Below are 288358 nucleotides of genomic sequence, written 5' to 3'. Positions count from 1 at the left end.
GATTGGTCTCATTTACAATTGTAACTTAACATGGTTTTAAGGATAATTAATGTGAAGACGGTAAGTGCACATAAATCTACTTACTTTTCAAGGACATTTGTTTGCTAAATCTGTAAGAGCTAAAATAGTTTAAATGACGGTTAGAACTCTATGATTTATCAATCTTAGCCTTCTTAACGATATCTTAATTATTTGATATCGCAAGTGATTTACTTCTATGCGTGATTTCTTGTTGTCCTTTGTTTTAAGTTTTTATATGTAATCTATTTTATTCTGTTCGTTACAGTGTGTATATAGACAGTATTTGTTTTCTGTTTTCACGTTCACGCCATGTTTTTGGGATTTTGATGTATTTGAATTATTCAACTGCTGACGCTTTGGTATTTTTTCCAATAATAAGATTAGAAGCGATAATGAAGATATAATGAAGAGATAATGAACAAATACCAATCATGTGCATATTGCAAATTTTGGTATAATGTTCAAGTGTTTGTAGGAGTAACCTCGCATCAGTAGTATTAAACCCAAAGAAATACAATTCTATATATTATGTTCATATCTGTGCAAAGTTGATTTCTTGAGCTGCCAAAAAAAAAAAAAAAAGAAAAATGATGAAGTATTCATTAAAAAATAAAGGTAAACAGCACATCAAATTAAACATGCATCAACACAGAATAAGAGTAGGGCACCAAGATTCTATCGCGGAAATCAAAAGAATGTAATCCGGGGACAAAGACCAGACATGGAAAACAGATTCACACAACAAATAACATATAATAACCAAAATAATATATACAAAGTAACAAAAGTAAATGAGGACCTCGGAATTTATTATCAAGTATATTATTTTACAAAATCTGTCGTAGTTTCATTCATTATATTTGAGTATGAAGGATGATGAACTTTGCTTTTCTTCATTTCAGTTTGGAGCAAATACACCCATAATCTTTACCACGTGTATGAATAATGATTTATGAGTTTAATAACCTGATAGTTGGCGTTATACATTTGTTTCACTCCTTAATTCCGAGAGAAGGTTTGCGTCGTAAATAATGACAAATTTAGCACTTGTATGGAATAAGTATACATCTAAGGGCGAATACACATTCATTGTCAAGTATATAGAGTGTTTTTTTATATCATTTGCAGATTTCAATGATTTTATTTGAAGATTCTCAATATATTGTTTAGAAGGAACCATTGACGGATCATTAAGTCGAATCATTTTAAATGTCAAATAGTAGTACCAACATCGGAAAAAAAACCCGGAACGACAAATGTAAAACTAAGAACAAGATCTAGGCCATTTAAGAACCAAACATTTCACAAGGATAACTTACAATAAGAACCCGAATTTAATGTCAGTCTCTGTAACAATCAGATAGTGACTATTTGCATCTTTAGAATGAAGAAAATGAAGACAATGTTCCCATATCATTTTTCTTAATTAAGGTATGATTTCTTTGAAATGCACTGAAAATGGTCATTTCAAGGGCAGATAACACTCAAAAATAACACTTTCCTAACATTCTATTGAAAACATTTCTTAACAAATACAGTGATACAGAGATCAATCAGTAGTCATCTCAGATAGAGAAGGCATCCTTCATTAAAATTATATTTTCAGATCGGTGGGTTTTTACATGCCTTGTTTTGAATTTTCCAAATTTGCCTTATTCTTACATATACTTGCACTGAAAAAACACGGGGTTAAACAGTTCCTGGATTTCGCAAAAAGCCTAACATATTGTCCGTTAGGTCAAGTCTAACAAAATTATGATGAAAACATTATGAGTAATGTCTTTGATCATATTCGGAAAGGTTGTTTTATTTTGGTCATGGTGAAATTTGTAGAATAATGACTCGATATTATATGCAGCATGTCTAAAAGTCCTAGGGTCAGTCAGTATTTCTAGGGTAGCGTAGAATGATTGACAACAAGCTATATTGATGATCTTGAACTTGCTAATAATTGCCAAATACAATATCACACATGCTTTTCAGACTTTTATTTTACTGAATCCTTCTAACATACGACTAATGCTATGAGAGTAAGAGGTCGCAGAATTTTGGCCTTAATCTATGGGCAAAATATCCGTGAGTCTTGTAAATCGATACAATGTTCCCTTTAAAAAAAAGTTGAGAGACGAGAACACGAGAACACCATTTGTTTCAGATAATGGTATTCGATTGAAGACTGAACTAATAGAATGTTCCAAATTATATTTCATCTGCAAGAATATGTTTTGATATAGACAGGAAGGACAGGATTAAAACAGTATAAATGAAGGTGTACATCCAGTGCTTATCAGAATGCCTAATTTTCTATTCAAAATGTTAAAATGATTTCATTATAAATTTTTTTTTGAATGAATTTAAAAAGAGGAATAATTCGTGGTCTTTGCCAAGGACTCTCGCCTTTTGAAAATAAAAATGAATGAACATTAAGCCTTCTGTTAGCTGTGGTGAATAAGAATAGAAAAATCGAAATTATCGAGATTAACACATACACACAATACAAAAATTAAAATAAAAAAGAGAATTTTCTGATATATGTTTGGTATGATCGCGTCCCACGAAAACGTTGTTTTTCTATATGTTTGATTGCCGTGTAATGTTAACTTTTGAAGTTTTAAATTTTCAATTTACTCTCAGCGCCAGTACATAAAAAGCAGCGATTGCCTACCAGACCTACCGACGCACTGTTCATTAGCATTAAAGACTTTGAAATTTACTTTCTTATTGTGTTCTGAACCGAATTTTATTGACGTTTACTACTTATTAAAACGATACCTTTATATCATTCAAGGTAAAATTAAAGTCTATATTTGTCATCATAAATAAAGAATATGTTTTATTTCATATCACTTGCCATAGAGAATCCCATTACGACACGAAATATTGCAGTATCTCCTTATAATTTGTTCACTTATTTTTATTTAAATTAGATATGAAATGCTGTTAATCCCTTGATGTGTGGTTTCGGATGTTACCGGAGCAGGTGTCGATAATGTCTGCCAGAGGTTCAGCAGTATATATTTGTATTAGTCAAATGATCAATATAAATAACCACTAATATTATAGAAATTAAAAGGACAGTTGATATCATTGGCAGTTTTATCTAATTCAGTAACCTTTAAATTCTTGTCAACACTGTTGGTTCTAAGAATGACCTTAAAATGTGAGAACAAACGTAATGAGCCATCCCTGATCCACGATTACCACTCATGGTTCGATAGAAAGATTTATAGCAAATCTATTCCGATACTTTCTTGATTACAAAGATGAAAATGTCAAAAGTGTTTGATCACTTGTTAATCATTTTGAACTAAACGTTGGAAAATATTCATGCGTCACAAACAACTTGATAGTTACATGACGTCATAAATCAATCAATCAATCAATCAACTAGCGTCTATCAAACTTATATCGTTTTTAAGCAAATGAATGTACGCTCATAACAATATTGACTTACAGTTTATGTATTATCAAAGAAAACAAACAGAAGCTGTAGTAATAACAGATACAAATGATGCGGATTTCGAATGTTTTCTCATAATCGCCTGGAATTCCAAAAGATGAACAGATAAATAACAAATCTCAAAATACAAAAGAATCAATAAATGAAAAGAAAAAAGAGCAATACTAGAACGACTAAATGAAAATGGTGATAAAATCACGTGCTTCTGGCAATATATCTACCGTGTAACTGGTTGCAGCTGAAGGCAAATGAACAAGTAAGGACACTTACAGGCATATGAAGGTAATTTTAGGATGATTCTTAAAAGTGTAATCAGGCCATGATGTAAAGGTAGAATTTTTGATTGACTGATATTTGTTTTACGCTCTAAAGCAGGTATTTCTTGTATGCCAGGACGAGAACGATTGACCAATCGAAGTAGACATTTTCAAAACTAAACATTTTTTTTCATCCCATAAGCAATATCATAAGAGGAAATGACAACTTTACTCGTTTGGACATAAAATATTACTATTTTAAAATCATGTTTACATCAACGTATTTGATTAATATACACCTACAGAAATTCAACTGTTTGGAGAAAGAACAGGAGTAATCCTAAAATTTGTAAAATAAACAAGAACCTCTGCGCTTAAGTCGACTAAGCAAAATTCAAACACTGATTCACAGCGGCGGACCAGTCGTATACCTAAAAAATGAACTGAAAATTAAAAATAACTTTTTTTCCAAAATGACTAAATTGATTATCCGTAAAGTGACTTAAGGTGATGATAACACACACATGCCAAACAAATTTCTTGAATCATAAAATAATATGTGCATGACTCTTTATTTTCATATGTTTCTAAGTCTTATTATTACACGATACTTCAAAGGGGCAATTCTAGAAAAATAAATCACAAAAACGTTTGCATGAAAAGCAAAACAATGATGAACTGTAAATATTTAACAATTTCGAAAACTTAATGATATAGGAAACGATGAAAGTAAAGCGTGTGAAGGAAATAGATTTAGCATATAAGTTATTAGTATTTGTAAAAGAAAAATAAAGAAAAATAGGAAAAATTATAAACCACACCGCTTCACTAGAAATTGTCATTTAAACATTTTATCCAGTTGATATAGAGCATTTGGTCTTATTGACTAAATTCTTATGGTTTCAATAATGAATAAACCTGTCAATGTGTTAGGTTTTTCCCTGCCTGACCCTTAAAAAACTGGTAACTAATATGACATGTTTATTGATAAAATATGATGTATTGAGTTTCATAGAACGAACAAAAAACTAGAATGAGTAATAATAGAGCGTTAAAATCATGGGCTGAAAAGACAGTTTTCAAATAAAACCAGACTATTATAGACTAATTAATCCTAATAATAGTTGAATGGAACTAGATTTTGCCCCTGCTTCCACGTCCAATAATGACAAGTTATCGGATGTAAAATTAAGAACAAACGTGCATAAAATACGGTAAATTCAGATGGTGTTTACGTCCACATAAGCATTCATGCCTGAGAAATTATTTTTAGTGAAATATGAGCTCAATTAATGTATTTATTGGTCATTCCTACTGGTCTGATGTAGGGGGAACGGACCTCAGATTATCTGTAGATCTGAAATATTATACAGAGGAGTGGTAAATAAGGTAATTTCTTAATTTCCGAACATATGATCTTAATTCGGGAAGGAATTTCGGCAACAAAATACCGGACAATTGGACAATTAAATCTAAATACATGACCTTAACTTGACAAAAGGAAACAAAAACCGATCTACATACATAATGTAGCTAACCGAATGAAATTGATGAAAAATGTTTTCAGAACTGAACTGCCGAAATCAAGGATACATCGGAAAAAAAATATAAATGTGGCACTGGGATCCTGTTGATTTAACAGAAAGTCGATGTAAATATAAATAATTGATCGTAAGTTATGACGTCATAGTTATAAAAAAAAATTACGTTATAAATTATGATCATTTTTTCACTTTTGACTTTTTTGAGAAAAAAAAATGTCGGTCAATTTATAACCCGAATGAATAGCAACATTTTTCTACACAATTGCTGTAGATAAATATCGCAAACAATTTTTTTATACTTAATTTTGCAGTTAGTGCCATTTGTGCTTTACAATTATAATTTGCTTAAATAAGCACGATTTTGTCATGAGTGTTTTGAGTGTGTAAATAATATGCCGAAACTGAACTTTGAGGTTTCGAGACCGATTTTCCCGTCATAACTTTTAAACATACTTCAGTTTGAATGATTACAGGGTTTTAGGGTGAAAATAATGTGCGAAATCTGAATTTAGATGTTTTGAAGCAATGTGTGCGAGAGAAATGCCTTGCTAAACGTTTTGCAAAACGTAAACTTTAATTACCATGGGATTTTAACTGCATAAGATGGTGCAAAAACATCAGTAAAGTTTTCGTTCAATTCATTTCAATTCCAATAGTTGCTTACAATCAAGTGAATTATTTACAAAAAATAAATCTTACTAACCACTATCGCCACACTCCCTTCAACAATTCCACTTCTGCAATTGAAGTCAACGTTTCTATACACAGAACTTCATCCACAATTTTCCCCTTTTCTATCCGTCATTTACCATAGAATAAGACATAGTCCTTAGTCAACGTCACATGTTTATTAAATCATGATGAGTTCATATATACCCTATATAAAGAATGGTAAATATTGGTAAAAATACCAAAGTGTCAGAAGAGGGATGATTCTAAGTCGAAATCTAATAAAAAAAAAACAACATGACTCAACTGAAAACACATGAAACAAAGACAATCTACATACACGATGCAGCAAAACGAATAAAAACGATGACACATAAAAACTAAAAATAAGGAGAAAAAAGCACTAGCAATATGATTTCCCACATCCCCTCCCCCCCCAAAAAAAATGGGGGTGACATCAGGTGCTCCGGAAAGGTAAGCATGTTCTATTCCATCAACGGCACCCGCTTTATTTTCAAGTGAGTATAATCTGGTAAATGATGTAGAACGACATTACAATAAAGCTGTTTTTGTGAAAAAAAAATGTTAATTTGTACAAATTAATTAATGCATTAATGAAATAATTTTTTATTCGAACGTGAACAAAGGGTAGTATTTTTTTCCAGTTATTCATCAAAGAATGCCATTTTTGTCATGTGATGTAACATATATAGCTATTGGCAACCACCTAATGACCTTAATTTACTGGTCGACATGTGGTGTAAATTAATAGTATAGAACTCAATATCTTTTTGAGTTCATGTTAAGAATCAAACAAGGGTATTCATTAAAGAGAGAACGTTTTCAATTATAATTAAATATATTTTATAACCATTAACCATGAACATTAAGGCAACATAAAAGTTAGTGTCAATATGTAAGCCTATTATTCAAACTATTTCTCTGAAATGAAGTTTTCCTCAGTACACACTATCATAATTAAACTATATTCGTTTGAGCAAATATTGTTATAAGAAGAAACTAAATATGGTAAGTTTAGCAATAAAATATTACAACTGTTCTTTGTGTTCATAACTATGGATTACATTACTGTCTGACTGAAATGATTTAAATGGCTTACAATTGATCAAATTATATCATACTATGCTCTGTATGTGTTTCTATACAACATTGTTATTTCAAAGTCATTGTTGCATTTTTCAACGTTTTATGAACTGTTCTATGAAACTAGATTGAAAAAAGAATGTTGCTTATTTTTTTTACTAACCTTTACATGTATGTTTTCTTCATTGGCTTTATCTTAAATACACGTGTTGACAGTGTCTGCATGTAAATTACGTATTTGTCATTTTAAGGGATTATGAGTACAGCTCTAACTTAAAACTAGGCAAAACCTTATGATTAGTGATTCATGCATAATTTTATATAACAGATCCAAGGAAATAAACATAGGAAGAGTTGTTTATAGGACCTAACAAATGTATTTGAACAGTTTGGTTGACTTTGTTGATGTATAATGAATCATACCCTGCCTGTTCTTTTTAGCAGAACCATACCTGATTTTCATAATAGCACATTAATAACAGCAGTGTAGTTATTGTATTTACTTGATTACTTTTGCAAGTTCCTTACTCACTGAACATATTGATATAAAAAAGGAGGTGTGGTTTAATTGTCAATGAGATAGTCATCCACCAATAGCTAAGCAACAAACATTTAACTTCTACCGTCATCACATGGTCTTCAATGATGGGCAAAAACCAAAACATAAAGCAAGCTGTGAAAGGCCAAATAATAAATTATGTGAAATTATTCAGAAAAGACGAAAACTGGTCGTATTTTATTCTATGCTTGCAAGAGTTTGAACAATTACTCTTTTAGGTAGTTATATCGTTCTTATAGAGCATGACGGTTTATACCCGGTTTGTGTGGATATCCTTTACGTTAGCAATACATTTATATCCGTTATTTTTACTTTATGTTTGTAATTCGTCCTTTTGGTTTTCCTGGCTTTGTTTTTCCCTATGAATTTCATATCTGTTAATCTTTAATATTTTCCTTTTTTTCTGTTTTTGTTTTGTTTTGTTTGTTTGTTTGTTTGTTTTTGTTTTTGTTTTTTCATTTTACTTTTACTTTTTCTTTAAGCCTATCACACTTCCTGGAGCATAGGAAACCGACAGGTTGTCTCCTTCCGAACTTGTATATGCAAAATATTGTATTTGTTTTTTTTTTTTTATTTCCCAAAAAGCTGTGCTGCAAATGGTATTTATAATGTAGTATCTAGGATTTACTTGGAAATTTCATAACAAGAACTGTCCTTAGGTGGCAAATCAATCTTAATTCATTCCCCTAACCTCATCGAGACAAAGATTGCTGACAATATTTACACCGCCGTGGTTAACGTAATATAATATTTCAAAAGCTTTCATTAGAATCAATCGAGTAAACTTAGACGTTATGTTGATGAGACAGGCATCCAAAACCTATATAAAGTACAAGAAGAATGGGTTCAACTACCAATGTTATTGCTTTGGACAATTAATATTGGCTAATAGAGTATGGGGAATGAGCCACGATAAATGAGATATCGAAATTGATATTTATCCAAGTTTTAATTTATTGAAAATATAAATTTCGTAACATTATTTTTCACGTATGTGTTATATACGATTGGGAATGGAACATGGGAATGAGGCATTCGAAACGGGGCAATGGAGTATGATAAATGGGAACTACTGGAAAGTTTGCCTCATAGAAGATTTGTTAATGTACATACACTTCAATTCAAGATAAAAACAAAACAAAATGGCAGTCACCAGGTAACCTTAGACCGGAATATATTTTTCAAAATTTATTGGTGTTTTAATTTTTTTACTAAACAGATTTGAAGATTAAATCAATCATGCATTTCATACAAAAAAAAAACAACACTGAATTACGAACAATTTTGAGATTTACGTAGCAATCTTTTAGCATGTAAAAAAAACAATCAAATTCGCTATTGTTTCTAATTCAGAAGCCTTTGAAGATTACATAACTAGTAAGCTAACCTGGTCGTAGGCCATGCGAGCTATCGCCATCACTTGGCGTCCGTCGTCGTCTTCGTTGTCGTTAACAATTTCTTTAAACATCTTCTCCTCTGAAACGACAGAATAAATTTGCATGAAACTTGTAACGACTATTTCTTAGAGTATCTTGCACAAAATGACCTTTTGGATTTTTGATCGGTTAAAAAACATGGCCGTAGTTACTAAAAATAGAACATAAGGGTCAGACAGCAGATTTTTGCATATATCTCCTAAAACGTTAGGTTAAGCGAAATTCTGACTAGAATAAAAGTATTCAACATGATGAGATCCATCTGTGGTCAAATTTTGGTGAAAATCTGTTGCACCATGTTGCAGTTATTGTCCTTTTTGGACTTGTTTTGCTGTTTTATATGTTATTACTTCTTCTCAAAAACTACAGCATAGAATTCAATGAAAGTTGGTATTTTTGTTATTTAGGGTACCCTTAAGCATTTGAATTTTTGATCGGTTAAAAAAACATTGCCGCCGTTACTAAAAATAGAACATTGGGGTCAGACAGCATTTTTTTGCATATATCTGCAAAACAAACCGTAAGCTTTAGCCAAATTCTGACATAAGTTAAAGTATTCAGCATGATGAGATCTGTCTGTGGTCAAATTGTGGGGAAAATCTGTTTACCAATGTTGGAGTTATTGCCTTTGTTTTGGACGTTCTTTGCTGTTTTTGATGTTATTACTTTCACAAATCTTCTCAGAAACTGCTATACAGAATTCAATGAACGTTGGTATTTTTGTTATTTTGGGTATTCTTAACAAAATGACTGTTTGGATTTCTGATCGCTTCAAAAACATGGCCGCCGTTACTAAAAATAGAACATAGGGTCGTTAAGTAGTGTTTTGCATATGTCTCCAAAACCATGAGGTTTGGCCAAAATCTTGCAATTGCTAAAATATCCTTATTATAGGCCTACAAAAGTCTCCAAGGGATCAAAGTTGTCGGACGACTCCATGTAAGGGTTATTGCCCTTGAGAGGTGAAAAATGACTTTTCATTTTTAGTTTTCAGCCTATATCTTGAAAACTATGATAGATGGAATGAAATTTCAATTGCTGAAATGATTCTTATTATAAGGCCTACAGAAGTCTCCAGGGATCAAAGTTGTCAGACGACTCCATATAAGAGTTATTGCCCTTGAAAGGCAAAACAATTACTTTTTTTGCAGTTTTCTGTCAATATCTTGAAAAATATAATAGATAGAATGAAATTTTCGATTGATGAAATGATTCTCATGATATGTCCTATTAAGGTCTTCATGGAGTCAAAATTGCCGGACAACATCTTATTAGAGTTATTGCACTTGAAAGGCAATAATTTTAACCAGGTGTGCGATTCAGGCTCCTGGAAGCCTCTTGTTTTAGTTTATTATTCAGTTGTTGCACTCACGGGATAAAAAGCATATACATTGTGCATGTACGAATTATGTTTTTTCATTTAGTTTGGTTAATTAAGTGGGAGATGACTAAGTGGGTTTCTCAAAATACAGATTTGAATGCAGAAAGGATATCGATCGGTATGTATATATGTAGCTTACGAAGACCAAAAAGCGTTACTTGTTCGAAGGAGTTTTCTACATGAATTACCTCTACCATAGCAGTGTCTGAATTCTGAATTGACTTGTACTTCTTAAGTTGCGTTGATTTTGTTTTTGATTTATTGGTACATTAGATGGAAGTAGGTAACTCACTGGTAGAAGTTATCAAGGGAACCAAGGTTCTAGTGGTAATAAAAAATGTAACCCAGGGACAAAACCAGACATGCAAAACAGACATACACAACAAAAAACATGAAGTACAAAAATAATACATCCAAAGTAACAAAAATAATACATCCAAAGTAACAAAAGCAACTCGGACTCCATTTAAAACTGGGAGCATGGACCAGGTGCACTGGTAGGGTAAGTGTCCTCTGCTTTTCTAGAAACACCCGCCGAATTGCTCATACAAAGTCAGGTCCGGGATAGACGGAAGAGGAATTAAAAAAACTATGACACGTTGAACAAATCAGTTTTCATGGCGCAGATGGATACACCGTAACGATCCGCGAGTTCATAATGACGACCATAAAACTTTTGTAGTGAAAAACGCTTAGACAAATCTCTACGTTAAATCAAACGTGAAGGTGAGATTGTCTGGACAAAATAAATTGTATAAGACATGTTAGAAAAAGGTTTCGGAAAAATATTCAAATTCCTTTCATTTAGATAAAACACTGGAACGAGACTTTTCTTGCTTTGACCTAAAACACGATAATACTTGGGCTGAGTGAAAAGGTTCGTTTTGTAAACATAGTAATTTTTATTGTCACTTTGTTTGTGTAAATCTTCCGTTATTTCGTGTTTAAAATGTTTTTATGCTTGTTTTAAAATGATATATATCATCAAAAACAAGTTTCATTATTTAAATGACCTAACGACCCTATCTGAATTAAAATAAAAACAAATTTTGATGATAAAATTGATCTTTTGTAAACTTAAATTTTAAAATGTATATTAATTCTTTAAAGCTCTAATAAAATGTTGTAAAGTTTTATTTCTGTGAGATTATATGTCAAAAGGAATAATTGGAATTGATTAAAAGTGTCCATCTTAAAATGAAAACTTTCAAAGCAAAAGAGCAATATTAAAAAAAAGTACACACAACAAAAGTTGTTAATGTAAATGTTATTAATGTGTAATTTTACCTTACCGGTGCACCTGGTCCATGCTCCCAGTGTTTTAGTGGAGTCCGAGTTGCTCATTTGCTTTTGTTACTTTGTATGTATCATTTTAGTTACTTTATGTTCTTTGTTTTGTATGTCTGTTTTCCATGTCTAGTTTTTGTCCCTGGATTACATTCTTTTGATTACTAATATAACCTTGGTTCCTTTGATTACTCTTAAATAAAGTTATGCAGTTTTAGAAATATTAGTATGAAGCAGAATATACTAAATTTCCAGTAAAATTACCAAATTACTAACTTAATTTCCTGCAAAATGCATTATAAATTCTTATAAAATCCAAACTATGTGATCATGAGAATCAAATTTTCGACAAAAAATATGATATTTATTCACTCATGAAAGTACAAATACAAAATAAAAAAGACGACATATACTCAACGTTTCAAAATTTATAGACTTCAATGAGCTGGAGGAAAACAAGGGAAAAAAACTGTGAGCTATGCTCACTAACTTCATATCCCCACCCCCATTCTATAACATGCACCTTTTATCAGCCATATTGATTTGGATCTAAATAAGAGGTGCTTAAAAAGGAATATGTAAACAAAGATTCAGTGAAAGTTTCATTCAATTCCATTCAGTGGCGTAGGAGGAATAGCGGACGAGAGATGGGTTTCCGCCATGTTCCCATATTCACAAATGACAATGTCCATATGGTTTTCCTTTCCTCGTTTGTCTACCCCAGACTTGACTTTTTATGAGGAACTCGACGGGTGTTTCTAGGAAAACAGAGGACGCTTACCCTACCGGTGCACCTGGTCCATGCTCCCAGTTTTTAGTGGAGTCCGAGTTGCTCATTTGCTTTTGTTACTTTGTATGTATTATTTTAGTTACTTTATGCTCTTTGTTGTGTATGTCTGTTTTCCATGTCTGGTCTTTGTTCCTGGGTTACATTCTTTTAATTACCGCTATAACCTTGGTTCCCTTGATTACTCTTTGATATGTGAAACCCACAAATTTATAATTATCAAAATCTGAAATAGAAGGCGAACAATGGGAACATGTAAAAATTAAATTCCATTTAGTGTTGTAAGAGAAGTAACGGATAAAAGATGGATCCCCTATTTCATCATATTCACAAATGACAAAGTCTATATGTTGATATGTGAAACCCTAAATTTATTCGGATCAAAAGTGACAGCTTATTTCTTTCACGCATTTAAACAATACAACTGAAATATTTCTCTTCTGCCAATAATTCCTCATGAACTTTGTGTTACATCAATATTTTGAACTAAGGACAAGAGGGTATTTACAATGGTTTGACTAATGGCCAAAAACGTCAAGAAAGGTCTAGACTTGGCTGAATAAGGTGGTATTTATGACATCTGAGTATGAAGCCTAAGGGGACAAGTCATGCATTACTGATATAATTATAATTCATAAAGGCAGTAGCGGCATTCAATCAGATGTCAATAGGAACTATTCAAACCGTTTAGTTCATTCATCATTGTTTAGCTCCACCATTGAAGGTATTGCATCAGATTTTACTCAGACACGTGGTTTCTGTTTGTTTACATTTGTAACATACATAGCTGTGTATTGTTTAAAATATTTAAAATGAATAGTTAGACATTCCAAACTTAACTATTTAGACTAAATACCATAATAATGACTTGGCATGTTTGTAAGCATTGCAATTTAAATTCATGTTTCAATTTCTGTCTGTCCTGTGGTCTACTTAAATACATTTTTTAAATAGTTGAACATAAACATTTAAACACAATTTCCGCATGTTAAAGGCTTGCTTATCATAATTTGTTTGTTCACAATTTAAATACTATTCAAGATTTTGAATATTGGATGCAAGTAATATAACTGAAACTTAAAAATATATCATATTTTTTTGTTACGTTCTGTATTATTATTGTTCGTTGGGTACCAATTTCTGTGTTTTATGTGTAGGTTTGGTAACCACCGAAATCTGGCTCCCAACGAAAAGGAAATTACCCATTCATTTAATGATTAAATTGCCGTAACTATGAGTTCAAGAATCTGCGAACTGACGTTTTTTCCTTAAACCAAGAACATTGGTACCCATAAACAAAATTGCTTTCACATTATATGAAAAAAATATAAATAAGTTAGACATTTTTAAAATGGTGGGGAATTGCAGTAAGTTTTATCCTCTAGATTTTAGTTCTTTTTTATGTATAAATTTTTGTCATATTCTAAAACAAAACAATACAAAATACATTGATGGGAATTTTCAAGATTGTCTATTTTATCCATTCGTCCGTTAATGCCGTAATGCGGTAATGCCGCTCAATCAAACGCGTGAGCAACATACCAAAACTGGCAATACTTGTATGATTGGTAATTTTGAAACACGAAAATACAAGTGTGAAAAAAGTAGTCGACATGTCTAAATTAAATGCATTCATAAAAACCTTACAGTTTAGAATCGACCGAAAACATACAAAGGACGTATAATGAATTTTAAGATTAGGAAAGATCACTGTATAATGCCTTAGTCTACATTATTATACATTAAACTAGTAGTTGACCTTGACATAGTGACCAAGTGATCTCATGACTATATAAAGCAATAAATAATAATTGTTTGACATGTCAAGTTCTTTGATATAATCCGACTTGGTTATTTTAATCAACTTGTGAAATCGGATGCAATTCAATACAATGAAACAGCTTATTAAAAGAGTCAGGAAAAATAAATCGTACTGCGCATACGTGTCAGAATACTCATCGAGCTGACAATAAAAGTGGTTCCCTTTAACCAAATTTGCTGTATTAGCTCGCAAAGTTACACACATTTTTTTAAAGCCTAGAAAATCTTGTTTTTTCCCATTTTTGCATGAGGATAACACTAATTAAAGGAATACACTTTCACTATCAGATGGCGAGATTTCCTAGTCTTACATGACCAACTGCCTGATGCTTTTGTTGGATAGTACTGTAATGAGCACATGTCATTCTTGATGATTGATTGTAGTATAGATGTGGTTTGATATGTGCATGGTATATGGGAAAATGCCATATCATGCCGAATATCTGTCAGAAGCCACTCCTTTCCGGACCAAAGATCATAATTGCACAATATCGTTGAAGTAATCTATGATAATAGGCGGGAGGCATTTCCACTTACATGCATTTTAAAGATTTAGTTGTTACTATTTTGTGCTGGCTAAGTTCGAGTAGAGAAAAATATAACGAGAATAGGTATGGTGTATATTTCAAAGAGACAACAACCCCACCGGGATGAACATGTCATCCAAAGACCACCTATTTATCTTCAATGGACAACTACAATTCCATACCACAGGGCAAGTTGTAGGTGGCCCCAAAACATCCTTATACACTGGTCACAAATATATAATATGATTTTTCTTTACTTTATCATTTGCACTTGCATACATTTTTAGCATATGTATGCAGAAACTTTCATCTACGAACTAAGTAGAAGAGTGGCTTCTTGACTGAAGGATTTTATTTACATTCTCATTTCTTGAGACCTTAAACATACTCTGCAAATTAAAAACAAGTGCTGTAACCGGGTGTAAATGTTGGAGCAGGTTTGTGTGTCAAATAGTTAATTAAACGACTAAATGAGTGAGTAATAACAATTGTTAAACATTTCGCTGTGTTGTAGTCAATAATCTTATTGTAAATTTCGTCGATTTTCATTTAAATCGTTTGTATTAAATTCTCGTCGTTAAGTTGTCAATACTGCAAAGCCAAAAAGATTATTTTCAGAAGTCGTTCCGCAAAATATTCTTCGTAAAAATATGCTAATCATATCAATGATATAACAGAATCAATTATAGTTTGTCTCGCTCTGTCTATCATCAGAATTAAAGTGTTCAATTCATACAATATCCATGACGTATAAGTTATATTCATCAAGTCGGTAAATATAGACAAAATATAATAAAACAATTTCTCTAAACAGTGTTTGTAGTAACAAAGTAGCTGTTAAAAGCTGGCATGTTTTGACACACATATACAGGTATAAACACAAAATGAAAGCAATCAATTTTCATCTGATGATGCAATAATGATGCATCGAATGTATTCAATGCATTTCTGTCTGAGCCAATGATAATTACTTCTGAAACGTACGATTGACAGGAGGCTCTATTAAACCAATCAAAACACAGGTACGAAATGAATTTTCAACGGTTAAAAGTTTAAGATCATGTCATCGTACTACAAAAATCGATGAACTAAAGAATAAAATAATTATTAATTTAATAACACTGTTTGACATGCGAAGCGGGTATTGGAAATAAATGAAGTGACGCTTTTTCTTTTGAAACACTTTAGTTTACGGGTCATAAATAATAGTACACCTACTTGGTAATTCGTTTCTTATAATGTCAATTTACAAGACAAGGAATGAACTAAAATAAATTTCTAATATGTATAAAGTACTCAACGCATGAAAAGATACATTGGTTCTACATAAATTGTAACTTGAATTTAAAAAAAAACTCACTGTAAATCAAAGCGATGTATCCATGAATAAATATACACATCTTATTGTCACGCATCTGAGGATGATATATTCTTATCATGATAAATGTAATAAGTTTCAAATTTGTTGTATAACATTAAACTTTGATGCTTCTACAAAATAACGATAACACAAACAAATTCATTGGTGTCTGAATGGGGTTACTTCCCATTTAATGGGGCATGGGACAATGTGATATGAATGGATGGGGAATTAGGCTTTGGGCAATGCAACAGTAGGGAACTGAGCATGGGCAATTGGAAAATGGGGAGTAGTGCATGGGGAATCGGATTATTTATGTTTCGTATTGGTTTTTTTGTTGTTTTTTGTATGTACGTGTGAAATCAGCAAAAAGTGGTCCTGAGTTAAATATAATAAGCGCAGGATACAATGCATAATTTAAGCTTTCTTAATATATTTACCGATCTAAAATGATTTTTTGTAGAAAATAAATAAATAAAAGTTTTTAAAAAGAAGAATTTAAATATTCATTTGTAAAATTACCAGAATTAGAAAAATATTGCAGATATCGATACACTGGATGTATGTTTCAAAGAGCAGAATCAGAACCAAATACATGTAGATGGAGAGATCAAGATTTGTTTTCTGCTTAAGCTTGAAAGAATGATATTTTCCATAGTTAGTTTAGACTTGTCGACCTATTCTGCGTAAATTGAGATATGGAATGTCAACTGGTATTTCGCTTCGTATCCCGAGTTAACAATTATAAACAAATTATGAATGGTGAAAACCTTAAAGTAAGATCATTATGTATTGATTAATTAGTCATGAATCTAGAAAACTTAAAGAAGCGACAACTGAGAAGAAATAACTAAACAGCTGGTTATAAGTTACAAAGCGTGTTATCAAATTGTTTTATCGTCACTATTCTTTTGACTTTTTATCCATATACCATAGGCCTAAAGATGGGAGCGGAAATTAAAGAAATTATCAGTCATCTGGAAACGTGTGAAATAAAGAACTGAATATTTTCAAGGAAGATTGATTGATTGATCTATCGTGGTTCATCGTCATGACATAAATTTTATGCATTTCGGAACAGGAACGTTTCAAATAATCGAACAGACCCTAGTTTTTTGTACCAGCCCGATACAACGAACCGGATCTTTTTGTGCAAGTTCGAAGTAACAAAAACCCGTGGTTAGCATGTCATCCAACTCAGACACATTTTCCTTATAAGGGTCCAACAAGTCGTCATTAACATTTCACCTGCTTGGATAGCAGTTACTACCGAGTGTAAAGTTTACGATGCCATTCTGCCGGGGTTCGAAATCACGACTTCCCGCGTTCAAGGCACTCTACCCCGAGATCACCAAAGCGGGTTTAAAGCAGAATTTGGCGATTCGCTTTTTTTTCGTTAGGGTATATAAAAATAATTTTCAACAATGGAATAGAAAAAAATTGGAAGTACATGATTTATGTGGGAAAAAGCTACCGTTTATATGGGATATTGGGGATATTGTGATTTTGTACGGCTGATAAGGATATTCAAAAAGTAAAAACACTGTAAAAAAAGTATTTGTTTCCATAAAATTACGTTCAATTTAATTTAAATTGGTTTAAATATTGTAGACAAATTGTTTTAGTTTCTATATTTTGTCTAATCGCTGTAGACTGGTCTTTCGAGATTATCGGACTGTATTCAAATTGAGGTTCATTTGACATTCGGATAATGTCGCGTACGATAAATCATTTCTTTGTCCGCATTTAGAAATTCTTGCATTTTCTGAGTGAGTTGTCTAAAGTTAATATCGTATACTAGGTGGCATTCGGAGTTGGTGAAATGCAAACCCAGTTAAAGCATAAAACCTACTTCTCCAGCAATACTTATATGATCACATATATTCACAAAAACAAATAAAACATACTATATAGAACGTACGAAAGGACTCGCTATTCTTAACAGTTTGTACGAAAATTATCTATGAAAGTGATTAGACACAAAATATAAGTTGAAAATCCATTTTGTATATTTTACAATCATAGGCGAATCTTGGATCTGGATTAAAAAATAAAAAAAAACAAAAACAAAAAAAAACCAAAAAAAAACCAAAAAAAAAAACATTAGTTAACAGACATCTTTTCTATCACGTCTACTTTACTGAAGTTTGAATAAGCAACACGTTTAGACTTATTACGCCTTTAATTCCGGGAACAACGACTTCATAAATATGTTTCCTGATTAAGAAGAAAGCCCCTTAGAATTCAACATGTCTGTTAAGGAACACTGTCACCAGATAAACATGGTGCATGTTTCACAACGTGACACGGGGAAAAGATGTGTTTTCAAATATTAAGACAGGATCGGTTGAAACGTAGAGTAAATTTGGATTTGAAATTTTAAAGAATTGCCAAAATCAATTGAAAAAATGATTCATAAATATTATGTTCAAATAAATGATTATTCGCCATTATTTTAGCCGGAAAAGCTCTAAGCATCAAAAATCCTTAAGAAGTTTTTTAATTTTCTAATAATTTATAATTTATTGTTTGTGTAATATACAGTAAAACCTGTCTAAATTGAATCCGTTTGGATTTTAAAATTGGTTCGTTTTAAGACAGGTGGTGTTCGGTTTACCAAAGGTTCAAAATAAATACAAACTGATATGAAGAGTGTCTGTTTTTGATAAGTTTCGGGATTATTCAAGGTTCGGTTACGTTAGGTTTCACTGTATACTGAAAACGCGATCGGCACATCCTCGGGCAATCCCGGCAATGCTTGGGATCCCGAGGTTGACCGAGAAGTTGCGATTGACTGAAAACGATCTAGTCTCAAACTGTAATGTATAGTTTAAAAACTGATTTGTTAAATGTGTCATAGTTTTCCTTTCCCCTTTTGTCTACCCCGGACTTGACTTTTTATGAGCAGATCGGCGGGCGATTATAGAATAACAGAGGATGCTCACCCTACTGGTAAAACTGGTCTGTACCAGTTTTTAGTGGAGCCCGAGTTGCTCATTTTCTTTAGTTGCTTTGTACGTATTATTTTATGTTCTTTGTTTTGAGTGTCTATTTTTCCTGTCTGGTCTTCTCTCTTGGTTAACGTTTTTGTTTTCACTAAAGTCTTGGTTCCCTTGATTACTCTGTGACAAGAAGTTTTTCGGAATTACAAAAAACAGCTTTCTATCTATGTTTCTTCAGTAACATCTTTTTATATTTTAAGGACTGTTAAACAAAGAACAAATTAACGAATAATTGAGAGCCCCGTTGACCATTTTTACATACCATTTACTATGGAAAATGGCAAATGGGAAACTTGCAATATCTCTTATTACGTAAAATATGCACAGTGCTGTACTAGGTTTACCCCGGATATAAATACGGATTTCCTGGGCTGATACTCACTAACATGCTAATGAAAACTTGATATGAAGCGTCTCTATGTTATTTTGTTAGTTTTTGTTCACGTGGGATGAGGAAATGTCTTTTCAAAAATTCTTTAGATTTGATAGCTATAACAATATCACATTGATACTTAGGATTTTTATTTTTTTATTTTTTTTTTTTTTTTGGCATTATTTTTTAAAATATTTTTTGTACTTAACGTACTTTCTATATTGAAATATATACCAAAAAAAAAAGATTTATGCATGTATAAATTTTCCGCTGGCATTCCGATAAAAGCTATAGATATATAGATGACATTATTAGCAGCAATTTCGGTAAGAAGTAGAAACATATTAAATGAGAATGTAACATATTTGAAAAAATGACAATTTAATTGGACATTTTCTATCTTAAAAATAAAGCCTTATTTGATAATAAATTATTTTCAGGGGCATAATTCTTTTACATTTCTTGAGAATATATCTAGCATATGAACAAGTTTTTGAGATCAAGAAATAGTATTTCTGAAAGTACAAAATAGGGAAACTTTATGGATAAACACTCCGGGATTACAAAAAGTAACAAGTATAAATATACTGTCGTAATTCGTTTCAGTTTTATCTTTTTATGTTCGCATAATTCTTACGTTTCAGATCTGCACTTGAAGAAACTAATCTGAATTTAAATACATGTTCTAGCCAGAAAAAAGCCAGAAAAGAAGCAATGTATTAATTTATGAAACACATATAAAAAACAACGTGAAACTAAAAACAGACATGCAATAACTGAATGACAAACTGCCAAAAAAAAATAAGACTTGTTTGCTAAAATATCGATCACAGTATAAAGTTTTGAGCATTAAGCTACATATTTCGTAAACGAAATACACATAAGCCACATCCATTTTTTTCTTTCACATGACCCCAAGTTATTAATGGAGTCCAAGATTTTTTTTCTTTGTGAAAAGCTTGTAAGTGTCGTTATACTTTCATTTTCCTTTTCGAAGTTTCCGATGTAGAGTGTATTGAAATCCGAAGACCGATCCGCATTTAATTGTTTACTCATATTTTGGTTACTCACGATAACCATGTGATTATCCTATATATTATATAGACTTCAATATTCGTTGCTATTTTTTTCAACATAAATTTCAAATTTTATGAATGGTGGATTGATATTCGTGTTGCAACGTTTTACAAAAGTATGTTGGCCTTTCCTTTTCAAACTTATACAACTTTTGGAAGTATAATTGGTCATATAGTAGTAAGACCTGTCAAAATGCTATTGTCTTTGCTGAACAGTGTTCTTTTCGGGTTTTACTTTCAAGAAAATTTTTTTATCAATCTACTTAGTACCACATAAACGTTCCAGCCTGATAGCATACACATGCATTTGAACGATAAGTGTTAATTTTTAATTTCAAGTTTGATCCAGGCATTGAAGAACAGGAAAAAAACAATAATTCTTTGTCAATACAATCATGACATTAAAAGTACTTTTTGACATTTCAAATGAGTGAATTATCTTTATATTTATGCTGATTTTGTTATATTATCTAGTAAGTTTCATGTTAAGAAAAAATGGATTTCTTTTGCAAATCTCCAGAGTCCCAAACGACACTGTTTCTTATCTATTTAAAGCATTTAAAAGGCACTTATTCGCATTTTTCTTTTGTTGATTTTGCATCCAACAAGACAATTATCCTTTGGGATTTAAATGTTAGATATGTTAAAGATATGAGGTAATCAAATATCACAAACATAGCATTTTTTGGAACATTACAAAATAAACAATTTAGCCATCTAAATGAAAAAAAACGGGAATTGGGTTGGGAATAAATCAGAGACGTCAATCGTGGGATCGCAAAGAAAAATTACAAATGACGCACGAGTCTGAAACAGCCATTTGCAACACTAAAATCTAGATTGAGGATGAGAAACCTTCAAATATTATGCAGTTCTTTTGCGATGAATATATCTGTGAAATTGGCACATTTAAGTAGCACTCCAGCTCAGATTCATACAAAATGTGATACATTGTTGAAAAGCCTACGTTTTTTATTTTTTTATATTTTGTTCAAAATTGTATAGTTTACTGACATTGGCATGTGGTTTTTCATATAACCAAGGGAGATAACTCTGTAAATGACAATAGAATACAATAGAAACTGTTGGATTTTCAATGTGGATTGTCTACTAAGGGCAGGCAGATTCGAATGAATAATTATACATTTCATCATATAGACCTATAAAGCAACTTAATAACAAAAATGAAAATGTGTAGCCTATTTGGGGGTGCATCACATTTTACATAATTTGCATGATTCTTACAAAGACTACTTCTTAAACCAGAATTGATAACTTAAAAATTTTGACTTTATAAGGAATATTGTATAAAAACAAATATTGATTTTAAAGAAAACGAATCGCGGTAAAATTGAATGGTTTCAAATAGAATTATGAAGAGGAAGGTTAACTTTATTAACAAAATTACTTGAACTTATAGAAATGGAAGCACACACACACACACACAAAATGAACTTACTCAATGAATGGTATGTGTCCTACGTTAATTAAAGACCTTTCATATTGTTACCGTCATTCAACTTCTTTTTAAAAAAAAGAGAAACTTTAAATATATAAAGTGGAGCAAAAAAATTGACAAGCTATGTTTGTTCGAGTCGTTTGCCCTCTTGTTTTCTATTGCGTGTGGGCTTAAAAGATACATTATGATCTCAGATGTAATTACAGTGGCCTTGAACTCACATTTTTTTTATACCAGTTGGGTTGTTGTTTAGTTGACATATTCATCATTTCCATTCTCATAATCTCGCGGGATGATGGTAGGCAAACAACGTCTATCGAAGAGTTAAGTTTGGATACAAGATTTTGTTCGATTTGCATATTAACATGTCTACTCAACTTGTAACGAAAGAAAAAAACACAGATTTATAGTTTCAAAATGAATTCGACATAAATGTAAGTATCAAACAAAGCCATTTCGTAGGAACAAAGGAGAGGAAATTCACGAAAAAAAACACCTCGACCACCAAAATACTACATATAATGGACAAATCAGATAACACAAACATAACTCAGAAAATAAATTGAACATAGAAATGAAAGCAAGGATTAAACTTTAAGTAGATTTAAAAAGGGGAAACCCATGGACAAGACGCCGTCAGCGACAGTTAAATGATAACAAATGAAGAGAAAATTATACAACATAAAAAGAACTAAAACGTGAACGAACACGGACATCACGAACCCTACTTAGATCCGGAGGCAAACACTTGTGCTTTGGACGGTGAGTTATTCTTATCAGTAAAACAATATTAAAATGTATTTTATATTCCTTAAAAAGTTTAAGCTCTAAAGAACTAATTTGGTACTTTGACAAATACGTTTGTTAATAGGTTATGTCTTCTTATATAAAGAAGAAATTCAGTTGATCTAATTAAGTATACTTGCTCAAGCATTATGTTAGCATACACAAATTTTTGATTATTTCTATCAAGGTCTATAGGTGTTTCATTTATAAGCTCTAGCCGATGGACATAAAATTGTTTTCTAAAATAAGATTGTGGTATACCAGGGGTTATATTACCTTATTACTACATAACAATTTAAATTTTATTTCCAAATGTTTTGAAGTAGATAAAATCATAATTGGACAGAGAAACCGGTTCATGCTAACCTCTAAAATAACCGGTTAATGCCAATAAGTAAAACATACATTTAGAGAAATATCAAACGGTGTCTATATTTAGTTGTAAATTATACTTATATTCACACATTGGTTAGATTTTAAGGAAGAGTACATAAACCCCGCGGCATTTTTGTTATCCCGGTGGGGTTGTTGTCTTTTTGACATATCATATCCATTCTTTTTATGTACATAAGAGTCAGATGTTGGCTTTGTAGGCACTGTCCCCACCCGGCTTATGGAATGTTTATTATGCATAATTAGTACTTATGCTCTAATCAATAAAAACCCCAGATACATTATTCAGAAATTACAGGATGTACTTCTATAAGAAAAGAAATGAATATGTTAGCAATTATTCACAACCGCTGACAATCTAATTTGCACTTTTCTTTTAGAAAAGAGCTTATTCATCGTTGGAGTTTCTTTCTATGAAGCTACATGTACATTGAAACTTTAGCGATAGTACAATTGAAAATATATCATTAAAGAATACGGATGAATACAATCAGATCGTTTTAGTGGTCCGTTATTTCCATATCAAAAACTGACACTTAAGCAGCATTCGATATATTGACAACATGATGCATCCGTCATCTGATTAGATTCACATTTCCATATCTCACTTCCCAATTTACTGTACACTATATATGATAATGTATCAAACATCGGATCCACATTGTTGTATGACCAGAAAGCGTTAAAGTTATGATATTCATTGTAATGATACGGTCTACATCAATTAAAGCCACTCAATACAATGTTAAAAGAGCAAAATGTTTGTTATTGAAAATTCAGTAACAACAATATTATCAACATGAATAATAATAATAATAATAATAATAACGATAGCTCAAACTGTGAACAAGGCTTGACAAAAATGTACCCGAGTTTAAAATTAAAAGACATCTTGTCGAAAAGAGAGTTAAATAAAATACTCAAAATCATTACTCGAAAAACATTATTGGCTACTGATATTTGAAATTCCAACTAGAAACTTGTGAAAATAAACAACAGCAACAAAAATATTGTGATAAAAGTTATAACTACTGTTATTTCTAATAATAATAATTATTTATTGTTGCTGTCGTGTTAAAAAAAATTCTCCTAATTTCTAATTTAACGCTAATTAAGAGAACTGTTGTTAATTTGGACCAATCCAGAATCGTACCCTAGAAAAGCAATAAACAAACTAACGAACAGATATATAAAACAATAGTGAAAATACAAAACGAACGTGTGATAAGTCATACAAATCAATCAATATTTTTTTATAAAACAAAATCTTGTTTTTATATTGTATCCTATGAAAACTTTGGTCTTATATTAGACGCCATGACCATCTATAAAAGAGCAAGCATAATCACTGATGTAAGATATAATTTAGAAAAAAAAATAGTACATATAGGTTCTTCCTATATATAAAAAAAATAGCGATGGAAAGAGTAGTCAAGGGAACCAAGGTTATAGCGGTAATCAAAAGAATGCAATCTAGGGACAAAGACCAGACATGGAAAACAGACATACACAACAAAGAACATAAAGTAACTTAAATCATTCATACAAAGTAACAAAAGCAAATGAGCAACTCGGACTCCACTAAAACCTGGGAGCATGGACCAGGTGCACCGATAGGGTAAGCGTCCTCTGCTTTTCTAGAAACATCCGTCGAGTTGCTCATAAAAAGTGAAACTTTTGAAACTTATTTTGATTGTAAAGCTTATTAATGCCAGTGTAGCATTTTACAACCATAATGCCAAATACGTGGGTTAATAAGCAATCAAAATGTCAATCATACGAAGAAAAATATCTTAAAATATAATACTATTATTTACACGACTATAGAATTTATTTGGATATGATATAGAACTACTTGAATTATGTTTTCACTGCCAACGATTTCCTTCTTAATCAAACAAAAGCTGGCGACTGTTGACTAGCCATTTGCAACAAGAGAACTTTAAGCTAATGGAGATTAATATTATCTGAGTAATTTAGACGTTATTAGTAACACGGTACAGTACTCTGCGAGTACAATTCCTATTTACTATATAGGGAGGAAATCATCGTTATAAGAAGTAGGATAGTAATTGTCAAAACAAGCTTTTTAGATTTATTGATGAAGATTTTTTTAAATAGAGAGTCTCATTGTATTAAGAAAATGATGAATTGTAAAACAACTACTACGTTTCCCATTAACGCACACAGGAATGTGACATTAACGCCTTTCTAAGATATGTATTGATTAACATGTTGTGTTTACGCCTATACAAGGCATTCAAGCTGTATTGATACACAATACGATGAACATATTTGGTTAATCGGAATAAACCTGATATGGGTGCAGAGGATGTGTTAGCTTGAGAAAAAAAACGTACAGGTAAACGAAGTTAATGCACCAGCGTATAACCTAAATAAAAAAAAAAATTTTTCAAATAACCAAAAAGTCTGCAACAAGTGTAATTCCTCCTATATCATGAAACTAAAAGGTAAATGGTTATTTTGTTATAAAGTGTTGTCCGTTTATACACAATATTGCAACAGAACTTTCATAAATTACCCATTGACCCTATATTTTTTTTCCAAACGTACTTTGGTAGAATAGTTGGACTGGAATTGAAATGTAGACTACAGAAAAATGTGCAGTAAGCGTTAAGGAAAATAAGGTGATGTTGTTTGTTTTTCTTTAAAAAGAAGAATACACTTCGGAAAAGGGAATGTACTATAAGCCTATCTTTACAAGGAACGGCGAATAACAATCATTTGAACAGAAACAAATACCATTTACAATTGTGAGATAAATACATAAAGTAATAAAGACGAATGAATGTCATTGAAAATGGCGTCAAGAAGCATGAGCCTCGTTGATAAACATATATGACTTCATGTAATTGTCCATGGAACAGAAGTCACTTGGCACCGAAACATGTAATTTGATAAAATACTCAGTGCCCTGATAAGTTATACAGTAAAATTAAAAGTCAGTAAGAAGTTTATGTTTAGAATCGAAGAAAAATATGTTTCTTGTCATAAAAAGTAATTATGAACTTTATTCATTTTTAACGAACAAGGAAGTAACGGCAAATGAATATTTTCTTGAAATTCTAATTTTGCAAGATGAAAGTTTACTTGAGAAGTAAACTGAGGTATAAAGGTTTAATTCTATTCTATTATTGGTACTACAAACTAATGTCCACAAAAATTGAATATCTGTAAATTAATGGAAACCCATAAAGTAGTTAATGGATAATTTGGTTTTATAATCAATTACATGTTACATTATGTCAATGTTCATCCCAAGTCGTAGACCGATCTGATTAAAATTAAGGTTAAAAAAGAAATTATTAAGTACAAATACATAAAAAAACAGACTAACGCGACTAAATTATTGGAAGTGAAATGTAATCTGCACTTAGACGTCGTTGGTGAGTCATTTTGGGTAATTATTGAACTATTATTCACTGATACGCAGACTAGGTACTGCAATACCTTACGGATGCAATGACAACATCAAAAGTATAGGAAACGTTTCAAGCCAATATAACAATAGCATAAATGTGATGAATTTATTTGACAAAAATCCAAGACGGGAAAGGAGTCATGGCCATCGCCACTATACGTCACCTAAGTTGCATGATGTCTCCATAGATGGTCTCCTTCCTTTCATACACAAACCTCTTGGACTTCATCGCATTAGAACCAAACTTTATTCTATACCTTTCACTGTACTACACTCTCTTTACAAGACAAGTCTTGACACTCCTGTTTCTGACCCTACCTCATCATTATACAGACTTGTTGCCATCATTTTGGATATTGGTTTCCACAGACTCTTTAAACCAGTTTGTGTGAAAAGTCAAGATGAAGAAAAACGATCATTTCTTCGACTACCGTTTACAAAGGTATAAATGCAATTAATTTGACTAAAATCCTCCATCACAAAAAACGTCACCAACAAAATTCCAAAATTTTCAATTATAAAAGGCTATTGCAGAACCTCGATATTGAGGATTTCAAGGTGCAACCACCTGACTGCTCTTGCCAAGACTCTCCATTCAAATAAGGTCCTTCCGGTCACCTCGTTACGGGAGATTTAACCATAATCGAAAACGAATCTCTGCGTAATATCCTTTCTAAATGTCCCAAGTACCGTTGAACCAAGCTCCATAAATTGGAATAATAACTTTAAAGTTCTTATGGATGCCGTCGAGGACTATGCAAGAAAATGGATAAAACGAGAACAAGAAGACATTGGTTCTCTGTCAGAGTGGTCAAAGGCCGTGAGGTCTTTAATTTTCAAACGAATGAAAGTTTTAAGTAGGTCAATCAGTGGAAGCTACATCAGTTTTCAAAGACGCCAATGTAGCAAAAACATTGTCTACTATACGTGACAAATATGTTGTCATACCAACAGACAAAGCCCCAAAACAACATTGTTTTTGTCTGCAAAACGTTTTACATCCAATGTTTATTATCAGAGGTAGACGTAGAAAATAATGGCAGTGATAAGACCTATACTGCTACCACACTCTCCAACGAAGAGATTGTGGAAAACCATAAATCTGTGCTATCCTCGTTTGGTCTCTCTACCAAGGACGATGATTGTGATTTACCGTCTATGTACTGGATTCCTAAACTCCACAAGAATCCATACAAACAACTTTTATGGCTAGATCTGCAAAATGTACCACTAAACCTCTTTCAAAACTTTTAACTTCTGTACTCACAACTGTCAAAGAGGGTCTGCAGTCCTACCACAACACTTGTTTCTCCCGTAGTGGTATAAATTCAATGTGGATCCTGAAAATTTCGAAAGATTTTCAGGAAACCTCTATTCAAGATTATTATCAGAATACCATAGCATCTATTCCCCATAATCAGTTTAAATCCCTCAAGAACATTATACATCGTTGTTACCCAAAAAAGAAAGACAAATACGTAGTTTTTGGTAGAAATTCCTCATACGTTGTAAAAATAATTAAAAATCATCTTCCAAATATATCGAAGAAGATGTTTTCAAATCTAACCTTTCACGAATTTTTTTCATATATATAGGTCGTTTCCATTTCTTTCAGTTAAAGATCAATCAAGGGAACCAAGAATCAAGCGGAAATCAAAAGATTGTCATCCAAATATAAAAACCAGACATGGAAAACAAACACAACAAAGAACATAAAAATAACCCACTAAAACATACAAAGTAACAAAAGTAAATGAGCCACTCGGAGTCCGCCAAAATCTGGGAGCATGGACCAAGTGCACCGGTAGGGTTAGCGTCCTCTGCTTTTCCAAAAACACCCACAGAGTTGCAAATAAAAAGTCAAGCCCGGTGTGTACGAAAGAGGAAAAGAAAACTATGACACGATGAACAAATCAGTTTTCATGGTGCAGATAGATACACCGTAACGATCCATGAGTTCATTCAGAAGCCTAATTGTAAGAACTCTAGCGCGATACAAAACGTCGCGTAGTTACGGCAAGCTCTGGCATAACGTATGAGTTGTGATATGAACACTCCATACGCAAATGCTGAAGGGATGTTGCCACAGATGAAAGGAAAGTTTACAATTCTGAATAAGAATTCGTCACGTTTGTCGTAAAGTTTGGTCAATAGTTTTCCCTTACCATCGATTGCTAAGATCGATCAGGATATGAGGCAAGGACTGCAAACCCTCCAACAGCTGTTATTCTATAAGTTTTGAAAGAAGTTTGAAAAATATAGAAAAGTATCTGAAAAAGTGAAGCTATTTTTACCTAATTATGTTTATGTTAGTTAAAGGAAATGCGTAATTTTTCGGCACTGACGGTCACTTTATTGCCACTTTTGAGACATGACTTATTTTCGTTTGTTACATTTCGGAACCTTAGAGTAAATTAAGATATATGTTATATAGCTCAAACTACGAACCGGTAAGAGTTTGAAAGATTTTGTTTTTATTAAAAGAAAGAACAGTAATCGATATAATTGGTTGTCGATCGAGATTTTTACAACTTATGGTATCAGTCTTGTATTAGATATTCCTGAGCGGGTGTACGTCAGAACAAACATGAAGGCTCAACTATTGTGCCCTTACTTTTTGTCTTTCCTGTTTTTTGTTCTTCTCAAATGATTATCATTTGAAAGTAGAAGAAGTCTATTTGCAGTTCGACCTGAACTGCTGCACCAAAGTTCGTGCCATTTGTTTTTCTAAAATGGACCTAAAAATTATTTCAGACATTTCCTGAACGGAAAAACATGGTCAAAAGTTAGATTGAAACTCCTTGTCTATTTTTTTAAATTATGAAAATTTAAGGCATACTATAGAAGCCTATAGGACAAAAAATACAAGACTGAGACCTAATATGACCAATCTAGTTCACCGGGTTAAATGTTCGTGGTTCATTCAGAATTTCTCTTTCATTCGAGGTTCCCTTCAATCAGAAAGTCTGAATGCTCCACAAAATGTTTCTGGTTATGAATTGACCTATTTACATGATAATTTGTAATAGTTATTTCAATAAATTGGTGTAATAAATATGTAAAGCTGATAACAAAAATACAAAACAGTTGTTTCATTGTCCTAGAAAAACCCTTATCATCTGGAGTTCTAATTTTGATTTGTAAAATAGGACAAAACATCGTCAACGACATATGGTACCAGAGTATTTCTGATAAAACAAATACGTATAATTACTCGTAATGAAATGGTAAAAAAACTATAAATCATTTTGGTTTATATGATTACAGTCTTCAGTTTCTCGAAATAAGCTTAAATTACCTTATCTATAGTTTTACAGCTATGTGTTTGCATTCATTTCATTTTTTAGAATATGCTTTGTTATCATTGCTTTACCCAAACCCTTTCAAAGGTTGTAATTTTTATGCATCTAACATTATTGGGTATATCATATTTCTTTATGGGCGTGATAATAAATGGCAGAAACTAAAGAAAAAAAAGTCATTTATTAAAGATCTAAAGTAACAGGGAAAACATTGCCCTACATCCTATACATTTTAAACAAAGAGAATACCCCGATTTAAAGGGGGCTAAACGTTAAATGTTTAATCGTTTATTTAGATAATTTATCATTAGAAGATAGAATAATTAATTCTTCATGTACATCTAGATGTGATTTCAAACCTTTCTATTAACTTTAATCCCATCTCTTTTTTTTTATCCTTGGTAAAAGTTCTTGATGTGCCTTTATGCGTACACCATACCTGAAACCCATATGTACATACACACAAGTCAGGTGACTTACATACAGAAACACATCGGAAAGCCGCATTCAGTATGGTACTTCATACATAGACAATTCAGAACCGACCTATTTTTGTCGGCCATCGAACCAACGAAACGTCAAAGAAAGAACTCTCGAAAAACGCAAAGTATTATGTCTACTGCTCTAAAACACAGAAAAACTCATAAACTTATAGAATTTGCTCCTGTGCGTATGCCAACGAAGAATATAGAAGTGCACAATCAAATATTGATATCCAGGTAGCAACTTATCAACCAATTATTCGATAGAACATGTCGACAAAAGCCATGAAGGCACTCAGTGATCATTCAGTCACAACTCAGCCAATAACATGGGCATCATCTTTCTTGAGTTTCAGGCACCCCAGCGTATGCTGGACCAAAACAATACCCAGGGATCAACACAAAGTGCAGGCTACCACATTCACTATTTTGGACATATTGCTATGAAATAGCAGTAATTCAACGAAGTAGTACTTGGACAACATACATGTTAAAACTTGAACTAAAACGTTCAAGGGCTAGGTTAGTTTTGTCAGACATACTCATAACGAGATGTTTGGCATGAAGCCGATAATGGAAAGGCAGTTGAATCAATCAAAATTGTTGGTTAGAAATCTGGTATTAAGTACAGGTTGTTACGTCATAATAAACATATATATAAGGGCTAGAGAAATATTTTTGTTTAGATACACATCTTTCATCTTAAGGGAATGATATATATTTTAACAATATCCGAAAGAAGGGCCACTGGTCTTTCCATCATTGGAATGAGGAGTCGTATGAGGATTATTAAATAGGGGCAAAGGGGTCTGCGTGACGGTGATCTTATTGACTGATTTGGCGAGGTATATTAAGATGATCAAAGGACATGTATAACAAAATTGTTGGATAATATTATGTGTTTTAGCTTCTGTAATACCACAAAATTTAGTAGCGATTTTCTCTGCTCTAACAGAGCCCACTGATGGAAAAGATAACTCGTCCTTAGCATTTGCCTCCATATTGTTAGCATAGATGAAAATGATTTTGATTTGCCTAACATCCTCCATCATAAAAACGTCAAAGACAAAATTACGCCGAATTCCAAAAGTAATCCATGCCAATTATTTTATATTTCTATACACCACCATTTGCATCGTAAATTTTCAACTATTGCTGGAACTGCAAATGTCCTGTCAGGCATCTTTCGAAGTTACCTTCCATAATAACAACTGTCAAAGAGTGTCTACAGTTCTACCTTGACACTTATTTCTATAGTGATATCAACTCAATGTGGACCTTGGAAAAATTGAAAGAGCTTTTAGAGACTTAGAATATTATCGAAATAAAATAGCATTAAGACCTACGCGTTTGACTCTTTAAATTACTTTTCCCATAATCAGTTGACATTTCGACACCAAACCACTATGCTTTGTTGTATCTCTAAAAGAGATGGAACATCTAGATACAAATACAAAGAACTTGATAGCGATTCTCCATAATTAGTATGAAATTATTACAGATCATCTTCTTAACATACCAAAGAAGACGTAACATTTTTGTTCAAAAGTCAGTCGACATTCCAATGGAAACAAATTGCACTTTGCTCGTCGGTCACATAGTCGTTCACTCTTATAAGGCTGACTGTATTGCTGATCTCATCCAAAAGATTTCAGTTTCTTATATATAGATAACGTGTGGTTTTTCAACAATCGTAGGTTCAGGGATTGTATACAACGCATCTTTCCCAAAAAAGGGACACTACAGACACTATGAAGTCAGTCTCATATATTGACCTATCTTAGAGATCAAAAGGGATTGCTCAGGACACAATTATTCGACAAACGTTATGACTTTATATCAGTCTTGTATTGCATATTCCTTAGCGGGTGTACGTCAAAACATGAAGGCTAAAAATAAAATGCACTTTCTTTTTTTTTTTGTTTTGTTTTTTGTTTTGTTTTTTGTTTGTTTGTCAAATGTATAATGCTTTTTCAGTCGAAGTACAAAGCCAACCTGAATTATATGGTCCACCGTATTATTTTAAATTAAACTCATCAAGACAAAAACCAATATCGTATCCAATTTTTGTTTAGAGATGTAGTCATCGAAAAATTTACCAGCATCTATATATAAAGTTAGCCGTGAGAAAACAAACTCGAAATTGTCCGAGATTTTTGTTACAATGTGTATAGCCATAATTCCCCTTTTAACCTCCATTTCCCTAGAAAATTTCATGAAAGTAGATACAATCAGCATATAACGATTACAGTTCCAACTTGCAAAAACTCCAAGGTATTTTAACCCTTAGAAATTAAACTGATGCTGTGGCTTAATAAATATTTTTTTTACTGTTTTGACGACCACCTCCTTATATTGTTATTGTTCGGAAGCTTTTATTATTAATTGCTTGGATAATCTCTTAACGACAGGTTTTCCGCGTCTCTGGATATTTATTTCCTAACTATGATACTAAGTGTGGTTTCAAAAGATTCCGTTACTCCTTGTTTTACAAAAAAACATGCGTCATAAAAAACAATCCAAAAATACCAGCTGCTACACCCTTTATTTATTTTCTTCTTCTAATTTTCCACCTTCAATACCAGTCATTGATCCATTATTAATAATATTTAAAAAAAAAAAACTATCACAATTATTTTTTTTGTAAAATGATAAATATTCCATTCAAATTAATTTTTTCATGTCATTTGTTCAAACCACGTTAATATCTATTTCCTAAAAGGTCCATTTATGATAATCAACTAATCTTATAGTATTTGCATTTCATGATTATATTGATCACTATAGCAAATCCCCCGTGTTTCCATACTTCCGCTGAAATGTCTATTTTATTAAACAATTCAAAAAATGTTAGTTTCATACATTTCCTATGGGGGAAATAAAGCAAATTTAGTATGAATGATTTATCCTTGATGTTTTAGATCAACCATTTAGCAGAAGAAAAAATATAAAAATATCAATTATAAATGATTTTCCATGCATTCCATACTTTCTAGAAAAAAAGTTTGCAACAGACTTCATATTTGCATATATTCTAGACAAGTTAAAGAATCATGAAATAATGCTTGAATATTTCATGAATGATAAAAGCTTGACTTTTTATTTAGTTGGTTCTGTTATACACTGACTAATAATAAACATGTTCAATTGGTAAAGAATGAGATAATAAGCTAGATAGGTTTTACCGATACACGTAGTAAAGTCAATTATCATAACTTGAGTGATGTCCTAGATCATGATAGATTTGGGACGGCTTGTCTGAGGGGCGAGAGGTCTCGTATTTTAAACTTCCGTAATTGCTGCAGATCAGTTCCTGTCAAACTGAAATGAGACCATCTGATGTCATTAGTCAAGTTCATACATATAAACGTAATGAGGACTTTGCAATTAATAGAAATGCATTGAATTTACTATTAAGGTCATCCAAAATATTAGAACATTTACATACATTTGATTAATCAGATCATAATGACATCAATTGAAGTATAGAACGTCGGTAATGTAAAAACAAAGAGATCATCGATATTATTTGACAAGTCTTATTTTTGCACTGGTACAGAATTTTTTTTAATAGAACACAAAAGTCCAGATCTTTCACGCTGAAGAATTGAAGTCATTGAATTAGTGCCCAAATCGTATCAAGATACAATCGAATTAAAATTTTTTTTTTTCAATAAATGTCGACATTTCACATAATTCATTCATCTAATTTTCCTTCTTTTTAACAATTGCTTTAGATTCAACATTCAAATGGTAATAGAATTGTTATGTTTAAATAATTTACACTATGTTTATTTTTATTCTTAAATGTCTTCCTCCGATATTAATTTTGCCCATTTTACATTTAAATCGAGATTATATTTACTTTTGTATACACACATTTACTGAAATCTAAGACTGTTCTATCATATTTGTTAAGGTTATTGTACTTCTCATAGATAAATATAGGCCACGTATAACTTGAAAAACAAACAGAAATAACTCTAAGTAAATAAGCTATCGGCATTTTAACCAAATTGTTACCCTTTATACTGCTAGTTACGCATTGTCGGTAAATTTCAATATTCCTCTACTTGTTCATTTTTTAAAATTATTTTTAAGTTCGACCTCAAACAACATGAATATAACCTTATTTATCCTGAAATATGGAAAAATCAACAAGTTGTTACATGTAGCACATCTCATATGACTGTACACTTAATCTAAATTTCAATGTTCTTTCAATGTCCCAAAAGTATAGTAAATATAACCGACTGAGAAAGTATAGACAAATTTGGCAAATCGACCCATCTGATAGTTTACAGAACTGAGTGAAATTCATAGTTTATTGATCATGTTATTTGTTAAAAGTATAAATGAAATGCATGAACAATTTTTATACACATTCATTGAAAATTAAACACTTTCAAAGAAAAACAACAGTCATATATAGTGTTGATATCACTTTATTGGACATAATAAAACACAGTGTTAAAAAACTGACCTCAGCTAAAAATAATAGTTCAGGATCACTTGATGAAATTTTACTATATTATGAAAGGGGTAAGTCTTAACACCTAATTTTAAAAATAAAAATGAACATTAGTCGTTAATAAGCTTTAAATTTACTACATTACTCATTTGTGACAGCTGGAAGGTAATTATCTACATGTAAGCCTTTATATAAAAACAGTTGTATATGCTTACAAATTTAACTCAGCTTATGTACTTTCACATTAAGATTTTATTACTTTTACAATAATGATATCCCAGTTTGCTTATTCATAAGTTGAATATTCATCTTGCTATTACACCGTAACACAAAGTTTTAGTTTGTTTTACAAATTTGCAATTTTATATTTTTGATGTTAACCTACAAATATTATTTTTTTAAGCTTATTTTAAAATATATGTGAAAATATTACGTCATTTACTGCTAGACTTATATTCTTTATATGAAATTTTAATTATTACGTACAACTTTTTAGCTATTTAATGGAGAAAAGTGTATGATATACTCACTGTTCAGAAGAAATTCTGTACTTATGCAAATCATGTGTTTTATATCATCTGTGCATTATTATGAGTTGCAGTTGTGTTGCAAAATAGTTTATGCCTAATAAATGTTATTTGCGCTCTTTGTCTTATTTTTTTTACAGAAACTGAAGTAAAGAGGGGAGCAAAACGGTTGCGAAACTCATTTTTTTTATGAATGAGTTCGTGGGCTCCATTCTTGATCAAGTCACATTTCAGATTTTAAAATTGGTAGTAACTTTTCCGCCAAACACACGATATATCAGAATATTGTGTCCTGGTAAGGTGACACGCTTACCTGACGACGTTTGCGTTTATGACCTAGCGCATTGGAGATCCTGCTCACGTGTCAGACTCGTTCAAAACACATATTTCGTCGAGCAAAAATCACAAGAATGAATGAACTCCAAGAAAAAAGACCAGATAGAAAAAAAGACACAAACAATAAAGAAAATGAAATAATTGAAATAGCAGCTCAAAGAAAGAAAAGCAAATGAGCAACCCCGACTCCGTTAAATACTTGGAGTATGGAGTAGATGCACCGGTAGGGTAAGCGTCCTTTGCTTTTCTAGAAGTGCATTGATTCAACGTGCATAAAATATTATCCTAAATACATTGAGCTACAATTATTCAATCAATCTTATAAATATAGGATTAGAATGCACACATTCGCTCTACTTTTGTCACAGCATATGTGTGTGATTTATTCACGAATAATTCATTACTGCCTCTTTTTTATTGATAAAATCAAAACGTATTGACATGTTCATTTTTTTTTATTTCGTTGGATAAAGTGAATGGGCAGAAATAACATAGATAATTTTCTATTTTTTATCTTTATCAAAATGTCTGTTGGAAAACATAAACGTGTAACTGCCTAACTTTTGTAATGAATTGTATGACCCTAGGTGATAATAGCTTAAAACCCAAATTAAATCAAACATTTTATAATAAGAATATGTCATTACTACTGTCATCTGCTTGTAGTGTTCCTTACAATAAGAACATCACAACTTGAAAGATTTAATGTCTGTATTGTGACTATGCAGTACTTTGTTACGCCTTTCTACAAGAACATATTGAAAACTGAGCAATTTGTTAAAATGTGTTTTTTTCATACCGCGTTTTTGTTATTGTGTTTTTTTTTCAGTTACTATTTTTGTTCTGTTTGTTTTAATTTTTCACGTGCTTTCTAAAAACGGTTTATATTTAACTGTTTTTTTATTTATTGTTTTTGTTTCATTTTTGTTTTATTTTTGTTTTGTTTTGGTTTGTTTAATATATTGATAAGCCTCAAGGTGGAACTGTGTAAACCTTACTGTCGCCATTGATATAAACGTTTTCTCATAAAACTAATGACTGCTGTGTTTTTGAGATATGCTTACTCGATTGATTTATTACGTAATGTATGCTTCTAACTGATATGAAATTACTCGAACAAAAATGTTGATTGATACGGCTCTATTCCCGTAATCGAATGACAAGAATGTCATAACCAGAGAAAGAAACTGAGGAAAATTCCTGGGGAAATGTCAATAAATATTTCAAAATCACATAGACATGACAAGTAATTGTTTCTATCTGTTGATGTTCAGTTTAAGGGTAGAATGTAGGTGGCATTGTTCTTCCTTATTTTTCCTGGTTCCCACATGATAAACTCTTTAATATACTTCAATTTTGAAAGCGCACATACGATCTCTTTTTAATTCAAACTATTTCCAAAATGAATGATAATCTAATAATATATTATTAGCGTTATTACTTCCGTTGTGTAAGGTAAAATGATGTAAAGTAAATGTTATTTGAAGTCGGCATACCGTGTATTCAATTAAACAATACAAACATCAGCTCTTTTGAGCTCTTTAACCGACTGATATTTTATGAAAGAAATACAAAACATACGGAACAAAACAAAGCATGCATAACACAAACATTCATTATAAGGCCACACAATTAAGAATGTACTTTTATACAGTGAAACAGGACAGAGGCACGAAAGACAGCATGGATATACTTACAAATACATTATTTTAACAAGTCTATATACCCAAACAAGTAAATAACTTCGTAATTAAAACGACTGTATGTGATCTATATGTGACAGATATTTCTGACGTTTTATTATCGTTACCATGATTACAATATTAGCCGTCTTCATTTCTTACAGAACTTGATCACAACGAGCAGAAAACTAGGTGTCTGGCAAAAAAAGGAACTTTTAGTCTCCTAGTATCGCCGGAAGCTAAAATTGTTCGTACTATCATGAATAAAAACCGGCATCCGCTCGAGTCATTCTTTATTCAATTAACCGGCATATGCAACTTTAGTTATCAACTGTGCATAAAAATTCTTATAACATACTTTCTCCAACTCATATCTTATGCTTTCTATATGACAAACACGACAGCTTCTCATTTTATATTGTCAACTTCCGCTTCAGCTGTATTAACATCTTATAGTACCTACTAGAAAGTAAGCTTTCATATCACAGCTAATACGTTTTGCATAGCTTGCCGTAACTGCATGATATTTTTGTACCTTGCTAGACTTCTTACAATTAGACTTATGGAAAATTGTCTTGTTGCTGCCAGATTGAAGACATTACTAGAGAAGTTTTATGGTCCTATGGACCTCGTCAAGAACTCGTGAATCGCTATGGCGTATCCATTTGCATCATGAGAACCAATTTGTTCACAGTGTTATAGTTTACCTTCATAGTATACCCCAGATGTGACATTTTATTAGCAGTTCAGCGGGTTTATCTACAAGAACAGATCTAATAGGAGCGTGCCCATCGATGCACCTGGTTCATGCTCTCAGCTTTTAGTGGATACTGGATTGCTCATTTTTCCCCAGCTTTTAGTGGATACTGGATTGCTCATTTCTTTCCTAGCCTTTAGTGGATTCTGGGTTGTTCATTTTGTTTCCAGCCTTCAGTGGATTCTGGGTTGCTCATTTTTGCCCCAGCTTTCAGTGGATTCTGGGTTGCTCATTTTTTTTTTATTTCTTTATTTTTTATATATATTTTTTTTGTTTCTTTGCTTGTGTTATTTTGGCAATTTCATGTTCTTTGTTGTGTGTGTCTATTGTATTTCCTTGATCGAATTTTCACAACATTGAAAAATGCTCGTTTCACAATGGTTGATTTTACAAAAAGCCATAAATATTAAAATACCTCAAAGTACTTTGAACTATTATAGCATCATAACTTACGATTTATAATTATTTTACACTTACTATTTAATATGAAAAAAGGTTGTAGATAATTAATGAATGTAGTTAAAATCGTCAACGACAGGTGTAATTCATGTTTTGACGTTAGTATTTTATGATAAAGAACATCAGTGTTTTTCATTTTTCATAGAGGATTTTTTTGCAATTACCTTTTCAAACCAGTTTTGATTTTTTTTTCTTCATGTGCCACATCTTAGACACATTTTGTCCAATTCTTAGAATGACTAAATTCGACAAGCACAAATATTTACTCATGTATTTATATATACGATGGTGTAACATGTACCATAGATGTCACAGCGGCACGAGTTCGAGTCCTGTTGGGAATTTTTCAGACCCTTCTATGTTTACGTTATCTTCCCTATATCAATTTGATCCGATGGAAAAGTGTAGCGAATAAAGTAGTCACATTCTGAGACGTTTGTATAATATTGATTTGTTGTATCGTTAATTTGATCCTCTATCCAACATAACAACACCTAGATGAGTTGTCCCGTACTACCATACATCGGTACTAAGTTACAGGGAAGATTATGTAAGCATAGGAGTCTGAAAAATTCCATATGATGTCGGAGCTGTCAAATTTGCACTCAACTCTGTGTATGCGGTGTTGCCTTAGATGTTAGAGCGGTACGAGTTCGAGTCTTTCTAGTCATGATATAAAGCAGCTTCAGCATGTGCATATAAAATGTTCTAAATAAATTTTGGAGTTGAGGAAAAATATTTTGTTGAATTTTTATGAATGATTTTTATCTACTAAATATATGCTGAAAAACAAAAATAGTTTTAATGAAAAAAAATCCATTTACACTTAGTGAAAATATCCGAAAAATTTCGCTATTTTTAGCGTAGAAACAAGACCAAATAAAGAAATTCAAAGATATTTATACTTGCGAGATGTATTTTTTTCATTTTTTTCTATGTTTCTATTTTGTTGTTCTTTATTAAGTTATTTGTACTTGTTTGTATTTTTTAACTGTCTTGTCTTAATTCTGATGTACACAATATTTTAACTGAGGTTATGTTTGTTTTTGTTTTATAAACAAAAGAACTTCAAGCATTAAGATGTTTCATACCTTACTCTTAAATATATAAAGCACATAAACTTATGAACATTTAATTGATTTATTCCACTTCGTCCATGGGTGGACATAGGGCGACTACAGTTTCTCTCCATTCGCTTCGGTTTTGGGCGATGGTGTTACAATTCTTCCACGTTAGTCCTACTCTCTTCACTTCAGAGTTCAAACCCCTCCTCCAGGTGTTCTTTGGTCTTCCTCTTTTTTTTTTGAACATTTAATACTTGAGGATAAATATTGCAAAATGATAATACATTTGTGAAATGCATAATTGACAGTACAATCTTAATCGGGTTGATAATAGGATCGTTTAAGTTTACAACGTCATCAACTGGAAGTCACACAAAAGTAAGAGAAAACGCAAACAAGTTTTGACATCCAGGGCGAGGACATGACGTACACGTATATTTGTAATTTATCGCATAAATATCTTTGTCATTTAAAGTTTTGAACCAAATAAGTAGTGAACAACGGAAGAGTTTTTCGTAACTATTATAGAATTAACACTTTTTTCAGAATTTATCGATGTTTAAAATCGGACCATTTACCCACAGGACAAATAAAAGTCCGAAGACTTTTAAACTGTTGTACAAACTGTCATCGCCGAGGTCGTATAAGGTGAACAACTATTCATCATGCACGAAAAATGAATACGCTAATTAGATTGGAGTTATCACTGATCATTCTCATGCTTAGATAAAATTTTAAGGGTGTAGCCTTGTTAGATCACTTGAAATCTTACTCTCGCAATTTTCCATCTGCATTCTCAGTGGCGTTAGAGTCTTAATTTCTCTTTGAGAAAAGCAAATATTTCAGGAAAAATGTTTCATGCGTCTTTTTTAAACGTGGCTTTATGAGCATGTACATTTCTGAAATTATCGCGCTAGAACGCTAACAAATAGGCTTTTGGAACAGGGTTATGTTGCTACAAGATTGAAGTCATCACTACAGAAGATCTCGTGGATCGTTAAGGTGTATCTATCTGCACCATGAAAACTGACTTATTCAACCGGTCATAGTTTTTCTTTCCTCATTTGTCTACCCCGGACTTGACTTTTTATGAGCAACTCGGCGGGTGTTTCTTGAAAAGTAGAGGACGCTTATCCTTCCGGTGCACCTGGTCCATGCCCCCAGTTTTAATTTGAGTCCGAGTTGCTCATTTGTATTTGCTTTGTGTTCTTTGTTGTGTATGTCTGTTTTCCATGCCTGGTCTTTGTCCTGGATAACATTCTTTTGATTACCGCTATAACCATGGTTCACTTGATTACTCTGAACTAGTAAACTAAACTAATACATCAGTAAAGCAGTTAAACGTTATGGAAAACAAATCTTGTTGAAACAACAACAAAAGCCATCATGACTTCTGTTTTAAAACCAGCGCACAGAAAATGTATTGCATTCATCAAAGAATAAGTACAACCTCAAACTTTAAAACACCGAAACATCTTCTACGCTTAGGTGTAAAGTAAATTTTGAAATATTGATATTGACATATAATGAAATATTCTATTTCACAATGACTTTTTTTGTGAGGGTGTGAAATAATATGAGCTTAGACCTTTGTTTCCACCAAGTTCAAAAGCTGAAAAAACCAACATTATTTTTTATATAACACTAACAAACAGACAATGGCATAAACTTGAAATTAAATTTGGACCTTTCTTAATTCCAAATATGTTTGGGAATTGGAAATCCTTCAGGACGCCACACAGAAACTGTAATGTATTCGGCAATAAAAGAATGTAATTCGATGACAAAGACCAGACATTAACAGAGAACATAAAGTAACTAAAATAATACACAGAAAGCAACATAAGTAAATGACCAACTCGGACTCAACTAAAAACTGGGAGCATGGACCAGGTGCACCGGAAGGATAAGGGTCTTCTGCTTTTCTAGAAACATGAACCGAGTTGCTCATAAAATATAAAGTACGGGGTAGACAAACAAGGAACGGAAAACTATGACGTTGAATAAATCAGTTTTCATGGTGCAGATGGATATACCGTAACAATCCACGTGTTCATGATGACGACCATAAAACGTCTCTAGTGAGGACTTCAATCTTGCAGCAACATAACCCTGTTTCAGAAACCTAATAGTAGGAAGTCTAGCTCGATTCAAAAAGTCTGCGTAGTTACGACAAGCTCTGGCAAAACGTATGAGTTGTGATATGAACACTCCAATGGCAGGTGCTGAAGGGATGTTGCCACAGATGAAAGGAAAGTAGACAATTCTGAATGAAAAATCATCACATTTGTCGTAAAGATTGGTCAGTAGTTTTCTTTACCGTCGATCTCTAAGTGTCGGTCAAGATATGAGGCTGATTTCATTTCACAGTGTCTGTAGTATCCTTTATCTCAAGTTCTTTTGGGTAGATTCGATGTACTAAAGCCCCGAAACTAAGATTGTATAATACGTCAACTATATAGCGGAAACTGAAATGTAAAGTCTATGTTGAATCATAAACAAAGGTGCACATATCAAATGTATCTTAAGTGTCAGTCTCTGTAAGAATTAGGCAGTAGATGAAACATGGTTTCAAAACTCCCGATATTTTGAAAGTTTAATTTGACTATTTACACCATCATATCATGTTGGTGTATTGAGTTTGAATTTCATTGAAATCAAATAATGGTCTTTTCAAATAGAGAAAGCATTCTTGAGTGAAATTATATTGCCAGAATGGTTGGGTTTTGACCTTCATGTTTCTGATTTTCCAACTTTACTTGATACTTACGAAACTTTACACTAAATGAATAAATCACGACTCTCATATTCTTTTTACAGAAAAAAAAGTAAATAAGACGATACTCACAAGTGTGAGGAAAATTATTTTTTTTTTTGTAACATATACAATCTTCAACCTTTATTTTTAAATTTCTATGAATCATTTCCTTATGTTAACGGCATCGTGAGTATAGGTAGGGGTAGAAAAAACGGTAATGGGAAATCTGGAAATGGAGTTTAACGGACCGAATTTCAACTGTTTTTGAGAAAGCTGGAATTAAAGCGATATAATCGTCCGGAATAACTTCTTCTCCTATGCACCGTTTTGATGAAACTTATAATGAGACATTGTGCAGTGACACAGTGCGTAAATGATATTATCCGATTTCTGTGTACTTTGAATTGTAAATCTACCATGAGAACAAATAAAAAAAACAATAAGAAAACATATCAGATAGCATAGCAACGTTCCCTTCCAATTTGTTTTCAGACTATTCAGATAATTGGTAATAGTATTTTTTGTTCAGGCATTAACTTGATTCAACCGAGATGAAAAGCCTTCGAGAAACGACTGGCCTTCAAATAGTTGACTTATTTGTTGATATACATGTTTGGTAAAGGGAATTATTAATTAAATATTAAAATTTCAATCTGCAATGTCAAACTCGGTTTCAAGGGACCTGATTGTGTCAATATGTTGTTTGTCTGTTGATGAAAGTCTATGAAATGTCAAAAATGGAATTTTTTTTCGATCCGTTTTTCAGTAGATGCATTTTTTTCAGCGGAGTTTGCGTTAGTAATACTCGTGGAGAAGCTGTTGTTGTTCAGTTTGTCGCATACAAAATTGCACCAACAAGAAGAAATAACACATTACTTGCCTCAGTATAAACAGCTAATATTGGATACGCATACATTTGCTAAAAGAAGAGACAAAATTATACTGGAATCATTGCTGAGACCTGCGTGAAACAGAATTCCAAACTTTTTAAAGTTGTTTGTAATATCCGAACATTTTTATAAAATACTGAAATTGGTATGATTTATTGGTAGAAATCCGTAAATTATGTTTGTGTGAGTGTATGTGTATATATATGTGTGTGTGTGTGTGTGTGTGTGTGTGTGTGTGTGTGTGTGTGTGTGTGTGTGTGTGTGTGTGTGTGTGTGTGTGTGTGTGTTTTTGTTTCGTTTTGTTTTGTTTTTTTTTGGTTTTTTTTTTTGTTCTCCTTACTTTTTTTTCGGGGGGGTGGGTGGGGTGGGGATCCAGAGTTTCTTTATTCAATTACACCACAAAAAAGATAAAATATAAACATATTCACAATTTAGTTAATATTTTATCACATTGTCACAGGTTGATTATTTAATCTCCCATATATTTGCATTCATGAATGTTCTATGAAAATTGTAAATCTTGTTCATCTAGTATCGTTTACCATAATTGCATGCAACTTTATCTATTGTCTCTCCTTATATGACTCTTAACCCATTTGGTTTTATAGAAATTGCAACCATTGTACCGCTCTTAAAGATACGGTTGACTGATTAACGCAAGAACTACTAAGACAATGCGATGTTGCCTGGAGATTAAAGCCGCCATTATACGGTCGTTCCTTCTCTTCTTGAGAACCTGGGTTTTAATTTAGATCGTGTTGTTCGTTTTTCTTTTGTATGAGTTGTGATTTGTTTGCTTTGTTTTTGGTTTTTGGTTTTTGGTTTGTTTGTTTGTTTGTTTGTTGTTTTGTTTTGTTTTTCACTCTCGGATTTTCTCCCGCCAAAACGTGACAACTTTTATATCAATTCGTCAATCAAAGAATTTGAAATTCATGTTGAAAATATCGATGAAATAGGAATAAAATCTATATAATAAATAGGATAATCAATTGGTCGTCGTAAATAACAATATATGAGTACTCGTGCCAAGAGTGCTTGAAAATTTTACGCGTACACGGAACATGTTCCATTCATTTGTTAAATCAAGGTGTTTTCAGCACTCGTGATAATATTTTGTTTATTTGCTCTTTCCAATTAATTATCCTATGGTATTATTATTCTTGGTGTATAGCTGACATTTTAAACTAGACCAGACTAATGTAGATTATTGTTGTACAAACTAATTATTAGAGTGTTTGTTCATTAAAAAAAGATTTATAATGTGTTATTTACAGTATGGTTTATTGTTCTAATACTTAAGTTTCAGTCTCTGTAAGAATCAGGCAGTGGGTGAAACATAGTATGGAAAACCCATCAATTTGATAGTGTAATTTGACTATTTGCACCATCAGAATCAATGAAAACAGACAATATTTTCCATATCATGTTGGTGCATTGAGTAATTATTTCATTGAAATGCACTGACAATGAACATTTCAAGGGTAGATAACTCTGTCAAAAACCTTATTTTTTTCAAAATTCTATTGCAAAATTTCTGAGGAAATTCAGTGACGCAGAGATCAAATAATGTTTTTTGTTTGTTTGGTTTTTTTTTCAAATAGGGAGAGTATCCTTAAGTGATATTACAATGTCAGATCAGTGGGGTTTTGACAGTCATGTTTATGACTTTTTCCAATTTTGCCGGATTCTTACAAACACTTATACTTAACTCTACCATTAAAAAGGTATACGGATTCAGTGATATTATTTTTCTTAAATAACCTCTGAAATAAGGCTGTTTCCTCTTATTAAGAAATAAATCACGAAAGTTTTTTTTCATTGTTTTACCAGGACCTGCCATTTATGTCGCATTTTTTTTTTACCTCGAGCGAGAGTTAAGAGTGCTCACATGTGGTCATACATTCAACAACATGTGTACTAAATCATTGTGTTGGAAACATGCACGTGACAAGGCAATGTTTGTTTTGTATATTTTATTTATTTATATTTTTTACTTGAATAAAATAAGTTTTCACAAAAAGATGGTGGTAGTCCGTGTGTTATGTTATGATGTAGAGTGAAATAGAAATATGAATTTGTTGTTACCGGATGAATGAAAATGTCTCAATAGCTTAAACAAATCCAAATGATTCCCACGTTTACTTACGCGTTTAAAGAATTTATGGGAGATCATTTACACAGACACAAATTACGGCCATTTTAATGCTACCCATACGACAAGTATGAAATATTCAATTGTGAACATGGAGACTTTAATCAATAAAAAACGATGAAACAAAAAAACTTATTTTATTTTGATGCATAAAAAGGACAATAAAAATGCTTGAAATTCACGAAAATCGAGATATTCTGTCAGTTTTGTATTTACTGGTCACTTTTCAGTCATCATTTACAACAATCGAGATGTCCTGTCAGTTTTGTACTTTTTTGTCACTTTTCAGTCATTATTTTGGCAAGGATATGGTGCCCCCACCAAACTAATGTATTCATTTTAAATCTGCATTCTCAATATAAGATAAAATTACGTAAACATAACCTTTATTGAAATGTTGACATAGCTTTTTGTTCCAATATGTCTATTTGCATAGGATATTTAACACTAAAATTGTTATACGTTTGCTTGGTAACCTAAATCTTCCTTTAAGAACTGCTGTTTCATTACGGTTGGTTTTATAATAATTAGAACTGAATACTTCTGAGTTCATTTAGTCTTAATGATTCAGTAAATACCTTTCAAAGCTAGTTTATTTATTTCCAGAAATAATTGTGCGTGATAAAATTAACTAAAAGCTGTTTTTAGCTTTTGAATAAAGAAATATTAATAGAGCAGCTTAATAAAGCCTTTTTGTCATTTAATGTCGTACTCGTTTCTTTGAAAGAGTAATCAAGGGAACCAAAGTTTTAGCGGTAATCAAAAGAATGCAATTCAGGGACAAAGACCAGAAATGGAAATGCACAACAAAGAACATAAAGTAAATAAAATCATACACACAAAGTAACAAAAGCAAATTAGCAACTCGGACTCCAATTAAACCTGGGAGCATGGACCAGGTGCACCGGAAGGGTAAGCGTCCTCTACTTTTCTAGAAACACCCGCCGAGTTGCTCATAAAAAGTCAAATCCGGGGTAGACAAACGAGGAAAGGAAAACTATGACCCGTTGAATAAATCAGTTTTCATGGTGCAGATGGATACACCATAACGATCCACGAGTTTACGATGACGACCATAAAACGTCTGTAATGATGTCTTCAATCTTGTAGCAACATAAACCTGTTCCAGAAGCATATGTGTTAGAGTTCTAGCGCGATTCAAAAAGTCTGCGTAGTTTAGCCAAGCTCTGGCATAACGTATGAGTTGTGATATGAACACTCCATACGGAGGTGCTGAAGGGATGTTGCCACAGATTGACAAAGTTGAAATTCTGAATGAAAATTCATCCCATTTGTCGTAAAGTTTGGTCAATAGTTTTCCTTTACCATTGATTTCTAAGTGTAGGTTAAGATATGAGGCTGACTTTTCAATGTCTGTAGTATCCTTTATCTCAAGTTCTTTGGGGTAGATGTGGAAACTGAGATTAAAGGATCTAGCCAAAACGATATTCTTTCTTTCGGATCAAATCAGCTATTAAATCAGCCTCATAAGAGTGAAGGAATAGGTCAGCAAGTAAAGGAGCACAATTTGTTCCCATTGGAATGCCGACCGTTTGTTGAAAAACATGTCCACCACACTGGACAAATATGTTGTCGATTAAAATTTCCAGCATTTTGTAAACATCTTCCTCTGTATATTGGAAGATGATTTGGAATTATTTCTTACAAAGTATGAAGAATCTCTACCAAGAACTATTAATTTTGAAAAAATTAAATTTTTGTGCCAAATGTTTCAAGATGGCGTCAAATATAAGTAAAATAAGGTAACAAATACCATGTATTAGATACGAAGTAGAAAAGATATTCTCTGTTAATGTAATGACCAATAGAAATTAATGATAAGGATTTAGAATTTCAAACTGTATATAATTACTACTATGACAGTCGGCATGCAACTTAGATTTAATTGTTTGTTGCTTGGCATTTGGTGGCTGACTATCTCATTGGTAATCACACCACATCTCCTAATTTAAATTACTGACTCAAAATAAAATAGTAATAACGCACACTAATGATTAACAAATTATTTAAATGACTGTAACCTAAAACTTTCACATGTACATAGAAAAATAGCCATAGAGGCTTTGAATTTCGAGATATTGTTTTTAGATATAAAAAGATATCATAAAAGTTGCTAAAACCGAAGACTTTTATATGTACGTAGTAAAAACACAACAGTAGCTTTGAATTTCGAGAATAATGCTAAATATATAAGAGGTCGATGTTCTAATATAAAAAATGTTTACAGGAAAAATGAAGGCAAAAGCATAATTGTCTCAGACATAAAAATGAAATTCCAATGAAAGTCATGTGCTGTGTTGAAGAAAATTCAATGGAAAACTATGGCACGAATCTCCCAGTAGAAATGGATAAAACATAACGATACATCAGTTTATAGTGACGACATTAAAACCTTTATAGTGATGATTTTAATCTTGTAGTAACATAATCTTTTCCAAAACCCTTATTGTAAGAAGTCTTGCACGGTACAAAAAGTCCGCATAGTTTGGCAAGATCAGGCATGCCAAATAGTTGTGATATAAAATCTCAATACACAAGTGCGGAAGAAACTTTGCATCATATGAAAGGAAAATTGCTGATACGGACAGGAAGTCATTTAGTTAGTCCTATATGTTGGTCACAATGTTCTCTTTCTACCGATCGCTAAATGAAGGTCAAGATATCAAACTAATTTCATAGTGGCCGTAGAGTCCTAATCTCAAGTTCTTTGGGGTAGATGCGATGTAACCTATCCCCCTTGAATTTAAGGTCGTGTAAAGACTATACGCCTTCTTTTAAACGGAAATTCAAGATCAAAGCATCTGGATTAACGATGCTTCTTCTTTTGAATCAGATCAGCTAGCTACATGAGAATGAATGAATAGGTCAGCCAGTAGCAGAGCACAATTTGTCCCAACATATTCCATCATATTGGACACATATGTGAATAAAAGAAAAAGAACAATTTAAACATGTTAACATATTTTTCGGTATTTAAAGAATGATTTTGGAATTGTTATTACAAAGCATGAAGAATCCTTGCTACACATTTGAATCTAGGTATATCCTCTTCCTCAGAGTAACAACGATGCATAATGCTTTTTAATCGCGGATTTCAACTTATTATAGACATATCAAGATCCTGAGAAGCGATTGACGTTAGAAATTCACTCTAGACGCGGCGGTCAGACCTCTCGGGAAATGCAAGAATTGTTGCAAAGTCTGGAAAAATGATGATTTTATGCGACGTAATCCGATTGTCAAACAACGTATGAATTGAATAACGCCCGAGAATATTTATTCATTTTGACATATTTTGACTTAATTTAATGTTACATCCATTTCTGCAAACTGGTTATGGGCAAAAATTTTAATATGGAATTGCAATTATTTTTGCGCGCCAACTATTTTTTTTATTACATTCTATTTTCTTTTCTTTTATTTTGTTTTATCTTTTGCTTCCCTTATTTACTCTTTCAGATAAGCAACGGATCTAAGCAGAAAAAGCAATAGCATTATAGAAACACGTTTCTTTTACACCACAACTTTATCAAATTTCACTTGCGTTTGGCAAATACATTCAACCGACGAAGCAATAATTTGACTTGAATCATGACATGTCGCAAATTTAATGGAAAACTATGATTGATAATGGTACTAAAAATTAATCAATGATAAAAGCATCAAATGAGAGAATCTATTCATCATCTTGTGTTGATTTCAATTTAAATAGTTGTTTCCCTGTTAATTTTCTAGGTTAAAGTAATATTTAGTCTAATTAGACATGTCTTCGGAACTGATGTGAAATGGACGTTTATGGAATAGACATTACTGCTCATTGCTAGTTTTCTTGACATGCAAAACTGCAATTTTTAATATAAAACATATATAGCCGATGAAAAACATGTATAACTACCATCTATGATTGAAAAAATCTCTAGTTCTACAAAAAAAATCTTACGTGTCTTCCAGGTGCAAGTATTTTTAAAATGCATCCGATTGACAAATTTTTTATAGATTAAATCATTTTTAATGAAGAATGTAATTAAAAGCACAACTTGCTTACACTATTTTTAATGTTAAATGATTACTTTAATATGATTTAAAGTTAATCGCCAATACTTTCATACAGAGGCTTTTCATATCCCTTTTTTAAACAAGTCATTTTGGATAAGATTAACTGATGAATCCTTCATTCTAACATTTTAAACAATTTATATTTGTTGTTGACTTGTTGACTGTGGTTTTTTTTCCAAAATTTTGTGATTTTTTTTAGGTTTGGTTATCTACGAAATTTTGATCAATAAGGAAAAACATTTTCTATTCATTTTTATCTTTGAACTGATTGTTTCTTCCCTTAACACGAAAATTGGTACGAGCGAATTTTACTATTCCACAGTATTATAGGTTTTGCCTATATCAAATTAGATTTAAATTTATTGATAGTGCACTGTATGTTGATATATCGGTGATCTCTCGACCAAAGAAAATATTCAAGATTTCCTATCACTCATGACAGGAGTCTACGTCATAAGTTCGAACAAGCACATACGTCACTTCCGACGGAAAAATTTTGTGCCATCCATGTTTTGACAGAGGATAATATATGTTAAAATGCGGTGACACTCCGTCACTATAGTCACTATAAATTTTCGAGAAGGATACCCTAATGTACCTGAATCGCTCTCCTGGAAGTCATTTCTTTGCCTTTTGAATACAATATTTGACGGCAAGAAATAAAAAAAACTCCATCGAATGAAACCTTTTCCATAACGTGTATCTGTTCCTAATCTTTTTACCAAAGCTGAAGCTCTTCGTTGGAGTCTTTTCTAAACACAGCCCAGATATCTTTTAATAATTATAAGGATCTTTTGTAGATATAGAAGAAAATCGCAGAACAGGAAAATCATTTTCACGTTTTTAAGCCCATAAATCAGAAAAAGAGCCGTTCTACGGTTTTAAGACTTTTTTTAGACCTTTTCACAAGTTGAGACCAATAGAATTCGGATGTACAAAAAGATGTCACGCCTCTGTGACCACGTGTCAAAATAAGTAGCAATTATATACCGAGACGTCAGCACTGGGTTAATTAAAATATGTCAAAATCTTGAAAAAAAAAAAAAGCGTGAACGTGAACACATGCAACAAAAACGATTTACATACACATTCTAGGGAACCAAATGAAATAGTGATTACACATGAAATTAAAGATCAGGAAAACAAGTCACATTTCAAGACCTCCAGAGACTCTCTCTCTCTCTCTCTCTCTCTCTCTCTCTCTGTGTGTGTGTGTGTGTGTGTGTGTATGTGTGTTGTTTTCAGTAACTAGCAGCCAAAGAATTAGGTATGAACATTTATACCCCTTTGTAAGTATAAATTTGACTGCGTTCAGCTATTGTTACGCTTTATCTGAACTAATAAAACAAGTTTCATCGATCAAGCTTGGTATTCCAAATACAAAAAAATCGTGATTAATTCGTCAAAATGTCGCGAAATTAAAATAAATGCGGTGCCGGATCCACTGTTATCACGTCATTTGTCAAAATTAGCTGCAAATATCTGATTGATATTATTGCTTGTATTCCTTGACAGGTGAGTGATAGAATTAATCATTTTTATTGACATGTTGAAAAATAAACGTTGACGGAAAACGACAACTAGCGACCAAGCTGACAACACAACATTCTAGTAACCTAACATTTAAGTTGAATATCTAAGATTTTAATAGAATTTTGAAAATATTTGTATATATTTGCTGTAAAATTTGAATTTCTGTTAAATACATTGATGTTCAAATATCATCCTTAATAGTTACCATGTATTTTTTTTTTCGGAGGTATGTTAAGTAGATTCAGGCATGTACTGTGAGCGATATTGCAAATAAATTATTGAAGCATACAGTAAAATAATAATATGATAATTATTGGAAAAGACTAAAAAACCATGATATGATTACGACTGCCTTAGAACGATTAGATTTAAAGAGTGGACGGAACTTGTTCCGCGCACAAGTAATTTCTTTTATGCATTCTTGGCATGAGATTATATGTTGGTTATTCATAATAATAAATTAATTAGCCTATTTATTATATCGATATTTTACATAATTGATTGATATTTTCAACATTAATTTCAAATTTTAGGAACGGTGGGTTGATATTCGTATTATGACGTTTTGTGACGTTTTGGCGGGCGAAATTCCAAGAATAAAATTACCTAAGTTATTTGACAATGTAAATTATCGAAAAAAATTACACAGATAAAATTCGGTAAATCGCTGCTGTCTATAAAGAAAACTATAACTATTTTCACAACTATGTTTGCTAACTCGAGTTGGTCTTTTTTAAAATTAAAATAATACAAATTTTTTTTTAACGACTTATCCATTTATTTCTATTTTAAGTATAAATAAATAATTTGATATTTGAGCAATTACCCGAATAGTGACTTTTAAACGATTTAGTTTAAATGATAAGCTGTTATTGATTGAGTCACGAGCTCTTAGATGTAAAATTTGAACATGAGTATTTTTTTTAATAAGTGCTGAATACAAAAGTACTGTTCATTTAAAATTGCAAATCTCGGTATGGTGTTCACGTGTTTCTAAGATTAATATCTTAACGACAGCATTAGAACCAAATATATAGGAAGAACAAAATCCAAAAATAACTTGTGAGCGGCAAGTACTTGAAATAAACTGTGTCTCTCTAGGAAGCAAAAATGTCTAGCACCGAGACCGAGAGTTTCTATCACGTGCGATACAAGGATTGAAGCGTCGGTGTTTTGGCGTTTTTGAATTTTGCATAGTGCCAATTTCGAAAAAAAGTTTTGAAAATATGAGGCAGATGTAACAAGTTAGATGACGAAGTTGAATATATACATTATACAAACGTCTCAGAATGTGACGACTCTATTCGTTACCCTGCTCCATCGGATCGAATTGATACAGGGAAGATAATATAAACTTATAGAATGGTCTGAAAAATTCTCTACGATGTTAGAACTGTCAAATTTGTGAAGCAAATTTTTTTTGTCGTTTCCTCCGCGGGACTCGAATTCGTGCCGCTGTGGCATCTATGGCAACACCGCCCGCACCAAGTCCAGCGCCCTAGACCACTCGACCAGCTAGGCTATATAAAATATAGCTTTCGCTGGCCGGGTCATTCCTCATCGTTAGATTAATCTAAGGCTGTAACTTAGTACACGATGGAGAAATTATGATGTGCCACCCATTCCCTGATTCTTACACACAATGGTACTTAATTTTTGGATTAAGTTCTTCCTGTGTATTTGATTCTAATGCTACTGATAAGAGGTAATTCATTGAAACACGTGTTCAGCGTATCGAAAATTACCGTATTTATGATTGGTATTTTGCATTTCATATGCAAATTTGTTAGTCCCTGAAAATGTACAACAAATAAACTAAATAAATTCAACCGTTGCTCACGTTTTTGACCTCTACACAAACCTTGAAATAATAAAAATCTCAATTATTGTTATACATTTTTCTAGGTAATTATGATCTTCTTGTGACTTTGAACTAAAACAACTAAGTAATATGTAACTGACACGAAATTGTATCAGGCAGTAATCAAAGTCTTTTCTGCTTGATGATATAGTAGTATGATACATATGACATTTAATATAGGCTCCAACCAACTACGGTTACATATATTAGAGTATCCATGAACATTTTTTTTTCAATTCTGAAACGGTAATTATTTTTTTGTTTTACCATAAAATGTAACTATTTGGTTTTTCTAACAACATAAAAACAGTCAGAAAAGGCATATTTCTAGAATCGACACATGCCATATGTATCATACTACCATATCGTTAAGCAGAAATGACTTTAATTACTGCCTTATATACCTTCGGATCAGAAAAATGTATAACAATAATCGAGATTATTATTATTTCAAGGTTTGTGGAGAGGTCGCAAACGTGAGAAACGGTTGAATTTATTTAGTTTTTTTTTATATATTTGTTGTACATTTTCATGGACTAACAAAAAAACATATAAAATACAAAATACCAACCATAAATACTGTAAATTTCGATAATAATCATAATTCTTAATTTTGTCTTTTTTTGCCTCAACTATATTTAATACATCTAGAAAACAACTGAAAAGCTATCTTAATTTATCCTGAAGCATCTGTGACGTAATATCATTTGACTGCTTATATCAGGAAGAAGTGCAGAAAAATTTTTCCAGCACTTTTTCAGGGTGCATTTCGTCTATATTTGGACTATTAATACCTTGAAAATGCAAATTTTACAAACACTTTGATGGTATTTTTCTGGTGGTTATCAGTATAATAAGTTGGTTAATGCAATAGAATCTCATTTTTCCTTCATGTGCCACAATTTATATACATTTTTCCCGATTTTTACTCGGAGAGGTAAAAAAATAAAAATATACACAAGAAGTACTCAATACCAAAACCATCGAAATGGAAAGGCAAATCATTACCGTATGTAATACAAGAAATAAAACCTCAGTGTTTTATGTGTCTTTTAATTCTTAATTCTGCAAAATTTGATAAATAATTCATAAAATTAGATAAATAAAAACTGATATATTTCGGGGTCAGACAAGTGTGAATACTGGGTTGGAAAATATCCTCGGGGACCTATGATATCATGTCTCTTAAAAACGAAGCGAGATATATTGAACAAAAAAGAAATATGAAATATATAGCTTTTTTTATTACTATTTTTACGTCTGTTTGTTTGTTTTTTTATAAGGAAATTATCAAGGTTCTTGTTAGATGAGCCCACATTCAGAAAAATGACAGTAACCTCGATGAATTCAATATAAAAAAGCAAAATGACTTTAATTTGTTTTACTGGGAATTGTCCGTTGTTAATTGCACATCACATGTTTTGCAAAAAAAAATGATAAGTCTCTCTCTTGAATTTTGTCGCTTTGGTCATTAGAAATTTCAGATCAAATCAATAAGCAATATTAAACCAATACAGATGTGGATAAGCACTCATAATCGAATAGGTCGCAATAAAGCTGTACACGTACTAAATGGAATTTATGCTTACTTAAAAAAATGAACAAATTAATAAAGTTTTGGGGGGATTTTGTTTTGTTTTGTTTTTTTATTTATTATCTTTTTTTGTATTTTTACTTCTTTGTTGTTTTTCTGTATTAATTTTTTTAAGCTCTATTTGTTTGAAAGGTAATTCAAGAAGAAATTTTAAGAGATGGTCGTTGATTTGAAAAAAAAAACAGATTAGGATCTTAAAACGAACTGATGTTGGATGACATCAAATGTTTTGGTGTATTTGTATAAAAATACAACATTTCATTAAATGTCACATTTTCAGCATAAACATCGAGTTCATGGTATTAATTTTATCTGTACAACATTAGTCCATGCACTAAGAGACATGATTTTCATGTTAAATTAATTTCAATTTTATATAGTTCCTAATTAGATCATGCTATACTTGCCTATTAATAATCCTTTTATGTATACATACAAATAATGTTTTTGTCTGTGCGTAATTGAAATAAAATAGCGTCACGGATAGCATGGAACAAAAAATGGAATAATAAGTGATTTAAACAGTATGAAAAGTATTTATACTCTGAAAATGTGTCTTTCGCGGTAGGTTTATTCACTTTTATCAGAAGAACCAAATTTACCAGACAGTTTCCATCTTCCTTGTTCTTATTTTTCTTCAAATAGTGATTTTAATCAGGTTCAAACAAATTTGTATCTCATTAAGACCTATCTTTTTACTTAACCATGATTTTTTTTCAATATTCTACTTTTTAATCACAATGGAACCTGATAATACAAAAGGCGTTTTCCGTACAGATCTTGCAACTCGATATATCCCCACCCACATTTACCATGCACCGTCATACATATCTTGTCATAATTTTGGTACACTTTTTTTTCAAAAGAAATATTATTAATTTGCCAGACCAAATGGGTATTTTGAAACAGGCTCAAATGATCCAAATGTCTAGACAATACTTACAAATTGGAAATGAATTTCAAATTATTATATAGTCTTTAAATTTTGCAGCACTATTAAAACAATTATTTTCTTCCATGATAAAACATGTGCATTATGTTTATTTTTTTCGTACCGAAAAGTAGAAAGAGTAATCAAGGGAACCAAGGTTATAGCGGTAATCAACAGAATGTAGTCCAGGGACAAAGACCAGTCATTGAAAACAGACATACACAACAAAGATTAAAAAATAACTAACATCATACATACAAACTAACAAAATCAAATGAGCAACTCGGACTCCACTAAAAACTTGGGGCATGGACCAGGTGCACCGTAGGGTAAGCGCCCTTTGCTTTTCTAGAAACACCCGCCTAGTTGCTCATTTTACAAATAAACTTAACCGAACGGTTTGATGTAAGCCATATCAAAAACCTGAATTTGCATCAGTTTGTGAATTAATGGTTCAAGTATCAGTATAGATAAAAATTTCAGACAGAAGATTATCGCAATTCAAAAACCCAAAAATTGACTTTCATATCTTATTGGGAAAATAATAAATCATTTTGTTTTTGCACTCTTGAAATGAAATTTTTCATTTTTTGTCGATTTTCGTCGGGATGATTGTTTTTTTCCTCAAAACTGATCTATGCATAGAAAGGACTAAAATAACGTAAAGATATACTGTATATAGATAGGAAAAAAACAGTGGTTCTGCACCATGAATCTTTTTTACTAATAGTAGTGTCTGAATTTTAAATGCAGTTGTACTTAAGGGCAAAGGAGTTGGCTCTGCTCCATTGCAAAATTAAAACAATACTAGCTGACATCACAGATCAGGAATCAATAGCTGAAGATGACATATATAAGTACTGTCAGTCGCGATTGCGATATAAGGTGATGTTCATGTGATCTTATAGTTGTTACCGCACACATGAAAATTTGCTTCTTTCTTCATCGTATGCTGTGCAAAACATTTAGCGTGTGTGTCAATTTTGCTGCCTGCTCTCTACATCTTAAACATATTAAGTAGCAATCTTTGTAACAAACATGATAATTCTGTAATATGTGATACACCTAAAAAAAAGGCTACATATTTTTTATTTTTTTGGTTATTAAATTGTCTTTTGGGTCTGTATGATGAAATGTATTATCATTCATTCCAATCTGTCTGCTCACAGGAGATCATCCACATTGAAATTCCAATAGTTTCTATCGTATTTTAGTGTAATTCACAGAGTTATCTCCCTTAATTTTGATTTCTACAGTGCATCTTATATACTTTTTATTTGCTAAGATCACGAGTAAAATGAAAAGCCACGTGTTTATTTCTATTTACTATAACATTTTAAACAAAATATCAAAATCTTTGCATGAATCTTATCTGGAGTCTTACTTAAATCGAAAATTCTGTGTCAAGGTCATTACAACGAATATTTGGGACTGCAAATTTAGTGAATTGACATTCTAGCAAAAATGTTCATGTTTACATCATATAGTGTTTTGTTATTTATGACAGTCATACACAAGCAAATTTATTTCACATGATTTTAACACGAATTTCACATGATTTTTACCCGAACTGAGCAAATAAACTTTGTGACAGAGTTCACGTGAAATTTGCGTGAGTCGAGCCTTCACTTGAAATTCACACGAGTTGTTCGCGTACAAATTATGATAAGTGAACTTCAAGTGAAAATCACGTTAATTTCATGTGAAGCTCGATTAACATGAATTTCACGTGAAAAATATCTGCCTGTGTATCAACGCTTTCAGAATTTGAAAAAAAAATTGCCTGTGACCCCTAATACATATTGCTTCACAAAGAACTTTTTAAAGTGTCTTTAAAAGGACAGATTGTGAATTGTAAAGGTGATTTGTGGGCTAGTCATCAGGACATGAAGTACAGGACATCAGCTCCAAATTAATAGGTTAATCATAGTTTCATCACCTTGATCAAATAAAAGAGACTAGCAACACGTTTCTTTTTCCCAGTAGCACATTTATCAATTTCACATCAATCGAAAATATGCCTGAAGTGTAAATATTGAACTTTGATAGAATCAATCATGTTTTGAAATGATTACTCTAATTTGTGTCTGTAAAACGGATCGAGGATCAAAGATTCCAGACACTTTTGTCAAATATTGATTCTAAGGCACCATACATGCATTTTATCATTGGTCTCCAAGGATTTAAAAGGACTTTTTAGCAAAATTATCAATATTCCATGACACAAAATCGAGTAAATAAAACTTATGTGAGTATATTTACATAAACCCTTTCAGACATCTCTGCCTGGTATATCCTAAAGATTTTCATGATTAAAAGGATAATACTGTGAAACTAAATACTGAACTCCGGGAAATATCAATATAAAAGTTCTTGTTACAGATATGGATACCTACACAATATAAAGTCAGTTTGAGCATCACCTTACAAAAAAGTGCATTTTATCATGTACACGTTACAGGTTGGAACTCTTAATGACGTTAGTTTCCTCCCATACTCACAGCCTTTTAAATTTTTAGGAGAGTATTCAAATAAAAAAACATTTGACAATCGTTTAACGTCGAAAAAAAAACCTGCATTTTCTCTCGACTTTGCAAGATCCCTGAATCTCTTGAGAAGGATGTTTTCACTCTAAACCTCTTCCCTTATCGGTGCCATTCGTGTACATTCCTCTAGCTTCTTGTCGCCTGAATATAGCTGAAATATTGCTGCCCGCGCGTTAAACCCCAACAATCATTCAATCAATCAATCAATCAATCCAGCTTCTTGTATCATTTCCTTTGTTCTTTTTTTTTCTATTTATTATTTTGTTTTGTCTTTAATCGCAGAATCGTAATGGCAAAGGAAACGACGAAGATGGCAAACGTTCACGACGTCTACGCCACCAGCACGTTGCTATCTTAAATAAGTTTGATTTTTCTTTATAATTTACTTTATTGACTATGATCATATTATAGGCACAAACATTAACTCAAACCAAATCTATTTTAATATACAAATAACAGTATTATGTCCGTAAAATTTAACCGCGTCCATAGTCACAATTTGTTTTCAATCTGAACAGAATTTGTTATACACGTGGGAAGAATGAAGTTAAAAACTTACAAAAAACATATTAATTTAAAAGAGTTCCTAATTTACGACCTGGCGAAGAAATTTGATTCATTGTTTATCGTTTTTATCGGGAAATGATTAAGATATAATATTCATTCAGCGACAAAAATTTTGACAATGAGTACCAGTATATGTTCGAATAGAAATGAATATTCTTTTAGAAATTTCATATACCCACATGAATATTTTTTTCAAATAATGTGGGCAGAAGCAAATTAAGCACAGACATTAATCGTAGATTTAAGTACGGAATCGGTGATACTCCTAATGGTAGATGAGATACAAATGCAGAAAAAAAACAATGAAACAAAAAAAGCATTCTGTCTTCAGGCTTGGGTTTCATTAAAAACTATCAAATTGAGATTTTCCTAAACTCTTTGAGTTTTTCCTCAAATCTTGAGTTGCGATTGATTTGATCATTCAAAATTTGTGTGCGGAAGGATTTGAGGACAATCTTAATTTGAGATTCATTGATCTGTATTTTTGATAAAACCTCACATTCATTTCCCTTTTGAATCTACCACATCAAGAACAATAACTCTTGCAAAGTAGCAATTACATTGTCTGTAACTGTTTTCTGAATTAGAAATAAAGTGAATTTTGTGTGTTATTGACATGTGTTTATCATCCCTGTCTGATATTAATAAAGATTGTAACTTTAATGACTTGAGACAATTATTGTTTGTTGAAGGGCATCACAAATATTGACATTGGGATTGACGACCAAAAAAAAAGTTTTAATTCACATATACTCATGTATTGCGTCAATTTTCAACAAAGAGAAATAACTCTATATTCAATTAGGAAAGGTAATAGCGAATGAAATCAATTGTGTGTTGAATTAACGATGTGAATTTGACAGAACCGTTTTCATAATAAAAGATTGAAGGCAAAATTAGTAGGTATCAAATTTACGCAGGAAAAAGTATTAAATCGGTAGGGAAAAAAAATTACCTTATGTTGGTATACTGAGCAAGATACTTCCATCATGTCGGGAAAATAACACAGGCTACTATATAAATGAGTATGTCACAGAAAGCACAATCTTTTGTATACGTGAACTTTATAGTATATGAAAACTTATTGTCCTTTTTACTCATTCGAAAAACTCAACAAAGAACATACGTCTTGTTATTGCAATGTATTGCAGTACATGGAGTGGACATTTCAAATAAAGTGGGTAAATTTTCAGGCAAATCGTTTGTGAGATCGGTGGACTTTGGTCGTAGTCTTCGCATTATATGCACATTTAAAGTACTTTAGAGCCAAAGATTTACAACTAATTCTAAAGGCTTATTTACCACTTCCCGTTAATGAAAAGAACAATTTCGATAAGTCACGAATCTAAAAGAGTAATCAAGGAAACCAATGTTATAGCGGTAATCAAAAGAATGTAATCCAGGATAGACCAGACATGGAAAACAGATATACACAACAAAGAACATAAAGTAACTAAAATCATACATACTAAGTAAAAAAAGGAAATGAGCAACTCGGACTCCGTTAAAAACTGGGAGCATGGACCAGGTGCACCGGTAGGGTAAGCGTCCTCTGTTTTTCTAAAAACACTCGCCGAGTTGCTCATAAAAAGTCAAGTACGGGGTAGACAAACGAGGACAGGAAAACTATGATCCGCTGAATAAATCAGTTTTCATGGTGCAGATGGATACATCATAACGATACACGAGTTCATGATGACGACCATAAAACTTCTGAAGTGATGACTTCAATCTTGTAGCAACATAACCCTGTTCCAGAAGCCTATTTGTTTGAGTTCTAGCGCGATACAAAAAGTCTGCTTAGTTTCGGCAAGCTCTGGCATAGCGTATGAGTTTTGATATGAACACTCTATACGTAGGTGCTGAAGGGATGTTGCCACAGATGAAAGGAAAGTTGACAATTTTGAATGAAAAGTCATCACATTTGTCGTAAAGTTTGGTCAATAGTTTTCCTTTACCATCGATTTCTAAGTGTAGGTCAAGATATGAGGCTGACTTGTCTGTAGTATCCTTTATCTCAAGTTCTTTGGGGTAGATGCGATGTATCAAATCCCCGGAATTAGGATTGTTTAAGGATAATTCGTCATCTGTATAGCGGAAACTGAGATTAAAGGATCTAGCCAAACGCTTTTCTTTCTTTCGGATCAAATCAGCTATAAAGTTAGCCTCATAAGTGTGAAGTAATAGGTCAACAAGTAAAGGAGTACAATTTGTTCCCATTGGAATGCCGAACTTTTGTTGAAAAACGGGTCCACCACACTGGACAAATATGTTGTCGATTAAAAATTCCAGCATTTTGTAAACAGCTTTCTCTGTATATTTGGAAGATGATCTGGAATTATTTCTTACAAAGTATGAGGAATCTTTACCAAGAACTATATATTTGTATCTAGGTGTACCATCTTTTTTTTAGAAAAACAACGATGTATAATGTTTTGAAATATTTCATCTGCACCCATTAAAAAATTGATTAGAATTAAGATTTTCTAAACATGATGAAATTAGGGATAAAAGATAGGTGAAAAAATGTCCAAATCTCTGCGAAAAAGACAGCATATAAAAAGTAGCAACTGTTGCAGTAAAAATGTATATAATTAAACGTATGTGACCCATGTTGTAAATGGATATATTTGAAAATGTCTCTTTTTTTAATAAAACAAAATATGCGGTGCTCAGTTATTAATGCACAAACTGTATATTTATGCGTATATAACATCATATAAAACAATAAATATTTTCTAATCAAAAATACACTTTGTTTTTTAATTAAAATTTTGTTAGGATTTAAATATTTCTAAATCAATGACGTAACATTGAAAATTTCAACTACTTTTGGATTTCAGAGCGAGGTTGTGTCCTGCAGATTTATGAAATATCCTTGTTCCTATTTTTAAGTATGCAATAGTATACAAACACAATGCTGTAGAACTATATAAGTGGTACATGTTACAGATTGTTTGACCTATCTCAGAGACCTTCAAATGCACTACTGGTAGTAATCGAGTTACCTGATAAGTTGATAAATAGCCTTGTCAATCGAGAGTATGTGTGTCAGAATACGTTTAACGAGCTACATGACATAACTGCAGGTGCGCGTAAAATCCAATCAACATTTAGGTTTTGTGCACTTCGTTAACAGCAATCATGTCAAAAAAATTACCAACAACTTGGGTGTTACGACGGACTAACTTGTTTTATCTAACGAAGGTGGTTGCTCTACACATCAATTCTGTCTTAAATGACAGATATTGTAGGCAAAAATCTTTCATCTGCACCCATTAACTAGATCGTTTTATTCCAGTAGCCAATTACTCTTTTAGCAGATGACAACAATAACTTATGGCGCCTGAACGGTGTTGGGTGTTTCCCGCCAATAATGCGACGTCTATTTACAATGTCACTGCTTTGATCCCGGTTCTAGCCGTCTATCGTGATATTTTCGAAGGTTATTAGTAGATAATTGAACAGGTACAACAGTCCGTTGCATGTCTCTTTCTATTTGTATCATGGACATTGAGTTTATATATATTCTTGTTATAAAAATGACGGCACTCAGTACAACAAGCGTAGTTTTAGTATCGCATCATCTAAAAACGACAGATTCATGCTGAAAAAATGTAACTTGCGATTTTTCATGTTAAATCACACAGTACTGTATAAGTTCGCTCATGCTTGCATTTCATAGAGAGACAGTCAAGTTAAAATCTTCCTGGATGACACAAATCTTAAATCAAAAGTATATGACATCAATTAATATATGTTTAAAAATTATTTTTGTTTAGTTTTCCTTTGGAAAAAATGTAAGGTAATAACGTGCATATTAAAAAACTTTTTCATTGGGAGTATAAAAGGTATACTTGTACACACTCGAAATCAAACAAAGTTACGATTACTTTGAAAATTCCTCACCATTTTTTTATATAAAAACTGCCATACAAAAACTCTATAATTAGATTTGTTTATTTTATTCGTATTATGAATAGTTTTTATTGCATCAATGATACATAAATTTGACTTTTTATGGCCTTGTGAAGAACAAAATTGTTTTAAAAAAATAATAAAATGAGAGATAGAATTTCCCTATTTCCAATTACAAAACTGCTCTCAATTTGATTTGCATTGAACTGAATTATTTTTTTCCCTATTGTTCTAGTCAACAAGTTCGTCAACGATGAAGAATGAAGTTTTTATCTACTACATGTATTTACTAAACAAAATAAATTTTAAAAAAGTTTTGGTAAGCACTTTTGGCTATTTAGATGAAAAAGTGGTTTAATGATCGTGACATTTTTTTTATATATTAGTTTGCTACACTGGCAGAACTTGATTCTTTACACTACATAAAATACCTTTAGGTTATACATTGCGTATGATTTTGCCACAGTGGCAGAACTTGATTTTTTAAACTACATGAAATACCTTTGGGATACACATTGCATTTGCTTATTTGTAGTTCAAAACACTTTGTATCTATTTCGTCCTTGCTACCACTCGATCGCAAAATTGTGCGATGAAAATGATAAAATGAAGACGTGTTTTAATCTCATATAATACTCAGTTTCTTCTAAAACAATGAATAATTATTGTTTTTTGTAAAATGTTCTTTGTGCTGATGTGACCGATTATGACAATAGCATGCAAATGTTTTTTAATCACCACTGGTATAGTCACCCCGCAATGGAAGAGGGATATTTAGCTGTAAAACCTAGATTTAACCCAATATTTCGTTTGAAGTACCTGTACCAAATTAGAACCATTGCGGTACCAGTTGCTCCGGTGGTGTAATATCTATTTTGCCAGATTTATTTTGGACTTGACTTGATTATGGATTGGGTTAGTATTCGGTTAAAAAGTGTATGTATTTTAATATATCTGTTACAAAAGTCCGAGTTGCTCATTTGCTTTTGTTATTTTGTATATATGATTTTAGTTACTTTATAATCTTTGTTGTGTATGTCTGTTTTCCATGTCTGGCCTTTGTCCCTGGATTACATTCTTTTGATTACCGCTATTATCGATTTTCTAAGTACTATGGTTCAAAAGATATGTTTTCGGTATATATATAGTATGTTACGTGAAATATAAATAATGGCAAAATCAACTGGGCTTCTATATTAGTGTTAGCCTTCCTCTGTAAGCTCAGGAAATGGTTGAAACAAATTATGAAAAGACCCACCTTTTTGTAGTTAAATTGACTGATTGCAGCATCAGAATCAAGGAAAAAACAATTTTCTATATCACTTCGGTAAATTTAGTTATAATTGTATAGTAATGCACTGCGAATGAACATTTTAAGACAGATAACTCTGTCAAAAACGTCATTTTTCTAACAGACTATTGAAAAATGCCTGAGTATGGTCGTTTCAAGTAGAGAGACATCAATGAATGATATTATATTGTCAGATCGGTGAAGTTATAACGAGTGTGCTTCTGACTTTTCCCTTTGCCTGATTCTTACAAAGACTTATACTTCAATATAAGTCTGACTTGTATATGGTATCAATATATTGTGCAATCTGAAAATCAAAACCATCAAAGTCCATCTTTAGATTGTGTTGAAAGAACAAGCGCCAAATATATTTAGCAGAATTTCTTATATGAAAAGCAGATGACCAAAATATAATTACTGGTGCCAATAACGCTTGAAAAGTCTTGTACAAATCCCTTTCCGTGCAATCTTTAAATATGGGCGTTCTTTGGCACTCGTGATCGTATTTTGGTCATTCACTCTTTCCAATTGATTACATTACTATCATTGTTGAATATCATTAACTTCGACACATATATCTCTCGCTCAAATATAAGGGAACGATTATTTTATTTTACGGTGGCTTGGAAGAATTTTAAAGGTAGAATTTTAAATAAGACCTTTTTGAAAATAAATATTTCGTTTTTAAAGATGGAAGAAAAAAAATTCTTTCAAATCAGTGATCCGACATGTTGTTTTATACACAAAAATAAATCAATTGGTTTGATGTTTGTGAAAACCAAACATTGAAATTGTAAATAAGTTGAAAGTAAATATTTTTATCCGTAGACATTTTCATTGTCGACGCAACTACAACGAAAGAGTGATTTATCTACATGCAAATCGCTATGGAAAAGTTGGTGTCATTAGGAAGAAAAATCATATTGGTTGTAGGTAGAACCTTCCATCTTTTCCAAAGAGAAGTGGCATCATTGTAATATCGGTAGTTCTATTGTGTATTGACGCGTTTCCATCTACATACGTAGTTTCAATCGTATTTAGATTATGTAATCTTTGATAAAACAATTTTTCATCTGCAAAATGACTATATTGCTTGAAATACGGGCGAAACAACATGTGTGGACGAAATATCTGGAGTATTAAAAGTAGCAAAACAAGTCATTAAAGTCTATTTCCCTTGATGAGTTTTACATTAATAAAATAACTTCTTTTACATTGTCACATTTATTGTCTTTGATATATTTGATTACTGGTTCTTATGATGTTTGTATCTTGATTAATAACCAACCCGGGAAAAAGAAAGCGGTGAATGAAAAATAACTAAATGATTACATTTCTATTTATATTTTTCTAAACTTCCCTGATCAGCTGTAATTTTGAATAATATTTGTGCCACAGGCTAGTAAAACTATTTGTATGAAGTAACTTATGATTTACTAAAAGATTTCAGCCGAAATATATATTATGAATTCTTCTTCTCTTTGAATGAAGTAACAAAATTCAGATAATCTGTATAATGAACGTATACGAAATCCATTTTATGTCAATGAGAATGCATCAAAGTTATTTTAACTCGATGAGGTGATGTTTGACACAAATATAGCTAGGTTGGCATAAACTCTATTTTGGATGTAATAAAATAGTATTTTATCAACAACAACAAAAAACACGACGGAGCAATCAATTAAACTACCCCTGTTACTTTTTGGCATTCTTATTAGATTAAGGCACTGCATGTAAGACCAGGGAACACTTGATTCTACTTTCAGTTAAGATGACTGTTCTGATCAGCCAGTCAGATTTCGTTTTTTCGCTTAAGAAAGAAAGTCAAAGGAGCTAAATCCTTTAGTTTTGTAAAATCAATCAAATCCACACATTAAATTTCTGACACTAAAATTACATTTTTGGATATTACTACGTCTGTAAGAGATGGTGAAATGTCAATGGATATTCAAAGAAAACCAACTGAAAGTCACCAATTGTCTCCCATTTATTGTCATCCAAAACATTGCATACGATACAGCGAGGCACTTCGAATTCGGCACATTTGCTCATCTGACGATACCAGTAAAAACGTCTAGATGAACTCCGTGGTCGCGTGGCTCCAAAACAACATACGTAGATCGGGGTTTTCAACGTCAGCCGAAATAATCTCCTCGAGTACAAACCCAAGAAAAAGAACAAACGGTTTCTTTTTTTTCTGACTTACCATCCAGCCTATGAGAAACTCTCGCTTCATTCGAATTGGAAAGTAATTTAAAAACATCCTAGCTATCCAAAGTCTTTCCTGAGGCACCTATTCTGGCATTCTGTAGACCTTGAAGTCTAAGAGATGCCCTGGTAATAGCAGATATTTCATCTCAGCCCAAACAAAATACAACGGGTCAGTGTAAACCATCTGGAGATTAAAGATGTAAGATCTGTACCCAGATACTGCACACCCAAACGTTTAAAAGCTACTGCACTGGAAAGGAATACGCCTTTTGTTGCAACGTGACTTGCAAACCGAAAACATCATATACCTTCTCCAGTGCCGATATGGTATGCAAAACGTTGGCGAAACAAAACAACCTTTCAACAAGCGCATGAATGGTCATCGCAGTGACTACAAAAATAAACCAAACCTCCCTCTAAGTCGCCATCTTAGATCGGCCAGACACACACTGAAGGATCTCCACAACATTGTTGTTACGATAATAGCTCATAATAACAACTAGTCAAAAAGTAAAAGAGAGTCTTGGGAAAGCGTCTGGATGAAAAAATTACAAACAATGTCTCTAGATGGAATTAACGAGAAAAAAAAATCATTGTTAAGTCCTGATATAAAGCTTGTACAGCACTATATGCTATACATCAATACGCCGTACTAATATAATTTGACTTTTCTAAATTGTTTTCCGCATTTAATTCATTTCTAGTTTTTGATAAAAACACCCCTGTTCTCGTTTTCATTCAGATTTTTTATCATGTGCTTACGTGTGCCTATGATAAGATTTATTTGGAGGTATTTTATTTTAAATTTTTGCTGCGTCGACACTTGATGTCTTTTTTGTTTTACATGTTCTTATATTTTTTCTTGTCTTTTTTTCCTTTTATGTTCAATCATTTACTTTTCATATCTTCTGTAATGTTTTGAAAACTGATCTACCAATTTTAATCGGTGACTGATGTTTTAACTAATATTGTAATATACCAAATACAATAAACAGTAATGGCAGCGGGAGGTTCAAAACCTGTTTAATCCACCATCCACCACGCAAATGCCGGTCAGGCGTCGGTTTCACAAAAAGTCGTAAGTGTGAAATTGATCGTAAATCATAACGTCACAATGCTATTTTAGTTTATGACGTCATTACTTACGATCAACTTTACACTTACGACTTTTGGTGAAATCGAGACCAGTACCATCCATTGCGGTGGTTTCCAACATTGTGGTCTTTACCCTAATATTGTTATAATGAAATCTATAACATGTAACTTGCCTTTTATCTAGAAGGTAGCAATATATAAAATTCATATGCATTTGGTGTGATGACAAATCTTTAAACATGAGAGACATTGATGTAGACGCAAGATCGTGTCGAAAGGGTTTAAACACGTACGGGTAGTAATAGGTTCAGTATAATCACACCATTGTGCAGACAATTTACACACCGTAATCATAAGAGTTTAGCAATAAAGAAAAGCGATGGATGTGTTGTCGATATCATGTCGTGTTGACAATAAAACAGAGTGATTACAATTGAACTGAGAATAAAGCCATGAGTTCAATGTGAACAAATTATCGATATTTTTGCATCGTTCACTGGATATGAATGAAATTATTTATTTTTGAATTTGATTGAATAGAAATTCTCATATTTTACGATGTGATAGTCAATTAACATGTGGAGCAACACTTCTGAGATGTAAATTATATAACAAATATCATTCTGATACTGGTAACAAACAAAGATACAACGAACGCATCAAATATAAAATTCGTGTAGGGACGGACCGTCAGCGACGTCCAACATATGTAATTACATAAATAGCTCAACAACTTTATGTCGGAAGTAACGCATGCAGTAATTATCACAAAGATATGATTTTTTTCGATGCAGATGCACACATGCATGTGTAATAAAAGGTATCGTACATACACGTTGGTCGAGACATCAGCGATGTAACAGCGTTATGGTGCATTATCAAGAAAGTTAATTGTTATTTGAGTACAAATATCTCAAATAGTCAAAGCCTAAAATCATATTATGCCAAAGTAAACTTTATAATTTATGTATTCCATAAAATGCATATCACGCAACAACAAAAAGTGAAACATCCAATAGTTTCCTGTGTGCAATACTTTCAACCGGAAATATTGATATCAAATATAAACCGATGATATTTAAAATAGTTAGATATTTTCCATGACTGTTAAATTGTTTCCATAAACACTATCTTTTTATTATTTATATTATGATTGAACGTTCAAGTGTCTGGAATGGCTTCCTTTGGGGGCTCTATGAAAAAAGTGAGGCTTGCTTATTGTGGGGTATAAAGAGTTCACAATGTAAAATGTTCATGATTCAGATAGCTTTTGATGTGACATGTTATCCAGGATGTTTTAATGTACTAATAAATTTCCTGGACGTTTTAATATATCAATTAGTATTCAGGATATTAATTGGCATCCGGAATATTATTTCATTTGCATATTTTTTTTACATCCAAGATATTATTTAATAGTTAAATATCCTAGAAAATTATTTACTTACATGTTCATGTATATTTTTAAAAAAAAAATGTTAATGATTCTCAGGATTTTATTTAAAAATAAAATTTTATCAAGGATAACTTTCAGTAACAAAACATTACACGAATTATATTGTTAAAGCATTTATCCATGTTTGTTTGGATACTGCTTGAATTCCAACTAAACTGATTATTATACTTTATTCATTGTATTAACAATAAAACACAAACAAATCCCACTAAATCTATTGAAAAAAAACTCATAACTACTGCTATTGTTTTAATCATTAAAAATTATTTGTTTATCGTGTATGAATTCTGTTCACAATATGAGAACAATTCTGAATTATTTTATAATAAATTAATTTGAGATAGATACTGTAATCTGATTGGTTGAAATAATTTTGTTATATCTGAACGGAAAAAAATATTGACACGCCACTATTCAGTTAAATTCAGAGCTACCTTTTTTCATGTTTAAAGATAAAAATATGTTTTAAAATTAATTTATAAGAATTGGCTATGATAAAAATTTTGTCTATTGAAAAATAACAAATTTTCCATGTGCGTATTTTGTTTATTGCACTTCGCGCAATAAACAATATGCACATGGACAATTTATGTTATTTTTCAATAGACAAAATTTTTATCATAGCCAATTCTTAAATATGAAATAATATCCTGATTACAATAATACTTTTAGCTGTTTCATAATAACTTATTGTCAAACCATCAATTAAGCAGTGGAAACAAATTAAAAGGTGAGGAAAATTTTTCATAATAAAAAAAATATTCCGGAAAAAAATGTGAAATAATATCCATAGGATAAGATTTCATTCGGATAATGCTAGTATTGTGTCTTACATAAGCAAGTAAACAAAGTAGTAGATATCAAAATATCAAAATAATATAATACAAGGATAAATAAATAACAAAAACAGACACACTTAACAAAAGAACATGAAATAACCAAGATAATACGTACAAAGAAACAAAAGCAAATGAGCAACTCGAAATTCACCAAAAACTGGGAGCGTGGACCAGGTGCACCGGTAGGGTAAACATTCTCAGCTTTTGTAGAATTATCTACCGAGTTGCTCATAAAATGTCAAGTCCGGGGTAGACGAAAGAGGAAAAGAAAACTATGACATTGTGAACAAATCTGTTCTCGTGATACAGCTAGAAACACCGTATCGATCCACGAGTTCATGAGGACGACCATATTACGCCAATCAAAATAAATATAAACCTATAAAATAACTGTAATTTCAGAATTAAAACTACCTCATATTTTTCTTGAAATAATATCCATAACCTCATAGCAAGATCTATAACTCTATTATTTTTTATGCACTGGAATACCTTTAAAGAAAAAATAGATATGTTCCTACCATAGCATATACATAATCAAAACGTGTTTTGAATGAATTTTGATATGCTTCGTTATAAGAAAATTACTAGTCCCATCAGTATGACAGTTCAGAAAAAAATAACATTTATAATATTTTCCTTAGATTCCATACCTCAATTCTAGACATTTTAATTAATTTACGATGACATCAATTCAGAAAATTGCAATTATGTGAGATACTTTTGTACATTTTAAAAATAAAAAAGTACACTTTTATTTTTGTACTACCAGTTTCACCTACATGTTTAGTGTAAACATATTTTATTTAGAAATTCAATTCAAACAATAACATAAATACAATGTAAGCAAAGGATTCGGAAACAAGTTTTAAGCTTTTCATCCGTTCCCTAGGTAAGTTAATGACAAATTTGTACAAATAGGGCATGTTCGTACTCTAATAATATTTACGAACAATGAAATAAAATATGATGAAAACTTAATTTCTGGTTTACAATATGAAATTGAAAATGAAGTTGAAAAAAAGAGAGAAAATGACTTGCTGTGTAAAAGTACAGTGAATGTTAGTTTTCAAATACACAAAACAGTCAAGTAAATCTCTTACTTTTGATACTATACAACTGAGTGGAATTAAAAACGGCAATGTTTTGATCATCATTCAGTTGGTTAAATCCAAAGATTAGGAGATTTGCATTGATTTCAACAGGGATTTCAGCTAGCGAGGGTAGAAGTTCAGTTCTTACAGTTCGATATTTTGGACAGTGGAATAAAAAGTGATTAGTGGTTTCAATTTCGCAACAAGTACAAGTAGGTAAATTGACAAGATATTTAAAAAAATAAATTTGAATTAATGGCGCTAGAATTCAATCGCAGTCGTGAATGTAGTATTTGTCCTAATCTTGTACCGGTATAATAGTAAGCTGGTACTTTATCATTTTGACTACGGATTAGGCGCTTAAAGATTGCAGTAGAATCTTCTGACTTGACATTTACATCTAATTCGTTCCACAGTTTTACTGTTGAGGTAAAAATAGTCTGCTTAAAGATTAGTGCGAGTAAAATGTTAGCGATATTATTTGCTTGTCTAGTACTATGATTGTGGCGATTTGCAATTGTATCAGGGACAATATATGATTGGTGTTTTGTTATTTAACATTTTATGGAAAGGAACAAGTTTACGTCTGGAGGCCAAAGTTTCCCACTTAGTTTCTTCATAAAGTTTTTGTAAAGAAGTAAGCCTTATCCCACCAGTTACAATTCTTGCTGCATCAATTTGAACATTTTCTAACTTATCTATCAAAGTTTGATTTTGAGTATCCAAAATGACATCTGCCAACAGCCGTTGTTCGAAACCATTAGACCAAGATGATTATGATTGTCTACAGACTGAATAGGCTGATTATTCAAATATAACGTGGGGTGAACAGGTTTATTATTTTCCCGAGAAATAGTAATAGTCTCTGTTTTTCTGGCGTTGAAGTTAACTAACCATTGTTTAGACCATTTATGAATTTTAACAAAGTCGTCATTAAGTATGGAGGCTGTGTCGTTAGGGGAATCGACTACCAGGAAGTATGGAGGCTGTGTCCCTAGGGGAATCGACTACCAGGAAGTATGGAGGCTGTGTCGTTAGGGGAATCGACTACCAGGAAGAGACTTGTATCATCCGCAAATAATCTGATGTTTGCTTTTGTCAGTTATATATCATTGATAAATAAGATGAATAAGAGGGGACCAAGAATAGAACCCCGAGGAACTCCAGTGCCAATGGGTAACCATTCCGAAGAAGAACCATTTACGACTACCCTTTGAGACTTTCCCTCGAGATAAGTTTTGAACCAATTTAGAAGATTACCCTGAATTCCAGCCTGTTTTAATTTTAATAATAAACCCTAATGCCAGACCCTGTCGAAAGCTTTGCTTATAATGCAAAAGATCACTCTAATTTCTTTGCCGCTGTCCAATGCTTTTGATTTTGATTAACCGCGGAGTCGCCTTTAGTAAAACCCGATTGTTTATTAGTTATGATATTATTCTCAAGTAAATGATTATGTACATGTTTATAAACACAGCGCTCCATGACCTTAGAGATTACACTTAAGAGTGAAATAGGACGATAATTTTTAACATCATTAACACCTACATGTTTTGAGAAAGATAAGTAAATGCCTATAAAAGTATGATTGAAATATACTTGAACATAAAGTAGATTGTACTATCTGTATCACAGAAATTTAATTACTTCTGCGGCAGGAGTGGCTAGAAAGAAGTAAACTCATTCTGCCGGAAATATCACAATTGTACATTAATATACACTTTATTAGCAATACAAAAATACATAGAGGATTTAAAACGTAATGGAAACATTTGTTCGGTGTTCCATTGAGTTTTATTCTTTTTCCAATTTCACTTCTTTGTATATTTAATTTCTCAAAGCTAAGTGCAGATAGTCAATTGTTGTCTTAAACATACAAACATGAAGCTTAGTATTTCATATTTATAACTCGACATTTAAGTTCCCTCTCCCTTAACTGTAGACTAATTTGCATCCTATATTAAGATTTCTTCCCTGATTTCATAAAACTGTGTTAAAATTATATATGATTTAATCAAAGAATCAATTGTTTGGCTTATAAAAATTCAAGAAACAATATAAATGGCTAATAACGGCCACAGCTCACTGCAAGAGAGGAATTGACAAGATAGGGAAACAGAATGCCAAACGCAGGGGTATACGGACAACTCTGTGCACCATTGGTAAACAATGGATGCTCACATTCCTCAAGGTACCTTGAGAGAACGAGGGACACGATTTTCCAGTACGCCAGCCCATACCATTTGTCACCCCATGGTAGCAACCACTTTTTTCATTTAATATTTATAAAAACATGGGAGTGAGTTTATTATTTATTTTGATTATTTATTTGTATTTAGAATACCCTGGCCAAATTCAATCTGGTGATCAGAAAAGAACCGACCACTCATGGAGGCATGAGATGGTCTAGACCAACTTCCAACGGTAAAGCGTAGGAAAGTTTTATTGATATGACCCGACGTACAATTAAGGAAAGGATAGTGTCCCCTTATCTTGCCAGATTCCGCCCAGACAGACTGTGACAAGAACTGTTTATTATTAATTATATTTATGACACAAGTTATTCTGAAAATATATATATATAATAATAAAATAAAAATGAAATCAATTTAGCTAAAATTTAACGTTTTAAGTCAGTCTTTGGTGCATCATAAAATAAATCAAAATCATTAAACAAATCCAATTAAAGAAACAGTCTCCAAACCAATGTTGTTGTCCATGAGTTCATATTCTCCGAGCTGATCTGTCGGATTCACAACCAGTTTGAATGTCCAGAGTCTGTATTCACAAAAGTTCATGTGGATTTCCTCATTTAACAGTCTACTCTGCTCGAAACTCTCAGATCCCCGGAAGTTTAAGTCGATCGAATGTTTTGACCCTGAAAAAATTATAAAACAGCAGCAGCAACAGGTGGTAAATGTGGAAGAGGAGGATGGAGGGGTTTTGATGTGGTGTTTCAAAAAATATGGCAGCGTTAGACGTAAATATAAAATCGGGATACATCCGGAACGGATTCCGGTTTAACGTTGTGAAAGAACAGATTAATTTCTCTTTTATTAAATTGGTTTACCTTTTACTTAGATAAACCCGATTAATCAAAGAATCAATTGTTTGGCTTATAAAAATTCAAGAAACAATATAAATGGCTAATAACGGCCACAGCTCACTGCAAGAGAGGAATTGACAAGATAGGGAAACAGAATGCCAAACGCAGGGGTATACGGACAACTCTGTGCACCATTGGTAAACAATGGATGCTCACATTCCTCAAGGTACCTTGAGAGAACGAGGGACACGATTTTCCAGTACGCCAGCCCATACCATTTGTCACCCCATGGTAACAACCACTTTTTTCATTTAATATTTATAAAAACATGGGAGTGAGTTTATTATTTATTTTGATTATTTATTTTGATTATTTATTTGTATTTAGAATACCCTGGCCAAATTCAATCTGGTGATCAGAAAAGAACCGACCACTCATGGAGGCATGAGATGGTCTAGACCAACTTCCAACGGTAAAGCGTAGGAAAGTTTTATTGATATGATCCGACGTACAATTAAGGAAAGGATAGTGTCCCCTTATCTTGCCAGATTCCGCCAAATGGGCGTGTCTATACATGTTCAAATATCTACCCCCCCCCCCCCGCGGCCCTACCGCTTCAAATAATAAATCATTTATATTCCTTTCAACATTTGATAACATATATTAACGAATGTGACAATCCTAAGGGAATGAACGAACATCGGGTGAGGATAAAAAGGTTTCCAAAGCACCTTCAAAGTTGTTTAGAAGTACGTCATTTCCGAGATCGGTCAAGTGAACCCCATCAAACCGGTAGAGGTCGATCTCAGATGCTCTAATATTCCTAATATTCGGGTGTCTTATCTCGGCAAGGCCCTCAGTTAAATAGAATTTTTTTATTGCAGTGTTTATGCGTTTTCGGACCTTCTCTAAGCGAGTGCCACTTTTTGTTGCGCTATGCCAGTACCGTCTCATCAGAAGTTCACTCCAAATGACTCTGGTATTAGGAAATAATAATTTAAATCTAAGGGTGTCTGTTTTGATATCATCTATTATATCAGAACAAGGCCGTAAACCAATATCATTAGACCCAAGGTGTATTACGATCATAGCGGGAAGTGGATATTTCTCTCTAGCACGCGAGACTGTGGCCGACAACTCACTCCATTTCATTCCTCTTTCCCCGAACCATCTAACAACATATCCTAGCCTTTGCAGTCCAAGGTGGATCCCCCCAGTGCGAGAGTCAGCTCGTCTACGGGCCCAATAAACAATCGATGAGCCAAAAATCCAAACAGATTTTGAACCAATTCCACTCGAGCTTTGCTGGGGTGGGACCTCTTGTGCGGTAACAGGAACAGGCATACGAGACTCATCAGGAATGGGAGGCAATGCTTCATCGGCTATGATATTGACGACCGGACCATGGCTCACAGATAAAGTTGACTTTCTGGTCGAGGGACCTTGAGTAGGGGCATCAGTGGCATCAATTTCGCTGGACGACGTGGAAGCTGTCGAGGGTATTTTTCTGGATTGGCGTGGCGACGATGACGTCTGAGCAGTCTGCAAAGTCTTCTTCTTTTTCTGGTTTTTTGTAGCATCTCCGTCTTGTTGATTCCTTCTAGGGGCTGCTCGTTTTCTTTTGGCAGGTTTCATGCTGCGTTTTAAGGAGGATGGCTTGAATTGATTATCTGTTTTGATGTGGTGTTTCAAAAAATATGGCAGCGTTAGACGTAAATATAAAATCGGGATACATCCGGAACGGATTCCGGTTTAACGTTGTGAAAGAACAGATTAATTTCTCTTTTATTAAATTGGTTTACCTTTTACTTAGATAAACCCGATTAGTTAAAGAGTAAATGTTGAAAAATTAATTTTCTTTACAGTTCATTATACATTGGTCAAACTAATACGTTCTGCTTTTTTGCAATTTTTATCTAAAACGGTAAGGATCAAAGTTCCTAATCAAAAAAGTATTTGAGTGAACATTTGTGTAAACTAACCATATCATATGACCTTTGATAATACCGGTTTCATGAATGACAATTCTTTAGTGAACTTTATGTCAGCAGTCTACCTGGTACAAGTATTCGTTATCGGACGTTGCTGATAACGCGCAATACATATTACAAACTTTCCGAAAGAAGCTTAGACTTTAGAAAAAAAACTTAAGGTAAACTGATAAAAAACGAAGACCATGTCGAGGGTTAATTTCATTGCATTACAGGCAGATTTCTATAAACAAAATTTGATTAACAACTTATGACAAAATCGGTCATAATATCATTTTACGCTAGCTGCAATAAAAGTCATCGCTCAATCTGTACAGTTTGTATAGGTATGAACGCGTATTTCAGCTTATGTCGCCATGTTTATTGAATGTTTGCCTGATAAATAAGGTTGAATAAAATGTGAGTAATGTTTTAAGATTTTTCCCCCTAATATAACATTGTCTTAAATGTCTAAATAAACAATACAAAATTCATAATATTTTATTCGATATAAGTGGATAGTGGCAAAGATATGTTAGTATTTGCCCTGCACCTTTTGTGATCGAAAGATATCTAAATCGAAATATTTATTTGTGCATTGAAAACCATTTTATTTTAAAAGTTGACAGCATTAGCAATGAAAGCAATGAATTATGTTAATCTCATGTACATAGATTAAGTAGCAGTCTTTATAAGAATCATGCAAATTATGTTATATGTGATACACATCAAGAAATGCTACACATTTTTATTTTTGTAATTTAGCTTTTCATGGGTCTGTTTGATAAAGTGTATAAACATTTATTCCAATCTGTTTGTTTTTATTGTATTTTAGTGTCATTTACAGAGAAATTTCCCTTAATTTCGAATTTTGCAGTACATTCTATATATATATATTTTATATCTCCTAAGAGCACGGGTTATATGAAAAACCACATGTTAATTTCCGTTAACTATAACATTTTAAACAAAATACGAAACAAAAAAATTGTAGGTTTCCAAGCATGAATCACATTTTGCATGATTCTAATCAGGAGTGCTACGCACTTAAATACAAGATTTAACAACACATCGCTTTACATGACCAGAAACTATCAAGGAATTTAAAAAAAAAAAACCAAAAAAACGAGCTAAGGTTATCAGACATTTCTTTTCAATTATATGGCGCAAAAGGGACGGTTCATAAACAATGAATATTAAGAAGATCTTGAAGGTAAGATGAGTTTGACTGCTAATTCATAATTTCTTTTAATATGAGCATCTCAGTGATTTACAGTTTTATAATTTTTCTAACCCTATCCGAACGGATTCAGTAAATGGCATGATCTCAAAGGATATTCTATTCTCGAAAACAGATTAAGTTGAGATCTTGGGGTACAAACAATTTTGAATTGCAATGCATTGCAACAGCCGACAAATTGTTTTGACCAAGATAAAACTTTGAAAATTCTTGGACTCCGATGAAATTCTTGGTAGCATTTTTTTCTCCTTGAAGACTATCAGAATTACTGCTAGTTTAAGAAACTGACATAATTGTTATCCACAATATAATGCAGACTCTTGTCAGTCCATGACCCGAATACATTTTACCCCACTCTGTAGTAGATAGTGAATACTGATATAAATGTGCCCATCATTGGTCATCCGTAGCACATTATTCGTAACAAAATTCTCAGCTTCTGTAAATATTGTTGATATCTAATTCATAACTTCACATGGGTAAAAATGATTTGTGGAATGCGTTTTCGTACTCTTACTCGTATGACATCTTCCTAGTTGCCGAAAAAAACTTGAATTTGTTTTATACAGGGATAATGTACAAAACGTTCGTCGTATTTTCGGCTATTGTTCATCACAATTTGCTGATAGACGTATTTACACTTGTGGACGCCATTGGCAAAAATTATATATTTTCCCGTTGTTTTCGTACTGAATTCTCTTTCAACTTAAAGATTAATAACGTCACAATTTAAAATTACATTGTTTTATGGACGTCAAAAGGATATTCGGAGACAAATCTGGGGTCATTCGGAGCAAACTGACATGTGTGAATTAATGTATTGATTGTACAAGCTTCGAATCAGGATATAAGGATGTTGAATCATAGGATATATTTTCGTAATCATATGACATCTATTTCTTGCTTGCCGAGAAAAAAACACTGATCTTCCTTATGTAGTGACGGAAAGCCGGGGTATCACTAGTGAGCCTTCACTCACCAGGGACTTTATATTACACCCACTCATTGCGATAACAAATTTCTTGTTTAAACAGTTTTTAACATTTGTTAATTTAAGCCAGTGGAATGTGTTGCAAAGTGCAAGAAATGACAGAAAACAAGTGCCACCTTATTTCATTGAAGTGGAAGGTTCTTCAGCAAATATATTAGGTTTAAGGAGGTAGATATACGTTAAAAGAGCATGCAACATGTAACTCTGACATATCATTGGTACGTTAGTGTAATCCATTTTTTTTTTCAGAAATCACATGTAGGCATCTTATTAACTTAGACTGATTTCACTATGTTTCAAATAAATGCTTGACAGACTTTGATGAAAATAAGTAAAATACAAACATATTGATTTAAAAAGTTGACTCCCTCAGCATAGTCTACCTCCTTCAGTTTGAAAAGATATAAGGTTGTGTATGAGATAGGGTGACTCGTTTTATGATCAACAAAACATTAACTATAAACTGAATTATTCCTACTAATATTTTCAAGGGGAAAACAATATTGGAATAACAATGTAATTGTGACAAAATGTACTTTGATAATGGAATATGATTTGTAGATAAAGAACATTAAAACGAGTAAAATATAGATTATGGTTCTTTTTTTTTAAATCTGATAAAATTTACTCATGTCAAAATCGTATTAGCCGGTTCAAATACAAACTGTCGTTAATTCTGAACCTAATAAATCAATCGATACCCTTTTGCATAATCTTGTTCATTCCATCTAAGTGAAAACCGGCTCAGCCTAGTTTTATATTCAATTTATTTCTTTAATTTTTTTCTAGCCTAAACAATCGCTCGAGTTTCAAAATAGGAATATGTTAATATTTAGTTCTTCAAAATACATAGTCTATGTTATACTGTCACACTACTTCAGTGCTTGTAGACTTCATTCTACGATTTAATTTAGGGTCGTGGAATAACCGTACGGCCACGTGTAAAAAGTTTTTGTTGTACAAACTAAAATCAGAATAATTACTCTACCAAACTCCAATGCAACACACATATTAATTCATTCCAATTTTATATTAAGTTTGGAACAAGTGTCTTCTGATGTATTATCGTATGTTTTCAATTCTCTTAGAAAACTAGATATTAGTCAGGGGTTTTGGTTTGGTTTTTTAGGTGTTGCTCCTGGCAATTTTGTTGGACAAACAGAAATATAACAACATTTGTCATACTTCACAAAAATGGCGCTTAAAACTAAGCGTGACCGCAAGTGAGATTTATCAAGAACAGCTATTCTAGTTTTTGACATAGATTTTTTCAGCCATTATAAAAATCAAATTTATTATTACAATGAACATGCCCGAAGTATAAAATTGCGAATACCATTTTTATGATACCCTATATATGTCATATAATGCTGATTTTTGTCACGTCATCTTCTTTAAATATCATTTGAAGGAATTACTCACTTATTTTATTGGTTATCCGATAGGTTTAAACCATCCAATACCTACAATAATCGACTCGTTATCCAGAATGTCGTAACAGTAGATGTGTTTAATGGACAATGGCTGTTGAATCATGGCCATATTTCATGACATATATCTAAATTTTAAGAAACTAAGTACAAACTCTTACTTTACATTCAAATCATATTAATATATATTAACCATTGAATTCAAATGGATATTTGATGTATTAGATTATCCTGTTGATGGCGAGTTCAAAGTACAATTAACATAAGCCTATAACCATTTAAAAATGGTCATTTAATTACGGGATTTACAACTTTTTTAGAAAAAGGGTTCCTCGTATGATCGTTAGTGTCGTAGGTCACTTAAGGGCTCGATAGACCTTGAATCGCTTATATACTGTGTAAGTACTTTTGTTCGTGGGGTCCAATTTTCATGATTTAGGGGAAATGACCAGTTAGTAGATTCTTGATTTCGTGGATTTGAGAGAACTATATCATACAAACTAACGGGAATTTTCCTTAACGTTGGGAACCAAATTTCGTGGTTTACCTAACTCACGAAAACCACGAAAATTGGTACCTCACGAGCAATAACACTTTCACCGTAAAAATACGGGATCAAGTGGCCAGTTAAATTGATCAAGTGGAACAAAAGGTAAATCTGTTTAAGAGGCGCCTTCTTTCATCATTATTGCAACAAAATTCGAAACCTGGATAAGCATAAGCAAAACTATGTGCAAAAAGATGTTTCCAAAAATAATTTTATTTCAAATATTGAGCAGTTGTTGCAATCTACAGAGCCAACTGAGCAGATCACTTGTAAAGGGATCCAGCTAAATAACCATATGAAGTTTAAAACACAGTTTATATTTGAAAATTGGTAAATAGGAAGATGAGATACGTGAAGCTTTCATATCAAACGACTCCCCCCCCCAAAAAAAAAAAAAAAAAACAAAACAAAACAAAACAAAAAACAAAAAACAAAATAAAAACAAAAGAACCTTGTCATCTATCATTTCAGGACTAGCAGAGATATATGCCAAAATGTGCGACACCTGAGCTTAAAAATAAAAAAAATATGATTTGTATAGGACATTGAGGTTTATATCTCGATCGAGTGTTTGTTTTTCAAAAATGGTACATGTTATTTCAAAGCAGTAACCGTTGATTTTATTACATCATCAAATTGAAACTTTAGATAACAACTAGTACAAATTGTACAAAACTTAATTTGCTAGATAAATATTCTGACACTGGAGAATTTGTTAATATTTTACTTAACTAATCCAGTGGATTACTTTTTGTCAAGCGAGTCTTTCGAACAACCAAGCCCTGACGACTATTTTGTTTGATCAAACGAGACAAAATGTTTACATTTTTATTTTAGGCTTTATCATGCATAATATCTGACAAGTTAATCCGTGTGTTTTCACGATAATGAATAAAATATTAAAAGTTTGCTAACGATGGACACATTGTGAGGGCATTAGCTCACTCGGAACTTTGGTCTTAAGGTGAGCCATAAAGCCTAATGTTTTAGTAGGATATGCACAGACCTCATGACCTGTCATCTTTTCATTTAACTATACAGTGGCTTTAACACTTAGTCTCTAAGTTGTTATCATTAAGTAATGAAGTAACTCCAGGTGATTACGAAGGTTAGACTTTAAACATGATTTTACCTTGTTTTCTCCTATCAAGAAAAATATTTAAGATACTAGTATCTCTAATGGATTTTTCATTACCATGATTTATGGAATCTCTTCTTGATAAATTTCGTGTCTATAGGAGCAAATAAATTTATGACCGGTCATGATGGACCAAAGTACGATTGTATAAATAACGCAAAACGGAATGGGAGATTATAGTAGTAATAAAATCACGAAGTACTGTAAGTATTCATATTCGATTCCAATAAGCACTAATTCAAAATACCTCATTTAAAATCGCCAATGATGAATTTCACAAAGGGTAAAAAAGTGTTGTTTCTTTGACAACGATGTCACCAACGAAGTACTTTGTGTTTGTGATTAGCCGAAAAAGTTGTTGCATAGGCATAAGTGTAAGAAGATTCATATTCTTAATTCATGACCAATGGACTCTCAACTTTATACTCTTTTTCTTTTGTTACTTTGTATTATTTTGGTTATTTTATATGTCAGTTTCCCATGTCTGGTCTTTGTCCATGGATTACTTTTTTTATTTGCACTAGCATTTATGTTATCTTGACTACTCTTTCATTCAAGTTACTAGGAGTTTTCTATTGAGACATTACGTTACATCTTATTCTAAGTCCATCTGTAACAAGTATAGGTTTTTATATTTATTAAGATTTTGTTTTAATTTACAGTGTCCTGAACAATTAACATCTGCCAGTGTAGACAAAACTCATTAAGAATAATAATAATGATAATAATAAAAAAAATAATAATATTATCCTTTATTGATGTTATTTCTCTTATAGTGTGGTATGTCGGCAAAGGTAAAATGGCAATCGCAAAAAGGTAATGTAGAACAAACGAGGACAATAGTCGTTCTTGGCGAGCAAAGATAAATAAATCTAATTTTGAATTACTTTATTTGAAATAGAAAGAGTAACCAAGATTCTAGCGGACAAATAGATCGCTATCCAGGGGCAAAGACCAGACATGGAAACAGACACACTTCATCACAGAACATAAAATAACCAAAATAATTCTAACAAAGAAACAAAGCAACTCGGACTCCGATAAAAACTGAGTGCATAGGTCACGTGCACCGGTAGGGTAAGCGTCCCCTGCTTTTCTAGAAATGCAAGCCGAGTCGCTAATAAAATGTCAACTCCAGGGTAGACGAAAGAGGAAAGGAAAACTATGACACGTTGAACAAATCTGTTCTCAAGTTGTAGAAAAGAGATAACGATACAAATCTCTGCAAAAATCTCCCGTTTTTCCTCAGCTTTTCTTTTGCAGACAAAATGTACATACATACATACATAACAAGTGCCAATATTTCCATGTATACTAGAAAACAGTTGTGAGAAATTAACAAAAAAAGAATCATATTAACACTGTATACATTTTGAAATTTTGTATTCTTCTTAAGTGTAAGTGTTTGTAAGAATCAGGCAAAATGAAAAAAATCAGAAACATGTATGTCAGAATCCCACCGATCTTGCAATGTAATATCACTCAAGGATACTTCCTCTATTTGACAATACCATATTTAAATCTCTACACCACTGGCTTTGCTCAGAAATTTTTCAATAGAATGTTAAAAAATGTGGCTTTCTCCCCTTGAAATGTTCATTTTCAGTGCATTTCAATGAAATTGTAACTCAATGGGCCAGCAAGATATGGAAAATCTTTTCTGTTTTCATTGATAATGATGGTGCAAATAGTCAAATTAAACTATCGAAATGATGTTTTTTTTTATTCACCTACTGCCTAATTCTTACAGAGACTGACACGTACTAATGACTTGAGTATTCATTAATGGCCTGTTTTCCTGAGGGAATAAAATATGCATTTGATAAGGGGTAAAAGGCAGTTTGTCGTTGCCATGGTACAGGGAATTCACATAAATATGTTTTTGTTTGTTCTTTTTGCAGGTATATTTCAACTACTTCTCGTATTTGTACTGTTAGTAACGATATTGTGTATAGGTGTTATTCACCAGTCAATTCGTCAGACTATTCTACTGCTAAATCAAGAGGAATCAAATTATTTGTGTCCATTCTTTAGGGGAGGCTTAGGAAATCTCATGTTCATGTACGCTTCACTTTATGGAATAGCCAAGGCGAACAAAATGACACTTTTGTTGGATGAAAATGATCACATCACATCAGTATTTCCTAACTTAGAAGTTACAAAAATGAAGGGGTCTGCTAAAATATGCGACAAGGCGAAAGTTGTGTATGAAAAAAGACCTTGTGCTTATGACTTTGAAACAGAAAATATTAACAGAACAATAAACGTTAGACACAGATCATATCTCCAATCGTGGAAATACTTTGATAAATACGAAACAGTGATTCGTACGCAGTTTCAGTTTCGCTCTTCTGTCCAAATCCTAGCACAAACCGTAATCAATAATATTACAAAAAACTACCTCAAGTCATTGAACAATTCTGCAGATCCTTCAAAGTTACAAATAATAGGTGTTCATATAAGAAGAGGTGATTATTTGACAGCAAATAATATAAAATATGGCTATGTTACAGTGACAAAGGACTATATAGATAAAGCGATTGCATATTTCAGGAAAATGTATGATAAGTGCTTGTTCATAGTTTTTACAGGACCGTCAAAAAAGGACCAAGAATGGCGAAAAGAGAATGTAAAAGGTCCAGATATTGTTTTCGCTCCGTTGAACAACCGAGATGTTGATATGTGTGCTTTATCAAAGTGTAATCATACGGTAATGACAGTCGGTTCGTTCGGATGGTGGAGTGCATGGCTAGGGAATGGACGGACTGTATATTTCAAAGATGTTGCAAGACAGAATAGTTCTTTACGTACTGCTTTCAGCAAGGATATGAAAGATTTTTTTCCTTCAAACTGGATAGGCCTTTCATGAAATTAATTTAGAATGAAAGAAAAAAATATGAGAAAGAGCTTTATATGCCTAAAGTGATGGTTCAAGCATTTTTCGAACAGAGAAAAAAACATTTTCAAATGGGTTTGTTGAAAGGCAATAGAAACCAGAAATAACAAAACCAACAGAAAAATCATGCAATAAAGGGCTTTTCCCAGTCCTGAAGACAAATAGTTCATATCAAATCACAATGAGATGCATGGTAAAACAAAACTTGGCATTTGTGCTCCAATTAATAGCACAGTTTGAAAAGCAGAATGCTAAAAATTCACATGTCTACAAGGTAAAATCTATTTAGATTTAGACAGCCACAATAGCACTTTAAAATATATACCTGTCCAGATATAAGTATAAGACTGTAAGACAATAATCATTAATGCATATCAAATCCATCGGTTTCCATTATATTTTAACTCTTGAGTCTTTTAGATTTTATTTCTACACTTTTAGATATCCGCTTGACTGCCAAAAAATGGGAAAAAATGTTATTCCATAGTTTATTATTGACAGCCGTTTGTCCATTACTAGTATTTGTTTCCTCATATATTGTATTACCGGAATTAGCAAAAGCAGAAAATCCGAAACCCAGAAAACACCGAGGCTTAATTGCTTGAATCAAATATGGGGCTACAATAATGAAAATTATCGATGCCTGAGTTTTGGCTTCCTCTTTGAATTTGTTTTGTTTATACTGTTTCTTGCTGATATGCTTTTGTTACTTTGTATTATGATTTTAGTTACTTTATGTTCTTTGTTGTGTATTTCTGTTTCCCATGTCTGGTCTTTGCCATGGATAACATTCTTTGGATTACCACTATAACCTTGGTTCCCTTGATTACTCTTTCTGTATAAAATTCACTTTTGAATCTTGAACTCCCCAAGTTTTTGGTTCGAATGCTGCAGATGAGAGATTACTCTCTGAAACACGTGTACAGCATACCGAAATTCGCAATAATTATACGATTGTTATTTTTTATTCCACCTGTCTGTCTCTCAAATTTCAGATGGCACACATTTAGATAACCTATCAAAGAGTTGGGTATATATCACTCACTACGATTTAACAAAACGATTACTTCTAAAATAGAGTTAGAATTTGATCATTTTACTGTTTAAGATGACATTGTTTAAAAAAAAATCTAAGAAAAAGTGGTCATATTTTTATCAAATGTGTGTTGGTACAATGAGCTGTAGATTTTTTATCATGGGGCAATAAGGTATGTGGAATAGTGTAGAGAGGTGTTGATAATGGGTCAATAAAGTATGGGAATAGTGTAGAGAGGTGTTGATAATGGATCAATAAAGTATGGGAATAATGTAGAGAGGTTATGGGAATAGTGTAGAGAGGTATTGATACTGGGGCAATAAAGTATGGGAATAAGACAATGGGGTATGTGGAATAGTGTAGAAAGGTGTCGATAATGGGGCAATAAAGTATGGGAATAGTGTAGAGGTGTTGGTAATGGGACAAAAAAGTATGGGAATAGTATAGAGAGGTATCGATAATGGGGCAATAAAGTATGGGAATAGTATAGAGAGGTGTCGATAATGGGGCAATAAAGTATGGGAATAGTGTAAAGAGGTGTCGATAATGGGGCAATAAAGTATGGGAATAGTGTAGAGAGGTGTTGATAATGGGGCAATAAAGTATGGGAATAGTGTACACAGGTGTAGAGAGGTGTCGATAATGGGGCAATAAAGTATGGGAATAGTGTAGAGGTGTCGATAATGGGACAATAAAGTATGGGATTAGTGTAGAGAGGTATCGATAATGGGGTAATAAAGTATGGGATTAGTGTAGAGAGGTGTCGATAATGGGGCAATAAAGTATGGGAATAGTGTAGAGGTGTTGATAATGGGGCAATAAAGTATGGGAATAGTGTAGAGGTGTCGATAATGGGACAATAAAGTATGGGATTAGTGTAGAGAGGTGTCGATAATGGGGCAATAAAGTATGGGAATAGTGTAGAGAGGTGTCGATAATGGGGCAATAAAGTATGGGAATAGTGTAGAGGTGTCGATAATGGGACAATAAAGTATGGGATTAGTGTAGAGAGGTGTCGATAATGGGGCAATAAAGTATGGGATTAGTGTAGAGAGGTGTCGATAATGGGGCAATAAGGTATGGGAATAGTGTAGAGAGGTGTCGATAATGGGACAATAAGTTCAGTATGGGATTAGTGTAGAGAGGTGTCGATAATGGGACAATAAAGTATGGGAATAATGTGGAGAGGTGTTGATAATGGGACAATAAAGTATGGGAATAGTGTAGAGGTGTTGATAATGGGGCAATAAAGTATAGGAATAGTGTAGAGGTGTTGATAATGGGGCAATAAGGTATTGGAATAGTGCAATGGGAATGGGGAAAGTTGGAAGTTTACTGCGCTAAAGAGCTGTATACTCCGACTTTATAGAAAGGGAACAGACAAAAGTAGAAAAGTAAAACACTCTGCCTCCATCCTCATGTACTAGGTAATGGCCTAAGATTATATAAGAAAATATTCTATGTGCATAAAAAAACTGCAACATTTAAATTCATACCTTTCAAAACAAATGTTATTCATATGTTAAGAAACTCCATGGAAATTCTATTTTTTGTAAACATACTGTTACCAAAACCACAAGAAAACCATTCTACAAATGTATTTATTAATATGAAGTGCTATGGAAAAAATATAATAGCCATATTACTGAAGTACGGATCTCTTTAAAAAACAGGCATGATTCATCCTTTCTCAAGATAATCGGAGAAACTGTCCAATACATTCATTACGTCCAAATTAAAAGCTTAGCCGAGCACAGCATGATTCGACCACAGCCAGTTGAAGTATGTTCACTTGGGGCAACTGTAGACATAATATTAATTTTGAAGCACTTAAATATAAGAACTTAACAGTTCATTATGGACACAACTGGTTTGGATACAGAATTGCGCAATATTTTGAAATTCAATTTAAGTAAAATACTTCTGCCTTTATGATGTTTTCAGGGATCATTTTGTACTCCATTATCTTATATGCAGTTAGTGAATCAGTAAAATTGCCAGCATACTACTAATGCCCCTTGAATAAAGGAACTAACTAATTACCATTAAAAAAACAAAATCAATGAAAAATTTAGAAAATAAAGTCTTCCAAAAGAAGATGTGTTTGGCCCCTTTGATATCTTGTTACTCAAAAACGGTGTGACATATCCCAATACTAATTGAAAAATCCTGGTATGGACATCCAGAAGGAATCCAATGACAAAAATTTCAAAATATGACCAAAAATATAAAATAGTAGATTTTTTTGGGGGTGTGGTCCTGTTGCCCACTTGTAAATAGAGATATCAGATTTCATAAGAAATCCAATTAATCAAAATCAGACAATTTACAATCAAGAGGCTCCCAGGAGCCTGAATCGCTCACCTAGATAAAATTTTGCCTTTAAATAGCAATAACTCTAACAAGGAGTTGTCAGACAATGTCAACTCAAGAAGACTTTGGTAGGACTCATCATAGGATCATTTCATCAATTGAAAGTTTCTTTTTATCTATTATATTTAATAAGATATTTGCCTAAAACTGCTAAAGACATCATGTTTCACCTTTCAAGGGCATTAACTCTAACAAGGAGTCGTCTGACAACTTTGATTCCCTGCAGACCTTAGTAGGCTCTATAATAAGGATCATTTTGGCACTTCAAAGAATTTGAACCTAAACCTAACTGTTTAACATGTAAGAGAAAACATTCTGACTGACCCCTTTGTTCTATTTTGTGCAACAGGAGCAATGTTTTTAGATGGATCAAAAATCCCATACTGAGTACCCTAAGGAATATTCATACCAACTTTGTTTCAAATCGGTCTGGTAGTTTCAGAGGAGAAGATTTTTGAAAGAAAGAAAATACTTGAAAAAGATTAAGAAAAAAAAGACGTCAAAAAAGGGCAACAACTCCAACATGATCTAACAAATCAAAACGGAAATTTGACCACAGATAGATCTTATCATGCTGACCACTTTTGTCTGCTTCAGAATTTAGCTAAACCTAAGGATTATATAAGGGTATATATGCAAAAAACACCTGTCTGACCATTATGTTCTATTTTAAGTAACAGTGGCCACGTTTTTCAACACTTTTTTTAATATTTGTATGGACTGTTTTACTATTGCAGCAAGTAAAATAGTTAACTTCAGGAAAAAATAATTGGTCTTCCTTTGATTAAATGACCATAACCTAATGAAGTGTCCTACATTGTTAACTGGACAATTCAGAAGGAGATTTAAACTTTCTATCAATACAGATGCGTTTGAGAAGGAGATTTAAACTTTCTGTCAATTAATAGGTATTTGAATATATGTCTATAATAGAAAGTTTAAATCTCCCAATCCATTCTACAGTCATTTAATTAAAGAAAGGTTATTTTACTCCTGAACATTATCATAGTATGCGTTGTAAAATATAGTAATTATAGTTATGTATTAATTTTCACAATTTGAGGTTTCGACAAAGAGTGCTAAAACTGTACCCACAAATCCATTTAATACTATTTTACAATACTGTGAAAATTATTACCCTGAATATGTTTTATCTGGCAGAAGGTAATATGCTTACAGCAATCATATTTTTAGAGAGGTCCTGTCAAATTTTGTTAAAATAATAGCATATTAACATTTGCTATTCACATGCAGGGTGCAGCTTGACACATCATTCAAACTTGAAACAGCTTTGATTTTTTACTATAATTATACATTTGACACATGAAAAAAATCTGACCCTCTTGGGCCCTTTATTCGAAATTGGCAGAACTCTTGAATAACCCCAAAATCAATCCCTTCTTGATCTTTGTGGTATAGAATATTGAAGAGCAATATCATAAATATCCATATATATTAACTAGAGTTATTTAGTTAATTTCTGTATGAAATGCTTGATTTTGGCCCCTAATTTCAAAATTGTAGGAGCCACCTACCATTTTCCTTTTATTATTTGGAACCTTGTTAAAATTGGCTTATAAAGATCAATATGTATGTAATCACAAAAAAACAATGTGTCTACAGATAACATAGAAGACAACACTGATGACAATGACATAGAAGACAACACTGATGACAATGACATAGATGACAACACTGATGACAATGACATAGAAGACAACACTGATGACAATGACATAGAAGACAACACTGATGACAATGACATAGAAGACAACACTGATGACAATGAAATAGATGACAACACCATACCATTATACAACCATAATTTTTTTGCAGTTGTATAAAAACCTTAAAATTACTGTTTTTACAGTTTATTTGTGTCACGATCACCTTACAAATGACAGTACTTGTAAAACTTGTAAATACAACAACTTTTATGTATCAGATCCACATATTTTAACGGTAGATCCCATAGCTGTATTGTCCTCAACATTGACCTCTTCTGTTGTTTTCAAATAGAGGGCATTCACAAAACTGCTTGCTTTGTAGTTCCCTTTCTGTTTATTGAAACGTATGATAAACAAAATGGCTGACAATATTACTATGCATCCCATAATTCCAATCAGAATTCCTATGATTTGACCCACTGTCAAACTTGATGAATTAGAAACTGAAAAGAAATTAGTAATCTGTAAGAATGAAATAAAATCCAAGAAAATTACACATTAAGCTAGGAGTATTACCAGTTATCAATCCTTTTGAATAATTTTATCCTGTTTATTTTTTCTTGCTCAGCTAAACTTTTTATTCTCCTTTTTTGTGTGAATTTACATTTTACTTTGGTTGGTTAATGGAGAGAATCTAAATATAAGCAAAAGCCATTCAGTGGTGTAATCTCTCTTTCGTCAGATTTATTTTGGTCTTGACTTGATTATGAATTGGATTAGTGTTCATTAAATTTGTTGTTACCCTTATTTCCTAATTCATTTTTAATTCAATTGTCTCTCCCATATACAAAAATTTTCTCTCTCTTTCAGTTTTGGTATTGCCACTTCAGCAATTGCATTAAGAACATTGCATTGTTGTGCTAGATAAATACCCAGCTGTACAAGAAGTTGACATTGAAGAGCAACCAAAACTGCTTAAAACCCATATCTATATAAAGCCTCATACCAAAATTGAAATAAATTTGTCCAGTGGCAGTCGAGATGGTTGTTACATAAAGGGATTGGTGGAATTATAAATGGAAATTAAAACAACACAGTAAACATATTAATTTTTGCGGTGTACTAATTTTCGCTTTTCTTGCGGTGGACAGAACAGCATGAAAATTACTACCCGCAAAATTGATTTTTAACACTTTATAACACATATAGATTTTTAAAGCCGAGAAAATTGATACCCGCCTCTATGTTCATTTGACAGAATCTGCGAAAATTAGCAACACCAAAAATTAATATGTTTACAGTATTCCACTCATTGTGTGGGGTATATCAAATTATATTTGCCTGCCAGCTTTCATTTTATGTTTCATATCCTACCTTTTTCTTTTGATTTTAACTCCTCCTTTTTTTGATTCACCTCCCAGTCTTTTATTGTTGTTGTCATGGATGCAGAACTCTGTGTTTGATTTGTTGTTTCAACAGCAATAGTTGTGGTTGGCATTGTTGTCGATGGTGTTGTTGCTATAACTAAACAAGAAAATTGATGTGAAATGTGTGTCAACAATTTGAAGTAGAAAACAGCCAAAACTTCTGAACAGTAGTTCTAATATACTGTCAAGCCTGTCCTAAGTGTCAGTCTGTGTAAGAATCAAGCAGTGTTTGAAACATGTATGAAAAAAAACATACCATTATGAAAGAGTAATTTGGACTACTTATACCATCAGAATCAAGGGAAAACACAAGATTTTCCCATATCACTTTCGAAAATTTAGTTAAAAATTTTATTAAATAGCACTGAAAATTAACATTTTAAGGGCAGATAACTCTGTCAAAAACATCATTTTCTAACATTATGTTGTGCTTTATGAACAAATCCAGTGCTGCAAAAATCAAATAATGGTCTTTTCTTATAGAGAAATCAAGAAATCATTGAGTGAAATTATATTGTCGGAACAGTAGGGTTTTGACATGCATGTTTTTTACTTTTTCCCCTTTTGCCAGATTCTTACAGAGACTGGGACTAAAGCAAACTTAAAAGGAAAAGGAAATAGATGTGGTCTTTAGATACAGCTAGTCATTAGAATAGTATTGACTGTATAACATTAGGAACACTGAATCATAAGACTAACACATTGTTTTAGTTTGATCATATTTTGTTGAGTATCTTTTTTTGTTTGTTTGTTTTTTTTATTATTATTATTCGTCTGCAAGCCAGTAACGTGAAAGACAAACAGATTAAATGATCATCATTTCCTAAGCTTTGACATTAATAGATATTCACTAAGAAATTGTTGTAAAGTTCAAAGATCACCATATTGATTGATTGATTGATTGATTGATTATGGTTTTATGCACAGATGCATGTTTCATCCACTCCAGGCGTCGATTTCACAAAGTCGCAAGTGTGAAGTTAATCGTAAATTACGATGTCACAATGCAATTTTAGTTGGTGACGCCATTACTTTCAATCAACTTTACACTACGACTTTTTGTGAAATCGACGCCAGTACAAGGATGTAGACCAAAATTAATAACCCCTACTTTACACAACATTAACAACATACACATGTAAAGCCAATTAGATCAATAATTCTGACTTTGATACATCCAGTTACTTAACCTTTGTTCTAACTCAAATTTGCCATGTCATCATAATACATTGTCTATAGTTATCATCCACAAAAAGAGATCAACGAATCATCTTTTTCCTGTGCATTAAAAGTTATTCATAAGAAAGTGATTGGCTGTTCATAAAAAAGTGGTGGATCCAATCCAATAACCTAATCAGCTGATTGCTCCTCAGGGATTATTTACCAGTCATTAAACATTTCTTTACCTTTTCAGACAGCAATTAACACCTTTCGTCAGATTTATAACGCTTCTAATCAAAGAAATGCGACTGAAACACGAAATTAGGGGTTTGAATTAGGATTTTTCTAGATAATTTTGACAAAATCGGGTTTTGGGACAAATTTGACCTGAAAAATCATGTTAGTGGGACAAATGGTCAAACTTGTGAAAAACACACTTAAATCATGTAAGTTTGCAGGTAGTGACTCATAATGATATTGTCTGAATTTTCAAGTAGCTAATTCAAAATTGAGACAATAATTTGAAGCTTTTAATAATCAAAGTGCTGTTAGCACTGGAGGCTTTTGATCCTTGTGAAAATATAGTGCTTGAACCGATCCACGCAACGATTTGACGGATTGATGACCGTTGACTGATTGATCGCTGACAGATCGATGACCAATCTGATTGCAGTTTTGTTATGTAAAATGACGTAAGACCTGTTTTGAATAAAAGAAATGTGAAATTAAAGTATAAATTGATGTTTAAATCCATTACATTATATAAATATGTGTAAAATTGACAAAGAAAACAACAAAACTATAAAAATCATTGACCGCACTGTGGTCATGTGATGCGATCACCAGTTAAATGGATTGGTTTGACGGATCAATGACTGACCGAAAACTGATCGGTGATCAATGACCGATCGCAATTTTTGTTGCACGGATCAGTTCAGGTACTGTAGTAGCAGGCATACACAGTTAATTTAAAAGATCATTTGATGTAAAATAAATCTGTTATAACAAATTTGCATTTCCAATATAGAACTGTTTTTCTTTTCTTAAATGTTGAGACTGAACCTTTAAGTAGAACTTGAGCTAAGAATCATGCAAAATGTGAGTCATGGATGAAAAGCCTACATATTTTTACTTTTGATATTTTGTTAGAATTGCCATAGTAAACAGAAATAATTTTTCATATAACCCATGTTCTTGGGAGAAAAAAATTATATACAATGCACTGTAAGTTTAAAAATTAAGGAAGATAACTCTGTAAATGAACAATACAATAGAATCGATTGGATTTTCAATGTTGATTATCTCCTAAAAGCATGCAAATTTAAATCAATAATTACACATTTCATAGTATAGACCCTAAAACAACTTAATTACAAAAATAAAAATATGTAGCCTTTTTTGGGGTGTATCATATTTTTCAGATTTTGCATGATTCTTACAAAGACAGCTACTCAACTTTGATACAAAAAATGATATGATTGGTATATCAACAGTTAAACAATATCCAACTTCACACACATAATTACATGTACAAATTTTGCTTCATTACACATTTTTCACAAAATTTTAAACCGACACAAAAAATTACTTTCCAGTTGTATTAAAACTACAACTGTAATTGGACACAAATAAAATCAAATTAACCCAGTTAAATTTTCTAAAACAGACACTTTCTTCAATTAGAATTTACCTGTCAATTTTACTTGATAAAAATCACTGCTCCTTACTTCCTGTTCATCAATGAAATGAAGAAGAATTTGATTTCTAAGCACGTTAAATGGAACATGATGAACACATTTAATGTTTCTTGACACATTCTGCAAAACCTTAATTTCCTAAATGCTTTGTTTCGACTTAATATCTTTCATGGCCAAAAAAACGTCCATCTAATCTTAAAGTGATTTGAAGACTAGACCTTAGTTTCAGCAATGATAGAATATTACAAAGCAGAATAAATACCCCAAACATATTTATTGATTTTGGAAAAGATATTAATTGTCATTTGATATAAAAGGAATTACATATGGACTACATTGTAGTGTCCAAGTTCCCCTGATGAACTGGTGACACAAGATACTTCAAAAACCATCAAATCTAAAATTACAAAAACCAAGTGCAACATACCAATTGTAAATTATTGAACAAGTTACATGTGCAAATACTGTTCACATGAAATTTATGTGAATTGAGCTATACTTGAAATTTATATGAATTTTAATATGGAGCTATTGTGACATGAATTTCATGCGTAATTTGCTTAAAGTAGATGGTTTTTATGTGAACGGTGTCAAATTTCAGATGAAAACTGTGAAATTCAAATGAAAATGATGTGAAATAGGTTAGCCGGTGTATATATATTTCACCAACCTTGATCACCTCCACAAATAAAAGGTCGACTGTACGAAAAGCAGTTTATGTCATTCCAGGTACCATCTGGTCTCATTTCAACACATTCCTCTGACTGATCACGCCATGATGTTGATGGCTCTCCTGAGTTCCAATTATTAAAACTGTACGGTGTCTCGTCCACCCAGCTCCATGCTTAAGTACAACATTTTATAGAATAACAAAACATGTTTACAGTGTTAAATTTAGCAGTTAGGTGTTATGGCTAAGAATAAGACATATCTAAAGAAGAACCGACAAGAACTATACTATAGTTCTATGAGTGAGTTAATAGAAAACAGTCACATAAATTTCTGGCATCCCCAATTACATTAAAAAAATAATTTTGCTAGAAACGAAATGAAATCATTTAGTTATTCGAGACTCAGCTAACATATAACCACTTGCTTCAAGGTAAAACCTTGTAGCACAATTATCTCCCCTAAGGTTATTGCAATCATGATAGTCACAAGCATCCTTTTGAATATCTTTACATGATATCCAACTAACCTCATATAACATGTATAATAAAAAGTTTTTAAGACTTTAGAGACTTTTTAGGCAATGTTGTACTCATAAGCTCCGAATCTAAAATAGACATGATTTCTTTGGCACTCCAATTATTCTTTGATAAGGGTGCCACTGGGATTCTGTAAGTCCACCCTATTCATATATTTTGCTTTTACTTTGTAAGGAGTGTTGCCTTGATTATAATAAACAAGGACATAAAATAACAATATTCATCTATGCATTTATTCTACAAATAAGAAAAAAATTACAACAGGTGATAGGACAAGGGTGTTTTTGACTACCTAATCTATATAATTCATAATGTAAGCTTAATTGACTTGTCATATAATTATTTTTGTTTTTCCCCACCTTTTCACATCCATTGTATTTCCAAGCTGGGAAATGTAACCTATTCCAGAAGCATGTTCAATCACCTTATCTATAGGAAGTGAGCCCCAGAGCATGATTTATGGGTCTGAAGCTGGATTATCTCCCCTGACAAAATTGGAATAGTTGTATTAACAAAACTAGCATAGTTATTTTGGTCATTGACCTTAACCATAGTTTTAGAGGAAATTTTCCCATTAGTCATTTTTACCCAAAACCAGTCAGGCCAACAACTAAACTAGAGGCTCTAAAGAGCTTGAATCACTCACCAACTTGATAAGCACCATTCTATTTTTTGTAAAAGTGGCCATGTTTTTCAGGGATAAAAATTTTTAATGCTCATGCTTAGGAACAAAAATATCAACTTTCACTTTCAATGGTTTAAATGATATGCATGGGAAATTAACCACAGATAGATCTCATCATGCTGAACATTTTTTTCTTGTCAGAATGCACTAAACCTAATGGTGTTTGAGATATTTGCAAAAAAACTTCTGCCTGATCTCTACGTTCTTTTTTTTAATAATGACAGCCATGTTTTTTCCAACAGATAAAAAAATTCCTACATCAGTTCTAGGCAGAATACCTAAGAAACATTCATACAAACTTTGGTTCTTATTGGTCAAGTAGTGCCAAAAGAGAAGATTTTTTAAAATGATATTAAAAATAGAAAAAAAATGTTGGAAAAGGGCAATAAGGCCAACACAGCTTAACAGATTTAGGCAAAAATTTACCAACAGTTAGATTTCATCCTGCTGAACTCTTTTTACATCCATGTCAGAATGTTGCTACACCTAATGGTTTGGGAATTATATGAAAGAAAACAGCAGCCATGCTTTCAGACAGATAAAAAATCCTCATATCAGTTCTAGGCAGAATTCCCTAAGGAACATTCATACCAACTTTGGTTCTAGTTGGTCAAGTAGTGTCAGAGGAGAAAAAATTTGAAAAATTGTTAACGATGATGGAGATCAAGTGATGACAATAGCTCACATGGCACTTTGGGCAAGGTTAGCTAATAACAAGAGGCTCCCAGGAGCCTGAATCACTCACCTGATGGAATTTTGTTGTTCAAGGGCAATAAATTTAACAAGAAGTTGTCCAACAATTTTGACTCAAGACGACTTTGGTAGTACTTATCATAAAGGACATTTCAGCAATTGAAAGTTTTTGTTTTTTTGTTTGTTTTTTTTTACAGTTTTCAGCCAATGTCTTGAAAAGTATAATAGGTATATACTTTTCAAGATATTGGCTGAAAACTGTAAAAAAAAAAAAACAAACAAAAAAACAAAAAAACAAAAAATGCCATTTTTTCCCTTTCAAGGGCAATAACTCTTACTAGGAGTTGTCTGACAAATTTTATCCCTGAAGACTTCTGTAGTCCTAATAATAAGGATTATTTAAGCCATTGAAAGAATTTGGTTAAATGATCTTAATCATAAAAACACGATTAAATCCTGTAAGTTGGCAGGTATGGAATATTTGTACTACGTTTGGGTTCAGTTGATCAAGTAGTGTCAGAGGAGAAGATTTTAGATTTTTGAAAGAATAACATTAAATATAGCAAAAAATGTTGAAAAATGGCAATAACTCCAACATGGGTTAATGGATTAAAATGAAAATTTGACTGCAGATAGATCTCATCATGATGAACACTTTAACCTGATGTCAGAATTTAACTAAACCTAACAGTTTCGGAGATATATGCGAAAAACTACTGTCTGACCACTACAATCTATTTTTAATAACAGCGACCATGTTTTTTGACGGATCAAAAATCCCCACGTCAGTTCTATGCAGGATATGCCAAAAAACATTCATACCAAGTTAAGTTCCAATTGGTAGTGTCAGAGGAGAAGTGTTTTGAAAAACTGTTAAAGACAATGGATGCCAAGTGATGGAAATAGCTCACATGGCCTTTGCCAAGGTGAGCTAAAACAGGACACCATTTGTACCTTCTTCATACTTACAATAAACATTTTTATTTAGTTTGTTGAGACCAATCCAGATCTTAGGGTTCAGTCCTGCCAATTTATTAATCAACTTCAAAAGGAAGCTTATCTCTTCAACATTCTTCAGACTGGTCAAGGTGAGGCCTGATCATATATATATTATATATAAATAGTATCTGAATATCATTATGTACATGTAACAATTTTAAGAGCTTTACGAGTGGCAACAAGTATGTGATACAACCACCCACACTTCTTTGGTAATTAAAATCCAATAACTATGAATAAAAAAACATGAATCAAATAACAGAAAAAGAAGTATTTTTTCATCCTGGTGGGGTTATCTCTTTGACATTTTTACCATATCCATTCTTGATATAATTACATAGAAACATAGCAGTTATAGTCCTATTCTGAATATCAGAATTCTTTTTACTCTTTTTATGCAATTTAAACTTCATTAACAATCTAAGATGTTGCCAGTAAGACATAGACTAAAGCCTCTGTTTTTGTATAAGCTCATACTTATCTAAATACTTTAAAAAAAATTGAAATGTGACATTTCATGCCAGTGATGCTTACCTAACTTGAGACATTCATCCCTTGCAGCACTCCATGTCAGGGGGTTATGTAGGAAAGGATAAAAACAGCGATCATTATTGAGATAGCCATTCTCTTTGCAGGTCTTAGAATCACTTCTACTTGGTGGTTTCACTGAAAATATACTAAGATTGTACTTGTTTTTTTTTTTTTAGACAGGTACATTCCCTGAACCAATCTGCTCAACTATAAGACGGAGTGATGACATGCAATGATTGAATGATCGCTGACGGATCAATAATCAATCACAAATCTGACCGCAGGTTTGTTATGTAATTTGACAGATGACTAATTCAAGTAAATGTCAGAATTCAGAATGTAGTGCCGTATTAAACTTACTTAGAAATTATATTGATAATTCAACAATTTGTATTACATAAAATATAAAGCAAATTTAAAAGGAAAGTAAATGAATATAAATTTATATCATTTAGTAAATTTGGGTAAAAATAGAAAACCAAAACATTTAACCAATCTGTAAAATGTATCAAACATCAGTCATGTGATGTAAAATGTATCAAACATCAGTCGTGTGATGTAAAATGTATCCAACATCAGTCATGTGATGTAAAATGTATCAAACATCAGTCATGTGATGTAAAATGTAGTTTAACTATTCAATTTAACACATTGATTAATAATCACAATTGTAGATAAGTCAATCAGTTCAGGTACTGTATGATTTAAACAGTTTATGAGGTAGTTCATAGTGCTTTTGTTTTTAACAGATTATACTTACTTGCAATATAGCAAGTGACGCTCAGAGACCAGGGCCCTTCCTTAGCACCTGATGCCACTCGCAGTTTTTTGTGGGTGATCATAATGCTAGTGCTTTCATTTTTTGTGTGATGTCTTGTTTCCTTTATCTTCAGTTTTTATACATAATTGTTTTTTTTGTGTTTATTTTTTCGTAATTCTGTTGGCTACATTGTGTATGTAAATTGTCTTTTTTTCTTGTGCTCATGTTAAGACAATGTAATTCTGATGTATCTGAATTGTCCTATAAATGATGCTTCAGTATTTGTTCACTTATATTTACCAAGGAACAATAAATATGGTGAAATTAGCAAAATCAGATTTTTTTTTTTTTTCGAACAGCAGAAATCTGTTAAATAACAAAAGAAATGATCTTTTTAGAAATATTGGGTTTTTAGCAGCCCCTCTTCTTCACTGACTGAGAATTGTATGTTGAAGAAGTGCTCTTATTTATTGACTTAAAGTTAGTGAGATTTAATTTTTGCTTTTCCCAGGGGGTAATCAAGACACTTTGAAAAGGAGGGATGCCAGCTGGGGTTCCTCAGTAAAACGGTGTGTGTGCATGTATGTGTGTGATATCATTATTGAGATAGCCATTCCCTTTGCAGAATGAGACAGGTACATTCCCTGAACCAATCTGCTCAACTATATGACGGAGTGATGACATGCAATGATTGAATGATCGCTGACGGATCAATAATCAATCACAAATCTGACCGCAGGTTTGTTATGTAATTTGACAGATGACTAATTCAAGTAAATGTCAGAATTCAGAATGTAGTGCCATATTAAACTTACTTAGAAATTATATTGATAATTCAACAATTTGTATTACATAAAATATAAAGCAAATTTAAAAGGAAAGTAAATGAATATAAATTTATATCATTTAGTAAATTTGGGTAAAAATAGAAAACCAAAACATTTAACCAATCTGTAAAATGTATCAAACATCAGTCATGTGATGTAAAATGTATAAAACATCAGTCGTGTGATGTAAAATGTAGTTTAACTATTCAATTTAACACATTGATTAATAATCACAATTGTAGATAAGTCAATCAGTTCAGGTACTGTATGATTTAAACAGTTTATGAGGTAGTTCATAGTGCTTTTGTTTTTAACAGATTATACTTACTTGCAATATAGCAAGTGACCCTCAGAGACCAGGGCCCTTCCTTAGCACCTGATGCCACTTGCAGTCTTTTGTGGGTGATCATAATGCTAGTGCTTTCATTTTTTGTGTGATGTCTTGTTTCCTTTATCTTCAGTTTTTATACATAATTGTTTTTTTTTGTTTTTGTTTTTTCGTAATTCTGTTGGCTACATTGTGTATGTAAATTGTTTTTTTTTTCTTGTGCTCATGTTAAGACAATGTAATTCTGATGTATCTGAATTGTCCTATAAATGATGCTTCAGTATTTGTTCACTAATATTTACCAAGGAACAATAAATATGGTGAAATTAGCAAAATCAGATTATTTTTTTTTTTGAACAGCAGAAATCTGTTAAATAACAAAAGAAATGATCTTTTTAGAAATATTGGGTAGGTTTTTAGCAGCTCCTCTTCACTGACTGAGAATTGTATGTTGAAGAAGTGCTCTTATTTATTGACTTAAAGTAGTGAGATTTAATTTTTGCTTTTCCCAGGGGGTAATCAAGACACTTTGAAAAGGAGGGATGCCAGCTGGGGTTCCTCAGTAAAAAGGTGTGTGTGCATGTATGTGTGTGATAGGTCATTAATTACCAGTTTTGGTAAATTTTATACATGAAAATGATGTTTCCAATAACAAGAGGCTCCTGGAAAAGCCTGAATCCCTCACCTGACAAACCATGCCCTATTAAGTATGTAAGTAAAGGTATCATGCTTTGTTACCATGTTTAACAAAAAAATTGCTAAAAAAGAGCATCTACTTATGAATGCTGTAAGTTCAAGTAAGGCATTGTAAAATGTTGGAAATGCCTTTAAAGTGTTTTTAGAACCTCTGGAAAAAATTTGGGCAGGAGTCCCCCATGCCCAGTTATCCCACCAGATGTGAGAGGGCATTAGCCCACTATATATTTGCTGAAAAAAGAACATAAAAACAAGGCTATACAACATTTTCATCATCACTTCAACTCAGAAGACCATGTTTACTATGTAAACCAAATTGAAATTAAAGCAAGTGTACAAATTTAAGCAGGAAAATGTCAGCCATTTTTAAAATAGTTGTCCAAAACAAATTTTTGTTTTAACCATTCAACTTAAAATACCCTGTTACTGGTAAAAATGAAGGCAAATTCAGGCAGTCATCTTGAAAATGGTCACCTAACAAAAAATTTCAAGACTGTCAGTCAACTCAGAATATTAAGTAGCTGTCTTTGTAAGAATCATGCAAAATCTGAAAAATGTGATACACCCCAAAAAAGACTACATATTTTTATTTTCGTATTTAAGTTGTTTTATGGGTCTATATCATGAATATGTAATTATTTATTCCAATATGTCTGCTCTTTGGAGATAATCAACATTGAAAATCCATTAGATTCTGTTGTATTTGAGGGTCATTTACAGAGTTATCTCCCTTAATTTTGAACTCTACAGTGCATTCTATATATTTTTTATCTCCTAAGAACACAGGTTCAATAAAAAACAGAATGTTAATTTCTGTATACTGTGGCAATTCAAACAAAATATCAAAAATAAAAATATGTAGGCTTTTCACCCATGAATCACATTTTGCATGATTCTTAGCTGGAGTGCTACTTAAGTTGATCCTATGAGTAGCTTTCACCTTTCATTCTTCTATAGTTCTAAAAAAAGCAAAACAAGGATTATGACCTCAATGCTCTATTTTTAGTAATGACACGCATGTTTTTCAATGGATAAAAATTTCAAATGATCAGTTTGTGCTGAATACCCAAAGGAACAATTATGCCAACTTTAATAAAATTTTGTTGCATGGTTGCGGAGAAGAAGATTTCCAAAGTTGTACATGTGAAAAACCACCAAAAAAAAATCTGTCTAAGGGGCCACAACTCCTACATCAGGTGACAAATCATTTTGAACATTTTAACATGGGTCTGTCTTCTGATGGTGAACATTAATAACAATGTCAGATAGTATTTTGACCCCAATGTTCTATTTTTAGTGACAGCAGCCATGTTTTATAACATTTCAAAAATTTTAAACAATCAGTTTGTGCAGGATACTCTTTGGAACAACCATGCTAAGTTTCGTTCCAATTTTTTTGAAACAAGAGTTTCCCAAGAGCCTAAATTGCTCACCTTATTAAATTTTATCTTTCAAGGGCAATAAATTTATCAAGGTGTTGTCCAACAATTTTGACTCAAAAAAGACTTTGGAAGTACTTATCATAAGGATCATTTCAGCAACTGAAAGTTTCTTTCTGTCATAGTTTTTAAATTATTGGCTGAAAACAAAAAAAAATCTTTTATCAACTTTCAAGGGCAGTAACTCTTACAAGGAGTTGTCTGAAAACTTTGATCACTTGGAGACTTTTCTTGCCCTCTTAACGAGGATCATTTCAGCAATTGAGAGACTTTGGATAAACCTAAGGGTTTGGAGATATATGTGAAAAATTAGTCTGACCTCTATGTTCTATTTTTAGTAATGGCACCATGTATTTTGATGAATCAAAAATCCCAACATCAGTTCTAAGCAGGATACCCCAAGGAACAATCATACCGTTTGGTTCCAGCTGGTCAAGTAGTTTCTGAGAAGAAGATTTTTTTGAGAAATAACAGTGAAAATAACAAAAAACATGAAAAGGGCAGTAACTCCAACATGGCTTATCAGATTAACACAAAAATTTGACCACAGATAGATCTCATCACACTGAACACTTTCACCCAACATATTTTTGGCTAAAGCTAATGGTTTTGAAGATATTTGTGAAAAAATACTTTCTGAACCTACTTTTGGTAATGACAGCCATGTTTTTTGATGGATCAGAAATCACTAAATTAGTTCTATGCAGGATACCCAAAGGAACATTCATACTAAGTTTGGTTACAATTGATCCATTAGTCAGAGGAGAAGAATTTTGAAATGTTGTTAACAACAACGACAGACGACAAGTGATGGCAATAGCTGACATGGCCTTTAGCAAGGTGAGCTAAAAAGTGGTCCCCTTGACTTTTATCTGTTAAAATCAATTCCTTACAAGATTTGATTGCTACTAGTTTGAAAATAAGTGGTCCAAAAATGGAGACTACATCCTGGCAACAAGCCTAAATCACTGACCTTTTTACAAAGTCCCCCTAAAAATGGTGGTAATCCTTAAAAGATTTCTGTGGAAATCCATCCCTTCCACCTTTATTGCTGCAAACTGTTCACCAAAGTTGAAAGAAAATCTGTCAAAAAGTAAGGGCTATCCAGATGACTAGAAGTTATGATGACTGTATGACAAGTCAAACACATAACCCCACATCAAACCCCTCAACTTTGTTGTCATAATCTTCCTTGTATATTTGTATATTATGCTTAAACTTTCTGCAAAATTTACTCAAAATCCACTGAGCAGATTAGGAAGAGGTTTAAACAGAAGAATGACTGGATAAGGATATTCCTAGGTGACCTCAAACTCTCTTTGCCATGGAATTAAAAAATATAATCCACTCTTACTGTTTTGCCATAATCATAACACTAACCTGCTTCAATTTTACAAACAAATGGCAGTTCAGTTTGACAGTCCTGATCATTCCAAAAGCTTCTTCCCATGCTAATACAAGGTTTGTTAGGTAAATTGTCTGGATCAAACTTGGCATACATAAGTGGCCATCCATTACTCCATTGATATGTTATGCCATCCTAGAATGAGGAATCAATTAGATCATTATGTATGTACTGTCATCCACTAATTTCTTAGAATACTCCTTTTGTCTTTAAGCTGGAAACAAATGGCGATTTGTTCTAAAACATATCCCTAATTACTTATACAAAAGCTAGTTGATAGATATCATAAGGTGAAAGTGTAATCAAGGGAACCAAGGTTATAGTGGTAATCAAAAGAATGTAATCCAGGGACAAAGACCAGACATGGAAAACAGACATACACAACAAAGAACATAAAGTAACTAAAATCATACATACAAAGTAACAAAAGCAAATGAGCAACTTGGACTCCACTAAAAACTGGGAGCATGGACCAGGTGCACCGGTAGGGTAAGCGTCCTCTGCTTTTGGATAGGTACTAGGAAAACTTGTCAGCAAAGCTTACTTGGTGATCCCCCCTCCCCTCCCCTCCATAGAAGCCATGTAGAAAACCCCACAAGTCAGTCAGATGGAAGAACAAAATAAACAATGGCACCATGCGATAAAGGATGTGTGATTGTTTAATTGTATTCCATTCAGTGGTTTGAGAGGAGTTAGAATTGGGGATAGACGGACAAGCAGACAGCAAAACATTGTACAAGGATATGTAAATCCTGCATTTTAAGGGAAGAACAAAATCATTGAACAAATGCCTTAATCTTAAATTTGGAATATGGAATAAAGCATAGGTCAAAATGTCAATTGGATGTGACATGCAGTTGCAAGAAAAAGTACAACAAAAAATTGTCATTAGTTATAAAGGCTTTGAAATTTGCACAGAGTTGGTGAACAAAATTAACTATGCAAAGTGAATGATACTGGTTATATATTTTTTGAGTAACAGATTACAGAAAATGGATACACCCTGAGTGTGATGGACAGGCAGGTGGACTGAGCCAAGAGCCATGTCCAGCTTTTTCAATGTTGGTGAAGCAAGCAAAAATATCAAATTTGGAGCTGATGCAAGTATCAAGAACAAATTTTCAAAACTATAAAAATATAAACAAGATCATATAAAATTTTGTCATGATTTACTAATATGGCAGAACTATACCTTAGAATCTAGAGAGCTCAGTCCTATCCAAATTGATGATGTTGTTTTGTTGTAAGTCAAATACTTAATAAAACTGTGTTCTGGAATGCTTCGTATTGATGCTAAATCACCACCTTCCTGTAAGCAAGTCAGACGAGATGCATTCCAAGTTTTTGAAGTTTCCACAAATTTAAAGCATGTGAAATCAGTTGATGAGTATTGATACTTAGTATAACCAGGAACACAGCCATCATTGTCAGCCTCTATAGGAAGGTGTGGATCTGAAGACATAAATAAAAAAACTATCATACTGTTTAATCCAACAATAGACACTAGAAAATCATCTACTTGTATTTCATTAGCAGTCTTTGTAAGAATCATGCAAATTCTGTAATATGTGAACCACCCCAAAAAAAGACAACATATTATAATTCTTTCTTAATAAGTTGCTCGTGGGTTTATATGATGAAATGTATACCAGTAATTACTCATCTCAATCTGACTGGTTTGAGATAATTCACACTGAAAATTCAATAGTTCCTATTGTATTTCAGGGTCATTTGCAGAATCAATTTCTTAATTTTGAATTCTACAATATATTCTATACAATTCTATCTCTAAGACCAAAGGTTATATGAAAAGCCACATGTTCATTTCTGTCAACCATAAAATTTCAGTCAAATTCTTTAACATCTTTGCAAACGCAAACACATGAAGTTAATTAATCTATTACAATAACTACATTTAAACTAAGTAAAGCATCAGCACAAAATATTTACATGAACACAATATTCAATAATACAAAACAAAAAACATAATTTGGCAATCTGGGGCTACTCCAAGAAAACAAACTTATTTCAGAAATTAGTATTTGGGGGAGCCCAGCAGATACATGAAAGATGTAAAAAATGAAAATACATGTGAACTCAAAAATGAAAGAAAACAAAAGTACCTGGGGGAGCCCAGCAGATACTGTATACATTTTGTCTAATCTTAGTACCTGGGGGAGCCCAGCAGGCATGCCTACATCCTAAATCTTAGTGTCGGGGGAGCCCGGCAGATACGTCTACAACCTTACCTTAGTACCTGGGGGGAGCCCAGCAGGCACAACTACATCCTAAATCTTAGTGTCTGGGGGGAAGCCCGGCATGCCTACAACCTACCTTACAGTCCTTGAACTGATCCGCACAACGATTTGACGGATTGATGACCGTTGAGTGATTGATTGCTGATAGATCGATGACCGATGACCGGTGACCAATCTAATCACAGTTTTGTTATGTAAAATGACATAAGATCTGTTTTAAGATTGAAGAAATGTAAAATAAAAGTATAAATTGATGTTTAAATCTATTACATTATGTAAATATGTGTAAAATTAATAAAAGAAAACAACAAAAACCGTAAAGACATTGACCGCTCTGGGGTCATGTGATGCAACCACCATTTCAATGGATAGGTTTGACAGATCGATGACTGACTGGGAACTGATCGGTGATCAATGACCGATCGCAATTTTTGTTGCAGTGATTGGTTCAGGTACTGTAGTACTTGGGGGAGCCCAGCAGGCACGCCTACATCCTAAATCGTAGTGTCTGGGGGGGAGCCTGGCAGACACACGTACAACTTTATCTTAGTACCTGGGGGAGCCCGGCAGGCACACCTATTGATGTTTGGAAGCTGTGGACTAGATATCTGGGGGGAGCCCAGCCGATGCCACAATTGAAAAACTGTAAGGAAGTAAAGATAACCTGGGGGAGCCCTGCAGCTTAATAACATAACAGCATTTGTGCAATCTGAATTGGGGATTATAATTCCAGAAAAATGGAATTGAAAACGCTGAAAACATTAAAATAAATAAATTATGAACAAGTAGCCCCAAAATAAGTGACATGACATTCCAATATTTTTACCATTGCAAACATGCTTATATCATAAATCAGATACTGATAAACAGCAAACAATACATGAATATAGTAACACATAACCAGGTGATGTAGGGGATGAGGGTGGGTCACAGAATTTTGTTTGGGGTCCAGCTGCCTAAGCCTAAAATTTGATGACATCATGCATAGGTCATGTGACTTGTGCATTTCATCTAAAAATAACTGTGAAGTTAGGGGAACCAGAAAGGGGAGAACAAACGTATATAAACCTACATTAAAAATGTTCATTTTACATCAATCTCATATAAGCATCAAAGTAACTCAGACTGATTTCATTCTGTTTCAAAGGAAAGCTTGAAATGCTTTGGTAAAATTGAATTTTATACAAACATAACACGATTTCAAGATTTATGTCCCATACCCTAGGTATGCCTCCTTAAGTCATAATGGCAAACAGAAAGTATTCAAACAAAGAACCTAGAAGGGAAAGATGCGGTACAGTCATCATTTAATGAAGACCATACCTAATATTTCTAGTATATAAATTTTCCTAATTTTTCTCAAAAATGACATTGAATGAACATTCTTCAATAGTTTAATGTAAACAAAAGGCTCCCAGGAGCCTGAATTGCTCACCTGGTAAAAGTTCATCTTTCAAGAGCAATAAATTTAACAAGGAGTTGTCTAACAATTTTGACTTCAAAAGACTTTTGTTGGACTATCATAAGGATCACTTCAGCGATAGAAAGTTTCTTTCTGTCTATTATAGTTTTCAAGATATTGGCTGAAAATCATAAAAAAAAACCAACATTTTTCATCTTTCAAGGGCAATAACTCTTACAAAGAGTCACCTGACAACTGTGATCCCTGAAGACTTTTGAAAGCCTTATAATAAGGGACATTTCAGCTATAGAAATAATTTTGCTAAACCTAATGGTTTTGGAGATATATATATGAAAAACTACTCTCTGACCCCTTTGTTCTATTTTTAGTAAGGCAGCCAAGTTTTTTAACAGATTACAAATCCCCATAACAATTTTATGCACGATACCCAAAGGAACATTTATAGTAAGTTTGGTTCCAATCGGTCAATTGATGTCAGAGGAGAACATTTTTGAAAGAAATAACATTGAAAATAGCAAAAAATGTCAAAAAAGGGCAATAACCTAACAGTTTTGGAGATGTACGTGAAAAACTACTCTCTGATCCCTATATTCTATTTTTAGTAACAGTGGCCATGTTTTTCAATGGATCAATAATCCCCACAACAGTTCTATGCATGATACCCCAAGGAACATTCATACCTAGTTTGGTTTCAATTGGTCAAGTAATGTCAGAGAAGAAGATTTTTGAAAGAAACATTGAAAATTGCAAAAAAAAACATAAAAAACTCCAACACAGCTTCACAAATTTTCATGATAATTTTACCACAGATAGATCTTATCATGCTAAACATTTATATCTGAAACAGAATTGGCTGAACCTAATGGTTTTTGAGATATATGTGAAAAACTACTCTCTGACCCATATGTTCTATTTTTAGTAACTGCGGTCATGTTTTTCGACGAATCAATTTAACTCCCCATGTCAGTTCTATACAGGATACCCCAAGGAACATTCATACCAAGTTTGGTTCTAATTGGTCAAGCAGTTTCAGAGGAGAAGAGTTTTGTATAATTGATGGCAATAGCTCACATGGCCACAGGCCATAAGAGCTAAAAACATAGGTCACCAAACTTGAACTCGAGAGCTTTAATTATGGCAATTTTTTACATTTTATGTGGATTTTACAATACAAGTTTTTATGTAAAAAATTCATTTAAAATATTTTGAACATTTCATTATTACATCATTTAAACACTACTAATTAATTGAAAATATATATGTTCGTATGATTATGCAAGATGTTTGAAAAAAATGCTCAGAGTAATAGGTATTATCTACCTTAAAAGCAATATGCCAAATATCTTAGCATTCCCTCCAATAAAACCTGAGAAATTTGTTACAGAAAATTGTAAAAGACAGACCAACACACAGACTGACAAGGTGACTGCAATATGTCTCCCACTCTAATGAATGGAGACATACCATTATATGTGTTGGTCTAGAAGAGCTGAAATTAGGTCATTTATGGAACATTAAGTGATACCCAGCTATGTAATGGTGAAAAAAGGGGGATGGCAAAATGTTCAAACTGGCATTAATTAAAAGCTACATTTTGGATGTTCCTGAATATTTGCCTTAATCTGTAACCTATATTATATGAAACTAAAATCTGTGAAAATTGAAAAAAAAATCATTTATCCGCTCTCAAGTTATCATCTGGAAACTGTCAGGGACTGATAGATTGGCTAAAAACTGCAAAAAATGTCATTTTCTGCCTTCAAAGGACATTAATCTAACAAAGAGTACATACTCAAATTTGACTTAATGGAGAAAATCTTAGATCTAGTGATTCTGGATCTTAGTATGCTTACAAATACAAGTTTTTACATGTAAGTTATATGTACAATTTCATAAAGATCCATCCACTTATACTCAAGTTATTGTCTGGACAATGACAAAGAAAAAGAGACAGCATGATACAATATTCAACTGCAATTTCTGCAGTTGAATAAAAACTTTTTCCCTTGTTTTAAATTATCAATGCCTGCTGAAACATTTACTAAGGTTAGTTTGTGCCTTCTCAAATTAATTTGTCAATCTGATATATTTATCTAACTTACCATGCAGTCCCATTAATAGTTTGACCTAACCTCTACCCTGCAGTCCTTAACAATAGTTTGATCTGACTTACCCTGCAGTCCCTGACAACAGTTTGATCTGACTTATCCTGCAGTCCCTGACAACAGTTTGATCTGATTTACCCTGCAGTCCAAGACAATAGATTGATTAGCCTTACCTGGAGTCCCTGACAACAGTTTGATCTGATTTACCTTCAGTCCCAGACAACTGTGTGTTCTGACTTACCTTACAGTCACAGACTACAGTTTGATCTAGCTTACCCTTCAGTCCTCAACAATTATCTGATATAACTTACTCTGCAGTCCTTGACACATGAAGTAAAGGGAATGAGAACACCTTTCATCATTCCACTCTCCAAACTTTTCTCTTTCCACAAATATGTCTCCACAATGCTCCTGTAATAGTACGAGAATATATGTTAATGCTTAAAATAAGCAGTATAATTTTACTTTAAAGCTAACTGATTAATTAAATGTGCTTTTTTACACTTTAAGGAGGTAGACCTAGGGTAAGGGACACAACTCTTACAAATCATTGGTACGTTTGTATTTAGCATTTTACATTTATCTCATATAAGCATCAAAGTAACTTAGATTGATTTCATTCTGATTTAAATGAAAGCTGGATAGGCTTTGATGAAATTGAATATGATACAAACATATCACTGATATCAAGAGTTACATCCCTTACCCTAGGTCTACCTCCTTAACTCAACAAAGACACTTATTGAGAGTTATTTAAGTTTATCAACCCTGTTATACATTGCTGAATTAACAAAAGACAAGATACATAGCTTATGCCTGTCTCAGCTGATGAGATTATAAGTTGCCTTAATCCCAATATGGCCTAGTGCGCACATCCACACTTCATAACAAAATGTTTCTAGAAAATACATGAAGTAATCTTACAAGCAGTTTCAAAGATGCATCCCCAAGATTTTCTGCTGTTATGAAATGTTGACTAATGAGAAGTCATTCATCCCTTTCAAATTTTCTAAATAAAAATGGGAGTAAAGTATGCAAATGTACACTCAATACCAAAAATCTGCCCAAACATGAAAGAAAGAGTTCTGTCCAGAAGATCTATGGTTGAGAATGTGAATAGTATTTTGAATCCCATAACTCCTACAAAAATGTTCAAATCATAATGACAATACAGAAGGCACATCAACACTTCATAACAATGAATGGAAGTAATCCAACAAGCAGATTTAAGAGTTCAGAGGAGTTGTGTTCGCAAGGTCTAAAAGTTTGGAAATATGCCAAAAAAATGTCCCATAACAATCCAACAATTTAAAACCAAAATGACATTAAAAGTCTGCATATACTAATTATGGAAGAAATCAGTCCAGCTGTTTCTTTCACAAGAGCTTAAGGACAAAAAGACAGCTGCTATCACCATGTCGTTCCAGGGGACAGTAAACATTTAAGTGTCAGTCTCTGTCAGAATGAGGCAGTGGGTGAAACTTGGAATAAAAACACCATTTTTGAAAGTTTAATTTGACTATTTCCACAATAAGAATCGATAAAAAAGACAATATTAACCATATCATTTTGGTAAATTGAATTATAATTTAATTGAAATGCACTGAAAATGAACATTTCAAGGGCAGATAACTCTGTCAAAACTTCGTTTTCTAACATTCTATTGATATTTTCTGAGCATATACAGTGATGCAGAGATCAAATGATGGTCTTTTGAAGTAAAGGAATTATCTTTCAGTGAAATTATATTGTCAGATCAAGGGTTTTTGATATGTGTGTTTCTGATTTTTCTCATTTTGCCTGATTCTTACAAAAACTTCCACTTAAACCTTTAGGAACTATATTTTCATTCTAAGGTGTACACAGCCTATATCTTAAAGTTGTTGCATTGGAAATTGATAGATACAAAAAAAAAACGTACACCATAAACATATTAATTTTTGTGGTTTCTAATTTTCGCAAATTCTGTCAAGTGAGTATATTTGTGGGTATCAATTTTCGCAGATTCTGTCAAGTGAGTATATTTGTGGGTATCAATTTTCGCGGATTCAAGAAAATGATAAATGTTGTATAGTGTTAAAAATCAATTTCATGTGTACTATTTTTCACGGTTTTCTGTCCACCACGAAAATAGTGAAAATCAGTATGTTTACAGTACTTCAAAATGTGTTGCTCATAACTGCTATTTCATTTTCTGCTATTATTCAATGGACAACACTTCTTGTATCTTACACTGAACATACAAAATATATGGTACTGCCCTTCCTAGGAACCAAGTTGGAAATCTCAAATCATTGAGATGGAAAAACAAAATAAAAGGTCACACAGGTATCCTTTGATAAAGAATGTGAAACAAAGTTTGATCAAATTCCATTCAGCAGTTTTGGAAGAGCTGCGGATTAGAACTGGAGATGGACAAACATCATGATTACTATATACCTACTGCTTTTCAAGAAGGGGTATAAAAATTTATATGGATATTGTGCAATACCATCCTGTGAAAAACAAGTAAATATTTTAAGAAATTTATGATAAATAGTGGTAAAACTTACACGGTAGCCATTGGGTTCTTTCACATTCCAGTTGGTGTAAGTCAACGGAGTTCCATCATCCCAATAATATCGTGAATAACTATGTATGTCAGTGAGACCAATCCAGACTTTTTCCTTCACACTAGAAATCATGCTGGTTATAAACACTGAAAAAAAAAATGCTGAAAAATCATTGTATTCAAATGGTTTCAATGGTGACCAAATCTCAGAGTAAAACCACGGAGATTAAGTTCACGGCCCAAAAGTATAGCATACACAATGAAAAATGCCCAAATCAAACCCCCCTTTTGGACTATAAAATTAGTTCAGTTTAGACAGGAGTTCAGTTTATCAGGATTGAAGCAACATTTGAACTGGCACAGTAAGACTTTGACAAAAATCTGATTAAAATGGGTTTAAGGATTATTCAGGGGCTTCATTTTATACAGAAAAGATACAAATTTTCTATTATTGTTTAAGCAAGCATTTAATAAACAGCGGCGCCACAAGCACATGATATGCCTGTTGTCTTGTAAAAAAATGTACTAAATGTTTTTGGAATAACACAGGGTTGTATAAGATGTCATGCCAGGTATATCCTGACTCATTCCTTATTCTTGCTCATTAGGAAGTTTATATAAGAGACCAACAAATATTGCTAAGAACATGTTTTAATCAATACCAAAATTGAAGCAATAATTCTGATTAAGGGAGAAGACATTTTTGCAATGAAATTTTGCATGTCAATACATAAATTGAAAAAATTCAAAGTTCCATAAAACAGAAAGTTGATAAAAGGCAGAAACAAAAATTGTTACATCATGTTTCAGTGTTCATGGTATAATGTTTCTCTAAAATAAATTCTCCAAACTGGTTCTTTCTATGGGCTATTCCATCAATAGTTCTTAGTGACCCAACCACCCATACGTATTTTTTAAACGATTAATGCACCTCCTCAATCCCCTTATACAGAGCAAAATTTGAAAAAAAAATTTTGACAGAAAACTCTTAGTTACAAAGTCCCGTAACTCAAAAAGTTTTAATCTAATTTTCACCAAAAAGTATACAGACAGTCTGAGAATCATTATAAACAACATTATTAAACTTAAATCGTTTTTTTTTTCTTTTTTTTTTTTAATAGATATGGCATGAAAAAAATAACCACCCCCACCCTACTTAAGTTACAAAGTCCTCCTGCAACTTGCAAAGTTTAAATCAGATTTTCAAAAAGTGAACAAATCGTTTTACTATCGTAAGAAACAACGACACATATATTAAGTTTCAAGAAATATGCAAATCTATTGGCAGAGCACATTAGAAGTACCAAAAAAGTAAGTAGTATGTTAATTTCTTGCTTTTCTCTAAAAGTTGGTTTATATACTTAAGTAGCACTCAAGCTAAGGATCATGCAAAATGTGATTCAGGCTAAAAACCACTAATTCCACTTCCCATAGGCTTCTATGCTAATTTCACAATATTCAATGGCTTCTCTGGACTTTACCTTAACTTTAACCTGCAGAGGACTATATATCAGCATGATTCTACATATGTCAGCTCACAATCCTCAGAATGGCATGTGGGGTTAGCAGACTTGCAGTGCAGTACTGGTCACCGGAAGTGAAGGGTCTATAAATAGCATGGGAAATCCCTGTGTTTTCACAAGATATGGGTATATTTAAAAATCATTATGGAGATTCGGCTTCACATCACAAGAAGCAAAATGCACCTATAAAATGTACAGAAATATTTTTCCTTTCAGAAACTGTTTAAATTTTTTAAATAAGATGAGAACTTTTTTCACAGCACTATGAGGAACAGGGGTAATTTCTGCGTACGTTCCAAATGCTGATTGGTTGAATTGGTGGTCTGTAACCTTCATGGGTAAAAAGCCTACATATTTTTATTTTTTATATTTTGTTTGAAATGTCATACTAAACAGAAATTAACATGTGGTTTTTCATATTACCCGTGCTCTTAGAATATAAAAATTATATAGAATGCACTGTAGATTTCAAAATTAAGGGAGATAACTCTGTAAATGGCACTCAAATACAATAGAATCTACTGGATTTTCAGTGCGGATTATCTCCTAAGAGCAAGCAGATTTGAATGAATTATTACATATTTCATAGTATAGACCCATAAAACAACTTAATTACAAAAATAAAAATATGTAGCCTTTTTTTGGGGTGTATCACATTTTTCAGATTTTGCATGATTCTTACAAAGACTGCTACTTAAAAAAGCAACAAGCATGAGAAATTACAAATCTAAACTTACTTAGAAGTAACATCTGTTCTCATAGTACTACTTCCATAATGGCCCAAAATATAAATATTGTTTCTAAATTTAAATTTTTACCATTTGGTGTAAAGAATGATGTGATTTCTATTTTGTCATCATATTACATTCTCCTCATGCAGGTCCGGGTGTTTAAAAGAATAGGCCTGCAGCAGCGCTAAGCTTGTCATAAAAGGCGACTAAATAGTGCTCAGAAACCTAGCCAGGGGTTAAGCGCTCTGCCCACAGAGCAACTGGGATGTGTGCCCCAGGTGGTGGAATGGGGTACCCCTGGCATGTTACATGCTGGGGTTGTCAGGCTATAATACGGAAAACCTGACCGCAAACCATAGTGGTACACCATGTTGGGAAAGATGCCACATTCCTCATACGTTAAAGAACCCTGCTGTGGTATTCGATAGGAGTAGGAACCTTTGCGCTCCGCCACAGGAGGCTAAATTGCCTGACCTTACCCATCCCCCCTTTTTCTAGTGGCAATCAAAATTTGTCGACCCTGTTGTCCTTGTGACCCATTCTTTTTTTATCATTTCATGTTCATTTTATCATCCTTTTCATGTTCATTGTCTGAATATAGCTGAAATATTGCTGCTCGGACGTTAAACCTCAACAAAAAAACAAACAAACAAATCATATTACATTCAAATATCTTTTCAAATTTCTATTTGACAGCTTAAAAATAAAGCATTAATAGAACATTAAATTAAAACTGTCATATAATGGTTAAAAAAGGGGAATGGCGGAATGTTCAAATTGACTGAACATGAAATCTTAACTATTTCCTACACTATATGTTATACACATATTACCATTACTATTCTCCAAATGTGATTTAAGTAAACCATTTTGAGTAGTTTCTGCAATAATGTAGACCTTGGTTATTTTTGTTATTTTCATTTCACTACTGGGCCAAATAAAGGCCTTACTGACACTCATCCTTTTTCCTGTGACCCCACAATTATTTAGTTTATCAACCCTGTTTGCTGTACCAACAAAAAAAACAATAACTACACATAGCTACATACCTCCTCCCTGAGTACACAGCCAAATGTGCAACATATGATAATCATATGGTGCTCAATTTATATGATAATCATATGGTAATCATATAATAATCATAAGATATTAAACATGATAGTCATATGACAATCATATGACAAACATATGATAATTAATATATGACAGTCAGTTGATATTCATATGATTCTAATATGTTAATTTTGTCTTGAAAACTTATGATAATCATTTGTTTGTTAACAGCACATGATTATCATATGGTGCTTTATTTATATGATAATCATATGAAGCAAACCACAATTCTCTTGTGTGGCACATTTACTTGTGTACATACTTAAATGGCAAATATTCACCTAAATTACAGTAAAGTTCTTGATTTTTACATAGAACAGTAATGTAATAAATAAACCTAGGAAATCACTTCAATATTTTTTCAAACTACAAAAATCAGTCCCTGCAAATAAGGTCATTACATAAAATTGACAAAAATTAAAAAGTTCATAGTACATTTTGTACAAGTATCATCTATTATTACTTAGATAAAGGAGGACAAACTCTTACATTGTTCTTGTTCAGATTCTATGGCAACTAAAGAAAAGGATTTGCCGAATGCTGAACATGATTTTTTGGCACCATTCCATGTTTTCTTTACTTCAAAAACTTTGTAACACTTTGAATCTGAAACAGAAAAAAATCAATAGTAGGATTTTTTTAATGAGACTGTTTAAAGAGTCTTTAAAATAAAACTTTACCACATACATTTAAGGGCTCCAAGGAGCCTGAATTGCTCACTGGGAACAAAAGTTCCATTTTTTGGCCAATTGGAAAACAAAAGTTTATTTTCTACAATATTTCATCTAATAGTTCAATTCCAGTCTGACCTTTGTGGTATACAATATTGTAAAGCAATTTTATAGACATCAATTTGCAGGGAAACACATGGACAAGTCAATACCTGGAAACCAATAGACAAAACTATCTGGCAATTCATGGACAAAACAACAACAGGAAACCCATGAACAAAACAACACTAGGAAACCCATGGACAAACCCAAGGACAAAACAATACCAGGAAACCCATGGACAAAACTACACCAGGAAATCCATGGACAAACCCAGGGACAAAACAACACTAGGAAACCCATGGACAAACCCTGGGATGAAACAATACCAGGAAACCCATGGATGAAATAACACCAGGAAACCCATGGACAAAACAACACCAGGAAATCCATGGACAAACCCAGGGACAAACAACACCAGGAAACCCATGTACAAAACAACACCAGGAAACTCTTGGACAAACTCAGGGACAAAACTTCCTTTAGTGGTTTCCTATCTTGTGAAAATTTTATAAAGATCTACAAACTTACACTTAAAAAAAGAACTAAGTATCTGAGCACAACAATGAAAGATGTACAGCATCAAACAACAACAACAATTTTGTGGCCATATAAAAATTTCTCTTTGATATGGATGGTATATTTTAAGAAACCACAGCGTGTTTGCCTTTATATAACTTAGACCCAATTGAGATTTGTGAGGTTCATTTCATTGATTGAAAATTTCTTTGTATCTATTTATCACGGTTTTCAACATACTGGCTATCAACTACAACAAGACCCTCTCAAAGAGCCTGAGTCGCTCACCTGGCAAAAACCATGCCCTTTTAACTAAGTAAGTAAAGGTATAATGCTTTGTTACCATGTTAGACAAAATATTGCTGAAAAAGAACAAAAATTGATGAATGCTTTAAGTTCAACTAAGTACCTAAGGCACTGTCAAATGTTGGAAATGCATTCAAAGTGTTTTTAGAACCTCTATAAAAAAAAACTGGGCAGGAGTCCCCCCTGCCCTGTTATCCAACTGGGTATGAGGGGGCATTAGGCCACTATACATTAGCTGAAAAAGAACATAAAATGAAGTTAAATCATGGCTATACAACATTTTCATCATCACTTCAACCCAGAAGATCATGTTTACTATATAAACCAAATATCATTGAAATTAAAGCAAATGTATAAATTAGGGGAAAAATGACAGCCAGTTTGAAAATGATTGCCCAGAAATAATTTCAACTAAGAATACCATGTTTCCTCATGAAACCAAAAATCATTGAAATCCAAGCAACTGCTAAAAATGGCCTCAAATTGGCAGCCATTTTGAAAGTTCCACTAAAAAAAAATTTAATACTGCCAGTATTATGCCAAAATATCATGTTTCTCATATGAATAGCTTTCATCTTTCATTCTACTACAGTTAAGGGAAAAATAACAAAAAAGCATTTTGATCCCTATGTTCTATCTTTAGTAATGAAAAATTTTGTGAAGGTTACCCTAAGGAACAACTGTGCCAACTTTTATCAAATTTTGTTACATGATTTCAGAGAAGAAGATTTTCAAGGTTGTAAATGTTTCAGGGGCGATAACTTCTACACTGGGTGACAAATCATTTTGAAAATTGCAGCATAGGTCCGTCTTCTGATGCTAAACAATATTACCTTGTGACCATGTTTTTTAACATTTCAAAAATCAGTTTGTGCATGATACCTTAAGGAACAATTATGCCAACTTAAGTTAAATTTTGAAGAATGGTTTCAGAGAAGATGATTTTCAAAGTTGTACATAGGAAAAACAACAAAAACAATCTGTTCCAGTTTTGATATGTTAAACCCCTAAATTGACTGGAATCAAATTCTAAAATAAAGAGATATACAATGGAAACATGTAATAAAGAGTCTGTGAAAGTTTAGTTTAATTCCTTTCAATGGTGTAGGAGGAGTAATGGATAAGAGATGGGACCATGCTGTGTAATGGAAGGACCAATGACGGATGGAAGGATTGACGGGCACTCCTATCACTATATACCCCACTTCCCAAGTGTGAGGTATAAACAAAAGGCTCCCAGGAGCCTGAATCACTCACCTGGTTAAATTTTGCCATTCAAAGGCAATAAATTTAACAAGATGTTGTCCAACAATTCAAGAGTGACTCAAGAGGACTTTGGTAGGAATATCATTAGGATCATTTCAGCAATTAAAAGTTTTTTCTATCTATCATAGTTTTCATGATATTGACCGAAAACTGTAAAAGAAAAAACGTCATTTTTCACCATTCAAAGGCAACAACTCTTAAAAGGAGTCGTCTGACAACTATTATCCTTAGAGATTTATGTAGGCCTTATAATAAGAATTATTTCAGCAGTTGAAAGAATTTTGCTAAACCTAACGGGTTTGGAGATATAAAATGTGAAAAACTACTGTCTGACCCCTATGTTCTATCTTTGGTAACGGCAGCCATGTTTTTCCGCAGATACTAAATCCCCACATGAGTTCTATGCAGGACACCCCAATGAACAATGATACCAAGTTTGGTTCTAATTGGTCCGGTAGTGTCAGAGAAGATTTTTGATGGAAATAACATTCAAAATAGCACAAAAAAATGTGGAAAAGGGGCAATAATTCCAACATGACTTAAGAGATTAAAACAAAAATTCAACCACTGATTGATCTCATCATGCTGAACACTTTTTATCCATGTAAGAACTTAGCGTAACTAACAGTTTTGGAGATGTACGTGAAAAACTACTGTCTGACCCTTATGTTTTATTTTTAGTAATGACAGCCCTGTTTTTCAATGGATCCAAAATCCCCACATCAGTTCTATGCAAGATACCCCAAAGAACATTCATACCAAATTTGCTTCCAATTGATTAAGTAGTGTCAGAGGAGAAGAGTTTTGAAAAGTTGTTAATGACGGACAACGACGACAGATGCCAAGTAATGGCAATAGCTCACATGGCCTTCCACTAAGTGAGCTAAAAAGACAGTCAACTTACTAAAGGTACTCCTTATAAAGCCTGGCATACACCCTCCTTGGATATTTGGTTCAGGTGTTGTTCCTACATACGCTGTGCTGTTAGACTTCTTGCATATGTAATTTGATACTTTGTAGAAACAACTAATAGTGAACCATCGGGCTTAAATAAAAAAGGATTTAATAAATAAATATGGTTAATAGTTATTTAGTAATCTAAACCTGGTATTTACTGGATCATAAAAACGCCTTGATCTCCACCTAATGTTAATTCAGGGATAGAAAAAGTACAAAGTCTACATGACGCAAAAATAATTCTGCATATCATATTTTGTTACAAAATTCATTTGTATCAGGAAAAGATTGAAGTTCATTTATGCCACAAACAATGTATTAGAATTCAATTTTCTAATAACATAATCAAAGCAAACAACATAATAAACTCCATGGATTAGCTTTGGTCTTCCTTTGATTTAGCTTATTGATGACTGGAGTCATCATGGTATATGTTTTTAAGCACTGTGCAAAGTTTGAATGATATTAGTTGAACAGTTTAGGAGTTACAAATTACACTAGTAAGTATCCCTTAACCATGAACGACAGACTGACTGACAGAGGGAGACAAGAAGCTAATAGACTTACTTAAACCATTGGTGACACCAAAAAAAAATTTTATTTTTTAAGTAGCAGTCTTTACAAAAAATCAGACAGTAGGTGATTCATGCATGTCAAAAACCCACCAAATTCAGTTTTATTTCTTCTTCAGAAACAGTTACTGATCACATAACCAGACTTAGTTTTTCATTTGGTTGATACGCTTTTGAGATAAAAATTATCTAGATTGAACATGAAATTGGCACTTTGCAAGAGTTATTGTTCTTGATTGGTTTCATTTGGTTGATTTTAGAGGTAGACAATTTTATTATTTTCCAAAAAGTGCAGATCTGAATGCAGAAATAATTATTGTTATGTGAAAGTATAGCGTATATAGACTGAAATAGCATTGTTTGTTTGGTGAGTTTTTCTTCACCATGAATCAGTTTTACCATTAGCAGTGTCTGAATTTTATATGGACTTGTACTTAACTCCAAATAAAAAAACATTCATGACATACACAGGAAAAATTACCTAGGGTAAGAGACACAACCAAGGGTCCTGAAATTTTGACAGCCTATACTGGACATTTCATCAAACTCCAGCAGACGTTTGTGTCAGTTTTTTACATGCTCAGATCGAAAATAAACTTTAAAAAATGTTTTTATGTAGTTATTTTAAGATAAATATTGAAAATTGTGTTATTTTATCACATACTCTGTCTTTTACAAAATATCAGAGCAAGTGAACGAGTTCGGTTTCGACCACACGTGGATGTTCTAACATGTAAATAAAACATTGTATCTCATGGACTTTTTCATCACATAGGCAAACAGCAAAAACTTCTGAGTGATGAAAAAAATGTTGATTATTTATAAAAAAAAATTGCGAACACATTTTGTATATTGATTTAAATGGTCTGTTGACTTCTGTGTTAAAACAATCCAATCGATGAATTAATAATAACAAACTACGACTGATTCATAGTTTCAGTTCCATGTGCTTTTGCTACAGTCACAGGTGGCTGCACATCGACTAAAATTGACACACACCTGTCAATTAATTTCCAATAAACAATAAGGAGACTGGTAGACAGGACGTTTATACACTAATAAAACCATGCACACTAAGTAATTTATATGGGTTGACAATTTTTTATGTCTAATATTGGAAAATGGTCATCAGTCATTAGTAAAATTTATCGGTCAATGACTGGCATTTTTTACTGTTTCCACACCCTTGGACACAACTCTTAAAAATCATTGGAATGTTTGTATTCAGCATTTTACATCAATCTCATGGTAAGCATCAAAGTAACTTGGATTGATTTCATTCTGTTTCAAATGAAAGCTTGATAGGCTTTGGTGAAATTCAATATGATACAAGCATATCACTGATTTTAAGTTGTTTCCCTTACCCTAGGTCTACCTCCAGAAAATTACATCTGTTTTCAAATATTTAAAACATATGGAACCAAAAATGTTTAGGACAAAAATTCATGTTTTTTTTTTTGTTTTTTTTTTTTGTGTGGAATGTATGAAAACATGGTTTTTCAAATATCTAAGCAACCATACTCTTTGCATACATAGTACAATTTCATTTGTTGGGAACCAAGTCTTTTGGTTGTGTGGACAAAGTGGAACATGAAATAAAAAATTAAGCAAACAGTAATCTTTGTGGATTAACAAAATATATTTTTCCTCTTACTATGAACGTTAATATCCACAAAAAATAAAAGAAACCAGAGTAATTAGCCAATGTATGTCAGGCCAAAGTGGACAAAAATGAGTGTTTTCTAATATTAAAAAATGATTTTTCAATATTACAAATTTGATTTCTAATATTAAAAAACCCTTTATAATATAAAAAAAATCATTTTTTGACATTAAAAATTCAATTGAATTTCTAATATTTAAAAATCATTTTTTTAATATTAAAAATTGATTTTCTACCAAATCAGTGTCTTCCTTGAATGCCAACATTTTATATGTTACCTCTTTCTTGAATGCAAACAAAAATATTTCAATAGATGTTTATATTATAACAATAGGTGTATTTATAACAATTAAAATATTTTCATGATTTTGTAATATCAAAAAAGTATATATTCTAATATTACAAAATAAGTATTTTATAATATTGAAAAATGATTTTTTAATATCACAAATTTATTTTCTAATATTGCAAATTTGATTTTTAATATCACAAAACCCTTTTTTTAATATTAAAATTCAGTTTGAATTTCTAATATTAAAAAATGATCTTTAATATTAGAACTTGATTTTCTAATGGATTTGTTGTATTCAATTATAATTTTTTAATATTAGGAAACTATTTTGTAATATTAAAAAATGTGACTGATTTTGCAATATGGCAAAGTGGTTCTTTTAATTTCAGAAATTCATTTTTTAATATTACATATTCAATTTGTTATATTACCAAATATGTGATATTTTGTAATATTACTACATCAGGAATTTGCAATATTTGAAAACAAATTTTTAATATAACAAAATGAATTTATAATATTAAAAAAATATTTTCTGATATTAAAAATTATTTTGTAATAAAAAAAAAAGGGTGTTTTCTAATATTAAGAAATGATTTTTAATATTACAAATTCATTTTCTAATATTACAAATTCAATTTGTAATATTACAAAATGTATGATACTTTGTAATATTACTAAATCAGGAATTTATAATAACAAAAAATGAATTTTTAATATTATAAAATGAATTTATAATATTAAAAAAAATTTCCTAATATTAAAAAAAATGATTTTGTAATATTAAAAGTTCGTTTTCTAATATTACAAAATATTGATTTTTGTCCACTTTGGCTTGTCATACAAATGAATTTTATTCATTTATTTTTCACGAAATAATTTGTAAGTCCCAAACACATGTTCTTTACATGCTTTTCATGGTTCTATACATATAAAAATAATATGATGCATTTTATCCTCTGTAGGTAGAATACCTGATTCTCCTGAAATCTGGACACATCTATCTGTGGTACTTCGCCTAGCATCAGTCCAATGTAAAAAGTCTACAGGTGATGAATCTGTCCAACTGAAAATGAAAACCAGAACATCTAAGTGATGCCACCACTCTAAGTACTCCACATTAAACACCTGTAGATTAAACAATTTTAGTGATGCCACCACTCTAAGCACTCCACTTTAAACACCTGTAAATTAAACAATTTTAGTGATGCCACCATACCACCACTCTAAGTACTCCACATTAAACACCTGTAAATTAAACAATTTTAGTGATGCCACCACTCTAAGTACTCCACTTTAAACACCTGTAGATTAAACAATTTTAGTGATGCCACCATACCACCACTCTAAGTACTCCACATTAAACACCTGTAAATTAAACAATTTTAGTGATGCCACCACTCTAAGTACTCCACTTTAAACACCTGTAAATTAAACAATTTAGTGATGCCACCACTCTAAGTACTCCACATTAAACACCTGTAGATTAAACAATTCTACTGATGCCACCACTATAAACACCTGTAGATTAAACAATTCTACTGATGCCGTAGATAAACAATTTAAGTGATGCCACCACTCTAAGCACTCCACTTTAAACACCTGTAAATTAAACAATTTTAGTGATGCCACCACTCCAAGCACTCCACTTTAAACACCTGTAGATTAAATAATTTTAGTGATGCCACCACTCTAAGTACTCCACTTTAAACACCTGTAGATAAAAACAATTTTAGTGATGCCACCATACCACCACTCTAAGTACTCCACATTAAACACCTGTAAATTAAACAATTTTAGTGATGCCACCACTCTAAGTACTCCACATTAAACACCTGTAGATTAAACAATTTTAGTGATGCCACCACTCTAAGTACTCCACTTTAAACACCTGTAAATTAAACAATTTTAGTAATGCCACCATACCACCACTCTAAGTACTCCACATTAAACACCTGTGAATTAAACAGTTTTAGTGATGCCACCACTCTAAGTACTCCACTTTAAACACCTGTAGATTAAACAATTTTAGTGATGCCACCACTCTAAGTACTCCACATTAAACACCTGTAAATTAAACAATTTTAGTGATGCCACCACTCTAAGTACTCCACTTTAAACACCTGTAAATTAAACAATTTTAGTGATGCCACCATACCACCACTCTAAGTACTCCACATTAAACACCTGTAGATTAAACAATTCTACTGATGCCACCAATCTAAGTACTCCACTTTAAACACCTGTAGATTAAACAATTTTAGTGATGCCACCACTCTAAGTACTCCACTTTAAACACCTGTAAATTAAACAATTTTAGTGATGCCACCATACCACCACTCTAAGTACTCCACATTAAACACCTGTAGATTAAACAATTCTACTGATGCCACCACTCTAAGTACTCCACTTTAAACACCTGTAGATTAAACAATTTTAGTGATGCCACCACTCTAAGTACTCCACATTAAACACCTGTAAATTAAACAATTTTAGTGATGCCACCACTTTAAGTACTCCACATTAAACACCTGTAAATTAAACAATTTTAGTGATGCCACCACTCCAAGCACTCCACTTTAAACACCTGTAGATTAAATAATTTTAGTGATGCCACCACTCTAAGTACTCCACTTTAAACACCTGTAGATAAAATAATCTTAGTGATACCACCACTCAAGTTCTCCACTTTAAACACCTGTAGATTAAACAATTTTAGTGATGCTACCACTCAAGCACTCCACTTTAAACACCTGTAGATTAAAGAATCTTAGTGATACCACCACTCCAAGTACTCTACTTTAAAACACTTGTAGATAAAATAAAGGCCAAAAAATGAAGAGCTAAAAAAAAATCATTCTATCACAGGGAATAAAATCTGAAAAACTATTAATTTTTGCAATGTACTAATTTTCACTATTTATACAGTGAACATAATAGCATGAAAAATAGTACCTGCCGAATTGGATTTTTAACACATAATGCTTATCAATTTCTGAAACCATGAAAAATAATTCATGTACCCGCAAATACACCTTTACAGAATATGCAAAACAAAGCTACTGCAAAAATTAATACACTAACAATAGCTATCTTCCAAGGAATGCGTTGGTGTTCTCATGAAGCTATGACCATTTTCTAAAGAGCCTGAATCGCTCATCTGGTTAAATTTTTGCACATCAAGGGTAATAACTCTAACAAGGAGATGTCCAACTATTTTGATACACAAAGACTTAGGTAGGAATTATCATAAGGATCATTTTGTCAATTAAAAGTTCCTATCTATTATATTTTCCAAATATTGGCTGAAAACTGCTAAAACAGTTATTTCTTTTCAAAGGCAATAACTCTAACAATGAGTCATCCAATAACTTTGATCCCTGCAGACTTTTGTAGGCCTTACAATAAGGATCATTTTGGCAACTGGCTAAAGTTAACAGTTTTGGAAAGGTAAAAGAAAACCTTCTGACAGACCCCTTTGTTCTATTTTTAGTAAAATCCCCTTATCAGATCTATGCATAACACCTTAACGAACATTCATACTAATATTGGTTCTTATTTGTCTGGTAGTTTCAGAGGAAAAGATTTTGAAAGAAATAACACATAAAATAGGGATAAAACATCATAAAAGGGCAACAACTCTTCTAACATGGCTTAACAGGTTAAATAGAAAATTTCACAACAAATAGATCTCGTCATACTGTACACTTTTACCCATTGACAGAATCAGAATTTGGCTAAACCTATAGGTTTTAGATATATATGTGAAAAACTTCTGTCTGACCCCTATGTTCCATTTTCAGTAATGGCAATCATTTACACATCAAAAATCCCCAAATCACATCTATGTAGAAAACCCCAAAGGAACATTTATACCAGGTTCGGTTCTATTTGGTCAACAATGTCAGAGGAGAATATTTTTAAAACAAAAAAAAAATTAAAAAGAGCAAAAAAAGTTGAAAAAGGGCAGTAACTCCAAAATGGCTTCGGTCTCACTAGCCACTTCCGGGTCAAATGGCCACCCCCCTATGTAGTACCAAAAACACACTGAACCTTGACATATGCATTGTAAGTGCATTATTTGTGTGTATTATGATTAAAAGTAGTCAAAATAAAGCTGAGAATGTGTACTCTAAAATCATATATGTAGTTAACTACAAAAGTGTATGAATATTGTTTACATGTGTGAGTAATTTGCCTCCATGCTGTCAGTTAGCAGAACAGGTAAAAATGTGGATTTTCAGTATTATTTATTCAAGTAAATTTTGTGAAGAATTTCTACAATGATCATACCATTATCATAATGATTTTGGAAGCCTTATTTTCCAAGCTTTGCAACGGTATGCAACTTTACAATGTCATTTGTCCTGGGAATTCACAGTGAAACTTTGAAAATTACTTTTTTAACATGTAAAGTCATGGAAACGTTAGAAGTGGTGAGTGAGACCTTCACAGATAAAAACAAAAATTTGACTACAGATAAATCATATTATACTGAACACTTTCCCCTATCAGAATTTGGCTAAACCTAACGTTTTTGGAGATATATGCAAACAAAATTCTGTCTGACCCGTATGTTCTATTTTCAGTAATGGTGGCCATGTTTTTAATAAAAAATCCCCACTTCAGTTCTATGAAGGATACCCCAAGACACATTCATACCAAGTTTGGTTCTAATTGGTTAAGTAGTAACAGAGGAATAGAGTTTTGATAAATTGTTAATGATGACGGATGACGACAACGATGATGAACACCAAGTGATTGCAATATCTCACCTGGCTGAAAAAGTGTTAGAATTTAAGCTTGTGAATTACCTTTTAACTTTAAATGATTTCAATCAAAATTGTTTGTTTTGAACTTCAATACTATCTCCCTTTGGAATATTCCAACAGCTGTAAGACCTCTTTACGGTAATGTACATATAATGCTTAACCTTTCTATAAAATTTAATTAAAATACCTCGAGTGGTTGTAATCTAAATAAGGAAATTTGGAATACAAATATTTTTTTACAGATATGGGATCTTGGGATTTGCAACAAAGCCCTCTCTATAAATTTAAAAATATTAAAATTCAATGTTGAAAAAAAATTAGTCTAAATACCTCCAGGGACAAATACATATGTATCTTACTCTTAAAACTAATACGTAATTGTTTCTATTCTTAAGTAAAATTGATCTTATTTTCATGAGCAAGAAAACAACAGCAAAATCATGAATTTGCACATGCTGCCTTGCTCGTTATACCTGTAACCGTCTTTAGCTTTAGATAATCTATTCAGACCAATCCATGAATTAAATTTCTGTAGTATCTGAAAATGCAAAAAAAAAATTCAAAGCTATACCAATAAATTTTCAATACTTCTCTTAATAACTCTGTTCTATAATGTTTAACAATAATTATAATGCAAATAAAGGAGATAGACCTAGGGTAAGGGATATAACTTTTGAAATCAGTGAGGTGAAATATTACTGCTCGGGCATTAAACCCCAACACTGAATCAATCAATTTCACCAAAGCCTATCAAGCTTTCAATTCAAACAGAATGAAATCAGTCCAAGTTACTATGATGCTTATATGACATTGTGGTAAAATGCTGAAAACAAATGTTCCAATTATTTGTAAGAGTTGTGTCCCTTACCCTAGGTCTACCTCCTTAAGAAGAGTTATGATCCTATGCAGTAGAATCTGTAGAGGACCCAGAGGGTATTGCTTATTTAGGCTGTGTGCCAGTTCATGGTCAGTTCATTGATATAAATTTATCTATATGAACAGACACAATTTAATTAAAATTAGACATGCAGTGATTGAATGGAACAACTGATAGGTCTAATTTTAATTAAATTGATTAACAGATAAATAGACAATAGTAGTGTCTTCACGTCAAATAAAAAGGAATAAAAGGATGAGGCGAAGAAATGGGGTTACTCTGAGGCCTCGCAGTTACCCCCGTTTCTTCGCCTCATGCTTTTATTCCTTTTATGTGAAGTCAAGATATTATTACTATGTTTATGCTGCAATAAAAAAAATATTTTCATGAAGGCAGAATGTTATTCCCAATACAAATTTTATAATGCGTTCCCTGTGTGGCGCCTCCCGTATGAGCAGAATAATATAGATGACGTAAACAGATGTAATTTGTTAATCTATTCACGATCGGTTGAAGTACAACAGATTGTGCTACTTATTTACAAATAAACTGACTCAATTTGCAACAAAGATATATACTGTGGTTAACAAATAATAACAAGTAACAACATTATTTTGCTTTAGACTCAAAACATTGTCCCATTGTGTCCTAAGCTTTAACACTTGGCTGGTTTTATTGTGTCAAAGTGTGTCACTTTCAGTCAGACATGTGAACATTCAAGCAGTGGGTGTGGCTTAAAGTGATAATATGACATTGGCATATTAAAGCCTTATGAATAAACAGTCAATATGTTTTACTTGATCAAATAGGGAGATTGCAGCATAAAAAAATATATATACAATGAAACCTTTAGTGAGAAGTCCTTATTTGACTATGGCCAATTAAGTACTTTATCAACCTTCCAAATACAGTCAAACATTGGAAGCTTGAACTCCAAGGAACCATTAACCAAAACCATTTTTTGACATCAGATTTTTGTTTGGACATTAAGCTGGTGTTAACTGTTACACAGCTTCAAAATGTACTGATATAAATGGACTTCATTTTATGTCTAGTTTACCATGTTCTAAGTTTTTTGAGGGTCTAGTTTTTTTCCAAGGTTTGGTTTAGACAGGTTTAAGGTTCTTCTAGGTTTTGGTTAAGGTAGGTTCCAGGTTTTTCCTGGGTTTAGTTTACACAGCTTTAAGGTTTTTTTCTCGGGTTCAGTTTGCACAGGTTTTAGGTTTTTCCAGGGTTCGGTTTAGGAAGGTTTAAGGTTTTTTTCCTAGGATTAAGTTTACACACGTTTCAGGTTTTTCCAGGGTTCAGTTTAGGCAGGTTTAAGGTTTTTCAAGAATATGTTACTTACATTTTCATTAACCCAGTCATGTTCATCCTGTGAATGATAACTAATCAAATGGGACTGCATCTCATTGCAGTCTGCTTCAGCCTGTTTGAAAGTCCGTGAGTACATTTTATTCATTAGGTAACAAAAATCTTTGTAATATCGCCATTTTTTCTCGGTGTCACAGTACTCTGAAAAAAAAAATAACACTGTTCCATGTTTTAAAGTAGATATTAACTACATCAAAATGTACACTTAAGGAGGTAGACCTAGGGTAAGAAACATAACTCTTAAAAATTGTTGGAACATTTGTATTCAGAATTTTACATCATTCAATTAACTTGGATTCATTTTATTCTGCTTCAAACAAAAGCTTGAGAGGCTTTGGTGAAATTTAATATAATACAAACATATCACTGATTTCATAAGTTATGTCCCTTACCCTAGGTCTCACTCCTTAAGGAGTCTTTAAGGAGTGAGATTATCCTGGAAATAAGAAATGTAACATATACAAGAAAAAAACCAGAAAAACTGTAAGCAATGCTAAGTAAATTGATACTCCTAAATCCCCCATTTGATAAAATGCATCTTTTGACTTCTTAATTAATCTAAATCAAAATCTAAAGTAAGAGGTGCACAATGAAATACATATAAAGACCAAAGAGTAATGGATGAGAGATGGGTACTCCCATGCCCCTAAATTCATAAATGATTAAGTCAATAATTTGGAACAAAATCTAAAATAGATTATGCACAATGTGAATATATAATAAAAATTAAGCATGTTTCATTTGATTCCATTCAGAACTCTTGTGGCAATCTAAATATCTGCGAAAAAAAATACCAAATTGTCAACAATGGAATCATTCAAATATGTCAAAATCCTAAAACACATGGAACAGAGACTCTCTCCATACACAATGTAGCCAACTAAACAAAAGAGATTAGCAGTACACATAAAAACTGAAGATAAATAAGACATCACAAAAGCACTAGCAATATGAAATCCCACAAAAAAACAGGATGGACATCAGGTGCTCCGGAAGGCATAAGCATGACTTACTCCACCAGAGGCATCATCAATATTGCAGCGAGTACTGTGAAAGTACTATTGTTCGTGGGGTACCAATTTTCCTGGTTTTCGTGGGTAGGCCAAACCACGAAGTTTGGTTCTAAACAAACAGGAGATTTCCATTGGTGTGTATACTGAATACTTCCAAACCACGAATTCAAGAATCCATAAACTTGTGTTTCTTCCCTAGTCCATGAAAATTGGTATCCACGAATTAAAGTACCTTTATAGTATAACCTAGTTATAATCTAACAACAATAATCATGTCCGCGATACGTGTCAAACACAAAGACGAAATCATTCATTTCAACTAAGTATCGTGATGTAAACTTATTCTTACATCTAAATTGACATTTTATTTGCCGGGACTAATTTGATACAAACCGATTGATTTATTGATCTATGGCAGATGATAATTCATGTATGTTTGAACAATCAAACAGACCCAGAATACAAACCAAACATACCCCATTATAAAAATAGTAAATAGACCCATGCACTCACAATGAGCTCAATGAGAACTGCATGGGATCGGTTTCATAAAAAAGTTGAACATTTCCTAAAATCCCGAACTTTTCCTCAATTCTTAACTTCCAAGTGATCTGGCTTGGGTTTCATGAAAAACAATTTTGATTTGAAATTTTCCCCAAATACCCAATTTCAAGTGACTAGTCAAAATTTGAGTAAAAGAAGAATCTGAGGAAAAAGTATTCAAGGGAACCAATATTCTGGCAGAAATCTAAAGTACGTAATCCAGGTAATCCAAGACAAGATATGGAAAACACAACAAAGAATATAAAAATAACCACAATAATACATACAAAGTAACAAAAGTAAATGAGCACTTTGGACTCCAATAAAACTGGGAGCATGGACCAGGTGCACCTGTAGGGTAAGTGTTCTATGCTTTTCTAAAAACACCCACTGAATTGCTCATAAAAAGTTAAGTCCAGGATGGACAAAAGTGGAAAGGAAAACACATTGAACAAATTAGTTTTCATGTTGCAGATGGATACACTGTAACGATCAAGAAGTTCATGATGACAACCATAAAACTTCTGTTGTGATAACTTCAATCTTGTAAGCATATTACCCTGTTCCAGGAGCCTAATTGTAAGTAGACTAGTGCGGCACAAAAAGTGTGGTTAGTTACGGCAAGCTATGGCATAACGTATGAGTTGTAATATGAAAACTCCATATGCAGGTGCTGAAGGGATATTGCCACAGATGAAAGGAAAGTTGACGATACGGAATGAAAAGTCATTGCATTTGTTTTATAGTTTGGTCAATAGTTTTCCTTTACAATCACTCTCAAAGTATAGAGGTTAAGATATGAGCCTTACTCCACAGTGTCTGTAGTATCCTTTACCTCAAGTTCTTTGAGGTAGATGAGAAGTATATAAACCCCAAAACTAGGATTGTTGAACAATAATACCTCATCTATATAGCGGAAACTGAGATAAATGGATCCAGCTATAAACAATTTTCCTTCTTTTAGATCACAACAGCTATAAAGTCATGCTCATAAAAGTCAAGGAATAAGTCAGCAAGTAGAGGAGCACAATTTGTTCCCATTGGAATGCCAACTGTTTGTTGAAAAATGCATCCACCACACTGGACAAATATGTTGTCGATAAAAAAATACAAACATTTTGAAAACTTAGTGTTCTGTATATTTGGAAGATGATTTGGATTTTTTTTTTTTTTTTTTCAAAGACATAATGAGGAATCTCTATCAGGAACTATATATTTGTATCTAGGTGTACCATATTTTTTGGTGTAACAATGATGTTTAAAGGTTTTTGAGTCAGGATTTTATCTGAGTATGGAGAATAAAAGTATGAAGAGTTGAAAAATCATAGGTTTTAATGCTATGAATTGAGGGTTTCCAGAAGATCTTTCAAATTTTTCAGGATCCACATTGAATAAAACCAGTACGAGAATAACAAGTGTTATGGTAGGACAGGGGACCCTCTTTGACAGCTGTGAGTATAGAAATTAAAAGTTTTGAAAGAGGTTTGGTGGTACATTTTGCAAATCCAGCTATGCAGCGCTGTTTGTATGGATTCTTGTGGAGTTTAGGAAATCAGTACATTGACAGTAAATCACATTCATCGTCTATGGTAGAAAGACCAAAATAGGATAGCACAGATTTATAGATTTCTACTATCTCTTCTTTGGAGAGTGTTGTAGCGGTATAGGTCTTATTACTGCACAATTTGAAATTCTTTATGAACCAGGCTTTTGTTGGTTGAAATTAGAGTAGAGGAAAATTTGATGAAAATCTCAGTTTTTGAGTTTTAATGAAACCTTGCAAAAATTACTTAAATAAGAATATTAAATAGTTAGTAAAATAAGTATATGTATGACCTACATGTACCTATAAATCAATATTATACAAACCTTCAGTGGTGGTAACATTTGGCTCTATCAACGGCATCCCTAAAATAAAAACAGAAAAAATTCAGTAAAAGCCATATATTTCCAGGATTAGAAATGATCAAGTTAAAAGTCAATTTTGCTGGTATTATATTTCCCGGCAGACCATCAATCATACCATATGACTATAACCTTGGTCAACTCTCAAAGCACCTATCTATAAAAATGCATGAGGAGGGAAATTGTATGCAAAACTGTGTATAAATTCTCCATCCTATTATTGATATTTTACCTTTAATAGACAATAAGCAAAGAGCAGTGATTTTATAAATCTAGTCAACTGTCATTCCACCTCACTGCAGTCCTAGTCAAATGTTGTAGCACCTAAATACAACCCTGGTCAACTGTCATATCACCTAAATACAACCCTGGTCAACTGTCATAGCACCTAAATACAACCCTGGTCAACTGTCATATCACCTAAATACAACCATGGTCAACTGTCATATCACCTAAATACAACGCTGGTCAACTGTCAAAACACATGATTACAATCCTGGTCTTCTGTTATACCACATGACTACAGCCCTGGACAACTGTCATACCACATGACTACACCCTTGGTCAACTGTCATATCACATGACTACAGCCCTGGACAACTGTCAAAAGCATATGACTACAGCCTTGGTCAACTGTCGTGGCAAATGAATACAGCCCTGGTTAACTGTCACAGCACCTGACTATAGCCCTTGTCAACTCATAGAACCTGAGTACAGCCCTTGTCAACTGTCATAGCACCTGACTACAGCCCTGGTCAACTCTCATACCACATGACCACAGTCCTAGTCAATTGTCATAGCACATAACTACACCCCTGGTCAACAGTCATTCTACAATGAAACAGCACTGATCAACTGTCATAGCATCTGACTAAATGGTTGATTAATCAACTGTCAGACTACAGTCTTTTCAACGTTTCCCAGACAACAGCCTTGGTCAAATGTCATACCACATGACTACAGCCTTGGTCAAATGTCATACCACCTGACTGCAGCCCTGTTCAGCTGTCAAAGCATCTGACTTCAGTCCTGGTCAACTGTCACAGCACCTGACTACAGCCCTTGTCAACTGTCATAGCACCTGACTACAGCCCTGGTCAACTGTCATATCACATGACTACAGATCTGGTCAATGGTCAAAGCTCATGACTACAGTCCAGGTCAACTGTCATAAGACAGTAATTAGTCTTGTAAACTGTCATACCACATAACTAAAGCCCCAGTTAACAGTCATAGCAACTTGCTACAGCCTGGATCAATTGTCATTGCAACTTACTACAGTCCTGGTCAACTGTCATTGCACATGACTACAGTTCTAGTCAACTGACATAGCACATGTCAACAGTCCTAGTCAACTGTCATACCACATTAGTAAAGCCCAGGTCAACTGTCATACCACATGACTACAGCTTAGGTCAATTGTCATTGTACATGACTACATCCCTGGTCAACTGCCAAACATCATAACTAAAGCCCTAGTCAATTGACATACCACATGATTACAGCCCTGGTCAACTGTCATATCACATAACTATAGCTTTGGTCAACTGTTATACTACACAACTACAGCCCTGGTTAATTGTCACAGCATCTGTCCAGTCCTGATCAACTGTCATAGCACCTGACTACAGCTTTGTTCAATTGGCATTGTACATGACTACTGCTCTGGTCAATTGTAGTAGCACATAACTAAAGCCCTGGTCAACTGTCATAGCAGATGACAACAGCCCTTGTCAACTATCATTGCACGTAACTAAAACCCTGGTCAACAGTCATACCATATGACTACAGACCTGGTGAACTGTCATAGCACCTGACTACAGTCCTGGTGAACTGTCATACCACATAACTAAACCCATAGTCAACTGTCATATCTCATAACTGCAGCCCAGATCAACTTTTATGGCACATAACTAAATTACTGGTCAACTGTCATAGCACCTGACTAGATGCCATGGTCAACTGTCGTAGCACATGACTACAGCCCTGGCCAATGGTTATACCACATAATTAAAGCCCTGGTTACAGTCCTGGTCATCTGTTATCACTAAAGAAATCAGCTCTAGTCACCTGTTACCATTAACTTTGGCTACAGTCCTGGTTACCTGTTATAGCCATAAGCCTTATTTTTAATCCCCCACATCCTCTTCCTTTGTCTACAGTCGTGGTCAATTGTCACAGCATCTTTCCAGTTCTTGTCAATTGTCATAGCACCTGACTACAGCTTTGTTCAATTGGCATTGTACATGACTACAGCTCTGGTCAATTGTCGTAGCACATAACTAAAGCCCTAGTCAACTGTCATAGCAGATGACCACAGCCCTGGTCAACTATCATTGCACATAACTAAAACCCTGGTCAACTGTCATACCACATGACTACAGACCTGGTGAACTGTCATAGCACCTGACTACAGTCCTGGTGAACTGTCATACCACATAACTAAAGCCATAGTCAACTGTCATATCTCATGACTGCAGCCCAGATCAACTTCTATGGCACATAACTAAATTACTGGTCAACTGTCCTAGCACCTGAATTTAGTTCTGGTCAACTGCCGAAGCATCTGACTAGACGCCATGGTCAACTGTCATAGCACATGACTACAGCCCTGGCCAACGGTTATACCACATAACTAAATCCCTGGTTACAGTCCTGGTCATCTGTTATCACTAGAGAAATCAGCTCTAGTCACCTGTTATAGCCATAAGCCTTATTTTTAATCCCTTACTTCCTGTTCCTTTGACTACAGTCTTGGTCACCTGTTATAGCCATAGACGACATCAGCTCTAGTCACCTGCTTCCCCTCCCTTTGGCTACAGTCTTAGTCACCTGATATGACCACTGACTTTACCCCTTTAGTCACCTGTCACCCTTCTCATTGGTTAGTCTTGGTCACCTGATACACCATGGACTTTAGCTCTAGTCACCTGCTTCCCTTTTGTTTAGCTACAGCATAAATTACCATTCATATCCTTTGTCGTCTTTGTCACACATGTCTATTTTTGTCTAACATTTTAAGGAGGAAGACCTAAGGAAAGGGAAACAGCTCTTACAATTCACTGAAACATTTGTATTCAGCATTTTACATCAATCTCATTTAAGCATCAAAGTTACTTGGATTGATTTCATTCTGTTTCAAATAAAAGCTTAATAGGCTTTCGCAAAATTAAATATGATACAAAAATATCACTGATTTCAAGAGTTTTGTCCCTTACTCTAGGTCTACCTAAAACAATACATGAGACTAATTCCACCTTACCTTTCATGATTTTACAGACAAATCCATAGCTATTACTGCAATGAGCATCATTCCATTGACCACTTCCATATTTAGATGCATAAACACAATCTTCATTAGAATATCTATCATTTGGTTCATTCGGTGACCAATTTCCAAAATCAAATGGTGATCCATCTGACCACTTAAAACCTAGAAGAAGATAAAACCACTGACTGCTCAAGGACTGCTTGATCAATTAATGGGCTCTATGTTTGTTATTACAAAAAGGTAAGGTTAAGGGCTTTCACAATATAGAATGAAAGGGCCACTTGAGAAAAATAGTCCATGGGCTGGGAGGGTTCACCATGCATCCCCCACTCTTCAACTTTGTAGTGATTTTCAGGCACTTTTATACCTCCCATTACTGACTGAATCAATTTGTCGCCAAAGAATATTCTAGGATACTTTTTCAGTAAAAGCTTATATTTGTACCCAACTGGGTCAAAAAGCCGAGATTTTTTTCCCCATCTATTCAAGTGTCTGTCTCCCTCGGACAGCAGGTGTAAAGAAAACTAAATGCATATAGGTTCCTCATGTAGACCATGTGGTAATATTTTTAACATTTTTTGGAAATTCTTTCTTGAAAACAAAAATTTCATGTTATATCTATGTAGGAAATTAAATTTTCCATCAAATGATATCAAATTAGAGATGTTTTCGTTGAGCAATAATTTGTAAAATGGGAAATCGGAAATAAAATCCCATTTTTAACAATTTTTTATAACCTTCTGACTGAAAATTGCCACAAGTCATCAAAAAGAAGTTATAATTGTAATAACACTAAACAGAAAATACCAAATATGTTATTTTTTTACTGAAGTATAAATAGTCTAGGGGTTTTCATATTGAAAACATATGTCAATTCAAGCAATTTTTTGGGGGGGTTAAGTTACAGTTTTTTACTCCAAACCCCTAAGTATAACCGCAACTTTTTGAGTAACATTGCATGACTGAGACATCGGGCTACATGTTGATACTTATGTATGTCAATTTACTTGTAGAAAGTGTAAGTTCGAAGAATAAAATACATAAAATATGGTTACCTAAAAGAGGTACGAAAAGTAGCTAAAAAATACAATGCTTCAGTTTATTTTTTGGCAAAAAAATGTATCATAAATGGGGGTATTAGAGTAAGTGAAAATCATATTTTGGTGGATGAAAGGTGGGGGAGGGGAGGGGGTGCTGAGGGGGGATTATTTCAGCGCACATACTAAATGTAAAACATTTAAAATCGAAGACCTAGTTAAATGAAATTAAATGAGTCCTATGTCAGAAATCAGAAATTAAGGGTTGGAGACGTCGGACCCTCACTAATTTGCAACTTTGCAATTTATATTTCCTTTAACTAGGTTAACCAATATTTGCTTAGCCCAAAAAAGCTAATCATTTGAGTGACCTCACAAAGTGATTAACCCTCTCATCAGCAAATTAAATGTAATTAATGTAAATTCGAATACGACATCTTCATATCATCAAACAGTATATGTCAGTACAACCCCACCTTTAGCACCTGTGCACTGTCTCCTTTCTTTTGCTGTCGCTTCGAGACAAAACACTCATTTAAAAACGTTTACGCAATGACTTAACGGCTGAGAGGTTATCTAATACTATACTGATACTGATACTGATATTTATTCAATAGATGGTTTACTTGGATATGTGGTTTATTTCTTAATTAATCCAACTTCCATACAGGGGAGGTTCAACAGAACAGCCGTTATTTTGGCTATGCCCAGGGAAATTTTTGTCACAAAAATTACCGTATTTGTCATATTAGAAAAGAAATAATTTCTTCCATGGGTAGATTTGTCACTCGGTGTTAAATAATCGAATATAAATGCTATACCCATGTTAAAATGAGTACAAATCAACCCCTCCATGATTTATTTCTTAAATATTTAACTCTTATGTTAGATCATTTTCATCTCCCAGCAAAAAAGTGTAAGTCATGGACAGACAAGGAGATTGCAATATAGCCACAATTCTAAAGATTACAATGGCACAATTTCAAATGAGTGCCTTAATTCTCATGATTTAATTAGGTAAGTAATGATTGGAAATCCCATTGTTTTGTATCAAGAAAACTATACATATTCCTTAGGCGTGAAACAAAACTCAGAGGTAATGAAAAAGGACAGTATTGCAATCATCTGGCTTCAGTCATCATCCTTGTGTAAAACTACTGTCCGACTCCTACATTCTATTTTTAGTAATGGCAGCAATGAAATCCCCATGATAGTTCTATGCAGGATACCCCAAGGAACATTCATACCAAATTTGGTTCTAATCAGTCAAGTTGTTTCAGAGGAGAAGAGTTTTGTATAATTGTTAACGACGACGACAGATGACGACGATGAGATGGACGACGTCAGTCAATTCTGATCAAATAACGATAAAAGACCGCCCCCGTTACTTTCCGATCACACGTTTGGAAGTACTTTGGATTCAAATTGATTGCAATTACCAGAAATAGTACAATGAAAATCCATAAGTATAAATAAAATCACAAAATGTAAAACTATGACAAGCCAAAGTGGACAAAAATGAGTGTTTTCTAATATAAAAATTTGATTTTTGAATATTACAAATTCATTTTTAATATTACAAATATGATTTCTAATATTACAAAACCCTATTTTAATATTAAACAAGAAGCTCCCAGCAGCCTGAATTGCTCACCTGGTTAAATTTTGTCTTTCAATGGCAATAAATTTAACAAGAAGTTGTCTAACAATTTTGACTCAATAAGACTTTGGAAGGACTTATCATAAGGATCATTTAAGCAATTGAAAGTTTCCTTCTATCTATCACAGTTTTAAAGATATTGGCTGAAAACTGTAAAAACAAAAAACAAAACAAAAAAATGGCATTTTTCCCCTTTCAAGGGCAATAGCTCTTACAAGGAGTTGTCTGACAACTTTTATGACTGAAGACTTTTGTAGTCCTAATAATAAGGATCATTTCAGCTATTGAAAGAATTTGGTTAAACCTTACAGTTTTGGAGATATATGCGAAAAACTAATCTCTGACCTCTTTGTTCTATTTTTAGTAACGACAGCCATGTTTTTTGACAGATAAAAAATCCCCATGTCAGTTCTATGCAGGACAGCCCTATGAACATTCATACCAAATTTGGTTTCAATTGGTAAAGTAGTGTCAGAGGAGAAGACTTTTGAAAGAAATAACATTAAAAATACCAAAAAAACATTGAAAAAGGGCAAAAACTCCAACATGACTTAACAAATTAAAATGAAAATTTGACCACAAATAGATCTCATTATGCTGAACACTTTTATAATGTCAGAATTTAGCTAAACCTAATGGTAATGGAGATATATGCGAAAAACAATTGTATGACCCTATGTTTCTTTTTAGTAACAGTGGCCATGTTTTTCAACGGACCACATCAGTTCTATGAAACATATCCCTAGGAACATTTGTACCAAGTTTGGTTTCAATTGGTAAAGTAATGTCAAAGGAAAAGATTTTTGAAAGAAATAACATTAAAAATAGCAAAAAAACATTGAAAAAGGGCAATAACTCCAACATGGCAAATGGATTAAAATAAAAATTTGACCAGATCAAAAATCCCCACAACACTTCTAGGCATGATACCCCAAGGAACATTCATATCAAGTTTGGTTTCAATAGGTAGTGTCAGAGGAGAAGGTTTTTGAAAGAAATAACATTAAAAACGTCAAAAAAGGGAAATAACTCAAACATGGCATAACAGAACTTGACCTCAGATAGATCTCATCATGCTGAACACTTTTACGCTGTCAGAATTTGGCTTAACCTAAAAGTTTAGGTGATATATGCAAAAAACTACTTTTTGACCCCTCTGGTCTATTTCTATTAAAGGCAGCCATGTTTTTCAACGGATCAAAATTCCTCAAATCAGTTCTCTGCAAAATACCCCAAGGAACATTCATACCAAGTTCAGTTCAAATTGGTTAAGTAACATCAGAGTAGAGGAGTTTTGAAAAAAATATTTACAATGAAAACAACAGACAAAGACTTTGGACAACAAGTTATGGCAATAGCTCACATGTCCTTCGGCCAGGTGCACTTAAAATCAATTCAATATCTGAAGGCATTTACAAAAGTCTGAAATAGGTCATTTCAGGATGATGGACAAAGGTAAAACTATGCCTGAACACCTTGTAGCAGGGTATACAAAATTTTGCAGGGGGGGGGGAATGAAAATAAAGTTTAAACTTTATATAGACTACAAACTGCATAAAAGGAACTAGCTTTCACAATTTTTTTTGTATGTAAATAATCCCATTTGGCTAATAACTATTATTGGGGGGGCACCTCAAGAATGTTCTTTATAAGCACCTACATTGCTGTTGAGCTCACTTGCTTGTGAGCAATAAAATGTTTGTTTAATATTATTGTTCATAAAATGCCACTATATGTGGTTAGTCATTTAATTTTGCCATAATTTTTACTGAATTCTCTGCAGTAAATAAGTGACAATTACACACCATGCCACTTCTTATACATGTAAAATATCGTACTCACCATTTTCAGAGTCTCTGTCATTCAAGCCAATCCAAACAACATCATAAAAATACCTGAAACATTTTATTTACTGGTACACCATTTTCATATAAATTATTTTCTTTAATGAAAAAAAAATCATAATATAATTGACCTAGGTTGTCTAATGTGATGTGTGAACAGTAGAAATAAAAAAGTTTAATATTCAATTATATTAACTTTTTACAATTTAAATATTTCAAACCACAGTGTCCGATGGTACATACCGAAATGTGTAACCCATACCCATACCTGTACCTGTACCCGTACCAACTTTTCTCTGTACCAAAATATTCTTTTGTCTGTGTCTTCATTATTAATACACATTTCCAGCTGATATTTTGTAAACATTTACAAAATGATATGATGGCTAGGCTAGAATCAATGATTTTAAAAATGTTTTTCGTAAATTTATTTTCATTTGATTTTCAGTTTTCAAAAGTACCGAAATGTGTAACCCAAAATTCCCATACCAAAAATCAAAGTGACAAAGTGCAGTATTTTGGTTATTTGTATAATTTTATTTAATACTGCACATTAGAGCGCCATAATATTATTAAAATATTCAAGGGAAATATACTTAAATCGCATCAGATTGAATGAGGAAATGTGTCTTAAAAGATCTTTCACCAAATCTTTTTTAGATATCAGTTCTTGGTTGAAAAATACTCAGTTTCTTTTAAAACAATGAGTATTTATTGTTTTTTATAAAATGTTCTCTGTGCTGATAAGACCGCTGATTTACCTATTATGACAATAGCATGCAAATGATTTTTAATCACCACTGGTATAGTCACACCGCAATGGGAGAGGGAGCTTCAGCCAGCTGAAAAACCAAAATCTAATCCATCGTTGCATTTGAAGTGCCTATACCAAGTCAACACCATTGTGGTACCAGCTGCTCTGGAGGTGTAATATCTATTTTGCCAATTTATTTTGGACTTGACTTGATTATGAATTGGGTTAGTGTTCGGTAATTTTGTTATAACTTTTATTCTATTTATGAGACTTTCTTTTTCATTCTTAATAAGATCGTATCCTTTCTTTGCTGGTATGGGGATTCCTGCTACAGTACGGAATGGAAATCAAACTCAAATATTTCATAAAATGTAAAATTCAGACTAGAAAGTGAGAAACAGTCAATCATTAGTTTGGTACAGTAACTTCCGGTTACACATTTCAGGACATAAAATTGACTGAGTTCAAAAATGTCATGAATGTTTTCAACTAGTTTTAACTTGAACTGATTTAAAACATCATTCTGAACAATAGGAACAAGTTTTAGTATAAAATTCCTAATAATAATAGAAAAAATGGCGATATAGTGAGTTGGGTACAGGGAATTTGGTGTAGGTACGGGTATGGGTTACACATTTCGAGGTGTACCGTTACAGATCTCCCTCAAGGAGGGAAGAAGACAGCCTCTGAAAAAGTAAGATTTGATGCTCATGTTGGAGGTTAACATGTATGTGTATGTAATTCATGAAACAGTTTTAATGAACTCAAATTACTTCCCAAAGCATTTGTTGCTGGGGATCAATAGTATCCGTCTGGAGCCTCTGGCAATATTGCCCCATCTCCCACAAGGACCAGGCCTCCTGCTCAGGTCCCGCAAATCCCCCTTATCACCTGAAATCTCCAGAAACTGTACAGAAATTGTGCCAGATTTTAGAACAAGAGGCTCCCAGAATAGCTCACCTGGTTATAGTTTTTCCTTTCAAAGGCAAAAACGTTATCAAGGAGTTGTCCAACAATCTTGACTCAAAGAAGACTTTGGTAAGACAAAGAATCATTTCATCAATTGAAAGTTTCATTCTATCTATTATAGTTTTCAAGATATTGGCTGAAAACGTCATTTATCACCTTTCAAGGACAGTAACTCTTACATGGAGTTATCTGATAACTTTAATCCCTTGGAAAACTTTGTAGGTCATATATTAAGGATCATTAAAAATAGCAAAAACATTGAAAAAGGGCAATAACTCCAACATGGTTTAACAGATTAATACGAAAATTTGACCACAGATAAATCTCATCATGCTGACACTTTTCCCGCCAGTCAGAATTTGGCTAAACTATTGGTTTTGGAGATATATGCAAAAAACTACAGTCTGACCCCTATATTCTATTTTTAGTTAGGATGGCCATGTTTTTTTACATATCAAAAATCCCTAGAGGAACATTCATACCAAATTTGGTTCCAATTGGTCAAGCAGTGTCAGAGGAGAAGAGTTTAGAAAAATTGTTAATGACGACAGAAGACGACAATGACAGACGCCAAGTGATGCCAATAGTTCACAAGGCCTATGCCAGGTGAGCAAAAAATGTGACCAAAAGTTTGTATATTACCTCTGCATAAGGAAAATTATTTTTTTTTTGGCAAACAGGAAGTCAATTGCATATGAGTAGAGCAATGCATCCCACGGTACAGTATTCCAATATGAAGCTATGTGCAAAATTCTTGAAAGCTTGTGATTTACAGAAGCTGATTTTGTTATGAAAAAAAAAATGTGTTGCAGAATGACAGAATGACAGACACAGGTAAAACAGTATACCCTCTTCTAATATGGAGTAGGAATAAAAGCAAATACCTTGGGGGAAGACTTCATAACTTGGTAAAACTTGTGTCCTATACCATTAGTGATGTTTAACAAATAAATTGTTGTACACTAAATAAGCAAATAAATTCAATATTCATACAGCAGAGGCTGCTCTGGCCTCTAAATTATGTCACCAAAAAAATTTTTAGCTGCCAATTTTGGTCATCTAAGAATTTTAACCATTAGTCCCTTCTCATAAGCAACATTTTATAGTACCACTCCAGAAATAGATTGGTATTTGTGGTCTTATCAAATTTTAACAATATTCTAGATTTTTCTTAAAGAATATCATTTGATTTTTTATCCAACAATCAAAATTCTCTTTATTCAAGGGATATAACATTTATAGCAAACCACTATGGCAATAGTTTGCCCCTTTTGTTTATTTTCTAATGCTCCTGCTTGATATCTGAATAGTATGACTTAATTTTGGTGACGTATATGCCTTGACTGCATTTCCTTATCTAAATTTGGGGAATCCCCTTTCTATTTGTTTACTGATTTTCCCACCAAAATAGTAGAATGTCCGATGCATTAGAAAAGTGCAAATAAACCACATCCATGTTCTTTTATCAATTCTTACATTCCCAATAGTTACAGACACTTCATAATGCAATAGTCATTGTTAATTGGATTTAATAAATTATTTTATAAGGTAAATCTTTTTCTGAATGTAACATATGGTTTAATAGGGCTATGAAGCCTATTTATAGCCATGTGCACATGGCCATGATTATGTTTACCTTTGAACAATATACTTACTTCTGATTAGAACCTCCCATGAGGATATTGAGAGTCATGGTCACCTGGTTTAATTACCTTTGATTGGCTGGAGTCGTAAATTGGTTATGGTTAATCAAAGTTACTGTTACTCTGAACAGATATCAACAAAATTGCTTAATTTGATGGGATACCAATTGCTGACGAACTTCCTATTAATTTCAAACATTTAAAATATTTTTCAAAAAAACCTTGGTGCCAAGAAAATTGCCAAACTGGTTATTTGTCACCAGAACAAATAAAAAATAAAAAAAAAGCAACATTGGCGAGGCCTAGCACAATTCCTGATACAGATATGTACTGACTTGCATATACACACGTGATGTATACAAAATATTTGTCGAGATTGTCGTCACGTGAAACCTTCTGCAATTAGGAAATAAATTGCAAGAGATCTCCCTCAAAGAAAATGCAGAAGGTTACCAGTTAATAAATCATCCATTTGACCTTATATAATAATGAAACCACATACATTTTTTGTGGTTTGTAATTTTCAAGGATTTTGTTAAATGAAGTCTCAATTGAAATTTCCCTAATTGATATCAGTTATTATAGTTACTTACTTCATAACATCTGCTCTAAGGAAATTTGCCTCTGGATAACTATGTAAGCTGATAAGGTCAGCACCTCTGTCACGACAATAGTCCCTACTCTTTGTCCATGATAGTTTCTGAGTAAATAACTGCAAAAGCAAGAAAATTCTTAGACTCAAAATATACATGAAGAAGCTTCATACTTGATGAGTGTCACATTGTGTTCTCATTTACTAGGCCCAACATTTCATACTTTACAATTAACTGCAAAATAATTATGTAACATTTTTTTTAATTGTTGGTATATACCATTAATATCATAATAAAATTTACCTAAATATAACCATATAAATACTTTGAAACAAAAGTCAATTGAAACTTTAACCGGCAATTTCCGCTACACTAAAAAATAACCTCGGATGCAAAAAGAAAAAAAAATTGCCTGAATTGTCATCATACACAAATCAAAGTAGTTCTATCCATCAGGTGGTGCTAAAAACCAGTTAAATATTACTAGAACTAAAAAAAAACAACTAAAAATACTGTGAGCAAGCGCACAAAGAGACTTAAATGTACAACTCTTGTTTAATTATCTCCTTTTGCTGTCACCCAATATATTCCTTCATGCACATTTGATACCCAACCTTCTTATAAAATTTCAGCAAAATCCCTTGAGCAGTTTAGGAGGAGTTTTAACATGTAAAACTGTTAATTCAGAATATCTCCCCAGGGTCTTCAGGCAGTAATTACATTTACATATGATACTCAAAATTCCCATCAAATGTTGATTCATCAAAATCACTTGAGCAATTTAGGAGGATTTTTAACATGTAAAACCTTTAATTTGGATTATGTACCTGTGGTGTCCTCCGACACTAACTATATTCCTTTGTGCACATCACTATATGACAATCAACTTCCCTATAAAATAGCATCGAAATCCCTAGAGTAGTTTTGGAGGAGTTGAGCTTATTAGAAATCTTGACAGACTGATGGACAGACAGGGTGATTCCTATATATCCCCAAACTTAGCATGTGGGGGTGAGGGTGGGGGGTAATAATAACTTTAAAAAATTTTGGGGTGAAGAAAGGATCTCATAATAAGAAAAACAGCAATGTAAAAAATTTCAACCAGATTAACTATAATATTAGAATAGGATTGGTCAAATGCTGAAAAGATTCTCCTGCCTAGTGCCTCTGAGGCTTTTCTTTTGTGTAACGAGGAAGGTTAAAGAGTTCAGAATGAACAAGATTTTGAAAGGGAAGCAACTCTTGCCAAATTAATGTTCATTTACAAATTTCTATCAGACCAAAAATCAAATACCAAGGCATCTACCATTGTATAAGTGAGAGGGGCAGGTTTTATTTAGTTTAAATTTTTTTTTTTAAATTGGTTTGAAATTATAGCCAAACATTTTTGACTCTCTGTATGTACATGAAAAAACACTTTGATTGAAAATATCCTCCCATTAGTTATAGATAATTTCACAGATTTTCAAATAAACAATTTAATCTTGGCAGCTGCTGAACAAAATCCACAATTAATTTTGAGAAAAAAAGGTGCTCAAACAACAAAAAATCAAAGGCCTTTCTCAGGAAAAAAATAAGCTTGTGCCCTTTGGAATTAAGTGCTATTTTATAAAATGAGGCAGAGGGTGACTCTTAGCGGAAAAAAATGAACATGGAAGTATTTCAATGAAATCTTATTCAAATTTTTTGTCTGAAATACAGAAATGGAGAAATGGCATTCATTTCCTTCTTAAGTGTCAGTAAGTTGAGGTATTAATAATATGAAATGCATTACAATTTCATTATCAAAGGCAGATAACTCACTTCCCCATCATTCTGTGTTTCTCCATCTTCTGACACTTCTTAGAGGAATGAACTGATTCTAACAGATTCCAACACCTTATCAACAGGGAAATCTTATAAAAATTTTACATTTCCTTCTCTGTTATCCAGTTAAGTACTGAAGGAATTTCATCAGGTAAATTGTCATCAAATCATTGAATGCTACATAAAGAATTTAATCAATTTACAACCTCTACTGACAAAGGACTTAAAATAAGTAAGCATATATATCAGAATTGTATTTATTGCAAATTTTCCAATTTTTTCATTATTTTTCCTGAAGCAGTCAGTATTGAGTTTACTTTGAAATTGACATTCATGATGCTTAACCATGGTAACCTAACCACTGTTACAATCTCGCATTTCACTGGGCAAATGTAATAGCAACAGTGAAATTTATGGCTCCATTGGGACATTGGTGTCCGGAATATTTTCAATCACTTTTATATATAGATAATTGGAAATAGTTAACTTGTTGAACCAATAAAAGAATTGAAATACAAAACATAATGAGCAGCACAGTGATCATACAGTTCACCAAATAAAATCTCAACTAGATTTGGGTATTAACAAAGTGAGAATATGTGATAGCTATCTTTTTTCTACGATACTTTTTTTCAAGATAGTACTTGTTTATTTCATGATTTCATTAGACATTTATCAGGTTTAAATATTCTATGTCCATTTTAATTTCTTTATCAATTTCTCCTGACCTTGTAGCAATAATTTTCAAGTTCCTTCCAATATTTTGGACATGTAGGGGGCAGCACTGTAGTTGTTGTAGTTGTAGATGTAGTAAAACCTTCACGGGGGTATTCACAAATGTAAGACATTTCTAAAGAGCAGTTCTTTGTATCCCAAGCTCCAACTGGATGAGATGTTCCCATGGAAACACACATACCATCTTCGTCTATGTTTCCTTTAAAGAGAAAATGATATTACAGACATCAGCGACTTGTCAAATTGATAGAGTTTAAATATCCAGATTACTTGTCATGTTTTCAATTAAGATTTTAAGTATATTTCTATTACAATCTGGTGTACAGATCTGTATTCTGGGGTAAAAAAAAACAATAAATACATCAATGTCTCACTTGAACTAAATCAAGACCCATAACTCTTGCAAAATAAGACTGGTCACTGGCTCAATACTGTTCCATAATGAGAAATAAAAGTGAATCAAATTGGAATTTTGACATCCATGCATCAACTCCTTTCAGATATGTATAAGGACTGCTACTTGAACTAGCTAACCAATAAGGCATTTAAGTACTTCTCTGTCTAAGAATCAGGCAAACTGTATATAAGGTGTGGCACATGAAGAAAAAAGCGCAGAGATTTCATTGTATTATCCAAGTATTTATATATCATAACCTCCAGAAGGAACCATCAAAGTGTTTGTAAAGTTTGCCTTTTTAATATATTGATAGGTCAAATTTAGTTGAAATGCACTATGAAAAATGGCTGGAAAATTTTCCTGCACTTTTTTCCATTACAACCAGTAAAAAAGTATCTTTGTCACTGATGCTTCAGGATTGATTTAAATAGCTTTCCCGTTTTTAAATATATGTATTGAATATATTTGAAGCAAAAAAGATAAACTTGAGAAAAATGATGTGCCAGTCATTGCTCGATTCTTATGCAGAATCCTACTTAACTCTTCAGTAGTTACATCATTCAAGTGTCTAAATAGGCAAAAACAGCGATATATGTTTAAACCATTTAGGACATGAGAAATTTGATTGATTAATGCAGATGTTTGGTTTACACAGATTAAATAATTTGAAATTAACATGAAGGGACCTCAGGAGATGTAATTTGGTTTACACATGTTACATGTTTATCAAGGCATAATCAGATCCAATAAGGTCCCAAAGGTCCTCTTATCAATTAGCAAAATTTATGAAATTAGTGTATTTGTTTTTGTAAATGCATACATTAAAATGTTTTTATCAAGGATTTTTTGTGAGCCCCCTGGTGGGCCCCCTTTGGTGACACTCAACCACTGCCAGGGTTAAAGTTTAGGCTGGCTTCACTTTATATGTGACATGGTATTCTTATGAAATCAGTTCTGTGTTTTTATATGAATTCAACAAGATATTGATGTGATTTCAATGTAAATTCAACATCTTATTTTCATGTGAATTTTTACTTACAGTTTAAGGGAAAATAATTTTTTGGTAAATTTCATTGAAAAACTCCTTAGTTCAATTAAAATGAAAAATCATGTGAGTTTCATGTGAAATTCACATGAATACACTTTTGTTGTGTAAGATACTTTTATAAATATGCAAAAGTAAATTCAAGATAAATGGTTATTCTTGCCAAAATAATTCAACAAAATAATAAAATTTTTGTATAAGCATACCTGTTTTCCTTTGGAACAGTTCAATGGGAAGATCATCCCCAATTATCACTGTTTCATGTGGGGGATTTTTTAAACTAAAATCAATTTTTTTATGTAAACATTCAATTATTTAGTATCTAGCACAGAAAATATAGTAATTTTAACCAAATCCTCCCACAAATGTCACATTTTTATGCAAGAGATTCTTAATTTTTCATTGATTTTTTGGGAGTCTCCCCTTAATATGGGAGGGTTAACAGGCATGAAATAAGGAGGGAGGTTCCAACTACTAGAACCCCTTTCCACTGCACCACAATATTAATAAAATTTTAATTATTTCTTTCAAATCATTAATTTAAACACAGCAGTGTAGTTATCTGAATGAAAAACTTCTAAAACTAATGAAAGTTAGTGTGGTTAACCATGGATAAAATTCCACAAACTCCTTGAATCATAAAGATCATGTCATCCATGAACACATTGATTTATATGGTGTGGCCTTCTACACCATTAGAACAGACTTTTTTTTACCAAACATGATTTTACTAAGTCAACAAAATACTAGGAAATTGACAAAATCAGAAGTCAGCATACAGTAAAAAGAGAGAGATAACAGTAAAATCTGGATTTGAAAAAGGAAATATACTGTTTTAATGATGTTCGCTGCTCTGTTTAAGAATAATAAGGATTTCAATGGGTTGTGAAATCATTTAAGATCTTTCATGCTAGAACAAAATAAGTGGAAAAAATTGATGGGTCAGGGTTCTTGTTTTTGAAAACTTTGGCATAAAAAGGATTTATCTTGATTTCACAAAGGTTTTGTCTTTATTACTAGGTTTTATCTATCAAAAACCTGAGAGAAATAATGAGGCTTTCATAAAAAATTCTCATACAACAGCTTAAGGAGGTAGACCTAGGGTAAGGGACATAACTCATGAACTCAGTGATATGTTTGTATTATGTACAATTTCACTAAAGCCTCTCAAGCTTTCGTTTGAAAGTTAATTAGATTCTTATGTAAAACTGATGTAAAATGTTGAATACAAACATTCCAATGATTTTTAAGAGTTATGTCCATTACCATGAAAAGTGGGGTCTCTAGGAAAAACATATATATGTCATGAAATGGCTAAAACTAAAGGAGTCCAAAAATCTGAGAAAAATGGCTGAACAAGAACAGCAAACATCTATAAAGTAGAAAAAATCATGTTCAGTTTACAATGTCATAATTTCTTTCATTTTAACCTTGATTTGACAAATGAGCATCTCCATGAACTTGGTGGTTTGTTTCTAAAAGTGCTTCTAGAAGTACTCTACACATGCACCTTGTCCCTATTTTCAATTTTTAGTGGAGTCTAGAATTAAAAGCTGTTTATTGACCCCATTCACCCATTTTTGCTTGTCTTTATTTTTAAAAGGTTAGGGCCATAACTACTTCTAAAAATCAATCAAAACCTTCCTTGTATAATATGAAATCTTGTCATAAGATTTCATAGAGATCCAAACAATGTGGTATAATAATATGATTTTACGAGGTCTACAAACAAAGCGGAAATTGGCAAAATTGGAAGTAAAAAAAGAATTGTAATTAGAATACTATATAGTATGATACCTGTATGATCCCTAGACCAGGCTGTGTACTGGACTGGAAGGCCACTCGACCAGGACTCAATTAAACCAGTGTCATAATCTTGTTGTAGTCCTATCCAGTAACTGCCAGATTTACCAACAAGTTGACTTGCTAGAAAGAGATGAATAAACCTGTGGGAAAAGAAGAAAAATAGGATATTAATGGAACATGAAATGATACCCAACCACATAATGGTGACAAAAGGGGGATGAAAAAATTTTCTAAATGGCCTAGCTCAAAAATTGTTTTTTTTTTTTTTAATTTTGCTGAATAGTGAACTTAACCTATATATTATAGTACTTAATAATAGTGCAAAGTTTAAAAAAATATATATGGATCCATTCTTAAGTTAATATTTGAAACTGTTGGGGGACAGACAGACACATAACATTTGGGAGGATATTACATAATACCTCACCACTTGCGCAGCAGTGTATATAAACCACAAATATCACAATTATAAAAAAAACATATAAAAAGTTGTGAGCTAAATTTCTAGAAAAAAAGAAAAAAAAATTGAACAAGCAGACATATTGATGAATAGTTTCACATCATTTATTTTGGGCTCTTTTACAGCTTGCTTTATCATATGGGATTTGTCCATCATTGAAGATCATATGGTGAACTGTAGAAATTTTATCATTCATTGCTTGGCATCTGGTGGATGACTTTCTAATACCACATCTCCTACCTGCACTGTATATTCACTCATTGTAATACAAATGAAAACCAAAATATCTACGGTTTAGCTGAAAAAAAGTCGCAAGTTAAAAAAAAAACATTATTATTTGTTCAAAGATGATCAAACACTGAACTTGTTGAATATATATTTTACCTGTCATTGACAGTAGCAAGGTGGCCATACTGAACCTGGGAACACATTATTTCTGCCGTCTGCCAATCTGCTGTTTCATCATATATCCCATAACAATAGGCATCATATCCAATTGAGTCCTGTTCACAATTGCGTAAAAAAATAAACACTCATATATCACATGACTTTGCAACAGTTAAAGAATTATAACTTTTACTATAATGATCAATCAAACTTTATGTTAAAATAAACAATAAAATGCTTTGCTTGGTGCAGTTGTCAAACCCTGAACAGTAGGGACAATTATGGACACACCATACAAACTTGACACAGCTATGAAATTTGACTGTGATTAGACATTTGACACAGGATAAGAATTTGACCAGAATCAAATATGGTAGGTCAATTTTTCCTAAATGAATCTAGTCACAAACCAACCTTAAAAATCTATCCCACCCTACCTTTTTTGGTTAAGCACTTTGTGGTACAATATCGATGAGATTCATTCCCTTTCTTCATTATCATCCAGATGTAAAAAATGCTAGTTTCTGGCTCCCTTTGTGGCCCCGTATTCTTAATAGGCTCAAGTCTTAACCCAAAAATCAATCCCAGACTTCCATTTTTGGTTAGGCACTTTGTGGTACAATATCGATGAGATTCATTCCCTTTATTCATTATCATCCAGATATAAAAAATGCTAGTTTCTGGCTCCCTTTGTGGCCCCTTATTCTTAATAGGCTCAAGTCTTAACCCAAAAATCAATCTCAGACTTCCTTTTGTGATATTGCACCATGCAGTATAATCAAAAGGACATCGACTGACTGACAGTTATTTTATTGTTCGTAAAAAGAAAAGAACTTGTTTTTGGTCCCTTTTAGGTCCATCATTCCTAAATGAATCAATTCTAACTCATTAATTAATCCCAGTATGACCAAACCAGTATAGAATATTGTGGAACAATACTGTAGACAACCATATGCTTTCACTGGATTTAATACTGTAAACGTACTAATTTTCACTATGTTCGCTGTTGACTTTTAACACTATATAGTGCAAATCATTCATTGAAACCGCGAAAATTAATACCCACAAACATGTTCACTTGAAAGAATCCATGAAAATCAGCAATCGCGAAAATTAATATGTTTACAGTAGATAAATTCTTCCAAAATTTGTTTTGGTCCCTTTTGGGCCCCTTATTTCAATACAGTTCATATCATATAATCTTTTAAAATCAGTAACATATTTCTTTTGTTCTTTGGAATCTTGTGGTAAAATGTTACAAATCATCTTAAATTCAAGTAATTGCACGAAAATCAAGTGTCTATGGATGAAAAACAGATGAAGACTAAGACAAGAATGACAACTATACAGATACCCACAGCACCATACCATTATATGAATTCATTTTTTTTTCTTTTTTTTTTCATTTTTTTTTTTTGTGGTTGTATGAAAATTTGCAAATATTTGCACATAATGAAAACACCTTTTATATCATTAACCACCTTAAAAGTCAGTCTCTGCAAGAATCAGGCAGTTGATGAAACATGGTATGAAAAAACTGACCATTTTGAAAGTTTCATTTGACTAGCACCATCAGAATAAAGGAAAAAAGACAAGATTTTCCATATCAATTTGGAAAATTGACTTATAATTTCATTGAAATGCATGGCACATAGCTTTGTCAAAACCTCATTTTTCTAACATTCTGTTGAAAAATTTCTGAGCAAATCCAGGGATGCAGAGATCAAATGGCGGTCTTTTCAAACAGAGAAATGATCTTGGAGTGAAATTATAATGTCGGATCAGTGGGCTTTTGTCATGCATGTTTCTGACTCTTCCCATTTTGCCTGATTCTTACAAATACTTATATTTAATAGATACAACCAGATTTGGCATCCACATCTCAAGTCACCAGGTACATTAATTATTATTGTTATTAAAATGCAGGCAAACCAACCAAATATTCTAGGATCAAGGTTAAAGACAAAACGGTGCAGAAGGATGGAAGGACACACACTATGATTACTAAATACCCCCCAGTTTTAAAGCAGGAGATATAATGAAATAACTGCTAAGACAGGAAATGACTCAAAAGGTTGAATCACTACTTAAAGGTACTTGCCATGTACATGTAATAGTGAAGCCCACATTAGTTCGATAACACAACTGACACAGTGTAAGTTTAGTAATTTGCAACATATTGCAGTGCTTGCTTTCAGCCACAAGCCTGAAGTCTGGGTTTTGTAAAACTAGAAAAAATCTCATTTGTTGATATGCCAGCTGCCCTACCTAGAAACCGTATAAGAAACCCTAAAAACTGACTGAAAACAAAATAAGAGGTGCACAATGGCATAATATGATAACAAATGTCTAAAAGTTTCATTGAATTCCATTCAGCGGTCGGAAAGAGTTGTGTATTAGCACTACAGATTGACAAACAGACAGCATGATCACAATATATACTGATATACTGTGAAAGTACTTTAATTCATTAATACCAATTCTGTGAATCAGGGACTTTATGTTTGATCTACCCACGAAAACCACAAAAATTGGTACCCCACAAACAATAGTACTTTTACAGTACTGCTTACTTTTCAAGTAAGGGTATCAAAAAAGATTTGGGCTAGTAAAGTGATGTGTAATTTCATTGTTTTATACTAGTACTATACATGTAAAAGGGTACATTCTCCATGTATAGTGTAGATTCAGGCTAATTCTTGAAATTTTTTTTACTGAAGGTAAGGTCCTCATTATTGAGTCTTACACAGACACAACCAGTTGATTCGCTATAGAGTTTAAGTGAGGGATTTTCTGTATGTTCTTAAGGAACAAAATAATGTGACTTACATTAACACAACCAACAGACAATGGCGATTCTGTGACTTTATCAATGATTTGTTTCCTCTTCTCACAAATATATCCTGGTTGTACCATATTACAGTTTGCATCATTCCAGTAACCATTCTGAAACATTATTATTTTTATACATATTGTTTTATCAGCATCTATTCCTGGAAAGAAAAAGCCTTTATTGGTAAAACAAAATATTACAGAGAAAGTAGTGGAAGAACTGAAAGATGGTGAGCTTTCATGGGGAAAGGTTCAGAATTGATAAAAGAGAGACCTATGTGTAGAGAAAAATAGTGCAGCCTTATGTCATACTGAAGACAAAGAGGAATTATTAAGTAACTATAGTATTCTTGCTTATTGTTGTTTTTTGTGGCCTTCAATACAATTTTTTCACTTAACACTATTACATTTACCCTTGCAAGTTCAAAACAAAAAGAAATTTACACAATTATAATTCACAGAAATTTCCAATAAGTCAAAATTTTAAAAATTTTTTTTGTTTCTGAACAACATTGAAGTTTTACAACTTTTTTAACGTTGTAGATATGCTCATAATATGAAGTTGCACATGCTGTTATGCTAGATACCCCAATATAACTCTACTCGTACATGTAGTTGATATCAGACTGCATCAAAAATTGCTTACAAATTTCTGGAAACCCAAATAAAGAGCTGCACTTTCAGTGCATGATACACCTGTTGCCCTTTTAACTTGTCCTTTTAATGAATTTATATGATCAACTACAAATACTGTTTCTATTTTTAAATATAATGACCTTGCTTCTATTTATATGTATTTTGATGCTATACTTCTAAATTTAGATCTGGATATAAACCATTCCTTTCCGTAATTACTCTCAGCCAATCATGGCAAAAATTACAACGTCTATATCCAAAATACATTATCTACATATACATGTATAATATTTAAATTAAGGACTTTCACTCAGTCAATAAGTTATATATGTAAGTCCATAATTGATAAATATCTAACCTTAATAATAACACAGTCTTCTCTGGTTTAACAGGAAGTTGATTTCAAGCAGCACCCAAAATTATCTAAAACTTATGCCTCATTAATAAAAAGCCTATGACCAAATTTAAAATCTATCCATCTTATGGGAAGCCAAGATACTTGCTATGAAATTAAGCCAATTGGATGAACAGAAAGACAAGTTGATTCCAATATACCACACACTTGTTGACTGGGAGTACAACATAATGTGATTTAATGAGGTAGACCTAGGGTAAGGGACATAACTCATGAAGTCAGTGATATGTTTGCATCATATTCAATTTCACCAAAGCCTAAGCTTTCATTTGACACAGAATAAAATCAGTCTAAGTTACTTTGATGCTAACATGACATTGATGTAAAACGCTGAATACAAACGTTCCAATGGTTTTTAAGAGTTGTGTCCCTTACCCTAGGTCTACCTCCTTAAGGTTATAAAAAATGCCTAAGAGGGAAGGAGCTACTTGTACAGAAAAAAAAAACATTTCACTTTGTTGATAATGCACCCCTATGTTGCTATACTGCTAATGTCTCAAACAACTGGAGTGTATGAGACTTCCTACAATATACATTTTAAGCTGTGCATCTGTTCAGAACATATACATATATAGGAATGCTCCATCCATATGAATTCTATATATCTAACCTTAAGCAGCATAATAACACAGTCTTCCCTGGTTTGACCATTCCAATTATTAGGTTCATTTTTTGCCCACTTTGTGTAAGTGACTTTTGAATCATCTGACCATTCAAATGACATCTGATAGTTGTGGTCGTTCAAACCTGTCCAAAATCCTCCATATACCCCTGGAAATGCAAGATTGTACCATTATTGGGGAAAATCTAACACAAGTAGAATAAGAAAGTGGGTAATTTCTTCTGAACTAATATATATGAAATTGTATTATGACCATGTTAAAGGTTCAAATCAATAGTAGTTTGAGGTCTGAGACCCTAAATTTCAAAACTAAAAACTTTGAAATTCCATTTAACTGGGTCCTAGACCTTCAATCTTTCAAATTAACACTTCATTGAGGGCTCTTGATTTTCCTCATGTAGACTACTGATTCAAAACTCCAAAAAGTCTAGAACTATCCTATCTTGAAAGTAAATTGTGAACCCCTAATTGTAAAATATAGGGGGACGTCAAATATTATAAAGGTATTATTATCACGGTTGCTAATTTTCGTAGGCCATGTCAACTGAATATATTGGCAAGTATCAATTTTTTGCAGTTTAAAAAAATGATTAGTATTACAAAGTGTTAAAAATCAACTTCGCAGATACTATTTTTCATGCATTTTATTACACCCAAAAATAGCAAAAAAATTATACTTTTACAGTACTGATAACACAATTTCATCCAAATTAACAAAATTTTACATGGCACCCATGACAGAAGTCAACTTTCCTTAATTCTATTCTGTCAGAATGAAGTTGCTACATCACAATTCTCATTCTCAAATACTGATTTAATAGACAGAATCAAAGAATCCTTCTACAAAATGAAAGATACCATGTAATTTGTACAAGTAAATGGAATATTTCATCGAGGATTATCATTCACTGTTTGATTAAACCTTACAAAATTTAACAACCAGTACCCCAGTTTCAATACAGTTACAGATATAATGAGAATGGACATGGTGAATATGTCCAAAAGACAACATCTCCAGCAGGATGAAAAATGTCAGCTCAAGGCCATTTGAGTGGATATTTCTGAAAATAAGATAACAGAACATACCGCCATCACAAATACCACAAGAAAAGGCACAATTCTTCAGCATATACGTAGGATTCTTGCTGCATTCTCCAACTTTAGCCCAGAAGTCACATTCATTCGAGATATGCAAGTTTTTACAGTCTCTCATACACATATTACAACTCAGATGGCAGTTCTTGGACATCCACACAGGATTTTTTGAACATTCTCCTTTCTGAGCCCATTCATCACATTTTGTGTCACTTGAGTGGACATTAAAACACATCTCTGAAAATAAGATTAAGTACTGAACATCAAAACAGTTGAAACAAGTGTTTTATCAGCTTAGGCCCCATACACCTACGTTATTTATGTAAAATACTCGCTCTGTGATTACCTTGTAATTGTAGTAAAGAATTAAAGCCCACTTCCCATAACTGTTAATCCGCTTGGGTTAGAAAATTTCTGGAAACCAAAAAAAAAAAACAACTTAATTTCAAATTAGGCTTTTAGCCATTTAAATCAAGGAAATTCTTTTATGAACATAAGCAAAATTAACTATATATATTATAGGCACAGCACCTGGAAAATGATCCCATCTAAACAGGAAAGTTTAGTCTGAATCATACCAATTCTACTAGAAAATGTGTTTGATAAGGTTCTGACCAATGAAAGTGGTCAAAGATATTCATTCATCCATATCTTTTTTCTCTATTGATTAGAAATTAAATGCAATTAAAAATCCAATGCTGAAGAATAATAACAGTAAAACATAAATATAAAAGAAGGACAATATAAAGATTTACATTTATTTATATATTTATTTATAAAATAAGTCATTAACACTTTAAAATCCATCCATTGGGAGACATGATAATTGCAACAAAAATGTGGACAGACAAACGGACAAGGGGATTCCAATACACTACCCGTCCCACTGGGATCAATTTAATGATCACCCTAAATTAATTCCAGTGTTTACAGTAGACAATAATGACACTGATGTAAGCAGTGTAATTACATGTATGTGTCTCAAAATTTTGCAGACATATAAAGAAATTTTGCCCATTCCGAATTACGTCATAATGCAAAAAACATTTTTTAAAACAGAATCGCAATTGAATTCCAAATGATCATCTGCCATGAACGAAAGAAAATAGAAAGAAAAACACTTTCTAGGTGGGGTAAAAATTGAACAAATTAAAATAAAATTATCTTACTTGAAGGAATCTGACTTGTGAGGAAATCTTGTTCCCCTTCCCCATTTATGGACACTAAATCGGCGTCTTCCTTTCTACATGCAGACCTGGCACCTTTCCAATTTGTTTTATTCCTTGCAATCAAATAACAGTTTGACTGATATGTAAACCAGCCCTCTGGACAGCCATACATTTGATCTGTAATGAAAAAAAATTCTTCATAGAAAAGAATTCTGTGAACTAACAATTATTTCAGTATTATTCTATAGATAGCAGTGAATTTTATCAAATGTTCCAAGTGTAATAAATATTGATAATTCACAATGTGGAATAAATTCAGTTATTTCTCTCTCAGACTTTCTACTGCCAAAATGTCACAACTTTGATATCAATCTGCCAATCACAGAATTTAAAATTCATGTTGAAAACACTGATAAATTATGAAGAAAATCTATATAATAAATAGGATAATCAACTTGCAATTGCTTGCCAAAGCCAATCAGTTTTTGCTTTTATCATTTTTTTTTCAAATCAATGACAGATTTTCTTTGTGTTGATAGTATATTATTACAATATAGCAAGCTTACACTGGTTGCCAAATATCACTCACAAGATAATTATGAACGAACAAAATGTAACTAGAAGTATTGTGAGCAAGATCACAAAAAGAATACACTCAGCTTCAAATGGATTTTAATGGAAAACATTTGATAGATTATCTCCTTTTGGCATCATCCAACAGTAATTATATTCCTTCATGCACATCTACATATGATACCCAACCTTCCTATAAAATTTCATCAAAATCCCTTGAGCACTTTAGAAGGAGTTGCACTCGCAAGGTTTAAACATGTAAAGCCTTAATTTGGATTATCTGCCTTTGGAGTCCTCAAAAAGTAATTACATTCCTTCATGCATATTAATACGTGATACCCAACCTTCCTATTAGATTTCATCAAAATTTACAACAAATGTTCAGGAGTTGTTGTGCTTACAAGAAATGTAGACAGACGGATGGACGGACCGACCAACAGACAGACAAGGTGATTCCTAAATACCTCCAAACTTTGTTTGTTAGGGGTATAATTACAAAACAAGGTATTGCACTAACAATTCCAACACTCATTTTAAATCATATAGAGTTTGTTAAAAGGAATTCACCCAAAACTGAAAATAAGAGAAAAACTACAATTTATCATGCCAAAAGCTGTGCATCAAAATATAAATATTCTGCCTAGTAAAAGCTGAGAAAATCAATGGACCATAACTTATTTCTGCTCTAGCATATGGACAAAACGATAGATAAGGTGAACAAACCTTCCCCAACTCTTGGTGATTCTGGTGGTATTGGTGGAGGTTCTGGGCTAGCAACTGAAATGTAGGGTAAAGAGAGACAATTGAATACACAGATTTTATCATTTTAAAATTTTAAATAATAGTTTACAAGAAAGAAGTTCTGGTTTATTAAATCCTAGAAATGAAAAAAAGATTTTCAAGGAATATCTCAATGAAATTATGAACTTAGCACTGACGTTCTTACAATAGTTTTATCATTATATACTGTGAAAGTACTTCAATTCATGGATACCAATTCTTGTGAATTAGGGAAGATACACAAGTATGTGAGTTCTTATATTTGTGGTTTAGAGGATTCCAGTATAGACATCAATGGGAATCTGCTTTCATTGGGAACCAAATTTTGTGGTAAAGCCCACCCACGAAAATTGGTACCCCATGAACAATAGCACTTTCACAGTAATCAATACTACATTGTCATGTACATCTACAGTGAAACCTGTCGAAACAAAGAAACCCTTTTGGACTTTCAAACAGGTTCATTTTAGCAGGTGTTAGATTTAGACAGGTGTTTGGTTTAGACAGGTGCTAGATTTAGACAGGTGTTTGGTTTAGACAGATGTTCAGTTTAGACTGGTGTTCAGTTTAGACAGTTGTTTGGTTTACCAAGGTTCAAAATCCATTTAAACAGATATGAAGGCAATTAAAATAATGTCTAGATTAGTCCAATTTTCTGGTTTTCAATGTTTGGTTTAGACAGGTTCCACTGTATACAATGTATTTATCATGGAGTAATCCTATAAATCTCTGTCAGGCAGACAGACATGGACTCCTTGTTGATTAGGGGTATACAATAAATAGACACTACAGATTCTCACACAAAAAATATTAACATATACACTTATTAGAATCAAAGACATAAATGTGCCGTTTATGTGCCATTTATAACATTCCAGCTGAAAAGAATACCTGACATCTCAGCCCACAGACATCTTAGATCATGACAAATCGGCCCATGAATAAAATTTTCTGAAACTTGTTTTTAGTCAATAATTGGTGAATTAGTATCTGAAAACATTTTCAAAAAGAATCTTTGCTATTAGTTTTAATAATGAAATGGGAATCTTGGGATGGGACAGACGGCCACTGTGAATTTTGTCTGGAATTTTAAACCAGCTAATGCCATGAATGTATCAACAGAATAAAATGCAAAGAAGTACAAACTCAATATAAAAATTCACAAATATACTCTGAGGTTGCACTATACAAATGAGATTCAGGTGCACTGTTTTGAACACAAAACTGACCTGGTCTAATTTTGTAAAACTTAAAAATAAAAGGTGAAACTTGGTGGAAATATTGATTGTGGGTAGTAGAGCATTTGTACATAAATAGATCCAATACTTGTGAAGGTAAAGACGTGTAAAATGCATGCTTTAAGATATCCAGAAACATTCAGGTCCTCACCAGATTGGGTTCTCTTCCCTGCGCCAATTGGCTGTTTTTCAAAAATGCAAAATTTCACACGAACTTTAAGAATTAAAATCATGAACAAATTGCTTAATTACAATAATACCATGCCAACTTACTTTTTCTGGCAGTTTGTAAATGCCTGATATTTTAGAAAACCTATTTTTTGACAATTGTTTTTGGGAAGGCACCCAAAATTTGTTATGAAAACTGATGTATAATTTTATTATGTTACTATGGCTACTGATTTTCATAACAAAACAGAAAATAATATCTATCTTTTTTTTCAAGGATCTCCATAATGTAAGGTTTTGAAAAATATATACTTTTTACAGGAAAAAAAATGTTGGATTTGCTTGTTTAAGTGTCTCAATATAGCTTTATTTCCAAAAAATGTCATAAAGTTATCTGCAGTGACCTATATATATACTGGAACCTAATGACACCAATTTCTTTAAAAAAATTTAAAAATTGTATTAATTTGAATATTGAATATTCTCATTACAGGCCAAGTGGTCATGATCTGAGATGTATATGGGCCAAGATTTCAAAACCATGCTAAAAATACCCCATTCAATCAGAAAATGTTAAAAAGAATGATCAAAAGAAATTTTGGTTGAATTAGAAAATGGCTCATTCTTAAAATTTTAATCTCCATCGCATTACCTATGCCAACTTTTTATCTTCTAACTGTTTAAAAAGAGAATACATTCCTCAAAAGTAGGTGTAAAAAAATGTTGCAAAACATTAATCCAACAAATTATGTCATACCAGATTTTCTACAAATAAAACCAAGTTTTTCACTACACTGCTTATCTTCCCATTGTCCAACAGTAGTAACAATGGCTGCACACTCTTCATTCTCATCAGCACCGTTTGGTTGATCTGAAAAGAAACTGATGTATTGAAAAGGAGGCTCCAGGCTACTAATGATCATTTCATGTCAAAATAATACAAGAAACTGACAAATGTTCCATCAAAAGGGGGAGCAACTCCTGAAACAAAGATTTGGGTCTCCAACTGATATACACTGAAAGAAATTATCATCCCACCCAGAAAATAGTACATCTTGCCCAAGACTGAAATTGTACATTCTTTCATATCGCATATCAATTTGAAGTTTAAGTGACAACCTGCTTGACTCTTAAATGGACAAGTATTAAATCGTTTAGTGATTTTTATTAACAGTTGGTTCACTTTACTACTTTGATTTTGTTCACTGTAGTTTTTACTAAGTAATAAGTGTGCTACTTACTGCAGAATAAAAGGGAATTATTTTAAAATCTTCCAGATAAGTTCGCTAATGTAATACATTCAAGGCATACAACACAAAGACATTTGAGGCAGATATAACATGCTATTTAATATCTGCACCATGAGAACTGATTTGTTCAAAAGTCATAATTTTCCTTTCCTCTTTTCTTCTACCCCGGATTTGACTTTTTATGAGCAACTCAGCAGGTGTTTCTAGAAAAGCAGAGGACATATTATTTTGGTTATTTCATGTTTACATTGATTTCCACTAGAATCTTGGTTCCCTTGATTACTCTTAATAACAGTAATTTTGAAGTCAAGACAGAAAATATCACAGTGAGCCCAAAAGGGCAAGATGTGATGTTTCACCGTGATGTATTCAATCAGGCAAGGTCATAGTCAATTTGACCTAATATTGTCATTGGAAATGCAGATATGACTTCTAGAATCACTGCAGTAGCCTGAGACATAAAACATCAGGCACCAAGAACAATGGAAAATGATCAAGTTACTATTATAGAATAAAATAATGATCTGCGAATGAATCTATCAAAGTTAAGGTAACCTTGCGGGACCTTTTCCAAACATCACCATTTTTCACTATCGTATGTAATAAACTCAATAAAATAAAGGGCACACAATAATAACATACCAGGCATCCAATGTAGTAGTGAGAATGGGCTTCCATCAGACCATCTCCACCCCTCATTGCCTCCCCGACTGTTGGCACCAATCCAGTAAGGACTTATTTTACTCTTTTTAATTGCACCTGGAAAAAAGTTCAACAAAAGTGTGATGTAATTTTTCTGAATTTTACTTATTCTTAAAAACATGACCGTACATGTCTGGACCTGTGTCAGCACATAATTATCTTCAATATGTATATAAACAATAAGCAAGTCAAAATCTAGAGTATGGCTTAAAATTTTCAAATTCAGTAATGTACTAAAGATAAGCATATACTGCAGAAGAAAAGTGTTTAAAATGATAAAAATGTGGGACAAATTAATCAAATTTCTTCATAATAGGATCCCCGTACAGGTCCGGGTGATAAAAGAATAGGCCTGCAGCAGCGCTAAGCTTGTTGTAAAAGGCGACTAAATAGTGCTCAGAACCCTAGCCGGGGGCTAGGGCGCTCTGCCCACAGAGCAACTGGGATGTGTGCCCCAGGTGGTGGAATGGGGTACCCCTGGCGTGTTACATGCTGGGGTTGTCAGGCTATAATACGGAAAACCTTACCGCAAACCATAGTGGTGCACCGTGTTGGGAAAGATGCCACGTTCCTCACACGTTAAAGAACCCTACTGTGGTATTTTCCCGGAGTAGGAACCATAGGGCTCCGCCACAGGAAGCTAAATTGCCCGACCCTACCCACCTATCCCTATTTCCAGTGGCAATCAAAATTTGTCGACCCTATTGTCCTTGTGTCCCATCCCTTTTTCATTTCGTCATCATTTCATGTTCATTTTATCATCAATTTCATGTTCATCGTCTGAATATAGCTGAAATATTGCTGCTCGGACATTAAACCCCAACAAACAAACATCATAATAGGAGGTCCACATTTTCAATATGTATATAAACACAGTACAAAGTTTGAATAATTTTGGTAAGATACTTTTTGAGTTCCAGACTACACAGTAGGTACACCCTAAACATGACGGAGGATGGACATTTACTTGATCTGCTTTTACCGTAGGTAACACTGGTAATGATTAAGGAGTTAGACCTAGAGTAAGGGGCATGACTCTTGAAAACAGTGATATGTTTGTATCATATTCAATTTCACCTAAACCTTTCGCACTTTCACTTGAAAAAGAATGAAATCAATCCAAGTTACATTGATGTTTACATGAGATTTACATAAAAAGCCTGAATACAAACATTCCAATGATTTTTAAGAGTTGTGTCCCTTACTTAAGGTTTACCTCCTTAATACAAATGTTTGAATCATTGTTCATCTTTTTGGAGTTTTATAACATTACCTTTCTCCACATCGATGCTGATTCTGATGACCATAACACAATGTATCAGAGAAAAGGTGTTTAAGAGACAACAAGAGTCCTTCTATTTCAAATTCAAAAGTAAATCTGCCAAACAACGTAAGGCTTAACTGGAGAAAGTTAGTCTTGTAATAAAAGAAACACCCTTTCCTTTTTTTTAGGAGGTAGACCTAGGGTAAGGGACGCAACCCCTAAAAATCACTGGAACATTTGTATTCACCTTTTTACATCAATCTCATGTTATAGTTAAAGTATAAGTCAACATGCAAACACAATATACCAAATATCTTGGCTTTCCCACGAAGATGAAAAATATGTTACAGAAAAATGTATTATCCTATTATGATGTTTGTTTGTAAGGTGATTGCAATATAGCCCCATTCTAATGAATGGAGTAAAATTTACAGTGACATGATATACTGACCTGCCAAGTAATACTGTTCATTTAGTGAAGTTATACTTATAAGACTTCCTCCTAAATCATCACATTTAGTCCTAGCTGTCATCCAATCAACTAGTTCATAGCCAAAATGGTAACACACATCCTTAATTTTGGTATCTTCCCAAAACATACCACATTTCTCACTCCAAGTTTTTGATTCAGTTGTTGTTGTGGCTGAAATCAGATTCAAAACTGTTAGGCAGTAGAAAAAAAAGTACCCTGAACCCTACCCCCAACTTTTGTTGCCTTTCACTAGGTCTTGTAACATATTTAAAACTTAACTTTTGGATTACTGTAAAAGTATTATTGTTTGTGGGGTACCAAATTTTGGTGTTTTCTTCAATTTGGTAAATCACGAAATTTGGGTCCCAACAAAAAGAAAATTTCCCTTTTGTTTGTATGATAGACTTTTCAAATCCACAAATTCAAGAATTTGTGAACTGATAATTTTTCCCTAAACCGCAAAATTGGGACCCAGGAACAAAAGGCTAGAAACCACTAATTCCACTTCCCATAGGCTTCTATGCTAATTTCACAATATTCAATGGCTTCTCTGGACTTTACCTTAACTTTAACCTGCAGAGCACTATATATCAGCATGATTCTACATATGTCAGCTCACAATCCTCAGAATGGCATGTGGGATTAGCAGACTTGCAGTGCAGTACTGGTCACCGGAAGTGAAGGGTCTATAAATAGCATGGGAAATCCCAGTGTTTTCACAAGATAGGGGTATATATAGAAATCAATATGGAGATTAGGCTTCACATCACAAGAAGCAAAATGCACCTATAAATTGTACAGAAATGTTTTTCCTTTCAGAAACTGTTTAATTTTTTAAAATAAGATGAGAACTTTTTTCACAGCACTATGAGGAACAGGGGTAATTTCTGTGCAGGACTATTTTTATGTACGTTCCAAATGCTCATTGGTTGAATTGGTGGTCTGTAACCTAAACAGTCACTTTTTGTCTTAGAAAAAATAAATAACTATACAGGTATCTTCCTACACACATACTGAATGCATTTGCAAAGTTTCAGTGAAATGTGACAAGCACTTTTTTAAATATTTGATTTTTAAATATAGGGTAACCAAGTTGCGCGAGCAAAAAAGTGACAATATTCTACCATACTTAAATGCATTAAATATTTGCAAAGAACCTTTTTTGACTTTTCAAATAAAAAAATCAATCACAACTTGTTTTTTAACAATATTAATAAAGAGATAGTTTTAAAAGTAATCATTTTCTGAAAAATTGGTCTATTTTTAAAAATTTATTTCTGACATGCCTCCCCCTTTTTCTTGATCACATGTCAAAAATCCTAAATCTTTAAATTTTCACAAAAGGTGATATCTTTGGCTTTAAATTTGTAAATACAGTGTTTTCACATTAAAACATGACCAGAAAAGGGCACCTAAAGTAAAAAAAATTCTCAAAAATGGATTTTCCATGTTGCCATAGGGGAATGCTTATATGGCCTTAACTGCAGTAATGAAAGTGAGTTTTTCCTCATTTCTAACCTAATTTTTGCTCAAATCTACACAAAACTTGATTTCAAGTGCTGATTACCACCATATTTAGGCAAATATAGCCTCAAAGTTTAATATTTAATATTTTTACTAAATTTTCTACACTTTTTACAAGATAGGACATAAAAATCAGCCAAAAAGACCAATTTTCCATAATTTGGACCTATAACTTAAAAAAATGCATATTTTGAAGGATTTTTGTAGTGTTTTCCTCTCGTGGCAAAGTTTACAAGATCTTCAAGTAGTTTAAAGCTATTTCAAGAAACTTTTCATTTTGCCATGGCTTCATCTTAAGGCTAGAAACCACTAATTCCACTTCCCATAGGCTTCTATGCTAATTTCACAATATTCAATGGCTTCTCTGGACTTTACCTTAACTTTAACCTGCAGAGCACTATATATCAGCATGATTCTACATATGTCAGCTCACAATCCTCAGAATGGCATGTGGGATTAGCAGACTTGCAGTGCAGTACTGGTCACCGGAAGTGAAGGGTCTATAAATAGCATGGGAAATCCCAGTGTTTTCACAAGATAGGGGTATATATAGAAATCATTATGGAGATTAGGCTTCACATCACAAGAAGCAAAATGCACCTATAAATTGTACAGAAATGTTTTTCCTTTCAGAAACTGTTTAATTTTTTTAAATAAGATGAGAACTTTTTTCACAGCACTATGAGGAACAGGAGTAATTTCTGCATAGGACTATTTTTTGCGTACATTCCAAATGCTCATTGGTTGAATTGGTGGTCTGTAACCAAAAGTACTTTATCAATATTTCCCTTTGTAACACCAAATAATAAATATCTTTCTAAAATCACATCTAAATATGACCTACTACTCAACATTCATAGTTTAATTAAAATGTGCTTATGGAGTTGTACTTAGTCCTTGTGTTTCAGCTTCCCCTACCAACCCTAACTTTCAGTGCCTACCATATGGTTTTGCCATTTTTTGACAGGTACTATTAAAGTCTGAATGTGTCTCAAAACAAACCAGTCAAAAACTTTTGGAAAAATAAAAAAAAATTGCATACCTATACTGGCCCAGTTTCATAAAAAAATCTAAAATTGAGATTTTCTCAAATCCTCAATTTCAAGGGTTCTGACTGGACCAAATATGAGCTGAGGATAACTTTGAGGAAGATCTCAATTTGAGATTTTTTAAGAAACAGGGTCCTGACCCTCATTTTAAAACACAGTTATTTTTTCTTCTTTACTAAACATATGGATGGACAGATCAACAAGTTCCTACTATTCATACTACCCAAGAAAACTATGTAGGGCTATTTTGGTGGGTGTTTGGGATTTGGAGTTTATTAAAAAAAAAAACTTGACCAATTCTAATTTTGGCATTTTCTACGTGGTGCACTAAGTAACTTAAGTTCAAATATTTTGTGGATGTTATTTTGGCATTTTTAGAAAGACTGCTGAAAAATGCTAAAATTAGCACCCTATGAAAATTACCTATTATATAATATTTAGAATTAGATCATTGTATTTGATTACTTTTCACCAAGTACTTTCTATTTAAGTATTACATGTATTGCAGGTACAACAAATCTGATAGTGAACAGAAGTAAACTCAACATCTCACATATCAATAATTTGTTTTTGCATGGAAAATCTAGAAATAATTGAAATGGAATCCACCCTCGTAGGCCCCCATTTAAGCAATTAAGTCATCTATATAAAAATAATTAGTCATGAAACGAATTCGTCACAAAAAATAAAACAGGAATTTGACCTTGAAATCAAATTTATTAGATATCTTATATAAAAAAACTTTAAGTTATATAAGATATAAGATATCTAATATCTTAAATGAAATATCTTAGAAATATCTTTTAAAATTCATAAGACATCTCATATTTTTATACGAAATCTTAAAAAGAATATAATTTATCTCATGAACTTTATGATATCTTATAACTATACTGGCATGCCATATTTATATTTAATCCTTGTTCAAGATACCTCATGTACTTCATAAGATATCTTATAAAAGTAACAGGATATCTTATTAAGTTCATGAGATATCTTACATTAAAAATGTTAATAAAATATCTTATAAAGTTAATGAAATATCTTGTAAAGTTTATGATATATCTTATATACTATGTACAATATCTTATATATTTAATGAGATATCTTATTTAGAAAAACTTTTAAGATATCTCGTATCTTTTATAAGATATCTTATAAAGAATATAAGATATCTCATAAATTTTATTTGATATGTCAAAAACTTTATAAGATATCTTACAAAGTACAAGAGACATAGAATAAATATAAATATGGCACGCCATAAAAGACTATATTGAAAGACAAAAAAGTTAGAGATTGATTGACTGTGGTTTGAGTTCCTATGGCAAACACTTTACATATTCCAAGACGAGGATGTTTGATTTAACTGAACAGACCCTGCTTTGTGCTAGTCTGACTATGTGTGCTGGATTTTTAATGTGTTACCTCACACGTGTCATAGTTTTCCTTTCCTCTTTTGTCTAGCCTGGACTTTTTATGAGCAGCACGGCAGGTACCCTACCGGTGCACCTGGTCCATGCTCCCTGTTTTTAGTGGAGTCTGAGCTGCTCATTTGCTTTTGTTACTTTGTATGTATGATTAAAGTTATTTTATGTTCTTTGTTGTGTATGTCTGCTTTCCATGTCTGGTCTTTGTTTCTGGATTACATTCTTTTGATTACAGCTATAACCTTGGTTCCATTGATTACTCTTTAACAGTTTCAACACATTATTTTGACTGAGCCAATCAGTTGCCATTCTATCTCCTATTAGCTCTTTGCTTGGCAAAGAAGCAGTGACTACTAATTTCACAGTCTTAATAGATTCAACCTTGAATTAAACCCATCAACCAACAGAAAATTATAATATTTATTCTCTCTATGTGTAACATCAAAGGCAGATCCTGATAGTAAATTTAAAGGAGTCTAGACCCATTTATGAAATTGCAAATTTTCAAAAGTGAAAGTATTAAGATAAGAGTGAAAAATACTCAAAAAGGTAAAAAGTTCAATAAATAATCATGCAAATGCAGGAGTATAGTATTAATTATCACAAGTGAATACAATTTCCATTTTCTCACACTATTCCCAGAGGAAAAGATTTTGACTTAGAATTTGGGTTTTATTTTGTAAATTCTGTGAATGATTTCTGTTTTTACTACTGCGAAAAATGCTACTTATTAATCATAATAATAAAAACTAGCATTATTAGATTTTTAAAACAAAACTGTAGCAAGTTTTTTTTTTTTTTATCAAAATCACAAAATGTTAAGTCCAGACAAAATAGTAATAATCAATGCATGTAAAAATTTATAAATTTACAGGATACATACAAATAATGTCAACAATGTAATTTCCGGTCAAAATCAGATCAGCTGATCTGGTCTGAAAAAAAAAATACACATATAAAGCGCACCTGTGTATAAAACGCAGGTAGAAGTCACCTGAAAAAAAATAGCGGCTTATACACCGGAATATACGGTAACTTAAAATAATATCTTCTTACCCATGGTAGTAGTTGTTGTAGTTGTTAGTGGAATTGCTGCACCAACTGAAATATAAAAGGATATAAGACTTCCAAATGTTAACTTACCTAACATTGTGCTGAGTCTTCATTAAAAAAGACCTGATATTATAAAAACGCTTATAAATGTCACCTTTGCATTTAAAGTCTTGGTATTTTCTTTGTGGAAATTTTACTTGAAAAGGAAAAAATTATATTTGAATCAACACAATGTGAAGCAAACTGGGAGACAATGGTGATGCCAACTTCGTCCAATAATATTTTAGTGAATCTTACAATGGAAGTGAATTTGAGGGATTTGATGCAGACAATGTAAATGATAATTTTGTTGTTCTTCGAGAAATTGAATTTGATCAGGCTAGAAATTGTGTAGAAATGACTGAGGACATAGATATCAGATGGACCAGTGTTGACAGTCCCTGGTTTCATGCATTTTTCACTGCTATGCCTGGATTAAACAAAATGCTGTTAACACTGGAGGTTTTTGATTCTTGTAAAAATAGTAGCATACACAATCAATTTCAGCCATTTTATCATTGTTTTACCACCGGCTGACCATTTATTCTGATATTTTACCCCCCACTATCGCTCGTAGCATACATAGTCAATTTCAAAGATCATATGACATAAAATAAAACTGTTATCATAAATGGTAAATTGATTGTTAATTAAGAAATAAATCATGGAAATTCCATTTTATCATTGTTTTACAACATGCTGACCATTTATGCCGATATTTTACCCTTCACTTCCTTTTGGGGTAAAATAATACAGCATAAATAGTCAGCCCATGGTAAAACAATGTGATTTATTTCGATTCTAATAGGACAATAACGGTACTTTTTTACATTTTCGTGACCTATTACAGTAATCATATTGGTCAATATTTGGCTGTACACTACGCTATATCAGTTGAAATAGTCGCTAGTAAAACTTGGCTTTGTATTTTTTAAAATAAAGAAAAGGGTGAATTAAGTAGAACAATGTTAGATATGGCAAAAGTTGTTTGCATTATATGGTCAGAGTGTTCATACATACATGGACAAGCACAATGTTTCATTCATTGACGATTGTTATTTTTTGGCTTCATATATGATGGCGCTTGTGGCATGTGGCAAATGCTACCGAGTATGTGTAAGAGATGTTTACAGAATATTTCATTTCACCTTTTTTCAAATTTTTTAAACCTGTCCAAAAATTAATTTGCAATTACATTCAAAGACTGCTTGAGAAAGTAATTTCCTAGATGTACATATTTAAGATTTTTAAAAATAGAAACTTTTTAACAATTTTCCCACCAATTTTACTTGTGTTAAAATTATTGCCTTCACTTCCTGTTTGACAATTATAAAATATTTATGTTTGACTGATAAGTGTTAAACAGAACATGCTTAACACATTTAATGGTTCTTTAAACATTTTGCGAGAACTAAATTTCCTTAAAGGAAGTTAATTACTGTACATCTTTCAAGGCTAAAAAGAAGTCCCTCAAATCTTTATTTGATTAATAGACTAAATCTTAATTTTATTTACAGCAATGATAGAATATTATTAAGCTGAATACATGCTTGAGACATATTAATTCATTTTGAAGGGGATATTAATAGATAAAAAAGGAATAATATATGAACTATATTCTGTGTATTGTTTAGAAACAGTAGTGAAGTTCCTGACATGAACTGGTGACATAAGATATTATGATTCTGAAGTATCAAAGATCAAAAGAACATCAAACTCAGGTGTAAATGCACAACATTTGTCTGATTTAAGTAAAATTATTATATTTTGGAATCTATAGATATTTTACATACATAAACTTTTTTTGTATCTCAAAGAGAGAAAGATGAAAGCTTAAAATCAAGTGTACAGTCTGAGATAAGAATATTAGGAAAAATGCAGCATCAGCAGCCAAATGCTGTGTTTACTGTTTGGCTTTGAAAAGGCTAATGATTGATCGATCACCTATCTGTAAAATAATTTTGAAGATCAGTTCAGTAACTGTACCTTAAGAAAGTTTCAATTTGAAAAAAATGCAAAGAAGTAGATTAGGTATTAAAGCCATACAATAAAATATATCAACAAATGCTGCTAGTTTTTACAGAGTAATAAAACAAATTTATAAGGCTAGAATAAAGCAAATTACCCGGTAAATTTTAGGTTCTCAGGCCATCTTTCATGAAAACAAACTAGGAAAGGAGAAATTTGTTTTTTACTTTCTAGCTTCCCCCAAAAAATGAGAGTGCATTTTACAATGTATATTGAAATAACAAGAAATAGTTATAAAGGATTCTATTTATTGATATGGCAAAAAAACCCAGAGGCTCTTAAGAGCCTGAATCCCTCACCTGGCTTGATACACTGTATTGTTTGTAAAAGCAACCATGGTTTTTCAAGTCAATGGATACAAATTCTGTCCAGTAGTTTTTGAAAAGATTGTTTAATGTAATATAATCAAAAATAACAACAAAAAAAAACATCTAAAAATGGCAAAAACCAGGGGCAGATACAGGGTCTCAAGGTAGGTGGGGTAAATAGAATTAAAGGAAATTTTGTGGGTAAAATTTCTGAAAATCAAGATTTTATGCATAAAAAAGGTGGGTTTTTTTGCAATTCTGGGGTGGGGGCTACGTCTGGCAGGCCCGTCCTTAAATCCCTGCCGGAAAACTATAGCATAGGTTAACAAATTTTAATTCATAAAAAAAAATGAAAGATAGATCTCTATCATGCCTTACACTTTTTCCAAGTCAAAACTTAGTTAAACCTAACAGTTTTGGAGATATATGCAAAAAACTGCTGTATGAAACCTATGTTCTATTTTTAGGAACGGTGGCAATGTTTTTTTACTAATAATAAATTCAATCAGTAAACTCCAACATGGTTCATCAGATTTTCACGAAACTTTGGCTACAGATTGATGTCATCATATTGAACACTTTTACCCTACGTCAGACTTTTGTTAAACCTTTCAGTTTCATAGATATAGACGAAAAAACTGCTGTCTGACCTCCTATGTTCTATTTTTGATAACAGCAACCATGTTTTATATTCAAAATCCAAGCATAGACTTTGTGCAGGATACCCTAAGAAAGAATCATACCAGCTTTCATTGAATTCTGTCCAGTAGTTTTAGAGGAGAAGATGTTTGAAGAAAATGTCATTGGCAACAACGACAACAAGAGACACCAATTGATGGCAATGGCTCACATGGCCTACCACCAGGTGAGCTAAAAAATAGCTAATAAGGCATATGAAAGCCTGAAAACCAAAAAACTTAACTTTAAATTGCCACAATGAAATTTGTTTTTAAGTAATACTTACTACAATATGGTATATCACAATATTCCCACCTTTGGTTTACGTCTGTTGTGTAACACCATGGCCCATATGGCTCATTGTCAGGGTTACGGCAATAATTTTTCTGGTTGCCTAAAGTTCTTGAATAAGAATGTTTATGGGGATATGTAGTTATCCATGCCTGACAGGTCCGCCCACTTTTTGTGATACTGACAGTGCCTGTGTAATTCTTACCACTCTGGGTCATTCTACATTCTGACACTGTAAAGATAAATCAAGAAGCTCAGGTTTACCCCCACTTTCACAAGTGTTTGGTATTGTACAGAAATCATTTACAAGGTATGCCCCATCTATATAACTATCCAATGAGACCTGAGATTTTTGTGAGATAATTTGGATGGGCAAAATGGACAGACAGACAGGCAAGGTGATTTGAATATACTGGTACCACACAATTGTTGAGTGGAGGTGTAATATTGTAAATTTTGGTAGGCTGTACATGTGTAATAAAGAGTAACCACTAATCAGCAGTATTAGAACCAAGAATCAAGAAAGAAAATATGCTAGTAAACTTGGAAAATGTATAATGTAAATTGTGGGAAACCTCTCTTTAAAATCAAACCAATGCCAAGTGGTTAAGAAGTCACATGCATTTCACAAGGAAAAATTAATTGCATCTATGAAGGCATCTTTGAAAGAATTTTTTGTTGAATTAAAGGAAATATAATTATATGTTGATAGACTGTAAGAAGATTTACAATCAATCTATGACATAACTCAATTATGGACTGAATCAATTACTTCCTAAACTCCGTGTTTCATGCAACTTCAAAACAATGCAATACCTACAAAGCACAGTAAAGTTAACATTCTGCCAATTATAGTACAAGTTAGTATCAGTCTCTGTAAGAATCAGGCAGTGGATGAAACATGGTATAAAAAAAACCATCATTTTGATAGTGTAATTTGACTATTTGCACCATGAGAATCAAGGAAAACAGACGATATATTCCGTATCATGCTGGTGCATTGAGTTATACTGTCATTGAAATCCACTGAAAATGACAATTTCAAGGGCAGATAACACTGTAAAAACCTCATTATTCTAACATTCTATTGCAAAATGTCTGAGCTAAGCCAGTGATGCAGAGATCAAATAATGATCTTTTCAAATACAGACAGCATCCTTGAGTGGTATTACATTATCAGATTGGTGAGTTCTTGACATGCATGTTTTTGATTTTTCCCCCTTTGCCTGATTCTTACAAACACTTGCACTTAAAACAGAACATCATTTGTTATATCTTGTTCTTACCCATTGTTTTAGGATCAAACACAGCTGCTATTGGATTAGTGGAACACTTTTTTTGATTCATCTGATGTTTATATCCAAAGCTTTGAAGTATATGAGTACAATGTTTAGGTTGCTTTATGAGGCAATTGTATGTTGTTCTTAAAACAATGCATATTGTTGATTCATAGAATGCTTTTGCAGCTTGTTCCATCACAGGGCTATTTCCTCTATCACTCATATCTTTGCCTCTTTGGTATAATTCATCACACAGTGCTGTCTGGCATGAAGACACTAAAAATATGACAAATCATATATTCCTTTTCTTCTACTACAAGGTCAATATTACAAAACAATATTAAGCAGTGAATACATGAACATTTTTTCAAGGGGGTAATTTTCGTTAAATTCACAGTTTGAAATATCAGCAAAATTAACCAAAAAGTATAAAAGAACAGCGTTCCAATGTCCCCGGTGAAAAAAAAACTGGAAAACTGTTAATTCACTGAAATTTTTTAAGTCAAAAGGCCGTAACTTCCATAAAAATCATTCAACCATAACCAAAATCAAATTTAATCTGTAACTTCTCATAGTAAGACTACATACAAAATATACTATCAATTAGTATAACCATTACAAAACAAGAGGCTCCCAGGAGCCTGAATTACTGACCTGGTTGAATTTTGTCTTTTAAAGCCAATAAATTTAACAAAAAGTTGTCCAACAATTTAACCTCAAAAAGTCTTTGGTAGGACTTATCAAAAGGACCATTTCAACAATTGAAAGTTTCTTTCAATCTATCATAGTTTTCAAGATATTGACTGAAAACTGTAAAAAAAAAAATATTATTTTTCACCTTTCAAGGGCAATAACTATTACAAGGAGTCATTTGACAACTTTGATCTCTGAAGACTTTTGTGGTCCTAATAATAAAGATCATTTCAGCTCTTGAAAGAATTTGGCTAAATTAACGGTTTTGGAGATATATGCAAAAAACTACTGTCTGACCCCTATGTTTTATTTTTAGTAGCAGCAGCCATGCTTTTCAAGGGATCAAAAATCCCCACATCAGTTTATGCAGGATACACCAATGACCATCCATACCAAGTTTGTTTCCAATTGATCAAATAATGTCAGAGGAGAAGATTTTTGACAGAAATAACATTAAAAATAGCAAAAATCGTTGAAAAAGGGCAATAGCTCCAACATGGCTTAACAGATTAAAACCAAAATTTGACCAATGATAGATCTCATCATGCTGAAAACTTTTAGCCTATGCCAAAATTTATCTAAACTGATTTTCTGAGATATATGCAATAAACAACTGTCTGACCCCTATGTTATATTTTTAGTAAAAGCGGCCATGTTTTTCAACACATCAAAAATCCCTACATCAATTCTATGTAGGATACCCCTAGAAACATTTGTACCAAATTTGGTTTCCATTAATCAAGTAGTGTCAGAGGAGAAGATGTTTGAAAGAAATAAAATGAAAAATAGCACAAAAATTTCAAAAAAAGGCTTAATTGATTGAAACGAGTATATCTCATCATGCTGAGCACTTTTAACCCACAACAGAATTAGCCCGGGATTTCCATGTCCCCTCACGACCGAAAAAAAAAATACCCTCTTTTAATTTGGGAAAGAAATTTAGACATGTGACCACAAAATTTACACCAACGCAAAATGATGGTCGCTGCAAAATTATAAAACATAAAACTGAACAAAAATGCTTATGTTCAATATCAGAGCACCTACATTGAGATTAGTCCCCACAAATGTTTTAGTTAAAACATGCTCATTAAGAGCAAATATATGGAGACTATTTTTTCTCAAATGTTATAAGAAAATCAAACTAAATTAGTACAAATAATGTGTTTTCTACCTACAGAAGAAGTAGACATAGGGTAAACGACACAACTCTTGAAATCAGTGATATGTTTGTATCAATTTCAATTTCACCAAAGTCTATAAAGCTTTCATTTGAAACTGAATGAAATCAGTCCAAGTTACTTGAATGCTTACATGAGATTAATGTAAAATGCTGAATACAAATGTTCCAATGATTTGTAAGAGTTGTGTTCCTCACCCTAGGTCTACCTTCTCAAGTAACACTATATCAATACTACATACAAGTTGTTCCTAGGGTTGTACTGATAGTTGTTGTTGTACCGGGAGTTGTCTGTTTCACTGTCGTTGTTGTTGTTGGAGCTGAAACATAATAAAATGATACATCAAAATATCTATGTATAGAGTCAATGAAGGTTAATCAAATCAATCCATAAAACATGAAAACAACAATTTAAGTACTTCTCTGTCTAAGATTCAGGCAAAATATATATATGGTTGGGCACATGAGGAATAAAAACACCGTGATTTCACTGCATTATCCAAGTATTTATAGCTCATACCCGCTAGAAATAACCATCAAAGTGTTTGTTAACTTTGCCTTTTAAAATATTGAAAGGTTAAATTTAGTTAAGATGTACTATGAAAAAATGGAAGGAAAATTTTCCAACACTTTCTTACTATATAATCAGTAAAAAAATGACACAGATGCTTCAGGATGAATTTGAGTTGTTTTCTAGTTACATGTATATTTTAGTCATAAAAGACCAAATTGAGATCAATGATGTGCCACCATTTGCCTGATTCTTACACAGAATGGTACTTAAATAACAACAAAGCTGAGAAAATAAGCACTGGAAGTATATGGCAGGATTGACATAGATCCATTAAATGACGCAACTTTTACTATTCAAAGGTATTGGGCTACCACTTAAAATATGTGTTTCCAAGGCAACTTCTATCAAGTATGAGAATAAATGGAGCTACTCTTTCTAAAGCATTAGAAGTCACTATTAGTTTATTTTTGTGAGAGTGCATAGTTTATATATGATGTCTTGTTTTCTTCAGTTTTAATAAGTGAGGTTGATATACTGTGTATATAAATTGTCTTTATTTCCTGTGTTCACATCACATCACATGTTTTTGGATTTTGAAGTACTTCCATCATTCCACTATTGACGCTTACATATTTTTTACCAATATTTACATTTCTACACATTTAGACAAATGGCTATATTATTACTCTAAGCATACAAGTAGAAATCAAATCTTCATCTTAAAAAATAAGCTTACTAGTTGTAGTTGGTGCTACTGTTGTTAAACTTGTCTTTGCTGGAGATTCGCAAACAAACTTTAATTTTTTATTACATGAAAAGTCCTTATTCCAATGTCCATCATTCACTGAAAATTCATAAATTGCAAATGTACATTGATGCAAACCATTTTCTAAATAAGTCTATGTCAATTTGGGATCTCCATATTAAGGATTTCCATCAGTTTCATCGCTAATTTAAATGAGATCAATGATAAACAGATAAACTGGAAGACATATCACTTAGATGTTGCTCTGAAAATATTGTAATATTATAATGTGATACTGTTTGCCTTTTAAAATATTGCCAAAAATAAGGCTGCAAATCCCAGAAGTTTTCCTATTTTGTTTTTTTTTCAGTTTTTTTTTAATGGCTTACTGGTATATTATACCTAAAAGGTACAAAAAGTTCTAAAATAAAGTCAAATATTAGTAATAAAACTAAAAATACTACCTGGTAATCCTGTCTATGTACTTCAGTACATATTTCAAGGTTTCCTAATTACAAGGAAATGGAGCTTATTTATAAAAATAAAAGGTTGGGGCAATTTTGAAACAAGAGGCTCCCAAGAGACTGAATCACTCACCTGGTTAAATTTTTGCCTTTCAAGGGCAATAACTCTAAAAGGAGTTGTCAAACAATTTTCACTAAAAAGAAGACTTTGGAAGAATTATTTTAACTATTGAAAAAATAAATAAAAAAGAGCAAAAAATAAAAAAAATGTTCAAAAAGGGAAATAACTCAAACATGGCTTAACAGATTAAAAAAATAATTTGACTACATATAGATCTCATCAGTTAGAACACTTTTACCTATGTCAGAATTTCACTTAACCTAACAGTTTTGGAGATATATGTGAAAAACTTCTGTTTTACCCCTAAGTTCTATTTTTAGTACATGTATTAGCGGCCATGTTTTTCGATGGATAAAAAATCCCAACATCAGTTCTATGCAGAATACCCCAAGGAACATTCATACCTATAGTTTGATTCCTTTTGGTCCAGTGGTTTCAGATGAGAAGAGTTTTCAAAAATTGTAAATGATAAAAGATGACAATGACGACAACCACCAATTGATGGCAATAGCTTACATGGCCTATGGCCTGGTGAGCTAAAAAAGGAAATTCTGGTAACAAGTTCTGACTGAAAATACCCCCTCCCCTTCAGTTTGATTATCTCCCTTCAAAATCATATTCCATCATGCGCATCAACATATGATGCCTTATTTTATAGTAATTGTTCATCAAAATCTCATGAGTGGTTGCACTGAAAAGAAATGTTGACAAACCATTGGACCGCATGTTGAACAGACAAATAGGGTGATTCCTATATATCCCTAAACTGTGTTTGCAGAATTGTGTATACTGTACTTTCACAATTGGTATCAATTTCTTCTGGTATGCCGAAATTGTGTTCATTATAGAAAAATTTTAAAAAATCAGTATGAAATTTATATTTAATTTCATTGTACTGTTTTGCTAGGCCTAATGATTTCTTGATGACCATTCTCCATTTAATAAAGCTGTTTATTTCTATAGATACTTACTAACATCCATATAACCACAGTCATACAAGGTAGCATTATTTTCTGGAGACATATATGTCCAGTGATTCAACTTTGGAATCTCTCCTGTACTTTTCCAAAACCAATTGTTGTTCTTCTCTAAAAATTAAAAAACAAGACAAATTATTATTAACTTTATGTATTGACTAACGTTCGAATATTTGCCTAAATATGATCAAAACTGATAATATGATACGAAATACAAAAGTGCACCAATACAGGATATAGCCGTCCAATACGGATTTAGCCATCCAATATGAGATTTTGCCATCCAAAACGGCTTTTACCCATCCAATACATCATATTGGACTGGTTAAAATCCATATCGGCCTAGCGTATTTGACTTGTTAGTCCATAAAGGTATAAGTATGTAAGGTTTTCCATATTGGCTGAGTTATTGGTCCTCAGCTTGAAATATTGTACTCCAGCTATGCCTCAGTCCAATATGGCTAGGCTCAGATCAATAACTAAGCCAATATGGAAAACCTTGCGCAATAATACTATAGTATTTATTCCCAGCAAAACTAATATTTTTTTGACATACACTGCTTTGACATATTCACCATACCTATTCTCCTTGTATTTAGTTAATTCTTTACCTATTGCTAGTTCAAATGAGGATGTTACCTTACTAGCATTTTGCATACAGCAATTCATTATTTAAATGTTGTGATATCTAGATAATATTGTGTAGGCATGTACATTGCCTATAGAAGTGAGCAAATGGAGTTCAACCTTCTTGAATTTTCACTTTTAGCTTACCAGCAGCTCAAGCTATATCCTTTCAAGTTTTAGGGAGTGATTCAGAAAATGTACAAAGTTTGGCAATAAAACAATTCTCCATGAATATTTTACATGTAACCTGTGACATGAACAAATGTATCTGAAACTGACACAACTTTGCAGAAATTTCAATCATGATTGCCTTTCCGACCTTAGAAAAGCTATGCTTTGATTTGAATAATACAATAATACAGTAACAGCAAAGAGAGATGCATAAGTACAGTTGTCAGTGCATTCAACTTCTCCCGAACTTTTGCATAAATATTACATGAAGCAGTCAAAAAATAAACAAAAGCACTGAAGACGACTGCATATTTTCAATGATAAAAATAAACATGTATCTGCTTTTATTTATTGTACCTGATAAGTGTAAATTTCTGATTTTCTTGCAGCAGAACATCCACTTTCAGACTGTTTCTGCTGACTACCGAAGTTATTCCAGTTGAGCTGATAGCAATCACTGGGTAACATCTCAAGGATATTATTTTCATTTATACACACATTGCTGTTGAGCTCACTTTGTGTTCGCCATAAGTTCTCATTCAATATTATTTGACACAGTACATTAGATAATACTTACTGGTCAATCCAATCCATATTTGATCAGTATCATCTCTGTCTTTCAGAATACTTATCAAATAAGAGGACTTGCTAGCACTAGAATGAAATGATTAATACATTAAAAATGAGAAAAAATGTGTCAATATTCTGCCCTAGAATTATCTAAAGGCTCCACAAAGCCTCAATCGCTCACCTATATATATATATCAAAAAGCAACATTCTTTTTTTTTGTAAAAGTAGCCATGTTTTTTCTAGGATAAAAATTGTTAACTCTCATACTTAAGGAACAGTTATATCAACTTTCAATGAATTCTGTCAGATAGTTTCTGAAAAGGCTATTTATAAATAGCAAAAAGGACAATAACTCCAACATGGATAAACACATGGATTTAACTACAAGTAGATCTCACCATGCTAAAGACTTTTATGCATGCCTGGATATCTATTTAAACATAACAGTTGGGGAGATATATGGGAAAAACTGCTGTCTGACCTCTATGCTAAATTTATGGTAATGGCGGCCATGTTTTTTCACAGATCAAAATTACACTGATAATATTTTGTGCAAGATGACCTAAGGAACAGGCATACTAACTCTAATTGAATTCTATAGAATAGTTTCCTAGAAGTACCGTGTGAAAATAGTATCAAAAATAGCAAAAAAATATCCAAAAAGGGCAATGACTCTAACATGGGTCAACAGATATTCACTAAAAATTGACAAACGATAGATCTTATCATGCTGAACACTATTACCCTACTTCAAAAATGGTAGTAACATTGATTTACAGATTCTAATGAAAATTTGACCACAGGTAGATCTCACCATGCTTAATGGATGTTAGAATTTGGCTGAACTTAATGGTTTTGGAGATTATCAGATATATATGCAAAAATTGCTCTCTTGCCCCTATGTTCTACTCTTCATAATGGTGGCCATGTTTTTTGATGGATCACAAATCAAAGCATAAAATTTGCATAGGATACCCTAAGAAAGAATCATACCAACTTTCATTTGTTCAAAGCCACCCCATGAATTTTCAGACAAACAGACTGAAGGATGGGGAACAGACAGACATACTGATCACTATACATTGCTCTGCTCTCCAATTTAGGTTGAGGTAAAATAGTCATCATCTGTTATGGTGGGATGTCACTTAATGGATATATCATACTTTTTCATAAAATTGTGCATGTGCAGTCATTCATTTCATCGAATTATATTTCAATATCAACTTTTTAAAAGGGTCTAAGGATTGATTTCATAGATCATTTAAACAAAGAAATATAGTAAAAAGTAAGAAAAAATGTTAGAAAATTTTACGTTTTCAATAATATTTTTTTTCAATTTTATTTCCCAACAATCCAAAAACTGAACTGAAATAGAGTGAGAAAATATGAATCAATTGGTGCCAAGGAAAGTATACCTTATGGAGCATCTTTTTTCAGGAAACATACACAAACTTTAACAACTGACCAAACATGACGAGTTTGATGTTCAATTTGCTGATGCCAGGTGTTATTTCAAACCTGATGTTTCAACCTTTGCATGTGTATGCAGCAAAAATGACTCATGACTTTGGTACTTCCACTAACAAGCTATGATCTTTTACAGTTTTTGCCTTATTTTTTTTCACCCCACTTGGAAGTACTTCCCATTTTCTACTTGCCTGAACATAAATTGAAAGGCAATTTTGATGTAAGATAATAAAAGAATTGATTTTCTTTATTTTATTTCCAAAATGACATTAGGTGAGTGGGTAAGGTCCAAGACTGCTTTAATATTTTTGCAATATCAGCAGACACCTTCTACTTTTGTAATCAAGAACACACAGTCAAAGGGAGATAACTCTAAAGACAATGTAATTAAGTAACATCTCACTTTAATATTATGAGAAAGAATTTCTAAAGAATAGGATGATAAAAGACAGCATTTATAACAAATGAAGTTCCCACTAACCTTGTTATTTCTACCAAAATCATTCCCTTGGTTCTGCAAATAATATCGGCGTACATTTTTCGTTGTTTTGATGCAGAAATGTAGTAACACATGGACTGATGTTGTAACAAACCATCACCACATATACCTAAAACAAATTCTCTTGTTTGATTACTGTTAACTGGAAAATTCGTGGTGGCATAATTTTCATGTTATTATTCTCATTGGGAAAATTTCACAGTTTACAGTATATATATCTGGAAAAAATACCAAAGTGTTCAAAATAGAAAGATATTTCAGAGAAAATTTAAACAGCTGTGATCTACATACACAATGAAATATCAGAATAAAATACAAAAACTGAAAATAAGAAAAACAAGAAACCACACTAAAGCACTTTGAATATGAACTCCCACAAAAAAACAGGAATGTGATCAGGTAGCATGTCTTCCTCCACCAGCAGCAACCCATCACAATGCAAGCAGGTAAAATCCAGTAACAACATTTATGTACATGTAAGCACTTGATTGTAAAAATTTTATATTTTCATTTAATTTTTTTTCTTGCTTTGTTGTATTGTTTTTCTTTTTTCTTTATCATTCCACAAATTGAAATTAAATGAAAAATCAGTAAAAATATTCATGAATGAAATGGTGTAAGACTAGTGACTAGTTTCTGTTTCTATGAAAACAAAACACTGTATCACTGTGGCACCATTATGACTTCTTCACAATGGACAAATCCCAGGGGCTATTACAAAACATTCAACATTTCGATATTTTGGGGCAATATTCATAGCATTATGTCCCTACACCTTTAGACATGTATTCTTAAGATACATTACCTTCTGGCTTTTGACAAATAAACTGTTTGTTGTTGGTACAATCATCAGGATAGATACTCCTCAGTGGATACTTAACTGTACTGTTAATGCTCATACAGGCCATTCCATCTTTACTGTGGAATGTATAAAATACTTATTGTCCGCCCATTTCTTTAAGTTGATAAAAAAATATCTTGGTCTCTCTGTGCAACTCTTATAAACTTTTGTCATAATATTCATTTAAAAGATTCTTTAATAAATCCATATCTATATCAACAAAATAGGAGAGATGACAGTGAACAGCCTCTTCAATCCAAGTTTCTGAGGCTCTAGCAAAGAACATTTGCTTTGGGAGCAATCATTTTTAATTTTTATGGGCGGGAGGCTAAGATCAAATTTATAATTCTGCCATTTTATTTTGAGAAAATTTAGGTCCTGCCTTATTTTTTATTCTTTGACTACAAACAAAAAATTTTAGGGCAACAATAGATCTTGCCTATTTAGCTCACACCTGACCATAGGCCATATGAACTATTGCCAACACTTGGCAGCTTTGTCGTTATCAATTTATCAAACATCTTCTCCTCTCAAAAACTACTTTATGGATTTGGATGTAACTTGGCATGAAAGTTTCTTAGGGTATCCTGCACAAAGTTTAAATTTTGATTTTTGATCTGTCAAAAACATGGCCACCATTTCTAAAAATAGAACATAAGGGACAGACAACTGTTTCTCACTTATATCTCCAAAACTGTTCGGTTTAAGTGTCAAATTAAATTCTGACATTGGGTGAAAGTGTTCAGCATGATGAGATCAAAATTCATCTTGACTTACTTCATTAATAAGGCAATAATAGTTTGCCAGGTGAGCAATTCAGGCTTTTCTTATGACCAGTCCAGCCTTTTATTTCTTGAAAATTTCAAATCTGCCTTCCTCCCCCCTCCCCCACCCCTCATTAAAATAAAATAGTAGTTCCCTTAGGCCTCACTTACTACTTCTGGGTCAAATGGCCACCACTCTATGTAGTACCAAAAACACATTGAACTTAGATCTATGCATTGAAAACATTTACAATTTTTTTCAACAGATACACAGAATTCACTCTCAATTACAAATGTACTTGTAAAGGACTAATAAGTTTGGGTATCTCTCACCCTTTGTTTTACAGTAATATTCTACACAAAGCACAGAAAGCTCAATATTAACCAAATAACTATCCAAACCTTTGAATAGGCTCACATGTAAGGGTACAGTTATGGTATTGTTCTTAAATCGTTAAGGATAGCATTTTTTGGTAATAACATTGATTGCTCATTGGGTCTTTATGTAGAAATTAAAACGTTATATCTAAAAGCAGTTTTTGGCATGACATGGGTTGTGTCCTCATTGTTTGACTAATGATGTTCATAATTCTCATCCCCGCACAGGAAGAATTGGGATTGATTTTACATATGATGGAGACATAACTTTTTGTAGGATTCAACTGGTCTGGAGCTGGCATTTCAGTAAACTGCTAGTAGTCCTTAGTTTATACATTTATTGTATGCAGGATACCCCAAGGAAAATTTATACCAAGTTTGGTTCCAATTGGTCAAGTAGTGTCAGAGGAGAACAGTTTTGAAAAATTGTTAATGATGACGACAGACGATAACAACGGACATTGATGACGATAACGAAGGACACCAAGTGATGGCAATAGCTCACGTGGCCTTCAGGCCAGGTGAGTTAAAAAGGCTATAATTTACAATAAAACAAAACTTGTGCCACATACAGAAAATTATAAGCAAATAAAAACATACTTTCTAAGAGGTTTAATAAATTCATCTACTCCAGTCGTCACAGAAGAATCTGTTAGGTAATAAACCTGAAAATGCCAAAAAATACCAATAATACAGAAAACTAATATGAAGAAAGGCTTGAGGGATGGAGCTATTTGTAATCAAATAACATTAGACTCTGTTGATAATTCACATTATATTGCTGATGTCTTGACCAACAGAAATCTTCAAGACCTCCTATAACACACACTGTGCTTCTGAATTAAAGGTTTCAACAATTACATCCTAACTGCTGACGTCACTTCTGATTTTGAACCGCTCATGTTTTGACATATCTACATATGTAGGACATTGCTGTTGCTCCATCGATATTACTCTTAACAGATGTTATGTTGTTAAAAACAAGTTTAAATCATCTTCTCAACACACTGAAGAAGATGTCAAAATAATGGAATTATTTATAGGCAACAATTTGATACCTAATCAGTGTTAAACAAATGCTTTTCAACAGACAGTTGGTATACCGATGAGAACAAATTGTGCACTTCTGTTTGCAGATTTGTTCTTTCATGCTGATAAGGCAGATTTCATGGCAGATCAGGTTCAAAAGAAAAAATGGCCCTTTAAACTCAGTTCCCACTTCATAAGTGATGTTTTATCATTGAGTAAAGTAAGAGTTTTTACATCACATTTATATCAAAGAACTTTAAAGGACAATACAGGAATTAAAAGGTCTGTCTTATATCTTGATCTACTACTAAGGTGTGGCTATCTCAATAGAACAGATTTGTTGAGTGTCTATTTGTCCCACATTTTCTCATAAACCTAGATATGACAGGAAATGAGCAACATTGTGGGTATTCCTAGAAAACCAAAGGATATTTACCTACCTGTACCCAGCTCCATTCTCCTAATTTTTAGTGGCGACTTGGTTTCTCATTCTTCAGTTTTAGTGTGATTTCTTTAAGTTAATTTGTGTTATTTGTGGTGCTCTTTCTATTCACAAGGTCTAGTCTTTGTCTTAGTTTCTTGCATATCCAAGACTTGCCTACTTTTTTTATGTTTTCAAACTAGAAATGACCATTAATACAGTAGTAACATAGCCATGTAAAAAATATGAAATGAAACCGAAAAAAAAAACAGAAATCAGAAAATTTTAGTAAAGTTGGCCAAATTGTAAGGAAATTGAAAAAAATTGTGAGGGCTTACAATGCATTTAAAATCATGAGCCTTATGCCAAAATCATAAGGTTAGGCAACTCTGATATCCTATTCCTTGTGCTAATCATGGTCTTCTTGCCTTTACATTCACTTGACCAAACCACAATGATATACTTCATATGTAACTAATTAGCCATTTACATTCATACAAAAAAATAACATCAATGGTAATATACTTTCCTATATATCTGCTGTAATAACAGACTTGTCATTTATGAAATTACAGCACCATGCTGACTTTTCTTTTACAACTGGCTTGCTAATATGCTTTTCCAAATGTGAAAATGCCTCTTAACTTGAATGCTGGAACTACTTAGCTTAAATGTACTTACATTTTTTAATTGAATGGATCTTTTTTTACTTTTTTACTTTCAGTTTGCGGATAAAATGACTAAGGGTCAGTGAGGACAAAATATTGGGTAGGTTGTGTAACTGTATGGCTTCATTTAAACAGAAAAGAAAGGGTGAAATTATCTAAAAACACTACTCTTGAAATGATCAATCTTTGTGAATTTTTATGGCATAGTAGAGTCTGAAAACAAGGAACTTATTTAAAGAGGCTTGAATTCATAAATACACACAAATCACAAAAGTGTATAATAAAACAAACTTGCAGGAAACCTAATTTTACTAAGCTACAGTGTACTAAACAAAGAGGAAATGGCAAATTTCAAAATGAAATGCACAATTAATAAAGATTTTAATAAAGAGATTCGCAGAGTGCAGCATGAAACAATCATACAGGTCAAACCCAGAACAACTGGAAAAAGTGCAGACATAATATCAGTTTTTAATAAACTTAAGCAAAAGGACATACAGTTCATTATGGACACAAAAACTGGTTTGGACACAATATAGCACAAAATTTGAAATTTAATTAAGCATTTTCAAAATCAGACCTCTTTGGGTAGAGGCCTATTAGACCTCGAACACCGTAAGAGATTTATCTGAAATCAGACTGAAAAATGCTAGACACCACAAAACAGTCCTGCTAAAATGTCACTTACTTTTTCATTTCTATAGACTCCAATCCATGTGTCTGTCTGTCTGTAATTAGATATCAATGAAACAGCACTAAAGGTAGGCCAGTCAGTTGCAGCTGCTAGATTGGAATCCATAAACTCACAATCAGAACTGAAATACATGAAAGGAATATTTGTTTAAAACTCTACAGTCAAACCTGTTTAATCAACCACCTGGTCAACCCTGTCCACAGGGGCTTGCTGCAACTATCAAATAGGCAGCTTGGCTAATACCGATATGTATAAGTGGAAAGGCTGATGCAAGATTTAGGGGTGCTTTGCTTCAACTCGATTCTTTTCTAATAAAATCAAAAAACCATTACTATTTACTGCTCTGCAATCACTTAACAAAGTAAGACTCAGGTTTCACCATCAAAAACTTCTTATGAAATTTAATTAAGTAGCTGTCTTTGTAAGAATCATGCAAAATTTGAAAAAAAAGGCTACAAATTTTTATTTTTGAAATTAAGTTGTTTTATGGGTCTACATGATGAAATATGTAATTATTCATTCCAATTTGTCCTTTCTTAAGAGATAATCGACATTGAAAATCCAATACCTCGAGACTTTTGTATTTGAGTGTCATTTACAGAGTTATCTCCCTTCATTTTGAAATCTACAGTGCATTCTATATAATTTTTATCTCCTAAAACACAGGTTATATGAAAAACCAAATGTTAGTTTCTGTTGCAATGGCAGTTAAAACAAAATATCAAAAATAAAAATAAGTAGGCTTTTCACCCATGAATCACATTTTGCATGATTATTAGGTGGAGTGCTACTTAAAACAAAAATTTTTACATTCACATACACTGCTATCTATATTATAACTATAGGTTTCATAATTAGTCACAAGAGGACCACAAGAGCCTGAATTGCTCACCTGGTAATTTTTCACCATTCAAGGGCATTAACTCTTACAAGGAGTCATTTGACAACTTTTATGCCTAGAGACTTTTTTAGGCCTTACAATAAGGATCATTTCAGCACTGAAAGAATTTGGCTAAACCTAACAGTTTTGGAGATAAAATATGCGAAAAACTACTGTCTGACCACTATGTTCTATTTTTAGTAACGGTGGCCATATTTTTCAACAGATCAATAATCCCTACAGCAGTTCTATGCAGGATACCCTAAAAAAACATTTGTACCAAGTTTGGTTCCAATTGGTCAAGTAGTATCAGAGGGAAAGATTTTTGAAAGAAATAACATTAAAAATAGCAAAAAACGTTGAAAAAAAGGCAATAACTCCAAAATGGCTTAATGGATTAAATGGATTGACCACAGATAGATTGCATCATGCTGAACACTTCTAATTCATCAGAATTTAGCAAAACATATGGGTTTTGGAGATATATGTGAAAAACTATTGTCTGACCCCCAGGTTTTATTTTTAGTAATGGTGGCCATGTTTTTCAACAGATTAAAAATTCCCGCGGCAGTTCTATGCAGGATACCCCAAAAAACATTTGTACCAAGTTTGGTTCCAATTGGTCAAGTAGTTTCTGAGAAGAAGATTTTTGAAAAATTGTTGATGACAATGACGACAATGACGGACGCCAGGTGAGATAAAAATAGAATATCACAGAATATCAACTAAGTTATTTGATTTCATCATAACAAACTAGCATAGCCGAGTTAAACAACGCAAGTTGACATTTTGAAACATTCAATTTTGATGAGTAATAAAACCATTTTCTTTATGATTACTCTTGAATATTTGGTCCTATGACATTCAGCATCTTGCTTAGTGATCATCCTTCTATGACAACACCAGTTGTTGCAGGAAAATATCTAGCTGTCAAAGAAGTAGATAAAAGGACCAAATCATAGAGATATGATACTCTATTTCATTTTTTATCTAACTTTATAAATAATCCATCAAATACATGTATACAACTTGACTTCTGAATTAGACTACTGATGTTTTGTATTATTGACATTTCCCTCATATTCTGTTCAATTAGTCACTGTTTAGAACTGTTGGTACATGACTGACAGGTAGATAGAATTCTAGAATCAAAATTTTATTCCATTTCAATTTGAGGATAAGAAGTATTTTAAATTCATTCTCATGTGAAAAAATACGTGTAGTAAACTGTTATGAAGGGCTGACTTCTCTGGATAATTATCATGTAGGTAAGGTGAAGTTGCAAGCCCTCTTATGCACCCCCACTTGTACAAGAAGTTGATATTGATCAGCACCCAAAATTGCTTAAAAAATATGCCATATTTATAAAAGCCACAGACCAAATTTAAAATCAATCCATCCATTGGGAGCTGAGATAATTGCGACCAAATTCAGACATACAGACAAGGTGATTCCAATATAGCACCTACTCATTGAGTGTGGCATAATAAGCATTCTTACAATTTCAACTCTACTTACATAGAATCATTCCAAGTCTTGAATTTAGGCACAAACTTATAGCACGATCCGTTATGATATTCCCATCCATCGTCTGCATCACAGGTCAGTGGGCTGGTGGCTAAATTAGTGAGAATAAAAAACCAAGTAAGCTAACTCTTAATTCACTCCAACACCAGACTTGCATTAAAGTTTTCTCGGACATGAGCAACTCAGCAGGTGTTTTTGAAAAGCAGCAGAGGAAGCTAACCCTTCCAATGCACTCAGGGGCGGATTCAGGTGGGGCGTGGGGGGCGTGCACCCCCTCCCCTTCCCAAAAAAAAAATTGCAAAGCATGGGTTGTCATGGGTAGATTTAGGCAGTTTTAGGTTGAAACTTTAATTTCTCGCTAATTTTATCATAAAAGATATCTACATTGCACCCACTCTAGAAGAATATTTAAAAAATTTAACCTAAAAAATTTTTCGCCTCCCTCCGCTTGCCGAAATTTTAACTGTGCACTCCCCCCACTTCCCAATTTAAAATCCTGGATCCGCCCCTGGCACTGTGTCCATGTTCCCAGTTTTTATTTGAGTCCAGGGTTGCTCTTTTCAGGGCTAAATTACTTTTGTTTCTTCGTGCATATTATCTTGCTTAATTTGGTTATTTCACAAGTTCTTTGTTGTTTTTTGTCTATTTTCTTTGTTTAGGTGTTTATTTTCTTTGATTATATTCCTTTTTATCACATGTACTATTTGAATCTCTTGATTTCTCCCTCACACGTCTATTTTGTCAATAAACAATGAAACCAGATCAGGTTGATTATTCCTCACCTCTGAAAATGCAGGTCTAGTAAATCTCTATATGAAATGATGAATAGATATACAGAAAGACGCACAGACCAAGATGATGATTCCTATGTACAGTTTGAGGGGGTATGTAAACCTGTAAGGGCACAAAATTTTATGTCTTCTTTAACCTCAAGGGGAAGGTAGAAAACTAGAGTCTGTGCATTTGTTTCCTTTCAGTTTTCAAAGTGAAAACAGGGGGTTCAAATATTATAGATAGTGCTCAACCTATAAATCTTATCACAATGTTTGCTATGGTGGTTAAGATACGTGTCTTTGACAATCCATCATTCAAATAAATTTCAACTGGATGATGATCCTTCAATTTTCATTTGATTTGAACTCATGGCGAACCCAGCAAGGTCAGGGCTACATATAATACTGTCGTCATATGTATGTATATAATGATGAAAACTGAAACTTATGTTGCACAAGTCGTGAACTGGAAACATTATTACCATCTTCAGGAGATGTACAACATACACACTGCCACTTGAAGATAAGGGTCTTAGTTAAACACTTGATAAAATATCAAGGATTTCCTAAGACTTTATAATGTAAACATAACCATAGTTCACAGTGCAAATAATTATGTTCATGGCCATTGTATTGTGTTTCGTCGTTTCTATGGATACATAAACCCACAAATTTCTAATTCAAAAAGAAACATTAGTGAATTGCTATATGGACTAAAATATAAGTTCAAATTTTCAAGAAATGCTAGGTATTATAACTTTAGGAAATACATGTATTTAGGCAGAGATGTCAACTGGTCTTTACAAGTAAACTGAATCTACCATGAATAAAATTCTGATTTACGGCTTAAATTTAAAGGAGAATAAATTACCAGAAACCTAACATGAGTGAAGATTAAAGATTGGGTTATTTTTCATGAATTGAGAAATTCAAGCATGAGTGGAATGCAGTGGAATGAGTAAAGACCAAGAAATTCTCTAATCAATGAAAGATAACCCAATCATTGATCTGCAATGAGTATAAGTACCTGTTTCTTCCATCAAAACATATGTATTTTGTTTGTTTGTCCTAGATAGTGCCGCCGTTTCTTGAAAGTTGAATCATAGTATAAAGTGACATCAAATTTTTCTCTTGCCTTTTTTTTTGAATATGTCTATGATGCTGCTACTTTTAAGACATTTCATTGGATAAGAGATAAAGTTAAAATAAGCATGCATGATCTCATCTTAAACGGGTCATCTCAACTCACAAAGGGCCATTTCCGGAAAACAATAGTTTCTTTTGTTCGTTCGGCTGTTCCACTGACTTTCCTTGTCAAATGCCAAATCTTGTGACATGCAATATATGAAGTAAACTCAGCTGATTTTGACAGTTTTCAGGGAGATTGGTATAATATGGCATTCCTTCTTTGTAAAGGAAACATTACAACAGCAAAATTCATAATGAACAGCAAATTTTTATGATTTCATTAAAAAAAAAGTGATAAAGGAGAATCCTATAATTGCTTTTGAAACAGTAACATTACAGCAATTTCTATTGCACATGGTAGTAAGAAGAGAAAGGTATACACAGAGAAAGATATAATTATAAATGATATCCTAAAACTAAAGCAGAGAATGTTCAACTTACATTTTTTTTCACCACAAATGAAGACAATATTTAATTGAAATCAAAAATGGATATGGTAAATATGTCAAAGAGACAATTACCCCACCGGGATGAAAACTGTCAGTTCAGGGCCACACATGGGTCTTCAATGAATGATGAGGAAACCTTCACATCACAGGGCTGTTTTTGCCTTCAAAAACACGTATCAAAATAGTGACTAAGACAATGTCACTTTTAGATCACTTTATTTTGGCCATATCTACGGACCAAAACATAAGTAACTTATATCATACCCCTGCTTCTCATTTAGTTCTAAATACTGAATTAATTTTTTAAGTTAATAGCAATTTGTCCAAATAACCCACATTAGAATCCCCCTAAACAATTCTGTGTAGGGCTGTGGTAAAAGTAAATAAATTAGAAGAATGCAAATCTTGCTTACCTTTGTCAAATTCACAAACATAACCAATCTTGCTCTCACAGTTGATGTCATTTAGATAATGTGGACAGCATATTTCTGCACAATGTTCGTTATTCTTGTAGTTGTTTGGCTCTCCCTGACCCCAACGTCTGAAATCAATAAAGTTTTCTGGTAGGCCTATATTTGCTGAAGCTTTTTTTCCTTACATTGCATTTACATAAACTTGTCAATAAATACATGAGGAATGATCGTTGACAATTATGTTTGTTGTATCATGATCAGAACTTTGCAACAGGATTTAGTAACTAATTTACTGAAGGAGTGTCATATACATATAAAATTCCTGAATCTAAAGATTTTTTGCAGTTTCACTTGCAAATACCACATGATCCGGCTTACCATCATATTATCAGTTAGCCAGGTAAATTGTCACTTCCTTGTAGTGCTGTATTTTTACACGACAACAGAAAAAATAATGGACATGGTGAAACTAAACAAATGCACCACCATATGATTTAAATTAAAAAACAGTAAATAGGTTCTTTAACTAACGAGAAAGTACTTATATACATGGGGTAACAATTTTTGAGGACAAAAACTTAATTCCCAATGAAATACATTAGCACATATTTTTCGTTTATTTATACTGTGAGATATATCAAACAAAAATTTCAAGAATCCACAAAACAATCATTTGTCTGCAATCAACTAACATTGATATCCACAAATAAAATAAACAGTACTTACACAAATGAAGTGTTCAACTGTCCACCAGATTCCCAATACCATGCAGTTCCATTGGCTTCTCGTTTCTGAAGACTTGTCCACCATTCCATTGGTCCTTGGTTTTTTGTTTTGATTTGTTTGAATTCTTGCTGTAGCCATCTCTGTCATAAACAAATGAATAATTAAAAGTTTGATTATGCCTTCAAAAACTCATGTCTATCCATGTTCCAAAATTCAAAAGGGTACAACTCCAACAAAATTCTCTGGATCAAAGGTCGAACACTGGGCAAGTATGGACACACCATTCAAGCTTGATACATGTCCAAATCGAGGTGGTTAATAAACATTTGACACAAGATAAGGATTTAACCAGAAGCAAAGTGACCCCTTTTTGGCTCTTAACAGTTCAATCCACAACCCTCTAAACCAATCCAACCCCTTTCTGTTGTGATATGACGCCTTGTGATATACATATAGTTTTAAAAAGGTTCATTCACGTTTACTCAATTTACTGTCCAGACAACAGGAAAATACTGTTTTATTGTCCCAATGTTGACCCCAATTTCTTAAATTGTTCTAAATCATAACCATGTGACCCCCCCCCCCCCCCACCCCACACCTAAATCAACCCAAATCTTCCTGTGTTGATATGGTATCTTGTGTTCCAATATCAAAAGGATCCATTCACATCATTTCAACTTATTGTCTGGACATCAGGAAAATACTGGTTTCCAGCCCTTTTTTACCCAATTTTTCTGAAAGGTTCAAGTTACAACTCCTAAATATTTTGGTGGTTTGGCACCTTGTGGTACAATATCAAGATATCTATTCAACTTTACTCAAATTATTGTCTGGAAATCTGGTAATATGCTTGTTTCTGGTTTTATTTTGTCCCTAATTCTGAAACAGTCACCACTACATCACTACATCACAAATCAATCCAAATCTTCCTTTAGTGGCATAACAGCTTTAAAAATTTTGGTACAATTTCATAGAGTTCTACATACTTATACTTAATTTATTGTCTGGACACAAAATTTTTTTACAGACACCAGACAACAACACCAACAATGTTGAAGACAATAAGGGATCAATATTTCGTAAGAATCAAAATATTATATGACACCAGGCTTGATAAAAAAACATGTAATCTCGTCAGCACAGAAAAAATATGTTTACATAAATTTGCATGTTTTATCAAGCTGAACAAAAAACTTATGTGAAGAAAATCATACAAGGCAAAGCACAACATGTCAACGTGATAAATCATGGCTTTTATGAAACTGTTGAACCAAAACATTATGTTTTGAAGTCCTATTCTAATGGCTTCTGTGCAATATGTATATTTTTCCTCTCTATATTTTTTATAATATAAAGTCCCCTAACCAAGCCAAATCTCCAATGTCCCCTAACCAAGCCAAATCTCCAATGTCCCCTAACCAAGCCAAATCCCCAGTCCCTAACCAAGCCAAATCTTCAGACTTGAAATGGTTATGTTGGGACAAGTTCCACTGTATTCAAACTTCAAATTCTGCTTTGAAATCAGTGATATTGCTTTCCTGGTCCCTTTTTGGTCCATAATTCAGACTTAATTTATCTCCAAAATAAGGCTGTTTCCTCTCATGAAAACTTCTCAATTTGTCCCCGAAAAAAAATGACTATAAATATTTCCAATTGATAGTTAAAGGATAGGATAGAATGTTTCTACTAAAAATTACACTGAATGTTTATGACTTTATGACTTTCTCTATAAAATTAATCATTTTAAGTACAAATTCAAGGTTTTGTATGGATGTTCCAAATTACCCAATTTAAAAAAAATTATGCATATTTTCCCAATGATAAAAGAATGAGGTAATTCTGAAAAAGGCAAACAATAACACAGGAGGTAATAAATTCTTAAATTTCTCTTTCAAGAAGTTTATACATAAAATGTCAAGTGTTTAAGTAGTACTCCAGCTAAGAATCATGCAAAATGTAATTCATGTTTGGAAGGCCTACATATTTTTATTTTTGATATTTTGTTTAAGTTGTTGAAGTAAAAAGGAACTAATATGTCCCTTTTCATATAATCCCTGTTCATAGGAGATATAAATTATAAAGAATGCACTATATAATTCAAAATTAGGGGAGATAACTGCAAATAATACTGAAATGCAATAGAAACTATTGAATATTTGACATGAATTATCTTCTGAGAACAGATAGATTGGAATAAATGATTATACATTTCATCGTATAATTCCATAAAACAACTTGAAACAAAAATAAAAATGTGTAGCCTTTTTGGGGTGTATCACAAATTACAGAATTTGCATGACCCTTAAACAGACTGCTACTTAAATTGTAAGTACATACAAGGCAACTCCAGGTGAACCTACTTATTTCAGTAAACAGGACATTGGGCATGTGATTTACTAGGAACAAAAAAAAAGAAGAAAAAATGACAGGCTCTCTTGACATGATACAAACAAATTCTATAAATAGGAACCACTTTAAATTTTAATTATAATTACCTGTAATTGAAAGATTAAAAATACAAAAGGAATTTGGCTTAAAATAAAAGTTACATTAGATAGTTCTTTTCATTCAAAGTTTCTTTAATTGTACTACTGCGTTGACAGTGATTTCCCTGCTGTTTTGGGGAAGGGTCAAGGTCACAATGTAATTGGAATTGTGACTTTGAGAAATAATCTATATACATGAGGGCAAGGATTTTTGGATCGTATTTCAAAATAATACCGTACCTACTTTAATTTTTTATGACGAAAATTTCCATTGTATAGAAGTCCATGAGATAGATACATTTGATAGTAGAGTGGAGAGAAGATTTTGTACTTGTAACAAATCTTCATTTTAATCATGTTAAATCTTAAGACGATGTTTAAAATAAAACTGTAATAACATCAGCAGGGGCGGATCCAGGATTTTAGATTGGGGGGGGGGGCCGGCAGTTAAAATTTTTTAGGTTCAATTTATTGAATATTCTTCTAGAGAGGGTGCAATGTAGATATCTTTTGTGGTAAAATAAGCGAGAAATTAAAGTTTCAACCTAAAACCACCTAAATCTATCCCTGACAACCCAAGCTATGCAAATTTTAGGGGAGGCACGCCCGCTACGCCCCCGCCTGAATCCACCCGTTAAGCATTTCACATATAACATGTATTTAGAACTGTTTTTTTTTTTCTAATATGTGTAAACTGAATGTCAATCTTTACTACTGATTTCTCAAGTACAAAAAGTAACCAATAGTTAAACAGTATCAACTTTACACAAATTTACAAATTTTGTTTCATTTCACCTTTTTCAAAAATGTTTAAAGCTGTCCAAAAGTTAATTTGCATTTACTGGGTACATTAAAAAGCTTTTATCCAACACAATAATTACATGTATACTCAGATAAAACCAATTTCAGCAAAGGAAGATAACTTCCTTGATGAATATAAGATTTTCCAAACCTAGACGCTTTTATCAATTTGAATTTTCCTGCCAATTTTACTTGGTTAAAATCACTGCTCTTCACTTCCTCTTTTATTTTAATTAGAAATACTGTGAGCAAGCTCACAAACTTCAAATGGACTTAAATGCAAAACACTTGTTGGATTATCTCCCTTTGGCATCATCAAACAATAATTATATTCCTTCATGCACCTCTACATATGATAACCAACCTTCCTATTACACTACATCAAAATCATTTGAGCTGTTTAGAAGGAGTTGCATTTACAAGGTCTTAACCAGTAAAACCCTTAACTTGGATTGCCTTCCTTTGGAGTCCTCAGACAGTAACTTTACTCCTTTATGCACATCTGTATATGATACCAAACTTTCCGTCAAAATTTCAGCAAAATCCCTTCAGCAGTTAAGAAGGAGTTGCATTTACTAGAAATGTGGACAGATGGACGAATGAACAGACAGACAGACAGACAGGGTGATTCCTCTATATCCTTCTAAACTTTGTTTGTGTGGGTATAATAATAAAAAATTGATGAAAGGATAAAGATCTTGACTGATAAGTATTTTTAATGGAACATGTTCAACTCATTTAATGTTTCATGACACAAGAACTAAATTACCTAAATGTAAATTCATTACTTGAATATCTTTTGAGGCCAAAAATGAGTCCCTAAAATCATCAGTTGATATGAAGACACATAGATATCTTAATTCAATTTGCAGAAATAATAGAATATCATTGAGCTAAATAATTGCCAGAAACATATTTACTGGGTTATAAAAGATGTATTGAATAATACAAGAAGAATTTAAATTTGGACTATCTTTTTGTGTAGTGATCAGAAATGAGTAGGGAAGTTCCTGACATGAACCGGTGACATAAAGTATACAATAAAAGAAGAGCGTTCCAGTGACTCCTGCGAAAATAAAAAAAGTGCAAAAAACTTTAAATTCACTGAAATTTTCTAAGCCCAAGGGCCATAACTTCCATAAAAATCAATAAAACCATAACCAAAGTTGAACTTAATCTGTAACTTCTCATAGTAAGGCTATGTACGAAAGATAAAATAAATTGATAAAGGCATTACAAAAAAAAGTGCAGAAAACTGTAAATTCACAGAAATTTTCTAAGTCCAAGGGCCATATCTTCCATAAAAATCATTCAACCGTAACCAGAGATCGAACTTAATCTGTAACTCTTCATAATAAGGCCCCATAACAAAAACAAACTTATTTACTAAAAGCATTACAAAACAAAGTGTGAAAAACGCAGACAGACTGACGGACGGATGGATGGACACCTGGCATTCCCATGTCCCTGTGACATGTCACGGGGAACAAAAATGGATGATACAGAACAAAAAGATAGACAAACATGGGGAGCACTATATACCTTCAACTCTCAGGGCACATGATGTAAAAAGCAGTACCAAAGTTCAGTTATTGCATTTAAGTTTGCAAGACATATACTGGTAAATATAATATAAATAAAGCGAAAATATTTTTCCTTGTAAGAAATATCCCAAAACAAAGAATAAATATGTTTTAAGCCAAATACATACCAACTCAGTGATATCTTCAATAGATAACAACTGTGATCTCATTGAATGGCAAGCATATTGAGCATCAGTCCAGGTTCTGTGGTGATTGTAGGCAAAAAAGTAGCACTTCTTTCCTGAAGGACCATCTACCCACCCTGATGGGCAACTTTGTCCATATACTGAAATCAAACTTACTGAATAAGAACTCATGTGATAAAAAATTTAAAAATTAGTGAACATTTTTTTCAATTTTAGAAAATATTAGAAATACAAAAGCAATGAAAATAGAAATGACTTTTTCATGTTCTGTCTGTGGCACAGCCATCACTATCATGTTACTATTAATAATTGGTGGCTAGTAATATGAATTCCTATTTGATGCAGAAATCACCACTTATTGAGTGATATAAGTGCCTGTGGCAACTATGTGAATTATCTTGTGAATCTCTGGTCAACTATCACTGAAACATTTTTTTTTAAATACTGTGACAGTATTACTGTTCATGGGGTACCAATTTTCATGGGTTGAATAAGCCATGAAATTTGGTTCCCAATGGACAGGAAATTTCCCAGTCATTTGTATGGTAGAGTTGTAAAATCCCTTAATTCAAGATCCAACCAAAAGATACTTTTTCCCTTAACCATGAAAAATGGTACCCACCAACAAAAATACCTTCACAGAACTTTACTGGCAAGTGTTACATTTTCAGATCATTGTGTTAATTTTTTTAAATGCCATCACCAAAATATCAATCTGGAATATACATGTAGAATGACTTCGGCTCATTTTCCAGTCCCTCAGTTTTGGCTAACTATATCATGTTTTTAACTTCCAAAATGGAAATGGAACTATTAAATTAGCAATGTAACTTTGTTCTCGCATGTAGAAATGTACCCATAATTTTTCATTTCAGCAATTCAGGAAAAAGTCAACCTGACCAAATGATGTAACAAAATAGTGGTTTTCATACTACATTGGTACTTGAAATAATGACCTAAACTTGCATTATTAAGTTCAGTTTATACCCTTCAATAATTTTTTTTCACCTAACTTGAGATTTGCTCACAGAAATTGCTCTAGTCAAGATTTTTTTCATTGATTTACTCAAGGATTTTTATACTAGTCAACTGTAAAAATCCTTGATTGACTGTCATAGAGCATTTTATTTAAATAAATAAGTGGTGACAATGGTTTCACGGAACAAAAGAAAAGCCACTATTCAGGGGGCTGATCCAGGATGGTAGCTAGTCGTTTCGCCCCGATTACCTGTTCGCCCCGGGTTGTTTTGCACCGGGTCGTTTCGCCCTGGTAAGCGACTCGTTTCGCTCTGATTATATTTTACTGTTTTCATTAATAAAATATCACATTATGTATTTATAAAATTATTTATAAAATATCATATCATTAAAAAAAATATATACTTCAATTTTAACGTTTTTAATTATCATCCACTTTCTTTTGTTATTTTGACATGATAATAGCAAATTGATTAATTAATTTTATTATAAATTGTTTAACAATAAACTAGCTGGCTTCAATCAACATGTTATAAAACAATGAATCCAGGATACATTTGCTAACTTACTTCTCAAAAAACATTATACTATGCAGTGATCTCGAAAAGTGTCAATTTGTCCGATAGAAAATGACAAAGACTGACAGACTTTGAAATTGTAAGTGAATGTCTGATATGAGATATGTCCATTTCAAAAAGCCTTGTGTCAGACGGAATAAAATAAAACAAAAAATGTGACTCTTTACTAAACTGCCATGCCATTCTTTACATGAAATTTGCATTCATCATAGGCATATGAATTGGTATATTGTGTGTATTTGTGCACTGGAGACACTAGATTTTTTTAATTTTTACTCACTGGAGATTGATTCCTCATACTTTGCATGGAAATTTATAACTGGGGCGAAACGACCCGGGGCGAACGGGAATTGGGCCGAACGGGAATCGGGGCGAAACGACCCGGATTCATCCAGGATTTCAGGTTGGGGTGAAATAGAATAAAATTGCAAGCAAAGGGAGGAAGAACATCTTTGGGTGTCAAATTTATTTTTGCAAGAAGGATTAGTTTTCTTAATTTAAGATGACAGACTCATCGTTGGATCCACACCTGTTTATGTGGCAATAATGGTCTCCTAACTGGATAACTTTTCTGATATTGGTTGTTTTTCTAGTACACGTATTTATATCTTTAATGATTCATTGATCCCATCATTTTCAATATTTTTAGCAGTGCCTGTCTCTGTGAAGTTGCATAGAATATGGCAAATGAAGATTACTTTCTATATGTTGAATGTATACGCCCCTACACTAGTTGCTTCACCTCCACATGTACTAAAATTTACATTACACTCCCTAACCTACAGTAACCCTTGAGTATCTCTTTTCACTTCTTGAAATACCTGTTGTGTACTCTTATGCTGTAAGCACCCTTATTTACTACAAACAGTAATACAGTTAATACTGTTGGATACCAACTTATGCCACATAAATGGTGTGTTATTTTACAGTAGTTAAATATTATTTGCAAGCACATTCCGCGGGAAAATATTATAATGACCTAAGTCTGATTCGGAATGAAGTTGCTAATATGTTTCGGATTCACTCAGGCGTGCATAGAAGTGCACGTAATGACAAAAATATGGTAATATGCCAAGTATGAAATTCCTTGAGATGACCTGGACACCCCAAATAAAATGGTTGATAGAAAAAGGTGTCGATTTTATGAAGTCACCTCCCAGTGTCATAGTTCATGCACATTATTATACCCCATTTTTTTTAACCTTGCATTAATCGTACTATCTACAGTGAGTGCACCATCTTACGACTTGAACTGCAACTGGGAAAAGTTTGATTTAAGAATTAGAATTCCATATGAAACTGAAGGACACAAACGAATGTTAAAAAAATGAGCACTAATATAAAGGTAATGCATTTCAGTTAAGAGCGAGGTATTGTGCTTGTCCCTCTATCAAATCTGTAAATTATCAGACTGGAAGAGTAATCAAAGGAACCAAGGTTCTAGCGGTAATCAAAAGAATGTAATCCAGGGACAAAGACCAGATATGGAAAACCGACATACTCAACAAAGAAAATCAAGAAACTGAAACAATACATACAAAGTAACAAAAGCGAATGAGCAACTCGGACTCCACTAAAAACTGGGAGGAAGGAAACTTATTTGTAACAAAAAGTACTTTGCTATAAATACAATCAGAACAAAAAATTGGTTAATATATTAAATTCACCCTTCAGGTCGCTTGCAATGCCGATAATTCGTTCATCACATTTCCTGAAAAATCGATCCTCATTGAAAACAAAGGATACAATTTAGATATCGTAAAAATTTCCCTGAAAAAGAATGATATCCGTCAACAGAAAAGACCCGCTACATTTGTTAGATTTAAGTTAACATGACCAACTTCAATGCAGAAATATCATATAAAAACTCAGGTTTTCCCCTGGATATATGTCGTCAGATGAATGCCAAACGAGAACATACAAGTAGCAAATACATGGAAGATTTAGAAGTGTAGGGAAACTTTTGTTCATTTCGTGCAAAATATTGGCAAAAATTAGCAATGTTATTGTGCGGTTCTCCCATTCATAACTGTTTGGCTTGGAACGCCCCCACTTCCTTTTAAAAAATTCTGGATCCACCTCCGAAAACATCAGAAATTGTCCGTCAGTGAATACAAAGTTTGTGTGCATGTCACAATTTACCATCCATTTGCGCGTTTATCCCTGCTATTTACGTTACATCGCATGTGTGTCGTTTTATATTTGAACATACACTTACTTGTAAAAAGGTGTTTGCATACTTTCAAAGATTTGTATATCTTTAAAAAATAGTTTTAAAAGTTTTGTACAACATTTTCCAGAATACATGTACTACGTAACATAAAACACCAACAAAAAGAAATTCAAGAAGAAATTCATTCAACTTTGAATAAATAATTGTCTGAAAGAAGTAAAATCCGTTATTTTTCTGCTTGCAGCCGAACAAGGGAACCGAATACATTTCTTTAACATTGCAGTCGTAATGAAAAATATTTCGTAATTCTGAACATTCAAATGATCTCCAGGGTTGGTTCTATATATTACATACTGTCCGAAATTCCATTTTGATAGAATCATAATTATCCTTTAACAAAGTAATGCGAAATTATCCTCTTTTTGATAATCAAAGATTATTTTTAACATTTCCAAAGTATTACTTTCCAACATGGAAAATTCGTACTTATACAGGCATATCTCAGTTGTAGTAGAATTATTCAGCCATGTTTGTAATTCTTGACGTGCTTGACACACTAATTACAAAAAAGTCCACGATCTTGTCAAAAATGAAGTTTTCCCAGTTATGATCTTACCTTGTAAAACTACGATGCAAAGAACGCTAACTAATATCTCCCACCCCATCACAGAAGAGTGGCATGTCATGTTCGGTATGGTAAACTAGCCAAATGAAGTTAGTTTTCAGAAATGTAATCCGTTGAAGGAAATGTGCACTTATACAGAGAAAATAAAAGTATCCCAATTAATCTTTACCGACAATAAGATCTTCTTATAGTGTGTAGGTTCTCATATTACTTGTTTCCGCGTTGAATTGATGAGGCACGGATTTCGAACTGGATTAAAAAAAATACTGATGGAAGTTTGTTTTCATGTTGCTAGTTATATATATATAAGTCAACATCGTTTATTAGTTGACATAAATATGATATTAAGTAGCTGTCTTTGTAAGAATCATGCGCAATCTGAAAAATGAGATACACTCCAAAAAAGGCTACATATTTTTATTTTTGTAATTAAGTTGTTTTATGGGTCTATACTATGAAATGTGTAATTATTCATTCAAGTCTATCTGCTCTTAGGAGATAATTGACATTGAAAATACAGTAGATTCTATAGTATTTCAGCGCCATTTACAGAATTATCTCCCTTAATTTTGAAATCTACAGTGCATTCTATATAATTTTTATCTCCTAAGAGAACGGGTTATATGAAAAACCACATGTTTATTTCTGTTTACTATGACATTTCAAACAAAATATCAAAAATAAAAATATGTAGGCTTTTTACCCATGAATCACATTTTGCATAATCCTTATCTGGAGTGCTACTTAAATGATGTAAATTCCCAGAGCAAACGGCAAACAGGATCTGGGAGAGATGAGTGGGAATGCGTATGACCAAGATTTAGTGTATTGTTTTGCAAGTGCAGAGGCGTGGGTCAATTTAAATCAGCACCTCAGCTAAAGATGGTAAAATTAGGTGTTTCCACCTTCCGAAACCATCATGTTCAACACTATAAAACAGCATTTCCCACCACATGTGTCTCTACTCCATGAAATAAAACCAATTCTGGGTGAAACTTCAGATAAACAGTTTTGGGCCTAGTGTTTGTTTATTGTCAGTTAGACTGTTAGTTTGTCCATTTTCTGATGACTCAACTATTCTGTTTCCAGGTGTGTCGGGAGTACCGCCGACCCCAAAGAAAACGGGGTAAAAATTCTACACCCCTCACTTAAGTCCCGGGTGGCTCAATCATTACTATACGGTTGTGTTTTAAACGTTGTGATTTTGTGAAATATAATTCATGGTGTAACAAGTATCAATACTTTGGGGGTCGAGTTTTTAACAACTGCCAAGACCGGAGTGACCAGCTTAAGGAGTTGGTACGTATGGACGCATATAAAATTGAGTTGTCTTGTAAAACTTCGTATTTTATGGGAGGTAAGAAAAATATGTAACTGTGTAATTCTTTGATTTTGATCTTCGATAGTGTAAAGTAAAGCTGTATATGTTAGATGGTTTTGTGTCATTCTAATTTTTGTATTATCCCCAGTACATTAAAGAGTTTTTAATTAATTCATTTTAATGTGTGTGGTCCTTCAACTAATGACACATTTTATGCCCAGAAGAAGTGATGTTGTACTGCTTTGATATGATACAAATAAATTACAAATTTTCAAAATAACACCATCTTAATGGTACCGCCAAACTAATTTGTACTTTTTTGACATCGTAAAATATAAGACCCAGTATTATTTGCTGTTACATACTTTTAAGTGAACACCAATTTATTTTTAAAATAATGCATTTGCTCAAAACGTTCAAGGACCCTTTGTGCATTTTCGATTTTTGCCGTAAATATCGACTTTCGAGTACATCTTATGTTGGAGTGGTATACCGATGTATGCCCCCCTTTTTTGGGCCAGTCTACTCTTTTTACAATTGTAAAAGTTTTCTTCTTTATTTTTTCTTTTCTTTTTTTCTTTTTTGTTATTATCTTAATATGGAAGGGAATATATAATTTTTGTGAACATTTTACATGCATCTCTTTCCTGTCTTTTTTAAAGAAATTTAAAAACATCTGAATTTCCAATTGATAGATCTTACCAATATTTTTTATGCATTCATTTTCAATATGTTTATTACATCAAAGTCAAAACTCAAAAAGTATATAAGAGACCATTTGTGGATAGGCATGTGTCTTTACGGGTAGGCTCTTCATTTATTTCAATTTGAAGTATTTATTGGAAGTCGTTCGTATTGGTGGTTGTAACAGATTTTGAACTTGTTCTTGGAGTCGTGTGATATATATACACTCCGAAGCTAGACAGTAAAGATAGCTAAAATGAAAATTAATGATCTGATATGCAACGGAACCCCCCCCCCAAAAAAAAAAAAACAAAAACAAAAACAAAAACAAAAACAAAAACAAAAAAAACAAAAACAAAAACAAAAACAAAAAAAAAAAAAACTGCAATATGACGGAAAATCATAATAGTCGTTTCTAACTCTGACAAATATTAACAACTGAGGAATATTAACACTATATGCAGGATCAGCTGGTATATTACCGCACAAGAAAGGAAAATTAATATTTTTTAAAATCAAAATCGTCTCGTTTGGTTTATATTTTTGTACTGAGATGACTGTTGTTGTCAAATTCGAAATGAATGTCTAACAATGACGCGGGAGAAGCTGTTTTAGTAGTCTCTTTAATTTCTAGCACTGCATGGTTGATATAAATAAACGGAAGCCATTCTCCAAATTTAGGAGAACATCGTCCAAATATCGATATGTGAAATTGAAGGATCTAGTCTCTTTGACCCTTTTTCTTTCGCAAGATTTTGAAGGAACGTCGATTCATAAGAATAAAGAAATAGGACGGACAAGAGGGGGCACAACTTTAAAGTCGGTCTGTATTAAAACTTAAACTGAAATTTGTGGTGCAAATTCAACTAAATCATATGCTGCTTTATCCGCATGTTCAAAAATAAATAAACTTTCAATTTGGACAAGTATTTTCATAGTAGTCCAGTCTCCTATTTAAATCATTTGACTTATTTTTAATTATGTCATCTTATGTTTATTTACTCGAGTTGCATAATCATGGACTAGAGTTTCTTTTTTACAATCAATGGACATAAAGACAAAACTGATGGCTGGGTTTTATGTCACAAAAATAAATTGAACATGCGCAAACCAATTGTTTATAATAGTTTCTGGCACTTCCGGTATTTAAAATACTATGACCGGGCGGGGGAAGAAGACAAAAAAGACCTTTGTATGTAAAAGACGAGCAGTATATCTTATCACACATGCACCATAATTTGCACTACAGATAATTTCTAATGCACTGCATATTTTGTTGACAAAGCTCGCCATTACACACAAACAATTGTGGCGGAAGAAAGTTGTTCGTGCTTGATCTTGTTCATTTTTACAAAAATTGAAATCGATTAGAATTTTTTTTTACCTAGAACATTAAGGCCATTAAAATAGTTTTAAATGTATCGAGCTTAATCTTGTAATATGAGGCAGGTGCAGCCTGTATGATGACGAACAGTGAATGTGCCTTATAACCGTATTTCAATGAACCATTAAAAGTAAAAGAAAAAAGACCATGGGACAAAATTTAGAATGGCAGCTATGGCCAGATATTGATGACCAAATGTAGCTTTAGTTTACACTGCAGATATATTGTTCAATAAGAGTTGACATGTTATACAGTATTGTACATAATTGTATCACATAAGGGAACTTGGTCGAAGTTCAACTGGGAAACAGTAGTTGTACTATCTTGAATAAAATGTTATAATAATTATATTAATAAACACCGGGCTGACCTTATCTGGAAGCTTTACTCATTTTCAAAATGAATACGATACGGATACGATTATATCCGGGTTTGAATGATTGGTTATTCCTGCAAGAAAATACAATATTGTAACTTCAAAGTTTCAAAGGCGGTGAATTCAAATTGAAGGTTAAAGTCATGGAGGTAAGTTTTTGTCTATTTTTAATACCTATGTATGATAATATTGATAAATATATGTTGAATGGGGTCTCATATATATTCAAGATACATTGATTTTGGAGATGTTTTGAATGTAAAACAATTATAAAATAGACAATTTTAATGAAAAACGACTGATCGACCTTCCCCTATTGAAGATTTTGGTATATTGGGAAATTCTACCGTGCTTTTGTTATTTTTAGGAAATCAAATTTGAGTTTTGAATAAAGATTGAAATGTCCATGTGCATCGTTCTGCACGTAAATACCTACAAAAATAAACATCCTTAGTACCGTAGATGTATTGTTTAATCTCTACACATTCTATAGTATACAGTTCCTGTCTATTCAAAATCTGACGTACCAATGATTGAATATACAATGTATACTGAGAGCATGTGCAGGCATTAATAGTAATTTTTGTAACTAAAAATGTATATTAACTTACACAGTTTACAGCTTTTGGGGTGAGGAAGAACCCTATTGATTTTGAGGTCAATATGTCAAAGGTCAAGGTCACAACGACTGTGAATTCTACTCGGCAGGGACTTTGGAGCTTTCTTTTGTTTAATATAAAAAAGAAATCCAAGATATTAAAAATACCATGATGTTATATATATGATTGACTTTAAATTTGTTATGCAATACATGCCTATTTTGAGAAGTATAAAGATTTTTCTCATCAGCCGTATTCAACTCTAAGTAATTTGAAGGTAGGAAAACCAAAACTTATTCGAAAAATGATGCAAAATCCATATAATCAAGGACATACACCCATGTGAGGCCAAGTTGTTGAATTGCAACTTATTCTTGGATCAATAGAAAAACCACACAAACTTCATAACTTGGTCTACATGCAGGGGCTGTATTACTCTCTAGACTATGATCCTATCTTTAGTGAAAATTTAACACCCTACAATTAATGGGGGTAGCTTGAGAACACAAGGAGAAACGAGAAATCAACTGAGTGTCTTTATTTCTGTCAAATATGCTACTTAGTAACCCGGGAAAGAGTTCAAATCCTTAAACCAGAGAGTACATGTATATTATGTCAGTACTGGTCAAATTTACCCTATACCAGGTCTAACTTCCCCATATATGATAAATAAGGGTTTCTGCATATTATTTAGAGCATCTTTGACCTCAGAGGCAAATGATAGGTAAAACAAAGAGAAGAAATGAACTGATTACCATGTCATTGCAACTTGTAATGATAAATGTGGTAACCAGTAACGGCAAAGTCAAGGACCAGTTGAACGATCTCAACTACTGTTCGAACCTCGACCAATTTCCTATATGTCCATGTTGGATCACTTTCATTTTCCTGTTTTTTTTTTTTTTAGTTTTTGTACTAATGTCTTGTCTAGTGCTTTATCATAGCCCACAGATCCCTATAGTTTGACCCTATGTGATACATGCTTAAATCATATAAGTTGACAGGTATGTGTTTTAGTGTGATTTGCTTGAACAATATATTAGTAGAAATGAAAAATTTTTCCTCGAACAGAAGAGATAATACAGGTAATTAAAGACTGAGGTCTTCAAAGTCGCTAATCGTCAAATATTCTATGCCACTGATTTTGGCTGGCTTTCAACATTCAAAATGGCATTAATGCGATATGCTCTTAAATTGGATGACTGCCACTAGAAACTTGAATCCCTTGATATGATTACTCTTTCATAACCGTGGTGACCCTGATGTTTTTCAATCAAAACAACTGGTTACCAGGAAGTGCAGGTAATGTTTTCATTCCACAAGTTTCTCTCAAATTTTTAGCGATCTTTGGGGCACTAGGGATATTGATCATGGAACACGATTAAACAACTGGCAATGGCTATTTATATATATCAGGCCCTGATCATGTATATGACCCATATAGTAAATTGCAACTAGCCCCTGTGTCTGAATCATCGGAAACTGGGTAATGTTCAATGCTAACCGATCATTTCATCTTTTAATGTAAACTTCCTGTTCTCATACAAGCAAAAAACACACACAGAACGTGTACTGTATGATATTTAAGAGGTACTTTTTGATCTCTTATGAAACTAGAACTATGAAGCTATAACCCAACAATGATCAGGATCTTCATGTGGAGTAGTAATATATAATTATGCTAATCGTATGCAAAGTAAAGTACATAAATTATTAGTGCAAGATGTGGCTAACAATATAAGCGACTTAAAAATGATTAAAAAAAAAAGCAATAACCAATGAAATGTAAGATGTACAAAATCATCTCTCCATTCTACTGTATGAATTTCGTTGTTCAGAGGTCTCTTCATGGATTTCAATACAGTTAAAAATGAAATAATACTCATCAAGAATTTTAATTAGAAACTAATTTTAAAATATGGTTTAAAAATCCTTTCCCTCATGTACTTTTATGTGTAGATTACTACCCAAAGTTGTAATTTTCACTCTCTTTTTCCAGATTGCATGGGCCCTGGTGCCCTTACCCAAAACAGTTAAGTAAGAAATCACTGAAAATAGGTAAAGGTCATTGATTTGGTAAATAAAATTTGCAGTTCTAAGTCAGAAATTGAGAGACCTACACCACAGGTGTAAATCTGTACCACTGCTGTGTCATATGCAAATCTTATTACTTTGGCATTTGTTGGTTTCTGTAAAAGGACATTTTTTCTCCTAATGCAAAGAATTGAATGGAAGGAATACTTGACATCTTGTCACATTTCATCTTGTATCTCACTTTTCTAGTGCTCATCCCTTTCATCATTAATGAAAGACTTTCAGAAAGGCAAAACATTTCCAGTCTAATTTCATTATCTTAATTCTATGAATGTACAAAAACAACATGCATGTGATGTAAATTATCCATTTGTTGATCACCCATGCATGACTTACACTTCATTACATTTGTATATATACATTTTTGTACCAAATGATCAGTAAAAGTCAGATGCTGATCAAAAAGTTTGATACGGAAAATTCCTTTGCTTCTGTTTACCTCACCTGGCCCTAAGACCTAAAATATATACTTAAAGAATGACGATAAAACTCAGATGTTCTGTTGGTGATTGGCTTGGTTGTATTAATTTGATATTTTGTTTATCTAATCGATTTCAGTCCTACAAAAATGTATGTTGGACCTTCATCGGAGGTTAAATCTTGAAGTATCTAGTCTTTTCAATAGTATCATACTAGCTTATCATGCTAAAGTGCCCTTTGACTTTTTTGTAGTTATTAATGTTGTGGTTACATCATAAATGGTTGTTGGATATCCCGCAGTACCACTTCCTGTAACCTTGTTTTTTTTACAGTTTCTCTAGCCTTGCTTGAAGTATTTGTGTCAAGTATCAGCATTCAAAGTGCTGTAATTTAATACTTTTAAATATAATACATGTGTCTGGTCTCATATGTGACTCATGTATTTATATGTGCAGTAACACCATGTTATGGTACTAATAGCAAGGCAAGCCTCCTCCTTCATACCAAAGATCTAAAGTACACACTTGCAACATTTTTTGTGTTTATTTCTAAATAGTGCTGTTTTATCATCTTATGTATTAATTTGCGGACATTGTGTCTACGACCACTTAGGGTAATTGCTTATAACAAGGAGATTAGTATGGTAGAGTCAAGTAGCTGTGTTTTTGGTCTCTCATGTTATAGTTTTAAGAACTCTCAAGAGGATTATGTCCATTGCATTGTAAGTTACAGCCTTGTACTGTTGCACTTAAAAGCTTTGATTAATGTCTTTTGTCTTATAGTTAATTATAAGATGTTTTTTTTTTCTTTTTCAATGGTAAGTTGTACAGCAGTAAAAATGAAAAGCATCATACAATCATATATCATTTGAATTTAGAATTATTTTGGATTTTAGAAAATAAGCGGGTCAAAATGTTTGTAGTCTAACCCCTATTAAGGGTTAAATTTTCCCATTATTCAATTTTCTTTAAATTTGTACATGATATTACACTAACTGTAACGCATCATTTGTCAATGTTTTAAGAAAATTCACCATGCAGATTTTGAACACTGGAGACTTAAATATTGCTGTTGTTAGAAATCTGAATCATTGGCTAAACTGAACCATATCTCAGATTCTGGTATTTTAGGGTCATTTTGACAGTATATTTAAATAACTGAATATTAAGTCAAATTCTCTTCAAAAGGATTAATATATCAGATTTAACATGGATTTTTTTCTATCCATTTTGTAGTAGAGATACTAGGCTTTTATTTTACTAAAAGAACAATAAAGGGGGAATAATTTACCAAAGATCTTGCATCATTGCTTACCCTACCGGTGCACTTGGTCCATGCTCCCAGTTTTTAGTGGAGGCCGAGTTGCTCATTAACTCATTAATGCTTTTGTTACATTGTATGTATGAATTTAATTACTTTATGTTCTTTGTTGTATATGTCTGTTTTACATGTCTGGTCTTTATCCATTGTTTACAAATGTACATTCTTTTGATTACCGCTATAACCTTGGTTCCCTTGATTATTCTTTCATTTATTTGCTGATATAGAAACCTCTTTTTTGCAAAAAATCCATAATTCAAATTTCGTGCAAAACTTATATTATATGGACTTTATATACAATGTATGCGAATCAATAAACAAATTTTTAGAAAAGTTTACTGTGTATTTTTTTTCTTTTTAAGTTTTGATTATTGTAGGGTAAGGCATTGAAATATTTTTTTAATAATTAATCATTATGGCTAAAATCATGTTAATATTCAATAAGGTTACCAATTATCAAATTATGATGACCTATATTGAAGAAAGAGCATTGCTGGGCACAGCTTGAGTAAAATATTTGTTTTAATGCATTAAGCCATGTTGGAGTTATTGCCCTTTTTCAAAGTTTTTGGCTGTTTTTAATGTTATTTCTTTCAAAAATCTCCTCTGACACTAATTGACCAATTGAAACCAAACCTGGTACAAATGTTTCTAGGGGTATCCTGCATATAACTAACATGGCTGCTGTTACTAAAAATTGAACATAGAGGTCAGACAGTATTTTTGCATATATCTCCAAAACCGTTAAGTTTAGCTAAATTCTGGTGGGGTAAAAGTGTTCAACATGATGAGATCTATATGTGGTCAATTTTTTGTTTTAATCCATTAATCCATATTGGAGTTCTTGCCCTTTTTGACATTTTTAATTTGTTGCTATTTTTAATGTTATTTCTTTCAAAAATCTTCTCCTCAGACACTATATGACCAATAGGAACCAAACTTGATATGACTTTTCCTTGGGGTATCCTGCATAGAAAAACATGGCTGCCTCAAAATAGAACATAGGGGTTAGTCAGTAGCTTTTTGCATATATCTCCAAAACCCTCAGGTTTAGTCAAATTCTGACTGTGAAAAAAGTGTTCAGCATGATGAGATCTATCTGTGGTCAAATTTTTGTTTTAGTCCATTGAGTCATGTTGGAGTTATTGCCTTTTTTTTGGCTATTTTTTAATGGTATTTCTTAAAAAAATCTTCTCTTCTGACACTATTTAACTAATTGGAATTGGGGTATCCTGCATAATTCTGTTGCAGGGGATTTTTGATCTGTTGAAAAACATGGCTGCTGTTTTTAAAAATAGAACATAGGGTCATACAGTATCATATATCTCCAAAACTGTTAGGATTAATCTGAATTCTTTCAATGGCAGAAATGATCCTTATTATTAGGACTACAAAAGTCTTCAGGGATAAAATTTGTGAGATGACTCCTTGTAAGAGTTATTGACTGGAAAACAGCATGTCTCTCCAATTTACAAAAAGGGTCTAAATATAATCCTGAAAATTATAGACTAATATCCTTGACATGCATTTGCTGCAAAATCTTAGAACATGTTGTAATTAGTGCCATCATGAACCATGCAGATGAAAACAATATTTTATATCCACTTCAACACGGCTTTCGTCAACAAAGGTCTTGGGAAACACAACTTTTAGAATCAGACTTAAAAACTATGATATACAAGGCAAAATTAATAAATGGATACATAGCTTTCTATCAAATCGTACTCAAGCAGTCGTCCTTGAAGGTGTAACATCTGGCTATGTTGACGTTCAGTCAGGGGTACCCCAAGGTTCTGTTCTGGGACCCAGTCTGTTCTTATTTTATATCAATGATATGCCAGTAGGCCTAAATTCCACAATATGTCTATTCGCTGATGACACCATAGCCTGTCTAGCAGTTAAATCTAATGGTGATTGTAAATCATTACAAAATGACTTAGGAAAACTAGGACAATGGGAACAAAAATGGCACATGGCATTCCGCCCCGACTAATGTAATGTTCTCTCAATCTCCAGTAACAAGAATCCTGTCAAATATGCCTACACATGACATGGCCATACACTAGAACATGTCGATAAAGCTAAATACCTTGGCATTACAATCCAATCTGACCTTAAATGGCACAGTCATTTAAATAACATATGCAATAAAGCCATCAATACATTAAGCTTCTTAAAAAGAAATCTAAACATCAGTTCCACCAAGGTAAAAGAGCAGCCATATAAATCGCTAGTCAGGCCATCACTGGAATATGCCTGCTATATTTGGGATCCATACACTATAGATGACATAAATAAAATAGAAATGATTCAAAGGCTTGCAGCTAGGTTTGTGACAAACAGGTATCACAATACATCTAGTGTCTCCAACATGATACAACATTTAAATTGGAGAAGCCTAGCTCATAGAAGATCAGACACAAGATTAATAATGTTATACAAAATCAATTATTCCCTAGTTGCCACCATAAAGACAGACCGGTTAATTCCACCTTTCAGATATTCCCGAAAATACACTCATTATCCTTCCAAATTCCTCAGTGTCGGTTACAAGTCAGACAATAACCTTTCTTCCCAAGAACCATCAAATTATGGAACAGCATACCAATGAACATTGTTACAAGTGACTCAGTCGAGTCATTCAAAACAGCCATCTCAACTTACACCTACAGTCATTAAACATCCACCAATGCATATAGTTTTAAACTCACTCTTATTGTTTATTACTAGTTTACTTTAGTTTGTAATTTGTAAATAGCATGCGCAGAGAAAAGTGATATTATCTTCAGCGTGTTGAAGTTGGTCAGGAGATTGTAGAAGTAGAAGTATTGCCCTTGAAAGGGAAAAAATGACGCTTTTTTTACTGTTTTCAGCCACTATCTTGAAAACTATGATAGATAGAAAGAAACTTTCATTTCTGAAATGATCCTTATGATAGTCCTACCAAAGTCTTCATGAGTCAAAATTGTTGGGCAACTTCTTGTTAGATTTATTGCCTTTGAAAGGCAAATATCAACCAGGTGAGCTATTCAGGTTCCTTGGGGCATCTTGTTTATTTCTGGTCTAATATTGAAAGAAAAAATTTCATTGAATTGTTCTTGAAAATCCCTATGTATTTTCATTCAGAATTGGAATATTTCTCAGTGTTTTTGAGTAACACAGGAGTAAGTGGCCAAAAACTTGATTTTTGAAAGCCCTTTTTTCAATTTCACCTGGTTTTAATGATTTTTTATTGTAAATTGTTCCTCTTTACAATGGCTTTTAGAAGTATGCTAGCAAATTTACTCTATCATTAACTGTGTTTGAGATAATTAAAATGATTCATGAAAGCACTAGGAGAGCTTACTTAAATTGAATTTCTACATATTGTGCAACACTGTATCCTAACCAGTTGTTGGTTGTTTTGTCCATAATGAACCATAAGTCCCTATGTTTAAGTACATCTTAAAAACTTGTATTGTATTCAAACTTGACTCTATGAACAGAGTTCAACTGGCTGCCCTAGCCGAAGCTTTTTAATAATTATTCATTTTGTATTTTCAAAACATTGATTTACATTATTTATTTCTTTTCAAATTCATATTTTTTATTTATAGGGTACGATATCAGCAGGTCTTCTTCCAACCGTAGCCTTCTATGGAGTCCCACAAACACCACCTCCTGCAACTCCAGCTGGACTCACCCCAGGTCTTGCCATGACAACTGGCGTTTTGAATTCCTCCATGTTATCGGACTTAAGATACCGTCGTAGGATGCCAGGTGATGATGATGTCCTCAGTGACCCTGAGAGTAGTCTCTATGACTACCAACAAATGGAAGAACCAGGGTATGCCTAAAATTATTATATTCTCTGCTTAAGGGGGTACATGTACCTGTATGTAGTAGTAGGGATGTGTTCATACCTCTGTTGTCCACCTAAACTACTGAATAGAATTTTCTCTGAATTTTCATTATTTATTTTCTTTGTGCACCTTCCAGTTTAGATTTTGATCCAAATTTAGATGTCAAAAGTTGTATGTTATTAAATGGTGGATCGGAGGTACATGTATCAATTAAGTAAGCTTTGCTCACAGCCTTCTAGTTGAGAATTTGTTTTAGGAGAAACCACACCCAATAGACATATGCCAATAGAACAACAAAAAATGCTAATAATGTTTGACTTCATCAAATGTTCATGAACAAAGCATCATTCCATGTTAAAGTTCTACCTACCTTTTACAAATACCCTGGAATTTCTTAAAAGTTCATATCACTCACCGGCAGCTACTTGTTCACATTATCAAGAATCAGGTGTATTATACATAACATTATACCTGCTATAGTGAACAGCAGTGGTATAGTGATTTAATGTCTTTTTTATATGCCATGCATGCAAAGTGGGTATACTATAGTGATAGAGGTGTCCGTCCTTCGTTCCTACCATCTGTACTTCATTCCTTCCATTGCACTTAGGGGTCCCAACACTTTTCAGTTTCTACTCCTTCACCACTGAATGGACTTTGATGAAACACGGAATCTGTATTACATATTCCTATTGTACACCTCCTATCATAGATTTTGATCCAAACCAATTTGAATTTTGAGTCTGGGTTACCTGGTTAAATTACCTTTGATTGGCTTCAGTCGTAAAAATGGGTGATGGTCAGATATTAAAATTGGACCAAGTGTCAACAAATTATTGCTTGATTAGGAGGGGATGCTTGTTGCTGACAAAGTTCGTGTCAATTTTAATATACAAAACCTAAGCACCAAGAAAATCACCAATATTTCTATCGATCTGATTGGTTGACTTTGTCTACAGTCCATGCAATATTCTTTGTCTCTATCCATTTGGTAGTATAACTTGCCAAAACTTGTCAAAAAGTATTGAAACTGATTAGGAAGTACTACAAGCATGATAGGTTGATCATGATCTGTAATCTGTACTATCTTTCCTTTGATCTTGTTGACTGATATTTCTTTATCTCTCATTCATGACAAGAAATTCGAATATCTGTATGAAAATTACATAGGACATGCAAACAGTGTGTAATTGCATTGCTTGATTTTTTTTGCATGACAAAAATGGCATATTTTAAATGTTCAAGGCCAAAGTTGGATAACCAACAAACAGAATAATAGTTACTTTCAATTATGATAGTGACAATATCATGTGAAATATCTGAACTCTTGCTGATACACTTGTCAAGATATGCCACATGATATTTTCAGTATCAAAAGTGAAAGTAGTTATTGTTCCATATTTATTCATAAGTTTCACTGTATGTAGGGTGTTGATTTTACTTTGTACAAATGTATTTAATAGGCTTCATCGTCATGGGTAGGTTCATTATCTGTATATGTACATATATTCATGTGTCACATCAAACAATCGTTCTATTCTCACCAACACAAAATTCACAATCACATTGGCATGATTATCTTAGCTGTGTTTAACTTCAGTAATATCTGTCATTATGTTTGATTGATCTTAAGTAGGAAAAGATCAGATTTAAATTTGTATTTAGCCAAATAAGTTGAGAATGAGTAAGAAATAACAAACTCAATATTTGGATGAAAACCTGAAACTCTCACCTTTTACACCTTCTACAGGGGTGAATTCAGATATTAAAAAAGGGGAGATTCATGCAATCATTTGCTTATTTTTGCCAAAATTTTACACAAGATTTAAATTAAATAACTTTCCAACAAAGAGGAGGGGTCCAAAACACTGGAACTTTCCTCCCTGGATATACCACTGCCTTCTTCACATTTATTAACAATTTTACTGTTTAAACTTGTACTTTAAAAATAGTTGTTTTTTTGTACCAATTGATCTCCCAGTAAAACTAAGAATTGCCCTTCCTTCACACTTTTCACTTTTACATCACTGGTTTAAGAGGTTTGGATCTCACTAAAACAAAGTACATTTTGTTATTTGTGACACTTTCATTTTTGTTTTTGTTTTGTAGAGTACATTCTTCTTGGGAAAACCAAAATATTGTAAATTATAAAATTTTCGCTATATTTATGGTAATACATGCTCTGCTAAAATTCAACATTTATGAATATTTTCTTTGTAAATCGTTATAATATGATAGAAGGAATGATCACAAATTCAAAACTGCATGGAATTAGATTGATCACCAAAACTGCAAAAATTTCCCAGTTAACAGGAACTTAAGAAAAAGGCATTGTTGCCAATAGTAACTTACAATCAACTTATGTTGTAAGATATATATACTGGTATGTTATAAAAATATTTCTGTATGTTCAAGCTTTTAAGAAAAATACACGTATATTGGACTTTTAACAGCATGACCAAATGAAATAGTCTAATAATATTTTCTAAATTATTGTTATCCATGTACCATATTTTACAGCATAAAAAAGCCCTTTTTCATCATTTACACTGTAGCTAGGGCCCAACATATTGAAGTAGCATAAAAACTGACAGTTAGTTGTCTTGATTAGAGAGTTTTCATGTACATTTGGGAGAATCCTTTGCTAAAGAAATAGAATTTGTTCATACTATTTGGAAGATCTTTTCCAGTGGATTCATAAACTTGAGATAAAAAATGGTTATGCATTTCATGTGATCTATTAATTTGTTTTTTGTCATTTTTTTAATCAAGAAGTTGTTCTAACTTTTCAGAACATATCTTAAAATAGGAAAAGTAAAAATTTGCACTAAAAAGTTCAAACCTCCTCCCATTTCTTACTACCATAATAAAAAGTTTTTGTAAGGGTTTAGGGTTAATTAAGCCATTTTTTGGCATGAAGCTTGTGTAAATTTTCCAAGTATGAATTGAAAAGAATTTAATGAATGAATAGAAATAAGCATAATTTACAAGATCCAGACTTAACAACTTAAAATAGAGACAGCACTTTTGCATCAAATATATTTGCCAGTTTGTAATATTTAAAAAAATTTGGGGTTAGAACCACCCTTTATTACTCCTACTCCATTTTACTGAATAGTGGCTGACAATATTTGATGATTATCAGGTACTCATCTGTTGAATTTGGTAGAACTGGAGGATCAAGGAAAAGAATTAGTTATTCTGATAGAGAAAAAGCACCGACTCCACCTCCTGGTACATCTCAACAGGAGTTTGGTATGTTTTATTATATCCTGTCACATGAAGTGGTCAGGAATTATGTGAAACCCAAAAGTTGCATGTACATCCATTTGTCCCCCGATGGTTTCCAGGATGATAACTTGAGAATAGATAATGATATCAATGAATTAGTTAAGTACCTTAAAAAACAGGTCAAGTTTAATTTTCAGCAAAATCCACAAAGTGGTTTTCAAGTTTTAAACATTTTGCCATCCCCCTTTTTTCACCATTAGGTGGTGGGGTGTATTTTAATGTTCCATTAATGCTCTAATTTTCACAAGGAAATATGATTATTTACATGAACTAGTATAAATTCATTAGAAGTGTGAAATCAGATCTTTTCTTTTTTCAGATCAAATCCCTTATATTTTATTGGACCAAATTGTTTCTGAATAGATAAATTGACTTTCATGGAAGACATACCACCTCATTTTTTGTTTATTTGACATATTGTTTCTTGTTTGCTGCTTTTGAGTTCCCTTTGACCCAATATATGTTAAGGATCATCAACATTTGAAAAATCGTTTTCTATTTGAGCTTTATGAGGGAAATACTGGTATACACAGGAACAATGGTGACAAATTTTTGTTCACATGGTTAGAACCAACCGAATAATATATGTTTAGGACTGATCAGTAAATCTGTGATAATCATATGCATAAAATTAAGCAATAAAAATCATAAGTTTTTAAATATTACTTCATTTATAAATGAGTATGTTTTGAATGATTTTTGGAAAATATATGTTTTTTTATGCATAAAATCATATAATTTATATTGGTCCTAAATGAATGTGTCCATACGTTTTATTTTCCATGCATATTCCTGAAGAATTCTGATTTCTTATCTTACTTCGAGTTGTTAAAATATGTGTATCCTTCTATACATGTTTCCTTTAAAATTTGTTCCTCTCTTTATTTAGATACAGGAAATGAGTACCGAGTATTAGACCCCGATGCTGTCAAGAAAGAGTCAGCTGATGACACTGCTTTATATGCAGTTCCTCACAAAGACAGGAAAAGACAGGTGCAATTTCAACTTTTGGCATATGACATGAGACTTTTGAGGAAAAATACTTTTTAGGATAGTCACCATTTTTATTTAAATTCTGATTTTATACAGCTCAAAATACATGTACCAAAAACTCATGATATTCATACTGATACATGTAAAAACAACTATAACTTGGAAACATTTTTTAGTGAAGAGAGAAAAATATTGATTTCAAAAGAGTATGCCTCCAATAATGATATAAGGCATAGCAAGGCACACCTTTTTGCATTTTTCACACCATCATTTTACCAAATTTTACTTCTAAGACGTAGTCCTTATGGTGTTGAATTATTTTAAGCAATGTAATGATATTGTTTGCCTTAATTTTCCTCCAAAATAAGGCTATTTCTCCAAATGAAAGTTTATCAATTAGTCCAAAAAATGGCAGAAAAATAAGATAAAGTATTTCCCTACTGGAAGTTGAAGGGTAGTTTATGGTGTTTATTCTTGTTCAAAATAATTCTGATTTGTCCTTCTCTTGATATTCTCTATGAAGTTATTCGGTTTAAGAACAAACTTAAGATTTGTAAAATTATTGCGAATTTTCCAATGTAAGATAAAGATGCATATTTTCCCAATACAAAAATTTAGGTAGTTTTGTAAAAGGCCAACAATATCATTGCAATGACAACCGCTATTTTATTTTAACCTATTGTTATCATCAATATTACCATTGCAGTCTCAGATAGATACAGGACAACAATCATTACAACATACTGGCCAGAGAGTCAGGGCTGAGATGAAACGATACCATGATATGGGTCAGGATGATACTGATAATGAAATTGAGGAGCTTGTAAGCCAATTGGTTATTTTTATTTATCAACTTTTAAAGTGGAAAATACTCAGTATAGATCTGTTCTAGTGAAATTTCTGAGCATGTTCATTAAGTGCTTCCAAAAGGAAAATGTGTCTTTTCCCCATAATAATTTGATTGAATACTGTTCTTTTAAATGTTAAAATTTTTACAGTAAAAAGTTACATTTATTTTGCTGTAGAACTAACTAAGCTCATTAGGGTCAATTGCAATAAAATTTCAACAAACAAGCTAAGTACTTACAAAGTAATTTCAGAGTGTCTACACATGGATCATATATTGGTCATAGGGCACACTGAAATATATATTAATTTTCTCTTAAGCTTTGTAAAAGAGTGATGCCGGATCTGATATGGAAAATACTATGTAATAATCTTTTCATCATACATTTACATATATATATGTAATAATTTTTTTTATCGTTCATTTGCATGATAACAAATTTTTATATCAATATCAAGTCCACCATGGCTTAAATTTTGGTAATCAAGACAAAGTCGAACTGGAAACTACCTTGATGTGTCATACAAAATTATACTCCCATTTATTAGATTGGGGTTATATTGTAATCACCTGGTATGCCCATCCATCCTTACACTTTTTTGTAACAGAATTCTCGGCTTCTACTGGAGAATGCTTTGATATTTTGTATATTGCTTCTGCATGATGACTGTGTCTCCCTTTCCCAGCTTTGACTGAGATGGTTGAGTGGTGGTATTCTTAGCATGACCTAGCATGCAACATCTTGTTAGTATTGTAACTACTTAAAGTATTATGCTATAGTCTAAAACATTTTAATGGTTAAAAAATGTAAGACACTGAAAACCGGAACAAGATGATGCAACACCTTAAACAAAAGGTATAAGTTTGTTGTTCCAAATATTTCTTTCATGGCTGTTGATCTATATTGTAGGATGTTTCTATAGGGGTATGTTAACTGTGTGCGAGTTGTTTGGTTGGACCATGCTCCCAGAATGTTTGCCAATGTTCCCCTATTGGTTGCACTTTCCCTTCAGACTAACATTTGTGTGCATGATGTAATATTGACTAACTTATGTCCTACTCAGTGATCGAATTTAATGGGAAATACTTGCTAAATGCAGTTGAAATTCAATTTTACTAATAGAAATTATTTCCACTAAAATTTGCTTGTTGAATTCTATGATATATATGTTATTTAAGTCCAGAAATAACCTCAAAAACTTAAATTTAGCAAGTATAAATTTTCAATACTTGCTTAATTTAACTTGTGGAAAAAATTCTAAAATTCAGTCCTTGATACTACTTGTAAACAAAGTGTTAACAAAGTTAAAAAGAGTCCATCCTTGTTTGTACATGTAAGTTTTCATTTTAGTTGATGGATTTTAACTGAAATTTAATTTAGTACGATCGTACTGTCGGAAGTATCCGGTGATCTCATATTTCCAAAGGGAGATAAAATTAATTATTTTTACCATGTACACATGTAATTGTATTATTATTGCAATCTTAAATGCTTGGCTTTCAGTCAGTTTTCTTTTTTTTTTGCCATGATTAATTTAAATTAAAATAAGGTGTGCATGGCAAATTGCAATGAGGGTAAAGAAAGTTGAGATAAGGGGAAAATTTTCATAAGTTTAACCATTTGAAAATTTTCTTTTTCTAGATACTATCACCATCTTTTTAAAATCAGTTGACAATACTTTTTACTTTTTATATAATGAGATAGGATACAGTAAATATTTCGAAGAAACAACAACCCCTTTGGGAAACAGTTTATTATTTAAAGAAACTGTTTACTATTTATCTTTGTAAACATTTTAACCATGCACATAATCAGATTTATATAGCAGTACAGTAACCCATGACATACTTCCTGAAGTTAATATTGATGCATTTTGTTTGTAACCATGTCACATTGTATTTGATCTTGGAACATGAAAGAATTATGTACATGTATCAGGTTGCACAAGCACAAGCATGAATTTAAGAAATTTCCTTGAGGTACTATGTAATGGTCTGCATTTCTGCATCCATTCTTCAAAGTATTTTGTGCAGAGAAGTATTCTGAGACTTCTATATGGATATTGTTGAAATTACAATAGAGAAGTTTTATATCATAAGTACTTATACAATTGTCACATCATCCATTTGAATTTTAAAATGACAACTTTACATGATTTATAAAGCTGCATCATATTCAATCAGTGGTGGGGAACATTTGGCTTTGAATAGCTAGTTGTAGCTATCATATTTTTTTAGTAAAAAGCAGCAAATGAACAAATGTATCTTATTGAGTTCAAATAGATACAATGTACGATTCATGTCAACTTTAAATCTTAGATTTGTTCACTACACATTCCAAATTGAATTGATGTGAAAGTTTACCTTATAAATTCAAGTGCCTCTGTTGGTAGTATTTTTTTTATAAATGACTGTTTCAGGTAACCAAGGTAATAGTAGACAAACAACAAACATCACATACTAGTGATAGAGTCCCTAGTCAAAGGTCAAAGAGAGGTTAGTCATTACTTGAGCATGTTGAGTTGTTGGAAGCCTGAGGGCTATTCCATTAAAAGGAGTAGGAGGACATGACAGAAAATTGGGTTGTTCCAATTTTTTATGAAGATTTCTAGATCTAGAATTTCCATATCCTGTTACCTGTGGAAAGTGAAATTTAGACCAGAAAAATTTATTTGCATGTTTGGCTGTTAAAATATTCTATAGAAAGGTGATTTTTATGTCAAATTTTACAATTGTAAGCTAAAAATTTCTTAAATTTGAGAGTTCTAGGGTCCTAAGGGTAGCAGAAAGAAGTATCCTTTATTACATTATAGATGTCAGTGAAATTGTTTAAAACGTGTATGTTGATTATGGATGTATTTTGAAAATCTCTACCCAAAAATTTCTTTGTAATGGAATAACCTTCATGGTTTTTGTTGTTAAAGCATGATTGTGAATGAACAGGAAAGGCATTCTACATTTGTTTCTTGTAGCTATATGTTCCTTATTGCTCTTTTTGATAAACATTTTAAGATTTCTTACTTAATACAGTCTTAACTTTCAAGATTTTATTGTAGTTAGTTTCCTCTTCTCATAATTTGCCTTTTTCTTGGATATTTATGTTTTTGATTTATATGTTTAATTAATGTTACTTTATTCCATTCTTTAGTTGAGAAGTGGATACAATGATATATGATGAGATTGATTTATTTGAAAAAAAGGGTCTGAAATATTGAAGATTTATGTGGTAGACTATACATTGCAAAGCCCTGAGGTTTAAAGTTGCTATTATCTAGGATATTGATAAATCTTGGTTTGACTTAAAATGTTATCAAAATTAAATAAATTTTCAATGTTGCACATTTTTTTTCCACTTCAAGAGAGATTTGTTTTCCTTAAATCACTGGCATATATCCATATGCAGAACTTAGAGTTACCCTTTTTTATGATTTATGTAAAAAAAAAAACAAAAAAAACATGATAATTTTTTATGCTAAATTAACATCTTGTATCCACTTGTTTACATTTGATTTAAGGAGTTAGACCTAGAGTAAAGGACATCTCTTGAAATCTGTGATATGTTTGTATTATATTTCATTATACCAAAGCCTCTCATGCTTTCGTTTGAAGCAGAATTAAATAAATCCAAGTTAATTAGATGCTTACATAAGATTGATGTAAAATTCTGAATACAAATGTTCAAATGATTTTTAAGAGTTGCGTCCCTTGCCCTAGGTCTACCTCCTTAACTATCAAAGTTAAAGGTGTCTTTTTTCTGTTTCTCTTTTCATCCCTGCATGTATATACTTTCTGAACTTGTTTAGATGAGTCTCCTGGGAAACAGGAAGTTTCTGTGTCTGCAGACAAAGGAGGGTCATTGAGAGAAGGTAGAATAGATTATTAATTCTTCATTACTTATTGGTCTTTATTTCATATGATTTAACTATTTACTTTTTAGTAACCATAGCTAAATCATTGAAGTATTGTGATATAATGCCAGTGAAGATGTAGTATACAGACAATTTTTTTTTTTTATTTCAGAAAGTACATAAACTGAATTTAAAAGCAGTCATGAGTTAAGGAAAACAAAAAACAAAAACAAAAAACGTCTCTTCACTTTTCAACATATGTGTTAATTATTTTGGTAATAGCTTAAATCAAATACTGATTTAACTACATTATATAATTGATTGATATGTTTAAGTGTGCACCACGGGCATTGAGGTTATTTCAAAAAGACCGAAAAAAAAAAAACAATCGTTCATTGTTATTTAATTTTAGTACATGTATCAAAATTTAACGAGTAAATCATCAAAAACATTGATGACATCACAGTCACGTAACAAAATTTGGTCTTTCATGATAGACAATTTTTTTTTATCCAATCAGAAAACGTGTTTTGTGAAAAGTGCTATTTTGGTTTATACTCCAGTCATCAATTATGCTATTAACCGTCAATATTGGAAAGTAAAATGAAAGTTATCTAAATGGTTGTGTTTTAATTTGATAGTAATTGATAATTGAAAAGTTACACACATTTCTTGACCTTCAGAGTCTCCTGACAGGAGTCAAAGATCTGGTGCTCACACAGCTAGGAGTGCATTACACACAGCTCGTAGTGGCGGAACAACTGCCAGGAGTATTGATTCATTACAGCAGAGTCTTCAGGGTGAAAATTTCATACTCAAAAGTAGGACAGAACAGTTAGAGGCTGAGGTCATCTCACTCAAACAAGTTACCTCGGCTTTGGATCGTGGAGGTAAATATATGATTTTAGGTCTTGCCAGTTTCAGTTTATTCAGTTTTCCTTCACACCTCAAATTTTATTTTGCATTGAAACATTACTGTAAAATCATAAAGTGTTATGATTCTTTGATACCTCTGCAAACAAGTTTTGGGGGTATATAGGAATCATCCTGTCTGTCTGTCTGTCCATCTGATGTCAAAGGGAGATAATCCAACAAGTGTTTTACATTTAACTCCATTTGCAGCAGGGGGGTATTCTCTTTGTGCACTTACTTACAGTATTTCTACTTGTTATTGCAAAAAAGTGCAACTTATAATTGCAGTAATAAAAATTCTAACATTGCAGAATTGTTCTAAAAAAATCTGACTATAATTTCTGAATTAGCAGTATACTTAGAAGATGTGACATTCTAATATTGAAACTTATGTTCCACTTTTTAATGACATTTAATATTAATTTTCTCAATGAATTATTCGAGAAAGGTTTGTTCTGGGACATCATATATTATTGTGTTTTTTTTTCTTTCATTCAAGAAATAGTTGTAAAATTTAATGTAAAAGGGTATCTTTTAAAGATAGTATAGCAGAATTGAATATTGTCAAGTTAAAGTATTGTTAGAATAGTCCTGAATGATACTTAAACAGAGTTTTAGAAAGAGTCATAATGACCCTGATCTTCATTCTTTTCAACCTGTTGAATATAGCTAAGTTATTTATGGTTTAATAATATAATATTGATTCAGATCAAGATACAGCCAAGAATTTGCTATTGAGGAGACAGTTACAAGAAATGAAACAAGAAAATGAAACCTTGAAGAACAGCATACACAGACTTACAGTGGAGCTCAGTGCTTATCAAGCCAAATTTAGGCCTTTGTCTGCAGAGGAGAAGGTAGTTTGTTTTATTAATTAGTAGTTTACCATTGTTTTTAATGCCTGATATTTTCTATCAAAGTCTTTTGCCATCGTAAGAAAACAAAAATTCAATAACTTCCCTTATGTGAAATGAACTGTGTCATAGATGATTACAATATTGTCTGTGCTAAAAATGAAACTACAGCCCAAATGTGATGTTCTCTCTAGATGCTCAAACCTAATGTTATTGTGAATGAACTTAATCAATCACTCAACACTCACAGAATAATTTTCATTTGGAATTGAAACTGTACAGTACCATTAACAGCTTTGGAAATTTTTAAAGCAAGCAAACACTTTAACCATGAAAATAATGAAACAAATGTTTCAATCAAGGTATTTTGGGTTTTTTAAACTGATGAAATCCTCTTCATGTTGATTTAGTTGAATGTGCATAAGAAGTTTAGTCTTTGTAATAAAACTGACATTTTTCATCCCAATGGAATTGTGGTCTCTTTGACATATTCACCATATCCATTCTTTTTATAAGATATATTGTAAATTTTCAGAAAACAGCCGGTTTGTTAGGCTTGCCCAAAGATGGACCTGTTCCTTCCTGGCTGGTAAGTGATTTCATTCTCATTCACATTCAATATATGTTAAGGATGTTCTCTGCTCTGTTTAAATATAACAAGGTTTTCAAACGGTTGCAAAATATTTTAAGATCTTTCATGCTTGAACAATATGAATACAAAAAAAAATTGTGACACAGTGTACTCGTTTTTGAGATATAGGCATTTGAAATATTTTGGCTGGAAAAGGGTTTTTCTGGATTTTCCCTAAGTTATGTCTTAATAAGTTTTACATGTATCTATTAAAAACCCCAAAGAAATAACGAGAATTTTTATAAAAACTTCTCAAATAATATTTTAAAATCTAAAAAAAATGACTGAATGTGAGCAGCGATCATCCTTAACTCTTACTGGAACTTGGAATGCCTACACAAAAATTATGTTTGAATTTTTTTCGGGTCAAATGTTTCCCCCAACTTTCTTTTAAAAAAAAAAGAAGCAGCAGCTGTTCCTGAAACTACCATGCTGACAAAGTTCTTCTTTGGCTCAATTACATTTTAGATTCTTTATTAAAATATAAAGTTCTATGTTTTGAAATTTATCATGTGTGTAAACAAGTTGTCGATCTGCACAGTTGTTTATTTCTATAAGTACTTTTGAAGAGCATGATGAAAAATGAAGTAAAGCACCTTTGAAGTATGAGCATAATTGCATTTACTAGTATAAAATTGTTATTATTTTTTTTTTGTTTGTTAAATTTTAGATTGATACAAAATACTTGTCTCCTTTGTTCATGGCTTATGATGACAGAATAGCAGAGAAAGATCAAATTCTCCTCAAATACCAGGTTTGTGGTCTCCATACTTCCTTTAATGAAGGATTGCATGTCATTTTAAAACCATGACTTATTTCTGTTGGTAGATATAATCAGCTGTTTTAAGTAACCTTAGCTATAACAGAACAAGATATTTTAGCTCACACTTTCTGCTGTATTTCAACATTCATTTTTGGAATCTGAAAATTGAAAAAAAAAATTCAAAAGTTTTAAGATGTATAACAGAAAGAGATGCTAAAATGTAATGGATGTTATTGCATAAGGGATATGTTTTTAAGTTATGATAAATAGGTTTATGAATTCAAGATAAATTTCTGTATTTAAAGCCTGTGTAACCCATGTAATCCGGTATTTTGTAGCACAATAACTTTTTATATCCCCACTCTATGAGTAGGTGGTATATTAAGGTCACCATGTCGTTCTGTCCATCAATGAATGGATTGATTTCAAATTTAGTATGTGGCATATATAGATTGGGCATACCATATGAGAGATTTTGGTTGCTGTCTGATATCAACTTCCCATACAAATAGGGGTATACCAGGTCAGGTTTTTTGGGTGTTTGTATGTAAAATGTGCATGTTTAAATTTTTTGCATTCAGTGTTTATTTTTTGGTTATCTTCACAGTGGAGCAAATAATCCTTTTATTATCTTATAAACAAATTTAACACTACCAGTGTCATATTCATTACTACATTTTACCTGTGTAAATCAAAAGGTCAAATTAATTGCAAGGCAGTCACATATTAAAACTATTGGCTGCCTTAATTTTTGAAAACATTATATTTTGGTGTGTTTGATTTTGGCATTTTTAAGAGAGGCACCAAATACACCATTTGGCCAATTTTTTTTAATTTACAGTACCTAGCATGACAGTGTGTTCATGTTGCACTAATACTATGGGAAATTAAATTTGGTAAGAAAGCAATATGGACACTGTTATATAAATTTGTAATAACTTAAATGTTCTGTGCCATACTGTCTAAAACACTGTAATTTCGTGGTAATTAGATGAGTTTTTTCATTTTGGTCTGGTTATCATTTTATATACTATCAGGAGGAATTTGAGAGGTTAAGAACCAATGCTGAAGCTATTGTTGATGAAAATGAACAACTACAAAGAGATCTACAGGAATCTACTACAAAGGGACCTGTGGATATACATGAATGGTTAGTGTATCTGATTAATAGGGATGGAGTGCCTATAACGTCTGATATATTTAGATGTTCTGAAACATGAATTGCTCAAAATTGTTTTGTTGGAACCAATTTATTCCATGAAATTACATATGCATTTAAGGAGTAATTGTTTGTAATATAAACATAGACCCACAGGGAATGTTATAAGAAGTCTCACATATTCCTGTTCGTCAAGACATAGGCAATATAATAACATTATCCATTATCCATTAAGTCCAGTGTTATTTGAGGCAAAGCCTAATATCATATTACTATTATCATAATGTCCATTCCAAATGACCAGACATAGTCTTCGTTTTTTAAAATACATTGGGTTGATGAAAGTGTTGTCAGTGGTTCAGATGCATGTCCAAGAGCAACTGCATTAATATATTTTTTATGTTGATCATTATTCTATGCAAAACAAAACTTGAGTTTTTGAATTAAAATATTTGGGCTTTGATCTGTGACATTCAGATATTACATTTTAAATCTTGTTAATAAGATGAAAACTAGCTCAAATAATTACTTGGAAAATAAATATATTTTGTTTGAACTCAGAATCAACTTTGACATAGATTAGGGCAAATTTTGATAAAATCAAGATCTTGATTTTATATCAATATAACATTGAATGCAGGGAGCAGCTGAAGGAGAATGCCAAACTTGTACTGGAGGAGAATCAAAACCTGCTGGAACAAATCGATGTCAAAGATCAGAAGGCTCATGATTTACAACAGGCTCACATAAGAGAAGGTAAGGTAGATTTATATAATTTTAGAATTATTCTAGTGTTGAATTTCTACACTCTTGATAGTTTATTTTTTTTAATTTATAGTATGAAGTTTGTCTATTTTTAAAATTGTACATTGAAAATTGTAGAATTGTAACTGCTTTCCATAGAGCTAGACCACTCACCAAATACGGTATACGGGAATTTTCATAGGGTGCTAGTTTTGGCGTTTTTGAGTGGTCTATCTAAAAATGCCAAAATAAATTCAGCGAAATATTACTCTGAACTTATGTACTAAGAGCACAATTTAGCATCCGTTAAAAAGAGAATTGCATAAATTTTTGACATTTTTTGCCTCAAAATCTCCCAAATTGTACACCCATTGAAATAACCCGCCATCCAGTAGGTGACAGCTGTTAGCTCAGTGCCCAGGTAATGTGTTTGAGTGGGGTTATATGCCTACCCATCAGCTTTGTTTCTGTGAGCTAATTTGTAATGAAAAAAATCCAGCTATACCTTTTGGACTAAACAGGGTCTGTTTTCTCATCCTGAAACTTATGAAATATCAGCCATTGGTCTTAAAGCACAATCAATGTTTTAATAAATCAATCAAATTTTTCAGTTTCCAAGTTGACAAAAGAATTAGTCATGATAAGAGCAGAAAAATCTGATACAGATCAAGAATTAGAGGATCTACAGCAAAAATACAAATCAACTAAACAGAAGCATGACTTGCTGGTCAGGGAGGGGGAAGACAAGGATACTGTGGACCAATATATAAACAGGATAGCTGAACTTAAAAAGTAAGAATTTAAGCAACAGTGCCACAAAGACTTGTAGAAAGGATATAAACAAAGATACAAGAAACAGAAAGATCCAATCTCCACAAGAAAACAATGGCTTAAGTAATTTGCTCTTAATCTGTCATGTTGATTGATCTTTGCTATCTTTGATGGGAAATTTTTACCAAGATTGTGCATTGCCGAGTTCATATTGTTTTTGAGTGCATCCTGGTGTAATTAGGCAGACTTTCATACTGTGTGATTGAAAATTTTGCAGCTGAGGACCAAAAGGAGACATATGCAGGAATTCAATATGATTTTAAACTCTGTGGGAGGGAACTAATTTTGTTTTGAAAGTTTGGATAGAGCTTTCATACACTTTTAAGGAAACTTATTATTTAGAAATAATGAGACACGAATCTTAGTAACCTAAATTTCTTGTGACGTATGATTGCCCAGGTTAATGTGTTTTTTTTTTAATTGCAGAGAACTTCTTGATATTGAAGATGCACACAAAAAGGATAAGGAAGATTTGAAAATCAAAGTACAGGTAATGTCCTACTTCAAAGAGGCAAAACATCAGGGATCAATGGAGAACCATGAGAAACCATGATCCAATGGGTCAATGACCCTCCAGTTTAATCATTAATGGATCAAGGAGAAAACATTTAAAGGAGCGCTTAGCCTGCAATGTATATGGTTTGAATGGATCCTTTTTTGCTGTGGTTATGATGACTCATTTGATTGAATTTATGGATAGTTTTTAATTTTAATGTTAGGATTTGACACATGAAATGGTTGATATTATACCTTTTATATGTTTTCCATGAAACTGCCATGAGGAATATGTGCATTTACAATTTTTTTTTACTTTAGAATTCTTAAATAAGTTTTAAATTTTTTGATAGTAGAACCATTCCTTTTCCGTATTAGTGATCTTCTAAAGTACTATTTTAAACTATGACAATAAATGTAAATAATGCTATTGATTATATTTTTTGTTGTTTGTAGGCCATGGAAAATGAGAGAAAATTGCAAACTACACAGATTATTGAGCTGACAGCAGAAATCAAGAGACATCAAGCTGAGAAAAAGGCTCTACACAGGAATTTGAAGTAACTATTTTATATGCTTTTAATTTTTTTTTTTTTTGACAATTGATCCTGTAGTAAACCTTAATATCAGTACTTTAGAGTAACCTGTCAGTGTTTCATTGTTATACATATGTGTTAATAAAAGTGAAATTAATAAAAAAAAAAGTGGTCAACTCACTGTAATATTCATTGAATAAACCTTTAGTTTTTGAGTTTCAACTGCTTCTGAACATTTCACTGTAAAAAAGCAAATGTTGTATGTAGTAAAAAATGACAACCATTGTTTTTACCACAACAATTAAGATTTTTTAAGCTTTCCATAATATTTATTTTTCAGAAAATCACAGAACAAAATGTTGTATTTACAAAGAGCAGTGGAGCAGTCAGAGATTAAAGAACAGTCAGTTCAAGATTACCTGGCCAATATTATCAGGGTGGTATGTGCTGTTATGTAAAATCTGAGAGGATTTATTTCTGCTGCTTAGCAGATTTATCCTTTTTCAAATTCAAATTTAACATAACAAATCTTTATTTTACTGTATAATTACTTCTCTGCTTCCCTATATTAAATACCTTGTTAAGTCATCCCTGTTAACTACTAATTCTTATTATAAAAAATAAAAGTGCTTTGATATTTGGAAATACATGTACTAGAAGGCAACAATAATTAAAAAGCAAAAAAAATACAAAATATGTTGTCAATCAGACTTTATTGCATTGATATGATTGAAAGCTTATTACTGTTATGTCCCATTATGTTATTGTAGACTTATGCCTTTCATAATTTTTATACCCCCACTCAACAAGTGGGTGATATATTGGAATCTCTGTGTCTGTTCATCCAAATTTAATCACAATTTTCTCAGCTCCCAATTAATGGATTGATTCCAAATTTGGTGTGTGACTTCATATAGATAGGGAATATGTTGTTATTAATTTTGGTTGCTCTTTGATATCAATTTCCTGTATGAGTGGGTGTATGTCTAACACAACAATGTGTGCAACTTTGTGTTTACATCAAAGCTGACCACATGTATTATTTTCATTTTCTAGGCTGAGAAAGTTGCTGCTGAAAGAGACAACTATGCAAAGGCTGTAAGTATTTAAAACATCAAAAAGTAAGGTCATGAAATGCATAATTTATATTTTATATTTTGTTTCTGATTTTGTAATTACATGTAAAAAATTGATTTTTTTTTTTTTTTTTTTGGGGGGGGTGGGGGGGGGGGCGGGTTTTTAACACCACACTTTTCAGATTAGGTTATCTATATTAGATAACACTTGGGAGTGTTTTGAAGGTTTATTAACTTTAATGTGAAAAGAAAGCTTTCATCAGATTCAAGTAAAATTTGGCTTTGCATTGACACACAGTGATACTTTTATGACTTCTAGGATCGCTGTTTCATAGATTTTTTCAATCATCTTTTTTTCTTAAATTAAGTAGCACAAATGTATAAAATAATGTATTTTATTTATCAGATTAAGAAATATTTTAAACGTTGGAGGCGAATGGTAAATTTCACCAATTTAATACCACAACATCAATCGTCAATCACTATCGTAATAACCACTCTGTAACTCAATTGTAATTACCGTAGTCATTTTTTAATGTTTAAAACAATATGTACAATTATCACGTAAAACAACTATATGTACTTAATATACCTGGATGTGTTATGTAACAAAGTTTTGATAAAAGTTATTTAGTACTTAAAAATTATCAGAACAATTTTTTGGATTATGCTTCATTTTAACGTTACCATTCAGACACTTTAATTTTTTTCCTTTTTTTATATAAATATTCACAATGTAACTCCTCACATTCACTGATCTACGGTATTCAAAACAAGTCAGGGTAAATTAGATGTTTTGTCATTGTTTTTATTTACCTTGCCGAGTAGTTAACAACTTGGACAAAATGATGAAGCAGTAAGATTCAACAATTATTTAAAGGTGACTCCTTAATCAGATAAAGTGTAATATACTAATTTGACTCAATAATGTTCATATTTCTATTTTCATTCAGCAAAGGATGTTTGTGGTTTGAAATGTTTACTTCAGAACCTGGCTTCAGTTGCATGAAATTAATTTTGTTTAAATCCTTCTTTAAATCTTCATTTCAGCCATTTTGCTTGAAATTGAAGGTTTGGTTAAGGGAAAACTCCGGATAATCTTAAAGTGATTTCTTAAGAAACCCAAGCCCTGGTTCCTCTATTATTTTTTCTGTGTGCTGTAATTCCAGTGTATTTACATTTGTGAATCATTTCAATCTGTGAAGTTGCATGTCCTATTGAATTTGGGACGTTAAACCCCAACCAACAACAACAACCTATTGAATTTGAATCCTTTCAATGACACTTTCCAGTGCATGAAAAAGATTTCACTACTATTTATCAATAGGCCAAAGAAAATGAATACGAGACAAAGAAAGCTGTGAACAAGTTACTACAAGATAACTTAATGAAGGCTAAACTTGAAGAGAAACTGAAGGTTAGTATTTGATTTTTTATGAGCAACTCGGCAGCTGTTTCTAGAAAAGCAGAGGATGCTTACCCTATCGGTGCACCTGGTCCATGCTCCCAGTTTTTAGTGGAGTCCGAGTTGCTCATTTGCTTTTGTTACTTTGTATGTATTATTTTAGTTACTTTATGTTCTTTGTTGTGTATGTCTGTTTTCCATGTCTGGTCTTTGTCCCTAGATTACATTCTTTTGATTACCGCTATAACCTTGGTTCCTTTGTATGTATTATTTTAGTTACTTTATGTTCTTCGTTGTGTATGTCTGTTTTCCATGTCTGGTCTTTGTCCCTAGATTACATTCTTTTGATTACCACTATAACCTTGGTTCCTTGATTACTCTTTCAATATACTTTGAAGTTAAAACACTTTAAAAATTCAAAACGGAACTTATGGAGTATTACATGTACTTATATTTGTTATTCATGATCTTTCCAAGGAATATGAGGCCAAATCTCCTTTGAACATTCTGAAAAAATATTGTACTGAGTATTTTCTTTCAAAAGGTTCTTTATTTCCTGAACTGTTCAGATCTTCAGCTTTTTTGTTACCCATATCATTCATGATGTTACATAAACGAAATTGCTTTTTTATTTTAGCAATTTTACCTTTCTAGCATTTAGGCATCAAGTGGATTAAGCTTAACTGACGACCGTAACATGTACTTCTGTCCCATAAATTTTCATTGAACAATCTTAGCAACTCTTTCATGGTAATGATTTCATAATTGATGTGCAGCCTCAGCTTGAAGGAATATTTTTGGCTTTGAGATACATCAACTAAATGTTTGGTATCTCTCTCCTGTTTAATGTATCTTTTCATTTTAGGGATTTCAGAGGCATCCATGTCTTACAAACATATTTCTTTTAGTTTGATTTATATAAAAGTTGGTTTTCTGTGTTTATAGAAATAATAAATTGAAAATGCTATACATTTCTGTTTCAGTTATATAAGATGAGAGCAGCTGCTAGAATCAATACAGTTTCTGGGAGGTATGAGATACTTTATTAACTAAAATTTTCAGGACAAGGCCATATATCAGAAAACTTGTATTTTTGCCTCAAGAGAATTTGAAATAAGATGTATGATGATAATTACCCCTCTCTAATTATTAGAAAAGATGAAAAGCTGGTTATGTTCTCTGAAATTGTGTACATTGACAGACAGTAGTTGGCTGATATTCAGAAGCTCTTCAAGTTTAGTTCTCATTCAAGGGCTTACTTTTACTCCCACAATATTTCCCTAGATATGTAGAAGTACAGAGTTTTCCATTTTCACAATCCAATGTCACTACCTTCATATACATGTGTGTCTGCTTGCACATGATATCTTCTAAAAGTGAATATTTAAGGGACTCTGATTACAAGTAGTTTTACAGTGGTTCATTCAGCTGTGTATATCTTGTTGTAGATTGGCAGAACAAGATCAGACATTCCACAGTCAAAAGAAGGAGTATGAAAGAGAAATCAAACATTTAAGAAACATCATCAAAGATAAAGATGATAGTGTGCATACAGCGGTGGATGAAAAACAGTGAGTTATGTTCCTTTCCCAGAACAAGTGTATATGTAGTTTCAGGGGGTGGTCAATAGCAGGTTCAGTGGGGTAAATTTCTTCCTGTTCATTGGAGACCCATAGATTACCTTTGGCGGTTTTTAAATAGCAGTCTGGTGAGTTATTTAGACATGAATACTGATTATGTAGCAGTGATTTATTAGTCTGATAGCATTTTTTTGTGGTTGTATCTGTAAACCAATTGATCACATGTATACCCAACTCAATAATTCACCTTGTCCATTTGTTATTCCTTCCATCCGTCAAATATCTTGGCTATCAATAGATGGATTGATTTCAATGGTGAAGGGGCATTAGGAATATTGCCTAAAAATATCAACTTAGTTGTAATAAAATAAAAATTGGTCATAACATTGTAAAGAAGATAAATATAAAGGAAAAGAATTTTTGTGGATTTTTTTCATTGTAATGACTTCACAATGGTGTGACAGTTACTGTGAAAGTACTATTGCTCGTGGGTTACCAATTTTTGTGTTTTTCGTTGGTCTGGTAAACCATGAAATTTAGTTCTCAACACAAAGTTAATTTTCCACTTATTTTATGTGATAGGGTTTCAAATCCAAAAATTCAAGAACCTGCGAACTGATATTTTGTCTCCAAACCATGAAAATTGGTACCCATGAATAAAAGTACATGTACCTTCACAGTATACGTCATTTAAATTAAACTTATTTATGAAACATTTTTATACTTTCATATATTATTAATTATGAAATAATGAATGTTTTCAATAAATATAAAGTTTCTTTAGTGTAGACACCATTTCCTTGCCAGAAATATGACCAGAAAGTGACCTAATAGTACAAATTTGACAGGATATCTCAATTCTGGTAAATTTCAAGCAATTCTTTTGTCCTTTTAATGCAGGAATTGTCAGAATTCATTATGTTTTCTCATTTCTGATGGATTCAAGTCTCCAAATTTACACTTTATGATCAATTTTCAGTGGAATTTTAGCCCCATGAGACCCTTTTTTGCCCCTTCTCCTTTAGTATGTAACTTCATATGGATGGGACATACGTCTTAAGTGATTTTGGGTGCTGTCTGATATCATCTTCCTGTACTATTCAGGGTATGCCAGGCTGAACAACGTGCAATTTTAATGTTTTCATAGATATTTATTTTTAAAACATTATTATGTTTGAACCATATTGCAACAGTTTCTCTTTTGATTCATTGCAGTGAAGCTGAAAAAGAATTGGAAGTCATGTGGCAGGCAGCCCAAACAGAGAATGAAAGAATGAAAGATGTATTACATAAAACTGTTCGACAGTTACGCCAACACGAATCTCTTGCTGATGCTATGGACAGAGCTGATCCAAAACAATTAGTTCATGTTTCTTCTGATGATATGTCATGAGTAATCTCCCCTTCCTTGTCAGTTCTCAGTCCAAATTGCTAGTAAAAAGTAAACAGTTGCAATATCATATTCTTTCAAAAATTCAGTATGGTTGTGATTACTATAGGTATTAAAAAGAATTTCAAGCCTTACCATTATTTTTTTAAGAACATTGTCAGATTACTGAAAAGTTTATGAATAATCTTATTCGATCTTCAATTTGAAAAGTCAGGGCTAAAGCTATCTTTATCGTCAATAGAAGTTGGAGGAGACATCACCTTTTACCCTGTATCAGAATATCTGTTGGACATCGAATTACGAAGTAACCCTTCAAGTTAGAAGTTTGCAAAATCATGTAAAAGGGGTGAAGCTTTTCTGCCCTGGATACAATTTTTAAAAAAAAAAACTTTCATTGATGATCTGTGATTATAATAAACAAACATGTTGATAGTATAGAATTTTGGAAATTTGGCATTGAGAATAATTGCACATTTTTAGGGCATTTTCCATTACGTTACCACATATTTGTATCTTTGTGATTGTTTTACCAATATATTTGATTTTGAATGATACTTTTTTACTCCATAAACAGAGCCAAAAGCTTTTCTTATATACATATATGTTTTACTCAAACCAAGGTTAGTATCTTCTTTCTCAAAATGGTGCCTATAACTTACATGCATTTATAAAATGGGCTTTATTATTCCATTTATTCGTAAGTCAAACCATTATAATTCCGTAATTCTTATGTTTAAAGTATACTTCATTTTATCTGTTAACATATTTTTCTGTAATGATGTGGTGGCATTTTTAATTGGCATTAGCTGATCTTGGAGGGTTCTGGGGGTTGGAACTCCATTTGTTAGCAATTAGCAAATGATTGCATGGTACCCCCTTTTTATAAATTTTTAGATCTGAACCCCCCCTTTTTTAATATCTGGATCTGCTCTTGTCATTGGTGTGCTGAAATGATGTCAAAGTTACAGTACATTAAATGATTTTTCATGCATCTAATTCAGTGATATTCACAATTAGCATGCAATGTTTTTTTAAACTGCATTGCATCAAATTTAATAAAATGTTAAGTACTGTTTTTTTTTACCAACCTGCAGTCCTTTTCATACAAAAAATAGTAAGTGTAAGTTATGATGCCATAAAATGTAAAAATATTGTGATGTAAATTTTACACTTACCATTTGATCAGTACTATAAAATTTTAAGTGACTGTCAGAGATGTATCCAATGCATTTCAGTAGAAAAGTTCTTCAGAAAATTTCGATGTCTGTACATGATACAAGACCTTGCATTTAAATGCTAAATGCAATAGCATTGCTCCTTTAAACATAAAATACCTTTCAACAAAAGTGGTGCTAAAACAAATACAAGAGGCAGCCAATATACCATGCTTCTTATTAAATGTTCTCCCACCCAACAACCCCATTTTTCATTTACATGAGGATTGATTATATTACCATCTGGACACGAGCCTTTGACATTACCAAAGGGAGATAATTTAGTGAATGATTGTAGATAATCTTTTATACCATCCATTATACTTAAAACAATGTAAATCAATTTATCATGTGACTTGATTATCTTATGGAGTGTGAAATTTAATAATTTTTTAAAATAATGTTTATATAATAAATTAAGGGTTCCTAAACTGTAATTCATTGCCATTTCGCGTATTTTCGACACTAATGTAGGTAGAGGTGTAGCACTAAAATCTTGATTGGTATGGCAGGTTTAATGAACACATATCTTTGAACTTGTCTCACTTAGTTAACAAAAATTATTGATACAGCTTCAGCAGTACCTGCCATACCAGGCTACGCCTCTGTATAGGTAATGGATTTTGTTGGAATCCCTCGAACCTTTACTTACGTATTTAATAAATTTCATCATCAAAAGATGAAAAAATTTTTCAAGGTTTGTTATTAAGATTTTTGTTTGGATTACTTCATAGGACTATATTTGTTCTTTTACATATGGTATGTAAAGTTGGACCGGTAAGGTAGTTTAGTATAGTATAGTATTTGTACTGTGAAAGTACTTTAATTTGTGGTTTTGAGGTTTTCAGTATACACCAATTTTCATGGATTAGGGAAGAAAAAACAAGTTCGTGGATTCTTGAATTAGTGGTTTTGAAATTTTCAGTATATACATGAATGGGAATCTCCTTTTTGTTGGGAACTAAATTTTCTTATCAGGCTCACCCACGAAAACCACAAAAATTGGTACCCCACAAACAGTACTTTCACAGTATCTGAATGTACAGATAACATACTTTGTTCATTTTAAATTAATTTGAAGAAAATTGGAATACATGTGCTATTTTTAAATCAGATTAGAAATCTTATTATGTATTTAAATATTTATCTATATTGGTATTTCTAAATGGATTATACAAATCATCATGATTTGTAAAACACTGCGAGTAAGAGGAAATAAAGATTTTTATTTTAAGTGACATAATTCTTTTACTCAAGAATTAAAGAGAGAGTGTTTACTAATAGTAACTGTAAACTACATCACTTACAATGATGTTCAATTAAATAAGGCAGTTTGTCAGATGATTTTCATTTACTCAAGGCTAGGCCAACTCTATCCCCTGAAAATCATTGTATTTGCTGTAAAAGAAATGAATGAAAGCGGTAAAGATTGTAGAAGAAAGAACAAAATTCATTTTCAATTTTAGATACATACATCTGGATGCTTGCATGTGGATATCTTTTTTTTATTTCAAGCCAAAATTTATATTCCATTTTATGTTATAAGTATGACCAATTTAACATATAATGTAATTGTCCTGTTAGTACAGCGTATATAATATTACTGTCTCATGTTTGAATTAACTGCGATTCGTTTTAATGATTATGAATTAGTTCTTCATATGTTGCTATTAGTTCACCTAGTCCCCATGTATATGTGCACACATTTTCAGCATTACCCATTAATCATGCTTTTCATCAAGTACAACTATCTATAATTACCAGGCACTGGTGAATCTGTATGGATATCACATTGTGCATGTTGATTTGAGTTCAGAATGATACAATGAAAATTTAAATTACTTTTCAATATATATCCTGGCATCTGTAGTAATATAAAGATATGAAATTGTTATTATGGAGGCATTGTCCTGTTCTCAACCTTACTTTGACTTACAAAAGGTGTACACAATTCTAGGTTCTTCAAAATAATGAAATCCATTTAAAGTGAAAAATTGTTACTCTGATGTTCCAACCCTGAAATTACTAAAAACTGTCTAAAGTTTTTTCTGAAGTCTTTTATTTTTTTTTTTTATAGACCCAATGTATCTGAAATCCTTTCTAAATCTTAGATAATCAATTTAACCTTTAAATCCTTAAGAGTTTTGCTTTACGCAGGATATTAATACATTAATGCTGTACTTTTAAACCTGTGTAAATTGAACACCTGTCTCTAACAAACAAATCCATCTGTCCTTGGTTCAGGCAGCTTATGTTCATTATAAAAGCACCTGCCTGGATATTAGAGATAACTGTACTTTATTGCTTTGCAATGTACATTTATTATCTGTGATTATTGTTATCTAATTTATTTTTGTTGTTAAATGTAAAAATCATATCACCTTTTATATAGCAATAAAGGTATTTTCAATGAATAAAAAAATGGGTTTTATATATCAAAAGAAGCCTGCTCCATTTTAAAAGTCCTGCTACAACTTCATAAGGACTAAGTCCTCATAATGGTTAACAAATTTTACCCATGAATCTTTGAATCACTGAAGACTCTTATTTGTTATCGTGACTGGAAATGAAAAAGATCTCTGGCACATATATAGGAAAAGGATAACCCTGTAGACCATCTTATGCAAATAACTATGCGAAAAAGAAGAGGTTAAGGTTCAGCTTAAGTCAATATCTAGGACATTCCTTAATGAAATGGTTTCATTCATAGTTTTAATAATACATTAAATTTAACACTGAAACATTGCTAAATGCTTCTTTATGTGTATATAACATACAAGCACAAATCAAACTTTAGGAAAAAATATTTTATAACTTCTATACAACAATAACAATAAAAATGTAAACAACATATTTTAGGATAAATCTACAGCTGTCAAAAACAATATTTGTTCCTAAATGTATAATGCAGTGCAAGCTTGCAATAATTTGTGACAAATTGCTAGATTTGAATGAAAACTTTAATATTTTATGTTTACTGGTGTTGGTGTTTAGCTTGATCATGGTATAAAATATCGCAATTCATCAAAATTTACAGAAATGACATTTTTTTCAAGAAAATTAATGCTAGCTTGCACTGCATTATACATTTAGGCACAGAACTTAATGAATTTCAGACTTCATTTCTTGTTTTTCACAGCTGTAGATTTATTCTAAAATTTGTTGTTTACATTTTTGTTGTTTTAGTACATGTAATAGAAGTAATAAAACATTTTTTCCCCAGTTTGACTTGTGTTTGTACGTTATATACATATAAAGATGCATTAAGCAATGTTTCAGTGCTAAATTTAACATATTGTCAAAACTATGAATAAAAACATTTCATAAAGGATTGTCCTAGATATTGACTTTAGCTGAACCTTAAGGAAGTTAAAGATTACAGTGATTCGACCAATATCTGAGACCAGATTGAAGTTCTCGAGTAGATCTTGCATTTGGATTATAAAGAAAATCAAAAGATTTCCAAAATTTCAACTACTTTTTTGGTTTAAGACTGTCCTCTTGCAAAATATTATGCTTTTGTATGAAGAGGATAAACAAGAATAAACAAATTGAAAGTCGCTATCCCACTGAGTGTATTGGTGTAAGACATGTATAAACATTGTTCATTTTGAGGCTGAACAGTCAATAGCTATGTTTATCTCTTTGAAAGTCATGTATCAGAAACCAAATACACATGAAGTTGCAAACATTGTTTTAGGTATACTCCCATTTGGACAGGAAGTTGGTCTTAGAATGCAATGGAATAACAATACATGCCCCATCCGCATAAAACCATTCATCAAATTTGAAATCAATCTGACCACTGAGAGCTGAGAATTTTGAGACAAAATTTCTTTCTATCATTCCATATAGTAAAAAATGGCCAAGCCCACGAAACAGGAAGTTGACATCCAACAGCAACCAAAATTGCTTGCAATATACACCCCTTTCATATAAAGCCACACACTAAATTTGACATCATTCCATCCAATGAGAGCCAAGATAATTATGACGGAATTTGCACAGACAGACTGACAAAGTGACTCCAATATACAACCCACTCATTGAGTAGGGGTAGGAATATAGATATGATAGTTAAATGATACAGAAATCACTGTTGTACAAATGCTGAAGATATATGTATTTACCTTGTTATCAAGGGACAAAAAGTAATAAAAATACTAACTAAAAGAAAAGTTATAAAAAATATTTTTATTTCCAATATATATAGGAATGTTTGATTAAGTTATAAAAAAATGTGGAATTATACAAGTATTCAATATGAAAATTTTTACTACAATAAAATTTACATTAATACATAAAAATGTAAAAACTGGAATGATGATTCATGTAACATCCTGAAAAATTCTAGTTTATAATAGAATGTACAAAATGTAAACTCGTAAAAAAGAAAAAAAAATGATTTACAGTATCAAATTATCTATATATTTTAAATGTGAACATGACACTGCAGTTTGATAACTTTAAATATATCTAAAGATAGTAAAGACCAGATGATATCAGTTGCTATGTTAGTAGACAGGTATGATAAGGATTATTCATAAGAATGTGACACCTGTTTACTAACACATCTGAATACATGTAAAACATTTCAGTTGTTTCTTGTAAGTCATGGAAATAAACTATTTGGTTTTAAATACAAAATTACAAATACTTATTGTATTAAATGAGGTAAAACAATTTTCAATTTTAAAAAAGTATTGACATAATGTAACATAAAACAATTAGTCAACAGGGCCCCAGAATTCGATTTTCTATTACCCACGGCAAGGGAAATTTAAAAGGGAAAATTTTGAATTTATGTTGTGGCAAAGTCAACTTACATGCCAAATGTAAAGCAAAAATCATAAATTTCTAAAGCACTGAAGCAAAATATCAAACAATTATACAGATGGCGCACTAATATCAAGTCTTTCATACAACCAATTTTGAATGAGGATGAGGAGCAGTTCTAGTTGTATACATTTTGTACTAACAACCACTTCGATGCACTATACATATGATACAAGATATGGCACCAAGAAATGACAGAATCATCACAACCACAAAAACCACGGTAATATGTATCTAATTACACTTTACAAATTAATATCGTTGTCAGCAATTATTTGACCTATATTTCATATGCTTGGATTCTTTAAAGATTTCTGGATATTTTGAAGATTTAAATATAAAAATTAGAATTTAGACTTCTTCCAATGCCAAATTAGCACTGTGCTTGGCATCAATACAATGTTAGCACTGTGCTACTGAATTTAATTTGTTTAAGAACACACACAAAGATTAAATTTCTCGGCTTGAAGTATGTAACAGCAAGTTACAGATAACTGCTAGATTTCCTTCAAAGACGAATGTGGAAAATTTAGATGTTTGATATTGGAATACAATGAAAAGCAAGTAATTCTGGGGTATAAGTAAGCACATTTTAACTATCCACTTTGAAATATTCCATCCCACAATTTTTCAACCATTAAAATAATCCCAAAGTCTCTGAAATCAAAGGATCCCACGAATACAAATTAAACATTATCAAAAGCTTTGGAATACATGTATACATGTATGTGGAGAGATTTATGTACAAATGTGATGACTGTATTTCTATACACAAAAGATATTTACATAATTTACATTTTTGTAGACCATTACTATTTACATTTATAAAATAATTTTGGGGCTATCCCAGAAAAAGCATGTCAATCCATGTAGGCACATACAGTTTGGTTAATGTAGGTAAGTGAAAAATAATTGTTTTTAATTATATACCTTACCATAGGATTTTTTTTACTTACACATAGATACAATATTGAGATGCATTCAGATGATAGCCAATGTTTAAATGGAAAAGCCATATCATATATTGCATATTTCATCTCCTGTATATTGTTTTAATCATTGTACAAAAAAATAGAATAAAATTATTTTTAAACATATAAAAAATAAATGGAAGCTCAGAGAATAGTCTCCCATTGCAAATAAGTCATTAACAATGAAAATGTCATGAAATAATTGACATAAAGATCTTAAAACCTTGATATGTATATGTGTATTGTACAAACAGATTTACTTATGCAGCAAAGGGAACGCAAAACTAAAGTTCTAGCATTTTGAAGTATAGTATTGTAAGATACAGTTCTTGATAAGATTAATACATTATCATTGAGATCTAATGCTAAATTTGATAAGTCATTTTTTAATATAATTTTGGAACTAACTTACGATTCCAAAGAAAATGTAAACTATTGAACAATTCAATAGTTTTCAACAAAAAGATCCTTGAAATTTCAATTACAAAGAATTCAAATAATTCTTATTTCAAAGTCATTCAATATGCATAGTTCTGTAGTAGATTTCCATGTAAAATCTAATTTTTGTTTTGCAACTGATAATCCATATAAGTGCTTGAACTACATGTACAACAAATAAAGCATCCATTACGTAGTCCTTAACATGTAATATTTTAATAAAAATCCAACCAATAATGTTATTGTAGTAAATGTCGCTTTGATGACAGTCGCTACGTTGAAATATGGACAGTACGGACACTGATATGATCCACACACATAACAAATGTTCAAGTTAAACAAATCATATGTTGTGTAGAATGTGGTATTATGCATTCCTGAAATAGATAAAAAATCATTTGTTAAAAAAATTTCTGAACATAGCACAGCATTTTTATAAAAGCTATATTCAGACTCCTCTGATATATCTATTATTTACTGAAATTGTAAAAAAACTTGAAATCCTTAAAATACTGAGGCTTCATTCCTTGTATTAAATATGACAGATACAATAATGTAGCTCCTTGGACATATTTTGAAAAAAAAACTTATCTGTGCTGGATTGGACTTCTTATTTCGATAGGCTTCTTGTAAATACTCATTTTTGGATCTTGAACTTCCTAAGTACTTCATTCTTATGCTACTGAAGAGAGGTTACTCTCCTCTGGAAAAGTAGGAAAATAAATACTTACCTGGTTCATAATAATCATAGATCCTCATTCTGTTCTGAATGGTCATGTTGGCAACAGGATACCATCGATACGCATCAAACTTCACACATGTTTTACTGTTGTCCAGCTGTAATTATTTAACAATAGTCAATTCATGTTTTGTTGAGTGGTTTATGTTGTAAACTTTTTGTCACAATTTTCGTGCCAAATCACATTGAAACTATCTAACAATTTTGTTGGTGTCTTGTGTTACAGTGAAACAGGTCTAAACCAAGCCACTTTTTGACTGTAGAATTTGGTTGTTGTGGCACATATTCGATTTATCCAAATATAAATACATTAAAACTGAAACGAAAGGACTTCAAAATGTGTCTGGTTTGGACAGGTTTTCAGTTTAGACATGATTCACTGTATTACTTTTGGTTTCCCTTTAAGGATGTTCGTTGATAATATTCAGCCATTTTTGTCAGATTTTCAGACATCTCAGGTTTTATCAGTGACCATTTTATTAAACAAACCTTTAGATTTTATTTGAGAAGATTTTAAGAAATCTTCGTTATTTCTTCAGTGGTTTTAATAGATAACACCTACTAAAACAAAACCTATTGACAATCTAGAGAAATCCTTTTCCTGCCAAATTTCAAATGCTTATCTCTCAAAAAGATGCACACTACCCAATCTACTTTTTCTTATGTTGTTCTAGCATAAAAGATCTTAAAAGATTTTACAACCCTTTCCAGCGAACATTCCTAAAGCCATTTTGATATGCATCATACCAGTAAGTTTAGTTTGAAAAGAGAACAAAATTATTATTTAAACTTTAAATTGTCAAAAAAGAAATTCACTGAATGTTTGTAATATTTCTTAGGTATAGAAATTAAACAACCCACATTATTAAAAATCAAATCTAAAACATCAAACAAAAAAATCTTTCCATATCATGAAACTTAGTTTTGTAGCAGAAATACAATATAATTTTTTCTGGCACAGAAAATAGTCATTCACTGCAGAGCTTAATCTAGACATTGATGACAAGGAGAGGTTTTTAGAAATTGTGTTTGAAATATAACAGTATTGACATTTACGTCTACGTAATCTATTACAAAAACTTCTCCCCGTCAAAGACAAATGCGAGAAGTGAGCACCAACAAGGAGAATGTTTGCTCATTTCTTCCTCTGACTACCAATAACTAATAACTTACATAGCTAAAGTACAAGACAACTTTTCTGGCATAGTACTCCGCTCTCTTTAGATTAGGTGGAAATCCTTGTCTGACAATATTTCTAAGAGTGTGATTCATTACAACGTAACCAGAGGGGACATCAATTTCCAGTACACTCAGACCTGACTGCATACTTCTTTCCTGGTACTGCCAACTGTAATAATCAGGCAAAGTAGTGTCATTTAAAGTTGACTTATTTTTTTTATTGTGCCCATGCTTTAGTTGGAAACAAGCATATAAACTAACCAGTGGCCCCTTATGTTCTTTTGCATATACATAAACATTAAGTGAAGACATTCATATTCACCAACAAGTGAATTTTGAAATATACATGGCCTGGTTTATAATTCCAAATTGAGAAAAGGATTCTAATATTTTTCAAATATTCATATTTATGAATTTTTTTTCTTTTTTGAAGCTGACTATTACACCCCTTTGTCAAACCATTTATAAAAAAAACCAGAAAAAGCAATTATAAGTGCCTGACTGGAGTAAAAGGTTCTATTGTCTAGAAGAAGACAATATGCTCTACTCATTATACAAGTAAAGTAATGAACTGCAGGAGACAGATAGGATTTTGAATCTATGACTGATGGAAAGTTTTAAACCTCCTTGTCGATTGTCCAGTTTATTACCCAGGCTAGTCCCAAGTTATAAATGTCATTTTATCAAGGAAAGACCAACTCTATTCTCTGAAGTTAACTATTTTAGAAGCTGTAACAATGTAAAATTACCTGACACAAGGATGAAGAGTTAAGATGGAGTTATTCCTGCCTCCAAACTTGGGTACATCATCAAGATAGAGATGGAAGAATGTGGTTTGATCCACAGTCTCACGGAGATACTTCTCCCATTCTACATTTACAGTTGTTGTTAGCTGCCAAAATATAAGACTGGCTTTATAAAAGGATAAGGAGAAATAAAGTGCAACAGAATAAGAAGGAGAAATAAAGTACAACAGAGTGAGAAGGAGAAATAAAGTACAACAGAGTGAGAAGGAGAAATAAAGTGCAACAGAGTGAGAAGGAGAAATAAAGTACAACAGAGTGAGAAGGAGAAATAAAGTGCAACAGAGTGAGAAGGAGAAATAAAGTGCAACAGAGTGAGAAGGAGAAATAAAGTACAACAGAGTGAGAAGGAGAAATAAAGTGATATTAAGTTCTGCTTCACATGAAATTGATGTGAATTTTTACTTTTGTACAGCTTTTATCCACTTGAGTGAAATTCACCTAGAGGCTATTTTCACATGTGAACACTTTTTTCATGTCGTTGTGAAAGTACTTTTTCAGTGTTTTGTTAGGATAACTATTCAGTAAAATCTTATGTTAAGGAACTACATCGAAATATGGTGAGAAACCAAGTGACTAATTGAAAAATAGAACATTGATTTTGTTATGCTAAGTAAGTGTTACTATACATGTACTACATGGTAGTACATGTAGAATACATGTATGTCATATTTCAAGTTTACTACTTTTTTAATTAAAAAAAATCTAGTGATCAGAAAGGTTTTGAATTCATATACATGTATTTTAGTTTATTAATTTGTAAATTTATAATGATCTTGCTGTAAATTTTAAGTTGTGTGCTACCCTACCTGCATAAGAGCTCTACCAATACCCAAAGCTGTGACAGTAGCTTGACCAAACACATTAGGAATCTGTAAAACAGTAGAATATAATATTGATTTTTGAATCATAGATAATAAAACATAATCACAAAGAGTAATCAAGGGCACCTTGAATCAAGATTCTAGCGGAAATCAAAAGAATATAATCCAGGCACAAAGACCAGACATGGAATACAAACAAACAAAACAAAGAACATAAAGTAACTAAAATACTATATACAAAGAAACAAAAGTAAATTAGCAACTCAAGACTCCACTAAAAACTTGGAGCATGGACCAGGTGCACATGTAGGGTAAGCGTCCTTGTATCAGTAATATAGAAAAACATGTCCAATCTAAATAAAGCCTCATACTAAATTTGAAATTCACCCATCTACTAAGACAACTGAGAAAAATTTGGACAGGCAAAATGAGAGATGGAAGAATATACCACCCACTTGTTGATAGGGGGTATAAAATGGTCTCCCATTTCATAACCTTGAAATAACATGATTATAAATCAATAATCCCATGTGGGCATCTGTACCAAGTTTCATCATCTAATTTTGAATGAAAAAGTTTCAAAGCAAAGAAAGTCTGAGAAAAGTGTAGCAAGAGCAAATCTCCATTCCAAACTGAAGTAGTTAGAAATATAATAATGAGACTTCAAAAAATTTTCAGGCCTTTCAAGTTTCTTTTTCCCTGAGCAAAACTACAAATTGCATTAAACTTTCAAAATAAATATTCAACTCATTCATACAGTTTACAATAAAAACAAAAAATTGCGATTTTTCCAGGTCATTTTTTCGAAATAAAGCTATAAGCCTTTGACATACAGAAGAAATTGCTTACTGATTCTTGTCTGGTATTAGTGTAGTTATCCTTGTTGAGGAAAACATGTCTGACCCAGCCATGAGTAGCAGAAGACTCTAGGGTCATCTGAAGGGTAAAGATATTTCTGTTGGGATCAAGCTGAGTAAACTCCTTCAATGCTTCCATGGCAACCAAAGTATCTTGGGACGAAGCAAACGCACCAAAATAATTTCTCATTAGCTGAAGCCATCTCATCATGGAATCTCGGTCTCGTTTTTCAAGATTGCCATAGGTATTCATGTGAGCCATAAGAGCATAGCCAGTTGACTGCACAGCATAACCATCATTAATAAGTGGCATTCTGGGATACAAGTAACGCACAGTGTTGATAAATTTGGATGGATTGTCTCGGATTTCAGAGTCAGCAAAATATTGTTCTTCACCTAAAACAGATTAGTATTTGTTTCATGAAAATAGAACAATTTTTCCAAACCTCAAAAATTCAAAATTTCATTTGATCTCGAAGGAGAAACTTGACATAATAAATGTACAAAGTAACTTTGGAAATTACATATCTATTACAAAAAACAAGTCGTTCATCAGCATCAAAAGAAATACCTACCAGATCTTTTATTCCTTATCAACTCCTTAAATATTGTTCCAGTGCCTCCTTGGCTACCCAATGATAAAGCATAAGAAGATATCGCCATTTGAAAGATCTCCCCAGAGTTCGCTATTTCATCAGCACGATTAGTCAAATACTGTGAAGCTTCTTGCCGTGCTTTAGTGATACAATTTGAAGCATCCTAAAACAATAACCATAGATGTGTTTAAGTAGCTGTCTTTGTAAGAATCATGCAAATTCTGTAATTTGTGATATACCCTAAAAGAGGCTACATATTTTTATTTTTCTAATTAAGTTCTTTTATGGATCTATTTTATGAAATGTGTAATTATTCATTCCAATCTGTCTGCTTATGGAAGATAATCAACATTGAAAATCCAGTAGATTCTATTGTATTTTAGTATCATTTACTGAGTTATCTCATTTAATTTTGAAATCTACAGTGCATTCTATATAATTTTTATCTCCTAAGAGATTACATAACAGGTTATATGAAACACAGAATGTTAATATCTGTTTACTATGGCAATTAAAAAAAATATATCATAATAAAAATATGTAGGCTTTTCAACCGTGTATTTTTTGCATAATTCTTAGCTGGAGTACTACTTAATTAAATGAACAGTTTAGTCATGGTCATAGAGCAAATCAAAGTCACTGAGACATTAGTAAATAATTCTCCTTCAAAATATAATTACATTGCACTTATAAAGGAATATTGCCTCTACAATAAAATCTCGATCATTATAAATAAAAAGCATCAAGACAATTCACGTCAAAATTCAAAGAATTAGGTAATACTATTTATCACAGATGTTCTAGTACTTACCCCGGAGACATCATTGAGTTTGTACATTCTAGTACTTACTCTCCATGAGACATCAGTGAGTTCTGACTTGTAGTACTTACCCTTGAGATATCAGTGAGTTTGGCTGTTTAAGTACTTACCCCTGAGACATCTGAGAGTTTGGACATGGCAATCATAACAAAGGCTGTCAATGGAACAGGATGTCCTCTCATTTTCTGGTTCTGCATATTGCCTAAATGACCCTGAAATTAAATTTATCAAGGTCATGATATATCAAAGCTGGGTTATACAAAGATTATTTTGTTAATACTTTTGATTTAATACAATGACCATTTGCAAGTACCAAAAAAAAAATAATTCTTTAGCTCCATAAGCAGTAAAGAAAAAACCATCAAAATATATCCCATATGAAAAATATCTAATTTCATGTAAAGAAGTTCACCTGAAAAATATTTTTCCCAACTTCTAAAAAGATATCCACAAAAGCTAATAAGTTTTGATACCAACCCTTATGTAAAAATTTGGCAAAAATGAGCAAATGATAACCTGACACCCCCCTCTCCTTTTCATTTATTTATTTTTTTATATAAATTTCTGGATCCACCCTTGCATTTCTAGACAAAGGATTGTATACATAATACCTTCATTATTCAGAAAAAAACTTACATAAGTTCTGTCATAGATAGGAGTAAATTCATGTTCTTCAAAGGCACCGGTGACATTGTTCTGTTGACTACATAGATAGATTGCTATCTTGTTCAACAGTTCTATTGGGATAAACATATCTTTTTCCCACTCTCCAAATCTAGCTTCTTGGAGTGTCTTGGCAACAAACGCTGTCAACCTAAAATAAACAATAAACATAATTAAAAAAATACCCATGTTTCTGTATATATGCTCTAAAAAAGTAGGATTGATATGTAGGGAAAACCTTATATTTTTTTTCAATTTTTTTCCTGTTAAGTTTTGGAGACACATTTGGACTTTGATAGTGCTTATAAAAAAAATAGGATTACTAGAGTTAGCCTTGACACAGGTACTTTTTTTTAAACTTTAATCTCTTATTGTATGCATTATTTTCAGTAATGCATACAATTTTTTTCTCCTGTATTCCAAAAAATGGAAGTAATCTTTGTTATGATAAAGTAACATGAGGTTGCTAGCATTATCATGCTAAGTTTACCCCCAAAAAGGCAGAAAATGTTATTGGATAGCACCCAAACATATACCTATTTATATAAAGCTAGATGCCAAATTTGAAATCAATCCATTCACTGGGATCCAAGACTTTTGTGACAAAAAATTTATTTATCATTCAATATAGTGAAAAAATACCAAACTCCCACAAAACAGTAAGTTGATATCAGACAGCAACCAAAATTGCTTACAATGCTCATAAGAAAGATGTTCCTTAATTTACAGTATAGTGGGCAATTTTCTCTGGGTGCTAATTCTGGCATATTTTAGCAGTCTAAAACACCTCAATAATTAGTGAAATATTTACTATGGGCTTAAGTACTAACTGTACTAAGCATGGATCTGTCAAAATAAGAAACATAATACATGTTTATATACCTTTTTCTCTGAAAATCACCAAATTTTACACCCACCAAAATAACCCACTATATGGTACTTTATATGATCAATTGATATTCAGGACACATACCATATACTTGGGTAAGGATCATCCCTGAACATACTAAAAGATCCATCTTCATTCATGTAACTCAGCTGCCTCTGAAGTGCTGTAATAAAATGTGTGTTATAGATTTCTATATTTATAAATACAAAATTGTCACTAAATGACCTCTCGGTACAACATACAATCATTAAAAGCTGGCAATTCAACTTACACATTCCACATCGACATATGGGTCAAAAGTAAATAATTTACACATTACAAGTTTAAAATTATGAAAACTCAAACTTTAAAATCATGAAATTGGAAAACTCTTATATATTCTTATATATGGTAGAAGTAGATCACATGTTTGTACTGGAAGGAAATGATTATTATTAGCTTAGAACATAAATAACTTGTAAACTTGTTGTCTTACCTCTGAATTAGTCAAAAATAGTAGAAAGAACCACTTACCAATGTTCATATATTTCAGAGTTCTCCTCAGCTCATCATTAGGAAGCTGTTGATTGGCTTTCTTGAACTGTAGAGTAATGAGATTATAGGCAAAGTTAAACATGTTCATTTCTCCTCCGCCATATGGTCTGTACATAATATCTTCAGTGGTCGGAAACTCAGTGAAAAATCCTGGTGTGACTACATCACCTGTGATTAAATAAAAAGGTACAAACATTAAATTTGTCTTAAACTGTTTTATCTGTCTAAACTAGACACCTACTGAAGAACTTTTGTATCAGTTTAAATGTATTTTGAACCTGTGTAAACCAAACACCTGTCTAAACCAAACATCTGCCTTAACTGAACCAAACAATACAGTGAAAAGGGGTACAGTATAGACAGGTTTCACGTATATGAAATTCCAACATGCCAACAAACTGATACCAAATTCTTTGTGTAGAGATACAATTTTCATTTCATTCATAATTAACACATTTTGAGCTGTAAATCGTGTGAATCTTTTAAGTAAATAAACTCTTTGTCAGTACAAATCTGTAATTTTTTTATCACACAATTTAACTCAACAAATTGTGATATATAGCAGCACTACAGCATATGATGCCCTTATGCCTCATTTTTATATTAATAGTAAAATACCTCAGACCTGAGAAAAAATAAGACCAATACATGTGGAGCTGCATAACATTTTGTCAGCAAATCAGTATCCTCAATATGTATATAATTACTAAGCAAGTTATATAATTACAGTGTGGTTTACTATTTTCCTATGTGGATGTACTAATGAAGGCATGTACTGCTGAAAATTGGCTAGCTCAACCTGCTGAAAATGTTAGAAGATGTAGACTTAATTAATAATGTCTGTAACTTACCAAAGCATGTGAGTAAAGCTTTCTGTGATCCTGGAACATACAAATGTTCTCTGACCTCAGGTTCTATAAACTTGTCTGGAACATTGACTTTCAGTTCAGGAATCTTAATAGAACTGTACTTGATCAGATCGATAAGATAAGGAGTATGGTAATAGTTCTGTATACCATCAGGCTGAAATAAAACGATTGATTGATTGATTGATTGATATTATCCTATGTCAGATATTCCATACATTTCATGAGGAGAACTTCAAAGAAATCCTGTACTGTACAATTAGTCTTTGTAAGAATTATGCAAATTCTGTAATATGTGATGCACCACTAAAAAGGCAACAAATTTTTATTTTTGTTATTAGGTTGCTTTACAGGTATATATCATTCATTCCAATCTGTCTGCTCTAAGGAGATAATCCACACTGAAAGCCCAACAGTTTCTATTGAATATTAGTGTCATTTACAGAGTTATTTCCCTTAATTTTGAATTCTATAGTGCATTCCATATAATTTTTATCTCCTAAGAACACAATTTCTATGGAAAGCCACATAATATTTTCTATTTACTAGAGCATTTTATATTCAATATTCAATGTAGGCTTTCCAAACATGTACCACAGTTTTACATGATTCTTAGCTAGAGTGTTACTAAAAGAAGCAACAGCCTATAGGTAGGAAAGTCTTCCCACTCAAACACATAATTCAGACTATACGCCAACTAATCACCTCTCTATCTCCTGTATGATTCATGATAAAGGGAGAAGCAGTCATTGATTTTATTGTCAGATCAGTGGGTTTTCGACCATGTTGACATGCATGTTTCTGATTCTGACAAAAACTTATTTTTAATTAGTGAGAAACTGAATAAGCATCAATGTTTATATATCTTTCATAGTTTTCATTATTGTAAATTAAAAAAAAATATTATAAAAATGTGAAAAAATTACATCCAGAGGAAGTAAAACTTAGATTAAGAAATGTTTACCATAAATAAAACAGGTTTTTTCTCTCACTTTCAAAGTTTTCACAATTACCTAAGAAATTACTATAATGCACCAATAAGTGTACATAACAGGTAACAGTATAATGCATACTTTTAGGAAAAACTACATATCGTTGAGATGGCATCTATGCAAAATATCAAAAGCCTACATCAAAAGACAAAAAAATTACAGGCCAGACAGAGCTATCACTATAGGACAACTGCCATTTTTTGTGGCAGGGCCATACTTAGCAAATACACACACACACTAATTTCAAGTAGTGTTTAACAAAAATTAATATCAAGACAGCATGCCCACTCTATATAATGCCACATACCAAATTTGAAATCAATCCCTCCTTTGGGTGCCAAGATTTTTGTGCAAAATTCTTACAGATGGATGGAGAAAGTGAGTGAGGGTAAAATTACCCATAAATTCCCTGTAAGTATCCTCTATAAAGCAGTATCATACAACATTTTATTGACACAGCTTTCAATAAATTTTCTACACTTAATTACCTTGACATAAATAGTCTTGTGGAAGAAATCCCTGTCCATGAATGACCAACACTCAATAGAAATGTTAAAACTTCCCATCACAATATTTGGCATAATTGGCATAAAGATATCCTTGGATGTTCCAGGCTCCAACTGAAATACAATGGTCAATCAAATTAATCAATAGAAATTATTTTGATATTTTTATTGTTGCAAAAAATGAAATTGGCATATATTATCCATAATTAAAAGCTAACAGAAGTTTTAATATTACTGAAAAGGAATATATCTCAAAACAGCAAAATTTAAATCACACATTCATTGAAAATTACAAAATCACAATAGTAAATCCACACAAATATTTCTGAAATTACCGTACAGTTTGATATTATGTAATAAAAATATGACTTATTCAAGGAATGAAGATAAGACTCATGATTAGACTTGCCACTCAGTAAGAGTCTTACTTCATCTTGACACCTTGGAAAGTGTTTTTGAGATTGGCATATCAGTCACGACTTAATTGGTGCAGTTTTTTTCTACTACTATTTTTTAGTCATGTTGTCAAAATGCCTTGCAGTTTTGTATAAACAAAAACTTAAGGAGGTAGACCTATGGTCAGGGACATAACTCATGAAATCAGTGATATGTTTGTATCATATTCAATTTCACCAAAACCTCTCAAGCTTCCGTTTGAAGCTGAATAAAATGAATCCAAGTTAATTAGATTCTTACATAAGATTGGTGTAAAATGCTGAATACAAACGTTCCAATGATTTTTAAGAGTTGTGTCTCTTATCCTAGTTCTACCTCCTTAATCTAGCAAATCAAAAGCAAATGCCTGAAATACAAAACTATTTCTCAAGACAAATTTTGAAGTTCATTTAAAATCAGTCCTTAATTCAAGTATCCATGTCAAGACAAATATATACAGTATAAGATTAACTTAGTACTTACAAATATAATAGTCTGGTGATCCCCAGGATGTCTCAGAGGGTTTGTAGAATCCACATAACCTTCATCTCCAACTAACAGGGAGTCATAGTCCTTTGATCCTTTCATTGTCAGAAGGACTTCAATGAAGTCGTCATCTGGCCAATAATTAAAAACTGTCACTCTTATACCAACATGTTCACCACGGACAACTATGTCTGGTGCTTCTACGATCATGTACATAAATCTGCTTGCATCATACTGCCAGTAACAAATAAATTTTATTCAATCAATGATATGAGTATTTTGTGTGTGTGTATTTTTTGGCAAAAACTATTTAGTGAAATTCTGAATTGTAATGAACATCTTGAAATACATAAATTCTGTGGAAGTTTTTTTTTCACTAAATAAAAAACATGCTCATAAAAACTCAAATATGATAATTTTAACATGCGATAGTATAAATAACCCTTAGGACAGCTCATAATTATGTCACAAGATTTCATGACTCTCAATTTCATTACTTCTGTGAATTATCACAATGTATTAGTTTTATTATGACTGAGTAAAATCTCAAAATTAATTGCACACACAAATTTCTAATTTTTCAGTTTCATTGCATCATAGGCCTGGTCTACATGTGCAAGTGTAATATATTGGCTATAAAGAATAAGGTCAGTACAAACCCTGATAGGCTGTTGCATGACTCCCAGACCAAGGTTACGACTGACTGCTATAGCATTTATCATCCATGTCAGTGGGTATTTAGGTGGATTCACCCTGAACTGTACTTTCTTGTCAGGTCTGTAAAAATTGTGTACATTTATATTAATATTTTAATCAATTAGAATGCAAAAGAAGTAAAAAAAAAACACCTAATAAAAGTTAAAGGAAATCTTTTCACAAAATGTAAATGATCAACATCTAATTAAATCTCTAACTTTAGATATTTCATTAGATCAACCTTCATAAATAAATCATCTGAATGATGAAACAGCATTGTGGTGTGAAACTATGATTACTTTAAAACATAATCTTTGTCTGTAGGATATCAATTTCTGTGGTATTTAAGGAATGGCGAAAAACAAAATTTAAGTAAACAAGGCCAGTGCTCAGTTAGCCCAACCTCAAAATTTTTGCCAAATCTTCAATGACTGTGCATGCATCTTTCAACTAAATTTGTAAAACATGTTACTTTCAGACATGATACCAATTTCTGTGGTATTTAAGGAGGTAGACCTAGGGTAAGGGACATTATTCTTGAAATCAGTGATATGTTTGTATCATATTCAATTTCACCAAAGCCTATCAAGCTTCCATTTGAAACAGAATGTAATTTACTTTGATGCTTACAGGAGATTGCATCAAAGTTGATGAATACAAACATTCCAATGATTTCTAAGAGTTGTGTCCCTTACCCTAGATCTACCTCCTTAAGGATTGGGAAAAGATAATTTTTTTTCAACTTAATTTGTTAAGCTATCTACACAAATATATAAATGGAAAGACAGATATTAAGCAAATCCTATACCCACCTTCCATTATAACAAAATGCTGTACAGCAAATTAATAAAAAAACAAAAGAGAGAAATTTAGAGTATCTCAGCAGAATGGCCAATAAACTGGAAATTGAAGAATGACAAAATATTTATCAGTGAGGTGGCTTCTACTCACTTGGTGAAGTATTCTTTCCATGCCCAAGCACTGTCTTCATAGAATCTGAGGACTCTACTGACTCTGTCGATCATGGAAGCTGTTCTGTTGTTATAACGAGGATCTTCAACAGGACCTATAGAAAACAGGAACAAGTCAATTATTAAACACTGTTGTTCGTGGGTCTTAATTTTGTGGTTTGTCCTCTATTTCCTTAATGCATGGAATTTTGATTTGATGGATTTCATAAGAGCATCTGATTTTAATGGGGAAGGATATATTTGCTGGAAATATAATGCAATAATTTGACAAATTTTATAGTGAAGGTAAATTTGCATACCTGTTCACCCTCTTACATTGGAGGGGAAACTCCTGCAAAATCAATGATTTTTTTTAGTTTAGAATCCCCCACATAATAATGTAAAATTTGTGAGAGGTTTTTGGTTGAAATTACTATTTACAATATAATTGCATTTTTACATAAAAAAATTGCTTTTAAGTATAAATCTCCCATCTTCTGAGACAACGTAAATAGTTGAGAATCTCTAACATGAACTGGTTAAGTGTCAGTCCCTGTAAGAATCAGGCAGAAGGAATACATGGTATGAAAAAAAAACCATCACTTTGATAGTTCAATTTGACTATTTTCACCATCAAAATTAAGGAAAACAGACAAGACTTTTCATATCATGCTCTGTCAAAAACCTCATTTTCTAGCATTCTATGGAAAAATGTCTGAGAAATGCCAATAATCCAGAGATCAAATAATAGTCTTTTCAAATACAGAAAGCATTTTACTGTCAGATCAGTGGGATTTTGACATACAGGTTTCTGATTTTTTCCATTTTGCCTCATTCATACAAACACTTACACTGAACATGTATGATTTGTTGTAAACTGAATATATCCTTAGACATCATGGTTGAACCAAAGTATTAATTGGTACATAAGAAAAAAACAAAAAAGTAAACATATTTCTAAAAAATTATATGATGTTAATAACAAAAAGACAAATAAAAAGAGAATCAGAATTAAAATTGATAACTTATTTGGGGGAGTAGGGGGCTGGGGGAAATCTTACAGTTTTGTTCATCAGCCCAATCTGGACAGTCATATATTCCATCACAAGTCTTGTTGATATGGTAACACAAATTTGGTGTAAAACAAGGTAATTTTCCCTCTGTTGAGAAATTACAGGCATCTGAAAAGAGAAAAAATTGTAGAATTTCTAGAGCATTAGACACAAAAAATGTACCTAGAACCTTGTATACTGGTCTTTGATTATAAAAGTTGTTTATAGACAATGATTGACCTCTCGATTAGACAGTGTTGTGGTCTGTCAGGTTTCCAAACCATATCTTTAACTGCATGGCTGTACTACCAATAAGAGTTGTTGAAACAAGACAAAAACTATAAACTCTAAACAATGCTGGGTATTATTTGTTCTTATTCAGTATGGTGCTTTAGATAATAATAGGATAATTAATTGGAGATGTGAATAACCAAAATATGATCATTAGCACCGAAGAACGACTAGATATAATGAGTTGAATCTTACTGCGTTCTTGACAAGTGATTAAATTTGGTAATTCACGATTACCAATTGATTATCCTATTTATTATATAGATTTCCTCCATTATTCATTGCTATTTTCATAATTTTCAAATTTTATGAAAGACAGATTGATATTCGTGTTGTGACATTTAAGCAAGAGAAAGTGGAAGAGTGAAATTACAGAATTTATCTAACAGTGTGAAATATCGAAATTTCTTACACAGGGAACATTTGGTAAATCACTCCTATCTATATATAAACATTAAAAAAATCATCACAGGTATACTCAAATACTTACTTGGAGCGGGTGGTATACTCAAAGGAAGGGGGTATAATGGAATACCACTTACCCTTTTATCCAATCAAAATTCTAGAATTTAATATATAATATACTCAAATACTTACTTGTAACCCTGTTAATTGTGACATCTGACAGTGCTACCAATCCAGATTGCTGTTAAAGAAAAAAATACATGAGTTACATTTATTTTGTCGGGGTTCAGGTTTAAGCTTTCAAGAAAAGGCAAATTTAAAGCTTAGTAAAAAGCATTTGTTTAAACAATGGAAAGTCATTGACCTATAATCTTGACCTAAAAGACCTTTGGACCAACTCACCATAATCTTGACCTAAAAGACCTTTGGACCAACTCACCATAATCTTGACCTAAAAGACCTTTGGACCAACTCACCATAATCTTGACCTAAAAGACCTTTGGACCAACTCACCATAATCTTGACCTAAAAGACCTTTGGACCAACTCACCATAATCTTGACCTAAAAGACCTTTGGACCAACTCACCATAATCTTGACCTAAAAGACCTTTGGACCAACTCACCATAATCTTGACCTAAAAGACCTTTGGACCAACTCACCATAATCTTGACCTAAAAGACCTTTGGACCAACTCACCATAATCTTGATCTAAAAGACCTTTGGACCAACTCACCATAATCTTGATCTAAAAGACCTTTGGACCAACTCACCATAATCTTGACCTAAAAGACCTTTGGACCAACTCACCATTGAATTCTTTACTGTTTTACTGCTGGAGATTTTAACAGAATATGAACTAGAGAAAGTGTATCTGATTATCAAGAGTATCCATACAATCCATATCTTTTAAGTGTCAGACAAGGGCAATTTATGCAATATACACCAGAATTGTATATAACAATTGTCTGGTAAATTACAGTCAACAGCTTTGCATTCAAAATTTTGAATTGACATCATTCAGGGGATTGTTTATCAGGATCAGAAAACAAAAGCCTGACAAATGAAAAATATGGAAGAACATTATATATCCCTACTTGGTAAAGAAGAGGTACAAAAAGAAATTTAAATAGTTGACTTACATCCATGGTTGTGGTAGTATCAATGCCATGCCCAGTTGATGTGAAAAACTTGTACTCAAACTCAGTTTCACTCAACCTCCACAGATGTTGCCATGCTCTTCTGTTATTACCATCATAAGAGTTCAATTCATCTATCAACTGAAAAATTTGCATATCTACATGTATGTCATTGCGCTTGATAAGAGATATGTAACTCATACTATGTAATTAATTTTGTCAAAAGATTAGGTGGAAATGGAGAGACACTAATAAAAAAATTTTCCATAACATATGAATGTTCCAACTTCCCATCTAATAAACAAAGAGTTCTAGTTGAAAATGCTGCTTAACAATGTACAAAAGTTCTAATTTTTGAAAAAGGGTTCTAAAATTTCAGCAGGCAAACATTTATGGGACAGAAATACACCTTTACTTTCCTTTCAATCATAACATCCTAAAAGCTTTAAGGGACTGCGCATAGAATTTTTATGACAATTGGTAACTTTACATCAATACAACAGAGATTCACAATCTGAAGAGCGTAACTTAAAGAAGTCAACATTCATGGAAACTATACTCGGCGTCACATAAATAATATACTGTTAAAATTTCAAGAAAAATATTTTCTACGACTTTATTGACACCTACCGTCGTTTAAATTGTCTTAAATGACTTGCTCATTCGTTTAGCCAAACGGATTCTCCCTGAACAAGTCGCTTATTAGCTTAAATCATGCGTAACAAATCCTTACGGGAAAATCCCATACTAATATCCGCCATGTTGGTTTCTACAGGACGATTTGTTTACAAACGAAGTTCGTAAGTTCCCGTCAAACTCCGGTGACAATCGTCTGCTTGATCAACTTCTCGGTATTGTACGTTGTTCGCGTAAAATAAATCCGAGATATCCAAAATAATGCCGAAATGCATTCTGGGTTCTTCGGTTTTTGGACAAACCATTTAAACATCTCCAAGCAACCCGATCACTGTAAACATGGCCGACTTTTTACAATGTAAATATTGGCACCGAGAATTAAAATCTGACCGGAATTTAACGATTCAATGTTTAGGGAGAAGCCGTTTGGCTAAATGAATGAGCAAGTCATTTAAGACAATTTAAATGACGGTAGGTGTCAATAAAGTCGTAGAAAATATTTTTATTCAAATTTTAACAGTATGTTGTTTATGTGACGCCGAGTATACAGAGAATCTATTGAAGTAAAAACACCTCTGTCAATATTCAATTAGCCCTACCCTGTACTCTGTAAGCCCATCATTTATCCCTCGGCTGTAGATGTCCAGAGGCATTGCTGAGAAAGCCATGTAAGATCCAGGATCACATTCTCCTCGAATCTCAACTGAGTCTCTAGTGAAATCTTTACCCAGATTTACTTCTGCTTTAACCTTAAATAAATTAATTTGAGATAAATACTGTAATATGATTGGTTAAAATAATTTTGTTATACCTCAATGGATAAAAAAAATATTGACACACCCCTATTCAGTTAAATTCAGAGCTACTTTTCTCATGTTTAAAGATGAAAATATGTTTTAAAATTAATTTATAAGAATTGGCAGTAATACAAATTTTGTCAATTGAAAAATAACATAAATTTTCCATGTGCATATACTGTTTATTGCACTTTGTGCAATAAACAAAATATACACATGGAAAATTTATGTTATTTTTCAATAGACAAAATTTATATTATTGCCAACTCTTAAATAAAAACCATATTTGTTATATGTTATAATTCAATTGAAGTTAATACTCTTTTATCTCCAATAAGGTAGTCTTTCAAACATGGGGTAATAATTTCTGCTGTTTTGGAATTTGATAAGTAGGTTATATGAGCAAACATGAAAGCAAAATGATTTTTTATTCAACATTTATTCTACACAGGCAAAATTATTTCAGGTGAATTTCACACGAATTTCACATGATTTTCACCTGAATTGAGCAAAATAAATCTTGTGACAGAGTTTGCATGAAATTCATGTGAAAAGCTCACATGAAAGTCTTGTTAAGATAATTAAGTAACATCACGATTCATACTTACAGGATTAGCCCGGAGTCCACTGACATAAAAACTAATGCTATCCATGACAATCTCCTCCGGTTGTCCAGAAATATAATACACCACAAGTCTGGCTGTTGGTACCATCTCCCTAGACAGAGCAATGGCAAACGATTTCCTTCTTGATATCATCTCCAATTCCTCACCAATGATGATGTTTCCTTGAGCTATTACCTGTTATTGTTAAACATGAAAAAATGTTACATAAAAAAACTCACCAGTCATTTTATATACTGGTACCATCCATCCTAATTTTCAAAGGTATTGGTACTTCTCTTACATACATGTACCTTCACGATAATAAAATAGGAGGTCCCACATTACAGACTGTTATTTTAGAAGCTATAACAAATGAACTAAATACCCCCCATAAATCATGATAATATCTTATCAAGGCATGAAAATATATAAATACTCCTCATAAAGCATGATAATATCTCATCAAGGCATGAAAATATATAAATACCCCTCATAAATCATGATAATATCTCATCATGGCATGAAAATATATAAATAAAGACAACATATGAATACTGGTATATGAATGCATCTTGATGAATAGTCTGTACAAAATAATGCATTTTTGAGACAAAAATGTATATAAAAAAATGTTGCCAATCCTAATTTACGCAGTTGCTAAGAATGGGTGCACTAATGCTTAAGCTCATGGTAATTTTTTGGTGGACTTTATTTTGTTTTTTTTCAGACAGATCACTTAAAAATGCCAAAATAAGCACCCCACAAAAATTTTCTACTATAAAGTATTTCAAGGTCATGACAATTTCATGTTATGTGCATTGAAAGTGAATGCTTAAATCCAGAGAGAAGTTAGTTCTATTTATGCAATATAATTACCTGATAATATATTCTGGGTATATAGTTGGTTGTTCTAACATGGAAAATCATGTATTCATTAGCACTAGGATTCTTTGTTGATGTGGAAACAGTGATGAAACTACTGCTAGGTGAGTAATAGCGAGTGGCTCTCATTTTGATTTGTGTATTCAAGACATTGTTGTATCTTGCCTGAAAAAAAAAACATGAGCATTTCTGAGTAAGTTCTTTAAAACACATGTACAAACAAAATTTATTGTAAGCAAAGTAGAGATACATGTATTGCTTATATTCCTGGACACATTTATCTATAAATCTTGTTTTGTTCAAAAACATTTATTCAAATGAAAAGCTTTAACAAGAGGTTCACTGTATTATTCATTTAGCTCTGCAAAAGTTTCCACAAATTTTATCAAGTATATACAATAGAGTTGCCAATAATAAATGGCTAAACACTATCATAGCCACAAGTAAAATCAATTAACTCTTTACTGACTGAACAACCTAACAATGAATAAACTAATGGGAATGTACTTTTAATATTGGGTATCAACTTTCATGGTTTGTTGAAACCTCCTTACTTGATGGAAGTTTTAAATGTTGGGATTTTGTTAAAATCTCTAAATTTCATTGGGAACTTGAATTTGTAGTCTGACCTAATCCTGAAAAGCAGGAAAAATCAGCAACCAGTGAATTGTTCTTCTTCCACAGTAAATAGGCTTAGTATCAAGTACTCTGAAAGTTCTTTAATTTGTGGATTAGTGAAGAAACACGAACCCCATGAAAAATAATACTTTCACAGTATATTTTAGGAAGAGGTTTCAATCAAGTTTTAACACTTTTAGAGGTTCCCCTAAATCAATTCAGCATGGCACTGCACCATGCCTTTATCTTCAAGCACCATTAATTTCACAATGTGCCCCCAATTGCCCATACCCAGCTTTCAGTTTTAAATTCATTTTACCATTTTTTACTTCCTTTGTAATATAAACTCCTTTGGTGTTTGTACCCATTTATGAATCTTTCACAACATTACATTAGGGTGAAGACTGTTTATAGAAGGTTTTAAAAATAGATTAATTGCCCTCATGTATAGATGAGGTGCCCCAGAATAACCAATTGTAATAGTTTTGTGCACTCAAATCAAATAAAGTACCATACCTTCACAAATTTCTGGGGCAAAACACAAATTTTTAAGTGGTAAAGATAGAGTGCACTTAAAAAATATTAAATTCTATCATTCAAAGGGTACTTACCTGTAATTCAACACCATCTAAGGCATTATCCGTTATTGGAATGCTAAATTCTGCTATACCATTGACTGGAGTTTTAGCCATTCTCCAATAAGCATCATTGCTAACTTGTCCTTGGCTCATACGCATGACATCTAGTGTAACAGCCATTGGGTTATTTTTTCTTGCTCCATCATACTGCATGACTGCCACCTGTAATACAATGGTGTTACCCACTTAAAATATTAAAACAAGTTGTGGATGTTGTCATGCTAGGTATACAACCACTCACACAGGAAGTTAATATCAGACAGCAACCAAAATCCCACGTTGTCATGCTAGGTATACAACCGCTGACACAGGAAGTTAATATCAGACAGCAACCAAAATCCCATGTTGTCATGCTAGGTATACAACCACTCACACAGGAAGTTAATATCACACAGCAACCAAAATCCCATGTTGTCATGCTAGGTATACAACCGCTCACACAGGAAGTTAATATCAGACAGCAACCAAAATCCCATGCTGTCATGCTAGGTATACAACCACTGACACAGGAAGTTAATATCACACAGCGACCAAAATCCCATGTTGTCATGCTAGGTATACAACCACTCACACAGGAAGTTAATATCACACAGCAACCAAAATCCCATGTGCATATTTATAAAACCACATACCAAATTTAAAATCTATTTATTGGAGTTGAGATGATTGCAATGAAACTGGACGAGCAAACAGACAGACAATGTTATTCAAAACTTCAAATGTCAGTATGGAAACAAGATTCTATAGCAAATTCAATACAGCACTTTAACATAAATGCAATTAAACAAATAAATTCTCAATCAGTTTATCAAAATAAAGAGTTGCATGTAGTTTTAAAATGTGATGAAACTAAAAGAGAGTCTGAGATGTAATGTAACTAATGTGATTTTACAATGGAAAAAACTACATAACGAAACTAAATGAGTTACTATTTTAAGTTATAATAATAAAACGAAATTGCAAGAACAATACTTATTCATGTAAATAATATGATCATTGACAATAGTTTCCTACCTGTACAGTCAGTGTGGAATCAGGCTTATAGGATCTGACCTTATCTCCAACCCACTGGAGCTTTGTCCTAGAACTGAATATAACAGTACTAGCATATCCCTCCTCTGTCATCATGAAGAACCAGTCGTATATACTAACATTGAATTGTAGCTCAAAGTCTTCTAGTGTGGTACATTGTGGATACTTGTACCTCACTTCCCGTCTTATTTCGTCCATATCAAACTCAAAAAAGATAGGTCCTTTTACCTGTAAAATGTTTGAAAGTTATTACTAAGTTTACATATTTCATACTCAACAGTTCCTTACAAACATGTACATTTTTGTTCAATATACTTCAGAATTAGGTAACCAGTGACCAAATTACCATAACACAGATGTGCCCAGAGTCCCTCTACCTTTCAAAAGAAAACAAAAACTACTTCATTTACAACTGTTTTTTTTTTTCATTCAAAAACCTCTACTCTTTCTACATTGAAAAGCTGTCATAAAGCAAGAAAGGACCCACTTTCAGCAATGTTAACATGAACATGAACTCAACAAAAAACTATATAAAGGACATCTTAATGCTTTCAATTTAGTGTGATAAAGGGTCCTCTTTTCAAATATCTTGCCACTCAGTCATAATTTTATATTAGCAGTACCAAAACTTACATAAGAGTAGACCTGTCGAAGTTGAACTGGCATGATATCAGACCTATTGTACCAGACAGCAGGTGTCTGGTAGCACAGGGAACCAGGAGGGTAAACACTAACTACAACAGTTCCATTCCCTTCTGTAGGACGACCAGTTGTGAAACTGCAAAACAAATGGAAACTCTTGGTTACAGGTATGATCAAACAAGAAATAATGCCGTTTTTTTTCACATGAAAGGTTACCAATAAGGAAAGTATTTTTTTAAAAAGACACACATAGCAATCACAAAGGCAGCTAGCTGCAAATGAATTGACTTTTACTAATTACGTCAATTTTGACTAATGGCATTTCTAGATAATATTTTTGCAGTTTAGCTAGAGCTTCAATTATATTAGTTTTAAATGTGTATCTGTAATTTGTCCTACTAAAAATCATTATCATTGAAAATTGATACTTTAAAGTTCTAAGCTCATGAAGCATTTTAAACTCTAAATATATGAAGCTGTTGTGAAGCTATCAGAAATAAAAAGGGACATAACTCCAGTACAACAAATTCAAAAACACCATAATAGAAATTGATCTGTCCCATATGGTGTAAATATTGTGTTGAAGCTTTAAGAAAGAAAAGATTTGGTCAAATGGTACTTGAAAGACCAACTGGAAACAGAAGTCATGATAAATGGACAATGTATAGATTTTTGATCTAATAGGCCTGAGGATTGCAATACATTCCAGAATAATAAGACCAAAAAAAAATTAATTACTTGGTTTTCAGACCTTCCCTCGTCTCTTTTGATATAGGTTATATGCTGGTGCATTTTTTGCATTTCACCATATTGGTTCTTTTTTCTACTGTATTATTACCTATCTTAATTGTTATATCAAGTTATAAAAAAGTAAAAGCACCTCCTTCAGTATTTTTTCTTTCTGTAAACAATGTAAAAAGCACCAAAATCACTTTTATGGACAGAAGAAAGGTAAAAAGAAATTCTTCTCTACATTGGTTTTCGTGAAAAAATAGTCTGAGAACCAAGAAGCTAGATTTGAACAGCCTTAACTGCATAAACTCTAACATAAACTAAAACCTGAGACATAAATGATATCTATATACTCTATACTTGATGCCCATGATACAAAAAACCTGAAACAAGAATACATACTTGGCATTGACTATACCACCAATGGCCCTCTGGTTGTCCATAATATAGGGTTTAACTGTAACATTGACATCAAACCTGGGATCCCCTAGAATAATAAGTGAATATATCTCTACATGAATGATATTACCAAAAGGTTAAATTTAGATTGAAAAGAATTTTGACCAAATCATACCTTTAAAAGTATCTCAAAAAATTCTAGAAACTGGTTGTTGTCTGTATGAACAAGAATTTTTTTTTAAACAATAAGCAATATAAACATACATGTTAACAACTGTTTTTTAATGTGATAAAATGGAAATATAATATTATTATTCATTTTATAATGGTAAAGTGGCATTACCACAATTTTATATTGGAAAAATCACATTTTGATATGTTTTATATTTGTAAAGTGACATTACCACATCTTTATATTGAAAAAAAATGACATTATCACATTGCAATAATTTTATACTGGTAAAGTGACTTTACCACAATTTTATATTGGAAAAATGACATTATCACATTATAATAAATTTTATACTGATAAAGTGACTTTACCACAATTTTATATTGGAAAAATGACATTATTACATAATAAAAATTTTATACTGGTAAAGTGATATTACAACAATTTTATATAGGAAAAATGACATTATCATATTTTCATATTGCTAAAGTGACATAATTACATTGTAGACTATGTTCCATATCATTGTAGAATAAAAAATACTTACAATATTCTTCAACCAAGAAGTGCTGTGTATACCTCGTACCCTGTAAGAAAACCATAACAGTTATATGAAAAAACTCACTTCTCTATTTTTCTTACTGTAATTATAGTTACACAAGACAGTCAACAGTCATAGATGAATAAAATTTTGGAAACACATAAAAAACACTTGACTCTTTTGCCTTCTCATTTGTTAACTGCAGCACTCATGAGAGCCCATTTTCATCAAGTCTTTTAATTCAAGCAATCAGAGTGTTTAAAATCTTAGTTGATGTATTTGAGGGAGAACTCAATTAGAGATTTTTATTATGAAATTCGGCCTTCAAATATCTCTGAGAGATACTCAAATCAAACAAATTGAATTGCAATGGCCAAACCAGGTTAAATCATTCACATATCATTCTTATACTCATAAAAATTAAATAGATTATATTTAATAGAATACGATATACATAATCCATTCAAAGTTTAATAATGTACATTATACTTACAAATGCATCCACAACAATGGACCAGTTACCATAGTTAGGTTGATCTGACAGTTCAAAACTCTGGCTAACAAGGCCTGTAAAAACACAAATAATGCTTATTAAAGGAGGATTAATTTGAAATTTTAAAAATGATCAAAAGATCTGTTGAGTCACACAGAACTATCTTTATAGCCATCACAAAAAAAAATTATGAAAATCCTAAAATAAATGATTTGTTCCATAGAATTTTTGCAAGCTTGTCTGATAGTAAAAAAAAAAGATAAATAAACAACAGAATAAATGTATTGTTACCAGATGTATGTACACAGACAAATATTTTTCACTTGATGTTCATGTTAATCGAGCTTCACGTGAAATTAATGTGATTTTCACATGTTTTCACGACTTTCGTGTTATCAATTCATGTGACTTTCATGTGAAGACTCGATTCACCTGAATTTAACGTGAAATTTATCACGAAGTTTATTTGCTCAATTCAGGTGAAAATCATGTGAAATTCAAGTGAAAATCACGTGAAATAATATTTCCTCAGTAGTAACATCCAAACCAATATAAAATTAATTTATAAGACACTGACCTCCAGCATTGGTCTGAACTGCCAACCATCTTCTGACAGGAAATCCTGTTGGATCCTGAATACAAGGGCAAATGATAGCTTGTTTATAAATTTGTTTATAAATAACAAATCAATTAATTATATTTTTAAAAACACTACAAGAAAACAAATCAATTAATTACATTTTTAAAAATACCTCAAGTAAACAAAGACTTCAAAGATATTACATATCACACATTCAAACTTGAAATCATGTGCTAAAGTGCATTATATGTGCCTATACCCTCATTGTTCATTCAAATTCTGTACAGTCTCCATCCTGTAATAAGGTTTAAGCCCCAAAATGAAAGAAATTACAAAAACAAAGTAATTGAGCAAGAGAATGAAGGAAAACAGGATCGTGCAAAAAAATTCATTGAAATCACTTGAAGCATTTTTTAGTCATACCAGTCAAAAGCAGGGCTTCAGAAAAATTAAATTAAAAACAATCAATGTACTGCATGTTTTTTATAGTAATACTCACATGAACATAAATGGTCATACTACCATACCTCGGCATCAAGTTTGGCAAAATTGGTACAACACGGAAATGCACTGAAAATACATAATATTTGATTAGGTACCTGTTCTTAACATTTTTCTGTTTAAATTGTTCACAAAGAAATGGAGTCAGAAGACTTATGTTTATACTGAAAACAACTAAATAATTTGGTGGTCTTTGGGCGGAAAAGCATCCATATCTCATTCTATCATAAATAAATGTTTGTCAGCAACATCAAAGGAAAAGTAATTAAGATTCAGAGAATGCACCAACCACAAAGATCTAAATAAAAATGATATAACTCTGTCAAAAGATTATCTGGTCAAACCAAAATTCAAACTCAATCACTAACTCATCTAGATTCGACAACAAACCAAATATCAAGTCAACATTTCAAAATCCTTAAAAATTCAAGAAAACTTATCAGTGCACAGACAGACTGACTGAACCTAAAACTATGGTATCATTCTGCTCATCATTTACTTCTGTTGTTGGGGCTTTTGACAATCTCTCTATATACTATTTAAATAAAGGTCATATGATGGTGTATTTGCTGCATTTCACAATATCTATTCTTCTTTCTACCAAGGAGAAAAGTAGAAAACAATAAATTGCAGGTGTGTAATTGTCTCCCTTTATTTTCTTCTTACCTGTTTGCATTTGTCTGTAGATTGGTTTACTCAGCTGAATAAAGAGTGATGCTTGTTTGGGACTGAACTCTAAACGAGTTTCATTGTAAAAAATGTTTCCGCTAGTACTACCATATTCACTCCCTTCTACCTTCAGGATGTAATTCCCAGCTCTCGCATTTGCTGGCATCTACAAGAAACAAATACTTTTCATTTAAATGCCTAATTATAGTAATTCAAACAGGAAATATAAAGTAATTGAGCCAAAAGTTTAACACATAGTATACCCTGTAATTCTGAAGCTGATTACTAAATCATTCCAATCAATGGCTCTTAATGGGACAGATATAAAAACACAAAATGTTTGAAGACATTCAAAATGAGTCTCAAGCCTTAAGTGTTGAATCAAAAACTACATTGGAATCAAAACAGAAATTTAAAGATAAATACTAACCGATCAACATCATATTCTAATAAAAATTCAAGTAATTTTCAAGGTACAATAATTAAATTTGGCACAATTTCTGCAAAAACACATAAAAGTGCTGGCAATATAGGCAATTGATTCTTATCATAATTACAACGTACCCTCATTTGCATAATACGACTTCCTGGTCTGTCAAACATAAGCTCTGCACCAGCGTACATGACTTTGCCTTCAACCACAGACACTTTGACATTCACTTGCTGGAATTCTAGTCGAAGAATAGTTACAAACACTTGGATGACCATACTTGGTCTGATTCTTTTAGGAGCTACCACCAAAAAGGTGCTGAAATATGAATAACATTTTTTTTTACAATGAAAGTCTTCAAATTTTGACACTACAGATTCATGCACAAACACAGTTGTCTTGTCAAAGAGGCATTGTTAAAATGAGAATACACATGTATATATAAATATATTTTACATATCATAATTAAGACTTCATGGTCAAGAGCATGGTATTACAGTTTGAGAAGATTAATTAACAAAATGCGGGATGGAAATACTGATACAAAGACAGACATGAGAATTTCTATATATATTAGACTACACACCCAGTGTTCAAATTAATGGTGGTCTGAAATCTGTGACACCTTTTTTCTGGCCTAAGACATTTCAAAAATCATTTACCCTATTCATGACGCTCAACACTAATTATTGACACTTTACTGAAGACTTCTGGCTTTTTTAAATTCACCATTAATTTGGAGCTTGGAAATATTCAGAGCCTTCCATTCTTGAAAGTAAATTTCGATCCATGCATATACTGGCTGAGTATAGTGTGTAAACTCATTTGTTCAACTCTAATATCTTAAAACTGGCAATATACACTAAAATAATTGTAGCAGTTCTGTCCCTTATGATTCCAATATCGATAAATAAAGAATATAATCTACATTTCCAGTCTTTCCAAAGGTTCAGTCGAAAATTTTCCAGACTTCCGGTCTGGCGTTCCAGATTTTTTTAGCAGTCCTGTCACATTTTTACCGGTGATATCTGACGGTCTGACAAACCTTCAGAAAGACTGCATTTCTATTTAAACTTACGGAGCTCTATCCATTTTATATCCATCAGTATTTGATATAACTGTATTTCTATCCTGAGACCATCCAGTCTCTGCCAGTATGGCCAATAATAAAAGATATTTTAACATTTTAGGAATACATCTGAAAAATTAAAAGAATAATTACATTTATATAAATAAAAATCTATCCTACGTTGGACATGATAAGAAGGTTAGAGATGAAAATTAAGAATAATTACATTTATATAAATAAAAATCTATCTTACGTTGGACATGATAAGAAGGTTAGAGATGAAAATTAAGAATAATTACATTTATATAAATAAAAATCTATCCTACGTTGGACATGATAAGAAGGTTAAAGATGAAAATTAAGAATAATTACATTTATAAATAAAAATCCATCCTCCAACATGATAAGGTTAAGGATGTGCATTACAAATAATATCCAATAACTATCACAACAAACTCTTAAAATGTGCCTAACTTTTCATGAACTGTGACTACATGTAATTGTAATTAAGCCTCTGATATTTATTTGAAATTGAATTTGTAAAACCATAAACCTGTCATTAAAGAGATAAGCAATGCATTGAAATCCTGCTTTACTACGTGATCTGCAACAGGACTTTACTGATAATGAGATTTGTAATAAAGAGATGTTAAGTTTAAAAATTATGTTAACTGGTGACAAAGATATTTAAATAATTCAAAATGGGCACGGTTTATACTTAAATAGGCCTTTGTTCCACGGAGTATCATTCCTCATCATGCAGTTCAAAACAACAAAACTACAAAATACGAGTATTAGACGATCTCTGTAATTCCTGTATCATGCCAAAAGATTTTAATATTGGCTGGATTGATTGATTGATTGTTGGGATTTAACACCCAAGCACCAATATTTCAGCTATATCCAGACGAGGAACATGAAATGGATGATAAAATGAACGTGACATGATGATGATGAGATGAAAGATGGGATGGACAAAGGATAATGGGTCAACAAATTTTGATTGTCACTGGAAATAGGGAGAGGTAGGTAGGGTCTGGGAATTTAACCTCTTGTGGCGGAGCCCAATCAGGTTTCTACTTCAGTAGAATATATCACAGAAGGGTTCTGAGCACCATTAAGTTGCCTTTTAAAACAAGCTTAGTGCTGCTGCGGGTCTATTCTTTTAACACCCAGACCCGCACGGGGCAATATTGGTTGAATAATTAAAGCTACAGGTGCTAATCTCTTTTATTGCAGGTATACAATACAACATAATTATAATTCTATTCTATATTTTATACTTATTAAAGTCTAGAATGGGGGAAAGGTAATATTGTTTATTTTATATAAACAAAGAAAAAATACTTTGTACATGTATGTAGTAGCAACAATTTCAGACAGTGTTGAATTGAATCGAATCAACAAGTTTTCTGAACTTCTCCATCAAAATATTAAAGAAAGAGAAGCAGTGATCAGAATTCAAATTCTGAATGAGTCAATTTGGCTTACTTATCAAAAAATCATAACAATTTTTTTTATTTTGTGACCAACCTTACTCCAGGAAGTAAACCGGAAGTGGCAATTATCAGGTGAAAATGTGAGTCAACAACGTTTTAAACAAGTTTTAAGTTGTTAATCATGAAAAATAATGTCATTTTACTATTACAAACAAGTATGGTCACAATAATTGACAAATTCTTCAGGAAAAAATATTGCTGATTGAAGAAATGGCGGAATAAACACTGTTTTCAAATTGCACACCTGAATACAGGTAAAGAACAGGTGAGGGGGACAAAAAGCATGCGTAACATCACAAAAAGAGCATAATTTTGTGAGAAAAAAGGCTGTATTATATTAGGAACTAAATAATCAAATCTTCACTTACTTGAGATTGTTCTAACGGGAAATACCTATGGCTAAGTTGTGAGTAAGGGGTGAAGGACATAAATAATACCTCGATTTTCGATGTCGTAATTTCCGGCTTTAAAAAAAGTTATAGGGGCGGAATTTTTAAATTACAACCTGTTTCTTATGACAACGCACTTTTTGGCAGAATATTTGCGTAAAAGAGAGCGAAATAATAAGGGAACAAAGATTCTAGCGGAAATCTATGGCAAGCCAAAGTAGACAAAAGTCAATATTTAATAATTATTTTTTTAATATTACAAAATTATTCTTTTGATATTAGAAAATTTTTTTTCAGTATTAAAAATTCATTTTGTCCTTTTGAAAATCTATTCTCTAATATTACAATTTCCTGGTTTAGTAATATTATAAAATGTCACATTTTGTAATATTAGTAAATGGTTTCCAATATTAAAAAATCACTTTGCCATATTGCAAAATCAGTCACATTTTCAAAGAATGTAATCCAGGGCAAAGACCAGACATGAAAAACAGACACACACAACAAAGAACATAAAATAACCAAAATAATACATGCAAATGGATACACCGTTACAATCCACGAATTCATAATGACCACCATAAAACTTTTGTTGTGATGACTTTAATCTTGTAGCAACATAACCACACTGTATTACCGCTTTGTACATACATATTTTTTTTAAAACTCGAAGGATACAATATATTTTATTATTTTACTCGTATACTTTGTACAATCAAACATTGTACGTGTGGCTGGTGTAGAGAACTATATGCATAACAAAACACAAAGGATGTATCATTCATAGCTTTCATACCATATTTTTGCGCGAAAATACGTTTGTTTATTTCAACATGTATATAAAATCCTATCCTTGTTTTAATTTCTGCAAACTAGCGCGCCACAAATAAAAAAAATTAATGCATTTACTGTCGTTAAATTCGATGTAAATTGCTAAATGTTGACGAATATCAATAAAACTAATCTTGATTTTAGGGTACCCGTCGTTTCACATGATACATCCAAACCCGCAGATTGATACATGTACGTTCAAAAGTGGGCGTTTCTTTGAAGGTCTTTCGTCTATAATACATGTATAAAACTGTATATCCGACCGGGTTAGTAAGACAATGATATTAGTGGCGAATCAGGATTTTTGTTACCGCCCAAAAGTATTATTTTGATTCAGAAATTAAAATTAGACCTTATATACACGACATTTGCGTTATCCACATTTATTGATGTTTTTACATTCAAATGGGTGGATGCTACTATTCAGAATATTTTCCATGAGCTGCGTACACAATCTTTCCGGGGCGTAGCTAGGCCTGTTTTAGTTGTACGCAAAATTACGTCGTGGGGTCTTGGGGGGGGGGGTCGCTCAAGGCCCCCAGTGAGTCCGGCAAGGCAAAGCCCTGAGGGAACTCCTGAATTTTAACGATTTTGGAGACAGTTTTTCAGAGCCTATACTATGTTCATGGTATGCATATGTGATAAATAACCTTTATTTCATCTTTAAAAGGTGTGTTTTTATTTTTGAAACTTTTTCCGAAAGTACGCAACTGCGTATTTGCGTATAGGCCGCTAAGCCCCTGTATTAATATATTACACTTTAACTATCTATGATTTGGGTAGAAAATAAGTTCATGGTGGTATAGTCCTGTTTCAGAGTTTTTCTTCTTACCATTCCCTAGTGATTTTTTTTATACAGAAACTTCCAGATAAAAAACAAAGCAAATACAAATACCCAAGCCCCCTAAATTATGTTATTCATGATAAAGTGATTATAGAGATTCATATGGAACGCCGTAACCGCCTTATGTTGAAAACTTTCATTATATGATGGTATTTCAACATTATACAATGGTACTTTGACATTATACGATGGTACTTTGATATTATATGATGTTACTTTGTCATTTTGTAAAGACAAAAGGAGTCATGGGAAATTAGAAAAAAAAACAAAATGGAGGAATCACTCATGTTGAGTGTACTAAACAAGGTTGATTTGAAGCATGCGTTTGTACATTTTGAAAGAGAAAAGATAACACCAAACATTGCGGGTATGATTTCGAGACATGAATTAGAAGCTCTAAGAGTTTCAAATACAGCAGACATGATGAAGGTTCGAATTGAGTGTATTAAATATGGGACTATTAAACCACAGAAAATTCAAGGAAGTTCCGGACCTCCTAAAGTTTACATGAACAATTCTACACTTGAAAATTAACTTGATAATGGATTTTTGATCTCGGATTTTGCAAAGCTTTTACTTGTATCTGAACGTATAATATATCGAAGAATGGCACAGTTTGATCTGAGTAAGCGTACATTTTCAGAACTTAACGATGATGACCTTGATGTTGTATTAGGAGAAACTATTCAAGAGTTTCCTCTGTGTGGTGAAAATATGCTTAAACATATGTTAATCGCCAAAGGCATTAGAGTACAGAGATGGCGTCTAAGAGACTCTATTCAACGTTTAGATTCATCTGGAGCTCAAACAAGGAAATCGGGATGACTTCACAGACCAGTTTATAACGTAATGGGGCCTAACCACTTGTGGCATATAGACACTAACCATAAGCATGTACGCTGGCGATTCCTAATAATAGGTGGTGTTGATGGTTTTAGCAGAATGACAATGTTTCTTAAATGCTGTGATAACAACACGTCTCAAACACTCTTAAATTGTTTTTGTCAGGTGTCGCCAACTTCGGTGTGCTTTGCAAAATCCGAGATCAAGAATCCATTATCAAGTTAATTTTCAAGTGTAGATTTGTTCATGTAAACTTTAGGAGGTCCGGAACTTCCTTGAATTTTCTGTGGTTTAATAGTCCCATATTTAATACACTCAATTCGAACCTTCATCATGTCTGCTGTATTTGAAACTCCTAGAGCTTCTAATTCATGTCTCGAAAGCATACCCGCAATGTCTGGTGTTATCTTTTCTCTTTCAAAATGTACAAACGCATGCTTCAAATAAACCTTCTTTAGTACACTCAACATGAGTGATTCCTCCATTTTGTTTTTTTTTTTCTAATTTCCCATGATTCCTTTTGTCTTTACAAAATGACAAAGTACCATCATACAACATCAAAGTACCATCGTATAATGTCAAAGTACCATCATATAATGTCAAAGGACCATCGTATAATGTCTAAGTACCATCATATAATGTCAAAGTACCATCATATAATGAAAGTTTTTAACAGAAGGCAGTTACGGCGTTCCATAGATTCAGGAGCGATAATTGTGCTTTAATTAATTCTAAAACAGTTGGTCCTTGGTCGGGATCATATCTTCATCGGAATTGAACTTGCCCTTATCGTTACTTTTTTTAACCACGGGTTCGGATGTATCATAATAATAGACGGGTACCCCTAAATTGAGGGTAAATTCATTTGATATTACTTTGTTTGTTATATATGGTAAGCAGATGTGTTGAATTTTTAATGTGTGGCGCTATTCATAAAAAGTATAAACTTAAGGTAAACCATCGGCATAATATTGTAAATGTTTTCATACACTCTAGATTGTTGTTTTATGGACTGCGTTGCTAGTATTTGACAATTTAGCAAGCCCTCAATTCCCACCCTTCAGTCACACTGTCAAGCGGACTAGATCGATAACTGATGACTAATTTTTCATTAACAAATTGTTGTTCAGGTAAACGGAAAAAAAGTCACAGGAAAAAAGTCACAAAAAAATAAAGTCACAATAATATGAGTACTCTGACTTGGTATGATTTACTCGAAACTTTTGCTGTGAACATAGATTTACTTCTGGTATAAAATGTGGGTAAAACACTGATTTATTGTGACATATTTGACATATTTTCTTACCGGTTTTAACGTTTACTTCAGCATAATTTGTATTTCAAGTTAAGGAGCATAAATGTTCAGAATACTCGTTTTTCAGCTGTAATCGTTTTTTCACCAATTCATGCTAGAATTTCTGAGTACACAACTTCTATATTATGTGACGCAGGTCCTGACATGTAATTGGTCTTGTTTTGGGTTCTTGTCTCTCTATCTCTTTATAGATATTGTGGTTGTTCACTCAAATAGTTTTGGGTTTTTGTCTCTTCAGATGTTCTGTGTTCTCACCCGATGAGTTTTCTTTGATAAAATGGAACTGCAGTTTTGATGATTTTGCCACACTATTTCAATTTAAAATACCCCTATTGTATCCTCCTTCAAGATGAAGCCCTGACACTTTTAAGTGTAAGTGTTTGTAAGAATCAGGGAAAATTGAAAAAAAAATCAGATACAGGCATGTCAAAGCCCCATCGATCTGACGATGTAATATCACTTAAGGATACTTTTTTTTTTATTTTAAAAGACCATGATATGATCTCTGCATCACTGACTTTGCTCAATTTTTTTTTCAATAGAATGTTAGAAAATGAGGTTTTTGACAGAGTTATCTGCCCTTGAAATGTTCATTTTCAGTGCATTTCAATGAAATTATAACTAAATGCACAAACATAGTATGGAAAACATTGTCTTTTTTCCTTGATTCAGATAGTTATCAAAATGATGGGTTTTACACCATGCTTCACCCACTGCCCGATTCTTACAGGGACTGACACTTAAAGGTCCGATATCTAATTTTTCTTCAGCTTGACAATGTTACCGGGGTGAGGTTAATTCAGACTGAGCGCTAATTCATTGTTAATTGATTTCATTTCCCCATTGTACATAACTATGTTTTCCCTTGCATGATTTTATTTAAGCTGACAAGCCACAGACACTGAGATTTTTTTATGAAGCTGGTTGGACATTCAGGTGTGCTAAATAGTTAACTTCATCAACAATCTTAGACATACATGTACATTTTTTTTGTTTTTTGTTTTGTTTTTTAAAGGAGACAAAACCACTTTCCCTTTATTGGTATATGAAGCAACAAAACAATAAGGATTTCTATAACTGCAATGTATTTAATTTTGTATTCTACAAAAACAATATTACTTATCTTGGATGAACAAATACTTTGAAGTCCACCGGTTTTAACGTAAGTCCGTATTTACTATCAATTACTGGCATGATCTTGGAAATTGGGGAAAATTTGCATCGCTGCATCATCGTGGCAAAAAATAAGAACAGTTCCATTTTAGCAAGTTGTTCACCGGGACACCTCCTTCTGCCGCCACCAAATGGTAAAAATGTATCTATTTTGACAACCGATTTACCGTCTTCTGAAAGAAATCTATACGGACTAAATTTATCAGGGTCTGTGAAAGTTTCCCGGTCATGGTTTATTGACCAAAGGTTCATAAACACTAAAGTGTCTTTTGGTATAAAATACCCATTTACCTCCGTGTCTTTCGTAGTACTGTGAGGTAATGCAAACGGAAATATGCAGGAATGCCTCATTGTTTCTATCAAAGTGGCTTCGGTGAACGGCAAGCGTTCTAGATCATCAAACTCTGGATAACGCTCCTTACCAACATGGTTCCTTATTTCAGTGTGAACTTTTTCTTGAATTTCGGGGTGTGTCGTCATGAACAAAACGCTCCACTGCAAAGTACTCGCAATAGTGTCGAAACCAGCACCAATTAGCTCCTGTACAGTAAGTAAGATATGCTCATCAGTGAGCCCGACTTCTAGTTTATCCTCCTCGGAAGTTTCTTCGGTGGCTCGAATCAAGGCGTCTGTAATATCACGAATATTTGCAGAGTCATATGTATCCATGTGCTCTTTTCGTTTCTTAAGACTGAAGTTGTCCATGGTTTCAAGAATTCCAAGGAATGCGTTAAATGATCGTTTCGTGAAGTGGCGCATCCATGGCATGATATCGACGGGATTTCCGGCGCCCATCGCGGCCATGAATTTGTCGTTCAACTTGATCAGAGTTAAAAAGTCCTCGTCATCCCTTTTGTATCGCTGACCAAAGCAAAGTGCACAAATAATGTTTCCAACTGACAGATAAATCTCATCGTGGGGATCAATCGGTCTACCGTTGGATGACAACATGTTTTTGGTTAAAAGTTCAGCCTCCGATATGATGGCCTGTTCTATTGGACTATTCTTCTTGTTGGTGAAGGAAGAGAGGCAATTCTGAGCAATTTTTCTGTGAAGTTTCCACCTTGGTCCATAGTCACTAAAACCCATACTCTTCCCTTGAGCTAGAAACTTGAAAGAATAAAAGTCTGGACGTCCAGCGAAGTCCTCTGCTTGTTTCACGGCTGCTTTGCGAATTGTAGAAAATCCATTCAGTACAATGGTTGGCCTGCTTCCCATCATAATTTGGTATACATCACCATATTGATCTCTAAGGCTCGTAAGATACTTGTGTGGTTTTCTGCCAAGACTAGGAAGATTCCCAAGAACTGGCCAAGCCCATGGCCCAGGCGCATCCGATAATGCCTTTTTGTCTCGGTTTCGCCCAAACAGGGCTACTGCAAGCAACACAATGAAAGCTACAAGTAGCAGAGGCGTATAAACTGATGTCTCTATACCGGTTATGTACATATTTTACGGCGAAATAAAGAATATAGTCAGTTCTCACCTTAAGTACAAGATGGGTATTACATAAGTTTGAGTGACATGTGTACGAAATGGTAGGCGGTCCTAAACAGCTGGTATTACTGAATGATGTGTATTACAAGGCTGAGTGGTCACTTAAAATGTGTGGACTTGACGGTTAATGGACAACCGACCACTTAAGATATTTGTACTAAAGGGTACGTGCACATCAACTCGTAGATGACTGTAATCGAAGTTGCAATTCTGTATTTGAAGTAATTTAGGAAATTTAAAGGAGAAGGACCCTCGGACAATGACTTTCCTGTAAATAAAGATTTCCATTTTCGTATTTCAACGATAGCTTCCCATATTAACGAATTCTCTTTAATCAATGGAAGAGGGTTTGTCTGAGATTTCCTGCCAGAGCTCGTACACTCCCGTTTCACTGGCGGATCCAATGGTATAGAGTTCCGATGGGGACCACCTTTTGTTGAAAAAAAATTTAAATTTAAAATTTTAACAAATTGAGCAAATGGTTGCATCCAGCCTCCATACATATTAATTTCTAAATATACCCCCTTTTTAAAAGTTCTGGATCCGCTTTAAGGTTGCAACTATTTGATTTTTGGGGAGGGTATGTGGCTATGGATTTTTAAAATTCAGTTACCGAATTAATAATTTGCCACTTCAGCAATGTGAAAATAAAGTTGCTTGTATTACTATCAGCATTTAAGGCTCTAGTCATATATTTGAAAAAAAAAATTTTCGATTAGTTGCGAAAAAAAAATTTGTTTTTCGAAAAAGGCGAAAATTGTCTCAGAAAAAAACACAGCCCCCCCCACACCCCTCCCCCCAGAAAATCGAATTGCTGTTGCCTCATTTGATTAAAGGACAGTGCTGCTTTTAAATTTCCGTCGTTCACATGCCTTCTTAGAAGGCCAGAATAAAGACCGAGTATTTGACGTGAACGTTAATATACCATGCTGCATGTACCAACCATCATTGTAACATACATATATACCAAAAAGTGCCAAGCAGCCAAATATATGTATAGGATAATACGAATAAGTGAAAATTGGTTGTCAACATATTTGAACAATCTTTCGAGTATCGAGTTGTGTCCCATACAAACCAGAAGCACCCGAATACCGAAAGCCCTATCTGCTAAAGATCACATATATAAACAATAAACACAGTTTAAAGCTCGAGGCCGTTATACGATTGTATTCGTCATAACTTTCACGTTTAACAACAGCTGAGATGGTAGAATGTTACATAAAGTCTAGGGTTTAGTAACCTGTCTGGGTGGACAGCCTTGTCAAATTGACATGACTGGACAATAGACACAAAATCTTTCATTGTCACATGAAGCTTAAATAAATTGTTTTCTTTAACCAACTTAGCTGGTCAGTTAACAAATATCTTTCGGAAATCTGCTTCAAGGTTAAGGCCTGTAAAATTAGTTTTAAGTCTTTGTAAGAATCAGGCAAGGATGATAAAATCTTAAACATGCACGTTAATAGCAAAAACCACCAACTTGCGTTCAAGTAGCTCACTTGTATAAGCAATGATTGCTATTTGATCTTTATAACATCGCAATAATGTGAACGTTCGGAGAATAGACTAAATATGATAAAAAAAAAACCCTATACAATACAAACCAATATCAGATTAAGCCATCCAATGAGGCTTTTATTCGTCCAATTCGTCATATTGGCCTAGGCTGATATGACGTATTAGACTACTAAGTCAATAAAGGTAGGTTTTCCATATTGGTGGGTTGAACCAGGTTTTAACGTCTACCAGAATCTTACAGGGAACAACTTCTTTTGTATATCTTTGCAGAAAACTGTATGTGTGTTCTTTTGTGACCAAAAAGGTGAAGTTAAACAGAGTGAATGTCCTTTTGGTCATTAAAAAACATATTTTGATAAATTAAAAGTTAACCTTGAAATCGTGGGAAAAAGCATTTTTTTTTGTAAATTAACATTAACACAACACGGGGAAAGATTTTGTCCCGGAATATATATTTATTTTTATAAGCTTACGACATGTTTTAATCACAATACACATTTAATACATTTTTAGAACTTAACATTTAGTTGTCTCTGGAAAATAATAATGACGAATAACATAAAATAAAATAAAAAAAGGACCATGGAATTATAGCCATAGACACAAAAAAAAACGTAAGTTCTCGTAAAATGGTGTTTCTAAACGAGGAAAAAAAATATACCAATGTTGATGTGCACTATAACGCAAAAAGATAATATTCCATACACTTCTATTTCCATAGTGGGCAAGTGACATATAAAGCATCCAGGGTTGCCTTAAATGTGACTTTAACCTATATAAAAATGGTTTTATAAAAAAGACTATGATTTTATAAGTCTATACTTACAGGAATCACCAAAGAAGTAGGAAACATATACAACCAAGATAATTATGTCAAAATGACTTAACTTTAACAGTGGGTCAGCAGAACAGAAACCGACCTAATTCTGGGTATTTCTTCCAAACCCACACGAACTTTTCCTCTTGGATCATTTAAATTGATGAGTTTTACAAGTATCAATATTACCAACGTGGTCGTATGAGCATGAAATATTGTATGTAGTAAAATATACTGTCTGTAATTGGAGACGAATTGATGAGTTAGCATGAGAAATTGAAACTTGGTAAGCTTCCGAATGTTCAAAGGTCGTTTGCCATAAAAGGGGGCAATATAATATCTTTATCAAATAAACATGAGAACATTCACTGAATTCTAGCTTTATCTATGTGGGCTCTTTTCCAGTGGCGGATCCAGGTGGAGATGTAAAAGGGGGGGCACCCTTCCTTTTTATTGAAAAATTAGTCAATATCATGTGTTAAATTGACAAAAAATGGTAAATAATATCCTAGCACCCTCCTTTTTCTGAGGAACCCCGACGACTGCCACTTTTCTTTTTCAAAGTGTCTGGATCCGCTCCTGCATTTCTGTCATTAAAATGTCTTGATGGGTTGGTCCTTTCAAAAGAAGCAAAGGACATACATTTCATTATACATATACATGTTGCACCTTAAAAAAAGTTACTTGATCCTTTTGCAAAATAAACGTTCTGAATAATTTTGAATATACGGAAGTACTTTTTATTCAAAGTTAGTTGACATCTTGTACTTACACATGAAAAATTGCAACATATGGAAACATATGTTTAGGACCTATAATTATTTTTTTTGGTCCTGAACATGTGTTTTTCATGTTGTTCATAGTGGTCCTTAACATATGAAAAACTGATGAGAAACAATCCAAAGTTAAGTTCTGAATATATACTAAATCTAAGTATAACTTTCATAAGTGAAAAAAAAGAGAAACATATGTTTTCAAGTGTTCTCAAAGCATATGGAAAACATACGTGGATTCCCCCCCCCCCGTTTACTTTGAACATAAAAAAAATATCTACAAAAATAACTATATTACTCGTATTGAAGATCCAAATCGGTAGATTCTATGTCAACACAAATGTCATACTGATTCCTCAGGCTACTTCCTTGTGGTTCCCACATTGAATTAAAACATGGGAACTCACATTGAATGGATTATAAGGAAAATCAATGTACTTTTTTTAACTGGATATTTTAGATGAACTAACACAAATAATGAAACTGGTAAGTTAGTTAAATGAATTCGGGTGTTGCATGGATTCTGTCAGCGCCGGTTGAAGCTTGACTAGACTGTGTTCCTCAGTCTATTTATGCTCATCTCACGTTCAAACCAGAAATACTCTTGCTCCAATAAATGAGAAAAGAAATGCCTATAATCCGGAAAATGGAAACAATACCCTTACTCCAAAAAAAAAAAAAAAAAAGTTAGAAATACTCTTAACCAGAAACATTAACTTTTAAGTGTGAAATTATTGTTTTCCCTCCATTGCATCTCGAATCGAATTTAACATGGTACTACTTTACATGTATTATGAAATTGAATGTTAATTTTGTTTCTTGTACCTTACCGAAGTATATTTTTATTCGATATTTTTCACAAATTATTTCGATTGAAATATTGAAATTATCGAAACCTCATTGAGAAGTTAGTTTAAAAGTTGAAAGTTTTTATTTGTTAGAATAATTTCACCATCGTTGCTAATTCACGTCTGGTATTGCTTTTCGTGAAGATATTTGTCCACTTTCTAAAAAATACTCAAAAATGCTTTTTTTCTTTCTGATTCTTAATTTCAAGCTTTGACAACACTAAAACTAATGCTCACGTGCGTCCTCACTCTTTCCATGTAGAAACTGACGATACGGATCTTAGTAAGTTTGACCATCAGCATCTTTGCAAAGAAAACAGACTCCCAGGGAATATTTTTCCACTCGGCGATCGTCAATGGCAAAGCTAAGGTTGTTGGGACCGTTGTCAACAATACAGCACCTCCAGTGCCTCCAAGAAAGCCAAGCGGGGAATCAAAATCAGCCAAATTTGAAATACCCATAACTCCTTCTGACCAAGAATGGTTAGGAACTCTACTTTATACACCAAAGAAAGAACGTATAAGAAAAGAATACAGAGAACTCTCACACCGCGAGAGGGAGGACTTACATTTAGCCTTCAATCTGCTGAAAAACGATACGGTATACAATTTTCATTAGTACATATTACTAGCAAATAAAATTCAAGTGATGTTTTTGTACGTTCGTGCATTAATTCTAATAATATTCTGGTTAGTATTGTCATAGTGAGCATGAGAAGGAAACGAGTAATGTATGTTACGTGAGCTAGATGTAACTTGTGTATATAATATATATTGAGATGTAACACTTGGAATGTAGAGGCTGGAAGCTTTTGAAATTATTTTATGAATAGCATTATCATGTCAGCGGAAAACGTGTATTTCATATATATGCTGAGTGACAGTCGATTCAATGTGTAAACAATAAAACTGAACAACGAGGACTGTGTTGTGACCGCCCTGACATATTTTTTCTGGTGCCTGATTTATGTCAATTCGTGTATGATTTTTTTACTTGCAGTCTGTAAGTCTGAACAAATATGACCTCCTGGCGAATATACATGCGCGATCATCAGCCAACAAAAACGCCCATATTGGACCCAACTTCCTGGGCTGGCACAGGGTGTTTATTCTCATGTAAGTATCAAGTGGTATATTCAGAGATTCAAGGGGGGGGGGGGTCTAACCCGGACCCTTATATTTTTTCTCAAGAGATTTGTATCTTAGGATGTCTTTTTATTATTGTTTTCTTCTGTTGTTTAACCTGTGATTACTGGATAACGATCAACACTTTTCATCCTAAAAATTTCAATTTGAATATGTTATATGATTGGAATTTTTGTATTTTATAACACGTGCTCAGTGTTAAGTGTAACATTTTTAATTTTTGTTTACTTTCTTGAAAATACCCTCTTTAAGCAGAGTTACTGGCTTCTCTGTTCCCAACTTTGATTTAACAACTTTAAAAACAAGAATAGCCAGGGGTATGAGATCATTACATAACATGGTTGTAATACAACATATTTGACTTGTAAAAATAGTGTGAATTATAAAAGGTAACACGTCGAACTGAAAAAAGAGTATTAGTATTTACGACTATCGACGAATACTAAACAAAAATTGAACAGGGCTATTTTATTGACCAAAATGACGGGAAAGCCAATTACACAGAAGTCCGTACTTAATGTAGTTAAAAATGCTCATAGATAGACCGTACTCCAGCATAAGTTGTTCTGGCAAGTTATTTTCTGCCGGGGTACGGAGAAACGGAATTCCAACCGATTACATTGTAGGAGTAAGATGGGTCTCAGACGCACACAGTTACTGAAACAATGTTTTATTTTTTGACAAAAATATCTAATAATAATTTGTAAACCACCTGTATTTACGGACTCTGGACCCGCACCAAGGCTAAAATATTCCCGCACTAAAATAGAAAACTTTGGTACCATGACTGGATCGAGGACCTGTTTTTAACACCTTCTGTAAAATAGATTCTTTCTTATGTCTATTTATTTGAGAAAATGATGAGAGAAAAAAAATGAAAACGAAGCAAACATATTTTTAGGTACTTGGTACATATATACAATGTTTTCATTTTAGGATGGAGAATGCATTAAGACAGAAGATATCAACTGTAACACTGCCTTATTGGGATGTTACTTTAGATGAGGCCATGGATAAACCGTATAACTGTGTAATCTGGACAGATGACTTTATGGGAAGCGGTGATGGGCCAATAAGACAAGGGGCATTCAAATACTGGGAAACACATTTTGGGTATGGGCATCTCCGACGTCTTCTGGCCGGTCAAGGCAAACTGATGTCATCAGAAGATGTGGACAGGATTCTGTCAAAGCGAAGATTAAGTGACATTACCAGTCCTGGGGCGGAGACAGGTTTTAACGTAGAGCAAATTCACAATGATGTTCATGTGTGGATAGGTGGACAAATGTTAACAATAGAAATTGCAGCTTTTGATCCAATTTTCTACCTATTCCACACCTTCGTGGATAACATTTGGACTGAGTTTAGAGAAAGGCAATCAGCTGCTGGGATAGATCCCACGACGGATTATCCAGAGTTGTATGGATTACCTACCCATTCACCCTTCGCGCCAATGTCGCTAGGTAAAGTTATGGTTCTTGATGGAATTAGTGATATATGGAATGAAAAAGTGAAATATTCCAAAAGGTCTTTTTGTAATGAAACATTCAATGGATGTGTTTCAAAATATATCAAATGTGATGTTTCTAAAGGAAAATGTGTATCAAAAAGTGTAGAAGAAATTATTAAGACAAAGTCCAATGTAGAATATGGGGATGTCAACACTATAGGTGAACTAAGTAAAGAAGCAGTTCAAGAAAATTTATATGTTTCTGGAATAAGAATCAAGTTTTTAAGGGTATCAGGCAATATTTACAAAACATTAGGATCAAGTAGGATGAAGAGCTCTGATGTGTACTTGTTTTACTCACACTTGACTGGGAATCATGAAGATTTGACTAACATGCTGTTATTTTTCATCTATCTGAAAGAATTCCATTTAAAAAATACTCATCGCTGAAACTGTGTGTCATCCATTTCTTGATACTGATATCAAATATCATTCAGGATTAATATGGTTCAAAATAAAACCAAGCTTAGGATCTACTCTACTAATGATTTGGGTGGACAAGTAGAAAGGCTTTAATTTTCCTACTACATATCAAGACCACAAGAAGACTACCTTTGAATACATAATAGTTGATGACATTAATAATAATGAAGAGATTTCAAAGCACCAAAGAATGGAGGACTTTGGAAACATGTGCCTCATTCACCAATGGCAATGTTTTCACACCACAGGTGTATACAATGTGTAGAAAATGGGCATTCAAATGAGAAATACTATTCTCACTCACAAGAAATTATGTGCACAATTCAGTATATTGATTTGACTAAGTTGTATTCAGAAGACTGTAGAAAGTGTATTATTCTGCCATTTTGATAATGCCTATAAGTTCACTTCAAAATGTCCATTAGGTACAAATGTGTTTGTTTATTTGTACTCACATGTAATTGTTATTGTATGTACATTATATATATGTTTGAACAAGGCCGAAGTTGAAGTTCTTGGAATTTCAGCACTCTTTGCAATTGTATAAAGACTAGACAAATCACTTTCATTTAGTAGGAAATGTGGGAATTATCAGCCAGTCTAACTACGTGTACATGTAGCTAGAATAGAAGTCAATATAGTTTTTTTTGCAGTGGTTACAGGCTATCAATATCAAAATATTGAGCAATGAACATTTCTTTGTTGTATGAATCTTTAACACCTAGTCCTTAAATTGATGTTTTATCTTCATAGGTACATATATCTACTTTTGTTTTGGTGAACATTTCTTCATTTTAATGGATTTATTTTTTTAAATGATCATCTAATTTCTAATGTCTACCAAAGAAAACCCAACTTTCTTATTACATACTGTGAAAGTACTTTTATTTGTGGATATCAGTTTTTTTTGTGGATTATAGATAAATTGTTGGTTTGTGGATTTTTAAATTTGTGGTTTTACATTTTCCACAGTACAAATAAGTGGGGAAATGTATTTTGTCTGGAATTTTAAAAAAAATTGATACCCAACTGGCAACAAATATAAATACTTTCAAAGTAACTTCAAGATTTGAAAGTATAAGATTTGTGATACATTAAAAAGCTGATAAAGCCCCCCTGTTCAAGTGCATCACATTTTTTTTTCAGAATAAAATCTTGAAGGTGCAGTTTAAAATCTTAATTGAGGCCAATTTACAATCAAGACGTATTTCTCATTGCATAATGTTACAATTTATTTGCAAACTGTAAAATTAATGAATTATAAATAACAATGTATATTATATACATATCCTCTAATAGTACTAAAGCACATCACAGATCAAAAATATCAGCCATCAAGCACTTACATTACTTGTAATAAAAACTTATGCTTAATAGTCTCAGTTAAAATTCACCATGCAAAATGTTTTTAACATAATTTATTTACTGTGAAAGCTGTAAAAACCAAACTGCTTTTGAAAAGAAAAATTGTGTACAGTTTAAAAAAGTGTCTAGTTAACAGAGGTTCAAAAATTCTTTAAATAATTGGTTGCACACATAAATTTATTACTTGTAATTTTTGTGTAAACGGTAATATTAAAAAAAAAAGCAGCAGAAGTTTTATTTCTTTCAAAAACCCAAGAATTAGATGGTAAATTTTAACTACGAATAAAAGCAAATGGCATCATAGCAAGAAAAAATGTGACACAAAACTTTGTCTTCATTCATGTAATTAAACATTAAATGAATTAACATGCATGGGTAAAAATCTTAACACATTGATACAAAATCTGAGATAGTCTTGTCTTCAATAACAGACTTAGGTCTATTCAGATGACTTGACAACTTCATAAAATACCATTTGTTTGAGATTCAAAATCTAAATTTTTTCTGCTCTTAGGCAACCTCAAATCATTCAAAGTTTCTAAACATGGCCGTAAATAAATGGTTATATCCTGATTACGTTTTAAAGTGTATAAAGTTCTGTGAAAAAAATGATTCCAACAATAACTTCCATCAACACAATGACACCAATCTAATCCAAACCCTTAATCAACAGATGACCTGTCCTAACCAGATTTCTTCTCAAATTTTTAATCACAATCACTGCTCAAGTTTAAAAGGAGTTTGGTACAGACAAATTTTACTATATCTACAGTCTAGTATAAATAACACAGCTAAACTTTCATAATTATGTACATTTAAGTACCGGTTCACATAAAATTCAGACACTGCCAGTTGTAGAGTGATTCATTGTGAAGAAAAACCCACCAAACAAACAATGCTTTTTCTGTCTAGATATGCTATACAAATACTTTCATTTAACAATGATCATTTCTGCATTCAGATCTGTAGTTTTTATAAAATCTTACATAAATCTCCCACTTATGAAACCAAATCAAAAATGGTAACTCTTGTAAAGTACCAATTTCATGCACAATCTACATAATTGCAACAACCAAATAAAAAACTAAGACTTGTTATGTGATCAGTAACTGTTCTTGAACAAGAAATAAAACTGAATACGTTGAGTTTTTGACATGCATGAATCATCTCCTGTCTGATTTTTAGAAGACAGCTTCTTAAAATCTGAGTAAATATAATTTTTTGAATGACAGAGCATAAAAATGTAATTGATGTAATATCCAGAAGTACATATCAATAATAAGTATATTGCAATTGTAAATGACACTTAACACAACCTGGTAAAAACTGAAATGTTGGGGAGAATGAAAGAATTACAATTCATATTTAAACACTCATCACAGCTTGAAACCTAACATAGGGCATATTACCTGCCTTCATTTTCTTAACACCCTTACACTTGCCCATGCCTTTTTTCAATGACACCCTGCCCTTTTTTAGTAAAGCCTTGCCATTTTTAAGGTTGCCATCTTAGTTAACACAGGGGTTGGGAAGGAATTTTTTTTAGAAAGGGCAACCATATAAATTTCTTATATGTGAAAGGACCATTTCCTGACAGAAGGGACAAATGGCCCATGGCCCCTTGCTTTACCAACCCCTCTTTACAGTGTACTTTGACACCAATTAATGTTTCACATAAATGTAGACTACATTTTGGATATTGGTTATCCATCTATTCCTAATGAGTTTATGAATCATGTGAAAAATAAAATGACTCATTTGGTCTCAATAAAGACAGTTTAGTTTTCAAAACAAAGCTATTGAAAAACTTACATGATTTAGTTGAAAGAAAAAATGGTTTCCCTTTTCGGCTATCAATTATTCTCTACGCTCCTTTGTTCTAGTCATAATTTCTTTTGCAACTTCAAACAATAAACAATACATGAAAATCATCTTTCCACATTTAATAACATTTTCATAGTAGCAGATATTAGTTCTTGATATATAGCAGACCCAAGAAATTGAATGAAGGAGGAGTTGTTTTTAGGATCCAACAAATGTATTTGACAAGTTTCCTTGATAATCTAGATATGTTATAAATCACCATGCCTGATTTTCAGACAGACCCATGCTTATACAACACCACTACAATATGGTTGTCTAAAAGAAATGTATACATCTGATTGAACCAATGGAAGAGTGACATTTTAGTATTTACATACCTACACACCATAAAAATTAAACATTTAAGGAGGTAGACCTAGAGTAAGGGACACAACTGTTACAAATCATTGTAACGTTTGTATTCACAACTTTACATCAATCTTATGTAAGCATCAAAGTAACTTGGACTGATTTCATTCTGTTTCAAAGGAAAGCTTGAAAGTCTTTGGTGAAAATGAATATGATACAAACATATCACTGATTGAAAAAATTATTTCCCTTACCCTAGGTCTACCTCCTTAAATAGCTTCCTTTACTAAATTCATCACTGATGACATTGTTTGCACTATAATCTAAATTTAAATTCATTAAACATTTTTTTGCTAATAACACAAACAAATATTTAGAAAAGTAGGACTTTCTTAAAGTATTTAGAACTTGAATGTCAAAATGTCCAGAAACCGCTCATTCAGTTAGTCATCTAAATAATGAAACAATTGTAGTCCCTGTAACAGCACATACCTACTCCATCTCCTTCATTTACAGCACATATAATGATGTTCTGCAGATAGAGTTGGTCAACTCTTGTTTTAAT

General features: G+C 32.5%; 7 protein-coding genes and 1 pseudogene across 20 annotated transcripts; 4 read left to right on the top strand and 4 right to left on the bottom strand.

The window, feature by feature from the left end:
- Window positions 1–72698: 72698 nt before the first annotated feature.
- Window positions 72699–75339, bottom strand: LOC148616873 (uncharacterized). The gene is made up of 2 exons (XM_088584025.1): window positions 74973–75339; window positions 72699–73518 (listed from the first exon to the last, which is right to left on the bottom strand). The coding sequence occupies exons 1-2, from the start codon at window positions 75319–75321 to the stop codon at window positions 73310–73312; spliced, it is 558 nt and encodes a 185-aa protein (XP_088440151.1). The 5' UTR covers window positions 75322–75339; the 3' UTR covers window positions 72699–73309.
- A 690-nt stretch (window positions 75340–76029) lies between these two features.
- LOC148616872 (galactoside alpha-(1,2)-fucosyltransferase 2-like) lies at window positions 76030–83909 on the top strand. 8 transcript variants are annotated; one of them, XM_088584019.1, is made up of 4 exons: window positions 76030–76076; window positions 77954–78055; window positions 81779–81818; window positions 82904–83909. In XM_088584019.1, the coding sequence occupies exons 3-4, from the start codon at window positions 81785–81787 to the stop codon at window positions 83869–83871; spliced, it is 1002 nt and encodes a 333-aa protein (XP_088440145.1). In that variant the 5' UTR covers window positions 76030–76076; window positions 77954–78055; window positions 81779–81784; the 3' UTR covers window positions 83872–83909. The 8 variants fall into 8 exon arrangements, with proteins under 8 accessions (XP_088440145.1, XP_088440148.1, XP_088440143.1 ...); XM_088584017.1 differs by lacking the exon at window positions 76030–76076 and adding an exon at window positions 76730–76869; XM_088584022.1 differs by lacking the exon at window positions 77954–78055 and having other exon boundaries at window positions 76031–76076.
- A 2612-nt stretch (window positions 83910–86521) lies between these two features.
- Window positions 86522–200987, bottom strand: LOC148616871 (macrophage mannose receptor 1-like). Its single transcript, XM_088584015.1, has 45 exons — window positions 200808–200987; window positions 196445–196602; window positions 191447–191586; window positions 190721–190848; window positions 187889–187988; window positions 185485–185611; window positions 183279–183343; window positions 181501–181613; window positions 180678–180804; window positions 178736–178812; window positions 177355–177471; window positions 175790–175897; window positions 174782–174859; window positions 172673–172942; window positions 171382–171618; window positions 168046–168090; window positions 162966–163157; window positions 161191–161307; window positions 160056–160169; window positions 157836–157889; window positions 156540–156716; window positions 155362–155607; window positions 154264–154424; window positions 152600–152716; window positions 149768–149886; window positions 148915–149063; window positions 145669–145874; window positions 143135–143253; window positions 139174–139226; window positions 134626–134796; window positions 131328–131366; window positions 127877–128043; window positions 126125–126189; window positions 121854–121945; window positions 118300–118440; window positions 115024–115140; window positions 111169–111314; window positions 108928–109027; window positions 104023–104282; window positions 102806–102965; window positions 97379–97510; window positions 96815–96940; window positions 93930–94103; window positions 90349–90498; window positions 86522–89477 (listed from the first exon to the last, which is right to left on the bottom strand). The coding sequence occupies exons 1-45, from the start codon at window positions 200875–200877 to the stop codon at window positions 89242–89244; spliced, it is 6060 nt and encodes a 2019-aa protein (XP_088440141.1). The 5' UTR covers window positions 200878–200987; the 3' UTR covers window positions 86522–89241.
- Window positions 200988–203936: 2949 nt separating this feature from the next.
- LOC148616870 (centrosomal protein of 89 kDa-like) lies at window positions 203937–237847 on the top strand. Of its 7 annotated transcripts, none has more exons than XM_088584010.1 (23): window positions 203937–204013; window positions 212611–212840; window positions 216002–216111; window positions 217037–217140; window positions 217847–217963; window positions 218898–218912; window positions 220408–220483; window positions 221791–221853; window positions 222519–222725; window positions 223456–223604; window positions 224137–224190; window positions 224903–224986; window positions 226033–226145; window positions 226795–226910; window positions 227510–227690; window positions 228156–228219; window positions 228681–228784; window positions 229101–229200; window positions 229817–229858; window positions 231164–231253; window positions 232225–232271; window positions 232690–232812; window positions 234037–237847. In XM_088584010.1, exons 1-23 carry the CDS (start codon window positions 203978–203980, stop codon window positions 234212–234214), a joined length of 2403 nt encoding a protein of 800 aa, XP_088440136.1. In that variant the 5' UTR covers window positions 203937–203977; the 3' UTR covers window positions 234215–237847. The 7 variants fall into 7 exon arrangements, with proteins under 7 accessions (XP_088440136.1, XP_088440137.1, XP_088440139.1 ...); XM_088584013.1 differs by lacking the exon at window positions 203937–204013 and adding an exon at window positions 204710–204730; XM_088584007.1 differs by lacking the exon at window positions 203937–204013 and adding an exon at window positions 208320–208415.
- A 1753-nt stretch (window positions 237848–239600) lies between these two features.
- Window positions 239601–270759, bottom strand: LOC148616869 (CD109 antigen-like). The gene is made up of 34 exons (XM_088584006.1): window positions 270695–270759; window positions 268837–268956; window positions 267893–268076; window positions 267326–267494; window positions 266658–266728; window positions 266156–266210; window positions 265579–265652; window positions 265092–265131; window positions 264376–264460; window positions 263233–263377; window positions 262582–262827; window positions 261541–261729; window positions 260306–260476; window positions 259433–259624; window positions 258627–258776; window positions 257395–257532; window positions 256446–256494; window positions 255567–255686; window positions 254507–254621; window positions 253519–253636; window positions 252857–253093; window positions 251921–252052; window positions 250426–250597; window positions 249554–249742; window positions 249125–249203; window positions 248125–248302; window positions 247599–247700; window positions 246648–246831; window positions 246065–246468; window positions 245201–245263; window positions 244338–244480; window positions 243583–243757; window positions 242402–242507; window positions 239601–242047 (listed from the first exon to the last, which is right to left on the bottom strand). Exons 2-34 carry the CDS (start codon window positions 268941–268943, stop codon window positions 241860–241862), a joined length of 4770 nt encoding a protein of 1589 aa, XP_088440132.1. The 5' UTR covers window positions 268944–268956; window positions 270695–270759; the 3' UTR covers window positions 239601–241859.
- Window positions 270760–272601: 1842 nt separating this feature from the next.
- LOC148616868 (uncharacterized) lies at window positions 272602–273583 on the top strand (annotated as a pseudogene).
- A 2049-nt stretch (window positions 273584–275632) lies between these two features.
- LOC148616867 (cytochrome P450 1A1-like) lies at window positions 275633–277170 on the bottom strand. The gene has a single exon (XM_088585091.1). It carries the CDS (start codon window positions 277168–277170, stop codon window positions 275668–275670), a length of 1503 nt encoding a protein of 500 aa, XP_088441217.1. The 3' UTR covers window positions 275633–275667.
- Window positions 277171–280806: 3636 nt separating this feature from the next.
- On the top strand, window positions 280807–284368 carry LOC148616866 (putative tyrosinase-like protein tyr-3). The gene is made up of 4 exons (XM_088585090.1): window positions 280807–280815; window positions 281440–281778; window positions 282178–282293; window positions 283260–284368. The coding sequence occupies exons 1-4, from the start codon at window positions 280807–280809 to the stop codon at window positions 284221–284223; spliced, it is 1428 nt and encodes a 475-aa protein (XP_088441216.1). The 3' UTR covers window positions 284224–284368.
- The last annotated feature ends 3990 nt before the right edge of the window (window positions 284369–288358 follow it).

Source organism: Perna viridis, chromosome 5 (assembly GCF_037379345.1).
Source record: "Perna viridis isolate PV_CMFRI_1.1 ecotype Kerala chromosome 5, ASM3737934v1, whole genome shotgun sequence".
In the NCBI taxonomy this organism is placed as follows: Eukaryota; Metazoa; Mollusca; class Bivalvia; order Mytilida; family Mytilidae; genus Perna; species Perna viridis.
Note: the sequence above shows the minus strand (reverse complement) of the source record. Positions and strands in the feature narration are given on the sequence as shown.

What these genes read in the sequence shown, in the direction of transcription:
- LOC148616873 (XM_088584025.1), bottom strand. Translation starts at nt 75,321, where the DNA reads ATGAAACCTGCCAAAAGAAAACGAGCAGCCCCTAGAAGGAATCAACAA. An exon ending in GCAAAGCTCGAGTGGAATTG is followed by an intron (nt 73,519 to 74,972) that starts GTTCAAAATCTG and finishes TAATTTTTTCAG; the next exon opens with GGTCAAAACATTCGATCGAC.
- LOC148616872 (XM_088584016.1), top strand. Translation starts at nt 76,846, where the DNA reads ATGAATATTAAGAAGATCTTGAAG. An exon ending in ATATTAAGAAGATCTTGAAG is followed by an intron (nt 76,870 to 81,778) that starts GTAAGATGAGTT and finishes TTTCTCTTATAG; the next exon opens with TGTGGTATGTCGGCAAAGGT. An exon ending in AAAATGGCAATCGCAAAAAG is followed by an intron (nt 81,819 to 82,903) that starts GTAATGTAGAAC and finishes TTCTTTTTGCAG; the next exon opens with GTATATTTCAACTACTTCTC.
- LOC148616871 (XM_088584015.1), bottom strand. Translation starts at nt 200,877, where the DNA reads ATGACATGCCACTCTTCTGTGATGGGGTGGGAGATATTAGTTAGCGTT. An exon ending in CTGTGGTTATATGGATGTTA is followed by an intron (nt 175,898 to 177,354) that starts GTAAGTATCTAT and finishes ATGAATTTTCAG; the next exon opens with TGAATGATGGACATTGGAAT. An exon ending in TGTTTGTAAAATTGAAGCAG is followed by an intron (nt 97,511 to 102,805) that starts GTTAGTGTTATG and finishes GTATATTTTCAG; the next exon opens with TGAAACCACCAAGTAGAAGT.
- LOC148616870 (XM_088584007.1), top strand. Translation starts at nt 208,335, where the DNA reads ATGGTAGAGTCAAGTAGCTGTGTTTTTGGTCTCTCATGTTATAGTTTT. An exon ending in CTTTGTCTGCAGAGGAGAAG is followed by an intron (nt 223,605 to 224,136) that starts GTAGTTTGTTTT and finishes GTAAATTTTCAG; the next exon opens with AAAACAGCCGGTTTGTTAGG. An exon ending in GCTCTACACAGGAATTTGAA is followed by an intron (nt 228,785 to 229,100) that starts GTAACTATTTTA and finishes TTTATTTTTCAG; the next exon opens with AAAATCACAGAACAAAATGT.
- LOC148616869 (XM_088584006.1), bottom strand. Translation starts at nt 268,943, where the DNA reads ATGTTAAAATATCTTTTATTATTGGCCATACTGGCAGAGACTGGATGG. An exon ending in ATCACCAGACTATTATATTT is followed by an intron (nt 252,053 to 252,856) that starts GTAAGTACTAAG and finishes ATTGTATTTCAG; the next exon opens with TTGGAGCCTGGAACATCCAA. An exon ending in TTGGTAGAGCTCTTATGCAG is followed by an intron (nt 244,481 to 245,200) that starts GTAGGGTAGCAC and finishes ATATTTTGGCAG; the next exon opens with CTAACAACAACTGTAAATGT.
- LOC148616867 (XM_088585091.1), bottom strand. Translation starts at nt 277,170, where the DNA reads ATGTACATAACCGGTATAGAGACATCAGTTTATACGCCTCTGCTACTT.
- LOC148616866 (XM_088585090.1), top strand. An exon ending in ATCTGCTGAAAAACGATACG is followed by an intron (nt 281,779 to 282,177) that starts GTATACAATTTT and finishes TTTTACTTGCAG; the next exon opens with TCTGTAAGTCTGAACAAATA. An exon ending in CACAGGGTGTTTATTCTCAT is followed by an intron (nt 282,294 to 283,259) that starts GTAAGTATCAAG and finishes TTTTCATTTTAG; the next exon opens with GATGGAGAATGCATTAAGAC.